The sequence below is a fragment of the Chelonoidis abingdonii genome, chromosome 4 (assembly GCF_003597395.2).
Source record: "Chelonoidis abingdonii isolate Lonesome George chromosome 4, CheloAbing_2.0, whole genome shotgun sequence".
In the NCBI taxonomy this organism is placed as follows: Eukaryota; Metazoa; Chordata; order Testudines; family Testudinidae; genus Chelonoidis; species Chelonoidis abingdonii.
Window position 1 is genome coordinate 150,274,048 of NC_133772.1, and position 288,358 is coordinate 150,562,405.

The following is a 288,358-nucleotide window of genomic DNA, read 5'->3' on the forward strand; positions in this document are numbered from 1 at the left end:
TAAGTTTCAATATCACCTGGCTATGAAGATACAGACCAAAATGTGAATTTATTGAGTACACCAGCAGGTAAACTATAGCTCTAACAGATGTGTCGTTATCTTGGAAACTTAATGGTAATCTAAATACACACATTTATTTGCTGAAGAGTTAGAAGGAATTTCTAAGCAATGAATTGCAAGACTAAAAGGCTTAATTTTCTGACCCTGCATCCGTTTTGTTTTTTTGTTTCTTTGTGTTTTTGCACAAGACTCTATACAGAACCATGACCAATCACACATATCATACCACACTGTAATGCTTAGCAGAGGCACCATGAAGGACCAGATCCTGCAACCTTCGTTTAGCATGTAAATTTTTTTACTTATCCAAATAGTAAGAATCATCCAGGGGTAAACACTTTTCACAAAGCGATCACTCTATATCTGACCTCTCAGCCCTCATTTTCAAAGGAAACTTGCACAACACTTTCAAAAGATGAGCCTGTGAACTTTAATTCAAAGCTTTGTTAGACACTAAAAATCATGGACTGAATAGAGATACTGGATTTAGGGCGTATTACAACAATCTATAACCCACTAACAAGACCCTCAGCTGGTCAGCCTGCTCCTTTCCTCCCTATCACTGAAGGGGTGTTAACGGGTCACTTCACTGTGAATGGCCCCTTGAAATATGTGTTAACTACTATGCTAAACAATCTGTTCCACCTTACATTTAGCTGTGACACTCTGAGGCTATGTCTACACTAGCACTTTTGTCGGTATAACTTATGTTGCTTGTGGGTGTTAAAAAAACCACACCCCGAGAGACACAAGTTACAGCGACAGAAGCACCGGTGTGGACAACACTGTATCAGTGGGAGACGCACTTCCGCCAACATAGCTACTGCCACTCATTGGGGGTGGCTTAATTATGTCAATGGGAGAGCTCTCTCCCGTCAGCACAGAGCAACTACATGGGAGATCTTACAGCAGTGCAGATGCATTGGTACAGATGTGCCGCTGTAAGCTCTTTAGTTTAGACATCACCTGAGTAAGTGTCCCAGTCCTGAAGAACAGCTCTGTGTATGCTTGAAAGCTTGTCTCTCTCACCAACAGAAGTTGGTCCAATACAAAATATTATCTAGTTCATTTTATCGCTCTAGTAAGAATTACTCATATGAGTAAGACCTGAAGGACTGACCCATAAAGTTATGTCTACACTGCAATGAAAAACCCAAGGCTGGTGCAAGTCAGCTGATTCGTGCTTGCGGGGCTTGGGCTGCAGGGCTGTTTCATTGCAGTATAGACTTTCAGGCTTGGGCTGGGGCTCAGCTCCAGGAATCTGTGAGGTGAAGGATCCCAGAACTCAGGCTAAGAGCGAAAAGGGAGCAAGCACTTCCACCCTGATATTAAGGTTTCTCTCCCAGTCTTCCGCTCCACTAATTTTCAAGTATTTTAAAATTGGAAAAGGTAATAAAGCTCCATAGTGGGTACGTGGAAGGGAGGGGGACGAATGTGCTGGGTTTTTAAAAAGATGTTCTCTTAAATAATGCATAACTTACAAAACGGACATATCAACATGATATTCACATTTGGATTGCACCAAATAGAAATCTTACTCCAAAAATTCTATATGCACTATTCTGTAAAATAATTTATTACATTTAAACTCAAATAAGGGTGCCATAGCATTTTAAAATTACTCTGGATGACTTGTGAGTTGATAAGCAATTCATTCTATTGGGCTATATGCATTCATAGCCATAATTCATTCTCACAGTGAATTTACAAATTCCTCTGTCCAGTGTTTCATTATGTATGTTCTTTCTACTGACTGCATTAACTCTTATAAATTTTCTTTTAGCTCTCCCATTTAATATAATCTTTTCTAAAGTATTTAAAATGCAGACATCTGGATTAAATAAACAAGTATATGCAATAAATCTCACATGTAACTAATAGCTTCTGGCCAAGACTTCAGCACTTTTTCTACATTTCCAGATCATATACATAAGATTTTAAAAAAATATTTTTATTAGTATACCAGTCTAAACAGGGAATTATATATTATACTCATTTTGGGATAATACATAATCTTCACTGAAAATTAAATACAAAAATAATGTTCAGTATTTAATTATACAGACCAAACCCATTAATATGTCATCTTCCAGTCTCGTCCTGAATGATCTGTAGTTAATTCCTAAGGGACCTTTGAAAATATCTATCATGACTACCAGTCAAAAAAATGATAAATTAGAAGTTATTTTAGTCCTAGTTGGAATATTAATCATTCTGCTTTTCAAAATATCAAGTTGAGGCCATCTCTATTCAGATCTTGAAAGTATGTTCACATAATGTTATAGAAATAAAAAATGGCCGAAATGATCAGGTAAAATATGAGAATTCTGTTTTATCATTGAAAAAATATATTAATAGTCTCTTATCAGAGTTCTCCAATAACTTAATCATGAATTTATTTTTTGACACTTGATTTTCAAAGGCTTTCATGGTATAGGCCTTGGCTACATTAAACCATTTTCCATGGGAAAAATGCAGTTCCATCTAAACTGAAATGCTTTGCAAAAATCTTGATTTTGCCAAAATTTCATTTAGAGGAAAAAGGAGGGGAATGTTCTGACAATGGTGAAACGTCCTGTTTCAACACTTCTGCTGGTCACATCCTCTGCTTCAGCTTGTTAACAGACCGTTGATTCCAAAGTTGTGTAAAAACTCATAGAATATGATTAAGAATAACTTCAATGCCAACTAGTAAACTATGTATAATAGGCTAACTAGCCTACCGTAGGTACAAAAATTATTTTTTGTCCTTTGGATAAGCAGGGAAGGCAGAACTGTGGATGCTGCTACTATTAAAAGGATATTATCAGATAAGAAATTTCTCATTCTATAGCCTCATGTCTCCCACAATACTGTTACATATGGGAAGTAGCAAGCAGAGAACAGAACTAGGGAGGGATAAAGAGGTAGAATAAGAAGTGAAGGGAGGGCTTTTCCCATCAATTGCCAAAACGGAAAGCGACTTCTGGATCAATGCATGTAGCACCTTCCTTTTGAAGGACGCTTCTGCAGAGGATAGAAAGTCCACCTTATAGTGTCTAATAAAAGGGTTAATGCTGCCATGCAGATCTCCTCAGGGGAAGAACATGGGCAGAAAGAGCCTAAAGACACCATAGATCTTCTGTTTTGATTCTGTCAAAACAGGTTCAACCTGATGCCTTGTACGCTTTGACAATGCATAATCTGATCCATCTAACAAGATATAGTTTAGATAGCTGGAGCCCTTGTCACTTCAGATGAAAGGAGATAAAGAATCCAATCTTCTTGTTGAATCGATGGACTCAATATATATCTTTAGTACTCCAAAAGCATCCAGATTATGCCACAGCTTTTCTGCAGGATGCTGTGGCTTTGGATGGAATGAGGAAGGATCACCCCCATGTAGCACAGAAAGATGAGTTCACTTTTGACTAGAAAGATTATGACTTGCTTCATATCACTTTGTCATTATGAATGACTCAATGAGATTTATGCACAGATAAAGCTGCCAACTTCAAGACTCATCTAGAAGTCATGATAGCAACCAAGAAACAGGTTTTGATAGATTTGCAGAAAGGTGTGGATCCATGTAAATGGTTTAAAAGGGTACTTTCTGCACCAGTAGTAGGTCCCATTTGGGAACAACTGGTCTGACTGCAGGTCTAACTAGTCTGACTGCTCTGAGAAATCTGAGTACTTGAATTCTCTTCCAAGGACGTCAAGTAAGACACTACTTGTGGCTAACATCTGGCTGCATACCGTAGTGTTGAACTGCCCATCAAAAACTACACACAGGAAGGGAATACCTCATATGTATCAGAATTGGGGTTGATGCTGGACTGCAGAATCTGAGTGTCCACATGGATGGGGCAGCTATACTGGTATCACTGTTGGAACTTCTTTGTGTACATAGTCTCTAACTATTACTGTTGAGGAGAAACCTTCAAAAAGGGAGCCTGAAACAACAGCTCTAGGGTGTGAACTGTCACATTTATTTCAAGGGGTGCTAACTCTTATGCTAACGAGGATACTTTGATTGTCGACACAGTTAATTATTTCATTGCTCTCCAAAGCATAAACAAAAAGAAAGGGAGTAACTTGAGGGGCTATCTTAGCATTTCCCCAAAGTGCAAGATGCACCAAGACATAAGAAGGCAAATGCAGAAGGGTTATACATTACCACAGATAGGCCTTTAACATAATATGCCAAGACAGCAATGGAGGCACAACACATTTCATTTTCCTCGGGACTCAACTTTCAAAAATTTGGGAACTACTCATTATCCAATGACAGAGTAGCTAACTAAAATTAGTATTTTAACATCTTAAGTATCTTCTATCACAAGAAATCAGAGAGGAGTACTAAACGCAGCGAAAACTCATGGACCAAAGTACCAAAAAATCCTGTCCACATGAAACTGAAAAACCAGGAAGTTTTTTGACAAATACTTGTCTTCTTAACTTCTAACAGACTGTACTTTTCATGGGAGAAAAAGGCCAGTTTTCCTGCATAACATTTTATGGACATGTCTCCATGCACATTCAAAGGAAAGCTAATATTATAAAAGAGGATTGCTTTTGATGTCTTAAATATTTCTGTCACTCCAGAGACCTGATTTTATGGTTTCACATTATTTTTGTCTTGCACATCTTTAAGAACACTATATATATGATCATGAGCCAAACATGTGTTGCCATTGAAACATTATTTTGTTTTGTGGTTAAAATGCATACCATTGTCAAGAACAAAAAATAAAAGCAATCCTGGAGAAAAATGAAAAATGGATAACAACTCATATTAACATTTAAAGAATTTAGATGCTGTTAGGTTCTTTTTACTGTTATTTCTTAACTTGATTTCTTAAGTAGTTTCCCTGTTCATTTTTAAAGAATAAGCATTTGTGCAAACAGAAAAAAACACTGCCAAAGTGGATTTATTAGTTCTTTTAGAGAAGTTCTGGCCATTTTTTTTAAGAGTCATTTGCATAGCTTTGACAGAACTAGAACATATTTTTAGATATATTGTACACTTAATACACATATTTCTGAAGTGAATTTACTATAGTAGTCACAAATAGAGCTCTCCGAGTGGCTGTCAATACGGTTATTTGCATGTTCATACATTTACAAGGTATTATGGACAGTGTTTCTTACTTTTATTCCAAAATCCATTTGGTAATAAGAACACTATATATGCAATTCATTTTCAAGGGCTGCATCACCACCAAATGATGTATGCTCTGTCTTACTACTTGATATTAACTTACTTCATTGCTATTGTCCAATAAGTGCACAAACAGGTAGGTCTCAAATGCTAGTACCACTATTGACTCTGAAGTGCTGTTCTTCAATGCCATGCCTTTATTTCTAAGGAGTCTAGGCATGTACAATTAAAACCCAGTTCTTAAAATTAAGTTAACTCTCTTCCCTTTGTTTGTCGAAGGTCCTTTATCTATTAACAAATTACATATTTATTTCAACAATGAAGAATAAGATTGTTCAACAAGTAGATATAATATTTTTAAGTTGTTAGCAAATACAGGGGAAAGACCTCGGTATTGATACAAAAATTATATTAATAAAATTATTGCAACTTTTAAAAAGCACACATCAAGCAGAAACAAACCTTGTGAACATTTTTAGGAATAAATCTGATTGCGAAAAGAATGCAGGGTTGTGTTATCAGACTAATAAATGTAGAGGTAAAGTAGGCCTATTCGAACCCCTCCTGCCCCTTCTTTTCAAAGATAAAGCTATGTTTAACCCACACAAAGATTTCTAGAATTAGCCTTACTGAAACTGATTTCTTCTGTAAACACTCTGAAGTCTTTATTCTTTACACTTGGAGAATATTTAAGGTGGGGAATGTTTTACAGAAGATACCAGTTACTTCCAAGTAACTCATGTCGACACTTAGAAATGAAAATCTTCGTTGTTTCTCAAATACTTAAGTTTGTATATGCTTCTTTCAATATGTACATTTGCAAATATTTTGTAAATGCAAGCCTGATAGTACTGTTCTATACTTAGCAAACCATTTTATGTACAAATATAGTAAGTTCACTTGATGATGGACTAATTATTAACATAAGAAGCCATTAAAGTATAGAATATTTATATTAATAGCGAATTGTGGGAGTGAGCAAACCTTCATCCAATGCAGGAAGACAAGAAAATCATCATTCCAAACACTGTCATGTAGAGTCAACCATTTAGTCTAAAAAGACTTTCTAAAAGTTATTTAATTTTAAGACTGTTTTGAGAACTAAAAACTCTTTAATAAAAAACAGGAGTGCTTGGACTTTTTTAATTTAATTTCTTGTCATACTATAAGAAAAAAAATCTCAAAAAATGGACTGAATAAAAGAGCTAAAACGTTAAGTTATCTGAATCTATTCTTCAATGGCCTTTGTTCTTTTTGTGGCAGAAATGTCTCATATTCATTAACAGGCTCCATATTCAGGCTTAGTATACACTGGGGTGGGGGGGGTGAATCGATCTAAGATACGCAACTTCAGCTACGAGAATAGCATAGCTGAAGTCGATGAATCTTAGATCGACTTAGAATCACTTACTCCGCATCCTCGCAGCGCGGGATCAAAGGCCGCCACTCCCCCATTGACTTTGCTTCCGCCTCTCGCCGAGCTGGAGTTCAGCAGTCAACGGGAGAGCGATCAGGGATCGATTTATCGCATCTACACTACATGCAATAAATTGATCCCCGATAGATCGATCACTACCCACCAATCCGACAGGTAGTGTAGACGTACCCTCAGGATGTGAAAAAGTCTCACCTAGGCCAACCCCAAAGGCATGAAGCCAATCAAAGAATGAATGACAGCAATCAACCTGAATCTAAACAAGAATGAAAGAGATGTGTTTTCCCTACGATTTCATGAAAATAAGGAGAAGGATATAAAAAACACTGAAGTGAGCACCCCCTCACAACCACCTTCTGCTACTCTGCTTAGACAGCAAGCACTCCACAGCTCACTCAACCCATCTCTACAAGCAAACTGCCATAGACAGTTAAGAAAAAAAAAGAGAAGACTCAAGAAGAAATCAACCCAAGGAAATCTCCCCAAGACGTCAATGTGGATTGGTGAGAGGAAGTTAACTAAAATACTACCAAGAGATTAGATTTAAAACTCTTGTAATGATTTTATTGGATTACTGAAATGCCGTTGTAATTTAAAAGACAAACAGTTTTTCCGATCAATCACCAAATGGTTATACCATGCATTCCTGGAGAAGAAAACGGGTCAAAAGTTGCTAAACAGAAAAAGAATGAGTTTTAATTGGATTTAAGATTCCTAATATAGGTTAATTGGCCTGTCTCAAGATAGTTCCTTAAATGCCTTCTTCTAAGTAACTGATTTAAATATTTTCTTTGGTTTCATAGGATGTAGTAAAGAAAGACAGCCAGTTTATAATTGGTAATTTATTAATAACCAACAAGTCCACTTGCCTTGAAATAAATATTTTTTTTTGCTCATCTATAGCTCATCATAGTTATCTAAGGCTATAATAAAACATGGATTCATAATAATTTTAAATAATATTCTTTGGTCTTAACTTTAGCAAGAGAAAAGAACACCTCAGAGTTGTTCACTCTCAAGGGTGTTAATCTCTGTTAAAAGCTCTCTACAGAGAGATGTACAGAAAAAATTATAATGGCAATAAGCAGTTTATCATTTTGGCTTGGTCATTTGTGTTGTTTAATGCTTTCTTTTCCTTTCTTTTGTAATAAAATAGCCATGGTTAATAATTATGATTTTGCTTGGTCTTGATCACACCCAAGCAAGCAGCTCCCAACCAAGATATTGAAAATGTATGTAACTGCCAAAGATCATGGAAATCTTGAATTGGACTATTCAATCATATGAGACATTGCAAACCATTTATATCGTAGGCTACAATTCCCACCCTCTCTCACAGACAAGAGGATGCCAACTATGACCACAGTGTCTCCTAGCATATGTAATAGAAACACTGTGACTAAATAATGGAAGCCATGTCCCTGAGTTAGCAGAAAGAGAAACAATAAGTAAGAGCTGGCCTACCATTTCTTGTTTCTCTAAACCAAATGTTTTTAGTCCTTTAAAAACAAAATTACTTGGCATCCAACAATTTAAAACCACCCCTTTCAATCTCACATAAAGCTACATTAACAAGATGTGTATTTTTTATAAAGTACAATTTTTAATGCTGTATTTCATATTGAGGAACAGAACAGAACTGAATATAAAAGTCAAAGGCAAGGACATTTTTGGGATGTAATTACCTGAATGATATCAGTAACATCAACAAAATTAGTTCCTGGGAACTTTAGCTCTTCCTCCTCATACTGAGTTTGTTCTGGACCCTTATAAAAGGTAGGCAAAAAACACACATATCTTAAATTAAAAGGTATAACTGTAGAAAAATTTTATACTGAGAATATGATCAAGCTACAGTGACCATCTTGTTGCACACTAATTAGATCTTAAAACAACCACCATGCAAATTTTTGTATCCTAACAGTTAGAGGGATTTCTCTATAGACCAGGAAGAGGACTAGACGGTATCCATCAAACAATTCAATAAAATGAACGCTAGCACTCCTTGGACTTAGCTGTAGGATTTAATAGAATATCTCTGCTTCAGAATCTCAGGACAACATTATTTTTATAACTATCCAACTTTTTTTTTTAAATACACAAGAGAGGGACAAATGACTTCAAAATGAATCACTCAGTCTGGAAATACCTAAATTAAGGTTCCCCAAAGCAACTTCATCCCACTTCCTTGTGCATAATCATAACAAACTTTTTAAATTACATGATCACAATTTCTTTTTTTGGGGGGAGTGGCAGGGGGGAATTGATTGGGGGAAGGACAGAACCCTGCCTCATTCAGTGGCAGAATGAGAATGACAGTTCAGCTGAATGATGAACGAGTTGTGGTAGTGAATGAGGCATGGGTCTGTGGGAACATCACCTTATGCAGTGAGGAGGCTGGGTGGTGTGCAGTGAATGAAGCAGACACACAAATGCTGAACAGCTAAGGAAAAAAGAAATATTGAATAGTTGCCTCATTCAGTTCACATAGTTCAGCCTGTGCACTGAATGAGGCCGAGGTCCTGTGGAAGAAACAATATGTGATCTTGCCATCATATGCTTCAGTTTGCAACCTTAACATTCTTTGGATAGTTTTCTGCCTGGAATTCACACAATCTTCATTACTTCCTAAATGCTCTATGACAACTCCTTGAAAGTGACACAGGCAAAATCATGATTCACAGATCTGAAGGGGCCAGAAGTGGCCATTGTGATCATATAGTCTGACCTGCACCATACAGGCTATAGCACCTCATTGAGTAGTTAGTGGCTTGCCTATGTTGCTGTATAAGGGAGCTCAAGGCACCTCCTTAATCCCTTACACAGCTACCTTGTATTGTCGGTTTGTGAATAGGGTGGCGAGACAATCCACAGGGCCACTATTCCCCACCCAAGGCAAGTGGACAGGGAATGGACATAGAGGGGGCAAGGAGTGGGTGAAGCCTACTCTCCTCCACGTGCCAGCTAATATAGCTGAGCCTACATGGATGGAGAAGCAATGTGCTACTGGTATGGACTAACAGCAGATTATTTCCTCTCCCCTGCCCCAAAAGAGTCACAATTCTTTCCCTATGCTGTTTGTGGGGTGGGCACAGTTATGCACCACTCCTTACTCAGGGATAGAAGGAAATTAACGATCTACACCTTGTTAAAGATTTTGTTTATAAAAATAAAAAATAAAAAAAAATCCACCCATCTTAGAAGTCACAATTTAGTTCTCTTTTCTGTTTACTAGTGGACTTACTTCCTTTAACAAAGAAGAAATACGACATTAGACCATTTGATAGTAATTGAACATTAATGTATTAATATCTACTTATCAAACTAACACCAATTCTTAGGCATTTAGACCAATACCTGAATCAGACTGCTGACAGGAAGAAGTGCTGCTTCAGAGCTTGTAGAAGCCTGGTTTATACTCATGCTGTCATTTGAAATACTGTCAATATCTACATTCGGTAATACCTAAAAAGGAAAACACCACAAGTCCAAAATTGAAGTCTGTATTAATTAAATTTTTCCTCTGTTCACACTTTTCATAAGAACCTAGAATGGCTCCCTGTTGTCATGCCTGCACCTGATCAGGACTGGATTTTACAGACAGATTTAACATAATAAACAAGCTAAGAACATTCCCCCAAGAGTAATTCCTTCTCCTTTTTTTCTGTTATCTTACTTTTCCTGCTCTCCATTTCATTTGAGGTCTTCAGTTTTGTTATCTATAATAGATTGTTAACACCCTGGGACCTTGTCATCTTGTATGTTTTAACTGCCGAACACATGTATGGTAATTTTGCATAATAAATCCACCATCCCAATTCACATCAATTATTCAGAATTCTGTGATTGATTGACTCATGGGTTATTTATGCTGCCTTATAAGCAACTGTGTAGTTAAATGTATTTCTAAGTAATAAGCAGTAACTATTAATTTTGTAATAGACACATTGTAATAGATATACAATCTTTGTACAATACAGTTAGAAGAAGAATTAGAGTGATTATGTTCTTTGCTGTGACAAAGATTTTTTTTAACAGGTACACAAATGCATCAAAAGAAACGCAAGTACTAGTTTAAATCTTTGACAAAAGCCTCATCACTTGGAACATTTAAAACAACTGGACAAAGCACTATCAAAAAAGTATGTTGATGAGAAAAGTAGTGCACTGTTCTATATGGGATTTTTTATTTAAATCTCTTACTTCTATTATTCAAAAGTAGTTATATTTAAAGGGGTTAGGGGAGAGCGGGGGAATACTGACAGCATATCTTCTGCTTCAGTTTGATTCTCCAATGAACATAGAATACTGAATTTTTGATAAAACATTCATTTCCATTACAACAGACTCTCATCACAAACATGGGATCAGGACTTCAGTGGTTGACTGGTCTGAAGGGAAACAGAGTTGCAAGGAAACTCATATTTAAACAAAAATTTTAAATGGCAAAGCGTTCAGCCAAGTAAATTGTTATTGTTTTAAATAAATTAAACTCTCATTTTTGAGTTTTCTCCAGCATGAAAGTCTCCCTTGACACAAGGAATATACTTGCAGATACATTCTTTTTCCAAACAACTCTACTCTGGTTAAATAATAAAAATGACTGTAGAAAAAATTCAAAACAATTAAGCACAGGATGACTGATTTTTAGTTTATACTACACCATATGGTGTTAACTTTAAGAGAAAAGGCATCCACCAATGCCCCATCATTCATATAGAATAACAGAACTGTAGGACTGGAAAAGACCACAATAGTCTATCTAGTCCAGTTCCCTGCACTCAAGGCAAGACTAAGTATTAACTAGACCATTCCTGACTGGTGTTTGTCTAACTTGTTCTTAAAAACCTCTGATGACAGAGATTCCACAACCTCCCTGGGCAATTTGTTTCAGTGCTTAACTACCCTGACAGTTAGGAAGTTTTTATTCTCCTTTTTATAGATTGGCACAATCTTTGCCCTATTCCCTAATGTTCAACCTAAAACTCCCTGGCTGCAATGTAAGCCCATTGCTTCTTGTCCTATCCTCCTTGTAACAACCTTTTATGTATTTGGAAACTGTTATGTCCCCTCTCAATGTACTCTTCCCCACACTAAACAAACCCATTTTTTTAAATCTTTCCCCATAGGTCATGTTTTCTAGACCTTTAATCGTGTTTTTCCTCTGGATTTTCTCCAATTTGTCCACATCGTTCCTGAAACGTGGCACCCAGAATTGGACACAACACACCACTGAGGCCTTATCAGCACAATGTAGAGTAGAAGAACTATTTCTTGTGTCTGGCTTACACCACTCCTGCTAATACATCCCAGAATGATGTTTGCTTTTTGACAACAGTGTTACACTGTTCACTCATTCAGCTTGTGATCCACTACAACCGCTAGATTCCTTCCTATGTGTGTGATTGTTCCTTCTTAAATGGAATACTTTGACTTTGTCCTTACTTAATTTCATCCTATTTACAGTAGACCATTTCTCCAGTTTATCTAGATCATTTTGAATTTTAATCCTATACTCCAATCCACTGGTAACCCCTCACAGCTTGGTAAGTCCACAAACTTTACAAGTGTACTCTCTATGCCTTTATCTAAATCATTTATGAAGATATTGAACAAAACTGGACCAAGAACCAATCCCCGTGGGACTCCACTTGATATGCCCTGACAGCTTGACTGTGAACCACTGGTAAGTACTCTCTGGGAATGGTTTTCCAACCAGTTATGCACCCACCTTACAGTAGAACCATGTAGGCTATATTTCCCTAGTTTGTTTATGACAAGGTCTTGCGAGATAGTATCAAAACCCTTACTGAAGTCAAAATATATCATATCAACTGCTTCCCACCTATCCACAAGCTTGTTACCCTGTCAAATAAAGCTATTAGGTTGGTGTGACATGATTTGTTCTTGACAAATCCATGTTGACTGTTACTTATCATCACCTTATTATCTTCTAGGTGTTTGCAAACTGATTGCTTATTTGCTCCATTATCTTTTTGATTACTGAAGTTAAGCTGACTAGTCTCAGATTCATAGACTTTAAGGTCAGAAGGGACCATTATAATCATCTACTCTGACCTCCTGCACACTGCAGGCCACAGAACCTCACCCACTCACTTCTGTAATAGATCCCTAACATCTGGCTGGGTACTAAAGTCCTCATTAAACTTGCAAGTGACCCGTGCCCCACGCTGCACAGGAAGTCGGAAATCCAACAGGGTTCCTGCCAGTCTGACCCAGGGGAAAATTCCTTCTCAACTCCAAATATGGCATTCAGTTAGATCCTGAGCATGTGAGCAAGACCTACCAGCCAGACACCTGGGAAAGAATTCTCTGTAGTAACTCAGAGCCCTGCACATCTAGGGTCCCATCACTGGCCATTGGATGTATTTCCTGTTAGCAGTCCTATCATACCATCCCCTCCAAAAAATTATTAAGCTCAGTCTTGAAGCTAGTTAGGATTTTTTCCCCCTCATTGGTCTGTAATTCCCCAGGTTGTCCTTATTCTCCTTTTTATAGATTGGCACGATCTTTGCCCTACTCCCAGGCTCTGGAATCTCTCCAATCTTCCATGAGTTTCAAAGATATTTGCTAATCACTCAGATATAGGCCGACAAGTGTGAAAAATTGGGATGGGGGTAGTGGGTAATAGGAGCCTATATAACACAAAGCCCCAAATATCGGGACTGTCCCTATAAAATCGGGACATCTTGTCACCCTACTCAGATATCTCCTCAGTCAGCTTGAGTATTCTAGGATGTATTTCATCAGGCCCTGGTGACTTGAAGACATCTAACTTGTCTAAGTAATTTTTAGCTTGTTCTTCCCCTATTTTAGCCTCAGATCCTACCTCATTTTCACTGGTTTTCACTGTGTTAGTTCTTCAAATTGCTACTGACCTTTTTGGTGAAAACTGAAACAAAAAAGGTATTTTGCGCTTTTGCTATTTCCACATTTTCTGTTATTGTCTTTCCCGTCTTCACTGAGTAATTGGCCTACCCTGTTCTTGAACACGAACAATCTTTAACAAATATTAATAAGTACAGCAGTTGTTGTGCCTGCTTCATACCTGCACAGTGAGTTTAGGAGGGTCCTTTTTTTCTGATCTCATCTCTATTACTGCTATGTTGGGTTTCTTTAGCTTAGGTTGTGGTTTTGGAGAAGATGGAAGAACAGAGGTGGTCACTGTAACAGGGTGTGGTTTACCTATAATGACTCCAGCAGGCTGTGGTGAGATGCCATTAATATGCGTTTGACCTAAAGACAGTTGGTCAAGAAACATAAAAACCTTTAATTTATCGATTAAAGGGAATAAAGTTAAACTTAATTTAATTCAGAACATTTTTGTGAATTTTATAAAAATCAGATTAATTTTCTCTCTCACTGGTCAAAATCTGGTGTCTTATCAGTTAAATTTAAATTTTTATGATTTTTTCGTATTAATTTTTTAAGCCTAGATATCTGAGGATTTTCCCAATTGTTTTGTAGTAGTTCAACTAACTACAGTGCCATCTAGTGTTATAAAACAACAACAACTGCAATCACCTGTGCTACTCAAAAACTTGGGTCATCATAAGACAGACAGACAGACATTTTTGTTCTTTGACCTACAAGATATGGGCTATATAAAATCAACACCTACATTACACAGTCTCTCCCTGCCTCCTCCTACCTGGAACTAGTAGGCTAGTTAGTCAAGATATGATTTAGGTTAGAACATCCTTCGAGCTTTGACTTCAGCTGCTCTTTTTTGTATATTTATTATTATCTTTAGGTATCAGCTTAATATTAATCTCTGTTTATATACCAACAGTACTCAGACTATATCTGCTCTCAAGAAGAGACTATCTCGGTGGTGATCAATGGGCTATAATCAACTTGGGACAATATTATTGAAACTGTTGGGCAGAAATGATCAATTTATATCTACGCTCTGTCATGCAGACTAAATTCCAGGGCCTGGAATTCATTCTCTGATTAACAATGGCTCCTCCTGTAGAGCCAAGGGCAGAGCTTCAGTGACGGGAAGAGTAAGGAGGCTGCTGCAGTGCAAAATGCCAGCAATCGCTCCTCTAGCAGGATGTCCTCAAACAGGCACCACAAGATGCGAGTGGTGCTGGCTAGGAGTGGGCCTGGCTAGAAGAACCAGAGGATACACAGATTCCCGCTGCAGCCTCTGCTAGTTTAGCTTCTACGGAGTCCCACCAGAATTTAACACTGCTCCCCAAATTATACAGAGAGATAAGAGATGCTTCTCTCAGATCAAGCTGAGATGAATCTGGCCCATACAACTCAACAGGTTTTTGGTTGTTCTTACCTAATGGAATAGCCATAGGAATTAGATGGCCTTCAAGTGGACCGGACAAGTCAGGCATTTCTCTGCTGGGGCTGAAAAGATACTGGCTTTCTTTAAGGGGTGCAGAAAGTGGACGCTGCTTCTTAGGACTGATTATTACCTTCTGTGTGCAAGAGTTGGTTTGTGTTCTTGCTGACTTTACCTTAGTACCTGAAATGAGAATCAACTAAATTACACATCTCTCACATGCATTCATATGATGTCATATACTAGTATAACCTTATGTAATACAAACTGTTTGATTGTAATATCTATGTATAAATGCTTTAACAACAGAGAAGGTATGACCAGTCATTGTTCTAATAAATAAAACACGTTGGAAGTGATGAATAAATTATATTCCTCAATACTGACAGCAGAAATTCTGCAAAAATACACCAAACTCAACTTCCCCCATCAAAAATAACCCTTTTATGGCACCCCTCCTGCCAATGAATTTTCTTCTGTTTTTTATTTTACACAGCGCTCAAACCAAGTGATCAGAGAACTGAAACCGCTATCGAAAGACAGTAGGTTGACCTTTAAGGATTTTATGAAAGAGAGAGAAAAGTAAATATAGGGTTGTACGTGAAACACCACAAAGAATAAAGGAAATTCTATATACAATCCTATTAAGAAAGCAGCTCTCTTTCCATTTAAATAACATGTAACAAACAAATCTTAAGTAGAAACTACCTCTGACATTGACTGAAAATCAATCACAAACAAAATGCCTAAGATTGATTAGAACAAGAAATGACCCATGTATACAATACGTTGCTGGCTTTATAATCCAATGAACTACAAACTGATGCTGGCAGCACATGCCAAGGCCCCTAGGCCTCACTGAACACTAACAAATATATAGCTGGAACCAGTGTGGCTCATCTCTGTGTTAATACTGTTAAAAGAGGTATGAGTTACAGAAATGTGTTTAGACTTTATGAAATGCTTTTAAGTTGCTGCATGTATTAATCTCACTTATAATACCTGTATGCCATGTTATAGGGTAATATTTAAGTGCTTTTCTTCCATTGTAAGTCACCAGACAGGAAAGAAGCATTAACAAGTGTAAAATACTAGTTCCCAATAGGTGTTATATTTTGCCCAACAAAAGAAAATCCATCAACACCATACTAAACGTTGTGGAACATCAGAATTGCTTTCCCAGACCCCATGCAGAGGAGATGCACTGAATTCCTCCGAACAGCTGAATTTGTAACTCGCAGCAGAAGGGGAAAAGGAATAAAAAGCCCTAACAAGGAGGAACTATAGCTTGGTCTGCACTACCAACCTATGTCAGCATAACTACATTGCTCAGGGGTATGGAAAATCCACTCCGGTGAGCAGGGCCACCCTTAGGATTTATGGTGCCCTAGGCAGGATTATTAAACTGGTGCCCCTGTGCCTGTCTTGCTCTTAGCAACACAAACATAAGCTTACAGTATTGGAAAACTTGCCACATGCATGTTATTAAAACCAGTTTAAGTTAATTAAGCACATTGTAATGCTGATGGACTAGCACTAAAAAGTAGCACTATAGAAAAAATTCTGATTTGACAGAATGATGCAAATAATATACATTTTTTAAATTTGTCAAAATTTTATTGAAAATTTATATGAAGAAGAGGTATTGAAACAAGGATTAGTTTTTAATTAAAAGCAATCTGGCTTTTTTAGCTGCAAAATCAGTAATAATGTCATCGTATGAGACAAAGACAAAGTGATGTCTTGTTTGATTGCAAGAATAGAAAGACCAGTCAAGTGTTCCTGACTCCTTGTAGAGCAGAGATAGTTTTTAATGAGCTTTAGTTTTGAGAAACTCTGTTTTCTTGATGTTACTGTTACAGGAATTGTCAGTAGAACACGAGTGGCAATGTACACATTAGGATATATGTCAACAAGTTTGCTGGTATGAATAAACAGTACAATGTCCATCATCGATTTTGCACGTGGCAACAACTCAATTCTTCATACAGTTCAAGTCCATTTAAATCAAAATGATCACCGTGCTTCAGGAGGCTCTCTAGGTCAGAGGTCCCCAACGTGGTGCCTGCGGGCGCCGTGGCACTGCTGGCGCCCACAGGGGCCTCTAAGTGCACCCGTGTACTGGGCATTTCGGCGCTAACGCCTCTGGATGACACCGCTTGCCACCGACAAGCAGCGTCATCCAGAGGCGTCGCTGCCAAAATGCCGCTGAATTTTGGCAGCATTTCAGTGGATGCTCGTCCGCCATGACAGTCCTTTGTCTGCCGCCTGCCAGACGAAAAAGGTTGGGGACCACTGCTCTAGGTTCTTGCACTGTGTCATTAGTTGCTCTTGTCTTCCTATTTCGTTGAATTTAGTCCTGCTCAGCCCACTTCCAGCTGAGTAAATGGAACCCCAGGCCAACAGTGGGTTGAGTGGCTCAGCCGGGGTCTCAGCCGCCGGCCTGCTCTGCCCGCTGCCAGCCGGGGGTTCCTTGGGGGTATCCAGACCAGCAGCGGGTGCTGAGTGGGGCTGGCAGCCAATACCCCGGGTGGCAATGGAGCAGCATCCAGAACCCCAGAGCAGCAGCAGGCTGAGCTGCTCAGCCCACTGCTGTGTGCCATCAAAAATCAGCTCACGTGCCACCTTTGGCACGTGTGCCGTAGGTTGCCGACCCCGGCTCTATACACTAGTAACTAGATGAGCATATTACAGTTGTTGGAGGGCTCTATTTAGCAGTAACAGGGCTACAGAAAAGTCAGTCAACATTTTTTGTTTCTCTGATGAAAACTTCTTTCCCCATACCAAACTTGTCACAAATAATTGTCAACAACTTAATTTACTTGTTTGGCTAAGATACTTATTTAAAAAAAATATTGAAATTGAATTCAGGATTGTTAGCAAGCATTTTTGGCAAACAAATTTGCTCAATGACAAAAGAAGGCTCCGGGAGGATATGCTTGCTCTATATAAATATATCAGAAGGATTAACATTAGGGAGGGAGAGGAATTATTTAAGCTTAGTACTAATTAGGCACAAGGACGAATAGGTACAAACTGGATATTAGGAAGTTTAGACTTGAAATTAGATGAAGGTTTCTAACCATTAGGGGAGTGAAGTTCTGGAACAGCCTTCCGAGGGAAGTAGTGGGGGCAAAAGACTTAACCTGGCTTTAGACTAAGCTTGATAAGTATTGGAGGGGATGATATGATGGATAGTTTAATTTGGGCAATTGATCTTGGATTATCAGCAGATAAGTCTGCTCAATGGTCTGTGAGGGGATGTTGGATGGCGATGGGAACTGAGTTACTGCAGAGAATTCTTTCCTGGATGCTGGCTGGTGAGTTTGGCCCACATGCTCAGGGTTTAGCTGATCGCCATATTTGGGTCAGGAAGGAATTTCCTCCAGGGCGGATTGGCAGGGGCCTGGAGGTTTTCGCCTTCCTCTGCAGCGTGGGGCATGGGTCACTTGCTGGTGGATTCTCTGCAGCTTGGAGTCTTCAAACCACAATTTTTGAGGACTTCAATACTCAGTCATGGGTTAGGAGTTGTTAATAATAAGTGGATAGGTAGGGTTCTGTGGCCTGCTTTGTGCAGGAGGTCAGACTAGATGATCATATTGGTCCCTTCTGACCTACGAGTCTATGAGTCTGAGTCAGAATGGTACCAGAGTACTGCTTTCATGCTTGGCTCACACCCTAACCTGCTGGTCCAACAGCTGCAGTAGAGGAGGAGATAGGTAGAAAACTGCAGACCCCAAAATCCACCTCTTGAGGTGCAGAGTGGCACAGCAGCAGTAAACCTCAGGTCCAATCACACGCCAATGGGCAACTGCCAGCCCAACGGACCATGTGAAGTTAGCACAGCATCTGATCTCAGGGACAGGGCACCCATGGAGCCACAGGCTCATCCTGCCCTGTGCAGCTCCCCTGGATGAGATGGATCACTGCCAGCTAGGGTGACCAGATCCAGCTGTCCTGATTTTAATAGGCAAGTCCTGATATTTGGGGCTTTGTCTCATATAGGCACCAATTACCCCCACCAAGGGTGACCAGACAGCAAGTGTGAAAGATCAGCATGGGAGGTGGGGGGGAATAGGAGCCTATATAAGAGAAAGACCCAAAAATTGGGACTGTCCCTATATAAATGGGACATCTGCTCACCCTACCCCAACCCCGTCCTGATTTTTCACACATGCTATCTGGCTATCTCCAGCCCAGCCGTTTGTGACCATTCTAATCCTGGCTGCCTGCGAGGAAGTGAGTTACTTTCACTGTCATTCCTCAGCAGGTAGGCAGCAAGCCTCTCCTCCCCAGCCCCTCACTCAACCCAGCCCTGACGCCGGGGGAAAGAGTCACACTCAGAGGTGAGTTCCTTCCCCCACCCTTTCCCAGAGACTTCCCAGCAGCCAATGTCCCTCCCACAGCAAATGACTGTGCTGCATTTGGCTCTTTCTAGGACCCAGCACTCCACTGCTTCCCGTCTGTCCATGTTCCCAGCAGAGCGGTGCCCCCTGACCTAGCGGTGCTCTAGGCAGCTGCCTGTTCTGCCTATGGCTAAGGACGGCCCTGCCGCTGAGCAACATAGTTATACCGATCTAACGCCCAGTGTAGACAGCACTGAGTTAATGGGAGGGCTTCTTCCATCTACATAATTACCACCCCTTGGGGAGGTGGAGTACCTACATTGACAAGAGAAGTTCTCCTGTCCGTGTAGTGCAGCTGTGCCATTGCAGCACTGTATGTGTAGACACACCCTGTATCTTTTATGCTGCTTGGGCTCTGAGGAGCAAGGATTACCAAGCAAAAGCAAAAGATTGCCAATGTTTGGCATGGATTAGCCCTAAAAGACATATAGTGCTTGTTTATTATAGAAGTTTCTATTACTTTTTCAAAATTAAGAGTGACTCACTAGTTTACTTACTTTAATCTTCTAAATAACTCTCTCATTTCCTTTTCCTAGTTAATAAATCTTTTGATAGTTTATTATATGATTGACTACAAATGTTGTCTTTGGTGTGAGAGCTAAGGTGCACCTGATCTGGGCCAAGTGACTGGTCCTTTCGGAGTTGGTGTACCCTAAATATTATTGTGATTTTTGGTGTAAGGGAACATCTATCACAAAGGCAGGCTTGCCTAGGTGACTAGATAAACTGGAGTACTCAAAGAGACTCTGTGACTCAATGTTAAGAACGTTATAGTGTCTGAGGCATTTACACTAGATACTTGACTGATGAAATCTAAGTACAGAGCTTACCACCAATTTGGGATTTGTGTCTTGCTTCTTAACAGTCCATCTGGAGGTTAGTACTCACCTTTTTCAACCACTGCAGCAGGACAAACTGTGAAAACTTCCCACTCAACATCAATATGGGAAAACTGATTTGCCAATCCAGCTTTGAAAATGTATTCACAAAAACTAACCCTATTTAACAACATCTAAGCACCAAGCAGAGTGGAACATATATTGAATACTGTATTTCTTGCTGTGCATACATAAAGCTTCCCATGCAATATATATTCTATGGAAAAAGTGTATATTATGCCACATTAAACCTGAGAATTTAAACACCGATAAGGTTCTGCCAGAAGCTGGGACTGGACAACAGAGGATGGATCATACAATAAATTGCCCTGTTCTCTTCATTCCCTCTGATGCACTTGGCCCTGTCCACTTTCATAACGCAGGATAGTGGGGCTTGACGAACCATTGGTCTGCTCCAGTATGGCCATTCTTATGTTCTCACATAGCAACACTAGCCTGACCACACTAAACAATAATCTAAAATGTTACAGATCTGTATACTCTTTATGATTTAAGGGAGAAATTCTGCTCTCAATGATACTAGGGTAAATCCAGGATAATTAATGAACTGAAGTTACTTTAGATTCACACTAGTATTAAAAAAAATAGCACTCTACAATAACAATAAACCACACATTACATCGATTAAGAAGTGGCTAACCAACAGATCTCAAAAATTAGTCGTCAATGAGGAAATATCCTCAAATCAGGGAGGTTCGTAGTGGGTTCCACAAGAATAGGTAGCAGGCCCAATCCTATTAAACATTTTCATTGATGATCCAGAAGAGCATATAAAATCACTGATGATAAATATTTGCAATGACGCAAAGACTGGCAGAGTGGTAAATAACAATTAGGACTGAGCAGACATACAGAGCAATCTGAATTTCTGAACATGATTTTCAAGTGCTTTTAACTATTTCTTTCTCTTGAAAAGAAAAAAAATCACCCAAATTTAGCAGACATTGGATTTTTGATTAAACATACGTGTAAAACATGATGCATTTAAAACTTAAGATCTTTTTCAGTTACAATTATCCAAGCACAAAAAAACTGTTCTTTAAAAAAACAAAAAACCTCCTTCACACACTCAGATTACCCAGGAATAGATGGATTTCTCTATCCACAGCTTCCTAGGAGAATTCTTGCACGAATATCAAGCATTATTCATGGCAGTTTAGTTGCAAAGGAAAACTGTTGAGCAAGTTATAAATGACTGAAAAGACCAGCTACAAATGTCCATTTCAGCCTTAACTAGGAGAATCCTTGTTGCAACACTAAATTTAACATGACCCAAATATGCTATTAGTGAAGGGGAGTTACTTTAATAAAATTAGATTTTCTTGACAATCAGCCATGAGGCTAACTACTTTCAATGGTTCTATGGTCTATGTAACATGGTATGCAATCTCCAGGAGCGGGAATCAAAAAGGATGCTGACAAATTGGACAGCGCTCAGAGAACAGCCACAAGAATGACAGAAGTGATTAGAAAACATGTCTTATAATGATTGAACTCTTGAGTCTATCTATTTAGCTTAACAAAGAGAAAGTTAAGAGGTCACTTGATAACAGTCTACAAGTATCTAGTCTATACCACTAGTATATCAGCACCTCACAAAAACATGAACAAATTATTCCCAATACCTATTGGAAAGTATTATTTTCATCCATTTTATTAACAAGGAATTGAAGCACAGAAGATTTAAGCAACTTGCCCAAGGTCAACCCAAGAAGTCTTTGGCAAAGACGGATAATAAAATTAGGTATTTTAAGTACCAGTCAAGTGCCATCCTACCTCAGGCTAAAAGCTCGGCTGGAAAGCTTAGAACTAGATTAACTCTATGGAAGCTTTATTTACAGTAAATGCTCATGAAATGACACAGTATATTCCCACCTTCTTCCCTAAAGAGAAAATAAACATGTCTTACTTTATTTATTATCAAGATACAGAGAGATCAGTGTAACTTGCACAGAGTTCCAACTACAGGATAACTCCATTATTTTATGATACTTTCATTACACCAGGTTGGTGGGACAGAGGGCTCAGCAGTCCCACAGTCCACGCTGCACCCCGGGGACCCTGTCACAACAAGTCATTACTACTCTTTGATCCACTAAATTGTTAATCATAATTACCATGTGACATTTAAAGCACAGACTGACCTTTTTCCTAAACTGATCTGTTTTTGCTTAAAAAAAAACACAGTGTCAGAATTAACCATCTTCAGCCAGTCAGTCAATCTCTGTTTATAGGGCATATGACACATTGACAACACTCACTGTAGTTAATACACAAAAAGCTCTGTTACAAAACAGAGATGGTTTCTATGCAACCCACCTTGACAACAAGCCACAAAAGCAAATAAATGAAATGTTAAAACAACTAATCATATGTACTCTACTCTTCCACCTCCAGATATGCACTTTATCCCTATCTCAATCATGTATGCAATAAATCATACACTCTAGCCTTTAACTGCCTCAGCACCCTACCCAACTATTTCTTCCAATCACATCAGCGTTCCCTTTTGCACACTACTTTCACCACATTGAATATCTACACATTTACATTGAGAGAAGTTGTAATCATTTGCTAACTCACATTCTCCCTCCACTCTCCCATAGTATCTTGTCTTCTATACTCCTCCTTATGCTTGCTCTCCCGGCTTCCTACTCTTCATATTCTTCCCTACTTCCTCTCCTATTTGTCTGGCTTCCTCCTACATTCCCCTACATGTCTGCTACGCATGTCCCCATTTTTGCCCTCCTGCATACCCTATTCCCCTCCAACTCTCCTCGGTTTCCTTCTTGCTTCTTGGACACCCCTTGTTTCTGGATTCTCCCAGTGACCCCCTCTGCCTCCTCAAGCCTTAAAGGCCAGCTTAGTGTCACTTTCACAGGGAATGATTCAGGGGGATGGCCATATTTGCTAAACTTCCTCCTGTACAGACTATACAAAAGCAGATCTTCAACAGCTTCAGTTGTATTAAGAACAATGGGAGATAGCAACCATTTTGATAGAGGACAATTCTTTATGAGTTTCTTTGAGGGAGAACGGTCCCTAGGTTTTGCTAAAGGAAAACTTTAAGTTATGAAGAATAATGGTAAAAGTTAGTCCTCGGACCAGATCAGATCAGAATTCATCTCTCTGAAAGTTTTTGTGAAATGAGATAATGTTTTTTAAAAGTAAACAGTTGATTTAAAAAGTTTGACTGCCACAGACAAATTTCAGCAACAACTTCAAACATTTTAACGTAGAAAGGAAAAAGATGTCAAACATAAACCACATAGACATTTCAAAGGGCATAAGAACTAAAACGACGTGAGAGAACAAACAAGATCAAACTAGCTACAGACATGAAAGGTAACAACAAAACATTCTACAAATACATTAGAAGCAAGAGGAAGACTAAGGATAAGGAAGGCCCATTACTCAAGGGGGGGGGGGGGCATAACAGAAAATGTGGAAATGGCAGAAGTGCTTAATGATTTCTTTGTTTTGGTTTTCACCAAGAAGGTTGGTGGTGATTGGACAAACAACGTAGTGAACGTCAATGAAAATGAGGTAGGATCAGAAAAGGCTAAAGGGAAAAAACACGTTTAAAATTACTTGGACAAATTAGATGTCTTCAAGTCACCAGGCCTGATGAAATGCATTTTAGAATACTCAAGGACCTAACTGAGGAGATATCTGAGCCATTAGTAACAGTCAGCATGGATTTGCCAAAAACAAATCGTGTCAAACCAACCTGACAGCTTTCTTTGGCAGGATAACAAGGTTTGTGCATAAGGATAGAAGTGGTATATCTTGACTTTAACAAAGCTTTGGATACTGTCTCGCATGACCGTCTCATAAACAAACTAGTGAAATGCAACCTAGATGGAACTAATATAAGGTGGGTGCAAAACTGGTTGGAAAACCGTTCCCAGAGAGTAGTTATCAGTGGGTCACAGTCATGCTGGAAGGGCATAACAAGTGAGGTCTGCAGGGATCAATTCCGGGTCCGGTTCTGTTCAATATCTTCATCAATGATTTAGGTAATGGCATATAGAGTACACCTAAGTTTGCGGACGATTCCAAGCTCGGGGGGGGTGCAAGTGCTTTAGGGGATAGGATTAAAATTCAAAATGATCTGGACAAACTGTAGAAATGGTCTGAAGTAAGTAGGATGAAATTAAATAAGGACAAATGCAAAGTACTCCGTTTAGGAAGGAACAATCAGTTGCATACATAGAAAATGGGAAATGGCTGCCTAAGAAGGGATACTGCAGAAAGGGATGTGGGGGTCATAGTGGACCACAAGCTAAATAAGTCAACAGTGCAACACTGTTGCAAAAAAAGCAAACATAATTCTGAGATGTATTAACAGAAGTGGTGTAAGCAAGACACAAGAAGTAATTCTTCCACTCTATTCTGCGCTGATTACGCCTCTTCTGGAGTATTGTGTCCAGTTCTGGGCACCACATTTCAGGAAGGATGTGGACAAATTGGACAGAGTCCAGAGAAGAGCGACAAAAATGATTAAAGGTTTAGAAAACACGCCCTATGAGTGAAGATTGAAAAAATTGGTTTGTTTAGTCTGGAAAAGAGAAGACTGAGAGGGGACATGATAATAGTTTTCAAGTACGTAAAAGGCTGTTACAAGGAGGAGGAAGAAAAATTGTTTTTCTTAACCTCTGAGGATAGGACAAGAAGCAATGGGCTTAAATTGCAGCAAAAGTGGTTTAGGTTGGACATTAAGAAAAACTTCCTAACTGTCAGGGTGGTTAAGCACTGGAATAAATTGCCTAGGGAGGTTGTGGATCACCACTATTGGAAATTTTTAAGACCAGGTTAGACAAACACCTGTCAGGGATGGTCTAGACTTCCAGACAATACTTAGTCCTGCCAAGAGCACAGGGGACTGGAATAGATGACCTCTCGAGGTCCCTTCTAGTTCTATGATTTCACACTTAAAGGCCACCTACATGTATAGAAAAACAGATATTTGCTACATTGTAAACCCCATTTTAAATGCAACTCTAACTATGGAGATATCACAAGCGTAATAATTCAACTATATATTTCTTAAAACACAGTAAAAGCATATATTGAATTGATCATAGAATGCTAATCTCTCATAAAAAATGACAGTTTTGAAAGAGATGGGATCTAAAGTTTGATAGAGTAACAAAAACAAAAAAACACCACCTTCAGAGCATTACGTGCATATTTAGAAGAGAGACTATAAGCAGAAGCCTGAAGACAAATTTCCATTGAAAGTATGAATATCATAGCTATGCCTGTAATATAACTTTGTTGATTTTACAACATGTACCGGGGATGCATTTCAGAAAGGTTCTCTCTCAAATAATGAGAGGAAAAAAGTTATCACAGCCCATTCAAGCTTAACTTGAAGAGTGTGCCCGTTGTAAACAAGCAACTGAATCTGCTGTAAGGAATTTGAAAAGAAAAACCTGAAAGTAAGCACCTAATGGGAAGTGACGACAGACACACCTGTTTATAATTTAAACATTTATGTCAAAGGATTACTTACCCCTAACACACTCTATAACTTTTGGTCTTTGAGGTTTGGATTTCGGAGAAGGAGAGTTGAACCTGAGATATGGCGCTTTTTTAAGTGTGCTGCGGTGGCCCTGGTAAATTGGTTTCCCATATACCTGGGACAGATACTCTTCATTCTGCACCACAGCACTTGCTTTCAGAGGTCCCTGCACAAAAAGAAAAGCCATTTCTAAATTCTCCATATGTGAAGAACTAAATGTGTAATTATTGCTACACATTTTTTCCAGCAGTTTTACATTTTGTGATGTGTTATGGACAAATAAGATACAGAAATGAAACGGTGTTAGATGAACTGTAAATCTTGGCATTTTTTTTTTTTACTTCCTATGTAATTTGATAAATTTAGTTGTCATTATGTGTAACAATTTTTGCATAAATCAGTATCAAGTATACAATCAACTATACCTTTTTATACCCTGTAACATATTATTTATTAAGCGCCAATAAATGCTGTATGCTACAAGCATAAAAATAAAGTCAGTCTTCACAACGGAAACCCAAAAAAAGGGAGCCATTTTATTTTAAATTTGCATTTATGGTAATATTAATTATATATGACGTAATGCACGCTCAAACAACCATTTAAACAAACCCTACAAATCCTGTGCCTTATAGCATAATTGTCCAGAATTAAATGTGCAGTATTCCAGATACTACCCAACTAGCACTGTATGTAGAGGAATATTTGCCTTACATGTGAACATTTTAATTACTGTCAATCATAAAGCAGGACACTGACAGTTCCAGTTCAGTTCTCTCCTGGAAACTGAAGTAGGGCAATCATTACCAGAATACAAATAATAAACAAAACCCTTTACCTCTGCCCACCCTTCTTTCTTCAGCAAAGTTTCAGAAACTGAGTAACTTCTCAAGCTCTGTCTTCTAAAGTTACTCTCTGACTGCTTCTGAGAAGGCTTAGCAGCAGACAAATACTTCTTTGTTAAGGATCCTTGAGGTTTTTGAGTTTTTGCTTTAATTTCTTTGTTGGTCTTCATATCCCTGGTGTTCTGTGTTCTCTTTATCCATGGAGTCTTCAGATCTTTTTGATTATATTGTGTTTGCTCATAATCATTTTTTGCCATTTCTGCCTAAAGATCAAATGGAAACATTATCAAACGAGATTTTATGTTCAAGTCTATCAGGAAAGGCTGGGGGCAACTTTGAAGTTCTGACAAACGGTTTGTTTTTCATGTTAAACAGTAACTGTGATGTAGTGACTTTCATTAAGCTGAACAAGTTTTAAAATAGGTGTGGATATTTTGTTGTTGAGCTACAAAATTGGCCTAATGGTCTCCTGATGTTTTCATATTGAGCGTGAACAATATTTCTTGAAAGTCTACCTTTTAAAAAACCACAAGAGTGTCTTACAATGAGAGAAACTTTAACTCAAACATTTTCTTCCAGCCATACCTGAATTTCCACACTGATTGCTTTAATCCACTCATCTACCGTCTTTCTGATACGAATCTTCTCCAATACATGTCTGAAACACAAAGAAGGAAGAGCTATGTTAGGTCAATGTTTCTCAAACTGTGATGAGATAGTTCCTGAGAATGTAGTGACCTGTTCTGAAGGAGGCTTTAAAAAGCACAGGGAAAATAAGACCATTAACTTACCTTCCGAGATCAAGAATTGTAGGTATTGAACGTATTCATACTACTTTCCCATGCCTGCGCCTGTGCTTCTAGTACATCATTGTTGGAAGCTCCCATATTTCTATGCCCTAGCACCATTAACCTGCCTCACAAGTAGGTGCCATGCACTTACTCTCATGAGATGCTATAGCAGTCTCAATTGCCTCATACATTCTTTTTTTGAACAAAAGGTGAAAAGCAAGAGAGAATGAAAAACATATTCCCAATTTCGTGGGATAGAGTGAGCAGATGAGTATTTAAAGACAAGGAAGTCTCTTTCTCCAAAAAGGAATTATTATGGATTCCCATTCCCAGAAAATCTTTACAAAAGGGAAACTAGTTTCATTCAAGACAGCAAAGAGATGAGTTTAATTACCACCAACATATATTTTTCATATATAATTTTATTTAAGCAACTGATAAAATATCTAGAACAGAAACTATAAAGACATCCTAAAAAAATAAAAGGTATGAGAAAGATTGGGTGCTCGCAACATGGAAACAGGTTCTGTAATGGTCAAAATCAGATTCATGTCATAAGCCGAGAACAAGCAATAGTGCATTGAGGAAGCATCCAGAGTATTCTCTATGGTAGCTTTGCTAATCTGAACAGAAAATAAATATACCTGGGTTGTTATGCTGGTGCATGTCATTGTACTATCTGCAAAGAGGCTGGCTACAGTTTTAGACATATATTGACTGAATGAGCCCCAACAGGACCTTGAAATTGTGAGCCTGCTACAAGGAGTAGCAATAACTAAAGCAAACAGACAAATGTTTAAACCATGGCTATTCTGGAGACAGTCTGACTTTCTTTTTACGAGTATCACATGAAACATGAAGTTAAGGCCAGTTTTTAATAATCAAAATGTCATCCCTGTACCAGGTCAAATGCCTTACAGATTTCTAAGTATATTACATCAACATTATTATCTTTATCAACCAAACTTGTAATCTCATCAAAAATATACATCAAGTTAGTTTGACAGGATCTACTTTCCATAAACCCACGTTGATTGTCATTAATTTTATCGTCCTCCTTTAATTCTTTATTAATCATGCCCTGTATCAGAGATTATATTATCCTGCCTAGGGTTAACCTCAGAATGTCTATAATTAAGAGAGTCATCCTTCTTAGTCTTTCAAAATATCACTACTACACTAGCTTTCTTCCAGCCTTCTCAAACTTCCCCAGCGATCCAAGACTTGCAGAAAATCAACATTAGCAGTTCAGTGAGCTCCTCAGTGAGCTCCTTTAAAACTCTTTGATGCAAGTTATCTGGATTTCTGATTTTAAAATGTCTAACTTCAGTAGCTGCTGTTTAACATCCTTTCAGGATACCAATACCAAGAGTGTTGCCATCATCATATTATATGATTACGTCGTCTGTTTTTCCCAAATACAGAACAAGTGTTTATTGAACATGCGACATTCTATACCTTGAGGGAGCGTCTTGTAACCCCCATATTCCTCATTTGTATATAATTGTGATATTGTATATAAAGCAGGCCATTTGAAGTATCAGGGGAAAGGTGCTGAAAGTCATTGTTCTATCTAAACATGTATATAATTAATGCATATGAAGTTATGAGAATTGTGCCATATGGCTGTCACTAAAATATGCTGAGAGTTTGGAAAAAAACAGATACTAGCTCTCCAGACACAATGCCAAGGAAAGTAACCAACGCCCTGGCGAGTGTCAAACAACCATTAAACAGCCACTGTCCAGCAAAAGAGCTACAATTCAATGACTCGCCTGCATAAGGTCACACCAAAGGAATTGCTCAACCTTGCCTGGAGACTCAGCAATGCCCACCAGAGATGCCTGGACTTGTGTTCTCCAGGCACATGGACTGAGGGTATAAAACAGAACTCAGGGGCCCCATGCTTGGCCTTTCTCCTTCCCCCACCTACACTGCAAGAAACAAGGACACTCTGAAGAGTCCAACAGAGGGGACTGGCCCAGGTTTCAAGGGCGATACCTGTGTACTATGAATGGCAATATTGAGTGGGGTGAGAAAAATTGCTTAATCTAGATGTTGCCCAATCTAATAGGGTTGAGAGTTTAGACTGCATGTTTATATTTTATTTTATTCTGGTAACCACTCTGACTTTTTGCCTATCACTTAAAATCTCTCTTTTGTAGCCAGTAAATTAGTTTTAATGTTTATCTCTACCAGTGAGTTTGCCTGAAGTGTGTGGTAAATCTGCTCAGGTTTGCAAAGGCCAGTGTATATCCACTTTCCATTGATGAAGTGGAGAACCAATTAAAAAATTTAATGAGCAGTGCAAGATGGTATATTCCTGGGGTACAGTGCTGGGAGCTGCGGGAATTTGGCTGGTACCTTTCTCTGTGTGATTCATGAGTGGCACTGGGAGCATCCATGCAATCTAGCTGGGTGTGGGGCTCCACATGTTGTTATATTGAGTGATAACAGGGCCTGGAGAGGTTTGCTGCTTATCACTAGCAAAGCATTGTGAGAGAGCGCCCAGGCTGGAGAGTTAAGGGGGCGTAGCAGTCCCAAAGTCCCAGGCTGCACCCAAGGGATCCCGAAGCAAAACATTTGTATCTTTTTTGTATTATTATTCCTGATTATATCATTTCCATTTAGTTGTGGACTAATGTCATTGCTGGCATTTTTTCCCCCTTGTACATTTAACCTCCTTATTTTCCTGAACTCTGGTGGCCACAGAAGTCCCTTTGCCTCCCTTATCAATTTCCTACAATCCTAGCTTCTGATTTATATTCATTACTATCAACTTCCCCTTTTTTCGGTATAGCTGCCTTCACTTCTGCTCTAAACCAGTTCGATATGTTTTAACTAGTACTATGAGTAGAGTAGAGTGGGTAGCAGCATGAAACATTAAATGAAATTCCCACCTGTTTGTAGTCAAAGCATTAATAAAGGTATACATGGCATCTCCATCTTTTGCACGAATAATGGCTTCCAAATTTTCTTCAAGGACTTTTTTATTGTTTTGTACTCCTCTTAAAATCCTTTCAGCATCCTTCAACATGGATTTTGGTGCTTTAACTGTCTGAAGAATAGATGGCTTGGAGACCTGATGACATTCAGCAAGACTAGGTGCAACAACAGGGTTTGTTGGCTAAAATTTAAGGAAAACAATTATTATTTTAACATACTAAATCATTTTTCTAAACAGAGTACATTAATCTGATCTACTGTTGATCTATCATCAGTTCTAAGGCCCAATCTAATAAGGTGGAGAGCAACTGCCATTGACTTGAAACCTAAACTAAAGAGAAGATCAGTGTCTTGCAAACAAATGGAAGGAGATCTGAAACTTGTCAAACATTAAAGTATACTATACCATATCTGAGGTACAATGCTGATAAAATATGAAAGCAATATAGCATGTGAAAAAGATGAAACCATTAAATGTAAGGAGTAGAAATCACATGTTAATCTCTCTGTACAACAGCATTAAAGCATAATTCACTCTAAAAGAATAAGGATTAAATTCTGCCCCCGATAAAGGCACATAACTCCCTCTGAAATCAATCTGGTCCTAAGGAACACCAGGTAACATAGCACTACGTGACTCAGTAGTGCCATATGCCACTGATGTTTACTTCTTTATAAGAAATACTGAAACAACTATTAAAAGCCATTTAGTTTGCAAAACATTTCACCAAGTTGAAAACAAAATTAGTAATTAAACCATTAAGTATGAACACAAAGGACACCAATGCACAAAAACACAGAGATTGGAACAGTGATTGGGCCTCATACTCTTGTCTGGAAGTACACAAAAGATGACATCTGATCTCCAAGAAAAGAAGTGGGGAAGAGATGCAAGCAGATAACAATGCTCTTCTGGACATGCTAATGACCAGCTAAAGTGACCCCAGGCCACTTCTTAGGCCATGTCTACACTAGAAACTTATGTTGACTCAAGTTATGTCGGCATCCAGTTGCGGCAGTTAGTATATCACTTGTGCACCTGCATACTTGGCTCCGTGGGTCAGTGGTGCACATGCTACTCCTGGGAGAATTCTGGGCCAAAACATTTAAAAATTCTGCACACAATTTTTGAAAATTCTGCAAATTTTATTTTTCAAAATAACACAATATAATCATGCCAGTTTCAATTATTTTGGTAATTTATTTCAAAGAATCTGTCAGCATGTATGTCTAACAATACAGACCAAAAAAAAAAAAAAAGATTCTGGTAATTTTTTTTTTTGACAAAGAGATTCCTTACTAGGCATATTAATACAGAACGTTGTGCAATTCATTTAAATTACAATACAGGACTGTAGTTCCTGCACCTGTCAGAAGCAGTGCAAAGGCTTGGTGAAGTCAAGGATAACAGAGGAGCTGAGGGGGAGGGAAGAGCCTAGGAGCAAACCTTTTTGGAGTGGGGTGTGGGTGGGAGTTTTCTTGGGGAGGAAGATTGTTAGGGTGTTGGGAAGCCTCCCTCATGCAGGCCCTGGCTGATCCTAAGCCTTTCCCATTCAGTCAGGCTTGTCTGCTCCTGTCCCCATGGGTCTCTGCAGCCCCCCTCCCCTGTCCCCAGGCTCAAGGCCATCACCCCACTAGCTCCTGAGCCCATGTGTCAGTATGTCCCCCTACTAGCCATTCTGAATCCCAGTCTGTGAACCCAGCAGCCCTGTGTGCCTCACTCTGGCCTAACTTGGCTCTGCGGGCAGGATGCTCTGATGAACTTCTACTCTTGGGGGAATTCTGTAGCACGGGGCATAGAATTTTGTATTTTCCCACATAAAATACACTTTGCCTAAGAAGTGCTGCGGTTCTGCCTTTTGCCCATCAGAGGCTGCTGTGGTGCTAGAACAGTGGGCATGAACGCAGCTGGCTCTTCTGGCACCACAGCAGCCTCTGATGGGAAAAAGGCAGAACCGCAGCACTTCTCAGGGAAAATGTATTTTATGCAGGAAAATACAAAATTATGTGAGACAGAGGAATTTTGCACATCTGAAGATGCACAGAAATCCCCCAGAGTAACATACTCACCAGCAGTGCTTGTATGGGTGCAGAGCACAATGCACCATAGGTAGATATCCCACTTTGCAACTCGCCACTGTCCAGCACACTTTCTTTTGGGAAGTTTTGGCGATGCATTATGAGGTTGAAATGAGTTGTGCAGGGGTGACTGGGAGCATGGAGTCAACTTCCCAGTTTGTAATTGTCTCCATCCCACAATGTTATCTATATCTCATAATTTTCATGTCTTTTTTTCAAAATCCCACAACCCGGTGTGGCCCTCTTTGCTGTCCGCCATCTCTGACAGAAGCATGGTGCCTGCCCGGCTCTGCACTACTATCGTGACCATTGCAAGCACAGGGTGCACAATCCTGGCATATATGAAAAGCTACAAGACGACCCGAATGAGTGGGGAACATGATGATTGCTTGGAAGACAAGACAGTTGTGGGACAGAGTGAGAACAATTCAAGGTTGTTGGTGGCATTCATAGAGCAGCTGCTGATGGTGGAGTGCCACTTTGGAAAAAGTCTCTTGCTTGACAAGACAAAAGAGAGCCCTATGCTTCAATGCATGGGGCTCGATACTGCCTAGGGAGGAATGGGTATACCACAAATTATCTATCACTTTCATGTAAATTTTAATTTAAGAACAAAAGCCAAGGTTAAAATATGTGCTCAGTAAAACATCTGAAATTAGTGATAAAGGTGCAACATCAAGAATTCAGCTGTGGTGTATTTATATACAGAACAGAGCACAAAACAGTTATCACATTAGCAGTCCACCTGATATAGAGTTAGGCGGGCAGCATTTATAGTCCGCTTTCCCAAGTATATTTCCCTAAAACAGAATATCAAAAGTCACAGAACTACTCAAACCCTACATTCTGAGCAAACAGACCAGAGTAACAGACAACTTTTGAAAAAGATTAAGATAAAGAAAGCAACAGAGTTTCTATAAATTAAATTTAAAAAAATCCCACTATACCTTAACAAAATCATTCACGTCTGATTTCCATGCCTTTGCTTCCTGGCCGGGGGGGGCGAAAAAAGACAGAAAAAGAATCTTTGAAACTTCAACAATAAGTATCTATCAGAATTAAATTCAGTATTCAGAAGTTAGGTGAATAAAAAGTCTAGGTAAAATATCTTGTCTGATGTCTCAGCATGCTTGTCTCGGACAAAAGGAGCATCGTCAAGCACAATTCCATTTCCTTCATCTCACCTATCCGTCTATGGTACTTATGTGGACCCCATTACCAGAGGATCTGAGCACTTCACAATATTTAATGTCTTTATCCTCACAACACCCCCATTAGGTAGAGAAGAGCTATTTATTCCCATTTTACAGATGGGGAACTAAGGCACAAAGAGGCAAAGTGACTTTTCCAAGGACAGCCAGTCTGTGGCAAAGCAGAGGATTGAACCTGGGTCTCCCAAGTCCTAGGGTTGTGCCCTAACTATTGGACCATGCTTCCCTGTCTCAGACTTCCTCTTTGTCTGCATTTTCTAAGCTGGAATCATGTTTGAGCCCAAACTCTTCTTTTCCTCTTACATCTTGTGTCTGCAAATCTACCTACTACTGGCTTCTCAACACTGCCTATGTACCCACCCTCCGCCCCCTCTACCTCAACTCCACCTCTGCTAAAATTCTCATCTGTCTTCCAGATGACTTTTCTTCCTAACCTTTTAAGCTGATTTGCTACAAACACTACCCAGGGGAAGCCTGAAGGGTATCTGTGTTTGTCTTTGCTTATTCCACTAATTAAACAGAGGAGATTCTTTCACCCCTTGCCCTTGTTTAAACTGCCATCCCTTTCTCCTCTTCTGTCTTTTTAAGGCAAGTGCTCCAATATTTCCAAAGTACTGCCAGAGGAGAGCTAGTCTACTCTGTTCCACAGATAATGCTGTCACTGTTAGGTCAGATCTTCTGATACTGATGTAGCTCCAAAGCAGTAGCACTATAGATATAGCACTAGATATTTTTTCATTTTAGACATCTTAGCTCTGTAGTACTAAATTATTCTAAATTGTTCCATCTAGGTTTCATAAATAAAATATTAAATACACATAAATAGCTAAAGCTTCTTCATTTTTAAAAGCCAGCGACTAATCTGCACTGCTGCCAGCAGAGACCCGCTTCAGTAAAAGGGACTAGCTCAGCAGAAGAAAAAACATGCAAGTAACAGCGCCCCAGGCTGAACTTTGGAAATTGGGCTATTTTATCATAAGAAACAGCTGACAAGGTAGGAAAAGGACTGGTTTAAATCATTCCCCACATTTAATAAATGCAATAAGCCAAAGACTTTTCTCTCTGAAATGTGAATGGCTCAATCAGGTCTGCAGTTAGAATACTGCGGGGAGAGAAGAGAGGACAGCAGAAAGCATAATTTAAAAATCAAAACATTTTAAAAACTTTGAAGAAAAAGTTCTTTACTAATACTATTACTGTATAGACTGGATTTTTAAAGTTACTGCTTTGGTAAAGTGACAGTGGCTTTATAATCCAGATACAAATGTATGTTTATTGGGAGATAATTATATCCCAGACCCAGAACCCCTTTCAGACAGGCAGGTTACAACTTCCAGCCAAGTCATTTTGTAAACATAATTCTGTTTGGAGAGTTGGAAGCAAGGGCAATCTTTGTTGGTACCAGATATCATAATTCTGCTTGCATTTGCTTATTTTTCTTATTGAAATGGTTAGTCATTCCAACAATATAGTCACCCATTTTACCTGTAGCATGCCATGCATTTCTCTTTTCAGCTGGCCAAGATCTTGAAGCACATCTTCCGCTTTCTTCACTGTTTTATTAATTGAATTGTAATCTTGGAGGGGGCCTTCAAAGGCAGGGAATGAGTCAGTTCGCAGGGCAGGAGGCCTGCTGAGAAGATTACATATTACTAAAAATCTCACAGCTTCTTGACTTACTTTAGAAACAACTAGCTTCTAATATGAAAATTTTAACATGGATTTGAACTTTGCACAAGTATCAAACCTTTACACAGAAAGGAAATTGCTTCTTCTCACAGAGGCCTTGGTCAATTATATTGCTCCTTTTGTTTAATAGTTACAGTGTTTGCACTATTAGGAACAAGATAGTAAAATAGCAGTGATTAATTTCCAAAGTGAAAAGTTTCTCAATTTTCCAGTGTTACTTCACTGGACTGTTAATTAAATATGGTGCAAAGTGCTCCCCCCCAGATTACATGTTCAAGTCATCAGTGTAATATATAAAAATGTAGTGAAATCATGACAACAAAAGCGTAATCTGGAAGCAGGTTCTTCACACAGGAAGGATAAAATTTCATGACCTGTCCTAAGGCTTAGAAACTGTCTGCACTAATAGTTAATTTTCCTTCTAGACGCAGTTTTAAAGAATATCCATACATTATTTTTAAGACAGTATAGGAACCAGATAGCAGTTTCTGATAAAACACCTTAATGCAAAGTGGCCAAAAGCTACCCTAACTGGAAAATAGAGAATTCCATTGGCATGGGGAAACCCCTATTGGAACATTTCCAATATAACTGGCTCTAAGCCACTACATTCAAGCCCTCTACAACCCAGGGAATAAACCCAGAAGAAGGGAGATCACCCACAGTGCTGTTGTGCTCCAGTGAGCCCTTTCAGCCCTTTGGGAGACTGGTCACCAGCCACCATTACTTACAGTTCTCTTAAGGTTCCTTATGCTGCTGTAAAAACAAGCCCTTAGCAGCCCTGGAGATCATGGAAGCACAACGGTAATATAAAGCCACCTTTGCTTCCCCTTTTTGGGTCCTGCACCAAGCACATCTTAGTCAGACCCAAGGCCGAGGCCCAATCTCTCTAATGCAGGGGTCCTCAAGCCGTGGCCCAATCAGCACACAGTTGTGGCCCATGTGACATCCTCAGAGCCATAGAGGTAGTATATATATTGTGTGGATGCAGCCCACATAACACATAAAGAGCTGCATACGCAGCCCACAATGGTAAACAGGTTGAGAACCACTGCTCTAGTGCATCTCCTACCTATTACAGTGGTTCTCAATCTTTCCAGACTACTGTACCCTTTTCAGGAGTGTGATTTGTCTTGTGTACCCCAAGTTTCACCTCACTGAAAAACTACTTGCTTACAAAATCGGACATAAAAATATAAGTGTCACAGCACATTGTGACTGAAAAATTGCTGACTTTCTCACTCTTAGCATATAATTATAAAATAAAATTGATATAGATTATAAATATTGTACTTATGTTTCAGTGTGATACTTCAGCTTGTTTTTCACATATGAGCCTTGTCTGAAGATGAAGCCCCACCGCCCAGGGCTGAAGTCGAAGGGCCGCCACCTGGGGCTGAAGCACGTAACTTAGCTTCACAGGTCCCCTCTGGTGTGAGGCCCTGGGCAATTGCCTTGCTTGCCACCCCCAATGCTGACCGTGTGCTTGCAATCCCCTAAATCCCTGTCCTGCAACCCCTAGGTTGAGAAACAATCTAGATGAGTTGAATATATTCTGTAAGACCTCTGAATAACCCCAGGGGTACACGTACCCCTGGTTCTGAACCACTGTCTAGCACACACCTATATCATATTAAAAATAAAAAGTCTGTATGAACTTCTGATTCAGTCACATTTACTTACCACTCTCTCTCAGAATGCCAGGCCATTTTGGTGTTGTTTAATGACGACTTCTCAGAAGACTCAGTTTGTCTCAATGGAGTTTCTTGAGAATTCAGAATCTGCTCCAGAAGTCTCCCTCCACCTACAATAGGAAAAACATAAAACACCATGATTATTAAGCATATTTAATAAATTTAAGTGGCTTATTTTCATTTCAAGAAATAAACATTTCATTCATTTAAAAAAAATATCCACTATTATTTACCTAGATTTATGAGAATATTGCAATGGAAATTATTTATCAATTTGGTTCTAAAAATCATAAAATCCTAGAATTATAGTGCTGGAAAGGACCTCAAGAGGTCATCTAGTCCAGATCCAACCTCCCCCACCCCCCACGATGAGGCAGAGCCAAGTATACCTAGACCATCCCTGACAGGTGTTTGCCCAAACTGTTTTTCAAAACCGCCAGTTGTAAGAATTCTACAACATTCTGTGATAACCTATTCTAGTACTTAACAATTCGTACAGTTAGAAGGTTTTTTCTAATATCTAAGCTAAACCACATTTCCTGCACATTAAACCCATTACTTCTTGTTCTACCTTCAGGGGACATGGAGAACAACAGCTTTATAACAGCCCTTGACATATCTGAAGACTGTTATCAGGTCCCCAGTCAGTCTTCTTTTCTCAAGACTTAATATGCCCAGTTTTTTTAAATCTTTCCTTATAGGTCAGGTTTTCTAAACCTTTTAACATTTTTGTTGTTCTCCTCCGGACTCTCTCCAATTTGTCCACATTGTTCCCAAACAGTGGTAACTAGAATTGGACACAGTACTATAGCTGAGGCCTCGCCTGTGTCAAGTAAGATGGAACAATATCTTCCTGTGAGGACACTCCTGTTAATACACCCCAGAATAGTGGTCTTTTTCACAAGTGCATCATGCTGTTGGCGCATATTCAATTTCTGATCCTCTATAACCCTATATCCTTTTCAGCAATACTATCGCCTAGCTAATTATTCTTCATTTTATAGTTGAGCGTTTGATTTTTAATTCCTAACTGTAGTACTTTCCACTTGTCTTGACTGAGTTAATCTTGTTGATTTCAGCCCAATTCTAAAATTTAATAACGTCTTTTTGAATTCTAATCCTGTCCTCCAAAGTGCTTGCAACACCTTCCAGCTTGGTGTCACACACCAATTTTATAAGTGTACTCTCCATTTCCTTATCTAAAGTCACTAATGAAATTATTGAATAGTACCGGCCCTAAGGACAGACACCGGGGAGGATCCTACTAGTTACGTTCTCTCAGCTTGACAGTGAACCAAACTACTTTTCAACCAGTTGGACCTGCACCTTATAGTAATTTCATCTAGAACCCATTTCTCTCATTTGCTTATGAGACTATTATGTGGGACTGTGTCTAAAGCCTTGCTAAAATCAGAATATATCACCATCAGAAATTATCTCCATCCATTAGGTCAGTAACCCTGTTAAAGAAGGAAATTAGGTTGGTTTGGCGTGATTTATTGTTGACAAATCCTTGTTGGCTATTACTTATCACCCTATTATTCTCTAGATACTCCCAAATTGATTGCTTAATCATTTGTTACAGTATCTTTCCAGGTATTAAAGTTATACTGACTGATCTCTTATTCCCTGGGTCCTCTTTGCTCTCTCCTTTTAAAATATAGGTATTATATTTGCTTTTCTCCAGTTCTCTGGGACATCACCCTTTCTCCATGAATCAACAAAGATAATCACTAATGCACTTTTACAGCACCAAAGAACATGCTATGCCTAAAAAACATTCAGGTAAACATGTTATTTTATTTATGATATCTATGAGACAGTGAGATGAGAGGAATAACAAACAGGAACACCCTAAGATTGGAAACCATACAACACATGGCAAATTAAACAAACTGTTTTCATGAGACCAGTGAATCATCAGTATATTTTATTTAATATGGGTGTATTTAGAGATGGGGCCCTCAGGCTAGGTCTATACTACAAAACTTTGCTGGCATAGCTATGTCAGTTACGAGTGTTAAATAAACAAATGAAGAGTCCTTTGGCACCTTACAGACTAACAGTTGTACTGGAGCATAAGCAGACATCCAACAAAGTGGGTATTCACGCACGAAAGCTCATGCTCCAATACATCTGTTAGTCTATAAGGTGCCACAGGACACTTTGTTGCTTTTTTACAGATCCAGATTAACACGGCTACCCCTCTAATAAATAAATAAATGAAAATCAACCCCCTAACTGACAAACATGATGGCATAAACACCCATGTCAACACAACTTATACTGGCAAGAGTCATTTTCCTAATAAAGCTATTTCAGCAAAGTCTTTGTAGTGTAAACTAACCTTCAGAATGACTCCAGACCCTAAAACTTGAGAATTGTATAAGCCTAAACAGTAAGAGAACCACCACTAACACTGCCACTGCCACAACAACCACACTCAGAGAAACATTCTGTCTTGGACCATTTGGGGATTTTTTGATTCCATTTTATAGTGGGTGGCTTTTTATTGATGTGGGTTTCTTTTTGCTGCTCTCAGACTTGGAGAAAGACAGATGCTTAACACACCAGGAAACGGAATGGAAAAATGCAGAAAGGGAGAGGGCAAGTGGAATTAACTGATGGAGCACTGAGAGCATATAAGGCAATAGTAAACAATGAGAACAGAGATGTAGTCAGGGATGAATGATGAGAAGATTCAATCTGATACAGAAGGTAAGAAGCCAGGAAAAGGATTCAAAGATGGAGTGACATGGTCCAAGCAGTGGGCAAGAAAGATTAATTCAGCAGGGCCATTCTGTATGGACTGGAGAGGAGCAAGAGGGAAATCTGGGAGGCCAGAGGGGAGGTTTCGGTAGTCTATGCAGGAAGTAACCAAGTGACAGACAAGCATTTTGTCCACAGGGTAAGAGCGCAAAGGCTGGATTTTTTAAGACATCCTCAACGGTCACACAAACTTAACCAGGTCTTTGTGCTTTTTAAATAAGGTGCTGAAAACTGAATTCTGGGCTGCCAAGCCAGTACCAAGTAGGGCTCTTAAACACCTCCTCTGGTCAACATATTCTGTTCTTATTAATGCAATCCAGTGTACCATCTGCCTTTTTGTGACAGTGTTCAATTTATCTACCACTGTAACTCTTCTGACCTAGCCAGTACTCCCCTATTCAATATTCATGGGTATGATACTGCATTCCTACACAAACCATCTTACACTTGACTTTACTGCATTTTATTCAAGCTCATTCTACCACTCTAATGAAGGCTGAACTGCAGTTTAATTCTACCCTCTCAAGTGTCTGAAAGGCCTGTAAGGTGCGCATCATGCATGTTTTGGGCTCCCTTCAACATTCCTTACTCAGAAGTCACTCTTTACTCAGGCAAAACTTGTAACATATAGGGCCATTAAATACCACACTCACCACTTCATCCTTCAAGTCTAACATGAAAATATTAAATACTACTGGACACAGAATAGACTCCACTCAATGCCTGCCTCCAAGTTGACAACAACCCTTCATTAGTTACTTGGATATTTAATGTTAGGGTCAAAATGTAATGGCAAGACAGCGGGGAACCTCATCCAGAGTGCTCATTAACAGTACTGCCTTGAACTCTGGGAGTCGTTAATTTACTGCCAGCAGTAACCCCTCACCAAACACATTTTTAGAAATGCTGAATGTGTATGCCTAGATTCAGGTAATCCAAGAAGAACTGTCTTTAGAAAACGTGAAGATGATACAGGCAATAATAGCCACTGGCCAGGCCCATATCAGTGAAGGCACAAAGGAAGGCTATTTCTGAACTTTCCCCTGACACTTACCTACAACACCTCCATATGCTGATTTGGGCACATTTTCCTTTTCTGCTATAGGTCTCTCTTTCTTTGAAATTTTCTGAGAGATTTTCACATCTTTTGATACAGGTACAGGAGCATATCTCCGAGGAGCTGGTGTCTTCAGAGGCGATTTCTGTGTACGAATGCCATAATTTCCAAATTGACTTGAATATGCTTAAATTGAGAAAAAAAAATAAACAATTGTTCTTTAAATCCAAAGTTAAAAGATTTTGAAAAGGAAAACAAACTCTTTCAAAGGCAAACAGAAGTTTAAAAAATCCCCACAGAAATATAAAACATTTCCATTAGCAAGACAAAATTTTTAAAAATAGGCAGTAACTTTGGTATTGAGGAAAGGAAGTGGAATGTGTCTACACTGGAGCTGGAAAGTGTTGTTCCCAGCTCGGGTAGACGTACCACACTAGCTCTGATCCAGCTGGCATGCTAAAAATAGAAGTGTACCTGCTGCGGCATGAGCAGCAACAGGAGCTAGGCACAAGTCTGTACCTAAGGTTCGAATACGATCTTACTCGGGGCAGCTAGCCCCTCCCTGAGCTCACGCTGCCACAGCTACACTTGTATTTTTAACACTAGCTCAACCAGAGCCAGCACAGGCATGTCTACTCAAGCTGGAAATTACACCTTCCAGCCCCTGTGTGACACACTGTACCTCAAAATAACCCTCTGTAACCGCCTTATTTACTACTATTCTGTGGTTATATATTTTGTACAAAGTATGCCGTGTGAGGTATCATTTAAAACTCATGAGCTACTGAACTTTATCATCACATTAGCATGTGTGCATCATCATTGTATATGGAGTTATGAGATTTTGCTATGATTACCGGTACTTTGTTACTCAACATTTGGGGAGTCTGGGAAATGCCCACAGACCAGCTTCTCAGAAACAACAAAGGCGTTGCATGTCATCCCAAATGTCATGTACACAGAAGGTGCGAGCAAGAAATTTACAATTCATCTGAGACATGCTTTGAATCGCACATACACAGGAGACTTCTCTCCCTATACCCCAGCAGGGGGTGGGGGTGTTCCTCAAGTAGAAGAGGAGGGTATAAAATAAGAGACAATGGCTTCTGCATTACCTCTCTCCTTCCCCACCTCTAGTGAAATAAGATTGCTTGAAAGACTTTGAACTGGGGGGATGGGTCCCAGCTGGGGAAGGTATCCAGCCTGTGTACTAAGAACTGTGAACTGCGGGCAACATTCAGAGGGTCGAGAAAAGCTGTTTGTTTCAAATTTTACTTAACTTGGTAAAGTTTAGAAATTATATTGCGATTTTATCATTTTATTTCTTTTTGTAATCAATTCTGACCTTTTATGCCTGTATCACTTATAATCACTTAAAATCTTTCTTTCTATAGTTAATTAACTTGTTTTTATATTTTATATAAACCAGTCTGCTTTGACTGAAGTTTTTGGGGAATCTCTGCACGGGTTAAATAAGGGCTGGTGAATATTCATTTTCTTTGATAAAACGATGGACTTATGAGCTTGCTCTGTCCAAGGCAGTCTTGAGCAGTGTAAGACGCACATTTCTGGGGTGCAAGGCTGGAGGGATTTGCAGGTGTTTCCCTGTTTACAGTTCATGAGTGGGTAGGAGAATATTCATGTAACTTAGCTGGGTGTGCCATACATGCTGATGGCTGTATGAAAGCAAAACCTCGAGGGGCTACTTTTCACTAGCATAGCAGCGTAAGAGAAGACCTAGGCTAAAGAGTTAAGGGAGCACAGTGATTCCACAGTCCAGATTGCACCCTGAGAGATGTCACACCCAGTGCAGACACACCCTAACAAGAGTCCAGGGCACGGTACAGCACAGTCAGGCAGTGTACAAGTTTCCACATTCACTCTCTTTTATAAAACAGTCTTGGGCCTCTCAAATATAATCAGTTGAGTAAGCATAAGTATCCACTAAATACCAAAATCTCACTTCAATTTGACATAAATGCGTTTTTTAGTTTATGCAGTACGCACTGTATTAATGAAGATAAAAATCAGTTGTGCAAAAATATTCGTTATTCCTTAGTAATATGTGGTCCTAAATTTATGAAAGCAAGATTAAGACAGAAATAAAACTGAATATCTAAATCAACTGAATTATTCACCTTGGGTGGGCACAGCATTGGTAGAGAATAAATTCCTATGACATGAAGAGACTTGGTTGGTAAGTGGTTGCTGTAGTTCTGGGTTTGTAGAATGCTTTGCCACCAAATTGGAAGATGGTATGTTAACTGGTTGGAAACCACCTGTGTTGATTGCAGAGCTAATGAGATGAGACTAAGAGACAAAAGGTACAAACTTAATTTAAAGAAAAAAAAAGGAATTATAGGTATTTAACAAACAATCTGAACAAGCAAATATGTAATATATTTGTACTAATTGGGATCCGGGGGAAAAAAATGATAGGCAGCAGGCTAACAAAACTAATACTTGCTCACTGTTTTGAAAGGTAGAATAAAACAAAACTGACATACAGGAATCTCTCCCCCCTCCAAAATGGGGGGAAATAAGCATTCCCATTCTGGCTGGTTCCCAAAAAACACAGAGAGTAGCATAAGAGGGATTTTTTCCCCAAATTCTTAGGGTATGTCCACTCTGTGATTGCAGCTCAGGTAGACATTCCGAATTTAGCTTTAATCTAGCTAGCCCCGGTAGTGAAGCAGTGAAGCTATGGCAGCTCACGCTTCAGTGCGGATTGTTCAAACCCATCCAGAACTGTGGGTAATTACTCCCGGGGCTAGTCTTCACTGAAATGTACACTGATGCTGATCCACTGCAGATTAAAGCTGGCTCAGATATGTCTACCTGTGCTACAATCACATACACACATGCCTGACAGCACTGTTATTAAGTTGAAAGCTTCCCAAACAATCTAAATTACTTGTTCCCATGACAGTGGTATCCAGTGGCCTCACAATCTAGTGTATTTATCTTCACAACACCTCTATGAGGTAGGGAAGTGTTGTTACCCTCATTTTACAGATGAAGAACTAAAACAGAGAAGTCAAGTGACTTGCTCAAGGTCAAACAGGAAGTCTGTGGCAGATCAGGAATTTGAACTCCATTCTCCAGGTCTAGGCTAACCACAAACCTCCCTAACCACTGGATCATCCTCCCTCTCTGGAACTAGGTCATAAAACCTCTCTGTCCTATCCCACACATTCTCCTGTGCAATTTTAACTACTTAGGTAAGAAGCCACCAAACTAATCCCCCTGGCATAGACATATGGGCACAATAACAATCTCATAATGTGGAAGTACGATTGCAGATTTACTCAATTAAAGAAATTTAACAACAAACTTCAGTATAATTAACACCAAAGACACAGAGGCAGAGAAACAGCAAGAAGCTCTGTGTTTCTATGCAGGTACCTGGACATGTATTTGTTGCTGTTGTAACTTTTCGAGATGCTGAATCCGCTGTTCCATGAACACAGTCATCTGTTTTTCAAGCTCGTTGACTCTGTCATGACAAGGAGATCTCTCCTGTTGTTGAGCCTTTATATTTGTTTGCTGTTCTGCAATGCGTTGCAGCTGCTTGTCTGTCTCCTGCAGTTTACTGAGCAATGCTGAAACAGAGCTAACTTTTGCTTCCAAATCACTTTGAACCTGAGGAAAAAAATTAGACTCTGTAGCTCAGGTATAGTTCAAAGAGAAGTCTAGTTATACATTTTTAAAACTCTTGAGTTTGAAACCCGAGGCAAGAGGAAGCAGGTATTAATACCATTCCTATTTGTTCCCATTATCCCTCCCCCACCATCACATCACACCACACACTTTTTGGCATCTATATTTTCTTCAAAAGATTCAGATAATAATAGTTCTGATTTGGGGTGATTTAATAACACAAGAGAACCTTTTCAAAAGATAAATACAGTATTAAAAAGGTAGTGTTCGTTAATGCCAAGCCACCTTTGACCCAAATAAAATGAACAAAAACATCCCTTAAAATAGGCAGTACAAATATTATCAGATTGCTGCAAACTCTCTTTTATGTTAAACCAATCTTTACATTAACTCTCATTGGCAACCCCACCCCTCATAAAACTATAGCATATAATTATCGCTCTGAGAAAACTGGGGGGGTTGGGTTTTTTTTTTAAAAAAAATTCATAGCATGGTCATGGGTGTTTAAATTTAACAGGATATACGTGGCTGCCGAGTCTTTTTCCCTCTCCCTTCCGAATGCTGCCATTTTCCCAACAGCAAGGAGTCAGAAGCAGGCATTCTCACTTCCACCTCCCTGCCAAGGCCACACCTGCTCACAGAGTTACTAGGGGTTGGGGTGGGGGTTGTCTCATCATCTGGTGCAGTCCATCCAGCCCAGCCCAGTCTAGGAATAGGGATAGGGATTGGGATTGACACGCCCCACACTCAGCTCCAGACCAAGGCTGCTGCACGGTTGCTTCCTGTCCAACTCGCAGGGAGAGGGGGCAGGACAGACAACACATGGCAGTTAGGAGCTCTGATCCACCCCACAGCAGTGCCCAACAGGCAAAGGAGCTGAGACCAGGATCCGCTGCTTGGAACACAAGCAGAGATGAGAGGGGCCCTGCCCTGGCAGGGGAATCCGTGCGAGACTTTAATCCATCCCTGTTCAATGCTGCTGCTCAGTGTAATTCTTACAGCTGCTGATGCCCCCTACGTAGACCACTGCTTCTGGTGCAAGGCCACAAGCACAGACTGGTGGGACCACAATATCATGCAGGCTTGGGATGACCAGCAGTGGGTCCAGAACTTTTGCATGAAAAAAGCAATATTTCTGGAGCTTTGTGAGCAACTTGCCCACATCCTCCAGCATAAAGAGACACATCTGAGGTCACTCTTGGCAGTCCAGAAGCAGGCTGCTATAGACTGCTAGAGATCCATTGGCAAACAGTTTGGGGTTGGAAAGTCAACTGTGGGTAAAGTGGTGGCAGAGGTAACTGAGGCAAATAGGCATGGTGGTTTACCCCAAAGTGGTTGACATTAAGGATATTCCAAAGGTAACTGCTGACTTTGAGAGAATTGGGTTTCCTGACTCTGGCGGGGCTATTGATGGCATTCAGGTGCCCATAATTTGCCCTTCTCAAGGAGCACGAGTACATAAACCACAAAGAGTACTACTCCGTTGTTATGCAGGCACTCGTGGACCACAGAGGCAGATTTATGAGTGTCAGTATGGGCTGTACAGGAAAAGTTCACGATGCCAGTTTTTTGCAGCTCAGGAGTCTACATTCATAGACAAGCTGGGACACTATTACCAGCAAATGACATTGAATTAAAGAGTGTTACTGTCCCCATTGTTATTCTGGGGATCTATAAACAGTGGTGTAATCTATCAAACATGGGCTTTCTCCCATCCTATTCACTATGTACTGCACAACATCACACTATCTACTGTGACACTTCCCAGGGTACCCAGAGCTGTGAAGCACAGCACTACCACCTGCCCTTACCATGAGGGAATCTTGTCTGTGTCTGCTGTGGTTCAGCTCCCTGACTCCAAAAGCTTCTGGCAACACAAGCTGCCTTCCAGGCTTCTGCAAGCCTCATGCTCTATGTACAGGTTAGCAACAGGTACACACCAACCCCTGAGTCCTCTGGGCATCCCTCTGGAGTGCCCAGCCCTTGATCCACTGAACATTCACTGAATAATTAGATTCTCTTCTCCTAAGGATATAGTACACATCAGCTTACAAGATCCAGCTCAGGATCACTAATTTGCTTAACATACAGCACTTATATTTACAGTGAAAGCAAGAATAAGTTTATCATCAAAGAACAGAGACTCAACTGACAATAAGAATTTTGGAAACAACTGGTTACATATCAGACAAAATCATAATACACTTTCTAGAACCTCAACTTCATTCACAAGTCATTCCCCTAGCTCCTACGGAACAGCTTACTCCCAAGTCCATTCCCCAGCATTGTCAATCAGGATGTCTGAGATCCTTCTTCCATGTTTGTCTCAAGGCACACTGTCTTTATATATATATAAATATAAAAACAAAGTTCTCACATATTTTCTGTATATACATCTCAGAATGATTAAGATGACCAGAGGGGGACAGACTTTCAGCAGAGATCTTACATGACCCCTTCTGGTAAACCCAGAAGATCCCTGTACCCCAATGTACCCTGTGCCTTCTGCCAACTGGCAACAAGAGGCCCTTGCGTCACACCTACAAATACATAGAAGAGACCTAACTGAACGCACCCAGTGTTTGTATCCTTTTGTCATCCCCTCCGACCGCCCCAATGAGCCATGCTGTTCATCGAGATGACTGTGAGCACATATGCAAAAAACACAAATGAAAGACAGTGGGAGCTTCACTACTAGCCAACTCAGACTTATTTATTATTTCTATTATTTAATTTGATAGAGAACTAATTTTACCAAAAAATGTCTTACTTTGAGAAGTGGAGCAGTTGTAGCAATGGCAGCTGCTGTGGCTGCCGCGATAGTTGTAGCTGAATCTATATTGCTGTGTGCTGATCTGGTATCTTGAGTACTCTCTTTCTTTTCTGCAGATACATTTTCTAAAAGCTGTACCTTCACCTCCTTAAATACAGGAGGGTTTTGGGTTCTATAAATACAAAACATCTTCCTGTGAATGGCATTCTTGTCAATTCCTGATCAAACATAACGTTCCCGTTCCCTCCACTCCTTCCCCATAAACTAGCCTTTCCTCAGCACTATTAGCCATTGTGAGGCTTTCCAGCGATACCCAGGGTTGTGAGGGGCCTCACCACCACCTGCCCTTAGCATGTCTGCGCCTGTTATGGATCAGCTCCATGAAACTACCAGCCTCTGGCAACACAAGCTGCCTTCCAGGCCTCAGCAGGCCTTACTCTCTCTGTATAGGTTAACAGTGCACACGCACCAACCCACAAGCATTCCAAATATCCCTCTGAAATGCTCAACCCCTGTTTAACTGGACACTCACAGAACTCCTAGATTCGTTACCTCCAAAGGAATAGTACACATCAGGTTGTAAGAGTCAACTTAATACACAGCACTTAGATATACTTATAGTGCAAACAAGAATACCTTTTTTATCAAAGAACAGAGATTCAAGTGAAAGAACGAGAATACAGTGAACAAATAGTTACATAAAAACAGAATCATAACATGCTTTCTACACCTAAGCTTAATACACAAAGGCATTCCCTATCCCTTACAAAATAGCATACAGAAAGTCTTTTTCCAAGCATTTTCAGTCAGGTTGGATGAAATCTCTTCTCGTAAGACAGATTCCAATGGCAACTTGTCCTCACAGAATGAAGGAATAACTTGAGGGTTCATCTGCACCCAGGTATAGTTTCAGAAGTTCGCTGTCCTACTCCTAAGCAGGATAACTCTTGCTGGTTTTGTTTTTTCCTGCAACCTCCACAACCTGTTGATTGGTATTTTGCTTGGTCTGTAAATGGGCATCCACGGAGAACCATGTAATACTTAATTTGCACATGACCAGCCAGCGTGAGATAAGCATCTCTTCCCATCTTCCCACCAGGAGTATGTGGATTATATTTTGGTAACCTGTCTTAACTCTCAGACCTAAAGAACATAATTTTTAGTAACTATACATAATTTCACATATTTTCTGTACATGCATCTCACAATTATTATGATTTCCAGTATGACACAGACTTTCATTACTGACCTCACATGACATTCTTTGCTGAACCAGCATGTAGATATCAGACCCAGGAAATTCCTGTAACCCTTATGTACCCCTGTGTCCTTTTGCCAACTGGCATCAAGAGGTCCTTGGGTTAGACCCATACATGCATTTATGGCTTCTCCAACAATAAACTTCCTTTAAAGAAAATTTACACATTTCTCCCACACAGCTGACACTACAGAATTTTATTTAAATCTTTATTGCAACAAGATAAAGATTTGTTACAGAGGTACCATTTGTTAATGTTTGTAATATTAAGGGCATGGTCTGTATGACTGTCACCATGACACACAAGGGGGTTACATGCTGGCTGTCACCTAGTTCAATTACATATGCAGTTCTAGACTGTAGTATAAACTTGACCTTATTCAAGCAGTCTGTAACCAGGTTACAGTCCAAGTTGAAGGCTGCTAGTGGCAGGGACCTTATCTCTTTATTTGTTTGTAAAATGCCTAGCATGCTTTTGGCACTAAATAAATCAGAACAATTCCTAACTCCATTTCTGGAACACTAAGGCATTATTCCAAAAGGTTTTTGAAAGCATTACAGAAAAAAAATTGTACAAAATAGTAAAGACACCGTAGGGCAAATAGACTTCAAACCAGAAAATGAGTTCTGAAAAAATACTTCCACAAGTATAAACAGAATATTAACGGAGGAGAATGAAGAACTATTTTCCTTTTACCAGTGCTACTAAGAAGGATCAGGGAAACCAGGAACCACATATCTTAATAGAAACTTAACAGCTGAGACATTATTAACAGCTCAAACTTACCTCTGCTTTAATATAGCGCGTAAAGCTTCTTTCTCGCCAGTAATGTATTGAGAAATAAATATATCACCATCTGTGAAACAAGAATATAATATACACTTTGTCAATTTAATTTTCAGGTCTCCTTTTATAAAGGTGGTAAAAAAAGTTACTTCAGTAACATGTAGAAATTTAGTAAAAGGACATCACAGCTGAATACGCAAGCCACATGATTTCAGAGTGTAAATGTTTTCTTCATAGGTAATGGCTTTATGTTATGAAAAGACAAATATTAGGCATCATTTAACATAGGGCTAAAAAAATCTGAGTATCGTTGACTACTGCGTTTTAAAAATATTCAGTGATAAGACAACCCAATGCCTCTGAAAATAACTATAAATTTATTTTCTCTCACATAAAGCACTGAAGAATTTAAGAATGCTGTCAAAATAATAACCGTTTTGAATGTGTGCACCACATGAAATATACATTTAAATTATGCAAACTCCAACCAAAACTTTCTAATAAACAAAAATTAACTAAAACTGCATGGTATTAATATTAGTTTTTCCTGTACTATCACAAAGTACAACAAAAGCCTTCACCCACCATCAGATGCTCTAGAACAGGGGTGGGCAAACTTTTGGCCCAAGGGCCACATCTGAGTATGGAAATTGTATGGAGGGCCATGAATGGTCACAAAATTAGGGGCTGGGGTGCGGGAGGGGGCTCCAGGTTGGGACAGGCGGTTGGGGTGGGGGTACAGGCTCCAGCTGGGGATCCAGGCTCTGGCATGTGGCTGGGTATGAGGGGTTGCGGGTGCAGGAGAGTGCGTTGGGCTGGGACCGACAGGTTTGGAGGGGGATCAGGGCTGGGGCAGTGGGTTGAGGTGCGAGAGGGGGTCAGGGGTCCAGGCTCCAGGTGGGTGCTTACCTCAAGCAGCTCCTGGAAGCAGCAGCATGTCCCCCTTCTGGCTCCTATGCCAAGGCAGAGCCAGGCGGCTCTGCGTGCTGCCTCATCCACAGGCACCACCCCCACAGCTCCCATTGGCCTCAGTTCCCAGCCAATGAGAGTTGCAGGGGTGGTGCTTGGGGCAGGGGCAGTGTGTAGAGCCCCTTGGCTGCTCCTATGTGTAGGAGCCAGAGAAGAGACATGCCGGTGCTTCCAGGGGGCACGCAGAGCCACAGCACACACTGAGTGAGGTAAGCCCCCAACCCTGCTCCCTGGCTGGAGCACTGAAGCAAGGCAAGCCCCAGACTCCGCTACTCGGCAGGAGCTCGAGGGCCGGATTAAAACGTCTTAAGGGCCAGATGCAGTCCCAGGGCCGTACTTTGCCCACCCCTTCTCTAGAAGGTCCCCTAATCAGGATTCTCTCCCATTGTGCATCACAGAGGACCCCAACTCCAACAGTCATAAGCAAGCTGCACCAAGTTTACTTAGTATAGGATCTTGAAAATTCAGAGGAAGCAGCACTGCTTGCCACAGGTAAACTATGTTACAATACAACCTTGCTAATATGCATATTGCTAATCTGCACATTTTATAATGCACACACAACAGAGCATCCTTCTACCTCCCTCTCAGCAAAGATTTAACAGAAGTTGTAGTAAGATCTCATTATCAATACTACTGTACATTATTTAACAAAACACATATGCTGCACCTTGATAAGAAGGGCTCGGCCCTCTTCACCCCACCCTGAGGGCTGCACAGAGGGTAGATCTCTTCTTAATATACTAGGTAGTATCAGATAAGGTTAAAGTGCACTTGATAAGCAATGAACAAAGTAAATTTTGAAATGCATTAACCTTACTCATTTTTAACTGTTTACTTATTTATCAATTTGTGAAATTCGGTAATTCACAATGGGGTCTCCTCCTCAATAATGTTCTAAAAAGTGACTAGGTTTAAAGATGCCCTTTGTTACTCTACAGATCCGATCCTTGTACATATTTAGTTATATCTGCTAATCTCAGTGTTTAAAGGGGGTGGGGGGTACACATTTCTATTTACCTTTGTAATCAAAGAACAGTGAATCTGTGCAACTCCACTGAGGGCTATGGGGTTGCAAAGGTTGACTGAGGTCAGAATTTACCCCATGGTGACAATGAACAATCCAGGAAGAATCACTGACTGATTCCACACTGAGTTTGCAAGGCTGGCAGTTAGACGCATCTTTATACATGTAAGCTGAGCACATAGAATCTGAAAATCATTCAGATGCAGCCATGGATCTTCTTTCTACAGGGACAAGGTCGGCGAGGTAGTATCTTTTGTTGGACCAACTTCTGTTGGTGAGACAGACAAGCTTCAAGTCACACAGAGCTCTTGTTCCGGAGTGGGAAAGGAACTCTGAGCATCTCAGTTAAATGCATGGTGGAACAGATTGTTTTGCGTGAGTAGTTAGAACATATTCTAAGGGACCGTTCAAGATAGAGTGGCTTGTTAACACCTCTGCAATCACAGGACAAAAAGAGGGGGTTAGTGGGTTACAGACTGTTGTAATAAGCCATAAAACCAGTCTCTGTTCAGTCTGAGAGTTTCAGTTTCTAGCAGAGTAATGAATTTATGCTCCCAAGTTCATCTTTTGAAAGTGTTGTGCAGGTTTCCTTTGAGGATGAGGACTGATAGGTGAGATATAGAGTGACTGCCTTGTGACAACCTATAACGCTAGGAGTATCTTTCCCAGACCTGAGGAAGAGCTCTCTGTGGCTCGAAAGCTTGTCTCTCTCACCAACAGAAGATGGTCCAACAAAAGCTATTACCTCATCCACCTTGTCTCTAATATCTTGGGACCAACCCGGCTGCAAATACACTGCATGCTCCTTTTTACAGTTGTTTTAATCCTACAGCATAGAACCATACTTTAAAAATTGGCATCTCTGATTTAAATAAGAGATTAGGATTGGGAAAAATATTTATATTTTATTAATTTAAACTCATTTTTTCAACATGGAAACAGTGAGTTTTAAATTATTCACTTTTATACAACCAATATAAGCTACAGGAATCTAACAGTTATCCCTATATACAAATACCTGGAGACAGAAAAGTTCAAGAACTGATGTATTCTCACAAGGAACCTCAGGATTTACAAATTTATTTTAGATGCATGTAGGAGAGGGACAAAAGCATTATGAATAGAATTCATAGCAGTTACTCTCAAAAGAATCAAACACATTTTGAAAGAAATTAAGAAAAGCTATTAGAGAAAAGTAATAATTTATCATAAAATGAAGTGAAGTAAACATTTTAGCAAATTACTACAGGACCATTACCTGACTACATGGCGCTTCAGTTTAAGATTACACAACCTGCCTCCCTCCAAATTGCACCTAAGGCACCAAGCTCCCAACAGAAGGAATCTCTCACAAACAACTTGTTTAGTTGTAAGTAGGTTCCCATAGCAACAATCCAACCCTTGCACCAATCCTTAAAGGGGATGAAGTTTCTCTTAAGTTTGACAACTAAACAGAGAAAAAACACACACAATCTTCTTTTAGATAGATTTCAGGCCAGAAGAGACTATTATGATCATCTAGCCCAGTGGTGTCCAAACTTTTCGTAGTCGCAATCCCCCCACCCCACCCGTCTCACTCCCTCCCCTTTCCTCCCTCCCATACCCCCAGAGAGCCAGGGCCAGGATGCAGGGGGTGGGCAGACAGGAGTAAGAGAGCCAAGGCTGGGGCCACAGCTGGGGCCAGAATGGAGCCACGTCCAGGAGTCCAGTCTGGGGACGGGTCCAGGGCTGGGAGCAGAGCCGCAGCTGGGGGTCGAAGCTGAGTGCAGGGCTGGGAGCGGAAGCTGCAGTTAGGGGCCAAAACTGGGGCCAGGGAAGGAGCCAGGGCTGCGGCTGGGGGCGGGGCCCGGAGCAAAGCTGAGTGGCACTCCCTCCCTGCCCCTGATGGGGGCTGGCCCGGACCCTACCGCACCCCCTCGAATGTTCCTCTGGGAGACACGCCCCAGTTTAGGAACCTCTAATCTAGCCTGAACTCCTGCTTAACACTATAAAATTTCATCCTAAATCAGTATTTTTAGAATTATATCCACATAATGAGACCTTTAAAAGGTTTTCCTTCATGATATTGAAAAGAACTCAGAAAGAAGACCTGTATGTCTCGGCAGTTAGCTTCCACACCATCGTTTTAAGTATCATCAGGATAACTGTGTTTTCAATTATTTCTTCCAACAAATATTTATTAAAAAACTCACAGAAAGCAAAACCACTGCCAATGTTCAGGGAAGAGACTATAATTATGTCTTTAAGAGTTAACAATTTTACACAGAACACAGTTTTTTTTAGTGCAGATATTCCATATGATATGTAATTAAAAGGTGAGAGAGAAATATTAAGAACAGATTTATTTGTCTATATTAACATCTGATTATTAAAGCTAAAAGAGTTTTAAAATGTAGTTTACTTTTTGGTTACAAACTCCTTTCATGTTCAGTGCATCACTTAGTAAAATGCAGCACAAATTATAGATCAGGCCTGCACAACTCGTAAAGTGACGAGGGCCACATTACTCCAAAGAAAACACCTGAGGGCCGAAACCCCCCCAGCTCTGCGGAAACACCCTCCCCCCAGGACCTCCCAGCCCTGCAGAAAAACAAACCCTCCCTCCCAGCACCGTCCCACCAAAACAGCTGTGGGCCAAAAACGAAGGTTGAGGGTGGGGAGGTCACACTTGATTTTAAATCAATCCGGGGCTCCTAGCTGAAGAGGTGGCTGGGAGCTGTCAAGGGCAAATTAAAGGGCCCAGGGCTCCAGCGGCTGGGGGAAACCGGAGCTTTGCGGGGCTGGGACAGGGATTTAAAGGGCCCAGAGCTCCTGCCGCTGAGGGGAGCCCAAGACCTTTAAATCCCAGCCCCAGCCCATCCGCTGGAGCCGCGGCCGGGATTCAAAGGACTCTGGACAGCCTGCAGCCGCCGGGGAGCCCTGAGCCCTTTAAATCTCAGCCGCGGCTAGGAATCTCTGCGGGCAGCCCAGAGCCCTATGAATCCCAGCCGCGGCTGGGATTTAAAGGGCTCTGGGCTCCTCGCGGCTGCGGAAGGCTCAGAGCCTTTTGCATCCCGGCCGCGGCTGGGATTTAAAGGGCTCTCGGCTGCGGAAGGCTCAGAGCCTTTTGAATCCCAGCCGCGGCCAGGATTTAAAGGGCTCTGGGCTCCCCGCAGCTGCTGGCAGCCCAGAGCCTTTTGAATCCCGGCCAAGGCTGAGATTTAAAGAGCTCTGGGCTCCCCGCCGCTGCGGGCAGCTCAGAGCCTTTTGAATCCCTGCTGTGGCTGCGACTTAAAGGGCTCTGGGCTCCCCACGGCTGTGGGCAGTTCAGAGCCTTTTGAATCCCTGCCGCGGCTGGTATTTAAAGGGCTCTGGGCTACCTGCCACTGCGGGCAGCCCAGAGCCCTTTGATTCCCTGTCGCGGACCACAGAGTGAGCCTCCGCGGGCCGCATGTTGTGCAGGCCTGTTATAGATGAATAACTTCTTTTTAAATAGCTTATTTAGAACTGAACAAAACGTTCACAGAAGGCTAGCATGGACCATTGTGATTATCTAGTCTGTCCTCTGACATAGCTAGACTATAGGAATTCCCTGAATTAATTCCTGTTTGAAATAGAGCATGTATTTATCTTTATTTAAAGGTTTCCAGTGATGGAGGATCAACCATAGCCCTTAATAAGTTGTTCCAATGGTTAATTACCCTCGCTGTTAGAACCATATTTCTTCTTTACAATGTGAATTTGTTTAGCTTCAACTCCCAGTAACTGGACTGCGTTTTTAACTTTGTCAGATTGAAGAGCCTTCTTTATCAAGTTTCTTTTCTCCATATAGGTACTTACAGACTGTGATCAAGTCACCCATAACCTTCTCTTTAAGTTAAACAGATTGAGCTCCTTAAGTCTATATCACTACAAGGCACGTTTTCTAATCCTTTAATCATTCTCATAGTTCTTCTCTAAACCCTCTCCAATTTATCAACACCCTTCTTGAATTGTGCACACCAGAACTGGACACAGGATTCCAGTAGTGCTTGCACCAATGCCTAATACACAGAGGTGATAACTCTCTACTCCTACTCAAGGTTTCCCTGCTCATGCATCTAAGGCAGTGGTGGGCAACCTGTAGCCAGCTGATCTAAGGACTACATTAGCACTTCTGACCACAGCACTGCGCAGGAAGCTTACGCTCAGCTGGTTATCCACCATGACCCCCAAGTCTTTTTCAGAATCATTGCTTCTCAGGATACAGCCCCCATCCTAAGTATGACATTTGGCCATTCTGAAATACATATTGTTTGCTTGAGTCCTGCTTACCAAGCAATCCAGTTAGGTCAGTATCAGTGATCTCTCTGCCTCATTATTCACCACTTTCCCAATCTCTGTTATCTGCAAACTTTATGGGCAATGATTGTTTTCTTCCAGCTTATTGATAAAAAATGTTAAATAGTGTAGGGCCAAGACCTAAGTTCCCTGTAAACTGCATAGTCTTCTCTCCCCGCTGCAGCTCCAGGCCAGCTGCACCCCATTACCCCAAACCCCTCATCCCCAGCCCTACCTCAGGGCCTGCACCCCCAGCCACAGCTCTCATCTTCTTGCCCCCTAACCCTGAACCCCCTCCTACACTCTGAAACCCTCTTCCCTGGCCCCACCCCAGAGCCTTCACCCCTTGTCAGAGCCCTCAACCTCCACACCCCAACCCTGTGCCATGGCCCTGAGCCCCCTCCCACACCCAAATCCCCTCATCCCCAGTCTCACCCCAGAGCCCACACCCCCAGCCAGAGCCTTTACCCCCCACACACACTAACCCTGTTCCCCAGCCCTGAGCCCCTCCCATTCTCTGAACCCCTCAGCCCCACCACACATCACCTCCACATTGGTGCACATAATAAAATGCATTCTGCATGTGGACATAAAAAATTAGAGAGAACACTGGCCAAGACCCAATCTGTGCAGGACCTCACTAGAAATACATCTGCTCAATGATGATTCCCTGTTTACAATTATGTTTTAAGACCTATCACTTAGCCAGTTTTTAAACCATTTAATGGGATATGTTGATTGTGTATTATTCTAATTTCTTAATCAATATGTTGTGCAATACCAAGTCAAATGCCTTTCAGAAGTCTATTACATCCATACTATTACCTTTATCAACCAAACTTGAAAAATCATCAAAAAAGATGAAATTGTAATGTTACCAGTGCTGTTAACGTCTTATACATATTAATTTGAAAAAAATATATAATGTAGGGGACAAAACTGACCAATTACAATACAAATCCCATTTTCAAAAAGCTGATTCCAACCAAATCTCATTTTTAAAAGATACTGCTTTTCCTAGAAATTGGTTGCTTGCAAAAATATGCACACTCACGGCAGCAGTTACTGCCCTCATGCTAATGTCACCAAACAAGCACTTTGAAATAAAAATTGCAAGCTCCTGAATATTCTACTAAAAGGCATGCACCAAGTCAGTACTAGGAGGCTGCCAAGATTTCTGGCAATGCCATTTAATACACTACTGGAAGGTGCTCAGATACTACAGTGATGAGCATAGTGAATGACCTCGTATGGTAAAGTACCGAATGAAATAGAATAGAACTCCCACTGTTAAAAAGCAAGGATTTAAGTTATCTTCATTTTACTAGTGAAACTCATGAACTGCACATCTTGACTAACAATTTTTCTACCAAAGGAAAAGATATGAAACAAACATATTTTATAGCTATTTTCCAAAACAGCTGTTTTCTTAACAATGGTTATAGAAGTCTGATATTTTGTCTTACCTTCTGGTTTATTTCCATCTTCCATTACTTGCAAAGGAACTCCTTTTACTGCAGCTTCCTTAGAGTAATCCTTTAGGGATAGGCATGAGAGGAAAACAAATAACAACATGTATCAAGAAGAATTTAATTTTTAAAACTGTTTATTATATAAGTTTAAAATACAAAAGAAATATAGTATGCAATTATAAATCAGTAAAGTATGTCTCATTTTTTATCAGCATCCAAAAGTTTCAGAAATAGACAGGACTGCTGAACATGTGGGCATAAAGACTTCCACACTGAAGTAATACAAGCTGCTGTTCAGAGACCCTACTATATGTACCCTCTAACCCAGAATAATATTGATTGTGAATTTTTCTGGACAGTAATGCATCTAGATTAAAAATAAGAAGTAATCTCAACATTAAGGCATTTATTTTGCACATTGATGGCCAAAGGATTTTATATAAATAACTCATTAATAGTGATGTAAATTACACATGTGCTTATCTTAACATGTTCAAGCAGTCCCAATGAATTTCATCATTACTACTCATGCACATACAGTTAAGCATATACATAAGTGATTGCAGGACTGGGGCCATATAATGGAATTTACTTCACTAAGGGTATGGCTACACTTGGAAATGTGCAGCGCTGGGAGTTACAGCTGTGGTCATACAGCTGTGTAGGAACAGCGCTGCAGTGTGGCCACACTCACAGCTACCAGCGCTGCAGTGTGGCCACATTTGCAGCATTTGCAGCGCTGTTGGGAGAGGTGCATTGTGGGCAGCTATCCCAGCGTTCAAGTGGCTGCAACGTGCTTTTCAAAAGAGGAAGGTGGGGTGGAGTGTGACAGGGAGCGTGGGGGAGACAGAGAGAGCGGATTGTTATTGGAGCAACACTGGACAGCTCCTGACTGCAAAGTCTCAAAAGCTGGTGGTGGGGTGGAGTGTGACAGGAGCGCGGGAAACAGAGAGGAGCGGATTTTGGAGGAGACACTGTGAAGATTCCTGCCTTGGCAAATCTGGTCAATCCCAACCACCCCCTCCTCATAAACTCTAAATGTAAAAAGGCTTCAGACACACGATAGAGCACGTCTCCAACGACTTCCCCCCCGCCGGCTGTTTGCTCCTCAAGCAAGACAGCTGTTGAACACTCAAAGCCGGCTCCGCTCGCTCGCTGGAGCAATAGAGCCAACTGTGTTGGAGCTCCCGGAGACCGTTCCGGTTTGTTAGACAGGAATTCTGGATACCTCTAATACGCGGAGCCAATAACAGCGCTGGTGAGTGTCCACACTGATGAGCAGCTGCATCACCACACTGGATTCGCTACACCCGTAGCAGAACAGGGATACAGCAGACTGCAGCCAGGGAGTTGCAGCGCTGGCTGAGCTTTGTAAGTGTGGACACCGAGTAAGTTGCAGCGCTGTAACCCCCTCACCAGCGCTGCAACTTGCAAGTGTAGCCAAGCCCTAAGATAAACCTTGAATAATCATGCTCTACTGGTTGGGTTGGGGAGATAAAAATCCACCACCTTACTCTAAACTTTGATGTGGATCGGCAGAACAGTACTCTACAGTAGTGGTTTTCAATCTTTATTCATTTGCGGACCCCTAAAAGCTTTCAAATGGAGGCATGGACCCCTTTAGAAATTTAAACTGTTGTACTCTTTAAGTCTTAGACTGAAAACTGACTGAACAGAATTCAACTATAAGTGTTGCATATACATTGCACAGCATTTGACACAATGTGAGAAAGCGTGCTAATTGTGGGCTTCTATGGTAATGACAATACTTCTGAGTTTTGACCTGTAAGTGGGAGTATTCACATACTTCTCATTGATCAGAAAAATGGAATACTTTTTCTGGGATCTGAAACTTTATTTTCATAGTCACATCTCACAGACCCCTTAGATACAGTCTTCAGGCCCCCAAAGGTCTGCAGACCACAAGTTGAAAACCACTGCTCTATAGTCACTACGTCAGCCTATGAGTAGAGCTAATAGCTACTAGTCCTATTTGCCACTACTAAACTGCCAATGGATCTACTCTGAGACATACAGAAACCCATTTGCAGTCCTTCACACCACAGGAGACAGGAGAGTTTTATCCTTATGCATGGCCATGTACAATGGATTTGCATAAAACAGATCTCAACAAATACAGACTACAGAAAATATAGCAAATATAAAAGGAGAAACTAACTGAGCTAGAAAGGGTCACATCAAAATATTAAAGAAATTTCAATAGATTAATATGAACTAATGTCTATTTAAATGAACGATGACAAGAAGCAAAAGAAACTATAATCATAATATTAAAGGTTTTCAGGAAATCATATTGATTTGTGCTATTCAAGGAGCAGAAATTTCATAGGAAGAATTACACTATAATTTGAAAAAACAGTTGCTGTAGGTGGAACATAAGAAAACGATGCATTCATACTCACTATATACTAGACAGGTTAAGAGAATATGAAGGCCCTGGATCCTGCAAAGACTTATGCATGTGCACTGACTTCAGTACTTCCAGTGCATAAACTTAAGCATATGCAGAAGTCTTCATGGGAACAGGGCTGACGTCAGATAAGCCCCTGGGAGAGAGAAGAAGTTTGCTGATGTACTAAAATTTGGATCATATATATATAACCTTTTAAGATGGAAGTATGGCATACACTTCAGGATTGTAGGATCAGGAACAGAACAGTAACTCTTCTTACCTTCTGTGATAATAGTGTAGGTTCTAAATCATTTTCTACTGAAAGAAGATGTTCTGAACTTCTTTCAGCCAACATACTTCGGACAGCTAAAATAAAAGAGACTTTAGTGTAGTTATGCACATATAGTTTATGCACCTTTGACAGGTATCACTAGTCTGTCCCAGATCTTAGTCATTTCTATATCTGTAGATTTAAAAATCTAAACTAAACAAAATGACCTTCGTTGCACAAACGAGCTGAGTGTCAACCTGGAACTGGCATATTAATGAACAATGCCTGAGATGCAACATTAACCTGTTTGACATACAACAGAAACTTGCTAAAAGTGAGAATCGCAAATGATCCAATGACAACTCGGGATCAAATTCAGTATGAAATCAACATAAATTAAACGGGGTAATACATTCTGACGCCCTTTTACAAGGATAACATCTTGTAAAGTTGCGTGATCCTTTGATCAACAATGAAAACTTTATTTTCTAAGGAGATAAGAGGCACACTCTAGCCCAGTAAATTCATGACACAGTATGCGTCAATTTTAGCTATTTTAAATGAACCCATTACGGTAGTTTCTAGGTGATAGGGAATAAAATATCGCTTTAGCTGCCAGACATCTAAGATACACTTGAAATGTAGGGAGAAACACTGTTAAAGGGATGTTATCAACTTAAAAAAAAATAATTAAAATTTCTAACCTGAAAATGCTTTACTTACTATTGTAGTAAGGACCAAAAATTACCAGAACTTAAAGATTAGAGGAAATAATATATTATGGTTTTTTTGGTTTACCTGTATATTTGTCAGTTTCACTGTTTCATCTGTATAAGTAGTTAATTGGGTCCAGCTGTTTGTGTGGGTCTTTCACAAAGCAACACCACAGAAAAAAACTAAACTGTAAAAATCTCATTTTAATATTGTAATCGCAGTAATTACCAGGGAGAGTCAGGGGCAGCTGTTGTATCTGAAACTCTTTTTAAAACATTTTTTTTTTAAACTGACTACCTTTCAAGTTAAATGTGTCCCTCTAAACATGCAAACATTATGTTCCCAAAACAGAGGGGTCACTGGAATTACTTTTTTTGAAATATCCATACAAAGCATGTAATATTTAACATATTTTCATGACTGTTTTCTCTACTCTAAACTGCCAATCAATATTTCTTTCTAATTTCAGTAAGTTTTGGTCATCATACATTGAGAAATCTATCAATTCCAGCTCTCAGAACAAATTAATCTGTCATTTTAAAGATAGAGAAAGCTGCAAGTGCATGAAAAGGTCTGTGATCTTTCCTCCAGTACAGTGCTACAGAAGGACCTGCAATCCCCATGTAGGTACAAGGAGGGCTAAAATGATCAAAAGGTACAAGACACAGAATATCTTTCCTTCTAATTCATCATAATGAATAGCCAATGGCAAATTTATCATCACAATGAATGTACTACACAGAATTTGGAGCAATATTTAAGAAGTGTGTGAAGTCTGAGGACATTTTATACAGAGTTAGAAAAACATTCTAAAATATTTTATACAAAAACACGTTAAAAACAAAAATAGTATTTCACAAAACTGGCTAAATGGTTAGATTGAGGGTGTGCTGCAGCTTCCGGGGAAAACGGGGCGAGGGCACCCTGCACCCCAAGGTGCTTCTGTGTCAGTTAGGAAATTAAAAAAAAGTATAACCAATTCATATCAATCTTTACAGGCAACGTTCCTAATATACATATGCCCATAAATGACATGCTGGAAAAAGGATCTGGCTAGAAAAATTACATCACAGAAATCGGGTGTGATCACATACCCTGTGTAACGCTGCTGGAGGTAGTGACAGTTGATCTATTCGGCAGAGGTTTGTTTGCTGACAATGCTGGAGGAATATAGGATGTTTTGTCTCTAATCAAAGCTGCATCATCTGCCTGGTAGGGAGAAGCCACTTCACGAAGCTTCTTCACTGAAATTTTAACTTTTTTTCTACTGCAGTCAGTTGCTGCTGTCCAAGCACCAGTGGGTTTTTCTTTTGTGTGGAGGCTGGTGGAGCGGATAAGCACGTCACCGGCAGTGAAGCTAGCCATAGAGTCCTGGCTGACACTAGAATTACTTTCCACCTCCATGAAGAGCTCACAATGCAGTTTTCAACACCTCCAAACAACCTATTAATGGGGTTTAATAACATTATTAACAAACTAAAAGGGACAGTTTATTAATGCTCATGAATTGATTACGGAGAGGAGCACCCACATCACAAAACCCTAGGATTAAAGAAATAAAAGGGGAGGGGGAGTAAGCAGCATTTACAAGGCACAGTAGTCAGCACTGTTGCTGGCTAGGTGGCCCAGCAAATTATCCCTGGATCTAGGCCAACATAAACAACCAGTCACTGCTCCCCCCTCTCAGCCCTCATCGACTTGCCATAGGAGGGGCAGGGACTATCCACCCTGAATAGTTCTAATGGGCCTAACGCCACAGTATTTCGGTACCAAGCAGGGCCACCTAGCCAGCAACAGTGCTATAGCGAGGAGAGGGTGCAACATACACGTCAAGAATTGGGATGCAGGACCCCCCCCGTCTATCCCCCCCGCCTGGCACAGGTTCCCTTCCCTGCAGGACACAGGGGGCACGGGTCTCTCCCCCATCCCCACCCCTCCGCAGCCCCAGGAGTACAGCCCCCCCCCAGAACCACCTTGGGGTGCAGGGTCCCCTCGCCCCGTTTTCCCCGGAAGCTGCAACACACCCTTATTCAACCCCTTCCCAGCAGCCACCGGAAATGCTAGTTACCACGGTAACAGCACCAGCCACCCCCCACGGCTCCCGACGCTTCCAACCCAGTGGCACCTACCTGCCCAATCCTTTCCCGGGTGCCACTGCGCATGCGCTTGCTACTGCAGGTTTTCGGAAGCTCACTCAATACGCATGCGGAGGAGGGGAAGTATTTGGTCTTGCGCGCGAGACGCCGCATGTCCAGGGCGCATGCGTAAATCCATCTCCCCCGGGAATGCCGTTTCCCAGTGCTGCGCGGTCCCCTTTCTTTACTGTCCGGGTGGAACAAATACGCGATACAACCACCGCTCCCCGCTATAATGCCGCAATAGCCGCCTATGGTTCAACTCTGTACTCTGGGAGCATAGTGTTCCGGTACGGCTGTTCACGCCTTACTATGGCTCCCCCAGGCACTTCCCGGACGTGGGGGACACTTTACAATGCTGCACCACGCAGCTCTGGGGGCCAAGGTAAATCTATCAGCGGATTCCTATGTGCCGATTCGTCTCCGCGAGGAGGGTGGGGGGAAAAGGTGGCGAATTTGCGGGGCGGAAGGAGGAGCTGACACTGCCGGTTCCCCCACGTGTTGAGAGGCGCTGGACGCAGGGCAGGTGAGTCGGGGAGCGGGCTTGGGTGTCAGGACTCACGGCTTCCGTCCCTGGCCCTGTTTGTGTGACTGGGGTGGGAGTCCGTGCCTCAGTTTCCCCTGTGTGGTGGGGCGGTGATGCTGCCCCCTTGCCGGGGGCCCGTGTCAGGGCGGGACATTCGGTCCTCGGGGAGGCTCAGGGCGCTGCTGGGCTCGCTCTCTATCGCCCCCTCCTCACGCGTTCTCGGCACCAGGTGGTGGCTCGAGCTCCCCGCTGAGACTCCCCGGCAGCGACCTTCGTTCTCCTACCGCGGCTGCAGCCCGCGTGTACGGCTCATGGCTACTCATGTCACCGAGGGAACAGACTGGCGGGCCAGGGGATCTGGCTCTAGCAGAAACTTTCAGAGGAGATTAGATTTTCTGCCTGAATAGGGAGAAGTAACAAAGACTCCATAGAGACCAGGAGAGACTTCGCTGTTAATAACATTTTTATGTGGCAGGAGCTATGGCGTGATCTAAAACCCTAAAACAAATTTAGCATTTTAGAGAATTGCTGTAAATGTAATCATGGTCATAGAGTTTAAGGCCAGAAGGGACCACGTCGTCATTTAGCCTGACCTCCTATATATCATAGACCACCAACAATACCCACACACTAAACTCAACAACCAAAATTAGACCAAAGTATTATGGCCCAGTGGAGACTAGGCTATTACTTTCCAGAGGCTAAGGAGAGGAGGGACCCTGGTGCACCAGGGCTTTGTGGCCCCCACGGTAGCGTGGAAATAAATGAGATATCCCAGAATAGGTGTAGAAGTGTAAGAGCTTTATGCAAGGTCATGTACTCTAGGGCCAGAAGAGACCACTGTGATCAGCTAGTCTGCCCTCCTTTATAACCACAGCTCAGAGAACTTCTCCAAAATACAGGAGTTATCTCATGGTTATTTACTTTTACGGTACATTTTAATAATTTCCTAAAAAAATTCCATGTGGCATTCTGTATGTCAGGAGTGAGTGGGTGAGGGTCTGTGGCCTGAAGTGTGAAGGAGATCAGACTAGCAGATGATCGTGATGCTCTCTTCTGACTTTAAAGTCTATGAGTCTATGTCTATGATAACATGTGTTTACTTTTAGGGAATTGGGTAAAAACAACCTAAGTAAAAAAAAAAAATGAAGGAAAATGTTTTCTCTTACATTTGAGAAATTTGCTGTCTCCTTCCACTAAATAAAACATTCAGATTGTAATTCAAAGAGCTCATAGATTGTCTACTTTAGGAAGAATATGTCAACCCTTAAATATCTATAGCAATATACCATCTCAGATATTAAATCTCTACTTGACCAGGCCCTGCTATGGCTTCATACTGTTCTCACTAATATCTCACTCTTACATTGTGATTTTCATCCATAGATATCAAAGCACAAAGGAGGTCAGAGTATTTTTGTCCCTGTTTTACAGACAGGGAAACTGAGGGAAATGGGGATGTAAAACAATTTGCCCAAGACCACCCAGCAATGTAGTGGCAGAGCTGAAAATAGAACCAGGTCTTCTGATTCCAAGTCCTGTGCTTTAGCCACTAGGGTGTTTCCCTCCTTATAAATTAAAAACACTTTTTAATATATTTAACACCATTATAAATGCTGGATTCAAAGCGGGGTTTGGGGTGCAGGCTAACAGCTCGTGATCCCCTGAGGGGTCCCGACCCCCAGTTTGAGAACCCCTGCACTAGGCCATGATGGTTCTCAGTACAGTACTTAATGGATTTTCATAATTTATATTATCAGTCCTCTTTGCATCTTCACAACCCTTATTTACAGTTATCAGTTAGTCACTACACAATTACAACTGTGTTTGTAACCAGTTTGCAACATACTTTCCTGAGACTCATTTACAATAAACATGGAGGAGATGCATCCATGCAGCAGCTTTTTTCCACAATACAGCCATGTATCAATATAGGTTTTATGTCCACACCACACTACTTAACTGTTTATCCCTTCTGGAGAGATCTGGGCATCTAGTGTATTAGCTCTATGGTATCTGAGGGCATAAAAAAGATGTTACTAATATAATCAGCTCAAGGTAGGAAGCAAAAAAGTAATGTGTAAGATGTATGCATTGATCGATACTTGTTATTCTGCAACAGGAAGCATGTTACTGCATTTGAAGGAGATGTAGGGTTCAGCAGGCCAAAAAAGTAGTCTGTCTGAAAAATGTAACTTATGAGAAAAGTTAATCTGTTGGACTTATTCTTGATGCAGGAGAAGAGATTTCAAGGTGACCTGAGACAGACTTCCCAAATTCAAAAAAGGGATTAATATATTTGATATTACCTGGTAAGAGATTCAGAAACAAAAGGGTGCAATTTCAAAACTAGGGGAGCAAATAGGAAATTCCAGGCAGAACAACTACTTCACACAAAAGATAATACATGTATGGAATAGCTAATTGGGAATGGGATGGAAAAAAGGTCCAAATTCAGACTCCTTTCACCTGTCTGCACAGACGTCGTTGGCATTTTATCCACTTGTATCAGGCTGGAATTTGGCTCAGTGAACACAAAAGAGGGAAAGAAATCAATGCATTGTTGAAGGTGAAACCTGAAGGACACAGTGAAATATCAGGAAGAAGGGATTAAGATAAATCTGCCTTACCTGAAGCCTTTCCACCTAGGGCTGTGACCTCATCAGATCACCAGATAAGTGGGGGTCAGACCTGGTCAGTACTTTGATTGGAGACCACCCAAGGAAAAAAGCAGAGAAGCTGTTTAATTTTTTTAATTGACATTGCATATGCTCAGAATTTGTTCAGGATGTTTCTAATAGATCTCTAATGTTCAGGCTCACTAAGCCAAATTCAGCTCTGAATTTACTGAACTCAGTGGAAGAAAGGTCCACTAACGCGCTGTGCATGCTTTCTTCAGGGCTGAATCTGGCCCCCTGACTTTGTGCACTGAATTGTAATTCATGATGCATGCAGTGTCTGAGTATAATTTGTGAATTATGTAGAATAAAAATATTTTATGCATGGTAACTACATTAAGAGCATGACACAGGTTTGTAATAAAACAATACAAAGTAATTCAAAGGTATGGATGACGTGCTCTGACGCTCAAGCAGAAGAGGGAGCTCCAAAGCCGTTTCTTTGATGTGTTGATTGGGCCTGCTGTTGGAGGACCTAAAGTGCACCAACACTTGACACAGAATTTCCTGGGTCTTGTGTTGTCACAACCTCAGTTTAATTTTAGTGTGAATTACTCTCAGTCCTAGTGGTTTTCTGTGTAGTTGTACTTTGATTAAGTTAAATAAAAGCATTTCTGAAGCTGTAACTCAACGGATTAAGAACAAGTTCTTAAATTCAGCTCCATCATGACAACTCTTAACTTACCAGACTGTCCAATTTTAACACACTTCTGTGATTTGACTCTCTTCTTCTCCACTGTCTTCCCCTCCATGAAAAATTTATACACTTATAATGAACCCTCTCCATTCCTTGCAGTGGGCCAGTTACAAAGTGTTACTGATGGACCTAAAGGTACTATGTGGTAGTTGCAGGGGTAATGTAAATTCAGGTAACAGTTGGAGCTTGCACTAATGCTGGATCTTCATAACAGGCCATGATTATATAGTCTGTCAATAAAACTATTATTTGGCTTCATACGGAAAAATATATGAGGGGGTCCATCCAGGTCCCAGTGATTTCAAATTTCTAGATTAGGTAATGGCCACTGATGCTGATTATGTCGGTGAACAATTAGCCTCCTCATGACACTGTTAAGTTTCTGCACATATAATAGCTCACATCCCTCAGCACTGCTAGGATTTTAGTCACACAGTCCTAGTCTGACAGTAATGAGAATCAAACATTCCAGCCAAGTAAATTGCTCAGAACAGTTGTGCTCAGGAGCCTATTGCCTCCTAAAGACCGTATATACAGCTGGGAAAATCGCATTCCCATGCTTGTGAAATTTTAGAGAAGTTCTGACAGCTGTGGTGCTTTGCTGCAGCTCCCATGCCATGGAAACAGAGAAATGATTGGCTCAGCTCTGGCTGGGAAGCTTTAACCTAATCACTGTTTTTATAAAAAGAAAGCAGGTTTCTTAAAGCTATGATTACCTGGAGATCAGATATTTCCATGGCAATGGGAGTGGCAGCCGCAGAAGGGAACTTCAGAACATTTTTCAGTTTCTAAAGCAAAGGGGAATGCCATGTGTACAGGCATCAGGATCTGACAGGCACAAGATCTGTTATTACCTTTGGAAAGGAGATCACTGGGGAAAGAAAGCTTTCACACTTAACAGTAAAAAACCTTAAGTCAACTATTTTTGTTCTGACATTTAAAAAAAACACTAAAAATGGCTTTTGATATATTGAAAATGTTAATTGCAACTCTGTCACATTTTAAGAAGTGATATTATCCTAGGTATTTGCACATCCCTGGTGGCCCAGGGCACTCAGGGCGTGCTGCTCTGTAGTCTAACCATAGGCAGCCTTGTATGTAGTTGTTTATATATTGGCTGTCTGCCTTCCCTTGAGTTGACTCCTGTTAAAAAACGCAGCACCTAATTTTGAAGTCACGTTGAGCCCAAAGCAGTCCTCTACCATCTTGAGGAACGACTAGTACAGGAGTTGACAACCTTTCAGAAGTGGTGTGCCGAGTCTGCATTTATTCACTCTAATTTAAGGTTTCACGCGCCAGTAATACATTAACATTTTTAGAAGGTCTCTTTCTATAAGTCTTTAATTTATAACTAAACTATTGTTGTATGTAAAGTAAATAAGGTTTTTAAAATGTTTAAGAAGCTTCATTTAAAATTAGATTAAAATGCAGAGCCCCCCTGGACCAGTGGCCAGGACCCGGGCAGTGTGAGTGCCACTGAAAATCAGCTCATTTGCCGCCTTCGGCACGTGTGCCATAGGTTGCCTACTCTGGACTAGTACAAGAGTTACACCTGACACATTCTGGGTGCCTTGAGCTGCCACTTAAGAAGTTCAGCCATTACTGCTGTGACTAATGCTTCAGACAGCTTCTAAAATTCAGGCAGAAATGGCTTCTCATTCTTCCTTTAGTTTCAAAGACCAGATGTGAATAGCAACTAGAACCAGATATGATAGATAATGTAAACATACCATAATATACCAGACATTATATTCTGGAGATATAAGGCCAACTATGAATGACAGCCACTGAAGACGTGCAGTAGAGACATAATAATGTACAGCCCACAGTATGGAAGGGATAAAAGTAAGGGCAACAGATTTGTGCTTCAAAGACATTACAGTCAGACAGTGCTGTTGTGTTAAATTCTAAAGGAAAGCTATTTCTCAAGTATAGCTGCAAAGGTTTTCTGGAACTTCAGTTTACTAAATCATCAGTTTACTAAATCTCATTAAATCAGTGACAAAATGGCAGGAAGTCAGGTCTGGTTAAATAAAAAAGACGAACAGAATATAAAATATGAGGAAGTGGCAGTGCTGGGAGTTGAGGCCATTAGCTTTTTGCGCCCTGGTGGGGACACAGGACTTTTCCGTTTCTCGGTGGGGTTTTAACACTCACTGATAACGAGCTACCTTGGTTCTGACTTTACTAGGCTGTAGCTGGCTCCCAATAGATACCCTTTACCCTCTACCGCAGGCATGTGATTTTGATAAAGCTCAGTTTGGCTTTACGCATTAAGCAGCCAGCTTTTAGGTGGTATGCCATGTTAGACTTTCAGATTTGCAATCTTTAAACTTGTGCTCAGCTAGGCAGTTGCACTCATTTCTATCTGGTGCAGACTTCAGCTTCTATCTGTGTGTGCCATGTCCAGATTAGATTATTTTTAAGCACTCTGGATGTGTCCTTTACCTAATGATCAGATTTAAGCTAATGTAGAACACAGTCCACTTTCTGAGTGAAGTTTTACATAGAGAACATATTACATTTGTGCTAGCTTCTAATTTGTTTTCAGGTGCAGTTCAAGGTTCTAACCTATAGAGCCCTTTGGGTTGGTTTCTTGGTATCTGAGAGTGCTTCTTCTCCCATGCTCAACACTGACAGCCGAGACCTATTTGGACACTTGAGCTAGCAGTTCTCAGATATGTATGTTAAGGGCATGGGGTAGGATGTTCTCAGTGGAGACCCTTCGACCCTGGAATTCACTTTCCATTTTATTTCTTACCATCACCACACCAGCCTTGATATGACTGATCCAGAGCCTTCATCTGCAGTTAAAGTTTCACCACTTTTGCTAATTTAAAGGAGGCAAAACCCCTCTAGTGTAGATGCAACTGTACCAGGAACAAAAATAAGCTGTCATTAAAAAAAAAAAAAAAAACTAGTATAACTGCATTTCCACCAGGACTTTTACTTGCATAACTATGCTGGCAAAAAAAATTCCATCCCTTACCGACATAGTTATGCTGGCAAAACTTCTAAGCATAGGGTACGTCTACACTACAGGATTATTCCGATTTTATATAAACCGGTTTTGTAAAACATTGTATTAAGTTGAGTGTACACTGCCACACTAAGCACATTAATTCGGCAGTGTGCGTCGATGGTCCGAGGCTAGCGTCAGTTTCTGGAGCATTGCACTGTGGGTAGCTATTCCATAGCTATCTCATAGTTCCTGCAGTCTCCCCCGCCCCTTGGAATTCTGGGTTGAGATCCCAGTGCCTGATGGGGCAAAAATCATTGTCGCGGGTGGTTCTGGGTATACGTCATCAGTCATCCTCCTCCGGGAAAGCAACGCAACAATCATTTCGCGCCCTTTTTCCCTGGATTGCCCTGGCAGACGCCATAGCACAAAAACGGCAACCAGGAGCCCGTTCAGCTTTTTTATTACTGTCACCGTATATGATATAGAATGCCCGCTGACAGAGGCGAATACTGCAGCGCTACACCAGCATCATCATTGCCTTCAATGACAGCAGACGACAGTTATCGGTCGTTCTGTACCCATCTGCTGCGCCATTGTAAATGCAATGAGATAATGTTATCTGTCGTTTCTGTACCATCTCCGCTGTCATAGGTGCCCCTGGCTGAGGTTCAGGCAAAGACAAAAATGGAATGACCCCTGGTCATTCCCACTTCTTATGGTATCTAAAATAGAGCCAGTCCTGATCCTAGAAAGGGGCAAATGTGCTAGAGAACCAGTGTAATCAGAGAACCAAAGAGCACAGCGGCTCTGTGTCAGATTCACAGAAATGATCTGAGCTCATGATGCCATATCCAGGGGGCGTCCCTGCAACAAGCCCCATCTTGCTTCCTCTCCCAGCAACCTTCCTGGGCTACCATTGCAGGGTCTCCTATATTTGTGTGATGATAATAAAGAATGCAGGATAAAGAAACACTGACTTGTTACTTGAGATAAAAATGGCGGAGCAGCCTCCAGCTGCTATGATAGTCAGGCAGGACAGAATCTTTTCTTTACACATGAAGGGAGGGGCTGATGGAGCTAGCCCAGTTGCTATGAAAGACGGTACCAGCCGTTCTGTACCTCTACTGGAAGACCGGAGATCATATTCCTATTTTACCCAGGCGCCCCACGGCCAGCCTCACCTGAGGCCAGCCAGGAGCACTCCGGACTGATGATGACGACGGAGTACAGTCAATATTGTACCGTCTGCCACCGAAGAGGGGAGAAAGAGGGGACGCGGTATACTGCTCTTCACTGCCACAGCATTGCGTCTACCAGCAGCATTCAGTAACATAGGGTGACAATGAAAAAAGTCAAGAAACGATTTTTTCCCTTTTTTTCACCGGGGAGGGGGTACATTGACAAGCTATACCCCTGACCACCCCGGACATGTGTTTGACCCCTACAGCATTGGAGCTCAGCCAAGAATGCAAATACTTTTCGAGACTGCTGGGGACTGTGGATAGCTGGAGTCCTCAGTACCCCTCCCTTCCTCATGAGCGTCCATTTGATTTGGCTTTTCCTTCGCTTGTCACGCAGCATGTCGTGGACTTGTATAATAGGCCTGGAGATTTTTCAAATAGCTTTGTCAATTTCGCTTCGTAACGGAGCTGTGATAGCACAGATTTGTCTCCCCATACAGCGATCATCCAACTCCCATACGGTCCACACTGGGCTCTTTTTGGATTTGGGATCGCATGCCCCCGTGTCTGATCGAGTCCATTCTGGGCAAAACAGGAAATGCATTTCAAAAGTCCGGGGCTTTTCCTGTTTTACCTGCAGTGCAATCTGATTTCCGATGCTGTCCAGACGGTAACAAGCCTGCAACGTGGAATACCGCCCGGAGGCCAATACCGTCGATTTGCAGCCACACTAACCCTAATCTGATACGGTAATACCGATTTTAGCACTACTCCTCTCGTTGGGGAGGAGTACAGAAACCGATTTAAAGAGCCCTTTATATCGATATAAAGGGCCTCGTGTAGACGGGTACAGCGTTAAATCGGTTTAACGTTGCTAAAATCGGTTTAAACGCGTAGTGTAGACCAGGCTATAGACTAGCTCAGAGTCTGTTGATCTTCAGGACATGCTTCAAGGTTCATCTGTTGAGCCCTGTCAGAAGTGATGTGAGTGGAGAGGATTTAGTGAGAGCTTTGTGTGTGTGTGTGTTACTGCATTTGATTTTTCAATTTTATTAATTAATATTATTACTACTATTTATATATTTATATTTATTATATATTGAAATTTATTAATATTATTTAGTAATAATTATTACTTTCACCGTGGGATGGCAGTGAGCCTCAGGCAATGTGTAAATTGAGGGAAGGAAGGAAACAGCTTTCAGTATACATAGACTCATCCATTCCAAGGCCAGAAGGGACCATTGTATTACAAGGAAGACAGACTAGATGATCACAGGCCGTACAACTTCCCTAAAATAATTCCAAGAGCATATTTAGAAAAACATCCAATCTTGATTTTAAAATTGCCAGTGATGGAGAATCCACCATGTCCCTTGTTAAACTGTTTGAATGGTTAATTACCCTCACTGTTGAAAATTTACACTGTGTTTTCCAGTCTCAATTCATCTAGCTTCCAGTTTGCAGACAGTGGATCCTGTTATACCTTTCCCTGCAGGATTGAAGAGTCCATTGTCAAATATTTGTCCCCATGTAGGTATTAGAGACTGATCAAGTCACCTCCTAATCTTCTCTTAAAGTTAAATAGGTTGAGCTCCTTGAGTCCACTACAAGGCATGTTTACTAATCCTTTTAATGATTCTTGTGGCTCTTCTCTGAACCCTCTCCAATTTACCGACATCCTTCTTGGATTGCAGACATCAGAACTATTCTCTCCTAGAAAGTCTCAAGACTTAAACTTGTCTTTGTCTTTGAAGAGGCCTTCTTAAATTCTTTCTTCTTGGTCTCCATTAGTGTTCATACTTTCACTTTTCCTCACCTGTTTTTCATTTCCTTTTTAATGCTGTTTTTATTTCTTCTTCATAATCCCTTATATTTAACTCACTAGATTCACTGGCACAAGTATTTGTAGTTTTACCGTTTTCCTAAAGACTAAAACAATAGATGTTTTAAAAACAGAAACTGGTTTCTAAGAAGTGGCGGGAGTGGAATAAATTTAATCAATTTAGCATACTATAGAGTGCTGTTTCTTTTCTCCAAGTGTTGCTGTAACCAAAAGGTAACTAGAGGTCTCTTCCCCACCCCACTTTTACTTTGTGTATCTGACAGCTCTTTACTTGTAGCTAGTTTTGCTGATTTCTCTATAATGTGTTTCACCTGTTTGGATCTTTCAAATAATAGAGAAGAACAACATTACAGAAATAGAAAAATGTAATTACAAAAACTGGCAGGGGGGCTTGAAAAGGTGTGCTATCTGACCCTATGTTGGACATTTTTTTTTTAACTGACTAAAATTCAGCTCGATAGCTTCTGTTTAAATGGATATCGTCAATGAGAATCATGTCACTCATTAAGGGGTTATTTGTAATAGGTAAGGAATTTGATTATTAAAACAGTACTCTTCCATTATAGCCATTGCAAGGGACTGCTTAAAAAAAAAACCCCAAACCAACAAACTATTTCTGTTGGAACTTTACAAATCATAGCATCATTTCTACTGGTTTTAGATTTTATAAAAGTTTTTACAAGGTGTAAAATTTGAGCCAAATTTAACCAGAAGCTGTTCCTTTAAATCACATGTAAGCCTGTCCTTGTATTTTATTAGATGCAGATCATGCTGGGAACTTACGACACAGTAGCCACGTATTCTTGTTTCTTTGAAACCACAGTTATGTCTAGCTACGCTTACAGAAAGGGCAGAGTTTTATTCAGCCTTCAAATGTTATATTTCTTATATATGGGTTTTGGTGTGAATTACAACACAAATGTTATCTTAAAATTAGGTGGCTGATTGCAGACCAATAGAATATGGCTGGGCAAATATCAGAATCTGATCAGATCAAACAGGTAAGATGCTATACTGTTTTAATAAATGATGGTTTTGAGAAACTTGCATTACCTCAACACATTGAAGCTTAGCAATGGAGTTTCATGGAAACTGGTTTCAAGAGGTTTCAGCATTTTATCTTCAAAGTTATTAGCATGAATATATGAAATGCAGCCCCCCCTCCCCCCCCGTTAGTTACCATGGAAAATGTTGTCTGAGTTGTAGCTTAACTTTTATGAATGGGAAACAATATTAAGATAGCCAAGATTTCATTATTTTGATCATCAGCAAATCAGCAGGCATGGAATAGTATCTGATCTAGGGGAACAGTAGTTGTCAGCATCAAATGATGCTATTGCCTTGATACTAAATTACCTCTGGTGACTTGTCATTTTAAATGAGTAGTCTGTTCTGTTAATGTCACTGAATGGTACATTCAGCTATTGCAAGCTGTACATGGGAAAAGTTTGAAAATGTCGTCTTTTCTTTTAATATTGCATGTCTGTTCAATTTGTTACAGTTCAAGGAGTTTCTTGGGACATACAATAAACTTACAGAAACCTGTTTCCTGGATTGTGTGAAAGATTTCACTAGCAGGGAGGTTAAATCAGAAGAGGTATGCCCCTGTTGTGTGTTTTGGGTTTCTCTTTTGTGGAAATGCTGTATGATAATATTTGACTTTGATAAGCAGCTTTGAAAGTTTTGATCCAATCAAAAATTAGTTAAACTAACATACAAGAGGTTATAGCTCTTCAGTGTGTATGCAGCCTGCAGGTGAGAAATGTTAACTGAAGAGACAATGATGTATTTGTGGTTCTGTTTCTGTGCAATTGTCATTCTGACAGGATTCTCACTCTTCCCTCTTAGCTCCCTTGCATGCAAACAATAGATCTCCCACACCACAGCTTTTGAAAAATTTTGACCCGAGGCCAGTAGTTGCAGGGCTAAGTGCATGCCAGGCACTTTACAGGACATTGCACATCAGACCCTGGAAGGCAATATCTTCCTCATTTTCTTCACATATATGCAGATAGCCTCCCTAGTTTTGGTGTTGGCATTGGCCTTCTAAGGCTGCAACAAGCATTAGCAGCGTATTTTGTTCTGGGGCATTCCTAGAGCCTCCTACTCTATAAGAATAAGAATTCTTTAGAGAAGGGGAAATTACCCACCTGAAATCTACTTCTCTGAAGAGACACTCTCCTGGAATGCTCACTCACCCTCCCACTTCCCCTCAAAGTTTGGTATCATCCTCTTTGGAGGGTGTTTCCCATCTTGCACTGTTTGTGTATTTTTGGAGGCATTTTTAAATCATGAATCATTTGGAATTATTTTAGCCATGTGGATGGTTCATCTCCTGTGCAATTAAAGGAACTGACTGAAATGTTTTAGAGGAAACATTTATAGCCTGCAGGGATGATGGGACATACAGTAGATGGTCAGACTTGTATCTTATCCTGCTACCACTCAGGGATAAAACTTCTTAATGGGAGTTCTGCTGGTCTTGTGCTAAAGAGCTAAGATCCAAGAATGAAAATCCTGACGGATCGTGTCTGTAGAGTTTTTAAGATTGTTGGATATAAACAGTAACCTGTAGCTAGCCATTTTTCTTTTGTACTCCATAAAGGGACCCCCATGCTGCAGGACATGAACCAATCATTAACAGATGGGGATTAGGGAGAAACTTTCTTTATGGGCAGTTTATTACATAATTGTCCATTACAGGGTTTCTTGCACCTTCTTGTGAAGCATCTGGCACTGGCCACTATTGGAAACAGGATACTGGATTAGATGGACCACTGGTCTGATCTGGTATGGCAATTCCTATGTTTCTATTCAAGTTTAGTTTCATATTCAGTACAAATCAAAAGAATCCAGGAATCTCCTGTGAGCAATGACAGAATTTTTTAAAATTCATCTTTGGTCACTTTTCCACATAGCAACCCCTGGTGCAAGTCTAGCCTTCCCAAGGCACCATCCCCTGAATACTACGCCCTCTGGAAGCAATGGTTTGGAACTGTTCCAGGCTCCCTCCTTGTAGTTGTTTAGCTAGAGTTCATTCCTGCTCAACAGGTTTTGCCAGGTAGCTGATGTCCAGACGACAACAGGTTAGACTTCCTTTCCCCATTTCTAAATTCTAAGCATGATCAAAACAACTCCTAGTTGATTGGTAAGGATGCAAACTGGTCCTGTTCCCTTTGTTTCTAAGTTTTGTATGCTTTCACTGTAACTATCAATTCACTTATAATGACAGCTAGTTTGGGAGAATCCTATAATGCAGAGGTCGGCAACCTTCGGCATGTGACCCATCAGGGTAATCCGAAGGCGGGCTGTTTACGTTGACCGTCAGCAGGCACAACCCCCCGCAGCTCCCAGTGGCCACGGTTTGTCATTCCTAGCAAATGGGAGTTGCAGAAAGTGGTGGCCAGCACACTGGCCCAGGAATAGCTTTGGAAACCTGCTGTAGATTGGTAAAACCAATTTTGCACAAGTAATGCAATGCAGAACATGGAATGGGCATAGTACATCGCAGCCAACTGAGCCAACAGAATGACAAGAATTATTACAGCAGCCCTAGGAAAAGTTCTCTGAGTACGCACCACAAGTGGCAGATACAGTTAGTTTGAGGGATCCCAATGGAAGCCTAGAATGAATAGGGGATATAGTAGGCCACGTTTGGCTGCCATGGGCAGAAGGTGGGTCAAACAGAATTTAAAGAAATAGTGACTGATGTAATATTGGCCTTTGCCATAAGGTAAGAGACTATAGATTTTATTTCAGAGGATCGTAGGGCTATGATGGGGACATAATGACTTATTTCATTTTTAAAAGATTCTCTATGGTAATTTTCCATTGGAATGAATGCCAAAAGAAAACTCAGCTTTTCATATTTTCCTTGAAAACTTAACTTGAAAAAAAAAAATTTCCATCAGAAACAGGCTGGGCAGTAAGCTTGGGGCTAAAGGCAGCATAAGATACGAGTGTATTCACCTAGTCATATGTCATCATAAACTGTCTTCAGTCAGTTTTCTCCTTTAATCATTATGGTCCTTCTGTGTCTCCTTTTTCTTGTAGATGACGTGCTCAGAACACTGCTTACAGAAATATTTAAAAATGACGCAGAGGATATCCATGAGATTTCAGGAGTATCATATTCAGCAGAACGAAGCTCTAGCTGCCAAAGCAGGACTTCTTGGGCAACCTCGTTAAACAAAAGAGAATTCTATTCCAACCTTGCTTTAAAGCAATGCCCATGTTTGTTGGATTGCAAGTGGAGGTGTTCTGTTGTGGGTGTGTCCACCAGCTCACAACAGAATTTCAGAGACCATTTGGTACATGGAAACCATTGGGGAAACAATTATGGGCTATACCAGGAGTTGGTAATGGCCAGCTGGCAAACAGAGCCTATTTCTGAGGTCCTTTTTTACTGTGCAATGGAATAATGTTAATATAACCATTTCTAGAGGCCTGCAGACTGGTTATGCTGGTCACTACGTTTGGGGCAGGGGAGGGAGAGGACCATTTTTTTTGTCTCTTCCACTACGACTATTAATTTTAATGCAAAAAGTGCTGTACAGAAATATATACAAAAATGTCTTCAAAATGTTTTTATTTAATCAAAGTACAATAAATGAGAACTGTTCAGTTTTGTATGTATTTTCTTTCCAAACAAGGGTTTATAGGCTAGACAGCTAGAGTCCTGCCTTAACATTGCTGCCATCTCTCATTCCGTCTTATCTTCCACACAGTCCTGCTCATTCAGTACTGCTTGAAGTTGCTGACAAACAGATAAGAGTTAGTGACTAATTACATCATCAGTTAGAGACGTGAATAGTTATTTCTTTTTATGTTGGGAAAGCCTTTATTAACTCCTTCTCTCATCTTCTCACCCATTCAAGACTGGCCAGAGCAAGCGCCTTCCCTAACCAGCAGTCTTCCCCTGTGCTCCCCAGGGCTAATGGCTGTTATAAGGAATAATCATTCCAAACAAATCATGCCAAACCAACCTAATTTCTCTTTTTGACAAGATTACTGGCCTAGTGAATGGCGGGGAGCAGCAGATGTGGAACTGTATCAAGAGCCTTACTAAAAATCAAGATACATCACATCACATTCTCATAAGCAAACTAGGGAAACATGATCTACATGACAGGTTTCAGAGTAGCAGCTGTGTTAGTCTGTATCCGCAAAAAGAACAGGAGTACTTGTGGTACCTTAGAGACTAACAAATTTATTTCAGCATAAGTTTTCGTGGGCTACAGCCCACTTCTTCGAATGCATAGAATGGAACACACAGATAGGACTTCAAAGGTTTTTTTTCCTCCTGCTGATGATAGCTCATCTCAATTGATTGGACTCTTCCAGTTGGTATGCATATTTCCACCTTTTCATGCTCTCTGTATGTATAAATATCTCCTGTCTGTGTGTTCCATTCTATGCAACCGAAGAAGTGAGCTGTAGCCCATGGAAGCTTATGCTGAAATAAATTTGTTAGTCTCCAAGGTGCCACAAATACTCATGATCTACATGAAATTTTACTATAACGTTGGTACACAACTGGTTGAAAGACCATACTCAATGAGTAGTTGTCAATGATTCACTGTCATAGGGGATGATAAAGTGAATGAGTCAGTATTGTGATACAGTTGCAAAAAAAAAAGGCTAACGTCGTGCTCGCTGTATTAACAGGACTGTTGTATGTAAGAAACAGAAGGTAATTGTCCTGCTCTACTCTGCACTGGTGAGGCCTCAGCTGGAGTAGTGTGTCCACTTCTGGGTGTCACACTTCAGGGAAGATGTGAACAAATTGGAGAGAGTCCAGAGGAGAGTAACAAAAATAATACAGGAGTTAGAAAACCTGACTTATGACGAAAGCTTAAAAACACTGGGCATGTTTAGTCTTTGAGAAAGGAAGACTGAGTGGGGACCTGGTAAGTCTTCAAATACGTTAAGGGCTGTTATAAAGAGGATGGAGCATAATCAATCACCATATCTACTGAAGAGTAGGACAAGAAATAATTGGTTTAATCTGAGGCAAAGGGAAATCTAGGTTAGATATTAGGAAAAACTTTCTAACTATAAGGGTAGTTAAACTCTGGAATAGGCATCCAAGAGAAGGGGTTGAATTCCCATCATTAAAAGATTTTTAAAAACAAATTGGACAAACACCTGTCAGTGATGGTCTAGGTTTACTTGGCCCTGCCTCAGCAGATGGGGCTGGACTTAGTGACTTCTTGACTCCAGCCCTAGTTTTCTGAGTCTGTAGCACTTGCCTTTATGGTATGAGGGCAGACAGCTGCTATAAAAAGCTCATGCAAGTTGGCACAATTCCACTGATTTCAAAGAAGTTCTACCAATTTATCCCAATGTTGAATTTGGCCTACATATTTTTTTTTCCCTACATGAGTGGCACAGGAGCATGGTAATTAGCAACATTCACTCCCAGAACTACTTCTGCATACTTCCTCCCACCCCCAGAGAAAAGTAATCCAAAGGTTACTCCTGATCTTACATTTATTACATGATATATGACTTATTCCTTCAATACTACTAGGCTACCCAGCATACTTCTCCTTTGAGGGAATGCCAGTAGAATGTATTAGGTGCTCACAAGATGACATCTTCTGCTGATAAGCGCTGAGATAAAACATGAGCATTTAAGAAAATTAAACGGTGGTGTTTTCAAGGTAGTGGAAAAAATTGTTCTTTGACAGCATTTTATTAGAGTGAATATAATTCTTGAATTTGATTGTTAATGCAGTAGTATGACAGATTATTGCTATTTCATTATCAAATAGCCTTGTTCTGAACTGAATACAGAACAGACATGGTCTGTGCTTTGTTCAGTTATACACAACCAATATGATGTATTACTGTGAATAAGATCTGACTCAATTTTATTTTCACTTTAACGGATAAATAAAAGTGTATCTACTAAGCCAGTAGCTCTCAACCTTTCCAGACTACTTACTCCTGGGGGAATTCTGTGCTGCTACGTGCATAATTAATGAGCCCCGCAGATTTCTAATTTTTTGCGCAGAAAAAAGCTTCTGCCAAAATGTTGCTGTAGTTCTGCCTTTTGCCCACAGAGGGTGCTGTGGCAATAGAACAAAGCTGCAGCTCCCTGCCAGAGAGGGAAGAGAAAGAGCTGCCTTCTTCACAGCGCTTGTCAGGCTAGGTCAGGAGACAGGCGCTATGGGGAGACAGACAGTGTGGGGTTCTGGGGGGGGGGTCAGATGGGGCTCATAAGGGCTAGTGGGTGAGGACAGCTTGGGGCAGGGGCTGAATGGGAGTGGAGGCACGGCCACGGGGGGAGAGAGGTGCAGAGACACATCAGGGGAAGGGGTGCAGAGCTACATAGGGATGGGAATGGGTGGGTGGAGGTGGGGGGTGCAGAACTACATAGGTACAGAGGGTGGTGGCACAGAAACATGGCAGTGGGGGAGTACAGGGAGACACAGGGGCAGGGGAGTGGCTGGGTGAGGGCACAGACACTTGGGGACAGGGGAGGGGGGACGGGGGTGGCTGGGTGGAGGCACAGAGACACATGGGATGGGCGAAGCAGAACAGGGAGACATAGGACAGGGGAGTGGCTGCATGAGGGCACAGACACACATGGGGACAGGGGCAGATGTGCCTGACTGAATAGGAGAGACTAGACATCAACCAGGGTCTGCATGGGGGAAGCTCCCTAACAATCCCTTCCCATCTCCCCTCCCCCCTAAAAACCTGTTCCATACTTTTCCCACCCAACAACCCTCTAAGTTCACACCCAGGCTCACAACCCTCTAAGTTCACACCCAGAGAGATTTTGAAATAAATGACAAAAAATAATTGAAACTGGTGTGATTACATTGTTATTTTGACAAATAAAATATGTAGAATTTTAAAATATTGTGCACAGAATTCCACTAGGAGTAACTACTGTACCTCTTTCAAAAGTCTGATTTGTCTTGTGTACCCTCAAGTTTCACCTCACTTAAAAGTTAACAAAATCAGGCATAAAAATACAAGTGTCACAGCACACTATTACTTAAAAATTACTTTCTCATTTTACCATATAATTATAAAAAAAAATCCATTGGAATATAAATATTGTATGTGAAATTTTAGTTTGTACTGCCTTTACTAGTGTCTTTTATGCAGCCTGTGGTAAAACTAGGCAAAAATCTAAATGAGTTGATATGAGTACCCTCTGAGTACCCCCAGCCAGGGCCGGCTCCAGCTTTTTTGCCACCCCAAGCGGTGAAGGGGAAAAAAAATAGGCTCAATTGAGCTGCCATCGAAGTGCCACAGAAGAGTAAGAGAGGGAGTGAAGGGCCTGCCACCAAATTGCCGGCGAAGACCCAGACGTGCCGCCCCAAAGTGGATGGAGTGCCGCCCCTTTCTACTGGCCACCCCAGGCACCTTCGGTGGTGCCTGGAGCCGGCCCTGCCCCCAGCGGTACATGTACCCCTGGTTGAGAACCACTGTACTAAGCAATCTGGCTGCTAAATTCCATTTGGTGCAGACTTTAGTTTCAGGCGTGTCCTCTTAAAGAACTGAGTTGAAATTCTAGTAATTATTGGTATTCAATCCAATACTGTCTAGAGGCTGTAAAGGCAGAGAGAGATGCTGTTCAATCTTTTTTTCATAAATCAGTCCAGCTTGAGCCTTCTGTATTGATTCCTTTCTTATTAAATATTGCCCTTTCCTGACAATTTATGGCTTAAACAATTTACCTCAGCAGCCACAGGAATCAGAGTTCCAAAGTGCAGAAAATCAATGACAATTTCTAAAAATTGAGATCTAGTTGTACAACCATTTACTGTACAAGCAATGGTTCTCTACAGAACAAACTGCAAGCTCCCAATCTATTTCACTGTATATTGCTGACTAGATAGTGTCCGGCACACGTAACACCAATAGTTCCTCTTTAATCTTTTAAAAGTATACGTACTTGTTTTGCGTATGGTACTCTCTGCATAAGCATCTCAAAGACTTGTGGTGGTAGTGTATTGTGCAAAATCTGCAGTAGCTGATGTGGTTGTGCACACACTGAAATAGCATTAGTGAGGTGCTCCACGCTCTTCTTATGTTCTCCTGAAGCAAATTCACATTTTTAACTACATTTTAGAGTTGATTGGAAACCATTTTCCCTCCATCCCAGGAAAAATTTTACTTTTCATACTCCCCCTCCCAAAAAAAAAAATAAATCTCCCACCCTTTTTTTGGTTTTCCAATGAAAAGTCAAGTATTTGAGGAAGGTAGACCCTCTTCTTCAAAAGTGTTCATTTACTCAGAAAACCAAGTTTTCATACATGGTTGGTGGAGGGGCTATCTGAATTAGGGAGAACAAAGGAGGAGTAATTTTAAGTGATTGGGCTAGTGCCAGGGTTTGTGTCTTTTGGGGAAAGCTCTTTGGGGTGGAGGGTGCAGCGAGAAAGGTGAAGGAGAAGACGGTTAGGATGTATCAGGAATCTTCTTTAGCACATTTCAGTGGCTTTTTTAAAATTCAGTTTTACTTAGGGCTTGGCTACACTTTCGAGTTACAGCGCAATAAAGGAGCCTTGGGCGCACTAGCTCACTCCCCGTCCACGCTGGCAAGGCACGTAGAGCGCTCTGACTCCGCAGCTACAGCGCAGCTGGTACTCCACCTCAGCAAAAGGAATAATGTTTGCTACACCTTGGCTACAACACCTGGGCATCAGTGTGAACGAGGTGTTGTGTTACTGAGCTCTGATCGGCCTCTGGAACCATCAAATAATCCCCTTAAGTCAAGTGGCCACTCTTGTCATTGTTTTGAACTCCTGTAGGAAGGTGGAAATGCCCTTTCATAGCTCTGTTTCTGGCAGCCGACATGTAAGCCATTACTGTGGAATGCTGTGTGAGTCCTGGTCTACACTGGGGGGGGATCAATCTAAGATACGCACCTTCAGCTACGAGAATAGCGTAGCTGAAGTCGACGTATCTTAGATCGACTTCCTCCCGTCCTCACAGTGAGGGATTGACGGCCGCAGCTCCCCCGTCGACTCCGCTTCCACCTCTTGCCGTGGTGGAGTTCCGGAGTCAACGGGAAGCAAGTTCAGGGATCGATTTAGCGCGTCTAGATGAGACATGCTAAATCGATCCCCAATAGATCGATCACTACCTGCCGATCCGAGGGGTAGTGTGGACGTACCCTGAGAGAGAGAGAGAGGCGAGGGGGGTGCTGTTGTCTGAACTTACAAGACAGCACACTGACATGTTCTCAGCCCCTCCCAAAACCCACTCTCTCTCCCCCCACATACACACAACACACTCCCTGTTACACTCCACCCCACCACTCCCATTTTAAAAGCACGTTACAGTCACTTCCATGCTGGGATAGCTGCCCATAATGCACGATTCCCAATGCCGCTGCAAGTGCCGCAAATGTGGCCATGCCAGTGCGTTTGAAGCTGTCAGCGTGGACAGACTGCAGCACTTTCCCTACTGTGCTCTACGAAGGTGGGTTTAACTCAAAGTGCTCTACATTTGCAAGTGTAGCCATGCCCTTAGTTAAAAGTTCAGTTCCTATAAGGGGACTGATTAATACGTTACTCAATTTCAGACCTTCTAAAACCCCTCTCAACATTTCTTTCAAAACCTTTTAACTCTTTGTAATCCAGTAACAATTTTTAATTCTCCAAATCTAACTGAAATTTCACTTCCCTTTGCCTCCTCCCCCACCTACTTTCAAGTGTAGGAATTCCTAGCAGCATCAGCATCAAGCCTGGTGCTATCCAACATCCTGAAATAAGGTGGAGCAGACAGTGCCTGATTTGGGCATGTGTAATATGCTTGAGGTCTGACAAAACAGTTTAGTTTGTCTGTGGTAAAATGATACTGCACCTGGACTTGAGCTGATGATTTCAAGGCACTTTATGTGAAAACCAAACCAACTGCAATACACATCCTGCACAGCTGTTGACAAGAGTTCATGATTATGTCCTTACCTCTAGATAACCAGTGTTCTCCCAGCTGCACCTCTTGCAGAAAGAATTCTCGTACCCTTCCAATATTTTTCATCTCACATAACTAAAGATGTTATCAAATATATTTAGATTAGAAATAAGATGCATCAGTGCAACGACATCTCTGTAGTAACTGTGAAAACTGGTAGTGAAAAAGATTTCTCAAAAGATTTAATTTGCAGTGCTGTTTTGTAAATTGCCATTTAGACTTATATTTGTCAAACCTCTGGAGGTCACTATTTTTCTTGACACATCTTTGCTTTCCCTCCTCCGCTCCATGGGTCATTTTGCTTTTCCCAGACTGTTGACCAAAACAATATTGTTTAAAAAAAAAAAGCCTACGACAAGGCTTGTTTGACGACAAGTTTCTGTAGTCTGGGGTTGGGAATTATCTTAACTTGCTGTATTAGTGAAAATGATTTCAGTGCTGCCTGCTAGCGCAAAATGGGTGTTGGTGAAGAGCGGTGGCTGCTCTTTGGGGAAATTATAGCTCTGCAAACCAAGGTTGCTCCCTGCACTGAATTCTGGAATACACAGGTTGCTTTGTCTTCATGATAAAAATAAAATATCTCAACAGAGATTGAGGATGTGGCTGTAGTGAAAGATGGGAATGCCCACAATGACATGGTAGATGAGTCTCTCCTCACATCCCCCACCTTGGGAAGTAAGGCAGGAGAGGAAGTACTAATGGTGGATAATTGTATCCTTTGACTATATCTACTTTCTCTAGCAAATTAAGATTAGCCAAAACTTAATGAATGTAAAAGTGAGCTGCAGGTGTGCTACAAATTTACTAAATCGAAAACAACTTTAGTCTCAAATAGGTATTAGAGTTAAAAGGACACAATCAACTTGAAATAGTTATTGTTAAAAACTAATTTCAGGTACTACACTTGACCATAAATCCCTTCCCCTGCCCCCTCCACCTATCCCCAGTGTAGGGGGAGATTTTCAAGGGCACAAATGAGTTGGGTTCCTAATTCCCCTTTGTGCTTTGGCTCAGGCCAGCACCACCAAAAAGACATTCAATTTTAAGTTAGTATACTTCAGGGCTGCCCCGGGGGGGGATAGGGGGGGGCAAGTGGGGCAATTTGCCCCAGGCCCTGGGAGCCCCTGGCCTGGTGGTAGTCTGGGTCTTCAGCAGCATTTCGGCAGCGGGGGGTCTTTCAGTCGCTTCGGGTCTTCAGCGGCATTTCGGCAGCAGGGGACCTTTCAGTGCTGCCAAAGACGCGGAGTGACTGAAGGGCCCCCTCACCGCCAAAGACCCGGATCGCAGCCAGTTTAGTACAAGCGCTGCACCTCCCCTGCTTTGCCCCAGGCCCCCTGAATCCTCTGGGCGGCCCTGGTATTCTTTCTACTAAGTTTAAGTGATTTTTAAACTGAGTGTTTTACCTCAACATCACGCGCTTTAGCTTTTTCACGTTCTTTTCTTCTTTCTGTAAATGTAACAAGGTGCATTTAACATCTAAGCTTAATAGTTCAGAACTCCAAAAAGACTGTCGTCTGCTTCTCCAAAGTTTTTTTCCATATTAGTGTTAGCTCATCCAAAATGTGCTGATGCTCTAACATGAAAACAGATATAATTGGAAGATAGAGATATGAGAGAAACCTATACAAGTAAATTGTACCTACTTTTTTTTTTATTTATAAATATTTGTAAACTCTTCTTGAACTGACTGTCCTGTTAAATTTTCTATAACATCACCTCTTCTCTAAAATGAGAGATGCTCAGGGAGTTGAATTTGCCTTACAGATATTTGTTGATACTTTATTAAGCACACCAAAATATTTTCAAAATAAAAAACCGAATCATGATCAGATGGAAGCTAAGCTACATTTCAGCTTTATGTTGTTGATGAGCTCATATGTTTTACTGCAAACACTGCAGAAATTCTTAGAATTTAGCCAAGTAAGCATCTGGAGTGAGATTTTCAAAAAAACATGGCCTGCTGCTCCTAAGTCACTTGGACACTTTTAAAAAATGTTACCCTATGGCCAAGATTTCTAAAGGTATTTAGGTGTCTAGTGGGATTTTTCAAACCACCTAGGTGCCTAACTCCCATGGTGCATAAGCAGTGTTGTAGATAGTCCTCTAATGGGATTTTCATCTTTAGGCACCTAAATACCTTTAGAAATTTGGCTTTAGGTGTTTTAGAAGTCTAGGTCCCATTCTCAAGTGAATTATTCGGCACTTAGGGCTTGGCTACATTTGCAAGTTAGAGTGCATTAAAGCAGCCCCAGGCACCCTAACTCCCAACCCGTCCACACTGGCAAGGCACTTAGAGCACCTAGACTCTGCAGCTGGAGCAGTCCTGGTAATCCACCTCCACGAGAAGCATAGCGCTTATTGCTTGTTGCTGAAACGCCCCAGTGTCAGTGTGAACGAGGTGTTGCAGTACTGCGCTGTGATCGGCCTCAAGAAACATCCCATAATCCCCTTAAGTTAAGTGGCCACTCTTGTCATTGTTTTGGAATTGGCTGTAGGAATGTGAATGTTTCCTTTCAAAGCTCCGTTTCTGACCAGTGGCTGCTGATCTGCTCCGGGACAAAGCAAGCCATTAGTGTGGAATGTTGCTTGCTGTGAGTATGAGAGAGAGAGGCAGGTGGGTGGGGGATCTGAACTTACAGCGTGCTGACACACTCTTAGCACCCCAAAAACCCACTGTCTCTCCCCCTCCACACTCCACCCCACCCGCTGCATTTGAAAAGCATGTTGCAGCCACTTGAATGCTGAGATAGCTACCACAATGCATTGCTCTTTGTGGCATTACAAGAGTTGCTAATGTGGCCACGCCAATGCGCTTCCAGCTGAGCGTGTAAACGCTCAGCAGCGTTTTCCCTGCTGCAGTCTCTGAAGGTAGGTTTAACTCCCAGCGCTCTACACCTGCAAGTGTAGCCATGCCCTTAGGTGCATTAAGTCTCTCTGGGAGTCAGTCAAGCTCACGCTCCAAAGTGCCCAAGGCCCGGTCTACATTTAAAAATTATTGGTTTCAGAGTAGCAGCCGTGCTAGTCTGTATCCACAAAAAGAACAAGAGTCCTTGTGGCACCTTAGAGACTAACAAATTTATTTGAGCTTATGCTCAAGTACTCCGGTTCTTTTTAAAAATTAGAGTGAGTTAGCGACAGTGCTCTGGGTCCTGAAAAATGTTTGTAGCTAGTCAACTGAACCTTCAGTGGAGATGTCACTCGGCCAACAGCAGAATCCCTCCTTAACCTGTCTAGGGCCCCCTAGTGAGGTGGAAGCACTGGGGAAACCCCCCTTCAGTTGCTGTAGCAAGTGTCTGCACTACAGGAGTCCAGCTACCCAAGGACAGATTAGAAGTAATTTAAGCAGGTTTGAAAATCCCCCCTGCGGTGAGGAAGGGGCTGGAGTGGGATTTCTGTGGGGCAGGAATTATTTATTTGGGGGGGGGGGTGAAAGGGAAGGTCCAGGGGCTGTAGCCCAAAGGGGCTCAGGGCTTAGACTTGACTACAGTGGGGGGGGGTGTGTCAATTCAGCCCTGTTCCCCCTGCTCCCTGCCTGCCCGCGCTCTGTGTGGGACCGAGGGGGAGGCCTTGCAGGGCAGGGGCGGTGCTTGCGGCTCCCCCGTCCCGGGAGAGGAGGGTGCTAAGCCCTGGTGTGGGCAATGGGGAGCCCGGCCCTGGCCTCAGGTAACGGCCTCCCGCTCCCCCGGCCGGGCGGGGACACTCACTCTGCCGCAGCTTCCGCTGGAAGTCGGGGGCGTTTCTCCGCTGCCGGTCGAAGTAGACGCCGTAGCCGAGCAGGGCGAGGCCGCAGGCCCCAGCCAGCAGGAGTAGAAGGGGGCGGGCCCAGCCGCTCATGGCTGCCCCGGGCCGCTCTAGAGCCCCAAGGAGCTGACTGGGCTAGAGCCACCCCTGCCCGGCCTGCGCACGGAGCCAGACCCCCGGCTAGGCAGGGCCTGGGAACCCAGCAGGAGACGTTCCCCCTGCCCCCGGGTGGGTTTTGGTTTTTTTTTTGGGGGGGTGGTGGTCAGTGCCTCCCGGAGCACCGGGGGGACACTATTCCCCCCCACCCCCAGGCCTGAGCTGTTTTCTGGGAGTTGGTCTGTGCCGGGGAGCCCCGAGGTCCTCAGCAGGGAGATGGCTCAGAGGAGACACTTGATCTAGCAACCTTTCAGCAGTGATGTGCCCAGTCTTCATTTATTCACTCTCATTGAAAGTTTCCTGTGCCAGTAACACATTTCAGTGTTTTTAGACAGTTTCTTACTATAAATCTATAATATAGAACTAAACTGTTGTTGTATGTAAAGTAAATAAGGTTTTTAAAATGTTTAAAATTCTTCATTTAAAATTAAATTAAATTGCAGAGCCCCCCTGGACTGATGGCCAGGACCCAGGCAGTGTGAATGTCACTGAAAATCAGCTTGTGTGCGCAGGTTGCCTACCCCGATCTAGTTGTAAGTTTTGCATAACATTGTGTTGCCAACTTCACATAGCAGGAAGTGACCAGATTGTGGGTACATCCATACGGCGGGTAGCAATCGATATGTCACGTCTCATCTAGACGCGATATATCGATCCCCGAACGTGCTCCCGTCAACCCTGGAACTCCACCGGAGCAAGCAGCAATAGGACACGGGGAGCCATGGACCTCGATCCCACACAGTGAGGACGGGAGGTAAGTCAGAATAAGATACTGTAGCTGAAGTTGAAGTATTTCTGTAGCTGTAGTTGTGTATCTTACATCGACACCTCCCCCTCCCCCCCAGTGTCGACCAGGCCTGTATCTCAGGCCCATCTTTTACTGGCCAGGGGCTGTGCTGCAATCAGGAGTGGAGGGACATGTCAGTAGCAGCTTCAAACCTCCTTTCCCCCCTGGCCATTGCCATTGTGGCTGTGTCAGCTCACAGGGTTAGTGTTAACTAGGGTGACCAGACAGCAAGTGTGAAAAATCAGGACGGGGGTGGGGAGAAATAAGAGCCTCTATAAAAAAAGAAAGCCCCAAATATCGAGACTGTCCCTATAAAATCAGGACATCCGGTTACCCTAGTGTTAACCTCTCTGAAATTGGCCCCAGTTAGCCTTTTACAGCCACACAGTGCTATATAAATGATCCCCACTTCCTTCTCATACTACGTCCACGGGGGGGCTACGACTATTACTTGTCAGTCTCACCTCCATGCGGAAGGGCTGAAGCACAGAGAGGGGATTTGCTAAAGGCTAGACACTGAGACAGTACCAGAGAGGGAATCACAATTTGGGAGAGCCCAGATCTTTTCACAGCCCACATTACCGCTCTGCCTGAATGAGGTACTCAGATGATGAGTGAGGAAAAAATCATACAGCCATTAACATTTATCTAGTTCAGGTCACAGTAAATACTCACATGGCAAGGATAAAAGACTGAGCCTATTTTTTTTTGTTTCCAATGCAACTGTATCTATTAATTATTTGTGCATAAAGGTCCAATAATCAGATTACTTACCTACCCCTACCTATCTCATAATTGAAGAAACATAACATTAGAGAAAGCATATTATTGGGAATGAAAATGTAGGGACGGTCATCTTGCCATTTGTATTTGCCACTCCTCCCCATAGCTTGCAGAAGGCTGCAGTGAAATTGAGCCATCCCATCCATGACTGCAAACTGCCAAGGCCTGAACTAGGATCTTTTTTGTATTTGAGTGCAAGGATGAAGAGTTACATATGTAGTTTGGTTTGGGACAGCCATTAAGTTCCTGTAGTTAAACTAGTTGAAGCAGCAGGGAAGTACTATTCTTTAAAAACTGACAGTGCATTTGGTGTGTTCCAAGATGAGTTTAAGGAAATAACATGATCATGTAGTCAGGGAATCTGGGCTCTAATCCTAGTTCTGGTACAAACTTTGCACGACCTTGTAATTGGGCCTTGTTCTTCCCTCCCTATACACTGAAGATTACACTCTCTTTCCATAGATATTAAGCCATTTTAAATCATTCAGCGGAATGCATTATATACTTGCAAAGTATTTTAACAGCTTGGGAAGATAGAGAGCAGAAACTGAAAATGTAGTGATAAGGTATACAGAGAGACGTAAAGTAAAACAAAATGGCAAAAGAGAACAAAAAAGATGTAGAAAATAGCAAATTTAAAAGCAACTGAACACTTTCCACAGTAAGTGGTAGAAGCCACATTTGAAATTGGACTGTAAAAGGCGACAGAGCTACTGTAAAGTAACACATACTGCTCATTCAAACCTGCACTATTCCCCTTGGATAGACACACACATACAATATGATCACAGTAACAGCAAATACAATTAGCAAGGGAGAGAATAGTGTGTAAAGCAAAGGCCTAAACTGTTTTTCTTCTAAAACCCTACCCTGTAAGTGAAGTTACTGCCAGGAAATTCAGAAACATTCACTAGATGGTGTTTATCTACCTACACTTATGACACAGTGATTAATATAGCCCTGGCAGAAAGGAATTAGATTGGTAATATCTTTTCCATCTCTAACTTAAATATGTCTTGCTGTTTTCAGATACATCCTCTGAGATTTTATAAATTTAATATCTAAATAAAGAGCTCTTAGCTTGTTAATAAGGAAAAAAAAGCTTCTATGATGTAACAGGGTATTAATATAAATTCCACAACATTTTATCCTTGTTCAATAAACTGGCATAGTTGGTAGGATCATGGCAAATGAGGTCAGGCTGTACCCATCTGAGGGATTAGAACAAGCAGTTTAGAACAGCATAGAAATTGACGGGAGTGGACCGGTGTGACAAAGTGGAAATTTTTTATAATATTTTTAGGAAGCCTGACTGTTCCTCAGTTTCCCCTATACTGTTGTTATCTACTGGTGAAAAGGGAGTTTGCTGTTGGAGCAGGTTAAGACACAGGTGTAAATAGTGCCTACCTGTCTGGGGGCTTGGGTGCCATATCAATCAAGCCCTTCAAAAGACTATAGCAAATCCAATTGCCTGGACACAGACACGGACACCTAGCAACCAATGACCCACAGAGACATGGACTTCCCTACCTCTCATCAAGGTGACTAAATTGCATCTCCCTAGCTCAGGAACAAAGGACTGGGGGCAGGAGGTGAGGTGGAAGTTAAGTTAAGTTAAGGCTATGGGAAGCAGTCAGGGGCACATTGGGTCTGACAAAGGAGATCAGTCAGAGAGGGAGACAGAGCTTGAGGAATGGGACTCACCACAGCCTGGCTGGGTTCTGGCTACCCGGAATGGACTATGGCTTAACTTTCACTTCTCTGTGATAATCTTGGTCTTCCTATGCTGTGTTCCAGTCAACTAATAAGCCCTACTGTTTGATAGCACTGCTCAGTGTCACTGCAGATGCTTGAGGAGGTCCACAGCTCCCTAAGGTTGTAGAAGTCTCCCTCAGGAGTCTGTCTCAGTGGGACTCGGTGAACAGAGCTGATGGAGTGTCTAACATCCAGTGAATAAAGGCTTGATTCTTCTTTAGAAGCATGAGGTTTGGGTAGAATAAAGGAAGGTGAATCTTTTGGTTAATGTGATATGTCAATGAGACTTTAGGGAGAAAATGGGGATGAGAGCATAGTACAACCTTTGTCCCTATAAAAGGTGATACGTGGTGGATTGGCCATGAGGGCCCCCAGCTCTTCCATTCTTCTTGGTGATGTAATGGTGACCAGGAATGAAGTTTTAATGAAGAGGTGGAGGAGAGAATAGGTAGCCATCAGCTTGAAGGGGCCTCACAGAGCATCAAGAACCAGGGTGGGGCCCCACTGGGGAGCTGGGTTTCAGACAGAAAAATACATTGTATAGAACTTTGAGGAATCTGTCTGTGATGATGGGAAAAAAGGAAGAGCCAACGAATAGGTGAGTGGAAGAAAGCTGTGATATCAGCCAACTGTACCCTAATAGGTCTTTGATAGACCTCTGACTTTTAATTCTACTTGGTAGTCCAGAATCTTGGAAGGCAGAACTTCCAAAGCTTGGGAGGATGGAGGAGAGCACCAAGAATGAAAATGTTGTCACTTCTGGAGGTAAGTCTGGCAGTTCCTGGGCTTTCTACTGGACAAAAACATTGATTATACTGCAATTTAACAGGTTAATTCCATGGTTTAGAGCCATTCAGGAGCCATACCCTGAGGCTTAGAGAGGAAGAGTTGGGGTGGATGAGGGACCCTGAGTTCTGTGTCAATAGCTCCTCTGTGGTAGAAAGTTGAGGGGTGCCATATCTACAAAGTGGATGAAATTTGATTAGCACACCCATCTTGACCTAGCTGGTGCTATACGAATAGTTTTCGCCCTTTCTTTGCGCAGCTTGAAAAGAGTCCTGAGGATTAATGGAATAGATGGATACACATAAACAGGGCACGAGGCCAGGGAGCTATCAGCACATCTCCCAGAGAACTGGAGCAAACCAGTAGACCTTTGGAATTGTTTGGAGTGGCAAAGAAATCTACTTGTGATAGACCCCAGGTCTGGCAGATGTTGCAGAAGTCTTTGAGCGCCCATTCATGGTCTTGCCAGAAGTGTCTACTCAGGGAGTCCTGCACTTGCTTCCGAGTCTGATAGGACCACAAATATGTTTATTGAATGGGAAAAACACGAGTTCCAGAGTCTTAGTGACTGCACATAAGGACAGGGCTCTTGCCCCCACCTTGGTGATTAATGTAATGCATTGCTGCCCTATTCTCTAGCATTACTATGACCAAGTGGCTTGAATGTCACGGAGGACATATTGGCAAGCATAACAAATTGTTCTCAGCTCCAGAACATTGATGTGAAGCAATGATTCTTGCAGACCTTTTGTCCTGAGCTGTATTTCCCTGCAAGTGAGCTCCCCATCCTAACAAAGACGTCTGTTATGAGTCTCTGTGTTGGTGTGGGATGCAAGCATGGAGTTGCCATACAGACCCTTTGTGGGTTCTTCCACCACATAAGTGCACCCAACACCTTTGAGGCACAGTGACCCATTTGGAGGGGTTGTGTCTGTTGGGGTGTATACTGTTCTTAACCTCATCTGGAGACATCCAAGGAGTAGTCTCGCATAGGAAATCATGATTGTGGAGGCAGATGTGTGACCCAAAAGCTGAAGAAAAGTTCTCCTGGTTGTTTGTGGGTTAAACTACAGTGCAGAGATTAGGCCAGATAGGGTGGAAAATCTCTCCCAGGCTAGAATCATAGAAGATTAGGGTTGGAAGAGATGTCAGGATGTCATCTAGTCCAATCCCCTGCTCAAAGCGAGACTAACCCCAACTAAATCCTCCCAGCCAGGGCTTTGTCAAGCTGAGCCTTAAAAACCTTTAAGGATGGAGATTCCGCCACCTTCCTAGGTAACCCATTCCAGTGCTTCACCACCCTCCTAGTGAAATAGTGTTTCCTAATATCCGACCTACACCTCCCCTACTGCATCTTGAGACCACTGCTCAAAGATAGGTAGGCTCTTGCTGATGTGGAGTCCAAAATGGCTCCTATGAAGTTTATCCTTTGTACTGGAGTTAGTACAGATTTGTTGTGATTGATGCAAAGGCCTAGTGATTGGAACAATGCTAACGGCTTGGTTGTAGCTGACTGTAGCTCGTGTTGTGATAAAGCCCTGATCAACCAGTCATCCAAATATGGGAATACTGAGACATCTCCATCCTACTAATGAAAGTACCTTTGTAAACACACTCGGAGCCATGAAGAGCCCAAAGGGAAGAACTCTCTATCACTAGGGGTTTGTTCCTATTACAAAGCACAGGAAACACTTGTGCGATGGGTGGATGGCTACATGAAAGTAGTCAGCTTGTAGGTAGAGGGCAACAAACCAGTATTCTGGATCCAAGGATGAGAGAATGGTATCTAATGTCACCATTCTGAAGTGTTGTGCTAGAACGTAGTAGGTTTAAGTTCCTGAGATCGAGGATTGGTCTCCACCCTCTCTCTCTCTGAGGAACTAGGAAGTAGTTGGAATAGAATCTTTTCCCAATGAATTCTATTGGAACTGGCTCTACTGTCAAAAGAGGAGGAGGGACAGGATCTCTTGCCTTATGACTTTTCAAGAGAGGGGTCTTTGAAGAGGGATGGAGAGTGTGTGAAAGTGGATGGTTACCCACTCTGATGGCTTCCAGTATCCATTCGTAAGAGGTGAGGAGTTTCCAGGCAGGGGGGACAGTCAATCTCCAAAGTGGGGGGGGGGGGAAATTGCACAATGGGGAATCCAGTGAACTGGGTTGATGCCCTCAGCCAAGGTGTCAAAACTGCCTTATAGAAGGAGGGGCCGATTGAGAAGAAGGGGTGGATGGTCCTTGCTTCTGCTGCTTTCCCCTTCTCCTGAGGCCTAGGGAAGATGGACTGCTGGTGGCACTGGAACGGCTTGGCTCTTTAGGCAGACTGAGTCCTACTAAAAAGTCTTTGGTCCAGGCATGTAGATTCTCAGTCCCTACAGCATAGCTCTGGAATCCTTGACAATGTGGAGAGTGGAGTCTGTATGCTTAAAGCAATTGGGCTCCATCAAAGAGATCCTTGAAGGTGGACTGTACTTCTCTCAGAAGACCTGAGGACTGGAGCCATAATGCCTTTCTCATAACCACCACACTGGCCATGAATTTGGAGCATTGTCAGCAGCATCTTAGGGCAGTTTAGAGAGAGGTTATTGCAACCAGCTGCCTGCCCCTCCACTGTGGACTGACTGAGAGTGGTCTCTCTGTCTGATTTTGTGGTAGATGTTCAATAAAAGGGTGTAAATTTTGACTATGTGGTAAAGCTGTATTTCATCAAGGCCTGATAGTTAACTATACACAATTGAAGAGCAGCTGACAAATATCTTGGTCTGCCCAGTAAGTCCAGTCTTTTAGATTCCTTGTCTAATGGAGAGGGTCTTGACCAAGTTTGGTGGCTCCTTTGATTGGCTGCATTCATCACTAAGGAATTAGGGCTGGGGCACGGAGGAGGAATTATTCCATTCCCTTTGGCAGGATGTAATACATTGCATCAGATTTCTTATAAAAGGATAGAATTGTGGCAGGGGACAGTAATGCCTCATTTAATGGGCAAAGCAAGCTTCCCTTAAGGATTAACATTCAAGATGTCTACCAAGGAATGTTGTGACTCTTGGACTCCATCTTGTGGAATTTGGAGACAATCTGCCAGCCTCTTCATGAGGTCCTGGTTCATTCCATTAAGAGTTTTAGTTTAGCCTCCCTATTTTTTTTGGACATGCCCTTAAATCCCAGACATACCTTGCACTTTGAGGGGATACAGGGGTCCCCCAAACACTGCAGGAAACTCAAGTGTCACTGTGGGGAACAGACCTGTGTAGGTCTCACATAGGGCTTAAACCCTGAGGTCTTAGGCATAACAAATTGTGCTCTGGGACAGAGCTTCAGAAGTAGAAGGGGGAAACTCCCACTCCACGGTGCACAAACAAAATAAAATACAATAAAGTAAATAGCTAAGAAACAAATGAATAGACTTTCATGATGTGAAAGAAAGGCGGGAAGCTGAAACAGCTAACAGCAAGGACTCCATCAAGAGCCGCAGGTGGTTGAGAAGGAACTGAGTGGCAGCAGGCTCGTGCCCACTTCTATCCCCTCATTCAGAGCAGAAAGTGTTGTTTTGCACAGGCGCGGACCCACAAGCACTACTTCGCAGTCTCCAATCAAGAGTACGCAGATGCACACACATCCCGTGGTTGAGCATGCACAGGGACATACAGTCAAAGAAAAATACAACATTTGATATACATCTTCCATTGTACTAGCACACCAGTGTCAAAGTTAAAAATAAAAAGCCAGCATATTTTCAGGCCAAGGGTCTGAAGCAAGTAAAACTGGGAAAGTTAAATTAAAAGAGACATTGACACTAGTAAGTAAGGCTCATGGAAATTTGGTTGCTGCTAGATTTCCAAAAATTAACACATATATCAATACATCAATATTCAGAAGTGACCATATGAATGTTTAAATTTAGTACTCCTAATACAATTGTTAGGAAATTTAATACATATCCTTTTAAGATACATCCTCAGACATCAACGCTGAAGAAGAAAACATACTGGTATTTCTAAAATTTTACCAATAAAGTAAATATATTATTGCTCAGTGTGAGCACAATGGCTTGATAAATACTGGGGAACGTAAGCTAATGAGAAAATATCTGTATCTGAAGAGTGGAAATCCATGAATGGTTGTGGGTCACCTGGGTCATCCTCATATGCTTCCTGAAAGTTTGATTGTTGCATGCTCCCTACATCTTTAAAAAACAGTCCTTACCTAGCAGGGAATAGCGTAGCAGGTCATTTAAAAAAATCACAAGCTTAAAAGAGCTAAGCACAAGCAAGTTCTCAGTGCATGGAATCTGTAAAAGAGTTACATGATAGAGCAAATAGCTAGCTGTGTCCTGTTCACACACTTAAAAGGCAGAAACAAAGTGGTAAATTCAGTGTTATCTGGAGCTGTCTGGCATTCCACTGTTATCTCAACAAATTGGCTCAATGGACCAAACTGTCCTCACCACCTCTATGAACCACCTAGGAATCCACTGAACAAGTTAATGTTGGCCTTCTCTCTTATGTTTCCGCAGCATGAAAAAGCTGTCCAAAAAAGGAAGCTTTGGTAGCACAGTTCCACCATATGCTACATTCAAGTTGCTTGAAAACACATGCAACTTAGGAAAAGGGAAAGGAGAAACTATTTTCAGTGCATGAATGGCCCTGGTTTATTGGTCCGTGGACCTGCTAAGATCTGGATAGATATGAGAATTCCCATTGCTGATTCCACAGGCTGTGAGAGGGGGAATAAACTCCTTGACCATAGCAGGATGGAAACTACACATATCTCAGAGGGCTTTTTGTTCACACTATGTGGGATTTTCTGCAGAGGGCCTAGACTACTAAGCAAGCATTTCTGTTCAAAATTAATTGAAGACATCATTGTAGGCAGCAGATTCCAATAAATGTCACCCAAAAAAGACAATTCAGTATCCACATAAACCCGAGAAAGAGTATTATTCTTGTTTACAGGGACAGAAGGTGAATGTTTTATACAGAATGGAACTGTATAACTGAAGTTTAAATTTTCATATATATATATATATTAAATAATGGAGATATCCTATCTCCTAGAACTGGAAGGGACCTTGAAAGGTCATTGAGTCCAGCCCCCTGCCTTCACTAGAGCAGGACCAAGCACTGATTTTTTTTGCCCCAGATCCCTAAGTGGCCCCCTCAAGGACTGAACTCACAACCTTGGGTTTAGCAGGCCAATGCTCAAACCACTGAGGTCTCTCTCCCCCTCAATTGGATATTTGCATTTCAAAGACAAACATCATGCTGAGTAAGAGAAACCAGAGTAGAAGGCCAGATAGTTTTGTGGTAGAGACACAGGATTGAGTACCAGCAGTCTCTTTCTGGTTCTGCCAAAATCATCTTTGATAACACCCTGGTACCAGCTCTGCTCTTCAATTTTCCTCATGTATCAGATAAAGATATTGCCTACTTCAAAGAGCTGTTGTGTGGCTTAATTCATCAATCTAAACACTTCAAGATCCTCAGATGGAACATGTTATAAGTACTAATGCCACTACTGTAAAGAAATGACACTAGCACTTTGCTGCTCTGCAGTTCTTTAATTTAAAAGGGTCAATGTCTAGGGAAACTTTAAAGATACTATATTTTGCTGAAATATGTGCTCTTACTTTCACTTCACACAATTTCCTTTCATTACTAATTACTAAGTAAGTGGGTGTAACTTTCTCTTTTGTCTAGGCCATCTCCTCACTTTTTGCACTGAAAATTCAGTGCTTGTGAAATCGCAATTTGTCACTATTCTGAACATCTCTGCTCTATTCAGATTGGTTAGGCAAGAGACAGCTACCATCAGATACGTTGGACAAACACTGGTGGTGGGAAGGGAAATACAGGAAAAAAGTTTAACAGGATGTTGATAGTTCTAAAATGTAAGTTTGTTTATTTTTTAAAATCATTAATGCTAGAACATAAAATAGTTCCTACAACATTTGTGTGGAAACAAAAACAGAAGCATGGAGTCTCTCTCTACAATAAGTCCCTTTAAGGGTCTGGAGAAATTTAATGAAACAGACTATTAACTAGCTGCCAGAGGAAGAAAGGAGACACCTATTTCAAGACAGAGAGAAACAAACCTGCTGCTTTGAATATTGGTTCAAATTCAGATTCCGATAACATTTTCAATCTTTCAGATTTACACCAAATTCAATCTTCAGTTCCTAGAGCTAACTTGCATCACAACTGCAGCTTTCTAATGTGCCTACTTGTTCTTCAGTGGTTCTTGTTGGTAGCTCAGCTACATAAGCAGTCAAAATTCTGCTGCTAGGAGCAATGCAATTCTGTCAACTGAAATGGAGCTTCAACTGATGTAAAAAAGCAGAATTTGACCCAATCTTCTCTCTTGACATACCTTCCAAATGAGTATATAGTTTTGGGATGAGAGTAGGAGAGATGAGAAGGGAAGAATAACCCTGCCAAAAAAATCCTCTAGCACAACCAGAAAGTAAAGCATCATTATTAGCTGTATCAAAACTGCTTAGATAGTTATTTTAATACCAGCCATAATCACTGTCGTCTTCACCAGATTTATTTAAGGCAATGAAAGATATTTAACAATTGTTTTTGAAGGAGGAGAAAGGAATTGTACTCGAAGCTGGAAATGAAAGGCCTACTACATCATCTTGTCCATGTCCCTGCTGTTACAGGATTGTTTCCTATTGAACATTTAGTAGCCTTAAAAAAAAAAAAAAAAAAAAAAGTCGGATAGAAAACTTTAGACATCTACTGAAACAGGTGTTTGGGGAGTTGAGCCAAATGAGGCAGACTAGAAAAGCAATACATGCTGGAGATAGTACCAGAGGTAAACAGTAGAAGGAAAAGAAGAAAAGCCCTCTTTCTTTTACCTGTTTTTTAGTCTACAAAAACCAAATTCCTAATTAATATTCAAGAATTGAATGGCTGCCTTACCCACCTTTTCACAGTTTCCCGGCCATATATTAACCAGTCAAAGGTGAAGGGGAAGCAGTCAAGTTGTTCATTTTGAACAATTATGCTATAGTACAGAATGTTAGAGGCTCATCCATTCCAACATTTGAGATGGTGATTTACATCAAAATCTTTCTAGCTGTTCTAGAGAAATGGTGGTAGTATTTAGACACAGGCTAAATATTTTCACAAGATGTAAACTTATCCAAGAGCAATACATGGAATTATTTACACTCAACAGTTAAGATTTACTTCTGCAAATATTAAGCATGGAAGTTAATTTGAGAAAATGTGACCCGTGTTATTTTCCTTAATAAATGAGTATTATTTTTATTTATTATTCATAGTTAATATAAAATTAACAGTGAAAGTTAGCTCTGAACATTTTTTACACTTAACAAGCTTGATTTTTCTATTGTTTAGATGTCAAATTTACAAGAACAATCATTTAAATAAAAAAATATAAAGCCTATGTTTAAAACATGGCCTTTATTAATGCTCTCTAATGAACTCCATTTTATCTTACATTGAAATAGTTATGCTTTGCTTAAGAAAAGACGGAAAAGTGCATTTGACAAGAGTACTTTTTCTTTAATTCTCTGCGAAAGTGGAAGGAATTGGAATCACAAGTTGACAAATGTGGTAAAATGAAGTTTCAAGAAACATCAATTTTAGTAATGCTACCCCCATCACTAGTGTTTCGCTCTGACTTTCTGCTGTGTGAACCATAATATCCTGATATACAGTCTAGAGCATCTATGTTATTACTCTACAGCATTTTAAACACAGAAAGAGAGGTTAAAACCCCTTTCAATGTACAAACATGAATAAAAAATTGATAAAAAAATCACTTTTATACATAATGTATATGCGAACTGCTTTAAATACATGGTTTTGGAAGAGTTATTTACAAACTGCATCAGCCCGTGGGACAATCCACAGACAAAGTATACACAGTTGCTTTACTTCTATGGTTGCATCTCAACTTTGGGAGATATAAATTCATTCGGCAGTATAGCAAACATAAAAACTGTGACAAAGCATCTTAAGGGCAACCCAATAAAATTTGTTCCTCAAAACAATATAAGTACTAGGACTGCCAAAGTTTCCAAACAAGGTTATAGTTTAATCCAGATGCCCGATTACAGTTCTACATTGTGGAAGAATAAACAGACCCACTGCACATACAGGAAAGGCTACTGAATAAAACCTCCTGTAAGAGCTACAACTGATAGCTATGTTTTTTCAAAAGAGTGAACTAACCTAGAATTTTTTTCCAATTTTATTAATATTTTAAAAAATACATAAAAATACAACATCCAATGTCTGAATAAATATATTTAACAAGTTGCAAGATACCTTATTTTACACAAAAAAAATTCAGCTTTAGAAATCTTGTTAAATAACTTCATTGTTGTTATATATTTCATTTTTCGTCTTTTTGTAACAAAATAAAAACTCTGAAATTACATAGAAAAGACAAAATATTTTTGTCAAGGGATAAGATAGTCCACTGAAAACCTATTCACAATTCCACTGTAAACATTAATAAACATTAAAATATTTGCATAATTGTGTGCTCAAAAATCCTATAAAAAGTGGAAGACTTATTACAACTGTAGTTTTCAGTCAACTACACTTCCTTTCACAATTTATTTTGTCCCATTTACATCTTTAAAACTGGGCACATTGCTGAACACATACTTTGGCAGCTCTGTATAGCAAGTGCTTCCACAAAGAGGAACTACTCAACAAGGGTTAGCATACAAGCTGGGTGAAAGTGCAGCAGTAACTTGATTCTGTTTGATAATATTCTGATGTCTGTTTGATGCACTTGCTTTTCTGTGATTTCCTAGAACACCTGAATGCTTCATTGGACATAATTTTTCAAATCTGATAAGTGCCCTTTCTTTGTATTAACAAAAAAAACAATAAACACGATGACAAACATGTCAGACGGTGCCTACAAACCTTCAGTTACCAATGAGCTTAATTTCTCAACAGTAAAAATAAAAATAAAATAAAATAAAAAACCAAGAGGGAAGAAAAAGATACAGTCCAGCAGTGGAAGAGTGTACAGAATGTACTTGGCAATGTCAAACCAGTTGAGTGCTTTTTGTGGTTATATTTCAGGATTTATGTCCATGGCAGCAAACTGCTGACAAGGCAGAGAAATATGTATCACCTGCATTCTACAGCAAGCACATTCTGGGGAGGAGAAGATGATGACGGACTCATTCCAGTGTCTGATGAAGCAGATGACATGGATGCTCCTGTATGAGACACTGTAAATACATAAAGCAGCACATCAGCACCAGACTGTAAAATTATCCTTCACACGGGAGGCTCGCTTAGGTATCAGATCTAGTGTCTGTATACACACAAAACAACTTGATAGATCCCAAGTGAGGCCTGTCAGGTTTGAGGTAGGGGAACAGAGTTGTGTGTAGAAACTTACATCGTACCTGCACCCATTATCCCTGGCTCAACATAGTGTCCTTACTAGTTGCTCATTTTAATGAGTATTACCTTCATTTATTTATTTATTTAAAATAGTCATGAAGGAGAAGTAGCAGTACAGTCCTGTTATAAAAAATACAAGTGGATTCCTCGTGTGTGGACTAGTAAGTTCAAAGCCGTAATGTTTTAGAGAACTACTCTACTTTCTGTGTGTTTCTATACTGTGCTCAGATACCAAGGAGATGAGTAAATATTACTGGATTAAAAATAAGATTTACTTTTACCACAAAAAGCTTTAGGAAACTGGTCCAGATTATTTTTGCCAATTACTTTTCTCGTCTGTTCACATAAGCTGGATAGCTAACCTTACGATTTCTGTGCCTTAAATCATTAAGGGACAAGACACTTTGTTATGCTACTTGTGAAAACCCAGATCCAGGGTACATTAAAAAGACAAGAATCTGGCCTTCATAAAGTGTAATTGTATATATTCAAAGATTTTAATTTATTATATGTACGAATTTTGAAAAGCAAACCATGCTGTGGATTCTAATTTTATCCTGCATGGATAGAAGACAAGTTAAACTTCGTACAGTAACTGTATTTCGAAAAAAGTTAAAATAACGGTTGCAGAAAATATTGTCAATTAAATGTAATGTTTTGGGGTCTGCATGTTTAAAACAGATCTCTCTTCTCATCTTATGAGAGGGAGGTCTGAGTGTAAAGCAAACTGGAAAGTTACCTTCTCTGTCTTTCTTTTTTAATCGTTTTCTTCTTCTGTCTATTGTTGCTACTTCTGACTTCAGGGACATGTAATATTTTCGGATTTCCTGTAGTTTTTCTTGTAGAAAGGAGATTCTCTCAGTGCTGTTCATGTTGTCTAGTTCATCTTAAGAGTGGAAAAAGTTACTTTACTATGGTGATTTTAAGAAACGATAACTGAATCACATGCTAAACAATAATGCACTTCCACAATGCTATACTAAGTAGGGTTACATCCAATACAGATGGAAAAAAAATGTGGGTTTTGGCTATCAAAATACAAAGTTTCTTATTAAATTCCATTTAATCCAAGGTGTTTTAATTATAGTAGATTAGCAAGAATTGTGCTCCTTATAAAAAAGACAGTTACCTTTTCCATAACTGGCGTTCTTCGAGATGTGTAGCTCATGTCCATTCCACAATAGGTGTGCGTGCTCGCCTTGTGTACCAGTGCCAGAAATTTTTCCCTTAGCAGTACCCGTAGGGGAGCGCCCCTAGCAAGCCCTGGAGTGTCACTACTACGGTGCGGTATAAGGGGCACTGTGCGCTCCCCCCCACCCTCAGTTCCTTCTTGCCAGACAACTCCAATAGAGGGACAGGAGGGTGGGATGTGGAATAGACATGAGCAACACATCTCAAACAACACCAGTTATGGAAAAAGGTAACTGTCATCTTTTCTTCTTCAAGTGATTGCTCATGTGTATTCCACAATAGGTGGGCAGGAGTTCACAGACGCTCAGGGTTGAGCACTGCCCTGACGAACCTGGCGTCCTCCCTGGTTTGGGAGATGATTGCATAATGCAAAGTGAACGTGTGGAGCGATGACCAAGTGGCAGCCCTACAGATGTCACAAATAGGGACATGGGCCCTCACAACTGGCAGCGGGGGAACTCCTGGCAGGTCGTAACAAGTATGGATACACGAAGTGATCCAGTTGGAAAGCCGTTGAGTGGAGATCATCACCATGGCCGAATGCATAAAAGGTCGGCTGAATAGTTGCGAAGACTTCCTGAACGGTTTTGTACGTTGCAGGTAGAAAGCCAGAACCTGTCTCACATCTAGCATGTGGAGGCAGCGTTCCCCACTGGATGCATGGTGTTTTGGAGAGGACCAGCAGGAAAATGTCTTGGCCCATATGATAGGCGGAGAGCGCCTTAGGGAGGAACGAAGGGTGTGGGTGGAGCTGGACCGTATCCTTATGGAACACCATGTACGGGGGTTCAAAGGTCAGGACCTGGAACTCTGAAACCCGTCTAGCGGATATGATTGTCACCAGAAAAGCTACTTTCCATGAGAGGTGTGACCAGGAGCATGTGGCTAACACCTCAAATGGAGGTCCAGTTAGTCTGGCCAGCATGAAGTTCAGGTCCCACTAGTGGATTGAGGGTCTAACATATGGAACAAGGTGACACAAACCCTTAAGGAATCAACTGTTTATGGCACAAGAGAATATTGTGTGGCCCTGCACTGGCGGGTGGAAGGCCGATATGGCTGCCAGGTGCACCTTGACGGACGAGGACGCTAGGTCCTGGGCTCTAAGGTGAAGGAGGTAGTCTAGCATAAGCTGGATCGGAGCAGTCACTGGCGAGGCGCCCCGATCAGCGGCCCACTGGGAAAACCAAGACCATTTCACTAGGCAGGCCTGATGCTTGGAGGGCCTCCTGTTCTCCAAGAGGATGCCCTGAACCCCTTCCGAGCACGTCCTCTCTTCCTGGCCTAAACGCTGAACAGCCACGCCATGAGGTGGAGAGCTGCTAGGTTGGGGTGGAGGAGGCGACCTTGGTCCTGGGAGAGCAGATCCAGGCAGGTTGGCAACAGCCACGATGGGATGAATGCCAAGCTCATGAGAGTCCCGTACCAATGCTGCCTGGGCGATCAGAAGGACATGGAAAAGATAAAGATGGACAGGGCCCAAGACCTTGCTGATCATTGGAATCAGTGGAAAGGCATAGAAGAGCTGACCCGACCACGGCAGAAGGAAGGCGTCGGAGATCGCACCCATGGCCAACCCTCCCCTGGAGCAGAAGCGGAGACACTGGTGGTTCTGCTGGGTCACAAACAGGTCCACTTGGGGAGTGCTCGACATTTGGAAAATCCTGTGCACCATCTCTGGGTGCAGCGACCATTCGAGCTAAGAGGAGAAGTCTCGGCTCAGCCAATCCGCCTGAGAGTTTTGGATGCCCAGTAAGTGGTGGGCTTCCAAGGAAATATTGTGGGCTATGCAGAAGTCCCACAGCCTGAGGGCTTCCTGGCAGAGGGCTGAGGAGCAGACTCCACCTTGCCTGTTGATGAAGATCATCGAGACCATGTTGTCTGTGAGAACCCTGACCACTCTGCCCGCTAGGCATGAGCAAAAGACCACGCAGGCTACATGGCCCACCCTGAGCTCCTTGACATTTATGTGCAGGGCTAGGTCCTGTGCAGACCACAGATCTTGGGTCTGGAGGTTTTCCACATGGGCTTCCCATCCCAGGTCCGACACATCAGACACCAACTCCACTGTCAGGGACCGGCCCCTGAACAGGACTCTTTAGAGCATGTTCCCTGGGGAGGACCACCAACGCAGGGAGGCTAACACAGGTTCTACTTTGCCCATCCTGTCTCTGGACTGGGAGAATACTGAGGCCAAACAGAGCTGAAGGGGCCGCATCCTGGGTCTGGTGTCATGAACCACGTACATGCACGCCAACATATGACCCAGGAGCTGGAGGCACGCTCTAGTGGTCGTCTCGGGGAACCTCATGACCACGCTGATAAGCTCCCTTAGGGTTTAGAATCTGTGCGGTGGGAGGGAGGCTCTGGCCGACATCGCATCCAGAATCACCCCAATGAACTCTATGCTTTGCACCGGTACAAATGTGGACTTGGTGTTGTTTACCAGCAGCCCCAGTGCAGTGCATGTGGACAAGAGGAGTGTTACATGATCCTGTACCTGTGACCTGAAGCTGCCCTTGATCAGCCAGTCGTTGAGGTAGGGAAGATCTGGACCCTCCTGACATCTGAGGCAGACCGCTACCACAGACATACACTTTGTGAAGACTCTGGGAGCCGTTGATAGACCAAATGGGAGGACGGTGAACTAGTAGTATTCCTGCCCTACCGTGAAGCAGAGGAAATGCCTGTGGCCCCCGAATAAATGAATGTGGAAGTATGCGTTCTGCAGATCGAGGGCAGCGTACCAGTCTCCGGGATCCAGGAAGGGAATGATGGAGGCCAGAGAGACCATGCAAAACTTGAGCTTTACCATGTACTGGTTCAGGCCTTGCAGATCCAGGATGGGCCTGAGCCCTCCTTTGGCCTTCAGGATAAGGAAATAGTGGGAGTAGTACCCCTTGTTTCTGAACTCCGCCAGCACCACCTCCACCGCTCCAAAGCAAAGAAGCCGTCTCACCTCCTGCTTGAGTAAGCTCTCGTGAGAAGGGTCCCTGAAGAAGGACGGGGAGGGAGGATGGGTGGAGTAGAAACAAACTGGAGGATATAGCCCCGGGAGACTGTGTTGAGGACCCATCAGTCCGAGGTCAGCCAGACCACTCCGGGAGAAAAATACATAGGTGGTTGGAGAAGAGAAGATCGGGTGCATCCCTGGTACAAAAACTGGTAAGTCGTCCTTGGGCGTCCCATTGAAACTGGTGCTTATCTGCCTGCTTTCCCTTAGAGGGCTCAGGCTGGGGTACAGGCCGGGATTGCCTTTGCGGGCGCTTTTTAGTAGTCCCTTGATTTTTTATAAGGGGGCTTGTATCTGGAGTGGGTGGCCTGACTGGGAGTCTGCTGTGGTTTGAACTTGGTCCTGGCCGGGGCTGGGACATAGAGGCCGAGAGTCTTTAATGTCATGCAGGAGTCCTTCAGACCATGTAACTTCACGCCAGTTTGTTCTGCAGACAGGGCTTTGCCATTGAATGCAAGGTTCTGCAAGGAGTTCTGTGCCTCACTGGACAATCCAGACAGCAGCCCAGACGCTCTCTTCATGGACATCACGGAGGACACAGACCATGCAGCCGCATTTGCAGTGTCCAGGACTGCCTGAAGGGCTGCCCTGGCGGCAGCCATACCCTCCTCCACCAGAGACAAACTCCTTTTTATCATGCTCCTGGAGGGAGTCCGCAAATTTGGGCACTGACCCCACAAATTGAAGTCATATCTGCCTAGCAGGGCTTGGTAGCTTGCCATCCTCTTTGGAAGCTTGAGAACGAGTAAATCTTTCTACCAAATAGATCTAGTCTCCTCGAGTCCTTACTTTTAGGAGTAGGAGTGGGGTGACCTTGGCGCTCCCTATGGTTGACCGCCTACACTACACTAGAGAGTTGGGGGCGGGCTGAGTATACATTTATTCGTGCCCCTTGGCAGGCACAAAATACTTCCATTCTACCCTCTTAGAGATGGGGGGCAAGGAGACCAGGGTTTGCCACAGGGCGTTTGAGATCTCTGCCACCCCTTCATGGAGTGGGAGAGCCACTCTGCCCAGTGCCAAAGCTGAGAGGACATTGAAGAGGGAGTCCGAGGATTCGTCCACCTCCTCAGCTTGTAGGTTAAGGCTTGATGCCACTCTTTTCAACAGTTTCCGGCAGGCTTTCGTGTCCTCCTGTGAGTTTGGAAGAGAAGAGGCCATGATTGCCTCATGGGGGGAGGATGAAAATGGTGGCGTGGTGCTCTGCGTCCCCACTGGTGATGCAGGTCCTACCACTTGGTCCCCTTCTGAGTGCGGGACTGGGGACGAGAGCTCAGCTGACCCTTTCTTAGAAGGCTGAAAGAGGGAGGCCGATGGTCCTTCCGAGGCTCTGGCCACCGAGCAAGCCACCACCAGGGGCTGCATTGGGGCCCATGGGTACCATGGCGCTGCACAAGCTGTGGCACTGTTGGAGCAGACTGTCCTGCCTGACTCGCCTGGCCCACCAACTGTCGACTTTGAAGGGAGGCTGGGCTGGAATACGATCAACCGCTATCCAGGGACAGAGATGAGTGATGGCATCTGGAGTGGTGCCGAACCTGAGACCGTGATCCTGCTGTGGAGGAGCGGGGGTACCATCTATGACGGCTGTTCTGTGACCAGCTCCAACGGATGGATCCGCGATGGCGGGGTGCTGGCGATCGATGCCTGGGGCTGCAGGAGCGGTACCATGGCGGGTACCTCAAAAAGGACAAAGAGCGGGAGCGGCATCAACATCCATACTGCAAGGGGCTATGGTAGCTTCTCGGAGATAACCATCTCCGGTGCCGTCTGTCCCGGTCTTGGTGGGGCATGCTCTCATCACAAGGTCTACATTCCTCCGAGGCGGAGTGGTGCCTGGAAACTCTGCTGCTCAGCACCCAGCCAGACATCCTGGTAGGGGTTGACAGAGACCGGCGTGCACTGCGCACAGGGCGATAGCTGTGCAGAGAACGCATCATGAACCTTCCCTCGACCATGAATGGTACCGTCCAGGCAGTAACTGCAGGGGTCTGAGCAACAGCTTGCCGCTGGACCAGGGAGCAGTTGACAGCAGTGCGGCCAGTACTGGTAGAGACATCTCGACCCGCCCGCAGAGCCTCCAGCATGGAGGGCACCCAAATGTGGCCACTGGCATCCGGGGAAGTTGGCTCGGAGTGGGCCGGGCTACTCCACTTGACTTGAGTCAGAGGCGATGGGGACCGAGAACTGCCCAATGTGAGTCTAGTCTCTCCCCAAGCCTTGCTCCGGTGCCTTGGTGGAGAAGACCTTTTCTTTGCCTTTTTAGACTGTCCCATGGATGGAGAGCGGTGCTGACTGGTGGAAGGCACTGATGCATCACCACACACTGATGCTACAGTACTGACTCGAGTGGTGAAGCGGTGTCGGGGTTAGGGCCAACTCCATTAAAATGGGTTGGAGTCGTATGTCCAGCTCCTTCTTGGTCCAAGGTTTGAAGGATCTGCAAATTTTGCAGCAGTCGCTGAGATGGATTTCCCATTGTGGAATGCACATGAGCAGAAAAAGTCCATGTGCGGATCACTGACAAAGTCCAAAGAGGGAAAGCTACAGCAGAGCTGGAGCAGAGCAGTTCCAAAGCACTTTCACTGGCAGCAAGAAGGAACTGAGGGTGGTGAGAGCGCACAGCACCCCTTATACCACGCCACTGCGGCGCCACTTCAGGGGTCACTACAGGTGTTCCCATATGAGTACTGCTAAGGGAAAACTTACGGTACCGGTGCACGTGGTGAGTATGCACACCTATTGTGGAATGCACATGAGCAATCACTCGAAGAACAGCAGACAGCTACGACATACTTATATATTATACTATATTTACATGATCATTAGTCCTCCACTAATGGTTGTGGGGAAAAAGATTATTGGTTCTAAAATATTTGTCTCAGACCCCCAGAGTTTTAGGTTACCTTATCTTGGAACTTAAAAACAAAAAACAAAAGAACTCTTCCATCCTCCTCCTCCTACACAATAATTTTGTTAGTCATCTTGCTCTTCTAACTCAATTCTTCAATTTCAACCTGAATTTTTGCAGTCAATAATCCAGTAAATTCTAGAATTAGAGATGAATGCCTGGATTATGCCATCTGAGAACTCAGATTCCAGATGTTTTCAAATTATATAAAATACTAGTTTCACAGTCTAAATATTCTTGAAGCAATAAACTGCTAAACGTATGCTGGAAATTAAGTGTGTGGGGGGGAAGTATAATGATAATTTAAATAATACCATTTTTAAAAGGACTTTTATAGTGTGAAAGTGAAGCACAGAAATAAATACATTACACCAATAAACCTGGCTTTACAATGATAATGAGCATTCATGCCAAGTGCCTTTTTGGAACTGAACATAGCTAGTTCTGGATACTGTACTAATATCATTTTGAACTCTGATTTAAATATTTAACACACTTTAAAAAATTCTTACTGAGTTGGAAACTCCACTTATACACTCTAGGGGGAGCACTGTGGTGATGTTTCTCTCTATGTTTATCCTTTTCTCCATCTTTGATGTGAGGGGAAATTACTCTTGCAGGGGATCGCGCAAGCTTCTGTGGTTTGGACACATTTATGTGTTTTACTGGAGTACATTTACTTGAACTGTCCATGACAGGAAGATCTTCACTATCACTGCTTTGTCCTGTAATAACACAAATTAATTTTGATTAGAAGACAGACCTATAATTCTGGTATTCTTCTAACCCTACAATCTAGGTTACATAAACTGTGGTTATGGTCAGAAAAGTGAACAGTAAAATTGTGTTTCCTTACTCAAAAGACCCTGCCCCCTTTGTGGATTCCAAATTGTTTCAGATTATTGACAAACCCATTTAAAATTTTCTAATTTTGTTAGGTACATTATGACGAGCTGATTCTTCAGGTGTGCCAGTGCTCCCTCTAACCCCAATGGAGGGAGCAGTTAGGGGCTGAGTCAGCCCCAGCCAAAGTACATTTTTTACCTACAAAAATAATACAGACATTTTATTCCAAAATAAGTGTGTTTGCTGTCAAAAAAGCAGGTGTGACTTAAAAACACATTTAGTTATTTCAGAGTAGACAAGGCCCTAGAGTCATTTTTCAGAGCACAAATGCACTAATTACCTATAGATGTGAACAATGTACGATCATTTCAGTAGAGTATGCATCTCTGATATAGAAGAACCTCAGAGTTACAAACACCAGAGTTACGAACTGATCAGTCAACTACACACGTGATTTGGAACTGGAAGTACACAGTCATGCAGCAGAGACAAAAAACGCCAATACAGTACAATACTGTGTTAAATGGAAACTACTAAAACAACAAAAAGAAGACACGACAAGGTAAGGAAACTGTTTCTGTGCTTGTTTCATTTAAATTAAGACAGTGAAAAGCAGCATTTTTCTACTTCGTAGTAAAATTTCAAAGCTTATTAAATCAATCTTCAGTTGTAAACTTTTGAAAAAATAATCAGAATATTTTTTCAGTTACGAACATTTCAGAGTTATGAACAACCTCCATTCCTGAGATGTTCCTAACTGAGGTTCTACTGTACCATATTCACATAGACATGCAGTGTGATCTTGTACTTCAGTGTATAGTTAGATTTATTTTGTAAAAACAAAAACAATTTAAAACTTCTTACAATAGTGCCAAAATAAAGGTTCACATTTCAAATATACAAGTCTTATGAAATTTTAAGTTACAGTTCCCACCAAAATCTTCATTCTGCACATCAGGCATCATTTAACAGTCTATGAACAATATTTGTTTCAGTTATTGTGGGAACCCAAAATATTTGACATAAATCTTAACAATGCTGTTGTTGGCATTGACTCTATTGACCTATTTGATTCAAATCCATTAGCTATCTCAGGTCATCATTACTTATAAGACTAAATCCAGACTTTCTGCAGCTGATTTAAAAAGGTTACATATCTGATCACAATGTCAACCGCACATAAAAGTCCCATCTCTAAAAGGTGTCGTACTTATCTCATTTCACTCGATGTATTTTTTCTTGTAAGTTACAATTAATGTATCTTTCTTACCTTAGAAGCACTTAGACATCACTTTTCAAGGAGGTGCTTCTATTCAGCAAGCATAGGGACAAAATGATAATTGAGCTGAACACATATAACCAGGATAACTGTAAAATAATTGGTATCTTCTCACATACAGCAGCCTTGTAAAGATAGTTGCTAATGAAAATGATGACGATAACAGTCATGAGATTGCCAGATACTACTAGATACATAGTTAGTGGTCCAGTCAACACTAATTAAAGGCCCTGGCAAGGAAACCCCTACACACGTATAAAGGTGATAAATATCAAAAGGATGGATTACTACACACTTGCTGTGATACAGCACAAACATTCACTTCCAAATGTACCTGTTCCATTCTTTTCATTTTTGGCTACAGCACTTGATCGCTTTGGAGTACGCTTTTGTTTCTTTGCCAGTGTCCCACTATTGCCATCGCTTGGCCTTTTTTGACCTGAAGAAAAAGAAAAAACATGCCTCAAATATTTCTGCCTTCAATATACCCCTTTTAAAACAAATAGATGGAACTGAAAACTAGTATTAGAGGAAGCCAAATGCCACCTTTGAACCAACAGTCCTTAGCAAAGCAATACAAGATTTACAATGGTTTCAGGAATTGTCAAAATAGAGATTGGCTTTTCACATGGGAAACACATACCCTTCTCTCCATTATCTCTGTCTTGTACTGCTATACTACAATTGCTTGAAGTGGTACTGGCTTCAAATCCATTAGCAGACTCGCTTTCACAGAGACCTTCTTGAGATTCTTCTGCCACACTGTCCACTTCAATCGTTACATCGCTTTCACTTTTTATACTGCGAGATTCATCCTGACTGAGAGCAAGGGGTGAGGCCACAGAGAAGTTAGGCTGGACTGCAGGGGTTAAGGCAGATGGATTTGAGGTCAAAGTGTTGGGGTCTGGCTTTTCTGTTACTGCATCCTCACTACTGCTCTTTTCCTTTTCATCAAAGTCATCCAAGTCCACTTCATGGCAAAGTAGAGTTTCAGGTCCAATCTGAGGCATGGTGTCATCCTCATCTTTTAATGGAACATGCTCATTTTCCTCAGATGTACATTCAAAATTTTCATTCGTCAGGTCTTGAACATGTTGAACTGACTCTGCTACTAAAGACGGCATATCCTCATTTTCAGTTCTGAGTGACTCTTCATCATGAAAGTCTTTACATTCCTCCATTCCAATACATTCATTGGTCCTCTCAGACACAATATTTGGCACTTCCATCTCACACTCTCGTCGTACCTTTTTCTCAGGCGATGTCTGTTCCAACGTTTTCCTTTTCAAAAGCTTCTTATCTTTTGAACAAAGGTCTGTTTCGTTTTCAGCAGTGGTGGACAACTCTTTACTGTCTAAGGAAGAAATTTCTGATCTTTCAGATTCTATGAGGGTTTCATTTGTTCCCTCTTCCTGGCTTTCTGGCAAAACCTTTACATTCTCTAAAGAGGGGTCTCTTGTCTTGCTCCTTCTTCCCTTCCCCTTAGGTGATTTTTCAGTCTCTTTTTTAATTTCTTCCACTTGTTCAGCTTTGTTTCCAAAAATCTGAACTATTTGTTCACTTTCTTCAACTTCCAGTTTCAAAGTTTCTAGAGGCTGCACTTGAGTCCTGTCATTTTCTTTCATCAATACATGTGGGATCTTTGGGTTTTCTTCAGCAGGTTTCTCATCAATTAGTTTTTCATTTTTTTCCATATCTGAAATTTCTGCAGAAAATTCTTCATTCATACTCTTTTCAGAAGTCTCATCAGCTTCACTGTCAGATGAACAAGAATCTGCCAGAAAATAAGATTAAAAAACAACACATCAGATCACTGTTAAAGCACAATTTTTTTATATTAGCTATGCAGATAATATTCAATAACCCACACAGATATAGTGTCCAAAATCACTTTATGGAAGAAAAAAAAAATCCAAAATGTGTTGCATTATTCAACCTATTTTTGCTACAGTTTTTCTGAGTGTTCCTTTAGATCTTTATGAAAGTATGGTAGCACTAGTGTAAACTTTTTTTGTGTTCACTTTTTTTTTTTGGTGGGGGTGGGGGGGTGTTAGAAATCAAAAAGCCACACATAAATCATAGTTCAGGAGGACAGGATAGTTTTACAAGTCTCCTTATAGCTTGAATCTTCCCCGTCACCTCACCTCAAAAAGGAATGGATAGCTCAGAAGACTGATAATGGGGTTACAGCCATTCATTGCTAAATCAGTGGTTTCAATCAGAAGCCATATAGATAGCAAGTAACACTATGGTGCCTGATAGTTGTGCAGAGATCTATATGAAATGAGTTGGTGGCTTCAATTCAGTTCCTACTAGACAAGGGTTCTTATCATCAAACAACACTGTCACCATTTGTACTTAACTAGCATCCCTGATGGATGCATGAGCTGTGAGATTAGAAGATTGAGTGACCATAGTAATGGCCACAATTTTATCTCTGGATTAGGATTGAAGCAGACTGACGCGAGAACATGGGGTAGCTGCCCCTTCCCTAACTGCCTGGGGAGCAAGGAGATTTTTTTTTCCCTCCACTGGTGTCAATTTAGTTCTTTCAACAGCATTAAAATTCGCAGGGAAAAAAGGGCGTTTTAATCACTTTTTCAAAAAGGAATGAAAATCAAAAACACAGGACAGAGATCACTCACCGTTTGATCCTCTATCAGAATCAAACATTCCTGAGCTACGTCTCGTCTGCCTGCGAGGTGTTCCTAAAAATCAAAATCAAAACTAATTAATTTATATAGAATAAAATTTGTTATATAGCTACTAAACTGACTGACTGAACGCACAGGACTTCAAAACTGTTGACTCACAATAAAACAATATGCTTATTAAATGTTTCATACTAACGTGTGGGGTTACATTATTAGTGTTTACATAAATTTCTCCTATGTATGAGCACCCTAAGTGTCTCACATGACTGTATCAGGTGTACCTTCTGTTCCATTTGGTAATGATGAGCAATCTGACATATTGCTCCATGTAATTCTGGCTCCTGCTTTACCTTCACTATTAGGTGTTTTGGATAAACTGCAAGACATGTTTGACAGCAGAGTAGATTTCAGAGGGGGGCGGCCACGTTTTGATTTCTGTTTCTCCTCATCCTTCTTTTCATCCTTTTCCTGGTCTTCTTTACTCTGAAGACACAAAATTGGGCATTCTATGAATGTACATCACTGCTTATATAGTCAAAATGTCACCCTTTTTGGGCTACACATTAAGGGGAGGGGCTAGGGAGTGAATAGCTAAATAAACTCTTATTCTTAGGAGCAGAGAGATCCATTAAACTCTTACAAATTATTACAAGAAGTTTACTGATCTACAAATATTACTTTTGCTTTTTTCTTTTGTTTTCTCTTTGGTCCTCCTTTGTCCAAAGGCCAGATAATCCGATCAGCTTTCACCCATTCATCGTATCTAAAGGCAAAACACAGCACACTGTTACTACTCCCATTAAAAATTGTTTTATTGTAATTTGATGGTTCAAAGCTGAATTGCAAAGACCTTAATTACAATTCAAAATAGACCCCCAGCCCCCTTTTAGCAACATATCAAGTATCTGATGTTTTAAAACATATTTAATGCTATGTTTTATTGCAATTACCTTCCTAAGATCCTGAGGAAATCTGAAGGTGCACACCTTCCTGGTCTCCTGCCAGCAAAGCACTGGAAGTCAGGTGACCTGGGGTCAATTACAGACTCTTCCATCAACTTCATGTGACCTTAGAAAATTCAGTTTTAATCTCTCCACACCTCAGTTTCCCCATCTATAACACTGTTATAAAATAATCATACTTACCTGTGTTTTTAAAGAATTTTCAAATTGTCTGACAAAAGACACTAAGCATTAGGGGAGACTGTCAAAGGCATAAATGCAGTTAAGTGCTTATCTGCCATTTGTACCTTTGAAACTCTCCTGCATTATTATTATTATTAATAATATAGACGAGGGGATATGAATAGAAGTTTGGAAAAAAGGTTTCTTTCAAACCTACGTGATGTCAATGTCATTCAAGAAAGTCTGTTTAGATTTCTCAGGAATTCAATGAGGTGGCAAGTCTCAAATTTTAATGTACAAGGAAAACACATTTTAAAATATATTTGAGTTTTGTGGCATTAGCACAGTCGCATTGTTTATAAAAATAAAGAAATGCCATTACACAACAGGTATTCAATATAAGGAATGCACTCTTTTGGAATACAACATAAGCGTTCAGTGGAATGTTTTCTGCACCTCCTTACAGTTCAGCTTTCCCCACTCACTCCCACCATGAATTTCTTAAAACATAGATCTTCTTTAATTATAGCCGGTGTTCAACTGTCAGCATATTTTTTGTTGCTGAAATTTCAGGGTTTAATAAACCAATAACTGTATAAGCTACCCTACTACTGAACGCAATACCATTTCTAATATTCAGGGTGACATCTGGAAGCATACCACCACTTTCTTAAAAGGCAAGAGTAATTTAAACGTCACTTTCATAGCTCACTATATTCGCCAAAGATCTGATCTTGGTGACAATTATTACCAGGCATCGAATTTATTCCCACAAGAATGCCAAATTAATATAACAGTACTACTCATAGTTTTATGCAGCGATGGACCAAAATCCTGCAAACACTTACACACATGCGTAATTCCATTGGCTTCAATAGGATTACTCATATGTGAGTGAGGGCAGGCACATGAAAAAGTTTTAGCAGGATCTGACCCTACTGTGCAATACTAATTCACTGCACGGCCAAGAGACCCATTACTCTTCCCCCTTTGATGACATTTTCTCTTAAAAAGCAAAAAAAAAAAAAAAATTAAAAAAAAATCTCTGAATACAACAATTATTTTAGTAAACTAAAATAAAGTTAACCAGTAATTTTTCCTTCTTACCTTACATTCCAGCCATAGTAATGTACTAAATATAAAACCTCCCCATCATCAATTTCTGTGCTTTTAATACTGGCTTCATAAATTTTCTGAGTTTTTCCACGTCCATATTTTACTTTCACTTTGGTTCCCGTAAGACAGGGCTCTGAGTCCTCCTCATCTTCCTCCCCTTCTGATTCTCCTTTGTTTTCAACTTCCTCCCTGTAGGCAAGGTATATTTATAATGCCCATCGATTATTTAATTACAATCAGACCTAACATTTCCAAAGCATAGTTTCTAATCAGAGGAAGGAGAAGATAAAAAGTTTGCAGTAGGGAGTTCCATGCTTCATGAAGTGCAATGGATAAAAAAAGGGGCTGGTTATAGCTTATTCAAGTCAGACACCTCCACTCTGTTTTGCATAAATCAGAAGTGTTAAAAATGATGCATCGGATTTATTCACAAATCACATTTTAACATGATTTATTACGTGCATAACTATCTCAAAGCTTTAACGTTTATCCTCTGAAACATATGGAGATCACAGAAAGAAGGTGGAGAAAATACATTACGTTAACTCACTGTTTTGAAGCTCCATGAAACAGAAGGTGCTGAGCAAGGCAACACTAACTTTAATTCTTAGTATTTGCTTCTGATGTGTTATTTTAAATTTTTCCACCTTCCACAATTTTCTTTCAAGTTATAGGAGATGTTTGCACTGCCAATGTAATGGCTCTTTTGTGGATATCTAATCAGTTCCACTGAAGCAAACAGTGGTGAACACAAGGTTACAATAAATGCCTTTAACCGTGATATAATTTAAAAAAAAAAGAGGCTAAGAATTTTTATCTACCATTTAACTTAAGGAAAGATCCATAAGGACTAGGTGCCTGAAAAATGTCTTTTCAATAACCAATGTCTCATCTGATCTACATACTTACGTGGCCTTTTAAACAAATTATTTGGAATAGAAGCAAAACCTAGAACTATAAGGAACCACAAGCAGACAAAATAGACAGACAAAGCACAACTTGCTTTTTACAGAAGATATATGTTAGTTCATCTCTGACTATAGCCTATCTTGCATCAATAACAGTTTACACTAAAAGGAAAGACGATGGCCAAGGCACCAAGTACTTACAAGAAAGATGACCAGAGACTGTAGATATATGTAATACACCTGTGCAACCTACTGTACACTCATGCTGTATCTATGTTTGAATGGAATTTTTGCTTGCTGTGTTATTCTACAAGATCTTTCTTTTGACTGAAGGTGCAGACTTCTTTGAAGTCACTGTTTTTTCCACAAGTGCATCAAAACGAGAACATCAGAATGGCCACACTGGGTCAGACCAAGGGTCCATTTAGCCTAGTATCCTGTCTTCCAACAGTGGCCAATGCTTCAGGGGGAATGAAGAGAACAGTGATCCATTCCCTGTCACTCATTCCCAGCTTCTGGCAAACAGACTATTGACACAGTCGCTTGCCAATCCTGGTTAATAGCCATTGACCTATCCTCCAGGAACTTATCCAGTTCTTTTTTGAACCCCGTTATATAGTCTAAGCCTTCACAACATCCTCTGGCAAAGAGTTCTACAGGCTGATTGTGCATTGTGTGAAGAAATACTTCCTTCCTTATTTTCTCCACCCACAGTCATCTCTTTTCCAAGCTGAAAAGTCCCAGTCTTATTAATCTCTCCTCATATGGAAACGATATGGAGATGATGCAGCTAACACATTCTCCAGTTGCATCAAACAAAAAGTCATCAGGCTTGATTCACTCTCAGCTTGTGCCCCAAGTGCGCTCCTCCCCTTCCCCAGGCACATGGGCTAGAAAAGAGGAAGAATGATGTCACAAGAAGCAGAACCAATCCCTGAATGGAGCAAGGGGGTAGTCAGAACTAGCAGGGTGGGAAGAGAGAGGCCTTGCCTGTTTTCACAAGCCCTGGACAGCAGTGATTTAAACCAATTCTGCCTCTTAGTTTGTACTATGGCTGCTATTTTCTACCACTCAGCTCGTTACTCCAACATCTCCTCATTCTTCCACATTGTTCTGTTGCCCACCACTCTCTCCTTGCCCTCCATGTTGCCCTCTTCAATCCATCTCCCCTTTTCATTTTTAGTCCCCCTTCCTCCTCTTTTCTTCTTTGCTCTTTTTAATTCACCCCCTCCTGCCCTCTAAATATATTTAAATAAAAATGGAAACAAGTGCAAGTCAGACATTTGGCAACCATCATTAGCCACTTCGCTTCTATGTTACATCCACTTTCTACCCCAAATCATACAACATAAACAGACAAGACAGAGTGTAGGAAACCATCTATCACTACATGATTGCATAACACCTAGCCAGTCCTAGCTGGTGCTTGTGTGTACTACTGTGCACAAATACCAATATAATCCAAGCCCACAGTAGGGTGACCAGATGTCCCGACAAAATTGGGACCGTCCCGACATTTAGGTGTTTGTCCCATAACTTGTCCCGATATTTTGCTCCGCTAGCAGCACTCAGATTCCCCTCGCACACACTCCCCCCACCCCCATGTGTCCTAATGTTTTCTTCCTTTCATCTGGTCACCCTAGCCTGCAGTGACAGAAGTCCATCCAGAGTGAATATTGTGTGCAACTGAGGGGGGTCGTGACACTCTTGGCTAAAGCAGCCCAGAAGTGGGGCTGGGATGAGAACAGAGCTAGAACATCCAGGGATGCACTGATTTAATAGACCTCCTGGGAAACATTCTCAAGATAAACTCCTGTATGGCCCCCAAAATTAGAATGCTGCCCTTTCTGACCGAACCCTTGGAGAAAGATAACAGCGGAAATACTACCTGCCATCTCCAGGGAAGAATCCTCCCTCAGGTACAGCAGGCCTCTGCTGTTTTGGAGATGCACGAGGGGCAAACTGTGATGGCTGTGTGTGGGTGAGAAAATCATGGACTTGATTCACGTCTGATCTCCAAAAATGGAATCCTAAACCTCCCTTGTACTCAGCAATACAGAGTGCCGCTGTACCACCACACAGGCATTCTTTTAAAGAGCAGATGTAAGTTAATATGTACCTCTCTTGCCTTCTCTCTTCCTCTTCATCAGATTCTTTATCAGATTCCTCTTGTTTTTTCATTTTCTTCTCTTTTTGCTTTGGTGTGTTCTTTCTCCCGAGTGGTGTCTCATTTTCTTTCTTCTCTGCATTCTCAAGTGCTTCCTCTACATCTTTATTTTCTTTGTTGCTGTCTTTTAATTTGTCCTGCATTTTATCCTCTTCGGTTTCTTTTTTAGTAGTTATTGCATCGCGAGCAAGTCTCCTCCGTCCCTAAGATAGAAATGCAATCTGTTAAACAAGCATTGCCATGTTCAGGGCAGGGGAGGTTATGCAGTGCACAGGATACATTGAAGTATATTTATTTTTCCTGTACAGAAGACGGATTGGAGGCCAACGTGAAGTTTTGCATTTGAGAGTTATCACATATTTATAAATTTAAAACATTGTGTGCACTCTGTTTACAATTATGACATTCCAATATAAGAGTTCTAGCTTTTCATTAGTTTACAGGTGCATTTTAAAGGAATTTGTTTAGATCTACAAGGCCTAAACACATGAAATATCACCCTCCCTAGCTGACTATGGCAGTTGTGGTACGTGGAATTACTTGAGTTGATAGTCCCATGGTTTAAAAGAGACAGAGATCCTCACAAGGCATTTTCCACGAGGGATCCTCAATTCTGGAAAGTGCTCTCCTTGGTCTGACAGGACGCAGATTTGTATGCAGTGTTGTTGTAGCCATGTTGGTCCCAGGATATTAGAGGGACAAAGTGGGTGATGTAATATCTGTTATTGGACCAACTTCCATCGGTCAGAGACACAAGCTTTCGAGCTTACACAGAACTCTACTTCAAGTCTGGGCCTGATGAAAAGCCATGTGTAAATTTGAACGCTTGTCTCTCTCATCAACATAACTTTGTCCAATCTTAGATATTACCTCACTGACCTTGTCTCTCTACATTTGTTTGCCTTCAGAGCATGCTGCAAGACCGCTGGAGTTTCCAAAGGGGTAAATAACAGCAGTGGGGACAGCTGGTGAGTTTGGGGAAGGGGGTCTTAACTGTTATGGGCTTATTATTTTATTATTAAGCGGCCTAGGTGCTCTTTTTGGTAGCATCACATTTTTGTACTCAGAACATATATCTTCTATTAGGATGTATTTATTATTCAAAACAACAATTAAATATTAGGGCACCTAATGGGTTTTGAACTTAAAGCAACATAATGGCAACCACCTGGAAGTATTACATAGTCACATAAAGATAACATTATCTACATATTATTTAATGCTGCTGGTTGGCCGAGTTAACGGTTAACTTTGCCATCCAATAAGTCAAAGCAGCATAAAAAAAACCCTTCCACTCCCTCTTCTCTCCTGACCCACAACCTTCCTCCAATAAACCCTGTCCAATAAACCCTTCCTCCAACCCTGTCCAATAAAAATGGCTTTTGCAGCAATGCTGGAAGGTGATCAAGTTAGAGATAATCATAGGTGACTGGTCTGTATTATCTTTTCATATTTTCAGTGCTTGTCTAAAGCTAAACATTGTATATTTATATATTATTGTAGAAACCACATCTTTTAAACTATTGATTCAATACATTTACCACATTTTAAGTAGCATTTCCAGTAAGCATATGCTCACAATATTTTTATTTTCATGTAATAAGATCCTTTCTATCAATCATTTAATACCTTGACAGGATCTAGTCACCAAAAAACTTCAATAGGAAACAAACTTCTGATGTTATATGGAAGCTAGCTTACATCACAAGGAGATGAGATACTAAATGTGCATTATTAAATATTTTAACTGGAAACATTCTTTGTTCTTTGGTAACTGTCAGAAGTAACATTTCTTTCCCTTTCAGTGTGCTAGTTTTAATAAATGAACACACAGTAACTTCTTTAATAGAACTAGCCAGCGTTCTAGCCAGTTAATCTAGATAACTCAGACAGTTAATTTCTTGTTCTAATGAAGGAAAAATTCTTTTAAATATTTTCTTATATTCTACTTTTGATTGAACACTAAATTAGATGGGGTGACTGATGTATCTATGTACCTGCTGACATGGCCCTCATCACCACAGCATTCAAGCAATACTCAAAATAAAAAAATAAAAATAGACATCAAACAAAAAACTCACTATCCCTCCATTCCCTTCTCTGCAAATGTGAATGAGTTGAAAGGCTGAAGATTTTTATTTATTTTTTAAAGAGAGATATCATGAGAACACTAGGTCAAATAAATGGGGTTTACATTTGGTACTTAAAGCTGTGAGGTGTCTGCTTATTCTTATCTCTTGCAGGAGGAAGTTACATAACCTAGGTCCAGTTCCTGTGAAAATTCTCCTGTGTTCACAAGTCTGCTCCACTTGGTAATAGTTTTATGGTTCTGGTGGAACACAGCTGTTAATGAAAGTCATGGCTGTGCAGGGAAACAAAGTCTGAGTCAGAAGGGACCATCACAACCATCTAGTCTGATCCTGCACATTGCAGGTCACAGAACCTCACCCACCCACTCCTGTAATAGATCCCTAACACCTGGCTGGGTACTAAAGTCCTCAAATCATGATGTAAAGCAGGGGCAGTGGTGTGCCAAGTCTTCATTTATTCACTCTAATTTAAGCTTTTGCGCGCCAGTAATACATTAATATTTTTAGAAGACCTCTTTCTATAAGTCTATAATATATAACTAAACTATTGTTGTATGTAAAGTAAATAAGGTTTAAAAATGTTTAAGAAGCTTTATTTAAAATTAAATTAAAATCCAGAGCCCCCTGGACCGCTGGCCAGGACCTGGCCAGTTTGAGTGCCACTGAAAATCAGCTTCTGTGCTGCCTTCGGCACGCATGCCATAGGTTGCCTACCCCGATGTAAAAGCTTCAAGTTACAGTGAATCCACTGTTTACACTAGTTTAAACTTGCAAGTGACCCGTGCCCTACGCTGCTGAGGAAGGTGAAACCTTCCCAGGGTCTTAGGCAATCTGACCCAGAGGAAAATTCTTTCCCGACCTCAAATATAGCGACCAGTTAGACCTGGAGAATGAGGGCAAGACCCACCAGCCAGACAACTGGGAAAGAATTGTCTGTAGTAACTCAGAGCCCTCCCCAGCTACTGTCTCACTCCCAGCCATTGGAGGAGAAATTTGCTTCTAGCAATTGCAGATCAGATACATGCTATTGTAGGCAGTCTCATCATACCATCCCCTCCATAAGCTTATCAAGCTCAGTCTTGAAGCCAGTTAGTTTTTTTGCCCCAACTATTCTTGAAAGGCTGCTTTAGAACTTTAGTCCTCTAATGGTTAGAAAACTTCATCTAATTCCAAGCCTAAATTTGTTGATGGCCAGTTTATATCCATTTGTTCTTGTGTCCACATTGGCACTTAACTGAAATAACTTCTCTCCCTCCCTGGTATTTATCCCTCTGATTTTTTATAGAGAGCAATCATGTTTCCTCTCAGCCTTCTTTTGGTTAGGCTAAAGAAGCCAAACTCTTTGAGGCTCTTCTCATAAGGTAAGTTTTCCATTCCTTCAAATATCCTAGCAGCCTTTCTCTGCACCTGTTCCAGTTTGAATTAATCTTTCTTAAACATAGGAATCCAAAACTGCACACAGTATTCCAGAGGAGGTTTCACCTGTGCCTTGTAGAATGGTACTAACATTTCCCTGGCTCTACTGGAAATACCTCGCCTGATGCATCACGGCCATATCACATTGGTGGCTCATCATCATCCTGTGATCAGCCAATGCACCCAGGTCTTTCTCCTCCTCTGTCACTTCCAACTGATACGTACTCAGCTTGTAGCTTGTTGTTAGTCCCTAAGTTTATGATCCTGCACTATTAAATTTCATCCTCTCTCTGTTACTCCAGTTTTCAAGGTCATCCAGATCATCTTGTATGATATTCTGGTCCTTCTCCATATTGGCAATACCTCCCAACTTTGTATCATTTGCAAATTTTATTAGCACATTCCTACTTTTTGTGCCATGGTCAGTAATAAAAATGTTAAATAAGGTTGGTCCCAAAACTAATCCCTGAGGAACTCCACTAGTAAACATATTCCAGCCTGACAGTCACCTTTCAGGATGATCCATTGTAGTCTTCCGTTTAACCAGTTCTTTATCCCTATCTTCTCAAATGCATTACTGAAACCTAGGTAGATTAGATCGACTGCATCTCCTTTGTCTAAAGATGATCTCAGATAGCTTGGTCAATCTCCTGGAGGGTTCTGACCATCAAGAGAGAACTTGAAGTGGACTATATTCAATGGGAAGCCAGTGTAAACAGTGGAACACTGTCTTGATATGTGAATGGAAGCCTGTGTTGTCCAGCATGTGGCTCCTGTGTTTGTACAAGTATGGCAATGCCCATGTACAGCCAATCCTTTAGGGAAATCTCGTATCACTGAACTATTAAGGACACCCAGTTCTATTTAGCACATAAATTAAAAAAACCCTCAAATCAGACTACTTACTCTCGGGGATCTTAATTCTATTTCTTCTTTTTCACTTTCACTGCTGGAATTATTTTCTTCTGCTTCATTTTTTACTTCTGCTGGGAGCATTTCTTGTTCCTCTTTTACAGTTTCCTCCATTGGTTCTTGTTTCTGAATGTCTTCTACCACTTTTGGTTCATTATGGTGGATGGTCCTGAACTGAATGTTTGCAGAGCGGCAGTACTCTTCAAAACCATAAAGATATCTATGTACGCAAACAAAGTTTCATTACATTTTTACCATAGCATATCTGATCTTCATTTCACTGAACTGCAAAAAAATTCTTTATTTTCTTACTCACAGAAGTGCAAGAGAAGAGCACTAACTCCTGAAAAAAAAAAAAAAACCAACCCCCCAAACCCCAAACCAAACAATAAAAACCTCAATCCTATGTTAAGAGATTTTGAGGTACCATGATTAAGCAGTCATCTGAGAGTGACTAAGTTTAACATTGCACGTGCACAGTTTTAATTCTGTCCCATTTCCTTAAGCATTCATGACAGTCAAGAGCACATCATGCTACACTGTTTGTCAAACACACAATTGCTTCTACAATTTTAGAATCACCTTGCAATATTTTTTCCCATTCTTATATTGTTAGAGCGTTTTTAATGTCATAATGGTCTATCACAACTTTACTAATTTTTGCATGCTAAATACTTTTCTGTAAAATATGCATCTTAAAATTAGTGCCCTGCTCAACTCCCATTGAAGACAATCTGAATAACACAATTTTCATTTACTTAACAAGTAAGATGAGACCCTTTGTCACCTGCTATTCAACAAGTACGGCTTTCATTAGGTTCAAGTCAGAGAACAAGGTAGTTAACCACTAAGCTAGTTTAGCTGCAAAATGTAGGTAGGCAATATACGCCTGCAAATTTTCACTTCTCTTCTTAATCAGTAATAGTTTGCTGTGTACTTTTCAAATGATTACTTTAATGTGCTGTCTGGCATACACAATTGTAAAAGACAGAATACACATTAATCTACGGCTTAGAAAACATATGATATATTGTATTTGAGAAACAAAATGCAATCATGTCATTAAAGACTTTTGTACTGCAAATGCACAACGGTGAGAGTTAATGTTGCATGTGTAACCTTAACTTAAGCCATTCCTGATACTGGTGCCAATCACACAACCTCATTGCTCAGTTGTTCTGATAATTTTTTTTGTTTTAAGAAAACAAAGTTCTTCAGAATTGGGTAAAACATTCCCCCTGCTTCCCACATGTAGAGCTCAAATTCTCCTTTTACTCAAAACACTGAACTATATTTACTCAACCTTTCAGGAGAAAAAAAGAAGAAAAAAGTCCACTCTACTTAGAAAGTGAGCCTGAAATGTTTCAGCCCAGAAGATGTAAGTATCAAAAATGAAAATACATCTGAACATCAGGGGTTAGAATGAAAAGGCTTATGCAGCCTTAACTCGAGTGGTCACCACCACTCCTCCCACTCCTATAGCTAACAACGTTAAGTGTGTCTGAAAGCCATCATCTACAGATCTATAAAGATATAAACAAATTTCAGCACTGATGTTCCGAAAGATTATTTCTGCAACATACTTATTTCTAGCTACATTGTACAGAAAGTTTAAAAGTCTGGAGCATAAAAATGCAAAGCACAGCCCACAGCATGCAGCTATCACAAATCTCAATGGAAGAAGAATGTGTGTGCATCTGAGGACAGAGTCTGTCCATGTTGTTAAACATAAGTTGCAAATTGATTGTATAGCAGTTTTCATTGCTATATTCCACAACAGTAACACCACATGCCAACAATGGAGATTTCCTGCTCTGAAACAAGCAATGTTCTAAGAAACTGCAACTGCAAGATCCTACATGGTGCCCAGCACCTACTCCCCTTTGTAGTTAATGGAAGTGGAAGACAGGGCCGGTTTTAAGCCAATTCACTCGACTCCCCGGAATTGGGCCTTGTGCCGAAGAGGGCTCTGCGCCTAAGGGGGCCCTGCTCCAGGGCTCTTTGGTGGAGGGGTTCCTTTGGTGTCGTGGAAAACCCGGAGCAGACCCCTCACTGACAAGTATTCCAATAGGGCTCCGCAGGTCATAAAGCCGGCCCTGATGGAGGATGCTAAGCACCACTCTCACTGCAGAACTCCGGCCCTTCTTTGCAAGAACTTCTTATGTTGCTACATTAATTTTGCCAGATTTTAAGAACAGAATGTGGAACACTAACTTGTCTACTAATATCAACTGCTGAGGCATCAAAATAAAGTGTTCATGCTACTTTTCAGATTTTCCATATTTATAAAACTATTCATTCAATCATCTAATAACATATAACTTACTTTCTATAAGCAGTTTTTACATTGTAGGAAGCAGCTGAGTTCAAAATAGGAATGCCAAGGTCCATATAAATTTGCTTCCATACAGCACCGCTGTCAATCTGGAAAAGTAAGTTTTATTTGTTAACCAGGAAAATTAAGAACAAAATTTACTGTGACACTAGAACTGTAAACATAATTTCCAAGAGAACAAATAGATATTTTGCTTACGAAAAATTTGACACTTACATTGTCACACCCACCCTGTTGATACACCAGCCTAAAAAGTTTGAAGAGGTTAAGATCCTTGTAGCCCAGAACAGGAGGTTTATTGATAGGAGTACCTAATTAACATAAGAATACAAATAAATAAAGTTACCATGCAGATAAGCAAACTTCTCTTCCATCCCATAGCACAGACTTGATTGCTGGTACATTTTTAATTTAGTGTCTGAAATAATATTTTTACCCATAAAAGAACATCCCAAGTCAGTTGCTCCCAACTAATGGTCATGCTCAGCTTTTACGTCAGCATCTGGTTGGTTCTAGATGGGTTATTATAGTGTTTGGCATCATAGGCCTGCAAACTACACAGGTTCTCTGACCCTCCTCAGATCTCTCGGGAAAACTCCATCTGATTGGCTGCCCTTACCCGAACAGCAGGGAAAACACAGAAAGGCAGCCAAAATATAGAATGACAGCCTATCAGAATTGCTAAGGAAAAGCCTGGAAAATGGTAAGGTGTGGGAGTTGATAAAGAGAAGAACATAAAATGTTTAGGTGAAGGGGACACAGAGTAGAAAATTAAATTAAAGGGTCAGAATGTGAAATAGTGGAAAAGGTGGCAAGAGAGAAAAATATTTGTGTGGAGATAGAGTATGAAACTAAACTAATAGTGTTGGGAATCAGGTAGGAAAGGAGAATCTATTAATTGTGAAAGAGGAGGCCCAAAATAAACAGAGCTAAGGCCTGAAAATTGATGAAGTTGCTACTCCTCCCTGCCAAGGTAGAAAAGAAGGCCCCTTTTTTTCCATTAAATACTATCTTTAAGCAATATCAGTTTGTCTCGGGACTGGGTCTTTACTTTTAATGCTCTGTTACCATCCTTGTTTTCCCCACGTCCCACAGCTGCCTACACAGTCTCTCCCTACTTCCTTGACTAACAGCACTTGAGGCAGGGTGACACTCCTTAGTGAAGGAAGAGGAAAAAGAACAGTAACAGAAGTAGAAGAATCACTTTATAAAGAAGCTAGTATTGCTTACACATAACACGCTTTTCTCTGAAGCCCCTCCTTTCCCCCCACCGCCCCGCTCCCCCAAGAGTGCTAATTCCACATGGCATGGTCTTCAAAGTGATGCTGGATGAACGCCAGAAAAGCCTGCCATAACAAATACATGACCCACTAATATATTTGTGATAGGCAAGTGGCAAGACTGAACAGGCTAGGTACTACTCCATTAAGCCTCTGTGGATTAGAAAATACCTTATTAAATAGAAGACCAGCCTACTTAAAATGGTGACCTGCTATATTTTTTTTAATTATATTTAAAGATCGTGAAACCATTTTGACTGAACTAATATAGTCTGTCTCCCTTTTGTTTGTTTTTCTTATCAATATTTATTGCGATAGATTACGTTAACATTTTATGAACTTAAGGGCAGAGAAGGTATTCAGTATGTAACTGATTCTAAACTTACTCCTTGCAACCCCAGTCCTTTCAGATCCAGATATAACCACACATGCTTTGCTATACTATGATGTAATGTCACCACTGCTATGGAATCATTTTGGAGCCTGGCAATTTGAGGATCTACGAATTGGTCAAACAGTTTTTAGTACATACGGTGCTTACAAAAAAATTTAAAAGATATTTTCTACCCTGTGGAAAAGACCTGCTAATTTTTGACTAAAGTATTTAAAGAGAGAGTCTAGTCTTATTTGTAGATTTTTTCAATTCTGCTATTGATCAAAACAAGTTTGCAAACACAAGAGTGAAAATTTTTTATATTAAAAAAAGACAGCCATATCTGAGCATAAAATACGTGGGCACAACATGCTACTTGTTGAAAGGATAACCTATTTTCTAGCATCAATGCCTTAGAAAAGCTCAGGGTGTTAGAACTGGTTGCCACCCCGAAAATGGAAAACTAGTATTGCATAAGCCACTGAAATTTGTGGTTCTAAGGACGGTGAAACTGGGAGGAAGGCAAAGCACCGTACTATGTGCAAAGGTAACTGGAGCACTTCCAATATATTCTTTGCCATTATAGCATCTAACCGTCATGTATATAACAGACTGGTCTAATTCTGTCGAGAAAAGCAGCAAATCAATTCTTTCCTTATTCTAACTATTGAACCAAGCTGGATTGCTTAGGTTGTTTTCCAGGTGAATGTCACTGTTGCTCCACTACTAGTAGAATGTCTGTGCGTGATTAGGATAGCCTTGCAACAAGACTTAAAAATGGCACATTTCCAGATTTCTGGTGGCTGAAAGTGCCACAACCCAGGGACAAGTCTCCAGGTGTTTTTATCCTCCAAATCAGAGTTGCCAGCCATAGCTGCCAAAGAGGGACACCAACTCAGAGGCTATTTCAAAGATACTTTGATTCTAGCTCATCAAGAACTGTCTAAAAAAACCCAACACACAACCAAACATCAGTTAGGCAGGGTTTGCTTTTACTCTGTGTGTTATGCTGATAAGCGTCTGACATAAGACGACTTGCCCCATTTGAAAATGGTTACAAATGTTTTCATCTGTATGTTTAGTCATTGTAATATACATGTTTCCCTGATGCAAGGGTGATAACATAATACAACACATTAAATTTAAAAAGAATTTTTTTAAATGCGTCGGTACACAAGAGATAACAAGTTAAGCAATGTATCACCTCTGTCTTCCATAAACTTGTAAAGCTGTTGGAGGAAGTTGTCCCTCTCTTCAGGATCAAGCTCTTCCTCAGGCTGTCAAAACAAAGGGAGACATATTGAAAATATTAGATGCATATGGACAGTCAGATCCCAAACAATTCATTTGCACAAAAAAAGCCAAGCCAAGTTCGCCCATATAAGGATACGATATCCAGAAAATAAACCAATCAGAAAGGGCTAGCCACACAAATGGAGACAAGTTTAAACAAGATGAGGACTAACTTGGTTCCCCTACAAAGGTTCAAAACCCCATACATACACGGGAGTCTCAACTGGGGAAAAAGAAAATACTGAGCAGTGGGATCCTCAATCCATTAGAGGTATGACATGGCCTGCACTAATATATTACTGATGTCATATAGTAAAATCTAATATTGAATGTGTTATTTACAAGACTATAGCAGTTAACATGAATTCTAGCCTTCCCCAGTAGAAACACTATAGTCAAGGTTGCAAAATGGTTTCCACTGCAACAGTCCCTATATCTTCAGATGCTCATACATTTCTGGGGAAGAAGAGGAAGGAAATCCCTTGGGAAATGAAACTTCCCATGCTTGGTTTCAGCTCAAAGAGGTCATCTCTGGAAACATCTCAGGAGTCACATATATTTCAGAACAGCAGAATGTATGTTATCTATCCTGTTTTCTTTTTACCTCTACTATTCTTACATATCACCCTGGATAAACACAGCTTAGCTTTGACTTGGATAGTCCACAATGTGGAGTAAAGCCTTGCTATGTTCAAAGGGAAAATAAATAGAATAAATAAAAGTTAGGAGAAAAAAATCACTTTTGAGCATGTTCAGTGGGATTCTACGATATTAGCAGAGCCTCAGGAGGTCTTGCTTCCTGAAACATCTTATGTATGCCACACTCTTCCTGGCCAGCCTGGTAGGCTTAAGGATTGCTGGGGAGGCTGTCTGTCTCAGAGGAAAGATGTACAGAAAAAGTCAAAAATAAAATCCCACTACTGTATCATTAGTAGAAAAATCACAGGTAGTTTTGAGAGGAAGTATGAAGCAATAGAAAGGTTACTGATCTCAGTTTCAGTTTGGTCTGCATTCAGCAAATTCTAAGCTTTCATTTTAATAAAATTACATTCCTAATCTTCTGTTGTGAAAATAGAGCCATTGCAATCTAAACTGATACACCACTGCCTTGTTAACTGAAAAACAGCCTCCTGTGAAGCATCAGTATTAGTTCACCCCTGCTTCATCCTGCTTGCTTCAATGAGCTGTAATGTCCAGAGCAGAATGGGGGCTATTTAAATATTGACATTATTCTGCAGAGATAGTTTGTGTTTCTTCTCTTCTGATTTTTCTTAGAAAAGAAACAAGGAAATTAAATGCCAACCCACAAAATTATATAACGCTATTGTGACCATTTTGCTCATCTGTATATTCTATGATATACATTTAACAGACATATAAGTTATAAAATTAACAATAGAATCACACAATGATGCATATTTATTAGTGCATAAGAACTTTAGCTTTTATATTTCCTGCTTTAAAAAAAATTAAAAACTATGTAATCTTAACATTGCAATTAATAGATCTCACCATTTAATGTAAAAGGTTTTTATACCTATGGATAAAAAGCATTACAAGTGGTAGATATCTACAGATGTTCAGAATTCAGAAGCACTTCCATCTTGCACCGTTTATTCTTGTGGACATATCACCCAAAACAATGAAACTGTTGGCTAGAAATAGCTCTTCCATGAGCAGATACTTAAATATTAACAGTCTCTCAGTATCTTCACCTGAAGTTAAACAAAAGGCAAAGATGAAAAAAAGTGTACAGCCCAAGGGAACAGGAGCAGGAAGACCAAGTGAGTGACTATCCATGGGGAGCATGGAAAACAGAAGGAAGAGTTAGGACAGCTGATGCACCTAATTGGCCAGTCACTGGACAGCAGACCAGGTGAAACAAAGACTCATGAGTTGATGCTGGAGAGCATTTCACATTAGGCTATCTATATGCTATCCTTATCCCCTCTCTCTGTGTCTTGGGTGCAAGTGGTTCCCAGGACACCACCTGCTGTTCTGAAGCAGGGTTTCATTTCAATCAACTGCCCTCCAGGATTCATGGACTTAATGTCCCTAAGGCAACATCCTTGTTCCTGAGCGATGAGGAGGGATGAATTATTATTTCTGTCATGATAGCCTCAACCAATTGGGGCCCCACTTTGCTAGATGTTACACATCAAGAGACATAGTCCTTCCCTGAAAAACCAAGTCTGAATAGACAAGACAAAAGAAGTTTTATTATTTCTGTTTTACAGATGAATATAGGCACAGAGGCTCAGATCCACAAAAGGTATATAGGTGCACAAGTCCCAGTTTCAGGCTCCACTGCAATGCACAGAACTCCCATCGAACTCTGTTGGTGCCTAAACTCACTCAAGCACCTATATTTTCAGAGTAAAATTTTCCTCATCACAGATGTTTCTGCCTCTAGGCACACACACTGCAGCCTCCCTCTAGGTGTCGAGGCACCCAGAGTTTTATACAACCAGAGGAAGATAGGAATTTGCCCTCCTAACAAGGGTGCAGGGCCCAGTCCAGTAGATATGCTTAGAAACCACCTATTATACCAATTCTCATTCAAAATCTGAAAGGAGGTGGTGGTGATGGTGGCAGCAATACTCCACCTTATAACGTTTAGCCCAGTGGTTAGAGAACTCATTTGGCATGTGAGAGTATATCTACACTGTAATAAAAAACCCAGACCAAGATCGCACCTGGCCCAGGCTTGTAGGGCTTGGGCTGCAGGGCTCTAAAACTGCAGTGTAGATAGAGGGGAAGGATAGCTCAGTGGTTTGAGCATTGGCCTGCTAAACCTAGGGTTGGGAGTTGAATCCCTGAGAGGGTCATTTAGGGATCTGGGGCAAAAATCTGTCTGAGGATTGGTTCTGCTTTGAGCAGGGGGTTGGACTAGATGACCTCCTGCGGTCCCTTCCCTGACAGTCTATGATTCTATGTTTAGGCTCAGGCTGGAATTTGAGATCTGAGACCCCATGAAGGGGGTGGGTCCCAGGGCCCAGACTGAGCCTAAAGTCTACGCTGCTATTTTTAGTCCCACAGCCTGAGCCCCATGAGCCCAAGTCAGCTAACCCTAGCTCTCAGACTCTGTAGCACAGATTTTTTATTGCAGCGCAGACATACCCTGAGATTCAAGTTCAGTTCCCCTGCCGCTCAGGAAGAAGGGAGACCCCTGTTTGAATCCTACCTCTCAGGAAAGTATTCTAGCCACTTAGTTCTGGGATATTCCAGCGGTTCTCAAACTGTGGGTTCGGACCCTGAAGTGGGTTACATAGCAGGTCCTTTGGCTTCTCTCCCCCTATTTCTCCTGCTGCAGCCTCCAGAAGGGGGAAGATAAAGAAGAATTGAAGGAACCTGAATAAACATTGCAGCATCTCAGAAATGCTATTGCCACCACCTGTCACCACTGAGGAGAGCCATATTTCTGTTGGTAGGTAGCCTGAAAACTGCACTTCTAAGCATAGCATTCATGCCACCCCCTGTGGTAGATAGCAGGAATACTGCATACCAAGCAGCAGTCCCATCTCTTCTGAAGTCCAGATATTTTCACCAGAATGCTTCAGAATTTCGTAGATAAAATCTGTGCAAATAATCTTCTCTGAAAACTTCCAGTTCCACAGTAGGTTAGTTTCTCATTTACATCCTTTCCCCACAAACAGACTCTAATAAACGGTGAGTGAGGCCCAACGATTTAGCTAGATACAGGGTGCACTATAAACCACACACTCAAACAAGTAATCAGAAGTCTTGGAAATGAGTTACTTTAGATTAGTGAATTTGTCACTTGTAAATATATGTTGTGTGGTATGACATTTACATTTGCTACTTACCTGTTATGTAAATCCATGAATCTTAGAGAAGCTGTTTCTTGCTGAATAGCTTTGAAATCGTGATATTCTTGTATGCAATTTTTAGACTCAGATTTTATATGCTATCTTAAAACACACGCACTTTACACCAGAGATGGACTGCTTCAGACAACATTTTTATCTTGCCTCTGAAAACCATTTATACATTAGAGAAGTCTGGGAATAGTGGCAATTTGGAAGCAACATTAGAAGTTGTTAGTCATGTACAAGAATCCCAAATCTCTATTTCTAAAATGTAATTCATGGGTTTCAAATATTTCCACACACCCCTCCTCCCCGACTCAATGTAAATTTAATGCTGATGAAAGGTACCAGGAATGAAAATCCTTAGGACAGAAATCCTCTACTTATCCACAGAGCAGGTATAGCTGGGAAAGCTTTCTTGCACTGGTGGTGGGCAGTGACATGACTCAGTGCTAACTGGATGACAGCTCCTCTATAGGCTACCAGCCATCATGCCCATTCAGTCACTGGTTTGTCTGCTCAGAGTGCCAACAAGGGTGCCAACTGTGACGATATTTATGATTCAAATACCTGTCCATTGAGAAGCGGACTTTGACCAACTAATTTCACACAAGAAAATGTTGAATATGTCAGCCATTTTTTATATATATCTGCAAATCTGGAAGAATTATATGAAACTTTCTAGGTAACAACTTTTCTATTATAATTACACATTCTATGCTCTTATCAATGTATTGCAGCCTTTCTGAGAAACACGGATCTGAAGAGAGTTGGAAAAAGTGCATGCTACACCATGCTCCTGATTCAGCATTTAGGAATTTGACTTTCTTAGAACGTGTCTTATTTTGAAAAAACTCTTCAGAGCCATTGTTTAAATGGGCCATCTTTCCCCCCAGTTGAAGACTTCAGTAGGGTAAATTCACATGACAAGAAATCTATAATTTGACCTTAAAAATACATGGCCCTGCTACCAGGAGCGTGAGCAGGTACTTGCCACTGCCTGGAGAACAGAGCTCACCCTCTGCCACCACATCCTCCTGGATCTTCCAGTTATTATTTTCAAATAGCAGGAAGTGAGTTAGGCATCAAAATTTCATTTTCAAATGGGAAACAACTTACTTCTGATCTCATATGAGACAGACACCTTTAAAGGATGGCCAGCATGGTGACCTGTTCCCCTCATATTTCCCATGAGATGAACTGGCCAGCTTCAGCAATATCTCCCATTAGGAAGACTCTCCATGAAAAAGATCTGTCTGCAAGCCAATTCCTCGTGAGTGGAAAACATTAAGGGAGCAATCTGGCTAGCACTGTTGCTATGGTCTTAACTCTTCATGCTTCTAAAAATGTAAAAGAATAATAAGAGATGAAAAATCCAAAAGGATAGTAAAAAAAACACACTACCTAGCCGAGGGCAAAAGCAGTTAAATTCAGTCATGGTACACTGTCCAAACCTGAACACTGAGGGCCCTATACACCATTCCTCCCTTCCCACAACGCCTCACTCTCCAAAGCTCTCGCCCTTTGATCCAATCATCATTTAATATTATGTTTCACTGTAACTCTTTGAAATCCTACACATAAAATCAAATGCATACGCTCGATGTATAGGAATTCCTTTTGTTGCTTCTGACTCAACAAAAGGAATACATATATTTTAACTAAATGTATGAAGAGGGCTTGATTTGTCAATAGGAAGAATGTCCAAAGAGATTCAAAAGATCAAACTGCAGGCAGTCTCCCCTTTAAACACAGGGCAAGGAAAAAGTTAATCACTGGACATTTTTATTTCCTGGTAAACAACTAGCAATTGCCATCTTCCTTGACAGAAGAGTAGAAGTACAAGAAAATAATATGGTTGTACATATTTTTAATAAGACAGGCATAGACACAGATCTTGAGCTTCTGGAATGTTTTCAATGCAGCCAATGATACAGAAGAGCTTCAAATTTTTATACCTCTAATTCCAATTTATCATCAGAATGGCTGTTACATCCTAATATGTATCTAGCACACTCTTACTGCAGATTTTTAAATTTACAAATTGAATACAAAAGTTTATAGCCAACAGACCTGTGACTAGATTCAAACCAACCACTCACTTCCAAATGGGAAAAGTTACCTTATTCAACCAAAAGGAATAGCAAAAATAATAGTAACAAAAGGTCAGTTTCATTATTTAAACAAGCATCCAACTATAAGTTGAAAGCAATACAGTAACTTAGGGCTGCTATGCAGTATTTTGAAATTACTGCAAAAGAGTCTCACAAATTTAATCTTTTGAGAAACTCATTATGCAACATGATACGTCAATATTCTTCTAAAATTTAATATAGATATCAATGCGAAGGCTATCTCCAGATTCTCCTCCTGCACTGCCAACTGTAAAGAATTCCACACTCATAAGTTACCTCCAACAGGAGAAATAACCACATAGGTATCACCATGTTGATCCCGTATTCTCAGATCTTGAAGAGACTATGCAGCAACAGCACAACATCTTGGTGCTTTCCCTAAAATTACTCCTTGTACTGAACCATTACTAAATCAACCACACACAGACACAGACACACACAGTGTGTCAAAGCAAAATTATGGATCCTAATCCAGCTGCGATAAAATACTAGGTTCTATAATCACAAACAACTACATTAGCCCTGTCTGTTCTGATTCCATAATAAGACTATCCTTTGGATTTGACTGACAATATGCTGGGTATGTATTAAATATATATTTGTAGAGTTAAGAGGACTCCATGTCATTTATCTGAGAAAGGCCTTCCATGCCTGTTGGCAGCTAGGCCATTACTGCACCACCATGGTAAATTTAAAAAAATTACAACAGCGTGACTCAGAATCCCAAAACAGAAGATGAATTGAGGATATTTTGACAGAAGAGGGAATGAGGTTATTTTGACCTTGATTAAAATTTGAGTGATTCAACATTTATAATCATATATAGCCAAGACAACAGTCTTTTATTCATTGGCTCCCTTAGGTCTGCATCCCAGATTAGTGACGTTTTGAAGAAAACCCTTAAAGAAAAAAAAAATTACAATTCCTAAATTCTCTCTTTAGCAGAAATATTGAGCTTTGTCCACAATTAAATAATTAAGATTAGACTATTATAACAGAATAATCAAGATTTTTGACTTCACGGTCGAGAATGACAGTTCTGCTCAGACAATCTAAAAAAAATAAAACTAAATATCTGTGCTCCACTAGATAGCTTTATGATCCCTTTATTTTTCTCTCTCTACTTGTCACCTGGAAACAATGGATCCTACAGCTTTTCCTACTGACATATCTACATCTCTGGAATGCTTTACCTCCCTCTCCTTGATCAACAGATTATTTTCTCAGAATCAGAAATGAAAACCCCATTTGTTTTATAAGAATGCTGTTTTGTTTTTAAACAAAGCGACCCCTCCCCCTTCTTTGTTTGAAGCATACTGCACTTTTAGACAACATCCATTGTAAAATGACACCAAAAATTATACTAGAAGCCGATTAAGCCATCTTTAAAAAAAAAAAACAACACCCACACAAACTGACTGGGAGTATGCAATTTTAACAAACGTTAATACAGACTGCAAACTGCAACAGTTCACACCCTATAAAATGTGGCCTATCCAATTCTTATCACTACATACAGAGGAAAAAACCCAGTGGGATTTTATATTCTATGCACATTCATCCTCGTATTTATCTAACCATATCAATATTTTCATATGGAAAACTACTCCATTTTTCAGAACACTATTACTAAGGCATAACATTAATATTTAAAATAGGTTTTTATTTTATTTTTTTAAACAAGCAAACATTTACCCTTGGCTACATGCTATATCACATTGTTCACAGATCAGAAAGCTTGAACTCTAAGTCAAATCCACATTCTTAATAATAAAAAATGTTAATGTTGCAGGTTAAAACACAAACTCCTTACCTATGAGCTGCATTTTCTCTCAAATGAAAAATGGTTATATTTCCCTTCTACCTAATCCTCCCAGTGCCTGGACATATTTCATCCTGACTTCCAAATATTTGCTTTCTTTCTCTCTCACTGCACGACATCCGCAGTTATATAGCATTACTTACATTCTCTTCCATCTAAAAATCAGACATTACATGAAAGGAAAAGAAAGAGACAGTCCATTTCAAAGCATCTGGCAAGCCTCACTGGCAGTCTGCCAAGCCTCTGCTAAATCTTCCTCTCTTTCCTGAGCATGCTCACTTGAAACCAACAGTATGTTACTATGGCAACACTGTAGGCAGCCTGCCTCTAAGTATGAACAGCCATTCTGTTTTCAGTGTGACAAAACCACATACTACAGGGGAAGTGAAAGGGAAATGATATTTGACCTTCTTTAAAAACAGAAAGTTTACTTTCCTTTTCTATATAATGAATCTCCTGGTTCCATGTATGGTACACGAACTTACAAAGAACTATTTTGTTTGCAAGTAAATCTAATTCTGTAAGATTTAAAACAGATAAAAATTAAAGGAAATTCCATAAATTCATTTTTGATGACATGAGGACAGATGATGCTTTACTTTATGGAAACTGAGTAACTGGATCATTTTATCAATACTTCTGTGACACAGACACTTGTACAATGAATTGAATTTCAAGTACATATTAGACAATAACGTAACCATTCCATTATTTTTAAAAAAAGTTAATATCTAAAGAAAGCTTTACTAAAATATTATCTACAAAGATATTTAGCATAAAATCCTGAGGTTCTTAGCTATCTAATAAATAGTTATAACAGGGAATAGTCCATCCACCTACCACTTTCCTCTACTGTGCCCGATATTTTTATTTTGGCATTTTCGTACCTTCTCTGACTGGAAGTATTCATCATTCAAGAGGATCTTGGATTTTAGAAGCATGTTACATTTTAAATCAGCACTAGGTTATTATTCAGACAGCCATCAAAATTTATTTCCTTTTCCTATCTGCATATTTCTGACCCAGACGCTCTCCAACGAAGTTTTCTGACTTACTTCTGAGATTTGTCTCAAATTCGTGCATTGGATAATAGCAGAGTATCTGCAGTTGCACACAGATACCATTAAGCACAGTTGTGAAGGGAGGATAAACAGGTCTGAAAACTCCAAAGTGAGTAAGCCAAGTTTGAGATCACAACTTTGGTAACTAACGTGTCCTTGGACATTTAAATTCTGTATCTACCATTTCTAATTGCATAATTGTTTCTAATAAAATAATAGACTTACCACTACTTCTTCCTCCTTTTCTTCCACTTTGTCTTCCTCTTCATCACTTTCTGCAGCAGCGCCATCTTCCTCATCACTGCTGGAGGACTCCAGGATTTCACTCATGTCCATTTTCCAGTTATCAGGAACAGCTTTTGTGTTTAAGAAAGTGCTTGCTTCCTGTAGCCCTACAGAGAAAAATGCCCAGTGTTCAAGGTACTGAATTTAACTCAAAATTATGTAAATTACAAAATAGTCCAAATTTGTCTTCTTTTTTCAAATTATAATGAAGGGGAGGAGGGAAAATTCAGAGCTGAATTGTCAATAGGTAGTGAAAAGTGAATTAAAAGTTTAAACACGATCATTTATTCCACACACAAAAAATCAGGATGAAGTTAAGGTTGCAAACACGTCTTCATAATATGAGCACATTTTAGCTTTCAGGAACATTAGATTAAAAACACAAATATTGGAAATCCATGGAATTCAGAGTTAACTTAGGTGCTATTTGACAAGTACAATGTTATCCTAGGCAGGCACCTCTAGGGTAGAGTTATCATCTTCACCTTACATCCAACTTTATCAGAAACAAGCATCACAAAGCATTGGTTGAAATAGTTGCTTCATACATACATGTCTCTTATGCTAAGTGTGAGGATTTCTCACCACATTATCATTTGCTCTTTTAATACAGTAGTGTTCTAATTTCATGATCAAAGCATACACTTCTCATATGAGACGCTTTGAGTGACCTCAGCACCTTGTAGGATAAGACAATTAATGGTAAGGAATGAATGACTGCCTTCAGTATGCCCATTTGCCTATAATTCTTCAGTATGGGTCATGTATGATTATAGGGTTTTAAAATAAATAGTTATGGGTGATAATAGTAGAAGTTTCTTTAGTCCCTCAGAGCATCCCCAGGGGGTTGAGTTAATGCAATATGATTGTATTTCTCAAGCATGGCAACCTTTCCTATGGATATATTTGGTTTCTAGTGTTAGAGTTTGAAACAAAAAATCCAAATGTTATAAAGGCAATACACATCTAAACCCACTGATAGGTATCCACACTATAAGGTTAGTGTTTTTGTATGGATATTCCTTTTTTTTTTTTAATAATATAAATACTCCCAACATGGGGTTGGGGAGCAAAAGGAGACTTTGAAAGACTATAGGAGTGGAGATTCCCCATATCCTCCCGACTCCCTGACACTCACTAACGTATACCTTCCTCACACTCACTAATGCTCACTTAACACAGCCAGCCTCCCACAGATCTTTGGGATGGTGGAGTAAGGCTTCACCTGGGTATCGGCATCAGTGGCCCAGTAAATCTTTTTGGACTCAAGCTTGTGAGCCCCTATGAGGCCTAGGAATTTGGCAGGGAGGGGGAGAGGCTGATTTTTGGTTGGGGACTGTGGAAGAAGCAGAGGACGGATGGTCCAATGGTTAGTGGTGCTGGTCTGGGATTCTGGAGACTTAAGTTGTTTCCAGCTCCACCACAGACTACCCGTGTAATCCTGGGCATGTCACTTAGTCTCTCTGTGCCTCAGTTCCCCGACTATAAAATGGGGATAACTGTCGTTGCTCACACAGGTGTTTGCAAGGATAAATACATTAAAGACTGAGGCACTTGGATACTACAGTAATGGGAGCCATACAGGTACCTAAAATAGATAGAGGTGGGAACACCAAGGACCTGCTCAGCGCTACTGTAGAAGGTTTGGGGAGCACTAATACCTCTCTGGCTTCTGTAACTGATGAACCCTCCGTGGTCTGCAGAAGATTCTTTGTAGACAAGCCCTTGCTTGGCAAGCCCTCCTGTGACATACAAGTACCCTTACCTACTTTTTGGAGGTAAAATTCTCTTTTTTCCTTAAGAAGTCTCCATAAGGAAAACAACGACAAAAACAACAGAGACTTTTTGAATTCTAGTGAACAGTTCTATTTTTAGGGTGCCATAATTCAGGAATCCTGCGTATAAAGGCACTTTAAATTTGGTAGAATATTTCTACCTCAGGTCCAGGCATAAACTAGCAGTTTGGAGACAATATAACTTGGGCGGATTTTAGTGAGGAAACTCCCCCACCCAAACAAATCAGACTTATAATGGAAGCTTGGTTCCCATCTTAAGTGTGGAGCAATGGCTGCCAGTGCTTCTTAGCAAAGCACTGTTAAAATGCTAAATAGTAGCATTATAGTATATAGCAATATTATTAGTGTTCACTGTAACCCTCCAATGGTAAACTGATAGCAGTTAACTCTGGTCACATACCAGCAGAAGGTTCAATATTGCATTACACAACTGATTTGTTTTTTTAAACCAGAGAAGAATTATTCTAAATATACCTTTTTTAGCAGACAGATCAGATTTTGATAGCTTTACATCTAGTTCTTTGATGTCCTTTCTTGCTATTGAATAACTGGAAGAGAGGAAAGTATTTAATAAAATAAAATAGGAGTAAGTCAAGGAGTACTAGATTTATGAAAAAAAGTGGTTTCTCAAAATTCAAGACCCTTCATTCACTTTCAGCAATAAGGTCTTTTAGAATTATACATAAAGCATCAGCAGATATATGCACTAACACAATATACACTAGCAATAGCACAGAAACTTCCAATCCTCATTCCCAAAGTCATTAAAAGTGCCTTTTTAATTAAAAATATAATTTAATCTGTTACAGTTACAGAGCTGTCCTATTTTTAAAGATAAAAATATTTAAAATATTTTTAATTTTCCTTTTAAAGCCCACACCATGCTATGGAGCAAATTAAAACTCCGTCCAAATATTTTGCTATCACTCTCAATCACGCACTGAGTTAACATCTGTAGCACCAATATACAGTAGAAACAAAGTCTTATCTCTACATTTTCTTACTTTTGCCAATGTTAGTTAAATGTCATGTTAAGAAGGGATGGGATGACAAAGGAAGACGTGTTAGCATGTGGTGTGATAGAGGATATGGCACTGAACTGAGCACTTTGGAGGGAGAGGACTTGTGGAGCAGACTCATTTGAGGGAATTAATGCAAGGCAGAACAAGAACTGGATGCCAGGTTACAATACAACCTTTTATTATATTTCATAATATTTTAAGGAAATACTGCACATTTACTTTTTAAATACAAATTTTAGGGCATGCTACAGAGATCTGATCTCTCAAAGCAATTTCAAGACCAGTTTACAGAAAATCCAATATAAAAATAGACCCTCTAGTTAGATCTATGGAAATGAATCCTTGATTTTATAACATGTAACCAGCAGAATAGAAGTAGGGTGAGAAAAGGGGGAAGTCACTCTTTACAAAGTGGCTACTGCATGTATAAAGTAATATATCCCATCTCAATACGACTGTTTACAAAAACATCTATATATTGAGACAAGTAAACATATGCCCTGTTTTTAAACTGTATTTTTGCTAGCACAAAACAAGATTTGTGAAGCAAGTACCTTTGTTATTGTGTTAATATCTGTGTTATTATATCATCCATTTTTTTTTAAGTTACAAAAGTGCTCTCACGCTAACACACATGGAATCTTTTAAGTTTGGAACAAGATGTATTCCAAATATTGAGTTAAATTTGGTTGCTATGATAGGAATACAAGCCAACCTACGATTATAGTATTTCAAGTGAGTTGTTATAATAAGATTTTTCTTCATTCAGTTCATTCACAAGAACTGTAGCAAAACCCCAGTAGAATGAAAGGAATTGGTGGCCACCATTTTCTCAAGGTAAAGAAAATTATGGGGAAGTAGTCTTTTTTTCAAGAGAAAGTAAATAGAAAAACAGTCCAGTGAGCACTGGTAATAAGACATATTATATTATTTATAGTGATAATTTACAACAGAATATACTTTCAGTAGGCTATTGATGTATGCCTTGGCCATATAATAAAGCCAAAAGAAACAGTGCAACAGTAGCCTACTAATTCACATTCTATTGAGAATTATTGCTGCTCTAACCATAGCTCAATTGTTAAAAAAAACCAACCAAACAAAAAAAAAAAAAAAACAGGCATGTTTTGTACAAACACAATGTTGAGGTTTATGGACTGTGAGAAGCAGTTACTAAATGGTATATGAAAAAATAGTAGGAAATGGTTAAAATGTTATCATTGCTCTGAATATACTTGTTTAATAAAAGTTCTCCTCTTATTTTTAAGACTCCCTGGAATAACTGGACCCTCTTTCTCTCACTGGATATCCTAGACCCCAAGTGCCCCTTCAATAGCAGTTTGTAACCCAATAGATACTTTCAATTAACCTTCTCTTATAAATACTGAGTTAGTTAGTACAAATTGCTACTGAAAGAGCAACTTAAAAACATTGTTTCAACAAACATGCACAAATATATACCAGATTGGCAGACCTTAAGTGAGGAACATCAGGACCCAAGTTACATAAAATGCTTTTACAAAAAACTTTAGACCTCTAAAAATTATTTCTCTAATTTTTTATTTCAGTGGAAAGTTAAAAAAAAGCCTACTGAAACCCCCAAAACATTCCAACTCAATGTTGCAACCCAAATAAAGGACTATGCTAATGTACGAAAAACCAAAAAGGAGAAATTAAATTGGAAAGTATCTATAAACTAAAAAAGTGAGAAAAAAAACAGAAGAAAAATGCTTTAACTAACAAAAGTAAATTTTGTTTAAAAAAGTTATTTAACTTTAATCATCTAAGATGACTTAGTAACATTTGTAATCCCCCCACTGTCCTCCACCAAATATGTGAGCTCAATTGTGCATCTTAAGCATGCAATAGGTAGAAAATTTTATTGCGTTTTTTCTTGAGTTGTAAGTCGCGTGCCTTTTTTCATTTTAAGTTGCAAGAAAATAATGAGTCATTGGTTATAAATTTTAACTAAGTAGAATCCTATAGTTAAGTTTTGTATAGAAAGATCTTAATGTACAATTGAATAATGTCCACATAAATTTTTTTTGTCACATGTTCACACATTTTTCAATACAACACTACTATTAAGAGTACTGTATCCTATTACTCACAATTTGGAATCTGCAAAAGATCGAACTAAACACTGGTCCTTTTTCACTGTGATGTCATCATTACAGCTGGGAGATATTACCTGAAGTTTCAAATAAAACACATTGCTCTCAAGAGTTGCTATTCTTCTTGCTAAAAAAAGTAAGACTGTATAAATCCTTTCCACTTTCTTTCATTGTTACTTCCAATTTCAGAAAAGGCAACAGCAATTAGGTTTTTGTATACTCCTATTTATGTTGTAAAGTCTGACAATGAACAACTTCTCCATAAATACTTGGCCAAGATGAAGAAGCTGCCAAACAAGCACCATATCCACCACTGTAAACATTCATGTGACAACCCAGAAGTCTGATCATTTACCCCTTAGATGTCAATAATAAAAGTGCAGTTATACTCTGAAAAGCTATTCTATAAAGATGGCATTGTGGAATTCCACGTTTACCCCACAATAGTTTTTCAGATTAAAACTTGCTCAATTTACAATTGAAAAAAATAATACCCCCGTCCCCACTTCTAGTCTTTCATATCAAGGCTGAGATTAGAGTGACCAGATGTCCCAATTTTGGGGGCTTTTTCTTACATAGGTGCCTATTACCCCCCACCCCATCCCGATTTTTCGCACTTGCACTCTGGTCATCCTAGCTGGGATCCAAAAGGCAGGCTTCCTTTTTTTCTGGTTTATGTATGCTCCCCAATATTAAAGTTTCTACATCTGGAACTTAAGTAAATAATACTGTTGATAATGTCAACCAGAGCTCCTCCACAGTGGTATTAATGCTGTAGAATTACATGGTAGTTTGGAAAAAAAAACAAACCTCATTTGTGTCACTAAAGTAAACAACTCTAAATGCACAAAGAACATGATAGTAATGATTTTACAGTCTGTTTTCCAGCTATAACTGCTTCTTAAGGTCTGGAGCAATGTCAAACACTTTCAGGCAAAATCCTGGCTCAACTGAAGTCAGTAAGAGTTTCGTCATTCACTTCAATGGGGCCAGGATTGCACATCAGACTGAATTCACAGATTCCTATTTCTTGGTTCGCTAAGAGGATAACAACAGTTTCTGGACCTCAGGTAATTTCACCTCCCAGTTAGAATATCAGAACAATCTTTTACTTAATGAATGAACAAAATGGAGCGCTGACCAACAGTCAGAAGATATGGAACAATACTATATTTCATATTTCAATGAACAGAGTTCTACTGTTCTGAAAGAGACACATAGTGACAAGCTTTTAATAAATCTTGACATACACCTCAGACATCGTCAATATCTACTTATTAGGGTACAATATACTGATAAACACTTGCAGCAGAAAAACATAATTTGTGTATATAATTAATCTTTCTTTCTACTTGCATCCAAAAAAAATCAGTGTTAAAATTCAGTTAACCCAATGTGATAAGTGGTCTCTTTCCAGTTAGTTCCTGAAAAGTAGCATCAAGTAGCCAGATACAATGCAGATGAATTTACCTACAGTAAATCTAACAAGGTAACATTTGAGTCTGTGGGTAAAATGTCCGAATTCAACACTCTAATGAAAGTGTTTATAATAATGGGTGTTGTCCTTGATGTAAGGAGACAATATGCACACACTTAATTGGTCAGTCAGGAATTACAAAAATGTATTGCTAAAGCTTCCTTTGATGCACATGAGCAATTTTTTTTTTTTTAAAGTTCTGTGAAACATCTCCATACTTATATTAAAGGTACAAGAGCAATAGAACACCAGGATTATTTTAGATTTCTCTTGTGTATGTTATTTGTAACCAGAACTATTGCAAGTCAATTTACAAATGAAAACACTCTAGTATCCAATCCCTACTGTTCATGTCACTGAACAAAAAGTTTAATGTCAACTTTTTTTTAAATATACTGTAATATGCAGTGCACACGTGCATTTATTTTATCTAGTAGTTTATAAATTTTAAACAAAGAAAAAAGATTAGATATGTAGTTTTACATTACTAACAGGTAGTTGTTTTAATAGATCTGATTTTGTTGAAAGATCAATATTACAAAAAAAAAAAAAAGATTTTTTTTAAGTATTGCTTTTTACTGAAGTCAGAGCCATAAACCTGATACAAATTTCAATACTTCTCAAAATATTTTTTTTTCTAATGCTCACCTAAATTGTAAAAACAAAAAATGACAACCCCAAAACGTATTCAGCATGAGCCTGTTGCCTAGGGAGTCCTGAGTTTGATGGCTATCCCCAGGTCTTGCTCCAGGAGCTGCAATGTCTGTAAGCAGTGCGGTTCAAGTATAGAGGAAGGAAGGAGCTATAGTGTGAAGTGATAAGACTGGGGCTTTGACAGAGATTCAGATCACCCTTTCACCTCACCCAGATAACCAAAACATAGTATTCTGAAGGCATTATACTGTGGCTATCCCAATCATTTGTTACTTACCAAAGCCGGATACCAGTCAGTCTTCTCCGAACAAAAAATTACACTGACAACTTTGCCAAGCAATTCATCATTAAGACGTCTCTTATCTTCCTCTTCCTCTTCACTACTTTCTTCCTCTTTTTCATCTTCAGTGCTAGAGGATTAAGCATACAATATTTTAAAACAGTCTTAATTTGAAGATAAGAATTGTGAGGAAATATAACTCATAAAAGCAGCAGTAAAAAACTGGTTTAGGGCCACTAAAACTAATTTTTAAAACCAAAAGGTTGAACTTGAAAAAACTGAAATAATAAAAGAGCATAAATTAAGTAAAAGGAGTTTGAATTGCTGAAGTTCCTCTGCGCTCACAATTATAATTACTGTATTTGTACTGCAGTACTACCTGGGAGCCCCGATCATGCAACAGGCCTCCACTGTGCTAGGTCCTGTACAAACACAGAACAAAGAGCATTCCTGCCCCAAAGAGCTTACAAACCTGAAGCTTCCATATGTATAGTTTTACCAATTTAAATGCCTAAGCATGTTAAAAATCCTAGATGTACTCATATACCAGACAAACTTTTTTCATAAATTTGGAAGTGATTACATTTTAAAGCTAGTGCCCGATAAGATGAGCTGTTTTCAAATATATGCTGTGAATACAATACATGACAAAATAATGACGGTTTCATCCCTCCTACATCTCTCTTTTTAGTCATTTAAGACCAAATTCTGTCTGCTAGGCACACATGAATAGTCCCAGTGAAGTTCTAGGGTCACCAGACTTTATCAAAGGACAATAAGGTAACAAAATAGCATATATAGAATTATAAAAAACTCACACAGGAAGAGAAGATCTTCTCCCTCTGTTGGATTTCTTCCCAATTACTGGAGTTCCAAAGTGCTCTGGATTTGTTAGTGGCAGTTGGTCAAGTGTCTAGGAGAAGATGGGAATATAAATCAGCTTGCAATTCTTCCACAATGTAAAGACTTTTACTTTCCAGCTTGAAGAAAAGTTAACATCTCCTTACCTCACTTTCTGCAAAGTGTCTCTCCCCCTTCAAGCACAATGAAGTTCGTCTCAATGTCCTCTCATCTCCATCATCAAAAACTAGAATCAAGTCAGAGACAAAGACAGTGGCACAAGATTTGCAAATGTAACTAAATGGCCAGTTTGCTATTCAAAATTATAAATTAAATAATCTTGTACAATATGCCTTTGAGGACTTAAATTAAGCTCTTTGGTTCAGAAGTGGAAAGAAGTCTTGATAGTCAAGATCTGGCCCAAGAGCAGGCAAACATTCCAGCACATGGATTCAAAGTCACTGCAAAAATCAGGCTGCGAGCTGCACCAGTCTCAGGGTTTGTCATCTCTCTTATCAATACATTCTACTACTAAAGACCACAGATATTGGCTGCCTGCCAGTTATCATTCCCAACCAACATCCCCAGCTGGGTTGAAACACACAATTATTCCTGATTTAAGCTGGGCCAGTCTCAACTCTGTTTCTGTTGCCATGGGAAATAGGAAGCAGGCAACTGTCCACTTGTATACGCTGTGAGGAAATGCTACTAGTGGGCAGACAAATACACATGGAGGTTTCTGCTACAACACAAAATACTATGTTACAGATAAGAGGAGAACTGGAAGCCCACATGTGATAGTCTGGCCATCTCTGTTCTAGTCCCTACTGGACATTTTGTTCACTTCACAATATCACATATAATCAGAAGAAAGTCACCTAAATTTGTAACGCATGGCCAGGAGAAACCTAGAAAATAATAGTGAGGCTGTTACATACATGGACTCAAGTATGCTGGCAGATATATAAAGAATAGCTTGTGCTACTCCTGGTTACAGGGATGGGCTAACAGGACTATTACACTAAAATTCCCAGCTTCTTCCAAAGGAGGGAATTTTACCTCTAAAGTAGTTTTTAAGATTGTTAACAGTTTAATATCTATGAGAGTCACTGTATACTTTAATTAAAATGCATAAATCCTGACTACATTTGAAGTAGAATGTATACATTTTGGCAATTTTGCATTTTACATACAGAAATCCTGATCCTAAAATCAGAACATCTGAGCAAACCCTTGTGCATGTGCAGAGACCCAGTGACTTCCAACGGACACTGCACTGATCGAAGGGGTCCATCGCCTCCATTGAGTTGCAGGATATATATTCTGTATTACACTATTAGGAAGAGGTTGTCTATCCCATAGCCAGTATATACCACACAGTCTGGACATGTTTGTTTTATTAGCGTGAGAACTGTGGCATGCTTTGTACAAGAAAAATCTCTCAGACTAACGTGAATACAATATATTTGTATTGCTAAAAATTCGATACATTTACATCAAGATATAAAGCAGAATTTGTAATTTAAATTATTCCTCTGTAATTCTAGTCTGCCAACCAAAAAGAAACCACCATGTTCTAACAGCCTAATTTGAGACTAGAAACTGCAAGAGTAATTAGAAATAAAGAGCAGAGTATGCAAGCAATATCTTAGCTGGCCTAATAAGCTTTATAATTTGCATGTCTGTAGTCTCCCAACTGAGCTACTTTGACAGAGGTAAGCCAATTGATTCAGCTTGTTATACTTGTTCACATTAACTACTATTAGTTTTAAGAGAGCAAGCAATCCTGCTCCCTAACTGCCTTCCAATAATCTCTCTCAAAACTATTCAAACATAAAATTGCTAGATAGTAACTACAAAATAGTCATACAATATAGGTTTGCATGCATTTTTATTAATGTAATCTATTTTAAAAGTTTAAACTCTATTACCTAGTTTCCTGAAAAAGCCACTGTGCACATTTTGCTCTTTGACTTTCAAATTATATCTTATCCATTTTTTTTGGCCAGTAATCAACGTTACTTTCATTGTGTAAACAAGACCTTAGCCCCTCACCACCTCCTCTCCTCCCACCAGATTCTGCACGGATGTCAAAATGCGGAATTTGTAGAAGTAATCATTTCATGATGTTCAGCATAAGATAACTTCACCACAGCATCAAGCAAGACATGACAGTGGACTGCAAGGGAGAAATCATGCCTAATTTTTCTGATATTTTGGAAGCTAGATTTTTAGAAAGAAAACCTCTCTCAAACAAGTTTGATATAGAAAAAAAGGAAACTCCAGGCTAAAGCTAGATGATTGAGAGAGCTTCCATGTTATATTTTTAGGGGATAGTACAGGATGCTCAATTGTTTAAGGTTTTGCAGCCATACAAAAGAAATCCTATTTCCTTCCCAAACATGTCACACTAATCCTCCAATTAACTACTCAGCTTTCATTTTACTGTGAAGACCAACATCTTAACATCCATCAAGAACAAAAAATCCCAAAAGTTAAATACTGAGCAAAACGTAAGTACATCACATAATATAGTATATTTCATTAAAAAATTAAAAATACGATCTCTTAGGCTGCTTGTGACAAAAATAGGAAATGTGCTAAAAAGGTCTTTCCTCGGCTAGGATCAAACATCTCATTTAACATGTGGCTCAGGAACTCAAATGACAGGACAGTGAAGTGTTATCAGAACTAATTTATCTTTATCTCAGGACTTCAAATTTCTCTTTCATGGGCAGAGAGGCAAATCTCCTCCCATACTCTTAGAGGTGGAAGAAATGAGGATAATTAACATGTTGAGAGAGATCTGAACGTCCCCCTGAACCTCTTACAGACCTTTTCTACAGCCCCTATGGCCCTCCCAGCCATACATCCCCTTTCACCACACCTGAACAAAGGGAAGGCTCTTCTGTCTAATGCCTTGCTGCAGGCAGTCCTCTCCCTGCAAGTCCTGGTATTTATCACTTCTGCAGTCCCTGGTGCCAGCTACAAAAAAGTGGCTCCTTCTAGCACAACAGTTTGTCTCTTACAACAGAAAGGGAATCTCACTGTGCAAGCTGCCAAGAGAGACAGACTGAGCAAGCACTAGGACATTCAGTAACAACTGCAGCTGAAACAGAGTGCGGCTAAGAGAGTCAAGACACACCCCCACCCCCATCATGAAGAAAAGGGTAGGAAGGAAAGCCACGAAATCTGAAGGGATACAATTATTTGTACAGCACTCCTTCCCTCGCCTCCCTTCCATACACGGGCCAACTGGAGCAGCTAGCTCTGCATTTCAGGAAGGAAAGGTGGAAAAATACGAATTTCACACTCTCCCTCCTGAACTCTAGCAGGCCAAGCAATTGGTTTAAGAGTTAAGGAAGAGTGGGTGGGGGGGAGGGAATGTGTCTGTTAAACAGCCATGTGGGATTCCCCTGACTGGGGGCAGAGGAAATACACTGCAGGCTTAAGAGTGCATGATCCCTTCAATTTAATTAAAGTCCCAAGTTACAAGCTCCATTTTTATTTTGTTTCTGCAAAACTAGGACTGAAGGTTTTTCAAACTAAAATAATGGTTAACGTTCAAGTAATTTGTCTACAGCAAAATGAGGGATTCCCTTTGCTCACATAGGAGTTTCTGTAAATATAATAATTTACAGATCATTCCACAAACGTAAGAATAAACAAAGGATGCTAGCCCACAAGGACAGGCACTCCACGGAAGGATTTTTTTTGTGGATCAGACCAATGGCCCATATAATTGAGACCACAGATCAGTGTTTCCCAAACTTGGGACTCCGCTTGTGTAGGGAAAGCCCCTGGCCAGCGGCCTGTTTGTTTACCTGCTGCATTTGCAGGTCCGGCTGATTGCAGCTCCTACTGGTTGCAGTTTGCCGCTCCAGGCCAACAGGGGCTGCTGGAAGCTGCGCCGGCCGAGGGACAAACTGGTTGCCACTTCCAGCAGCTCCCATTGCCCTGGAGCAGCAAACCACAGCCAGTGGGAGCTGCGATCAGTCGGACCTGCAGACGCAGCAGGTAAACAAACCGGCTCGCCCGGTCAGGGGCTTTCCCTAAACGAGCGGCGTCCCAAGTTTGGGAAACTCTGCCATAGATGAATAATTCAGAGGAAATCACCAAGTTTCCATTAATGCACCGAAGTGTGCAAAACTAAACACTGAGGATACATTGTTCTCTACTCCAGCTAGAGATCAGGTCACACAGTGAAGTATGAGAAAGCATAGCCCCTGTATTGCAGAAATTATTCTTACTTATATACATTAGCCAATCCTCCACTGAGTTTGACTAAATTATGGGCCAGAATGATATCCTGCAGAAACAAGTTCCATGGGTTAATTATATTGCATAAGAATCTTTAAGTTTATCAATTCTAAATTCACTGCCTTTTGATTGCAAGTGCCCTCTAAATTATGTATTATAGTAAAGGGTAAACAGAAGCACACATCTGACCTTCTCAATACCTTAAAAACAAACCAAAAAACACTCACTTCTACCATCTCTCTCTCATTGTTTTTTCTAAACAAACAGTCCTTGTGATTTTAATCTCTTCTCTTTTTAATCTACTTCATATGCAGTATTCTTCAAATTAAAGTCTCCCTAAACATGAACTTTTAATATAGATCTTAAAAGGTTTAAAAATAGCCTTTTCAGAGTACAGCATAGAGGACCCACAAATTAAGGACTCCCTGAATATCAAGCAACAGGAGAGCCTGCAACAATTCTACTGCCTCCGTGGCATTTTGACACCATGGTAATGGACCTGGCAAAAGAACATAAAAAGATGAAGCAAAAGTAGGTACTGACATTAATAGGGAAATAACATGGTACCTTTTTGTTTTCCCAACATGCAATATGCATTTGTTTTCAAGTAACTGATTGACAATGTCACAATTTGTGACCTTACTAAATGTTTTAGTACCTAACAGTGGCATTTTAAGATTGCAAATCAATTTTTTTTTTTTTTAAAACACAAAAAAGTATATTCTCATTTCCTCATCTGCACCGGCAATATTGATTGTTCAAGAGCTATACAATCCAAAAGTATACCTGTTGAATGCAAAACTGGGCTTCATTCAGCATCAAGCCAACTCTACAAGTGAGTTCTTATAAATAGCAAGATGAAGATCTGCATTGCATTAGTCTACAGACAGTACCACACAAAAAAAGGGGGGAACAGATTATTCTAGAGATCAGAGGAACTGTAAAAGTGAAGAAACTGAACTTCTTTGATACTGTTTGTAAGGACACTGTCAACTTTAAGCAAAATGATAACTTCCATCTAAAATTGCTTTTACTTGGATGATACTCGTAACTATAGTAAAAAAACTAACTTATAAAAGATTAGTGAAAAGAATCTATTTTCCCCACTTTGTTTACTTTGCATATTCAAAAGCACTTTGCATAACTGTGTTTCACCATTTCCCCTTTATACTCTGTCACAATACCCAAACAAAAACACACCAAAAACATGAGTTTATAACCCGTTAGAGGTACTATCAATTTAACCAGTTACAAGTAACTGTTCACTTTCTGTTCATAAGGAAGCTTTCTTGACATCACATCTGTGTTTGTCCAGCTACATGCTGCCTAACCATTTGTATAAGTACAAGCCGGGCAAATTTGGGCAGTTTTCCCTTGGTACCTTAATAAGGCTTACAGTTCCTGGATGACATACACACATAGCAGCCCATGGCAAAATGCATCTGAGATGTCTCACTATACATGATGCTGTGAGGAAGGAGGACTGGTCAAACCAGGTTAGAAGACAGCCAGGCAGCCATGGCATTTGGCATGGAAACACTTAGCTGACCATGGCTATATTAATAGTTTTAATCATGCTGTGGGTGGAACTAACCATGTCATTAACAAGTTTACAAACTTAGTTCAAAATAGTAGTGGGGGAGGAGACCTAAGTCAGCCTCCCCTGTTAGCATGGGTCTTTCACATAGCATTCAAAGAAAAAAATGGTTTTAAAGATAGGTAAATGTAAATCAAAGAGTTAGCAGGGGGAATCAGGGACTGTGGAGTACCTGAGACTATTTGGAACTCTTTTTGAGAATGACCAGATTTCAAGTTGACTGTGTCTCTGTAATATGGAGAAGATGTGAACTAGATAATTACTATCATGTTTTCAGTAATGTACCTTAAGTGAGATTTAAATTTTTTTTCTTAAAGCTACTGTTAAAATTATATAACAAACAGGTTAAGGAAAGAATGTCTGTACATCTACACTACATGCTAATCACAGCCAAGATAGAAGTCTGCATGTGCTTGATTTGGATGTGTTATGCATAGTTGGAAAGAAGAGAGAAAAATATAATCATTTTTAATTAAATGGTTTCCTAACAGATTAAGACAAACCATAAAAGTAGAAAGACACGACTGCCCTTAGGTGAAGTGCTTCAGATAAAGCCTGAAGGCCACAGCTACCACAACCCAACGATTTATGTTTCCTTCTACTCTGGACTGCATAAAAGGGCCAAACTGTGGAGGGCAAATCCTGCTAAAAGTTGCTATAAATGAAAATCTCTCACTGAAGATGGGAGGCAGAAAAATTAAAAGTTAGAATTAGCAGTAATGTATGAGATTATTGAAAAATAATAAACCAACATCCTGCCTTCCTCTCTGCTCCACTTTCCCTGCAAAAAAACAAACCAACCCCACAATCCTCCCGCATTAGAATAGCTAAGAAAAAGGTCAAATGTGTGTTGTTGCATTTTTTGTTTTAAAATTGCTGATCAAGATAAGTTATACATTCAAACAACTTTTTAAAAGAATCACAGAATTGTAGGACTGGCAGGGACCTCAAGAGGTCATCTAGTCCAGTCTCTTGAACTCAGGGCAGGATTAAGTATTATCTTGACCATCCCTAACAGGTGTTTGTCTAACTTGCTTTTATAAATTTCCAATGATGGAGATTCCACAACCTCCCTAGGTAATTTATTCCAGTGCTTAACCACCCCAACAGTAGGAAGTTTTTCCTAATGTCTAACCTAAACTGCCCTTTTAAGCCCAAAATCTAGGCCTAAAGATTGTGTTAAATCTTCTTGAGGATTCTGTCACCAGGCAGCTCTCTAACTCCACATTCTACAGGCCATTATCCTCTGATCCCACTGATGATTACCAAAAGAAACCACATCATCTGATCAAGAAACTCCCTGAGAAAGCACAGGAACAGATCTGTACAGACACATGCCTAGAACCTCGACCAGGTGTATTCTATTTGCTACCCAAGATCCATAAACCTGGAAATCCTGGATGCCCCATCATCTCAAGCATTGGCACCTTAACAGCAGGATTGTCTGGCTACGTGGACTCTCTCCCCTCAGGTCCTATGCTACCAGCACTCCCAGCTATCTTTGAGACACACTGACTTCCTGAGGAAACTACAATCCACCGGTGATCTTCCAGAAAACACCATCCTGGCCACTACAGATGCAGAAGCCTTCTAGACCAACATTCCACACAAAGATGGACTACAAGCCATCAGAAATAGTATCCCCCATAATATCACGGCTAACCTGGTGGCTGAACTTTGTGACTTTGTCCTCACCCATAACTATTTCACATTTGGAGACAATATATACCTTCAAGTCAGCGGCACTGCTATGGGTACCCGCATGGCCCCACAGTATGCCAACATCTTTATGGCTGACTTAGAACAACGCTTCCTTAGCTCTCGTCCCCTAACCCCTACTCTACTTGCGCTACATTGATGACATCTTCATCATCTGGACTCATGGAAAAGAAGCCCTGAGGAATTCCACCATGATTTTAACAATTTCCATCCCACCATCAACCTCAGCCTAGACCAATCCACACAAGCGGTCCATTTCCTAGACACTACTGTGCTAATAAGCGATGGTCACATAAACACCACCCTATACGGAAACCCACTGACCGCTATACTTACCTACATGCCTCCAGCTTCCATCCAGGACACACCACACGATCCATTGTCTACAGCCAAGCTCTAAGATACAACCGTATTTGCTCCAATCCCTCAGACAGAGATAAACACCTACAAGATCTCTATCAAGCATTCTTAAAACTACAATACCCACCTGCTGAAGTGAAAAAACAGATTGACAGAGCCAGAGAGTACCCAGAAGCCACCTACTACAGGACAGGCCCAACAAAGAAAATAACAGAACGCCACTAGCCATCACCCTACAGCCCCCAAACTAAAACCTCTCCAGCGCATCATCAAAGATCTACAACCTATCCTAAAGATGATCCCTCACTCTCACAGATCTTGGGAGACAGGCCAGTCCTCGCTTATAGACAGCCCCCCAACCTGAAGCAAATACTCACCAGCAACCGCACACCATACAACATAAACACTAACCCAGGAACCTATCCTTGCAACAAAGCCCGATGCCAGCTCTGTCCACATATCTATTCAAGTGACACCATCATAGGACCTAATCACATCAGCCACGCCATCAGGGGCTCGTTCACCTGCACATCTACCAACGTGTGATATATGCCATCATGTGCCAGCAATGCCCCTCTGCCATGTACATTGGCCAAACCGGACAGTCTCTACGCAAAAGAATAAATGGACACAAATCTGACATCAGGAATCATAACATTCAAAAACCAGTGGGAGAACACTTCAACCTCTCTAGCCACTCAGTGACAGACTTGAAGGTGGCAATTTTGCAACAAAAAAACTACAAAAACAGACTCCAAAGAGAGACTGCTGAACTTGAATATGCAAATTAGATACCATTAACTTAGGTTTAAACAGAGACTGGGAATGGTTGGGTCATTACACTAATTGAATCTATTTCCCCATGCTAAGTTCTCCTCACACCTTCTATGGGTCATCTCAAGTATCACTTCAAAGGGCTTTTTTTCTCCTGCTGATGATAGCTCATCTCAATTGATTGGGCTCTTACATTTGGTATGGCTACTTCCACCTTTTCATGTTCTCTTTTATATATAAATATCTTCTGCCTGTGTTCCACTCTATGCACCTGATGAAGTGAGCTGTAGCCCACGAAAGTTTATGCTGAAATAAATTTGTTAGTCTCTAAGGTGCCACAAGTACTCCTGTTCTTGTCACCAGAAAGGTATATATACTGATAGAGAATAAATGGGCCACAAAGAATACACACTGTCCTTCTACTCCCTATTACAAAAAAGGCTACTATAACAGCAGTAGCTTAGTTGCTTGTCTAATGGTTGCAATTATTGCTTCCCACTAGAGGGCTTTATCTGGTGACTCAAGCCACTTCAATACTTTACAAAAGTATACAAAAGTAGCACAAGACATCCAGAATAAGGAACATGTACATTTTTTCACTTTCTGACCTGCTGGAACTCGGATTACGTACCTGGGCACTAGGAAAGGGAGAGGAAGGAGAAGAAATCATCATTAGGAGCTTCATGAACAACTCATTCTGGATTTTTAATAGACTAGCACTGACTTCTAGGCTAAAATATATATGTATATGTATTTTATACACACATATATACACACACATACACACGCACCCCAGCGAATATTTCTTGAAAGAGAGCAAAAGGACAGACATGAACAACTCTTAACTGAGCATGCATAAGAGCACACCCTGAAGGTAAGCCAACACCACAAGACAGAGTGAGTACAAAAGCATTTCACTGAGGTCTCTGAACAAGAAATGAATTGTCTTTCATACTAAGACACTGCTTTTAACTTCTGTTACTACTTCAAATTTACAGAAACAAGTTTCCTCTTACAGAAATGTTTTTTTAACGTTCAGGGTTAGGTCCAAAATTGATCATCTTAATATTGCCTTTGGCAGCTGTTGCAAAACACCTACAGATCCATATAGTGTATTTTTATTATTATTGTTGTTTCAGAGGCCTATTTCAATATTTAATATTCAAGTTAATATTGGAGAACACTGTGGATGAAACACACCATAAAAAAATAAGCCTTAGTTCTAAAATGGCTTGGATGAAAACAGATCTGATAGGCTGAAGACTGTTTAATTATCTCCTAGTGGTAACACACTGCACATACTGAGCCTATAAATTCTCTTCAAAAACAGAGGAACACCCCACCAAATTTGTAATGATTTAAAATGAGCTTTTTAAAAATTAAAGTTAGCTGCTTGTTTTCCAAGGTACTGGAACTGCTGCCACTTCTTTATAATGAAGTGATAAAAGTTTGGTGTGCGCAAAAGAGGTGTTTTCTAGAGTCTGTTAAACTTTTACTCCATATCTCTTCTGTTTCTTTCTGTATCTATACTTTCAGGTAAGCAGCCCAATTCCAAAAGCATTTCCAAGCCCCTGTTTAAAATTCCAACATCACTGTTCCTCGGCTGTGCAATCATTACTAGATCAGGATTTTTGATACAGAGGTGGCTCCATGGCAGAAACAATGAAAATAAAACTCCATTTGATCATTTTTTGAACAACCTGTTTATCAATTTAGAGCAGAGCAGTACCATTCTAATAGCTAAGAGAATTATTTCTAAAAGCAAAGTGCTTTATCTTCATTCTTGCTATATCAATATCAAGGCCCTAATCAGAGACAGTGGCAACAAAGTAGCCTAGTCTAGAGACTAAGGCTGGAACACAGTGAGCACTTTCAGAATGGACTGGTTCACTTTAAGACACTGGGCAAGTAATTTAGGCCAAAATTGTTTCAACTGTCCACTAATTTGTATGTGCACGTGCATCTGAATATGGATCCAGATGTTCAAATGTGCTGAGAATAACTAGTGATGCTTAAAGACAGGCACTAGGTGTCTCAAAACATACACCTGAAAAATGATACACCAGTTAGTGGACCTTTTGACAATTTTTGCCTTAATCTATGTGTCTCATTAGCAGTCCTGTTCTTTCAAAAGGCACTAATACTTACCTACCTTCGTAACTGTTTTCAGATCATTGGAAAAATTATGCCATGTAAGAGGACAATAAATCAGAACTGGAAAAGCATTGATAATTTCAATGAAAGCTTCCCACACTGCCCTACCACTGAAACTTGACCTGGATCTGGTAGGGACTCCACAAGTGAAAGGGTTGTTCAGTCCCCAAGTCCATGCAGTTCTTGGTCAATCTATTTAAACAGCCAACAAGGGTGCTAAATATTATAGCTTAAAACCATTCACTAGGAAATTGAGTCAAACTCAGTGCACAGAAGTTACCGTACAGACATCATCTTTAGATCACTACTAACCCACAGTAAATTGGAACTGGTGACTGAGAGATGAAAGGTTGTATGTCATTTCTATTTCCCTGAGCTACAAAGTTCCCCTGTTTTTAAATGTAAACTAACTTCTTTATCAGAAATCTACACTTCACAATGTATGCACTTTGGTCAACTTTGCCTCTGGTTTGCAAACTGACAAATGCATACCCTGCCCATTATGTATTATTATTTACTCACAAAAATGAACTTAGGTGGTCTTAAGTCAAGGGTACATAGCTAAACAAACTGGAAGTGTATTATGTTTAAACTCCAGCTTTCTTTTACAGACTTAGATACATTTAGCGTTCTATATTACTGTATGTAAGTATAACATGTAACTAAGTACTAAAAAGGGCAGAGTTCTGAATTATGCCAAAACACTAACATTTTATAAACCTATGTTTAAAATAACAAGTTGAGGGTTTAAGGGGGAGTAAAACTTCCACTGCAGGAAAACTTAAGAGGTCCCACTCTGCAGGTAATTTATGCATTTGCCGTGCTCTACCTGGTAAATCCTCCCTTATCAATGTTTATTAAAAGCACCAGGTAGTACAAATATATAAATGAAACCATGTACATACCTTTAAATATACAATTCTATGTGTCTATTTGAAACACTGCACTTTCATACATACATAAAAAGGCAAGGATCATACCATGTATGCTCAGTATGATGTAAGCATTCAGTGATTTATTAACTCCAAGCAAAATCTCTTTAAAATAAGCCAGTTCTTATGTTCCTTATTCAAAACTACCTGCACATCATAGTAAATTTTTGAATTTGAGTTATTATATCCAAGAACTTGAAAACTTGCACATGCAAAACTCATCTGCTGAATTTGACAAAAAAAATCCTTTCCCACTTACATCACCTAATGCTGTTGAGCGCTTTTTTTTTTTTGAGGGGGGGGGGAACTGGGGCAGGAAGGTCAGTTTTCCAACTTAGATTCTTCTGGGGAAAAGACAAAACAATAGTTACAACCCAAAATGCAGATTTATTAAAAATCAATTAATCTGAAAATAAGAGTTTAGAACAGAAATATCAACTTAGTAAGTGTAACACTGTTACTGCAACAGAGTATTTCCTTCTTCCTTCAATATGGGAAAGAAAATCTCTAAGCCAACAAAAATTAAAGTCAGCGTCCTTTGCCTGCTAGGTTGCATCAGAGTATTGAACTAAACTGATGAGTACTCCTCTAATTCCCACAACTAAACTCCCAAATTATCACTCCTTCCCCCAAACTCGTCCTCACCCCGCGCGCATCCACACACATACACACACACTTAGAGTCATGCGTCTTGAATTATGCCCGCTTATGCTACATTCCTGAAGCAGAAAACAAATAGCAGTGTAGCTGGTCAACTTAAAACTAGCTGACTGGCTCAGATCCTTAGGATCACAATTTTAATACTTTATGTTGATATAGCATGGACATCTAGGGCTCTATCCCGCTCCCACTAAAGTCAACATGAAAACTCCTGTATATTTCAAAGCAAACCAAATTGGGCTGCCAAACCATTGCTTCTTTGTCTCCAAAGAAAAGGAATACATTAATAATTAAGATAATAGACACGTGAATGCTAGTATGTAAAAAACTCTACTTTAAATTCTTCGGTATTCTGTTAAAAGCATTTCAATAATCTCATCACCGTTACTGCAAAAGGTAACAGACAAGGAAATGGGACCAGTGAATTTAAACATTCAAGAATTAATTTCTAAAGCAACACATAGGAGAAATATGTACAGTTTCTATTATGTAAAGAGGTGCACACCACCCACACAGCTCTGGAAATACAACCCTCACTATCCCCAGTTTTTCTGGGGGAGCGAGGCACACTCCCCCAGACTGGTATTTGCAAGGGTGTTTGATCTGAGTGAGTATTATATTATTTGATTGGCATCTCTAGTTAATTATTTTCTGATTTCAGGGGAAGCTGATAGCTTTTTATGTCATTATACTTTTAATGCTGTGTCAGACACCTAGATACCAGACTATGCATTTTTATTAATAATCCCAATAAATAAAGTTATCTCTACAATGAGCCTAGTTATGGCTCAACGTCAAGTTTCACTGAATTGTCATTCTGTGTGACTAGTCATGATTTTACTGGATTTATTTCCAATGGCCATCTCAGTTATCTGTCCCTAAAATGAAAGCAAACCCTTCTTTTACATGTTCTTAAGATTTAGTTCCTTTAAAGGAAACACTGTCAAAATGAAATGTAATCATTTCAAACAAAGGAGTAAAATTATGGTTTCAAGGTACTACACTCTTCTCTATTCTCTTAGGAATGTTTTCTTCTCCCTAGTAGCAATGTGTAAAACACCCACAACCCACCACATAAATGGGAAAATGACTGAGTATACAGGGGAACAACTGAAATTCTCTCTAGAGAAAGTCTTAAAATCACATGTAAACAAACTAGAAATATACAGAATGTTTTTCCCACTAATCTTTGCAGTCACCTGTAACAACAGTAGGTAACAAAATTTTCAGAAAGCAGTGGGATTTAAATATGTCCTTTCAAAATAGCAATTAAGCAATGTTGTCTTCCAAGAAGTGAACCTGAATCAATATGCATCTATTTGACCAACTGAAGCTTGATCATACAAGCAAAGTATCAAAATTCATAGGCACTCATAACTATACTATTTGAGCACCAGACAATGAATTATCCTTACAACACCTGTGAAGAGCTCTGTGTAAGCTTGAAAACTTCTCTCTCTCACCAACAGAAGTGGGTCCAATAAAAGATATTACCTCACCCATCTTGTCTCTCGAACACCTCTATAAAGAATGCAATCATTGTTTTCTTAGTTGTAAAATGGAGATGAAACAAAAAGAGAGAGTTAAGTGATTTGCCAAAGGTCATACCAAAAGTCTATTAGTGCCAGATCTTAAGTCTTGTCCTGTGCCTTGAATACAAAACCAGTTTAAACCAATAGACCAGTTTAAACCAATATACTGTACCAACACTAAAATTCATAAATTACATAGTTACTCACCTACAGTATACCAGCTGGCATCTGTCAATTTGTTGATAACAGCTTCTTGAAAGGATCCATCAGGCATCTTGGTTTCAACCATTGCACCAACCTGCAATATAAAATACTTCAAAATTATGATGTTATATACACTTATAGTCCCAGGTTCATACACTGGAGATAAATATACCAATTCTTCCAGAAAGATATGGGGGGAGGGGTTGGCAGGGAAGAGACTCATTTAAGTTTCACTACCCTTGCAAAATGCATGCATTGGTTACATAGCCTCCGAAGTGAAAAATCATTAGCCAAATCACATTTTATTCTGACTTGGTTTTAGTTAGCAGCGAGCAGTGAAATTAGCATACTGGGATCCCTACTGTGACTTTTGTATTAGAACAAAAGGTAAGGTTACAATTTTTTTTTTTTAATTATAAACGTTAAGTATCATGGCAGAGGTGCAGGAAAACAAGGATATGTCATGGAAGAGGGGGGAGAATGGAAGGCTCAGTCAGTGAGCCCACCCCACACTCACTCCGCAGCAATGGGCCCTATCCTATGGGGCTGGGCTCAGCTCTCCGCATTGAGTGCTGACAGCTGACCCATGTGGTCACAGCACTAATCAAATTTGGCCCTCCGTCTTTGTATACAGAGGGGTGGACACACCAAACCTGAGAGGTGCTATAACTCTCTGGGCCAACTTGCAACGTTCAAAGGGGAAAGGTGCAGCTGTTGCAGTAGTCATAAATTTTATTCAAATTCGAGATCGAAACCACTAATCCAACATTTTAACAGTATTAGTAGTGGTATATGTGTCTATAGGATAAGAAAATAAAGCCTGTGTTATAACATACATTTACTCTTTGAACTCAAACATCAAGTAGATATGCTTCACTGTCAATTGGACAATACAACAGAGTTCTGAACTTGGTCCAGATGTTGACAACAGCATTTACTAGTGTCTTTGAGGTAGCAGCAGAGGAGGTAAAGACAAGGGAAAGGCAAAAACCCCAAGCAAATAATAAGGGCTACCCAGTGTAATGCCATTTCTGCAATGAGGATTTTATACTAGTCACCTGCTCTAGCAGCTCATGAGCGAACAGGATATACAGCTTGTTTACTCCTGTCTAATGTCTCTATTTTGCTTGACCTTTCCAAATTTACGTCTAACGTATTTACAAAAATAGTCTTGCCTGCAATAACATTTCCACACAAAACTAACTTGTCAAAGGCATAGGGATAAACATCTTTTAAAAACTAAAATATTAGCTAATAATGATAATTACTCATTGAGGGCCTGATCCGCAGCCCATGGAAACCAATGGGAGTTCTTCCATTGACTTCAACAGACTGTGCATTAGATGCTCAATGTCTAAATGTCAATGTCTAAAGTATCTACATTTAAAATAATTACAATTTAATTGTACATTTGAAAAACACGCTGCATACATACTCTTAAAGGTCCTTTTACTTGGTCATCTTGCACTAACTGAGCTGAGTTATCCTGTTTCAGGATCACCTGAAAAATATTTTAGAAACAAGTATATACATTTTACTTTCATACCTCCAAAAAGCATGCACAACAATCCTTATGACAATGTCTAAAAAGTTAGAAAATATAACCCTTATCAAAATTGCTAACATTATTTACTACAAACAATATGACAGTATTTAAATTTATAAGGAGCCCAGGTGCCATCTGAATTACCAAGTAAATACCATGCATTCAATACCCAACTTGATGAATTAGTTTGTAGTTAAGAGGATATCTCACCTAAATCAAATCTCAGTCATACCAATAAAAAAAAAAAAACAAGATACTTTTTTTATACAATTATGAGCTTGGACAATAACACAATCCTGGCTTTACCTGCAGTGGGCCATTAGGCTAGAGGATTAAGAGTTATACTTCTCTCACATCATCTGTAGCATTCACTATTAACAAAGCCACTGTATTTCCAGGGCAGAGAATTTCCTGCAGAATCTACTCTTTGCTGCAGAGGGCTTGTCTACATGGTAACAGGAACCAAAATAACCGAAACCAGTGTAATTCACACCTTTAGTTATTTTGGTACAAGTCAGTATGTGGACATTCTTTAGAGTGCCCACACACAGACTCACACATTAAAGATGTGAATTTAAACCAATTATGTTTTTTTAATTCCAGTTACTGTGTACAAAAGACCTAAGTTTTCCTTCCACAAAAATTATAGTTTCAGCTCTCATGGTTGTGAAGACAACCCTGAAAATATGTAGAGCCGTGTGTGGACAAAAAATTTGTATCTGCATCCGACCCACAAAAATGATCCTCGCATATAAAGTGGATATCCACAGATTTCCAGGATTCTAGATACAAAATGTGCATCCATTTTCAATCTGGTCCATGGATTTGCAGAGCTCTAAAAATACGGATTGATGTTTGTCACTTCCTGCAGAGAGACTGCAAACAGGAACTTCAAGAAATGTAAACTGGATCATTCATTTCCATGGACTGTTAACTTTGAAACTTAAAAGATTAATGTAGGATGTCAACATTGTTAATTATTTTACTGCTGATCATTTTAACAGAACATCTAGCTAATGCATTTATCCTACAATTGCAAAATGCTTCCCACATCTCTGCAGTGGCCAAGAGTCAAAACTACTCTCTTTGCATCTACCAAACTCTCAAAATTCCTCCCAAAAAACTTATACAATGTAGTTATTCTTTGTCAATATAAAAATCTGTGGCACACTAAAACATGAACACGAGGACATACAATAAACTACAGTTAAAAGTAGAAGTGACACCGGAGCTACTGTACAGATTGTATTATTCATTTTCTTATTTAAGGTGCATGCAGGTACCCATACCTTGTGAAAAGCCCTACTGAACTTGATGGACTTGGTGTAGGCACAAGGTGTGCCCACATGCACCTAACTGTAAGATCAGGCTTAACTAATTAAAAATGTCAAATTTTAAAATGTAAATGAGATAGCAGCAGCAATACTAGAGATCCCAGGGACCGTACAGTGGAGTATACAGGGCCCTAACTATGATCCAAGGGGAAAAAATTCACATCTCAAAATAACCTAAATAGTCTGTGGACCAGTGCAGACCGAAAAGGTGAAATCCATTGCTTTCCACAACAATACCCTCATTCAAACAGATTTTAAAAAGCGCCACCAAAATCCCATAATTTGCTTGTTGGTGAGAAGGGAAGAAGAGATTTGTTTTGAAATTCAGGGAAGGTACTTTGATATAAAGTGATGAGGTCCATATAAGCACCCAGACAGACAGATCAAATAGAACACCAAAGTACAAAGCACATAGAAACTAAGATGTGTACCAAAAAATAACTGGATTTCATCTAATTTTTTTGGTCACTGTAATAGCTCATAAACACAGTGTCCTGAATGCTAGGCTAGAAGGTAGGAAGTAGGAACAAAGTGCAAAGTAAATTTTTGGATCTACTCTGCATGCTGTGTAAACATGTATGTTTGAACAGTTTCATTCTTGATCTCCATCTTTTATAAGAATGTTAAAAAAGAAAGAAAGAAAAAAAAAAGGCAATTTATAAGGAATGCCAAAACAAAAAAAAAAAGTTTCCTCCTGTATCAACGTACACTAAGTATTAGCACAATCCTTGCCTTGGAAAGACATTGCACGGAAATTTCATACAGCTAGAGCTTGCTGCTTTGAAACAGTTTTAAAACTTTTGTTTACATTTAACAGACATCTCATGGACAATTCTGAAAAACTGTTCAATGGAAATAATTTTCATCTCCTCTTTGCTTCCTAGCTATAAAACACTGAGGATGTCTGTAGGATATATAATCTTTGCTTCTGAAGAATCTTTGCTCCTAGTTCTTATTGCTCACCTAAAGCCATAATGCTCTATTTATGCCATCAGCATTGATTACTGTGGAACTGATATAGTCACAAACAAAAGGTTATAACTGCAAATGAGAAAAAGTAACAAGAGCAGATAAACTTATTTTAAGAATTATTTTTATGCTAGTACCCTTGAAAAGAATTTTTTTTAGATATGACAAACATAATTGCACCAATATAGAATTACTTTTAAAAAAATCTTCCCAAGAAATGTCTAGAACTTTGTAGAACCATACACTAACGTTAAGGGGTATGATTTTCCTTGACAACCCTTTTAATATATTTTCTAATAAAAACACATGGAAAGCATTAGCACTAATGTCATAAATCCTACCTTGACTTTCACCAGCCTCTTCACTGTCTTAATCTTTGCCTCACAAAAGGCACCACGGTACTTGGCACTGACATCAGTTCCCACTGTCAGGTAGGCAGGCTCATCTGCTGCCTAACAAAGGAGAATAAATTAGAACAAGGTTTAGTCTTATATTTTACAAAAGCGTATTTCATTAAAAATAATAAACAACAATAACTGTCTTTACAGTTGCACCGTCATATATTCAAATATATTCCCAAATGTTTAGTCCTATTGACCATTTCTTAATTGGGTCATAAACGATGATTTATGTTGCTTCCCAATATTGCAGACAGCCTAATCTTTCTTTACAATAAGATCTGACGTATGCTAAAATCTAAAACGTCATCTCTTTCCTAATAGTGGCCCTTAATTTTGCTCCAATTAAATCCATGGAGCATGCCAAGTGTTTTTTTCCTCCAAGATATACACATTTTTACCAAGGTGCTGTGCATAACATTTTAACCATATTTAAAGTTTCATTGTACAGGAACTGTTTCTAAACAAAACATACAACTTCAATCAAACAGACAGTGTAAGAAAAGTGAGTGGTACGGATTTTTCGTACATAATTATTTTCAGGTCCCCATTTTGCAAGAATGTACTAATAGTCATTTAAGTGCAGAAATGCAATTTAAAATAGCAACTTTTAAAAAAAATGTAAGTAACTGATGAAAAATGAGTAAGAATGGGCCAATGGTAATGGTTTGCAGCACTATTTTACAGCATACACAAATCATGATGCTCCAATGAAATAAATCAATTTTGCCAGTAAATTTCAGCATATTGGGCTGGCTAAAAAGCTTACATCACACTGAGTTTACTGACACACGTTTTGCTCCAGGAATCTTCTCTCTCTCTCTCTCACACACACACACACACACACCCCTCAGAAATACCAGTTCAATAACCTCAAAGAGAACTGAAGCATATGCTTACAAACGGAGAGGGAAAGATAAATAGGAGGAGGAAGATAATTTCAATACATTGCTATAAACAATATGAAAGTGGTATTTCATTTTGAATGCAGCTGCATTCAAGACAACTGCAATTTCAAAATTTATACAATAACCATAACCTTTATGTAGTTAAAAATATCTTTGACTTATGTCATTTCAATGGAAAAAAGAAGTGTTCTATGGTGTTCTCTACATCAGATTTTCTGAAGGAAAAACAGTAAAAGAGCTACAGAAAAGTTTGCTGTAACCTTTCAAACAAGTATATTAAATGTTATTTTTCTTCCTTGAAAGGTCTTTGTTAAGATTTATTCTTCCCCCAAAACATGTGCCAGTTTATCATTTTCAAGAACATCTGTGTGTACCTGGGCATTATTATTTTACATTTTATTTTCTTTATTTGACTTTTACACTGACCAATAAACTTATGCTAAGTTACTATATTAAAAAAAACAAGATACAGTAAAATAGGAAATCAATACATGCTATGGAATATTTTGTATTGATAATGAACACAAATAATGAACTATTTTTTGCTCGTCTCTGCATCTAAGAAGTGTTTCCCTCCATGTGACTTACCCTGCAATTGTTAAGCCTTTGCTCTGGAAAAACTGAAACTGCTAAGGAAGGACAAACGCTGTGGTTCTGCAAACTCATAAAAGCTACAGCCAACACAGGAAGCAATTAAAGATAGTACTTCAAATGACAACAAGTCAAAGGCATCCTATGTTTCCAAAGTGTTGTTACTGCATAGGTGAGGGATTGGGATGAGTTGCCCTTCAATGAGAGAGAAGAAATGGGATTTCATTCCATTCACATGTGCTGATTTTCACAGCCAACTTTATTTTACTGTTGTTCCCCGAAGATACATTGATTAAAAATGAAACTAATAAGGTGACTGGTGCAGGAAGAAGAGAAAGAGCACAAATGCTTCCCCTGCTCTTCATCTCAGGACCTGGACAAACTTACCTTCATCTTTGAAGGTTATTTGAGGGATTCCAGCTCAAAGATTTATCTTGACTCCAGTTACACAGAAAAAAAGCTAGAAAACAAGAGAAGGAAGATGATCAGACACACATCTGCATGCATGTGGATTTATTAAAAAGGAAATATCTTGATTTTGGGAGAACATAATTCAGCTACAAGCATAGGGTAGATTATTAAACACACCCCTCCACATTGTTTACACACACCCCTCCACTCTAGGAACACACCCACCCCTTACATCCCTAAAGCATTCCCTCCACAGAAAGCCTCTGAGCCCCACTTGCTGCCCTGCGTGTGCAGCTGGAAGGGACAGCGAGAAGTGCTGAAAAGGGGTCCTTGCAGGGGACAAATGGGCCCTTGGAGATCTGAGCAAGAAGCTGCTACTACCTCCTTTTCCTTCCCGCTTTGGCTGCCTCCTGCTCTTCCTCAGCCCCTCCGTGTGTCAGGTCGCCATTACTCCCTCTGCCTTTGCACCATGTCAGGCAAGAAGAGGCTCCACACACACGACGTAGGCAAAAATCATAATAATAATACTAATAAGCTGCTCGCAGCTCAGCTGCTGGGACAAGGGCAGTTCCTGCGCAGAAGAGACAAGGCCCTGAGCTGCCTCCTTCCCCTCTCAACTTTCTCAAGCACAAGAAGAGAGATTACTTAGGGAGGACCCTCCCCTCTCCTCTCCCCCAGAAGGCTTTAGCCTGGGACGCAGAGAGGAGTTAGACCAGGGCTTCCCCACACCCCTTGCCTCCCCAACTAGCCTCCAGCCCCTCAACGCCTTCCCACACCCGCTGTCCCCCAACTACCTTCCAGCCCCCCAATACCTCCCCACCTCAAATACCTTCCAGCCCCCCAACACCCCCTGGCTCCAACACCCCCCCATTCTCAAATACTCTTCAGCCCCCTCCAAACACACATAACCCAAACCCCACCGCTGCCGGGGGTGGCCGGCGGGGGGGGACGGGGGGTTCGCCCACTGAGAGGGTGGGAAGCGAGGTCCCGGTGCCCCCTGAAGCTGAGCAGAGAAGAGCTGATTGGAGATGCAGGAGGGGGGCGGGCAAGGGGAACCTGCCGACTCCCCCCACCTCCGAGAGGGCTGACGGGGGCGTTCCCCTACCCGGGGCTGGGAGATAAGTCGTCCCCGTCCTCCCTGCCGCGAAGAGGGGTCCTCAAGCAGAGAAGGGAGGAGAGGAAGCGCCGGTCACCGCGCTGGGATGGGGGGTGGAGTTCGGCAGGCGAAAGGAGTCCGAGTCCCCCTCTGAGGGGAACCGAACGGGGGAGGGAGGTGCGGAGGGCTGCCTCCTCCGTGACTGGGTGAGGGAGCCCCGATCCCGAGTCAGGGGTTTCGGGGATCCCGATCCCCCTTCCCCCGGGACGGCAGCGGAGTTGCGCTGCTGAGCCGCTCATTGCCCTCTTGCTCCTTACCCTACCTTTAAACTCAGAGCCAAGTAGGGATCTGCTGCGAGCCCGGCCCGGCCCCCAGCCCCGCTCGCGGCAGGCGCCTCAGAGACAGCGGCGGTGAAGGCAGCGGCAGCGGCAGCTCGACTCAGCACCACCCCCCCTTCCAGCCCGGACTCGTACCGAATCACCAGCGATCAGCCAAATAACAAGCTGTTGAGCAGTATCTGCCCTGCTCGAACTCCCATTGGCCCGTCGTGACGCCCAGGGGGCTCTACCTTGCCCGGATTGGGCGCCGCGGACAGCCCCCTCCCATTGGTCACAGGGTAGCAGTGAGAGCAGATTGGTCAACAGACGACGCAGGTAAAGCAACGGAGACTTTTGATTGGTGAATCTGTGGAACTCGAGTCGATTGGACATTTCTGAAGTGAAGTAATCGTACACCTCACGCTGATTGGTATGAACTGGATCCGGATGTGGCTTTGTGAGCGATGATTGGCAACCGTGGAGGTCAGGAAGAGCAGCGGGGCGATGTGATTGGTGTGGACTGTGTCATAGACAAGGAGAGGGAGCAGAACGAGAGGCCTGCAGCGGCGGTGGCTGCATAGCTCCGCACAGAGCATGCGCCTTGATGGGCCTCCCAGGCGCCATTTTGTAAGCTGCTCTTTCCCATTTTAGGCGGGGAGGAAGGGAGCGGGAGTAGCTGCTGCATCTCCCGGGGGGCTCTGCCTCGTCTCGGGCTAGGGGATGGGCTCCGTGCGATTTCCTCCTTCCGGCTGAAGGCTCCGTCTTCTCTCCTGTCCGGAGGCGATGGTGGCTGTAGCGAGCGGGTAGCGTTTCCCCTCCCTTGGCGCGGTTATGGCGCAGCAGCCGGGGGGAGGGGGAAACTCGACGAAACCGGACCCGGAAGTGAAGGGACCTCTGAGGAGCGGCTCACCTAGCCCATGGCCGCGGCGGAGGAGGAGGAGGAGCTCCGTGAGGAGGGGGAGGTGGCAGCAGCCCGCGGTGATGTCTGGGTCACGGAGGCGGGGCCGTACGGGAGGCGGCCGGGTACGGCAGCGTAAGTCGGTCGGCGCAGCCCCGTGAGGATTGGACCCGCAGCTCCAGTGGTGAGCGAGGCCTGTCCAGCTGTGACCCCGTGCCAGCGCCTTCTGGAGCTTACTGGCAACCAGTGTCAGTGAAGCTATAGGCCAGGGTCGAGCCGCTCCTTCCAGGAGCGCGTTGACTCTGAAGCCTACCGATCGCCACGTCGGTGGGGGCGTTAGCTCCAGGAGAAATGTGCACAGGCTCTGGGATTGTGGCCTGGGGAGCTGCCAGGCCCGCGGGCATAGCAATGCTTTGGTAACTCGCCAGCTGCTGCTTTCGGAAGTAGCAGGGTTATTGCACGTGTTGCTCTTGGAACTACCGCCCAGGGCATGAGGTGGCAGTTCGCTCCCGTGTTACATGTGTGCTGTGTATCCATTAGTCTGTGTCATACTCATGATACACAAGAAGGAGCAGGGTGGGGAGGATATGCGTGTCCTGCCTCCCAGGCATTTTTCACGTGGCTTTAGTGCTTGTGACTAGCCCATGGAGACTGAGTTTCCCTTGGCACAGAATAGCCAGAGTGCAGCTTTCCTTTACACCCCTGCTGGTTCCATTGGCTAGGAACAGCGAACTGCGGCCACAGGGAGCTGAGGGGCTCTATGCTTGCAGATGCTCCAGGTAAACAAAATGACAATGTATTAGATAGTCAATGAGTCCATAGAGTTTAGAATCATCAAAATTTTGGTATAGACCTATTTATAATCTGACCCCTGCCCTTTGTGGTGGTGTTTTGTTTTTTTTTACCAAAAATATTTGGCTTATGAACGAATATATATGGTAACTATTTAACTGAAATTCAAGTTAGAACATGAAGTGCTGTTATCACTAAACCTCCTAAAAATCTAAATGCATCTTTGTTAAATATTTGGCATAATAACTTAGACTTGAGAACACCCCTTCAACCTCCCATCTAGTGCTCTAGGCTATGGGTTCTCAACCTTTTTCTTTCTCAGTCGTTCTCTTCTCTTCTTTCCCCCTCCCCCACTCTGCTATAAAAACTCCATGGTCCACTTGTGCCACAACAACTGCTTTTCTATATATAAAAGCCAGGGCTGGTGTTAGGGGGTAGTAAGTATGGCAATTGCCTGGGCCTCATACCCTGAGGGCCCTGCAAAGTGGCCTGTGGCCTCAGGCTTCAACCCTACGCAATGAGGCTTCAGCTTTCTGCCCAGGGCCCCAGCGCGTCTATAATGTTGGCCCAACTTCATGGCCCCCCTGAAACCTGCTTGTGGCCTCCGAAGGGGCCCTGGACCCCTGGTTGAAAACCACTGTTCTAGGCTCCAATCCTTTAATGGGCTCTGGCTGCAGGAGTTCATCATGCAGCGTTTATCAGAAGATGAGGGCCCCAGAGGTGGTCAGTCAGTCTGCCTATTGAATGATGCCAGAATGGCTTGATATCTAATAACCAGCTTCCAAGTCCATTCTAGTTCCAGAGTTTGGTTTTTATTAGATCTAAAGCTTTAGAAAGAAAGTGGTATACTCCAATGGATAATTTTACTAGTTGGGCAGTATTGCATAGTTAGGTATGCTTTAGGTACTTTATTAGAGATAGCATGTTGGGGATGTTTGCAGTCAGCTGTTCAAAGACTTAACCATACAGGCAAAAAAGTTCAGAACATAGTTCTGCTAGCTGGAGTTGAGTTGTGATTTATTTTTATTGTTTTTTCAAGATTTTTGTTGTACTTGACTGGTAACGTGTTTACAATACATAACAGAAGCATGGAGTTTGAGAGGAATTTTTTTGGTTTAGATTGTTGGGGTTTTGTGCTATTTAAACGATGTAGTGAAAAGCAAGTTGGCAGTTTATTCATGCATAATATCGTTAGTTCAGATTCTTCAATGGATAGAATGAGGAGACTGTATTATTGCTAAGAATACAAGATCAGTTACTGTTATAGTAAATAAAAATGTATAGATTGAAGACTGGTCCTTTTTAACCTATGTACCTTTTGTTTGGAACATGTTGCCCAAGTCATGATTTAGATTGTAAGCTTTTTGGAGCAGGGGTTGTGCCTTTGTAAAGCACTTAGTACACCAGCACTCAATAAATATCAGCTAAATACAAAACTAATAAGCCTTGTTTCTAATTTCTAGCAGAAGCCCTCCCTGGCTACCTGCTGATATCGCCATTGGTATCTGAGACTACATGGAATGTTTAGGAAGTTCGTGATGCATTGGTCATCCAGTGGAATAAAATAACTTCTATAGAGGGTCTACTTGTATTATGATTACAACAAAAGTACTTCAGACTGTTTAGCCAATCAGACCACCTAACTGAACATTCTGACACTACTTAAAAAGATGACATCTAGTGTAATGGAATGATTTCTTTCACTGAGGTAGGGGAAGCTTTCATTTTAGTTTTAAAATATGAATTTCAGAGCTTCACTACAAGAATTGTATTGCGTATGTTGAAATTCTGAGTATTTTCCCAATTCATTGTAATGTAAATAGTTCCCAGAAAACTTACACTGTATAAATCAGTTCATCCCATTTTTGCCTTTTTCTTTCTTGTTACTGGGATATTCTGTATGGAAACAAATCTTTTTAGCAATCTGCTGCTTATTTTATCTAATGGCATAATCCTTTGACATAACTGCCCCCTAGGACTCAATTTGTCATGCACAATGTTAACAACCTTTTAGGAATAGGTGCAGGAGCAAACAGAATACTTAGACACACAAGGGGAATTAAAAATGAAACCCTTAATAGGGACCTTTTACTTGGAAAAATCTTCGCTTTGATTCTAAGAGTGTACATACTTTTATACATATTGCATCTGTATGAAAATTGGATATATACACAGAAATTTGGGGATCTGTAGGCCTTTGCAGAGATCATTTTAATCTTTAAACAATCTAACATAAATTTTTTCATATTTTAGTATGTAATCTTATAGGTATCTACAAATGTCAGTTATGAAGACAGTTTATCAAATATATAAGCCTTGTTACCAAGTGATGGGTACACTTTATAAGTACACTGGGGGAGGGGGTTAATAAGTTCCTTCTAATGATCATATCTGAACTGAAAAACTTCCATAAATTATGCTGATAATTCCAAGAATCTGGCACTCTGTCAAGGAAAACTAGCAAGACAGAAAGGGCAGTGGATTCTCCATTTCATAATACTCCTTTATAAGAGCATAAATAGCAACCAAACACAAATTGTTAAAAGGAAAGCTCTTTACTTCATTTTGCTTCCCTGGGTACTAAAGGTCAGATGAGCATGTTTTAATTAGTTCTAATTATTCAAATTGATCAATGCATTACTTCTGACACATTCCACTTGTATTCAGAACTAAAAACGCAAATATATGTGCAGTTCATGTAAACGTGGTAGTCAAAAGAGCTTTGGCAGTATTAAGAATACCAGAACTTTGTTTCCCTGCCAACTTCTGAACACTTAAATGAAATAGATATAGAGAGGGATACTGTTTTCATCCAAGAGTGTTTGAAAAAGAGCCTGTATTGAGTGCAGCCTCTTAATGTTGTTGTTATTCCTATCCTTCCTCATGTCTGCTACCTCATCTGAACTTCTTCCCACATTCACTATCATATCTGTAACCAGTGAAGTGTGTTGCATTGTGTGGCAAGCATGCATTCTAATGGAGCCTGAATACCAACCTCCTTTGAACCTTGGGACATCTGTGTCACTGGAATTGGCATCTTCCTACAAAACATGAGCATCAACTAAGCTCTTTGTAAGCCATAAAGATTTATTTTGTGTCACACATGATTGTGAGCTGTGAGAGAGGTTTCCTTTTTATCTAGAAAAACCTTTTTTCAATGTTTGAAAATCTAGCTGTCCTGTGAACACAAGTCCATTGCGGAGGGGAGGGGGGAATCGGTGAAAGTAGCTGCATTACTAAATGAGAAGAGTTAAATTAGTTTTAGTCAAAATAGTATTTTCCATTACAGTTTACCACACCTAGTAAGTTCCTCTTCTTGATGCATTCAGCATCACTCGAAAGCATAATACCGGTTTTCCTCAAAAGTTCACAACCTATTCCCTGCCTTTTTGTAAACATGTTTTTTTTGTTGTTTGTTTGTTTTTTTTTAATGGATTTTGTTGGAATTGCTGGGGAAGTTGCAATAAGAGTTGCCACCACATAAGAGGTATGAATCACCATTTTTATGTCCCACTGAAGTTAGGGATGGTCTTTTGGGTCAGTATTACTGATGGTAGTTTGTGGCAGCGCAGTAACTCTTCTAGCTATATTGAAATACAGCATTGTATTTTGTTTTAATGCAACATTAAACGCTTTGCATGGTGTCAAGTATCAGGGGTAGCTGTGTTAGTCTGCATCCACAAAAACAACAAGGAGTCGGGTAGCGCCTTAAAGACTAAGATTTATTTGAGCATAAGCTTTCGTGGGTAAAAAAAGCTTATGCCCAAATAAATCTTAGTCTCTAAGGTGCCACTGGACTCCTTGTTGTTTTTATTAAAAACTTTACTACTCTGTTGCAAAGCTACTGAGGAAAGATGCAATTCTTAGGTAGTAACATTGACGTCACAGCTTACTGCTGCAGGTTCCTCTGAACTTTGTGTGAGTACCAGTCAATTTTCCCACTGTCAGCAGCTCTTCCAGCAGGTCCAGTGATCTCTTGGGAAAATTAAAATTTCATTACTATTGAGTAACTCTAGTCTGGTCTCAGTTCTGCTTTGTGGCTGCAGTTCTTTTCGATAGAGACTTACTGATCATAGAATGTGTGTGTGGTTCAGCGGTGTGCCAGTTTACCTGCACGTGTCAGTAGCAACTGTTGAGATTGAAGCCTTGTGCCAGAAAAGATTTTAATCCTGACTGGCTTGTTAAATGCTATTTCCTCTTTAGTTTCAGACTAATCTGCTTGCTCTCCATGTCTTCCTCTTTTTGATTCCTGTACCATAGTGACTCTAAATCTAAACATTGGATATTCTTCTCTGATGCTTTAGGACAAAATATAAGACTTCTTATTTTTGCCTGCCACTTTTTCTGATTGGGATAATTGTTATCCAGTTGCATAGAATGCTAACTAAAGAGGCTAGAATGTTAAAGCAAAGGTTTACTTCAGGTCTGTCTTTAAAACCAATTTTACATAGTACTGACAATGGACTATTCAATATGATACCTTGATATAGACTTCTGTTTCTATAGCATTTCACTTCGCAAACACACACAATGTAATTGTTGTGATTTGTAATGAGAAATCCATTCAGTGTTCTAAATTGTCTTTAGTGAAGGTGGAGTTAGAGAAATCACTATCTTAATTGTAATAGCCTCTCTGTAGTCACTACTTGAGAAGTAATGACTGACTATAAATGTGCAGAGAATTTACTCTTGCCTTCATTAGTGTACTGGTATAGCAGAAGAGAGAACTGCAGTGGCGGCAGAGATCTGAGGGTATGGCTACATTAGAAATTTCGGAGCGCTGCCACGGCAGCGCTTTGAAGTGTGAGTGTGGTAAGAGCCGCAGCGCTGGGAGAGAACTCTCCCAGCGCTGCTTGTAAACCACATCCCTTATGGGTGTAGCGTGCAGCGCTGGGAGCCGTGCTCCAGCGCTGCCGCCCTGATTACACTGACACTTTACAGCGCTGCATCTTGCAGCGCTCAAGGGGGTGTTTTTTCACACCCCTGAGCGCGAAAGTTGCAGCGCTGTAAAGTGCCAATGTAGCCAAGCCCTAAGTAACAGCTCTGTAGGCTGAATCTGATTGTTTTAAAATATCTGTCCAGCCTTTACTTTAGGGGTGAGAGAGCCTTTTCGTTTTTGTAACTTTTCACTTACCTCAGGACAATTCCTCTGTTGCACCATTTTTAAGAATAGGGCAAAGAATTGAAAAATCAAATTAAGACAAATTTCAGAAGTTTTCCCTTTATTTTTTTAGTTTGTAACCGTACTTTTTTAATGTAAATACGTCTTCCCTTCAGTAACCATATAATACTTAAACTTGTTTAGCTTTTAGATGAAAAATATGGAAGATAAGCAGTACCACAGACTTCCGTACATGCCCATTGATGAAGGTAAAATATTAGCTATCCTTTAGCAAATACATCATACTCACTGTTTCCAGTCTTGTGAAGTAAGAGCCTCAGAGCTCCACTGTCTGGGTCATGTGCACAATATGCTTTCTATGGGTATACTTATTTTTTTTATTGAATTGGACTTATGAATTTTGGCTATATTAGCATAGGCGTTTATCAAGAATGCCACTGTTTTTTTTTATATTTCCACTGTTGCATTCAGGCCTAAAAAAAATCTAATTTTACTGCCTCCTACTTAAAAGAACTCCTCTGGTGGGTTCCACATTTTTGTGTGTTTGCGGGAGGCGTGTTACAACAAAGAAAAACCCACTTTCTGCTAAATATCTGCAGATCTTTCAAATCTTCGCCACTTCTGAATGGATTGAGGCATGCCTGTATGTTGCATGAATTGAGGAAATAGTCTTAAATTTCTGCCTGGTACATAATTATGTATGCAGTATACACAAACCAGTGACAAAGGCCAATGATAAGTTTTTAGACCATCTCTAGCACTGAGTTTTTTAAAATTATATTGTCTTTGCATCTAAACTTCTGGATGTGCAGCTTTTCTGTTTCTTACTACAAATTCTTAGTCTGTTAAAAATGAACTTATGTCTGAAGGTTTTTGGTTAAACTGAAATATACCATACATACCATGAATTTCAGAAGCCTTTGGTTTCTTGATTTGGATGTATACATACTCAAACTTGTGTGTTAACCAGTTTTGAAAAAAACTTGTATAATATATTTGTGGAAGTGGCTACTCGTTGTAGTTGGAGGTATTTTAGAAGATGTTATATTGTGAAATATAGAAAAACACTAAAGTGAGACTTAGTTTTTCTTTTCCAGAATTACATGCATATTTAGGCATCTTAATGTGTGATGTGACTGCTTTAAAATGCTGAGCACCTGCAGTTCCTGTTAACTTGAGTGAGATGTTAGTGTTCAGAACTTCTGAAAATTCACTCTTATTTATTCCAGTATCCACCTTGGAGGGATTTGGCCTAAGTGCTTGTTTTCTTTTGTGGTATTGGTCTTTGACGCACCATATGGTGAATAGGCTATTCAGTTTCCCTCTTACCTAAGAAATTGTTTCACACTTACTTTGAGAGTTAAAATATGCCATTATTTCACCTGGGTGGCAGAAGCGAAATCCCTTCTATTGCCAACATGAAAGTAAAAGACCAACAGAAGAGCTAGTTTCTCTTTTCCCCTGAGGTTTTTTTGAGTGATCTGCCATTACCAATCAGAAGTAAACTGCTTCCATAGCGGGTTCCCACCACACCTGGCATTTGGTTCAGCTTCAATTCTTAAAAGTAGCTTTTTTTTTTTTGTTTTTTTGTTTTTGTTTTTTGTTTTTTGACAAATGTCTATTCATTTTATCCATGCAGCAGCAAGAGTGCAGGACGGGCTAAAATTGTGTAGAAACTTACATTCAGATTGAATAAATTTGCTGCACAAAAACTGATAAACATGCGTGTTTGATGTGGATTTTTCAATAACTTGTCTCTATGCTCATGCAGCACAGATTAGATTCAGGGGAGGTATAAAACATACATACCAGGAATACTGAAGATGAGTAAATTGATTTGGGTTCATATCTCAGCACAGGTCTCATTTCCAAGCTCACAAACTTTTATAGGCTATTGACCAAAATGACATAGATACAAACCTAGTTATGGGGCTCTTGAGCAGCAGATGCTCTGCATTCCTATAAATCAGGCCCCAGATATGATGCTGACATAGCTAGATAATTCTTGGGATGGTAATGGGGATCGATATGGAAGAGAAATGGCCAGAATATCAGACCCCAAGTTAATAGACACTTTTGTTATATTTTACAGTCACTGAGTAAACTTTTGGATCTGTGAATCCATAGGAGTAACAGAGTTTGATGTTAGAAAATTTCAGTCAGTCTGGAATGTACTCTGCAGCTATGTTAAATTAGTTATTTTCCTGAACATTGTAAAAACTAGCTACTACTTTCTTCCACTTTCACAGTTCTGTCTTGAATAGTGTGCAAATCTAAGACCTAGGTTCTAACCTATTGACAGCTCTACTTGTTTTCTCTTTCTTTGTCTATTTGGTATCTCTCTGATGCAAGGACTGACATCTCTGTTAGAATCACTAAACATTACCCTAATACAAATGAATTAATAGTAAGTCAATTGATGCTTAGTATTTTTAAAAAGCTTGGTGACTTTTAGAATGTGATTTAACTCTATGCAATAGATGGTAAATTGTGCCTATATTTACAACTGAGATGGAGCTAAAATTAAACACTATATAGCAAAAACTTTATTTTTTAGAAGAAATAGTAAATATGCAGATATAAATCTCTGGTACACACTGTATCTACCAAGGTATTGCTGTAGCTCTCTAAAATTTGAATCTCAAAGAAGCTATTATGAAATCATAGAAATTTGGCCCTGTTTTCAACATCCAGATGCTTTCAGAAATACTAAAATCAAGTTTGTAATATTTTCCTTTAAATCCTCCTTTTAGTCTAGCTCCATTTTATGAGTATTGACAGGCTTTTTTAGCCTATATTTCTGCATATGTAGAATGATGAACAACAACAAAGAAAATCACAAGTTTCATCTAATGGCTCATTTCTCTGTTCTCTACTTTCGGATTTCCTTTTCCAGTCCAGTCTCAACCCAAACACCTAGACTAAGCATATTTTTGCTAACTTGGCTGTCAGTCTTAAGGTTTCTCTTGTGTTTAGCTGGTGGTCATTGCTGATATCTTTCAAAAAGCATTAGTGCTCTCAGTTATGCTTTTAAAATTATAAGCACTTACATAAGCAGCTGCTTTGAACTCAGACTACATAGATGGCTGGCAATTCCGTTTCTGAAATTTTTCTCAGCTGTGCCTGCTGTGAAACTTTATGGTGCTTGCAAAAGCTGCTCTTAACACAAGTTTTATTTAAAAGGCTTAATTGAGAATATGAACTATCAACAAAGCAGTCAGTGAACACTAAAAGGATCTGCTGCGTGACTAATGCCTGGGTATCCTTTGGCTGACAGCAAACTGTAGCATTGTACCTGTGATGCTATGAATTCCAGTATTTTGGTACTGGCTATTAGACACGTCCTCCCCTATCTCTTATTTTACAGTATGTTTTATACTTTTTCCAAAGCACGTAAGACGTAGTGGAATGGATATCAAGAAATCTCACTCCTTTGCAGAAAATCATGACATACTTGTTCTGCATTGTTCGATCCCTATATGGAGACAGCTAGAATTGAAACTTAAGCATTGCGTATTAAGTGTTTTTATGTTAAATCATTTAGCACGTCCTCTGTTAAACGTATGCTTGCCTTGTATGGCCCTTGAATGCTGCTAATACACAGTCTAACTTAATAGATCTTTGTCATCATTGTCCTGATTTGGGGCATAGCATGTTGCTGCTTTTCTAAAAGCCCTGTGGACAAGATCACTTTAACTTCCATGAATCTCCTTTTTGGTGGTGGCCTTGAGAGACAAGTAACACTTTTTTTTTTTTTTTTTTTTTTTTTTTTTTTATTATTAATGGAGTATATCTCTTGATCCAACATTGGATGAATTAACAATAACTTAGGTGTGTTTTTTAAACATACAGCCAATTTTCTTCTGCATAAGCTTGGAGTTTTTTTCTTTTAGTTATTGAATATGATTATGTGGTATGTTTTATCATGAGTTTGGGGTGATCATATTACCTACTGGTGGTTGGCTCACAAATGACTTTACAGGTCATCCCAAGAACACATCCCAACTTTATATGATACTACACCATTTTTTTTTAAAGCTTAGTTTTATGGGAACGGTATTGTTTGTCTCCACATCTAATTAATTGCCTAGTTACAGTGAGTCATGGCAATTAATGTATAGGCAGTGGGGATAAAAAATAGTACTGACATTTTAAAAAAACTCACTTGACTAAAGTAGCTTTTCTGTAGAATGAGGTGGGGAGGCTGCTAACAATTCAATCTCTTCCCTGACACCCCCAAAATCTGCCACTATATAGACTACTAATTATGCCAGACTACTCCCTGCTTCCCTCTAGCCAGCAACAGGTGAGAAAATGATACCTGAATAAAAGCACTTGGGGATTCAGAATCCTTCATCTTCTTCAAAGGGACAGAATAGTTAGTTTACTTCCAAGATCCCAGAAATGCAACATGCTGTTGTGTACCCTTTGTGCACAGTATTCACATACTACCACTGAGAATGCAGGACCTGCAGTCCAGGGTAGAAGACTTCAGATTTGTAAGTCTCCCATTTATCCTTGATTTAAAAACTGGTCAGTATGGTATCAATGCCAATTAACCTATATGCTGCTGTTTGTATTTTGGCAGCTCTGGGGATAATGGGCACTAAGAACTTCTAAAATAGGAAGTAACAAGCAGTCAATTCTCAAACTGAATGGGCTGTTTTTATTTAAAGTGTAAGTCATTTGTTCTTGTTGTATGTAGATTTTCAAACATGCAGTGTGTGTGTTTGGGGAGGGGGGCTAGTTTCCTGTCTGACAGGAATATTTAACTGGAGGAAGAATGGTGGGGGAGAACAGTCTACTTACTGTATTTGTTGGACACAGGTACAGTCTTAAAGTTGTTATGGCAACCAGGAGCCTTATTGTTTTCCTCCCCAGTAAGCTTTAGGTTCTGCATTTTATTACAGAGTCATGAAGAACTGCCTTCAAGCTGGTAAACACAAGATATTGAACTCAATTCAGTGTTTTGTGCTTCCTTTTTTGTTTGGTTATATTTTCATTTTAGCAAGAACTGGGATACAGTAGGCAGTTCTCTTTAGGCATCCCGCTTAATGCTGTTTTGAATCTGAAGACCAGATAAAATCACAAACATGAACATGTCTATTTCTGCAGTCACACAGCTAGTCAAAAAGCCAGAGTCATCAGGCTATTTCCAGGTGTGGGGAGGAAGTAAGAAAAGAACTGCTGGCTCATTTAGAGATCTGCAAGAGACTATATTTTGAAATGGGACCTTAGACTCCACTGCAGTATCTGAGATGACCTCTGAGTTTTGAGACTCGCACTCAGGTTTTTGTGTATACTTGTCACATTTGGAGCCTTTTGTCTGGGGGTACAAAATTAGTGTCATTTCTGGAGCCATTTTAAGATGGATAAATTGCTTTGACAGATGTCTTCCAATTCACTTGCAGTACTGTTTGTCAGCCCTGTGTAAGGAAGACATTCTCCACAATTTTAGCTTCATGTTTTAATTTCTAATTGTTATGGTGATAAGGCAGCATTTGTAGGATAGATATGTAAATCGGTGGAAATTATGGTCCAAGTTCTAGAATAAAATGTGTAGGTAATCTGGAGCATGAAATAATTAAATTTCACTTACTGAAAGTCCCTTTGGTCTAAGAACATCAATCCTATAGATGTTGGACCTTAACTTTCTTTTTTGGAGGCAACCTACTGAAAAAAAGTGGTGTTCTTCTCTGCGCTCCCCCTCCCCACATCTGAACACTTGTGGGTCTGATTCTTCCTTCCCCTCACCTTGTGTGATCATTTATACCAGTGCAAAGTGCTACCAATTCAGAATTGTAGTACTTCATGCTAACCCTACATTAGGGTAAATGACTACACAAGGTCAAAAAGCAATGTTTTGGGGTTTGAGTCTTCATGTTGACAACTTAATGGAAATTCATAGATTCCAAGGTCAGAAAGGACCACTGTAATCATGTAGTTTGACGTCCTGTATAACACAGGCCATGGAACTGGCCCAGAATAATTCCTAGAGCACAGCCAATCTTCATTTTAAAATTGCTAGTGATGAATCCACCATAAGCCTTTGTAAGTTGTTCCAATGGTTAATTATTCTCGTTGTTATAAATGTACACCTTACTTCCAGTCTGAATCTGTCTAGCTTCAGCTTTCAGCCATTGGGTCATGTTATACCTTTCTCTGTTAGATTGAAGAGCCCATTATTGACTAGTCTATAAGTACCTTATGGGGAATATTTAAGTCACCATTCACAATCTGCTCTTTAAGGTAAATAGATTGAGCTTCTTGAGTCTGTTATAAGGCAGGTTTTTTAATCCCTGAATCATTGTCATGGCTCTTCTCTGAATTCTCTCCAATTTTACAATATCCTTCTTGAATTGTGAGCACCAGGACTGGACACAGCATTCAAGCAGCCGTTGCATTATGCCAAATACAGAGGTGAAACAATCTCTCTATTCATACTCGAGTTCCCCTTTTCACGTTTGAGAAAAATATTCAGCACCTTGAGAAAAATATTCAGCACCTTCTCCTATTGAGTTAAGCTCTGTACTCAGTTAAAGAGGCAAAGCAAGTCTCTCAGAAAAAGCAGAATAGATCAGACTTGACCTGTCTAAGGTTTTTGTCTACACAAAGGTTTTGTACTAGTACAGGTATTTTAGTTCAGAATGATTGTTTTTTAAACAAAATAGCTAAATGGATACAGCCCCTAGTGTGGATATAGTTATAGCTGTATACAGGTGCCTAATGCCAGCATAGCTTATTCTCCTTCCTTATAGGAGTCAGTATCCTGATACAACTGTGTCCATGATATGGGAGTTGTGCTACTTAAACTATACTGGATAGCTAGAGGTACAATTTGTGTGTTAACAAGTCTAAGTTAAGAAAGGAAGGAAAACTTCAATGAGGAGGGAGGAGGAAACCTGTTCAGATATTCGTTAGAATTCATCACATAAACAGGGCCCAATCAGAATTTCTCCCCTCTTAAACTGAACATTCACCAAGATATCTTTTCTCCTTTTTGAGACCATATATTAATATTTGAATGTTCTTTTAGCTTGAACCACTACACAATGCTTTTGTACTTTATCATTTGTCAATGAAAGGATGTTTGAAGATGAACTGAAACACTTCCGTATGTGTGAGTTTAAAAACAAAAAAACACCTGTCGAGATCTTAACTCATGCAGGGCAAAACACATACCATGGCAGAGAGCATCTGCATCACTTGAGTCCTTAATGAAGCTTAAAGGGGACCTACAAAGGACTTCTTAAACGTATATCATACAGCCTTAAAGACATACTTCCAGCTCAACTTTCTGATTAACTGTTTCATCTGAAGTTTTCTTTTGAGGCCAAAGCACCAAGGCATAGTTCGCTTGCATGTTAACTGTATTCTTGGTCTTCATGGTTAAAGCTGGGATTTTCAGAGGTGCCTAAGGGAGTTTGTACGCAAATCCTGTTGAAAATCAAACTCTGAAAATCCTAGCTGAAAAATCCACTTGCCATGAAGAGTGGTAAGCTTTTCTGCTGACTGAGTGGGCCCAGGACATCTTTCTACTTAATTTTCCTATGATTGCAAAGTCCTTCCAGCTTTGAACTGATGTGTTGTCCTCATGAGTCTGTAGAGGGAACAAATGAGACTCACAGTAGCTTTGCCAGGCAGCAGCAGAACAACATTTAACAGGATCAGTCAGTTTCACTGCAGTTTTCAGAACCTTATTGGCATCAGTGAGATCTTGTTTTCACACTAATGCTCAGAAAAGCTATGAGGAGCAATAAAGGGAAGCTTTCCATGGAAGACAATCCCAAAACAAGTGTAGAAGAGTGGGAAACCTTTCTTCTTGTTAGCCAGGAGACTGGAGGGGAGGATGTCTCACGCAGTATGTGGGAGGCTCTGAAAGCAGTGGGAGTGACAAGCTTTTAGATGTGTGGGGGTGCACTTGTGGGAGAGAGAAAAGGAAGCTTCCCATTCATCAGCCAGCTGTAGTTGATGTTAAAGATAGAAACAGGCATGCTTTAGCAACAATACCCTGGCAGAAATCCCAGCAGTTTAGATGGGCATTCTTACCAGCATGTTGGCCTTTGGACTCTGCTCATTTGGGAGAAGGCTACGGACATGTCCTTTTGTTTATAACTTTGGCTAGTAGGTGTCTAGTTTCTGATCTTTAGTTCTGCTCTCACCTGACTCAAGAAAATGTGCTGTCTGTGGTTTATCAAATCTTATCAAAACAAAGCTGCTGTGTATTGACTCACTTCCACAAAATACACAAGTATTATAACTGGCAATCTGACAAGTCCACTTCCACTAAATACCAGAATAGTGACTCATCAAATACAGAATAAGAACACATACTTCAAGACAGCAATAAGATTTGCGTGAAGGAAAATGTTTGTAGAATCAGATCAGTATGTGTGTGCAAGTTTACCTTCTGAGATAGCCACAGATCTAACTGCTGTTCATGGTAAAACTAGGAATCTACTTTTATCCTGATCAAGTCAATGGACTTTCAGCCTCAGGTGCATGGGATGACTTTTTTTTAATCCACCATGGGTAGGGTGTTGGGTGAGAAGAAACTGTTTTTGGTTTTTAAGGTAGATTGGTTTAGCAGTTTCTATATAGCCAAAGATTCAGGCTCCAAGCCTGTATCTTTGATAGGGAAATTGTAACCATTGTTTTGGCTTTATATAAAATATGCTTGACCTGTCCATAGAGGCTTACACTTCCTATAGGAAATTGGATTTTGTACAAGTAGTAAATGATGTGGTATTTCAGAGCTGAAGCAGAGAGGTGTGTATGTGTATATATTAAATATTGGCCTGTCTGGAAAAAGTCTGCATGGAATAGACTTTTGACTGTCAAGCTATTAAATGGACACAGACCTGAAAGTATAAACCAAATGGCTTCCAGAAACCTGTTACTTTGTATCAGAGGGGTAGCCGTGTTAGTCTGCATCTGTAAAAGCAGCAAAGAGTCTTGTGGCACCTTATAGACTAACAGACGTTTTGGAGCATGAGCTTTCACGGGTGAAGTGGGTATTCACCCACGAAAGCTCATGCTCCAAAACGTCTGTTAGTCTATAAGGTGCCACAAGACTCTTTGCTGCTGTTACTTTGTAGTTTAGATACAGCACTGGATGATACTGTTCTATTTCCACTTCCAAGTAGTGTTAAAGGGGAGTCCTAACAGGTAAGGTGATAGGATCTTATTAAACTTCTGGAATAAATGTGCCACAAACTATGGAGAGAGCACCAAGGGACAAGTAAGATGTCTAGTGCATGCCATAAACTGTTGTGTGAGGACGTTGTGAACTATCCTCCTGCTCATGGAGAGGAAACATATGGGAAGAACTGTCAGTTTTAACAGTAGCTGGCTGTTCTGTCACAACAATTTAATAGAGAAGGACTTGGCTACACCAAAACGGAAGTGTCAATCTTGGCATCTGGACTAAACAGCAATAGCACCTATAATGCTCTCCTAAGCATATATTATTTGAGTCAGAAGCAACAGTGACATGAAATGTTAACCTGCCTGTATGAAATCCTGAAGCATTTTGGAATACAAAAGTGACTAACAACACTCTCTGAGTGGACAGTTGCGTATTTTGTGCTGTTCTGTCAAGTATTACCATATATGGCTAGAGCCTGGATTGGCTAGATTTGTCATGCCTGAAGCCAAAAAGAGGAAGCTGCCTGGTGAGAGCCTAATTCTGATATTCTAGAGAGTGAATCTTTCCAGTAGCTGTGGGTACAAATATAGAATTATCTAAATAAGATAATCCAAAGTAAAAAGCACCACTAGCTTGCTCCAGTAGGCTGCTAAGAATTGGATGAACTTTTCACACCTGGCAAAAAAAAACAAAACAACCTTTTTCTTTGCGGTCCCCAGATTTAATATTTGATTTTTACCTTAATTTTCAGTGTGTTTACCTTAGGCAAATTAATAGCTTGCTTTTCCCTGAAACTGTTTGACTACTAGCCCTCTTGAGTCTATCTGTAATGGGGCCAGCCCTGTAAACCCCACCCACCCCATGAAAACAGAACTCATGCACTACAATTGCATTTTTTGTCAAACACTTGCCTGGTTTTAAATGTACTTTAATATGTGTCTACATAAGATTTATAAAAAGGGCTCGCAGAAGGCCAGATTTAATTATGTAGACTACCAGGGAAACTAAAGCTGCTGAACTACATGTGGAGAAAGGTGGTGTGTGGTTTTTTTTTTTTTTTTTTTTTTTTTTTTTTTTTTTTTGCAGGACTAGTGGCAGCAGCATTGTTTGGGAGGGATAAAACCAAGGACATCCCCACTGAACAAAAAATTACTTACTTGGGCCCAATGTCAAAGCACTGAAAGTGAAGGATGAGTTCTTTAACAAGCATCCGCTATAGATCAGTGATCAGTGCTGTATTGCTAAAATTCCCAAAGTTGCCATGGCTTCCAGTGCTTTGAAAGCATTTGTTTATATCCCTAGCAGTTCTTACACTGTCAGCAAATAGCATGATTTGTAAGGTCTCTTGCTTTTTTTCTACTTTAAAAAAAAAAAAACCACAGCGTTTTATAATTACAAAGCTTGAAATGCAAACTTGCAGATCATGGAAGGCATTAATTTCTGACTAGTCATTCACAAAAGTAATGTTGACGACTGGTGCAGAGGTGTTTAAATTTCAGAGTAACGTGCCTTCCAAAGTACTGGTCTTGAACTAGTGATCAGAATTTTGTTTAGTGTCAGAAGTACTAGGTGGTTATATCATGGCGATGTACGGTGTGTTTTCAATGCGTGTTAATGAGCTATCGTTAGTTAACTCTAGTCTTGGCAAGTAGTCCCCAGTATAAATGATGCACTATTCTATTTGGAGATGGAGAGTTAGTCATATGTCAATTTCATGTGTCTAAACTCTTCACTAGCACTTACTCCATTTCTTAGGGGTGCCATCTGCTTAAATGCCAGTACTACCAAAATTCCCTGGCTTTTTATTGCTTAAATTTAGAGGAAATCCTTGCACTAAAATGGCTCAGCAATTTTTAGAAATACTCCCCTTCCGGTCCCAACACTCATCCTCCACTGAGCTCTCTCCTGGCAGCATAACACAGTTACATGAGTGCTTTTACAGTGATGCCACTGTAAGCTTGTAAGTGTAGGCCTGGCCTTAGTGAAAATGCCTGCTCATGCTATGGTTGTGTTTAACTAAAATGGACAGTTGATCTTTAAAAGGCAGTTACCAAAGGTTGGCAGTATGGCAACAAGCCCTCTTGATCAAGGTAGCTTTTAAGGATCAAGTGATCTTGTCTGGAAAAAATGGCAATTTTGAGGATTAAATAGCCTTGGAGAGAATCCAACAACTCTCAGATAACCCTTGGACCATACAGGCCTCAATTTAGTTCCCTTGGACAATTAAATCAGTTTGTTGGTATTTCTTCTAGAACAGGAAAGTTTTTTTTAAAAAAAAAATCTTCTGGTGTATTTTAAAATAAGTTACTAACTTGCATAGCTTTCTACTGACAAAGCAGCCTTGGCTCCAGTAAATTTTTTTAACTAGATCCAAAACAGTGGCATTTAAAGAGGTAGTATAATTGCTCATTCAACTGTGCACCCTTCTGGTAGGTATGTTCTTGTATTTCTTGCCTTGAGCCAAGTATTCCGTATATAGCTGAAATGAAGTGTAATCAGCAATAGCTAAGGTTAGGAAGTGGAAAATGCAACTAAATTTGCAAAACCAATAAAGCCATCTCTTCCCCCAAATGTGTTTTAAAAAATAGTAACACTGAATTGGATGAAGTTGAAGCAAGGAGAACTTCAATTAAGAGTTGAGGCTATATTTGTGTCCCTATTATGTGGAGGTGCTCTAATCTTTTGGTATTTATCATGCACACTACTGATGAGGTAGAGTATTCTTATCCCTATTTTACAACTGGTGAATGGAGACACATTAAATGACTTAAGGCCCTAGAGGAAGCCTCTGGTAGAGCTGGGAATTGAATCCAAGTGTTGAGACCCTAGTAACCTAACCCCTGGATCATCCTTTAGAAGTACGTATTGTAGAGGTCAGGGCAGAGCTTCATTTAAATCTTAGCTCCTGCTTCCAAGAGCCAGGCTTATTTCATGCCAAGGTAGCTTCCCTCAGTTGCAATGAGAAGCAGACTAATGTAACTTGTATGTGTTTTAGACAGCACTTGCCTTTCCTAAACACTGTGTGTGTTATACTGACATAAGAGAAATGCATTAGATGTCAGTCATATGTTAGCACTGGAATGGTACTATTCTACTTGAGATGCACAAGTTAGACATACTCAGTCTCTCCCAGATAAAGTTTGTCAGTTTGAATGTATATATATTCTAGACATGACTGGCTATAAAACTAATGTAAAGATGAAGTAACTTAGTTATCTTTCAGTAAATGCAGACTGCACAATCCAAGCTAATAAATATATTCCCTTGATATTGCCTACCCTCTAAGCCAGGGGTTCGACCCCTCGGGGGGTTGTGAGCTGTCAACCTCCAGCATTTATAATGGTGTTAAATATATAAAGTTTTATAGGGGGGGTCGCACTTGGAGGTTTGCTGTGTGAAAGGGGTCACCAGTACAATAGTTTGAGGCCCACTGCTCTAAGCATTAATGCTAGAACATATCAACTTAATGAGGTGAGGTACCATACTGCCATCCCAGGAAAGGATTGCATAGCAATCTTTGCTAATTAACAGTCACAACAGCTGGTTCAAGTCATAACTTCAGAGAGGGAGAGTGCCAGCTTTGGTCAGTTACAATGACCAAGTGAGATTTGCACTGAAGTATTATAGACTGAAAGGTCTCCATTCAAGAAAAGCTAGGCTGGGCCTAGCCTAACTTGGGGTGGAGCGGGCCTTGTCAGGGGGTGGGTAGGTGTCTCGTAGGTGCAGACAACTAACATAACAGTAATCCAGGTAGGGCTGACTTTTTATTCCCAATTATCTTTTGTGGTGTGCTAAATTCTGATAAAAGGACTGCTTGACACACTGGCATCAGGGTTTGCTTGCCAAGTCAAAGAATGAATACACCTTCCCTCTGAAGGATCAACAAAATACTAATGAATGGTGCCTCACTGGCCCTGAGAGGTAGGCAAGAGTTTTTGCAAAATTGAAGTGATGGACCCAAATAAGTCACAGGCATACAGTCCACTGCCTAAACTACAGGTCTATTTTACCTTTCCTTAAATAATTTAATGGTTCATATTATAGGAATAAATAGTGTAAAATCCATTTGAAATGGTTTCAGGATACAGTAGCTACAATATAAGCTCTCAAGACCAATATCTTAAGGCTTGTCTTTAGTAGAGCGCTCTAAATGCCCTGGGTTAGACACTACTGGCACAAATTAAAAGGTACCTAGTAACATGCACTAGGTACCTTTTGGTTTGTGCTGGCAGGGTTTACATGAGGCAGTTAGAGTTCAATATTTTAGAGCATTGTAAAATTCACTCCATCTGTAAACTGGACTGCTGTGAAACTATTATTTGGCGTAGAATTGCAGTGTCAACTTACAAACTTCATGAATAGCTTTACTAGTTAACGCAAGAGTTAACCTCAAAAAAATCTAAAAGCAGTTTAAGAAATAGCACTAGCTGTCCGCTCAATTGAAAAATGAGGGACAGCTCAAATTAAATGAGGGTTGTCTTTGTACATAAAGTTGAGACTTAAGTATGCTGGTACACTCAGAGGAAAAACCACCAGGTTGCCAAATGTCCTCTTTCACTCATGACATCATGGTTTTTGGCACAAAAGTTTACTAAAATTCAGGCTTAGAGGCAATATCTTGTCTTTTTTCATAGGTCAACACAGCTATGTCCAATTTTCAAACAAAGTCTGAACCATGACTTGACAGTAAATGGGGAAATTTATTTTAGTGCAAGTTAATACCTTTCCAGCAAGTAAATAATCATGGTTTACACATGAACCACTACTACAAATTAAGAAAATTGAAACTTGTCTTGAAGTAACAATGTTACATATTGTCCTCATCTGATTCATCCTCCTCTTTCAAAGACTCCTGTATTTAAAAAAAAAAAAAAAAAAAGCATAATCAACTCCTAGGTCTTGTCCAGTGGCTGCCTTGCAAGTCCTAGGAGTCAGCCTACATTCAACAAAGTATCTGATTCTTTAAAGCTATATACCCGGTACAGTCATTTACATTAGTTCACTATAAGTGAGTAAGAAATTTTGGTGTGGTAACTGAATTGCATCCACTTTGTACAGAAACTAAAGCGGTAGAGAACAAGGCCCTGTATCTACACAGATTGCATAGCACCCTGTGGCAGTCAATAAGTTTGACACTTTCCCATGCAACATATTGCGACTTCAGTGTACAAGAAACGCTACTGAAGTGCAGCCATCACTTCCAAAACAAATGCAGAACTGATACATGCACCGACTGCTTCTATTTTTCCTAGTCAATATGTTTTAAAGGGTTAGTGTACTGGATATAACTCATTACTACTGTCAGTTCTCGCAGTTAAAAAATCTGATGCATTTGGTTTGTCTTATTTAGGCAAGAAGAAACATGCCTGCTGTACAAGACTTGAACCATATGTTGTTGAATGCACACGTGATCAGCTGAAGATGCCACTGGATTACTTTTTTATTCTTCCTTCCAAAGTTTCAGGTAATTGTTTCTGAATCACTTTCATCTAAAAACCCAAGGCTAGATTTGCCTCATAACTAATTACTTCAAATAATACACTTCTAGTTGCCAAAACACTAAACAAAGTGAACTTTGTGCAGTTTATTCTATTCTGGCCTTTAAAATAGAGTTTTGAACTTACTAAATAAAATTCTGTTGCTTACCTTAGCATATTTCTCTGCTTCTTCTCTGATGTCTTTTGGAACAATTTCATGTTTTCCTTTTGTTACTGTGAATGAAGCCATATTTATAAAGACTTTAGAAATTACTGGTATAAGCATGGAACTTGTAAGTCTCAAAGTAACAAATTTAGTGGATAGAAGCAACAAGAAACTACAAACATTAACAGATATGTTACTTTCCCTGTAGTATGTGTGGAGTTTAGAATTTGAGTCTTGAATTAGTCTTACTCCCACAGAACTGACAAACATGGTGTAGCTAAAGATAACAAAACAAGGAAAAAATGAAATACATTACTTTCTCCAACCCAGCTGAGTTCAAGTTCAAAAGACTTATCCTTCACTTCATCATGAACTATGTAGATTCTAGAAAGAAAGAAGAGTGAAGAAAACTGGTCAAGAGTGAGCCACTGACATTTTCCCTTCCCAAAGCCACGGATTAATATACAAAATGAACAATTACATTACAAAATTCTACTTGCCCCCTCCCTTCTTCCCCTGCTAGCTTGTAGATCACAATTTTCCTGTTTAACATGTTTCTCTTGTATGGTAAAGGACCCGCACACCAGTACTGTATATAGTAGTTTTACATTAATGTACAAAGTAAATGCTGAAAGTAACATTCCCTCCCACTTATAGTAGCATTCGCTAACAAACTTTCAGCAAAGATAACACCCCTTAACTCAAGGTGTCTCTTATAACTAGTAATAAGTGTGGAACAAGTATCCTGATCAAATATGCAGACAGCATAACACTTAAGTGACCCCATAGGTATGATGCCCTTGACCTATTGCCTCAACTATTCATGAAACTGAAGCCAGCAAGTAGTTCTCCTAAAAATTTCTCCTGCAAGTCAAACAAATTAAAGAAGATTGAGTAAATGCAGCTCAAACTTACAAATGTTGTCTAATACTATACGTGCATTCACACTCCTTGCACAACCGTAGTTAGTAACTTGTGTACAAGTCCTATTTACATATGGAACTGGCCATGTGTTACAATTCTAATTCTGCATGCAATCATGGTAAGTTATGCACGTGTTGTCATATATACAGTTCTGAAACTAACCATCAGCCTATAAAAATAAAAGGCAAAATGGCAGCGATGACCAGACTGTAGTCTGAATCTTATTTCCATGCTTAAAGATAAGGTGTTTGTTCTTGATCTATTTGTTCACATGAAGAACACTAAAAAATGCCAAGTTAATATTCTCCAACAGCTCCCTCAAAGCAGTTGCACAAGTTAACTTCCTAAACAAAAACATTCAGTTCCAATTGTTACAGAAGTTTGCATTCTTCAAACTTTGAATTTAGGATGCTTAAAAGCAAAGCTGAAAACGGGTAGTTCTAATGGTGATGTCATATCCCTTGTCTTCTAGAAGAGGAGCTAGAATCTACAAGTTCACTAATTGCATTGGGCATATGCTCTGGACTTACGTGCCAACCAAGATCAGAGCTCTGAATGCCTCAAAGCCTGCTATTAATCATATGGAATTGTGGGCACTGATCCTGTGAATTGCTCATGCTATTTTCATTACCTCAACTCACAGGCCCTCACCCCCCCTTTTATCTCATCCACTTGTTTTTGAGACTAAGTGCTTGCCTCCAACAGCTATTGTATTGCTAGTGCAGTGGGGGCCCCAAACTGGTTAAGGCCTTTCAGTGCTACTGTAGTGTTAAAGGATTGCAGATAAACTGAAAATGTCAAAAGAAAGTGTAAAGTGCACAGAGTTGCCACTATGCAACATTTCAAGCCTCTAGTACCATGTGGTTCACTTTTCCATTCTAATTCCTTGGACTAAACTGAAAGTTTGCCCCCAGTTTGTGCAGCTTGAGAGAATCTGATCCCCTGCTCACAGGGCTTCAAATAAGTATCAAGGTCAGATCCTACTTAAGCTCTCTGGTTCAACACATCAAGGCAACCTGAGACATCTGTTGCATGGAACATGCATATGCCCCAGTACGAAAACGGTTCGTCCTAGTACATTTCTTCATAGCTTTCTAAGATACTGCTAGAAAAATACTGGAATCTCATTTGCAGCTAAACTGTAATAAAGTTTCACAGGCAAGCACACTCGATTTCCAAGAAACTCAGTGTAATTCCTGCAGTAGCTAAAAGTTTGAAGGGGAAATGTCCTCATATTCAGACAAACAGTTCCAGTCCCTCCTCTGAAATGTTTTCCATCTACCATTTAATTCATACAAAGTATCAGGAGGACAGAATCATGGTGAAAGCAGCATTGTAAAAGCATCCAGCAGATTAGACTAACTCAGTGCCAGAAATGGAAACTAAAGCCTTAAAATCACTGAGGAAAAATATCTAGGCAAGAAAGGGTCAGAGATACTGATATGAACAAACATGAAAATACAAAAGGAAGGACACACTAAACTCACTCCTGTTTCTTCAATTCTGCACCCCAGTTCTGTTTTCTCTCCTGCCTGTGTTTGTGCGCTTAAGTTCAACAAGAGGCTCATAGCAGCCAGCAGATCAGACCAGGAAGGAAAAGTGACTATCCAGCACTGTTTAATGTACACTATATATAAAATATTTCCCTAGTCTTAATTACCTAACATGGTATTTGTAACACCTGTTTGCAAGTTTAATGTTTCTAAACTTAAGAAGCTACTGTACCATCAAATACCAAGTTTGATTGTTAATTTCCTCCAGGCATCAGCTAAGTCCTATTATTTCTCTATCCACATAGCAGAAGGCTACATGTCATCATTGGGATAAATTGCACTGCACTTGCTCTCCTAACCAAGCAGTGATGCTCCTTAATCAGCTAGCAAGTAGAAGAGAAGGGTGGTAATGAGGCCCTCTCCAGGAACAATGTTCCGTTGTTTCATTCCCAGATACTGCCAAGCTAGGAAGCACCTGAAGCCACAATTAATTATGATTGCATAGGTCTATTTCCATAGTAACTCTGTATTATGAACTATGACCAGCTTCCCTTTCTCTCAAATGTTTACATTTAAAAAGCAGCTAAACATTTATCTGTACTTAACCCATTGTTCCAAGCAACACCTAAAGTGACTAATAGAAAGAATAAAGATACACGTTTTCACTTGGCTTCTATAGTGCTGCCAAAAGCACCAAGAACTGACTCCTTTCACGGTTTCCTCTGTATAGTCAGTTTCCCCATGCTGGATAGATCTTTTGCATGGGAGGGAAAACCACACATTTAAAATAGGGAAAGAAGATTGTAAAACTACTAAAGTTAGTTACACAGGGACAGCCCTAGGAACAGGAGTAGTACTTTAAGCTTCCATTTTATTTAAGTGACTCAGTTCCATGTTAGGGCCAGTTTGCTGATCTATTGAGATGTTTATTTTTCACAAAGAGGGATAAGAGAAAATAAGAGCACTGGGGATGAAAGACCAGAAGGAAAGGAAAGGAAACTTACATTTTTGCAACTTCTTTAACAACATCACGGCAAGTCATTTCTTTCATCTGTGGGCAAGGAATGTACAATTTAGTTGATTTAACATTTTGTATTTTTGGAAAGCACTTATCTACCAGGGGAAAGCCAGGATATTGGTGGCTGATATACCAAATTACTCTAGTTTTGTTCCGGCATAGGTTTCTGCTGCACAATCCTGCCACAGGCTCAGTCAAGAGTAGAGCCAAATTAAGTTATCTAACGATTCCTTATTTTCACTTTCTATTCAGACTACTACTTTTGTACAAGTCCCAAATGTTACTCTTTCCCCTATTCATTCAGTTGTAGACAACTCAGACACACAGCTCTTCAGTTTGTGTTTCTTTCAACTAGAAGCTGCATAGCTTTTTATAAATCTCAGCATACATACCTTTACTTAGCTGATTATACCTTGATGCCTTTTGACAGACTAAATCATGGACTATCATACCAACAGATGCATCTCTTAACACCTGTTCTAACAACCATGCTTCAAGACTCTCAAGGGCATTCCTGTTTACATGTAGAGTCCTAATAGTAGATACTATTCTAATTTTGATACGACAGACCTTGTGAGGCTGAACAGAGGATTGGTTTTTCGTTTTTAATTTTTTCCCCAAACTCATGTAGTTACATTGAGTCCTGAGGCAGTCCACTGACAGCTGACCAAAATAAAGTTTCACACTTGATTATGGTAACATTTACAAAATTAAATTCCAGGAGCCATGACATGGCACAAGCTCATGAAAAAACATTTATACACATCAGATCTCAACCACCTTCTCCTTTTAGAATGGAAAAGCAGCACATTGGGCCCCATTGATTTAATACAGGCACAAAACTAGAAGGTCCTTCTTCCCTTTCTCCAATAATTGATTCTTAATGGTAACAGGATCATATCTGGACAAACGCTTGGCGAACAAAACGACGGGATACAAGTCTACTGTGCTATTTGTGCTAAATGTTCACGTGCTGCAGCACACTAAAAGTTCCCTCGTATGCATTAATCTACTCACTTCAAAGCAGGGTGGATCAGAGCACACTAGGGAACTTTTAAAGAGTAGCAGCAGGCCCAGACAGACATCTCATGCACAGCAAGCTAGTATGAGGTAAATTTACCCCGTTATGCCACAAACTAGGTGTTTGTGTTGACACAAGCCCTAAGATATACACACCACTATCTTTGTATAACTATTGCATGCACCACAGAACTAATTCTTGCATTTATGCACATAAGTTATTTGTGAAAGTGTGAGAGATTTATTAGTCTACTGATGTTAAAAAGGTTTGCAGGCGACATGTTTTAGTTAGACATTATGCCTGACCACCTTTTTCATCTCAGATTTGTTAATCCTGCAGACAATATCAAAAGCTTGACACTGAATTTATCATTCAAAGGGTTACATGTATCATTCACTGTTCACATCCGAAGTAATGGGTGAAATTTAAACATTAGATGGCACATGAATTGTCTCAGAAAAAGCTGAATTTGTGAGATACTAAAAAAACCCAAAACACACTTTCCCCTGGTTGAATACAGATTCCCATTTTGAAGTATTAAGTGTTTACAGCTACCACTAGAGGTGATTAATACAGCAGTTCTTCATAATGTAGACCACTTATGATAGAAAATATTTCACTAACCACCTCCCCTCCCAGCTTCTGTATCTTCACTGCAGTACGCTTAGCTGTTCCCCTATAATCCTTGGTTATCTGCCAGTACTAAGAAGGAAAAGACTTGCTTCAAGATGATAGGTGGAGCTACTTCCTTACCTCTCTCCTCTTTTCTGGGTGTAGATTTTTATATGTAATCTCCAGCAGGCCATACTGTCCATCACTACAAGACACCTTGCAGTTTGCTACTTCTAATTTTATGTTTGAAACTTGATCAAATGTTAATCTGTGCCAAACGTGCACCTAACAAATAGGTCAAAGTCTCTGAAAACCTAGGGCTTGTCTCTACTTACTGGGGGGTGGGGATATCTCCGTGCAGTGATCAATCCACCGAGAGTCAGTTTAACAGGTCTAGTGAAGACATGCTAAATTGACCATCAATCGCTATCCTGTCAACTCCGTTACTCCACCAGAACGAGAAGCATAAGGAAAGCCAGAGTTTCTCCTGTCGACCCAGCGTGGTGTAAACACCACAAAAGGTCGACCTAAGCTACGGTAACTCCAGCTATGTTATTCACGTAGCTGGAGTTGCGTAATTTAGGTTGAGTGAGCCCCGTAGACCTGCCCCTAGAATTCTGAGTGAGGTATATCTACCAGGAAGCATTACACCTTGAGACTGACACAAGCTTTGCATGTGTTCCCTCTAAGGTGTGCTCCTGTGTGGCTGCATAGGCCATCAAGGGCCACACAAGTGTGCACACAGGTGAGGGTGGAGGATGTGTGCGGTGAGGGACAGTGATGGGGGCTTGGGAAATCTTGGGGCATGCAGGGCTGCTGTGGGGACAGGAGCCATGCCTCTCTTTCCCCCAGCCCCAACTCTAGCCAGGGCTGTGGCCAACACCTCTCCCCGTCCAGCACAGTATCTTGATTAGCAGACTGTTTTTTCTCACCTTCTGAATAGCTAGGAGTTAATGCCGCAATAAAACTGTCAGCAGTCTACCCGAGAGGCTTCTAGCAAGCGCCACACTGGTTGAGAAATTTTAACTTCAAGTAAAGGTCTGATAAATCTCATTCTTGGCCATATCCTATCATTTAATTTTTTTCTCCAATCTCCATTATTTTTTCTCATGCTTTTAAAAAATGGCAAAAATAGCATTTCACTGTCCCTGGCTTACCACTGCATAAGAGACCAATTACTTGGATCAACTGGCAGAAATTTTATTGCATTGAAGTTAGTCACTGGATCAACATAACATTATCCCTCAACTTGAACTGTGCTCTGAATTCAGAAGTAAGAGTATATGTTAAGCATTCCATGAAAGCTTTAACATTTATAGATTGCAAAGGAATAGTCTCTAGGTAAAACAAATAAGACAAATTCTGATACTTATATTTTGGCTGAGCTCCCTTTGGGAAAACTACAGGGTCTGATTGTTGCCGGGTGCAACCCTCCTTAGTCTGAATGTCAGCTTTGCACACACTTGTTGAAATTCATCCAGGAACACAGGTGGCCACAGAAAGTCCCCCACTGCAGCAGAACTGTCGTGGTTACACCACATGTGAATGGGTAACTGTTCAGTGGGTGCATGGAAGACACTGTACCTCCTGCACGTGACAGAACTGCGTTCCACAATAGCTTTGCACAGGCCACTACAGAAAGGAGCTTAAGGAATGGAAAGGGGCCTTGGTTACATGTATCCAGTGGACGTGGTAAGGAATGTTATTAGACCAGTGTGCAGGAATCACAGCGTTTGCTACAGCAACTGCAAAGAGATTATGGATCTGCTCTGGCCACAGGTTGGGATGTTCATTCTGTAACCCCTCCCTCACCCTCACCCCCAGCCCCACTGTGCCTCAGTTTCCAGATAGGAATGATATTGACCTTCCTCTGTAAAACACTGATATTTATAAAGGAAAAGCACTGAGTATTGTTGGCTTTTTTATTTGAGGTTTAAAAGAAATTACCAAAACTAGGACTTCAGACAAAAACAGTCACAAAAATATATCTATGATTTCCAGTGACAACACTTCCATGCTGTGGATTTAAACTTCCCCTCACAGTGTTTGCAAAGTTTTATATGGGCATCAGGACACGTGATTTATCTAGGGGCCTGATCCTGCAAATTACTACTTGTAGCTGTTATTCATGTGAGTGACCTCATGAAAAGTGGGAGGAACTTCCTGTCAAGTGAAAGTTTGCCTGACCGGATGTGTTTGTAAAGTGCTGTATAAATTTAGAGCTATATGTGTGTTTCACTGTTATAACCGAAACACTGGAACATTGTATGCGTGGATGAGAATCTGAAGGTGAACTTCACTGCGCTACTTTAACTGTCCAAGCTGATCCAGGTAAAAATATCAACATGAAGACAGAATAGGCTATAGGACTTTTAAAGTGCTTTGTATTGTTAGTACAAGAGGATGGAAGTAAGGGGAATTTGAGTGTTTTTTAAATTATTTTGAGCCTTAGTGTCCAGATTTACAAAGAAACATTTACTTTGATTTCTAAATTGCAGTATTATATTTTACATTCAGATGAGACCTTTACAGATGAATTCCTGTCTGAACATTAAATCTCAAGAATTTTGCATAAGAGAAAGATTCTTCCTGTCTAAAATTTCCCTTCTCTTTCCAAACTACTGCACAGTGAAATCTGTGCTGTTGACCTAGCTGGCTGCTGACTTTCCTCCCCAGAGATGGCTGCATTTCAGTGATGCATTTATATGTATAGTTTGCGAAGCATGTACTGATCCTTGTGGAAGGAAGTTGTAGGAATAAACAGATAGATACTGCAGATGTGACCTGAAGACAGACCTTCCTTAAGACCCAGCTAGGTACTAACAGTAGGATGTTGGGAGTGCTTGGTGGGCTAAGGGCTGCGGTGAAAGCATGGAAGTGATGGCGCACATCCATGTATTACCTCGATATTGGTGCTGCACATAACATTTTTTCCATCCATGTGCAGAATGAATTAGAAGGAACAGTGCCTTGCATTACTGTGATAGCACCAAACAGCTGGAAGTTCTCTACAGACAACAACAGCCGTGTGTTGGAGATTATTATTTTGTTTGTACTGAATTATTATACCCCACTGATAAGATCAGACAATATTTGGCGATATAAGGAAGACATTAGCAGGCTACAATCATAGCACTACATACAAAGCAAGCATTATGAATAAACACCCTCAGAAGTAAGGTATGTCACTCAAATGCAGCAAGGTGAATTCTACCAATCTGTGTATACTGAAATTGACACAGCATTGTTTCTTAGTCAGCATTGTCTTTTAGCCTCTATATTTTCAACGCAATGTATGAATATCAGACTAAACTTAAGACAAAATCTCTGATCAAATCCATCCTGACATATACAGTAGATTAAATGAAATTTCATTATAAAAATTAAGCAAATTAAGATACAGAAAATAGGCTACATTTTAATGGTGGCTCAAAAAAAATGTAGCATAAACCAGGACCAGATTAAATTCCCACAGATATCTAAGAACGGTTAGGTACATTTTCAGAGTGTCAAAAAAAAGATGTAGGTGGGAGGTGAAGTGAGCTTTGTTTGTGGTGAATCAGTTTTTTCCTGATCTTTTAAACAACTCAATAGTACAACTGAGAGTATGAACCTAATGAAACAATGTGTTTGCGTATACAGTGTTTTATAGTAAATAAAGTTCAGTTAGACAAGAGAGCTGGAGAGAAATCAAATTAAATTTAAGATCCTAAAACAGTATTGCAGAAGTTATTAGCATGAGGCACGTTTAAATCAATTTCAGCACAGTCATCCAAAACAAGGATTAGTTTTACATAACTGTCTAAATGCACAATAAATGAATTTAAATGTTTTGATATGAAAAGACATCACTTAAGTCTCAAGATAATGAGCAATCCATCTGTATTTTGCATTACTGTAATTCCCACAATTTGGAACACTTTCATAAAATACTGGGATACCATTTTTAGTAAGATTATAACAATTTATACAGTTACATAGTTGAGCTACTGCTGTATTAAACAGGAAATTAATACACTATTTAATCAGAGCTAAGAGGAGGGAGAAAGGCAGGTTAGTTTCCCCATATCATCACAGTTTATGGGCAACAGGTTGTATTTTGTATATGATGTTCCACTGTTCACGTAAGAGTTAGTTGCATTTATAGTTTGTTGACTTATAAGAAGTTTCAACAATCCTATCTTACAAGGCGTTTTCTTCTAAAAATAAAATACTTATATGGTATTATAGGAAGATTCAACTGCACTATTATGGAAGAAAACATGCTGAACTGATATAGTTCCCCTAGTCTCATAAGTGTTTAAGAAATTGATAGGTTTCAGGAATTCAACAAAAAGCTGTACAAGAGCTTTTTGCTAAATTGTCTCATACAACCTGGATGTGCCCCAGATAAGCTGGTAAGAGGGAGTTTCAAGATCAAGGCAGGGCTGACTGCTATAAGCCACCAGTATTTTCGAATGCCTCAAATCTAATTTTTTTACACCAAAACTGAACAAGAATAATTGTATTTCTTCATAGTGTTCTGATGTAATTCAGACATAAGAACACTATCATGCTTAAGGTGTCTGGACTTTCAGTTTAAATATTTTCATGAAGACTTAGTTGTTAGTTCATTTCACACTGAGCAACACAACTAATGAATGAAGTAATCTATAACTGCAATTTGATTTTTCTCCATTTGCTAGAAACCACCTTTACCAGTTTTCACTGAAGCACAGAAAGCCCTACATAATCTCTAGCACAAGCTAAGCAATCCATTTTTTGCACTCTTAAGTCAAAGGTTGTCCAACGTATCCAAGTTATTAGATGAATAATTTGTATTTTACATAATTAAGTGACTTCATTCACGCCTTTGTTCTGTAGTGCTCCTGACTGATATTTGCAGGTTAACTGAGCTCTTTGGGACAGAAAGTCCCAACCTCACCTGTTAATAGTAATAAATTAACATACTGGTTTGCAAGTTTCTTTGCACCCCTGAAACAATTTAAGTAGTTATAACACACTCACTCCCCTCATATGTGGCTCAGCAGCCATTTAATAAATGCAGTTTACCCCACATACTTCTGCTTACTTCACCTATGCTTGGTCTACTAAACCATTTCGCCTGGGATGGCTTTGAACTTTCCAGACCTCTGAGCAACTTCAAAGTGCTGCTTCTCCCCACCTTCTCCTCACAAAAGAAAACAGATTTCTATAAGAGGTCTCCTTTTACTGCTCCCTCCCCAAATTACACAGGCTTGTGGGGAAAGTTGGGCAATGTTCCAGTATTGGATCAGTAAAGTTTCAAATCTATCATCTGACTTCAAATGTAAAAGAGGGAGCTTTTACCACTGGGAAGAGGAGATAGCTAGTTTTCCAATGGAGTCCTTCATTAGCTTTGGAGGATCTCAAAATCCGATTTCACAGTAATGACATTTATTTTAGGCAATATTTAGAGGTTTTTAAACCTCTCACTTAGAGGCCAGGACAGATGTATTTATGTGAACCAAACTTCACAGGTGGAGGGTAAAGTTTTAACAAAAAACGTTCTAAAAGTGGTTTGTGTTCTGTATATACTGCATTTGACAGTGTACGTGGAATACAAGTTTAGCTGGTACTGGTGGTGCAAAACTCACAAGTTACTTTGCCAAATCATTAATATAGCCATCCAAACTCATGTCAATAAAGCTTTTTATGCTACATATCTATATACTGCTTTAAGAAATTCTTAGAAAAAATTATATCCACATGATATTCTACAAGTATATTGAAAGGGAGCATCACAACTGGCTGGTGCTTCACCTGATGAGAGCAAACATCTCTGATCTTATTTCTCCACAACAGTATATTTTAGTACAATTCATAGTATTCCTCTGGTCATTCAGCATGAGAAAGAGATGGGGCTGCAGCCCCATTCACTGTTCTTCAGGGGATGTTCCAGTCACAGTGGGCTATAGGGAAATGTTCCTGTACAAAGCAAGTAGCTTCATCTACTTGCTAACCTCCCTTGTGCCAGAATGCACTGACGCCCACTAACCCTTACCTTCAAAAACCTAAAAGTTACAGCACAACAGTGGTAGCTAGGAATATCTGTCTTGAAATGGATTAATACACAATAATTGGATAGACTGTATATTATATTGTTAATACCATCCTACCTGAAGTTTTTCAATCTCTGTCTTTGCAGCCTGTCTGGCTTTACCAATGGCACATCCCCAATAACCCTATAAAAGCAACAAAAGAAGAGATTAGTTAAAGTTTGGTTATAATCTTTCTTACAGGGAGGGTCTCTTTACTATTCTTTAGTTGGAAGAACTCAGTAAAGTGTTGCAGTTTACGATGTAGAACTCGGAGTATATCTGTAGGTAATATTACAGTAACAACAAAACATCCTTCTCAGTAAATTCCTCAGAGCAGAATCCTATTTATACTGGTGTTTTAACACAATAAGTGAAACCTCCCAAAAACTTAACAGACAAAGTGGGCGTATTAATATCTTTTATTGGACCAACCTCTGTTCGTGAGAGACAAGCTTTCGAGGTTTACACAGAGCTCTTCTTTAGGACTGGAAATTAACTCGAAGTGTCACTGCTTAGCATAAGTAGTTAACACATATTTCAAGGGACCATTCAAGGTGACCCGTGCAGTCATAAGGAGGAAAGGTAGGGGAAACATCTGGGGTGGAAATGGGTGGGGGGGAATTGTTAGGGTGTTGCAGATAGTTGTAATAAGCCATAAATCCAGTCTCTCTATTTAGTCCATGATTTTTAGTGTCTAGCAAAGTTATGAATTTAAGCTTCCAGGCTTGTCTTTTGAAAAGATTGTGCAAGTTTCCTTTGGGGATGAGAACTGACATAGAATGATCACTTTGTGAAAAGTGTTCACCCATAAGTGATAGGGCGTTTTTGTCTTTTATCATTTTTCTACATTTGAGAGCGTAGTGATTGTCTGGTTTCGACCACATAGTTGCTATTGCGGCACTTAGTGCACTGGATGAGGTACACCACATGTAGCAATAGGCATGTGTAGGACCCATGCATCTTAGAAGATGTGTTGTGGGGAGCGTTGATCATTGCAGCATTGGAGATACATATGCAGGTTTTGCATCTGTGGTTCTGGCAGTCTGGTGCCGCTTTGAGCTAGTATGTCCTGGTCTGTGGGGAGTTTGCTTCTGATGAGCTTGAAGAGGTCAGGGGGTTATTTGAAGGCCAGAAGGGGGAATTCAGGAAAGATTTCCTTCAGGGTGGGATTCCCATCAAGTATGGGTTATAGCTATTTGATGGTACCCTGTATGGGTTCCAGTGCGTGGTGGCAGGTGACACCTAGGGGTGTGCAGCTGGAGGAGGTTTAAATTCTATGTTGAAGCCGGTTCTCTCATGATATTTGGATGGTCCATTCCATAATGTGATCTATTTCTCTAGTGGAGTGCACCCCTCCAAACTACAATGATCAACGCTCCCCACAACACATCTTTCAAGATCAATGGGTCCTCAACATGCCTATCACAATGTGGTGTACTTCATCCAGCACACTAAATGCCCAGATAGCAACTATGTGAGTGAAACAAAACAATCACTACACTCTCAAATGAATGTAGGAAAATGACAAAAGACAAAAATATCCCATCACCCCCACCGGTGGGTGAACACTTTTCACAAAGCAATCACTTTATATCTGATCTATCAGTCCTCATCTTCACAGGAAACTGCACAACACTTTCAAAACATTGGCCTGAGAGCTTAAATTCATAATTTAGCTAGACACTAAAAATAATGGACTGAATAGACACACTAGCCATATGGTTATTACAATAATTTATATAACCCACTAGTAACTCCGCCCCCAGCTGCTCTCCCCACTCCCGTCCCTCCCACCCCCCATGAATAGAGAGATGTTTGTGGGCCACTTCATCTTGAATGGTCCCTTGAAATGTGTTAACTACTTGTGCTAAACAATCTGTTCTACCTTGTATTTAGCTGTGACACGGAGTACCTTTCCCAGACCTGAAGTAGAGCTCCATGTGAGCTCGAAAACTTGTCTCTCTCACCAACAGAAGTTGGTCAAATAAAAGATATTACATCATCCACCTTCTATAATATCCTAGGATCAAGATGGCTACAACACCGCATCCAAAATTAAACATTCCATTTGAATTGCATCATCACTTCCACCCCAAAAACTGTTGTACAGTTTGGCTGTACAACATATATCCATCTCTGGGAATTAACATATACTGTTTTCCCAAAATCTCCCCTCATGCCATCTGTCCCTTCCTATCATTCTCCTTTGCAAAACTCCCACTGGTGCGTTATCTGCCTTGAAGCATCTTGTATGTTAAAACCTCGTTGTTCTTACTGATTTTTGCTGGACCCCCAAAACTGCAGCTTTAAAAAAGTTTCACATACTCTGGAGTGTTTTCACAGAATACATTTTCTATATTCCTCATGCTTAGGTGGGAGAGGTGGTCACCAAACATTGGTTTAGTCACAAAGGAAGTATTAATTTCCTAATTTTTGCACTCCAAGCACAGAGGTAAATACAGTGGAGTTTAACCATGTATACCATTTGATGAAGGAAGGAGATATACATCAGTGACTCACCTTCTTATACCTCACAGCACAGAAGTCAAAGTAATACACAGACTACTGAAACACAAGGTTGAAATGTCTATGGGTCCATCTAGTCCAGTCTGCCTCTTGACAGTGGCTAGTACCAGATGCTTCAGAGGAAGAAGCCCTATAGTGTACAATTATGGAATAATCTGTCCACAAAGGTAGTTTCTTGCTAACCTCACTCATGTTGGCTATGACCTGAAGCATATAGGGTTTACTTCTTTTCTAAAAAAATTATGTTTTTACCTTTATATAAGCATGAACACTCTCAGTACACAGATATCTAATGTTTCAATCCTAAATCCTTGGATTTAATGATATCCTGTGGCACTGAGTTCCACAGGTTGTGTACAGTTGTATTTGTTTTACCAGTTTTGAATCAGCTTAAAGAAAGGTTTAAATTCCAAGGTCATCCCAGCAACTATTTTAAAAATAGGTACAGTATTTCCAACCCTCCAGTATATTGAGACATGGCATATTCTTATTAACAGATCAGCCACTTCATTCTTAAAGTCCTTCAGAACTCCTGGATGGATGGATGCCATCTAGCACTGACAACTTGCTACTCTTTAATTTATCAATTGGTTCCAGCAACTTCTCTTGATACCCACTCTTATCAGGGAATAAAGGTACCTCCACAATATCCTCTGCAGTAAAGACTGATGCAAAGAAACCATTAAGCTTTTCTGCAGTGTCCTGATCCTCCTTAATTGTATCTTTTACACTCTGTCATGCAGTAGACCCATAGATACTCAATGTTTCTTGCTTCTGATACTAAAGAATGTGTTACTTGTTTTTTCAGATCTTTGGCTATACTTCAAATTTATAGCCTCCTAATTTCCATTTTACCTACCATAGTTTCCTAGTCATTTAAAACCTTCTTTACAGAGGCTCTGATGTTCCCTCTGTGTGGCTAGTCCTGTGCATGGAACGAGAAGATTTCCCATAAAAAGCTACTGTAGACATTGATGTGAGATTGTCTAAAACTAGCTAGGAATAGCTAACCAAGACCGTGCTTGTTATGGTTAGTACATATCAATTAGATATTTGCTATAGTAAAATATTTTTACTCAGAGATGTGCTTATTAGGATATGACATGCATCCAACGAAGTGGGTATTCACCCACGAGAGCTCATGCTCCAAAACGTCCGTTAGTCTATAAGGTGCAACAGGACTCTCTGCTGCTTTTACAGATCCAGACTAACACAGTTACCCCTCTGATACTCATTAGGATAAAATACAAAGTGTGAATACAATATTCACATAGAATCTGACACGCCCAACTGTCATGCCCAACGTATTTAAATATATTCAAACAAGACTATGAAAATAAACCATTAGCTGAAATTTCCAAAGTGAAACTGTTGTGCTGCAAAGTTTAAATTTTAACAGTAATCAGTCAATGGTGAAGTAATAGAACACTGACCTAGTATGTATATACCACAGGATACACACACGCTTTAATAGGGCCAATTTCTCAAAATTTAACACAATTATGGTCACTAGTGAGTGGGAGGAAAAATTTAAACAATACAAATGTGAATTATATTTAGGAGTTGTTTAAGAAAACGTGACTAGATGCCCCCCAATTCCAGTGTCAATAAAGAATGGATTCTTTGGTTAAAAAAAAATCCTAATTAAGAAAGAGAAATGAAAGCAGCAATAAAAAAAATCATAATCAACAGAAAGGGGAAGTCAACAAGAAAGACTAAAAATTATCAGTTATTAAATACAGGCAGTTGACAGGAAAAGCTAAAGGTATAAATGAAAAAAAAGCTACCACCAGTAGGATTAATGTAAATATCAGGAACATAAGAAAACCTAGCACTGCTATCAGTCAGCTATCCAACAGAGATGGAAAAGCTGTTGATAAAGAAGAGGCAGATGTAGTCAGTACATTTCTGTTCTGCATTTGGAAAGAAGCCAGAGGATGTATTCACAGCTTACACTGATAATGAAATACTTTCTATTGAAAAATGTGACTCGGGAGGGTGTTAAACAGTATCTTGCATCCAGGAGATTTAAAAATACTGGCTGATAAGCTCTGGCCCACTGATATTGATATTTAAGGAATCTTGGTGTACTGGGAGAGTTCCACAAGACTGAAAACAGCTGGCGTGCCAACGTTTAAAAAAGGTAAATGGGAGGACCCAGGTAACCATACGCCTTTTTAAGCAGATGCAACTTTAATTCTAACATTTAACCTCAGAGTCTTTGCAGCCATAGTATTCTTTTAATATACTCTTTGTATAATATATATCTAGGTTGCAACTGAAAATTAAGTCAGGAAATTCAGATCAAGGCTTAGAGACTATCCTTAGCTATCCACACTTTGAAAGATTTCCTTGCCTTACAAATGATCTTACTAAATACAACCTTAGGGATACAAAGTGTGCAGGGCTTTGCTGTTACAGTAGTACTATGCTTCCTACTGTTGTCTATGGTCTTGTATTGTCCTGTTTGTTCTTTAGCTGACTATTCAGAGATAGCCCTGTCAAGCACTATGATTTACAAGAGCTGTGTCTGTCCTGACCTGAGATTATTAAAGCAGTGTCTTAAGGGAGTCTACTTGGCAGTAATTATTAGTAGGTGGGACTCTTACTACAGTGCCACACACTTTGTGTGTCAGAGTCCCATCCACTAATACCTGACTTCAGAAGACAGAACAAAAAGTGATGTGCTGGGTTTCTGACTCATTTAGCAGAGGGGTTTAACAGACAAGCTACTATTCCAAAAAAGTCCTTGACACCCATCTTTAACAAATAAGTGAAACCAGGTGTGAGAAATGTTGTCAGTTACAATTGACAGTGATTTTGAAGAGGTCTATCCTAAGAGTACTTAGCTTGCAAACAGACAAGCCACACCAATGCCATACAACACTACCAGTTCAACTGTCATCCAGCAGTAGTGACCACTATCCAAAGAGAAAATCCTATATTCCATGACCCTATTAGGAACTATTAGGTCAGAAGATATTTGAGGCTATTTCAAAATACTCACATATGAAACACCTGATGGGTCAATCATGTAAAGCTGAGCGCCATCATCCTCATCATAAGACCCTAACATGAAACTGAATAAAGAAAACAAGATATCAGAAGACAGGTTACGCATGGTGCTACAAAAAAATCACACAAAATTACAAAGATTAATTATACTGCCTTGGGCTTTTTTGCACACAATAGACAACAAGGTCTCATCATTGCTCTTGCAGCAAAACCTCCCCTATACACTACCTTCCAACAAGAAACTCATCTTAACCTTTTGGGTACCTTCATTCCCAAAGCTGTCAGTACAATTTTGCTCAACCTATAGCTAAAGATCGTCTTTCTTAAGTCACTGATTTATTGTCCCTTGGATTGTCATTTAAGATAAAGAGAACTGAATTTACAATGCCTCACTTAGCTACAGGGCCGGAGAAGTAAATTTTCAAATGACAATTTTGCTTTTGTGATTCCCATGGAAGTTACCAGCACAAGAGTCTCAGTTTTAAAATTTAGGAATAATTAGATATTTTACCTAGTAATCAAATGCATCTTTACACAGACATATGAGCTCTGTACCTAAAGTCCTCCTCAATATTACCAATATAATTACACTTGTTTTAGGAGAGATATATATATATACACACATATACACACACACACACAGCCCCCCCCAGGTGAAAAATTATCTTATAAATACACAAGAGAAAATCCATCTATTGTACACTGAATAAAAATTCTTACAATCAAGCACAAGTATTTAAAAAACTTATACCTGCAGCCAAAAGGTCTGACAGCACTGTATAGTGTGTAGGCATGTACATACATGGCCACTCTGTCGGCAAGATGCTAGGGGGGGAAAAAAGGGAGGAGTTTTAGAACTTTTAATTTAATGACAAACATGCCTCAAGTAAAACAATTCAAAACAGGCTACCTTCCTTGTCACAGGATCTAAGGAAACCTAAAGAATGAATTTGTGCTAAAAGCACCAGTTACTTACCTTCAATGGAATATTATATCCATAGTTGGATCTAAAGTTAGAAGCTTCTTCTCTAGCTATGTCTGCCAAAGAACGAGCATCTGCGAGGAGTCCTGCTACTGCCTGAAATGAAAAGTATCACCGGCTAAAGTCAACACTCAGATAAATTACCACTATTTCTTGCAAGGTAATTGACAAACTTTAGACAACGTCTAATTCTGTTACTGTGACTTAAACAGGTTTTTAATGCACCATACATCTGCCCTTTCAAAACTGACCAAACCAGACTTTACACCTGTCAACAAGCTGAAAACACCTTTTTAAAATTATTCAACAAAGAGACGATGTATTATTGTAAACCGCATAAAATAAAGATATACTTTTAAGATCTGACTTCTATGTAAGCTATAAGGTTAACTTAATATAAACAAAAACCCATGAGAACATGGAAAAAATAGACAAGCACCCTTAACAGCATATTATATATGTTCCCCCCCTGGATTTTAAGATTTCTTGAACTGCAGCAACACCTACTCTTCTTCTGGCAGCATTAAGAAGATTCCTCCTGCAACTGTACTCTCCATGACTAGTAGTGCAGCTTCAAGCAGTTTTACTAGCATGGTTCCCAACTGATGTTTAGGCCCCTACCAAATTCACAGCCATGAAAAATGCATCACGGACTGTGAAATTTGGTGCCCCCCATGAAATCTGGTCTTTTGTCTACTTTTATGCTATCTGTACAGATTTCAAGGGGGAGACCAGTGTTACTCAAACTAGGGGTCCCAATCCATGAAAGGGTTTTGGAGGGGGAGGTATTGCCACCCTTACTTCTGCGCTGCCTTCAGAGATAGGTGGCCTGAGAGCGGTGGCTACTGGCCAGGTTCCCAGCTCTCAAGGCAGCACCCTGCCAGCAGCAGAGCAGAAGTAAGGGTGGCAATACCATACCATGCCACCCTTACTTCTATGCTGCTGCCTTCAGAGTAACGTCACGACTCCTACAGTTACAACACCGTGAAATTTCAGATTTAAATATCATGAAATTTATTATTTTTAAAATCCTATGACCATGAAATTGACCAAAATGGACCGTGAATTTGGTAGAGCCCTACTGATGTTACTGACATTACTACTGGGGACAGATCAGTAGCCCATGATATTTGGTCCCTTTATACCAGCCATTATAGCATCCTGCTCCTTCCGTCCCACGCCGCTTTCAAAAGAAGGTGAGAATATCTTATATGTTAGTACTGTTGTTGTGTGTGTTGCTATTCTTAGAAAATGTGTTTTATGATATGGGTAACAAGAGGCTGCTTTCTTAATATTTAGTTTATGTATATTCTTGCTTTCATTGGAGCATTTGTTTTAATGCACACAGAAAAAAGAAACCAGAGAAAGTTAACTCTAGAATGAGTAAATATCACAGATCAGCCTCCCATTTTACTGTGAGATTTTGCTTGTATGTGAACAGGTTTATACACATACCCACAAACAGGACTAAAAGTGCATACACAGAATTGAGAATCAGATTTGTCTAAACATCCCTTGACTTTTCTCTGACTACAAGTTTAGAAGTGATGGGACACAGTACTTCAAAAGCTATTTAATATTTGCTATCTCTATGCAATGGACTATCCATTTTTTGTGACATTTTCCTAATTCAGAGGAGAAAAGCAAAAAGTGTTGCAGCACCTCACCATTCCAACATGTCGATCAACATTGAAGAGACGTTTATTGGAACCTTCTTCATAAAGCTTGGACAAGACTAGTTTTTCTACTCCAAAGACAACACCATCTTTACATCTTATGCCAATTGCTGTACTGAAAGACAAGTCAAATATAAGAAGAGTAAGATTTTTTTTAAAATAAAAAAAAAACCCACTAAATCAGTAGGACTGGGGTTGGAAAGTTATTTTAGCATTTCTTTATCACAGTTAAATAGGTGCAGGAATGAAGTACAAGACAGTTTAAATTAAAGTGAGGTAGATCTGCTCCATGATTTCACTGATGTCTTGAAGATGGGGAGGAAAAGAGTAAGACCCACTGAAGTTACCCAGTGTTTCTATAAGAAAGTGGCACCACATTTCCCTTTTTCCCATCCTGCACAAGGAAGTTTTCGCACACACTCTGTACATCTAGAACTAAATAGTTTTAGGGACGTGGGTGGGGAGCAGTTCTCCCTTCAAATCTGCAGGTTTCCTATAGTTTTGAAGTGGGAGCATCTACATGGATGTGTTATTTTCCTTCAATCCCCCTCTCTCCAATAAGCACATAATCATAAAAATAGGAACACAGCTCCTGAGTGCGCCCAGGCAGTGGCACAAGTATCTCAAGAATTTGTTGTCATCACTAATTTAGGATGGCCATGGCCCCTACCTACTCCGTAAGGAAGAGGTTCTCACATTGGGGAGCACAGAATGAATGCTGGGGCGGCGTGAGAAGCAGTGTTGCCTTCAGAGCTGGAAGCCAGAGAGTAGCAGCTGCTGGCCAGGCATCCAGCTCTGAAGACAGCACCGCCACCAGCAGCAGCAGAGAAGTAAGCATGGCAATGCCATACCAAGCCACTGTTACTTCACTGCTGCTCGTGACTGTGTTGCCTTCACAGCTGGGTACCTGGCCAGCAGCCGCCACTCTCCACTCTGCCTTCAGAGCTGGGCGGCCATATATGTATTTGTGTGGTGAGAGCGGGAGGTGTAAACTACTACAGTGAAGGGGCTCGATCAAATAAGTTTGAGAACCACTGCCATAAAGTGCAGCACTGACAAGGTCCCTCCTCCCTCCACAGGGCTAAATCATGTCCTCTAAGTGCCTAACATTAAAGTATCCAGACACATCAAAAAGTCTCACTGACCAAGTGAATGAAGAGGAGAAGATAAATCACTAGAACATGCACTTCAGTGAAATTAAATAGTTCTTACTAATTGAGAATTAGTACAAAATAGTTTTGGATGCATATTTAAGATTTATGGACCATTTCACCATTACTTTTAGGATGGTATTACAGATGGTAAGAGATCTTTAAAAGCATTTGATGAAGTCACTAAAAGGGCGATATTCTCCCAAGATATTAGATATTCATACTAGCTGGAGTACCACACAGATTTATTTTGAACTACATTATTTCTATTGCAATAGTATCCAGAGACCTGGATCAAAACCAGTTACTGTACAAACACAGGATAATCCAATCCAAAACTCAAAGCAATTTATCTGCATTTACTAGTCAACACATCCAGATTGTGCTACAACACAAAAGAGTATTTACATGTTTATAGCTGTCACCTGGCATATGCCTGAACGAACATATGTAATCTTAGGGAGGCTGACGTCGTAGTTTTAGCCAAACCATCATTCTTTAAGAAACTGGCAACAGCCAGTGAGACTACTGCAAACCTGTGTGGTCCTGAGTAAGTTACCTGACTTCTCAGTGCCTCAATTCACCATCTCTAAAATGGCCTTTTTGTATTTATATAGCCTATTACCATAATAGATGAGCACTTTACATATATTAAGGACCTATGCAATCAGCTTTTGCCCCGATGTATGAGATTTTATTACACTAAGCAAACATGAATCATTTACTACCTTCCTTTGCAATCTCTCATAACATGCCTTTATCATTTTTGTTCCTCCAAACTATTGAGCAAATAAGGACGATTACATTCCCTTTATATTTAATCTGAAGAGCTTCCTGCAAGGAACAGTCACAAAATTGCTTATTTCAGGAGTACAATTTTCTTTGCAATACGATCTTAGCTATCTGCCCTAATCACATTTCTCTTGCCCTTTTTAAAGAAATCTGTGAAGTATAGAAGAAAGACATTTCTCTTACCTACTATTCTCCACAGCCTTCATAGCATATTCAACTTGAAATACTCTGCCATCCGGAGAGAATGTGGAAGCTGACAGGTCATACTGTAAAGGAAGAAAACAAACTACTCAGCATAAAAAGAGTTACAAATAGAACCCACATAGTGGTAGTACTAAGCTATTTTTCTATGCAAAGTCTTAAAGTGAGTCTCTGGAGAAAATCTATGTAAGAACATAAGAACAGCCATACTGGGTCAGATCAAAGGTCCATCTAGCCCAGTATCCTGTCTTCCAACAGTGATGAATGCCAGGTGCCCTAGAGGGAATAAATAGAATAGTAATTATCAAGTGATCCATCCTGTCACTTATTACCAGCTTCTGGCAAACAGACTAGGGACACCATCTCCACCCATCCTGGCTAATAGCCACTGATGGACCTATCCTCCATGAACTTATCTAGTTCTTTTTTGAACCCTGTTACAGTTTTGGCCTTCACAACATCCTCTGGCAAGGAATTCCACAGGCTGACTGTGCACTGTGTGGAAAAAAATACTTCCTCTTGTTTGTTTTAAACCTGCTGCCTATTAATTTCATTTGGTGACCCCTAGTTCTTGTGTTATGAGGAGGAGTAAACAACACTTCCTTATTAACTTTCTCCAAACCAGTCATGTTCTTATAGACCTCTATCATATCCTCACTTAGTCATCTCTTTTCCAAGCTGAAAAGTCCAGGTCTTATTAATCTCTCCTCATATGGAAACTGTCCGATACCTCTAATCATTTTTGTTGCCCTTTTCTGAACCTTTTTCAATTCCAATATATTTTTTGAGATCGGGCAACTACATCCACACACAGTATTCAAGATGCAGACATACCATGGATTTATAGAGGCAATATGATATTCTCTATCTTATTATCTATCCCTTTCTTAATGATTCCCAACATTCTGTTCACTTTTTTGACTGCTGCTGCACAATGAGTGTGTTTTCAGAGAACTATCCACAGTGATTCCAAGATCTCTTCCTTGAGTGGTAACAGCTAATTTAGACCCCATTTTATGTGTACAGTTGGGATTGTTTTTCAATATGCATTACTCTGCATTTATCAACACTGAATGTCATCTGCCATTTTGTTGCCCAGTCACCCAGTTTTGTAAGATCCTTTTGTAGCTCTTTGCAGTCTGCTTGGGACTTAACTATCTTGAGTAGCTTTGTATCATCGGCAAATTTTGCCACCTCACTGTTTACCCCTTTTTCCAGATTATTTATGAATATGCTGAATAAGACTAGTCCCAATACAGACCCCAGAAGACACACCACTATTTAGACTGTTTCCATTCTGAAAACTGACCATTTTATCTTAACGTGTAAGAATGGTTCACTCAAATTGATATTTACTTCATGTGAATAAAGGGGGCAGTAGTTTTTTAAAAAAAAGGAGACAGTTCCCTTTTAGTGAAAGTATATAAACTCAAAGTAAATTAGTAAACTCAATGTTGGTTTGCTTAGTTTTTAAAAAAGCTCTTGCTTCAGTGATATTCGTTCCATAATTCAAACCCATTAAGGAATCTCAAATTCCAAACAGTAGCATAATGAGTAAGGCTTCACAGACATAGTAACCACCATACAAAAAGTTCCTTTTTTTCAGTACATGGTGACTTATTTTGATACTTAGAATAGCATTAGTACTTTTCTCTTCCACTTTGCTTTCCATATGATGATCTCAAAGCACTTCTCACACTTTAACATTTAAGCCTTTCCACAAACCGGGGCTTCATCTCTGGTACCTAGGCAATGTGTACAGCAGAATGTGAGAGAGGTCAGTGGGCATTTGAGTGATGTCGGTGAACAGTGCTGCCTGCTGGCCAAATAGGTATAGCACTAACAGAGCTCTGCTTGTAACTGTATTATCCTTGGTCCGAGGAAATTCAGGGTATATCTACACCCATCCTTCCTCACCATATTTCAGAGCCTGGGTGGAAACATCTACACTGCTATTTTTAGCAGGCTCTAAAACTCTCTGCCATAGTTGTGGGGTGTTTTTGCAGTCATCTCAGTAGTGTGGAATTTGCACATGCCTGGTGCAGCGAGGGGCAGAAGAATAAAGAAGTAGATGTTTCATGAAAGCACCCAACTCTTATGAATATGCAGGTTTAACCCAGACCTTCCCTTGTTCCCAGAAAACAGTTTTCAGGTCTGATTCCATTCTTAAATGAACAGGGAACTGCCAACAAGTGACAGATCATCTTCTCACTGAGCCATAGGCTAGGTCTACACTAGCACTTTTGCTGGTAAAACTTTTGTCTGTCGAGGGGTGAAAAAAACCACACCCTGACCGACATAAGTTTCACCAACAAAAGCGCTGGTGAGGACAGCGCTAAGTCAGCAGGAGATATAGCTACAGCCGCTCAGTGGGGGTGGTTTAAATTATCCCAACTGGAAAGCTCTCTCTGATCAGCATAATGAGGCTACAGCTGTGCCACTGTAAGCTCTGTAGCATACCAGCGTCTCTCAAATGCGGCCACAAGGGGTTTTTCTTGCGGCCACAACCTTCTGGGGGGGGGGAAGCACAGCGGAGCGGCCTCTCCCCTGGGGCCACCAGCAGGGATTGGTCCCAGCCCCATTCTGAAGTCACAAATACAGTTAGGATCAGGCGACCTGCGTGAGTTCCCCACCTTCCCAGGGGCAGTGGGGATTGGGCTCTGGGCTTCAGCTCTGAGGTGGTGGGCAGCAAGCTTCATCCCCCAGTGGCAGGGCTTTGTGCTCTGGCCTTGGGCACATCCCCCCCCACATCACTCCTGATTCCTGCTGCCCCCTTCAGCCCCCAGCCGGACCCCGTGACCCAGCCCTGGACTCACTCGCCATCGCCCCAACCCCCACTACCTCTTTCAGCCCCCCATCCAGTCCCCCATTACCCTGGCCATCCCTACTCACCTCCCCATCCAGGGTTTAAATTTGTTCCCCAGCTTGTCGGGGATGAGTAAATCTGCTGTGAAAAGTGACATTGACAAATATCACTTTTCTCAGTGGCAGACTTACTAGATAGCAAATTAAAAAAAAAAAAATCAAGCATAAAAAGCAAAACACACAAAGCACAGTATCTGTGTTTCTATTCTGTTTCGGCCGAGTAAAGATTAGAGACAACTGTGCATTATTTTTTTAGAGTCTGAAAAAAAGAAAATCTGCATAAATAAATTACAATGATTTGGGCATATATATGTACATATTTGTTTGTTTTTCCTAAAATTAATTAAGTATTTTAGGAACAATTGTAAGAGCGGCCACCAGCTCTTGCTGGTAGCCTCTCTCTGAAGCCACCAAAATATCTGTTGTGAGAACCCCTAGACATAACTATGCCATAGTCTCATGTACTTACTGCATTAGCCTGGGTCAGAGTGGCAGAGGCCCTTGTTAAGCACCAGTTAAGTCGGCATATCCATAGAAAAAAGCATCTGCCATAAGTTAAATGGCACGTTCCCAGCCACAACTTCCCCAGTTCATGGGCAACATGCATCTGAACACGGAGAGGGGCATCCTGAATCTCTCCCTGCAGACGAGGTGCCCCCTTTTCAAACACGGCAGCGACTGGAGGAGGGGGCATCATGGGGCTGAGAAGAGTACATCGGTGCCTTGGGGCTGGACAGAGGGCCCCTATTGCTCCACTATCCCCATCTCCCCCCAGCACCCGAATTCACCTCACTTCCTATAGCTCCACACACTCCTTCTCTCAGAGCACCCACCCATCCAGACCCAGCCTCCCCCAGAGTCCCCTGCACCCATCCTCCCAACTCTCTAGATAGGACCCCCACTCGTATCCTCTCTTCTCACACCCTAGCGTAGTGGCTCTCAAGCTCCACCCCGGGTTGAAGCCCTGAATTTTTTAAAACATGTTAGGGAGAACAGACCTCAGGGGGAAAAGGTTGAGAACTCCACCTCCCTCCCCTTGCCCCCTAGAGCCGCCCATCCCTTAGTCCTATCCTGCCGCCCGCTGCCACCACCGCCCTAGACCCTCATCCCTTCTCCTCCCTTGCCCCGAGAGCCCCCATCCCTTCTCTCCCTTGCCCTAGAGCCCCATCCTTGAGTTCCTGCCCTGCGCACCACCTAGAAGCCCCCATCACCCTGTCCTCCCCCCCTTGCCCCCCGGAGCTCCCCATCCCTTCTCTCCTTGCCCTAGAGCCGCCCATCCCTTAGTCCTGCCCTGCTGCCCACGCCCTAGGAACCCCATCCCTTCTCCTCCCTTGCCCGCCGAGAGCCCCCCATCCTCTCTAGCTCTGCCTCCACTACCCACTCCTAGACCCCCTCCCCTTTCTCCTTGGCCCGGAGAGGCCCCCATCCTGCTCTAGTCTGCTCCACTAAGACTCCCTAGACCTCCACCCTTCTCCTTCGCCTAGAGCCCCAACATCACCTTAGTTCCTTAGCCCCCAGCTGCCCACCCCTAAACCCATCACTTCTCCTCAGTCTTGCCCTTAGAGCGCCGCTGCCACCCTAGACCCCCATCACCCTTCCTCGCTCCCCCTCGCGAGAGCCCCATCCTCCCCTAGTACCTGCCCCGCTACACCCCCCAGGCCAGCAGCCCTGTGGCCCCGCCCCTCGCTTACACTTTCGCTTTCCCAGCCGCCGCGCGGGCCCAGGTGACTCAGCAGAGCGGCGCGGTACCCAGCCCGCGCGGGCAGCCCCTCCTCCCCGCGTCCCGGCCCCAGGGGGGGCTCAAGCTCGCTCCCGCCCCAGCGGGACGCAGACTCACCCCGGTGCCGATGGAGCTCATGGCGGCGGAGCCGTGCGGAGAGCGAGCGCCGGACAGACCCGAGCCACACGCGCTCACGCGCCCCAGCGCTCACCAATGCACACTCCCATTGGTCCGCTGCACACCAGCCAATGAGCTCCCGCGGTGGGTTCCTATGCGAACGTGCGCGTCCGCAGAGCAGCTTCGTTACTGCCGCGGGAGCGCGCCCGACCCGAGACCGGAAGAAACCCGCGGGAGATGACTCGAAAGGGGAGGAGTCTCGTAAGCAAAGCTGAATCAACTAATTCTGCGCATGCGCCAAACTATATTTCGAATAGTCGCTGAAGCAACCGTCGCTCGCAGCGCCCGGCTAGCTCAGTCGGTAGAGCATGGGACTCTTAATCCCAGGGTCGTGGGTTCGAGCCCCACGTTGGGCGCAGAGAATTTTGCTCCTGTAATTGCAGGTTTTCCGTGCTTTTGCCCGGAGCAGCGATAGGGGCAGCGCAGTTTGCCTGCGAAGGGGGCAAGCTTGGCAATCAGCCGTGCAAAGCGGGACAGCCCGGTGGTGAGCCCAGATGGGGAGGGGCAGGGCCTGGGGACCGATCGCCAGGCATCCTCCAGCACAGGAAAGGCTGCAGCAGCCCCTCTCCAAGGGTGGGGAGCCCCTGCTCCCACTGCGCTGTGGGGCAGAGCTGGGGCGACCCTCAGAGGAGCAGGCTGCCAAATGTCTACTGCATTAATAGCCCAAAGTCACTTAAAACTAGCCCCAAAGTAGCCCAGTGCTGGTAACTCAATCGAAGCCATTTTTCTGTAACTCCCTTTGCTGTTTAAGCTGTGACAATCATCAAACACAGTGGGGCTGCTGTGTAACTAGTTAGCAGCTGTCCTACTGTGTGTGACTGGCAAAAGGGCCAGTCCCACCACAGGACGACTCAATGTGTGTCCCCAAGGCTTGTTTATTATTGGAAAAGGCTGACTGTAGAGTCAGAGGCTCCCCTGACACTTTTGAGAATACACTGCTTCTGGGGAAGGCTGCGCCCAACAATTACAAATTCTGCAGACAATATTTTGAAATTCTGCAAAATCCTGCATATTTTGTCAAGAGAAAACCATATGATCACCCCATTTTCAATTATTTCTGTAATTGGTTTCAAAATACCTGTCAGCACGTATGTCTGTAACAATACAGACAACAAAAAAGATTCAGGAAATTTTTTTTGACATATAGATTCCTTACAAGGCATATGACTACAGAACATTGAGGCCACATCTGGGAATGGAAATTGTATAGCAGGCCATGAATGCTCACAAAATTGGGGGTGAGGGCTGTGGCTGGGGGTGCAGGCTCCAGGGTGAGGCCAGAAATGAGGAGCTCAGGGTGCAGCAGGGGGCTCTGGGCTGGGGCAGGGAGGGTGAAGTGGGGGGGGGCAGATGAGGGCTTCAGCTGGGGTGTGAGCTCTGGGGTGGGGTTGGGTATGAGGGGTTTGGAGTGTAGGAAGGTGCTCCAGGCTGGGACCGAGGGGTTCAAAGGGCAAGAGGGGGATCAGGGCTGGGGCCGGGAGTGGTGGCTCAGGGGTGCAGGCTTAGGGCAGCGCTTACCTCAAGCAGCTCCTGGAAGCAACAGCATGTCCCCCCTCTGGCTCCTACTGGGAGAAGCAGCCACGTGGTTCTCCTGCGTGCTGCCCCCTCTGCAGGTACCGCCCCTGCAGCTTCCATTGGCCATGGTTCCCAGACAATGGGAGCTCCAGGGGTGGCACTTGGGGCGAGGGCAGCATGCGGGGCAGAGCTCCCTGGCTGCCCCTAAATGTAGGAGCCAGAGAGGGGACATGCCACTGCTTCTGGGAGCCACGCAGAGCGCCACCCCCCCCCCCCGACTCTGCTTCCTGGCTGGAATGCCAGAGCAAGGCAAGCCCCAGACCTTGCTCCCCAGTGGTGCCAGGGACAGCAGCTCTGTAGCCCACCTGAGCAGCTGGCGCCAGGTGTCTCAGCAGGGCAGGGCTGGGGTTATAGGCATGCTTTGCCTGCCCGGGCACATGATGGGCAGAGGGATACTCTGTCAGCCCCCACATGCCTCTGCCCCAGACTGGGATCTCACCTGCACAGCAGATCAGGAAGCTCCCAAGCACTGCAGCCAGCGGCAGCTCCGTGGTGTAGCAGGGACATCATGGTGGCAGCAGATAGCAGCAGAACAAGGCAGTGCAGGTGAATGGCCTGTCACTCACCGGCCCTCAGCTGTGATGTGGCTGGCTAGACCAAAACTGAGTGATGGCATAGCCACCTGATAGCAAGGGGGCTCAGCACTATGCCACTTATGTGTGGCCTCTCTATCATGGCAATGCCAAACCTGAGTGGCCAGTAGCGCCACCAGCTGTGCTCCTTGCCACTGCCAGTGTTGTGTGTCATGACAGCTCAGGGCAGTGGCACCTTGATTCCCCCTTAATGGTCCAGCAAAGGCACCCACACTAGACTCTCTCAAGCAGAGAATCGCATCTCTCTCTCTCTTTCCTGACTGAGGTTTTCCCAGTCTGCACAGTTCCCTGCCTGTGCTGTGAGTTCCCCAGCAAGCCAGATGGCCTAACCAGGCCCGCGCCTGTGCTTTGCTTTCTCTCTGAAGGCTGTGACCGACTGTAATTGTCAGCAGGCACAAGTCACCACACAGTTCTGTCTAAGCAAGTGCATTGATTCTTAAGGAAAAAGCATTACAGAGAAAACATATTAAAAACAATCAAAGAGCCTACCCCCATGCTCATTAACTTACCAGAGATCACCCCAACTCCAGCAAGGGCTCTGGCAGGTGTCAGTCCTTCCAAACCTTCTGCAAGGATTGAGTCACCCCTTCCCCCGCCCCCAGGTCAGAAAGTCCTGTCCATTTGCTGGATCAGAAAGAAAACCCTGAGTCAGTTTAAACTCAGGCTATTTATGCAACAGACATTTCTTTATCAGTTGCTCTCTAGAGAATCCTTCACCAAAGGCTCTTAAGCAAAGTAAGCAGTCATGGGGTAAGAGGGAAGGTTCTCTCGTGGATCAGTAACTGGTTACAAGACAGACAACAAAGGGTAGGAATAAATGGTCAGATTTCAAAAGGGAGAAGGCAAATAGTGGTGTTGCCCAGGGATCTGTAAAGGAACCAGTGCTGTTCAACATATTCATAAATGATCTGGAGAAAGGGGTAAACAGTGTGGTGGCAAAATTTGCAGATGATACAAAACTACTCAAGATTTTTAAGTCCAAAGCAGACTGCAAAATGTTACAAAGGGATCTCACAAAACTGGGTGACTGGGCAACAAAATGGCAGAGAAATTCAATGTTGATAAATGCCAAGTAATGTACATTGGAAAACATAATCCCAACTATACATACAAAATGATGCGGGTCTAAATTAGCTGTTACTATGGGCACCAGGTTTGTATAATTTTTGGTGGTGCCCAGAACGGGTCCAAGCAGAGCCCCAAGTCCCGCGCTTCAGTGGGAGGTGGGGTCCAGGAAGAACTGTCCTGTCCATAGCCTTACCGTGCTTTGGGGGGCCCTGCACTTCAGGGGGATGCAGTTGCCCCAATCTGTCTTATGGACAGGACGGCTCTGGGTCCAGGGCAGTCTGGGTGGGTAGTGGAGGGCCTGGTGCCATCCTGAAACCCACATACTTTACAGATTGGTGGCACAATGGTTTTATCAGCACGAGTTTGAGATGAGTTTTAGGTGGGTTCATTACGTACAAGTGAGTTATGCACAGCATCTCAAATGAGGGCTGATCAAACCCCTACACTGTCCCACAGCACCGTGTACTCTGTGCACACAACAGAGACATCTCTTTTAGAATTTTTTTTTTATTTTGAATTGGTTGAACCTGTTGGGTACTTTTCTGTAGGATAAGTATACAATTAAAGAATGAGTTAGCTTAAGGAAGTATGCATTTGTTGTAAAGGAAGGCCCTGACTAGCAAGTAGAAGGAAGATCTTGAAAATAATCAAAGATAAAGCCAGAAGGACTAAAGCAAGGAGGATGTCTGATTCAAAGGGGAATTAATCGGTAGGTTCTAAATAAGGGTGATTGCAGATTATTTTAAATACAACAAAGAGGATTTGTCTTAAAATGAGTCAGCACAGCCATTTCCCAACCCACATACCAGTGTTAAAGACTATGTGAACCCGGGTGCAGTGGGAAAACTGCTGGACAGCAAGAGGAGGGGAGGAAAGGCCTTGGGGAGAAAGGAGGTTGTAAATCTTAGCTGGATTCAGGCTGGAAATCAAGGGTTAACTGTCTCCAATTGGTTTTAGCTCAAGTCGGTACTTGGCAATGACATCCCTGGTTTGTTAAAGGATATAAAAAGTAAACCTTTAAAGACTTCATTGCTAATACCTGCCTGACCACTTTGAAACTGACTAATAAGGGTCTAAGCATCCCTGGCTTTAGCCTGTTTGTAAGTATCTTGATCAAATATTTTTAAATGTTTTGTTACTGTTTGGATGTAGTAAACGGCTTATTATTCAGGCTTTTTGGCCTGTGTTAGAGCAATTGTATAAGTATCATTTGGCCTTTAGATTGAATTTATGGTTAAATTAGTGTTTGGTGGTTTCCCATATTCAGATTAATAATTTAAAATATTAATAATTCCAACACCAACTGAGCTGGGGGAGAAAGACAGAGTCAGTGCATGGCACCGTGTTACTTACTTCGGCCGCCTCCAGTACAGGAAAAATAAATTCCTCCTGAGGGCAAACGGGCCCAGTCTCAGGTGAAAGAGCCAGAAGTTGCATTAGAGCAGGAGCAGCTGCCTGGGAGCTGTCTCTGGAGGGAAGGCTGGCCGCCGGAATCCTGGGCGCTGAGATGGAAAGCCTGAGAACTACCTGTTTTCTCGCAGAGGGCCAGCAGTAGCCAGAGCAGGGGGAATGCCAGGTAGCAGCCTGCAGTCAGGACGATGATGCGGAGGGGTTACAATGGGACATGGGTACCCTTCTAATCTTCTGCTGAACTGCCCTTAGAGGCTGGGTTAAGAACTGTTGGGTGACTTTTGTGGTAACAAGTACTGCCAGCTCCCAATGTTCAAAAATCATGAGTAAGGTTAAGATTCTGCCATGGTATTTTTAGTAAAAGTCAGGGGCAGGTCATGGGCAATAAACAGAAATTCACAGAAGCTTGCAACTTGTCCATGACTTTTACTAAAAATAACCTGGGGCTGGGGACCAGAGCACTGCCGTGGCTTGTAGCTGCTCCAGCCTTGCTGCTTCTCCTGTGTCAGCGGCTCACCGTTGCTGCTCCAGCCCCAGCCACGGCTCCAGCAGGCTGTGGACTGCTGCTCCAGCGACAGGCCACTAGTCAGCTGTTCTGGCGTGGTGGCCACTGTTCCAGAGGTAGGGTGACCAGCTGTCCTGATTTCATAGGGACACTCCTGATATTCAGGGCTTTGTCTTATATAGGTGCCTATTATCCTGCAGTCCTTGTCCTGATTTTTCACACTTACTGTCTGGTCACCCTATCTGGTGGCCCTGGGACTGGCCACCAATCAGCTGTTCCTGCAGCCCCAGGGCTGATCGCTGGTCAGCTGTTCCAGTGGCCGCTGCTTCAGCAGCCCTGGGGCTAGCAGCTGCTCCAGTCCTGCCTCAGACGTCCCGGCAGTCCCGGAAAGTCATGGAATCTATGACTCCGTGACAGAATCATATCTTTAATCATGAGTTAGGCCTCCAAAATGATGAGACTGGCTAAAAAAATGTTAAGATTTTACAAAATAATAAATTTTGCCTTCAGGTTTTTGAGCCTACATGGTGTATTCGGGTCACATTTTCAAGATTCTTGCTAGAAACGTGCTTTCATTCTGAAATATAAACTGAGGTTTTCAGGTTTTTATTCAGTGCCAGGAGCTGAGATTGTAGGTAAAACATCAAATATCATGAGACTTGTGATAATATTGTGAGCAGTGGCAGCACTGGATAACTGTAACTGTGTCTGGGACATTAGCACCGTATATTTCTGCCAGTCCTAAAAATAATCCTATATCACTCATGTGGCAATGGAGTTTATAGGAATGTATCAAGGGCTAGAGCTGGTACAGCCTAATGTTTGAAGCACCTACAGTACTTGCCTCTGAGGTTGTAGTAAACTCCAGACACGTAGGGGCTGGTGTACTTCAACACTCACAGAGACACCTTACACTGGATTGGCTTCAGTACTGTTGTTCCCAGATTTTAAGGCCAGCCGGGACCATTAAAACATCTAATCTGACCTCCTCTACAACACAGGCCAGCGAATTTCATCTAGTTATCCCTGAATTGAACCTAATAACTTGGGTTCTGCTAAGGCATCTCTTCCAGAAAGGCATCTAGTCTTGATTTGAAGACTCCATGAAGAGATGGAGAAGCCACCACTTCCCCTGTTGGTTCCAATGGTCAATCACCCTCACTGTTAATCAGGTGTAATTGATTTCTAATTTGAATTTATCACTGGTACTCGTTATGCCTTTCTTAAGGAACCCTGGAGTGCCTGGTATTTTTGCCCCTCTCTCCATGAAAGGCATTTTCCGCCAATCACTGAATCATTTTGGTGGCTCTTCTCTGCACCCTCTGAAGTTTTTCAATACCCTTTTTAAAATGTGGACACCAGAACTGTACACAGTATTCCAGGATCAGTCTCACTAGTGATGTACAGAGGTAAAATCATCTTCTACTCATTATGCCCATTTATAAATCCAAGGATCACATTAGTCCTTTTTGCCACAGCATTTTACTAGGAGCTCATGTTCAATTGTTTGCCTGTTATGACCCCTGAATCTTTTACAGAGATACTGATTTCCAGGCTACAGTCTCCCATGTTCGAGGCATGGCCTGCACTCTTTGTTCTTAAAGTAAGGCCTTGTATTTGGGTGTATTAGAATACATTTCATATCTGCCCCAGTAAAGCCTGACTAGCTTCATACCAGGAGTTCTACTATCCAACAGCTCTTGGAAGGAGGGAATTATAATCAATATACTTTAAAACAAATCAATGACCTAAAACACCTTTTATATGTTTAAGGTTTGCTATCTATGGAGTTTCCAGGCTACAAGCGCTGGGAAGTGGGGAATATCTTCTTTTCAACAGGATGAAATTCCTTTTCTAACCATCATGGACCACAAGATATTGGACTTGGAACAACTAATAGCAGCCCTGTGAATTTCCATGGCTCCTATATTTGAATTTGCTGTGATATAAGACAAATGAAAATAAAAGCCTCACAATCTAAGAGTCCCTCCTATGGCGCATAGCGATTATTAATGTGAGCAATCCTCTGGCTTCCATGGGACTACAAGTAGCAAGCTCTATAGACTGCAACAAGTAATTGCATAATTTGGCCCTTCAGGCCAAGATATTTCGTTTGTACGTGCAACTCTCAATGCGCTCAGCAGGAGTTTTGCACATTGGGTCAAAACAGAATTTGAAACTTCAGATTGTTATTCTGATGCATTCACCTTGTATTTTCAAGGGGATGACAGAAACTTGGTCGGATCTCTCTCTATCAAAGGGCACATTAATACACATTGCAAAGACATCTTTTTTTTTTTTTTTTATAAAGACACTCTAATGGTACTATCTAGACTGAGAATCATGTTAGAATGGGTTCCTGTCTGCATCCTGTATCACTTGCCATACCGGTATTGCCCTGGCCTCCATTCCTTTGTCATTTCAGTGCTTAACGCATTTCCAACAATATGCATTTACCTCACCTTGTTTCGGGAGAAAGGAAGTTCCAGCCAGACCTTTGTACACTCGGGGCACCGTGCGCCATCTCCCCTATTGGTCGTAAAAACATCTTTGTTGCCAATCAGAGTGCGGAACACACACAGGTTTTGGCCCCCGTCCCCGATGACACTTCTTGATTCATAGTGAGTACTTGGGGTTGCCTGCCATGTGCAGGCAGGGAGAGGAGGAAAACGAGTCCCGTGATATCCCGTGTGCCTGTAACCGAGCCTGTATTTCACTCGAAGCTTCTCTTCAGCTCACGTGTTTCAAATAGAGCTATCTACGTTTGCTCGTAGTGTGTTGGTTTGTATTTGTAAGTAAAATAGTTATTACTAATGCTGCATTTTTTTTTTTTTTTGTAAATATTGTTAGTAATTGAGGCATTGTGTGTTTTAGTTTGTTAAAACGTCTATTAGCTAATCATAAGTCCTGCTACCCTTACCCCTTGTGTAACCGATCTCAATTAAAATTTAAAATGATAATTTTAGTTGTGTGACCTCATACCAATGTGTCTGGCAGTTTGCCTCGTGACCCATACTCTCCTTGCATCTCTTACCTATATAGTCTGTTGCCACGTGCAGCCTGGTAAATAACAGGCCTGCATTTTCTTTTGCCCCTGCGAATACGTGGCAATCTACAAATCAGTCATGAAAAGAAATATAACAGGCTGTTATCCAGAAGCTAGATTTTTTTCTCTCACCTGCGCTTTTAGAATCAAGTTCACCTTTTGCAGTGATTTATGCTTTCCTAAGTATTTTATTAAAAATGGGTCAGGGAATGAGCTAAGCACTTGCCATTATCAGTAACTGTTCCAAGATCTTCATTACAAACTATAGCAGATACATACATGATGCCTAGATGGTAGGTGTGTATAGAAAGATGAATGTAGCTAGTATTAGAGATATTCTGCCTAGCTCCAGTTAGCTCAAATATATATCCCTCAATAATATGTTGGAAAAAAACCACAATTTTAAGGCCAGAAGAGGCCACTATGATCATCAAGTCTGACTTAATTTACAGTACAAGCCGTGGGACTTCACACAGTGATTCCTGGACACACTAATTATAAAATATTAAGATAGGAGAGAGGATCTGTCAATATTTAATAACTGAAAAAATGCATGAGGTTAGGGCACTTATGAAATGTAATGACAACCTTCAGATTAAAGCTTATTTAAATACCAATGCATGCTACACTGTTTAGTTTCAAAATCAACAATTTTTGTTGTTTCTATGTAAGATCGTGTTTTATTTCTAAAACTACATTTCAGTAACCACCAGAAAGTGAACAACAGGCTGGGAGGGGAGGAATTAGTCATGCAAATCCTATTAGCGGTAATGAAAGATTCTAAACAAATAAATTCTAAAGACTGATTAAACATTCAAGCCTAACGATAGGATTTAAAGGCACAAGAATCCATCTGTCTCAGTATTTAGTACAGTATAGGTGAAAATTATTATCTAGAGATAGTTATGAGTCAGGCATAATTGGTGTAAATTAAGGACAAACTGATCCTTAATCTTGACATTCCTCACCTAAAAATAAGTCAAACCTTTGACACTGAAGTGTTCATAATTCTCAGATGGAAGGCACTATACCATGCGTGCACAAAATATTATTTAAGGCAATATTATAAATAAAATTCTAGTGAAAATAATGAGAATTGACAAAAATAACAGCTGTGTGTGACTCTCACAGACTTTAGAGATACTTTTCCAAGTAAGAGTTCCTTGCAGTATACAGAGTTACAGGATTTATAGAAACATATTAGTGTCATAATAGCACGTTATGTGCATCCAAATGTAGGCTGTTGTGTTTTTTAAAGGGTGAATTTTTGACTCAACAGACCTTTAGAATAATTAAAGTGGAGAGCAGAACTCTAGAGTCTGGAATTGTTAATGTTAATGTGGATATACCTGAAAAAAATGTATTTGCATCAACAGTAATTAAAACAAAACAACCAAAAAGCCTGATCACAGGCTCCTCAGAGAACATTTTCATTTGATCCTCTATTAGGAATTTCAAGCCTTTTATTACTTTTGGTCTTTATATCCATTATTGTACATCTTTTGCCTTAGAGTTCAGCTGTGTATTTTTATTTCATATTTATTGCCGTAGGATTACATATTTTAACATCTGCCTTGAGGCTAACTTGCCTCTCCAACCCAAATAAAATTAAAATAATTAATATGTGCATATTATTAACATTAAGATTTTCATGTACATTTCCTAAGTGGTCAGACAGATTTTGGGAGGTAAAGGTCATTAGCAGGCAGGTTAAGTTGACACTTTGACAACTTCAGCCTGGAGCAGGTCCCTGTTCAGCTTCTGAAAATAGGAATCTCTGTCTAAGAGAATTACTATCCCTATAACAACTTCCATGGACAGACAACAAAACAAAACAGTTTCCAGGAGACATTTTAATGTATGAACCAACAGGTTATGTTAACATGTGCAACATTTTATGCAGAGTTTGGCAGAGAAACTTCCACAGATGGTTTCAGGTAACAAGGAATCTCCTTCATTCTTCTAAGATATTTAAAACAGAACAAAAATATCTAAAACTAAGCCTCTTAATTTTGTATCTACTGTACATATATGTATAGAGCAAACAACTTAGTAGTTAATAACTTGTGCCAGTTACATTATTTCCACAGAAAGAAAAAAGAAAAACAAAACAAACAAACAAAAAATACCCAAGCACAACATCACATTTGTCAAAAGCAGTGTTTTGGGGTCTTTTAATCTAAATGTAGAATTGTATCCAACTTCAGTATAGTTCCAGCTAACAAGATGCTCCCAAGCCACACCTATATCATTAATTTTAAACAGTGTTACATCTGATTAACTTACTACATAAGAAGCAACTTGTATAGGTCTGCTTGAAATAGGTGAAACGAATCCTTGTGCAGTTGCGTTGTATTCAGATGCTTACTTCTCAGTGGAAAAAGCCCTCTTCATCAATGGTGGTGGGGCTTTGCCAACATCAAACATCATTTCCAAAGGAGGGTTATTGAGACAGCACCAGTCAGGTATACGGCCTGTTTGACTGTAATATTCCTTGGACACTGAACGGCTTCCAAGTATGTCCTGAAGAGCTCCAAAAATGGCTCCTGCAGCGTAAAACAAAATTTCACATTAGTTCTCATCACACTGAATTTCTCTTTCCCCTGCTCGGTTGCAGGAATCTCCCTTGACTCCTTTTCAACCCGTCAAAGAAGAGACAAAAGACTGAATATACTGGGTCTAATCCCTTTCCCTCTTTTATGTATTTTATTGCTTCATTCCACACCCTTCATAAGTGACTGAATAAAAGACCCATATGGGCTTTACTGCGAGTAGTTTCCTGCCAGAGACCTTTCTCTGAAGCTATAACTCCAAGTGCTTTAAACAGGTACCATCAATTCCATGGGTAAATGGAATTCTCCCAGAAACTAAGCACTGTGGGAAACTCCTAGCTTGGCCCAACGTGCATGAGAATAAGTTTGTACGACTCATGGAGAATGGTAAGTCTGTGTTGGTTAACTGGCATTGTTTTCTGATGAGGAGCTGCAGACAGGCTGATGACACCCACAATATCAAACATTTGCTGTTCTGTGGCACTCACTTTCAACCAGGTTTAAATTTATTATATTTTGTTTCTCTAAAATTCTACTCTAGCTACGTACAGAGGCTTAGTTTATTAGCTGAAAGGTACAGCTTATAAATTCAAGAATTCGTGTCAGAAGAAACCTTTAGCTGCATGGAATCGCCATGAAATGCCTCTCTTGGCCCTTCCCTTTCCCTGATTTACAATATAGCAGGTATCTGGGAGTTGTTTTGTGAGTTAGTAGCCTTTGCCTAGCTCATGATTGGCAGCTTTTAAGTCAATAACTGCCTCCTATCTCTTTTTTTGGGGGGGAGTGGGGCTTGGGGAATCAGGGCCCAACTCACTCTGTGCTCAGCTCTGACCCAGGCTGCTACTGCTCCCTGGCCCTCCAGAGCTGGAACTACCAATGAAGCAATTAGAACTCCTGGCTCACAGTGGTCCATGCACGCCCAAGGGAGACACTGCAGTGCCAGCTGGAGAGGTGCCATGAAAAATCTGGCCCCATAGCAAATGACACCCCTGTCCTCAAGTTTGCGCTTTGGATGGTTGCTTTGCTGGTGCCACCACATGGCATAAATAGCATACTGCACACCTGAATCAACAATTCCTGTCTTACACACCACCGCTTCAAATTTGATGTTGCTGCTTTTCAGTGATCTGTTGTCATTAGTGGGGCAAATCTCCTGCCCTCCAAAACTCCAGGAGGCAGCTTTGCTCCAGAGGACTTTGACATGAGGCACAATAACTACAAAGAGCTCAGATGCAGTTTACACTTAGCAACGTTTCAAAGCACTGTTGTCATTTGCTCCTTCCAAATCCCATTGTAAAATCTTCCTTTTCCCTTCATACCTCTGACTAACCCCAGCGTCATTCTTACCTCCCAGCCAAGCCACACAGTTGGGTTTGGCAGGTGGAGTGTGAATTCTGAAGGTCTTAGTGGCAAGTGCTTCTTTGTATTTTGGTTTATCGACCAGGTACCTAATTTCAGCCATTAATCTGTGTAGGAATCCTGGCAACATAGCAGTGCCACCAATAAATACTAAGTTCTCAGCCAGCTGCTTCCTGGTGTCTATTGGGCACTGATACAAAAGAAAATTGAAAATGTTTAAATGAAGTTATATACACAGCATTCAGAACATGTCAGAAAAGTAGCACTGCTCTTTACAAGTGACACTGGTATGTATTCCTGGTAATGTAAGCACAAGGCAATATACACTATGTGCAGCAACTCATTTGTGTTTTTATCTAGGTCTGCTACCCCCTCAAGGTGTCCCATGCTGCAGTGACCCTCTCCATTGCCGGTGCTCTCCAAAGGAGGGTGGTGCATTCTCCTGGTGCTAGTTCTCTTCTCTGCTGCAGTTTTGCTGAAATCAGTAGATTATCAGTACCTACCTGCTAGGGCTTGGTGACATTTTTCAACTGAAACTTTTTTTTCACTCCACCAAAAAAATGCAGATTTGGCAACTCTGAAACATTTCACAAATTCACATAGATGTCACCAGATTGCTTTGGTGGACTTATGCCTCCAGAGCCATTGCTTGCTTGGTCATACGGAGTCAGAAGAGAACAACGTAATTTGAACCGTCCCGGTACCTCTAGATCAAGGAACCCAAAACATTGGGAATTATTTAATGGGATCAATTTTTATAATAAGGTGAGCCCTAACTTGAAATAATTGCCTTAAAACATCCAAGTTTATTGTCCTAGCAAAGAATTACTCATCTGCAAACTTTGGTTCAAACAATATATTTGTAACTGCAGAAATCCATCTTTAAAATATACTTAGAATGAGATGTAGTTTACATTTGTACTGGTCAAACCCACATTCCATAATTTTTTTCCTAACTAGACAAAGACATTTCTTCTTACGATAAGCGATCACGCCTCAAGAGAATTTCCAAGTCCAAATAAAAGACCGGAAAAGAGTGAGGGAGAATAATAAAAATGCTGACACCTCTTGAATTATAGCACTCGAATTTCTAAGAGTACACAATATGTTGTAGTTTCTCATCTTCCCTAAGCCAGTCACGAGCCTGGTTCAGAAAACATCTTACCCATACACGGTCCATGCTTATAATCAGTGAGACTGCCCAAGTGAATGATGGTTTGTAAAGCCAGGCTCTGTGCAAGGCCACAGCAATGCATGCAACTATTTATACTGGTAGCGATACCTCAATAAGTGCATCCAGTATTAAAGTGGCAACGGATTTCTCTTCATTATCCTGCTCAAACAGTATTTCAACAACTGAGTCTCTGTTGACAAAACAAAACAAAGCAGGGAGCATTAGCAACAAACAACAGCCTACCAGTATAGTGTCATTGTTTCCTCATGTTCTCCCAACTGTTGGTTTCCACCTATTGTCTTTCATCTTTCAAAGAGTTTAGAGTCTTAGTGTAACAGGGACAATTTTTGTTACATGTTAGTACAGCACCTAACATAATGGGGTCCTGGTGCATGACTGGGGCTCAAGGTGGTACCACAGGCTGTCATTATAGTGTGAAGTTTTAGGGGCCTCAAATCACAAGGTCAAAGTGCAATGGTTCATTAATGCCCCTAAACACACAAATAAATTTTACCAGCACACAACTAAGGCATCATTTCTAATGGTTTATTTCAATATTCAGGCATCTGGGCACTACTCTAAACACAACAATAAAATAATAATTCATTTTAGTTATAGTTTTTCTAACCTGATTGATCCAACTACATGCAGAATCTTCTCTCCATCTAGAGGGTAATCTACATCTGGAGGTGGTGAAGGACGCTGAAACAAAACACATACATATCATCTGAAAGGCAAAAAAGAGATCTCCTTCCACTTCGAAGAGGAGGAGAAACATTTACTCTCCACCTACCTCAGCACTGCCATCCATGTTAAACTTTGCTGCCTGGATTTTCAGCCCACGTTGGAGATCACTCACAAAACAAGTGCGGACTTTATACAAGAAAAAAAAAAAAGATATACAAAGACTTTGTTTTAGATGCCTTAACTTTCCATTGCCTTGAAGTAGCTTCAACACAGCTTGTCACTTCTATCCCTTTACTTAACATTTTTGGGACCAAAGTCTACATTTTTATGTATACAAGATATTGCTACTTGCTGTGAAATACTCTGACACTACTTATCAGAACTTAGGCTCTGGTTGGGATGCTAAATTCTAAAGGAAGTAGCATTCATACCACAAATATGCTGCACTAGAGCGGATTTTCTTCCTGAGGAACTAAATAGCAAGATCTAAAGTCCATTGAGTGTTATCAACTCTGCCTTTTTGTTGCCAGGAGGTGGAAGGGATAGTTTACTGCATTTGAATCAACAATTCCAGTCTTACACACCACCATCTCAAATTGGATGTTGCTGTTTTGTAAATGGTCTACTATTATGTGGTGGTGTTAGTGGCACATATCTCCTGCCCTCCAAAACTCCAGAAGGAACTTAAGAGCCAAACTCCATTTGTATCTTTAATAGAACACAAACAACCATTCTAGCAAGTAACATCTTATATCTGGTTAAAAATAATGGTGTGAAGAAAAGACAGCCAATCAGAAAGCTGCATTTGTGTCCAGAATTTTAAAAAGCCATTTCCATGAATTAATTATATGTGATAAAATATTAGCAATGTTTAAAAGGTATGGAACATCTTAAGGTATCGAGGTGCTTGACATGTGGTCTTTCCCCCTTGTTTGGCCCAACCAGTAGATACTATTTCTGCTAAGACTGGCTGTTAATAAGCCATAGGAAACATTTCTTATGTTCATCAGCGATTTTTATTTTCTATTAAAAGAGTTGTAAAGTGGTTTGGGATGAACTACATATAAAGTGCTATAGGGTATGTCTACCCTATGAAATTAGGTCGATTTTACAGAAGTCAATTTTTCGGAAGAGATTTTATACAGTTGATTGTGTGCATCCCTCCAAAGCACATTAAGTCAGCGGAGTGTGTCCACAGTACCGGGGCTAGTGTCGACTTTCGGAGCAGTGGACTGTGGGCAGCTATCCCACACTTCCTGCAGTCTCCGCTGCCAAACAGGAAATGAAATTCAAAAGTTCCCAGGGCTTTTCCTGTGTACCTGACTAGTGCATCTGAGCTGAAAGTGCAGTCCAGAGCGGTCACAATGGAGCACTCTGGGATAGCTTCTGGAGGCCAATACCGTCAAATTGTGTCCACACTACTCCAAATTCGATCCAGTGATGTCGATTTTAGTACAAATCCCCTCGTCGGGGAGGAGTACAGAAATCGATTTTAAGAGCCCTTTAAGTTGACAAAAATGGCTTCGTCGTGTGGACGGATGCAGGGTTAAATCAACCTAATGCTGCTAAATTTGACCTAAACTCAAATGTAGACCAAGACATAGAGAAGTTAGTATAGTTTTTTTTTACTGAAGTACGCCCCAATTTTTGAAGTGCAAATTTATTAAGGTGATTAATATTTAATACCAGATCCAATATTCCAAAATGCCTTTTACATACTACACCTCTACCTCGATATAACGTTGTCCCTGGGAGCCAAAAAATCTTACCGCGTTATAGGTGAAACCGTCTTATATTGAACTTGATTTGATCCATTGCAGTGCGCAGCCCTGCCCCCCGGAGTACTGCTTTACCGCGTTATATCCAAATTCGTGTTATTTCGGGTGGGGTTATACTGAGGTAGCGGTGTATTTTCAGTTTTGGTGAAGATACCATATTATGTCGCAAACACAGAGCATGCCTAACTAAATCATTTAAGCTAAATCATTAAATTACTAACAATCTTTTAAGTCAGAACTTCTCAGCACTAATGGTCTTTTTGACCAGAAGCAATTGAAACTTGATGTTGCCAGTTTGTGAAAGTTAAATCTGCTATTAATCAAATGTAGGGTACATACTGTGTATTTCTATAAATAGTCATCAGAAACAAACAGAACACTAGTATTTAAAAATGCAACACCATATTAACCTAAACTGCTGACGGATGGATGCATAAAACTACTCAATATTCTTACATTGTGTTTATATGCAAAAACACAACACTCAGCTATATCTGGACCAATACCTCAAGTCTAACCTCAGAAGAAGGATGCAATATGACCCGTAGAACACTTACAATATGGACAGTACTTCAAGTTCTTTTGCCAATATAAGAAATATGACAAAAGGGAAATTAAAGCAACAGAATCTCATAAATTTACAGTGGCAGGGTACTGTAAATGTAGTGATGTTGTTAAACTGGTCTCTGGGGGAAAGCCCAAAATAGGGTTTATTGAAGTGAAGAGTTTTACCTTTTATATCCTCTACAATGTCTTCTGGAATTGAGCCTAAAAATAGTTAATAGTTTAGTACAGATCTTCATTAAGTAAAAACACAACTTGCAAAATCCAACCAATAATTGAAGTGTGAATTTAGTACAGAAACTGCACAACAATAACTTTAAAAGAGTTGCTAGAAATAAACAACTTTACTGGGGGAAGAAATCTACATGAAAAAGTGAACCTGTCTTACATTTGGAAACAATTTAACATGCTCTTCTCACATTCAAAATGTAACAGACAAAGAATATAGCATTAAACTTTATTTCAAACCAGTTAACCCTTAAGAGTGGTTTGTCTTGGAAGTAACACACTAATTAATTTTATACTGGGACAGGAGACATGGAACAAGCAGCATGTTAAACCTGGTGGAGAAACATTAATTTATTCTTTCTGATGTTAGCAGAAAGAAAGGAAGCAGAGAAGGAAGTGGGATTAACCCACCTTCCCCAGAACGATTGCCTAAAAAGGAACACATTTATGTTACATCAGAAATACACCTTACCCATCACTGATGGGAGTCTTTGTCCTTTAGCTACTCCTGTGTCAACACTGCATTGCTCCAACAACTGATTCTCCAGCTCCCTAAAATGTTGTAAATATAAGAAGTCTATAGTTACCACCCACTACCAATCCTATGTATTTGCACGATGTCAGCGCTACATTATTTACTTCCTTCAGTTATTTACTTCCTTTCTTTCAAATAAAGACCGAAATAAATCCAATTTCTAAACTGTTATTTCCACAGTTCCCATCATATTTCCACGGACACTACACGTTTACAACTTTAGAATGGGATGGTAACACAACAGGGCTTATAATCCAATTTAATTATATTATAATAAAGTAATTGACTAAAGATTAATTTTCACAATCAAATGGCATCATCAGTTGACAGAATCATCTTGCATGCATAACTGTAAACTTACTTGTGAATTGCTTTTCCTCCTAGGGGAAGGGCACCCCAGCAACTCAAAATGGGGATTCCCTCATATATCTACAAGCAGCTCAGGAAATCTTCACTATATTATAATGTGTTTTCCATCTGAAGACACAGGGATTGAAGGCATTTTTCTTCCTCCCTTCCCTGCATCAGTTATAAATATTTCTAATAGTCAATTCTGTCCAGAACTCTCATTAATGTGTAGTATGTGAGGGAGAAACACAGACCTGTCAAGCAATAGAACACAGATTATGTCTGTTCCTATCCCATCCTTTGGAAAGAGCACAGGTCTAGGGATTCTCATGTAGTAAGTCAGGATACTGTGATATTCTCCACTCTAAAACAGCAAGCCAGAATACTATGATCAAAGCTAAATTGCTGGTCTGTCCTTATTCTTGTCTATCATATTTCAAGTCTATAATAAAATAAGCTACTTCTTGTTACAGTTTTCCTGCTGAAGATTTAATTTCTGGATTATTATCAAGGATACAGGCAGCACCAGACTTTCTGCATATCCACAGTCTAAAACCATAGCAGAATTAATCCCAAGTGTCAGAAGAGACATTAGGTGACTTGGGGCAAACAACACAGAAGGAACCTGTAATGAGACCAAAACAATTAAATTCAGTGCAAGAAAACTTGAAGGTTTATCATTTTCATTCCCCCCAATTTCGTATAAAAAATGAAGACTGAACAATCAAGTACTGAACTGCCTAGTCTTAATTCAGGATTTAATCTAAGGTGATGATGACCAACTAAATACAGCAGCATACTCAAATTCATTCCCAACATGTTCATCGCTACACCATGTCCACATATGTGCTTAACACCAGTGAATAGTAACAGAAGGTTGTAAGAAAAACAAGTACTGTTTATGGAACATAACTTAGGTCAAGTCACAATTGACTACAGAAGGCCAAACATAGCTCTTCATAAAATGTTGCGAAGACATGAAGAGGTGAGCAAAGGAGACAAAGTTTTGATGTGTGGCCAGTGGGATCATGCTCTCCGCTGTATAAACACTGATTAAAAGCCAGTACTAGGAAGTGTTAGTCTCAGAGCAAATCAACAGCTCTTTTGGCCACAAGGATCACATTGCAATATAGGTAAGAAAGAGGGAACTCTAAAAGGAAATGTGAAAGAAGCAGCTCAGACCATATAGCTAGATGAGAACCCCAGCCTTGCCCTAGGAATCTCGCTCTCAGGGTGCTGACAACTCCATTGGCAAATACCCTCCCCTGAACTCTGGGGAAAAGGAAAAGTAATTCCATAAAGTTTTTATTTAGTGGCAACAGCGTGGTGTAATTAGATCACAAGATAACTATTTAAAAATGCTGACCTTGTATCAAATGTCACATTTATTCGTAACACCAAGAAATGGTGGCCCTACACACGAGGCAGGGCTCACTTTACATGGCTACCAGCAGGTTTGTTATCATAGAACCAGGCCTCAAAACCAAAGTACGGACCTCTGCCTGTCACCAGTCATTCTGGATAATGTTTAAAGCAGCTCTATGTTAAGTGCATTATCTGTCATCCTCACATTGCAAAGTAATCAAAATGAAAGGCATTTCTCTCTCCTCTTTTTTAACTTTCTCTGAACGGATTAGGAAATCCACTCACACTGCTCATCAAATTTTAGGTGAGAAAAAAAGATACCAGGAAGGAATTATACAGAAATGTAATCTATGACAGTTTAAGATTAGTTATAAAATTAGGCTGGAGAGGCAAACTACTTATTTGCATAGCCTTTAACAGAAAAGCACAGCAATCTGACGTATATGAACTGAAAAGTTATGGCATTACCTTGCAAAGTGTTTTCCACTGACACTAAGATCAGAATTAGATTTAAGGAAGAGTCTGATCTAACAATAAGATTGATTATGTGAAGGACATAAATATCAGATAAGTTCCTATCTAAGTGAGTACAGCCAGAGTTTAGGTCACGTGCTAGGCAAAGATATTGGCTTATGGTAAAAGAATCAAGATTTGTGTGAAGAGAAAGCACTAAGAAATGTTTAAATATAGACTCAGGTTTCTGGCAGTACTCAGTGGGGATTATTGGTCCTGTCAAAAATGAGATGACATGAGCTATTTTTTGCCAAGTCAAAAAAAACCTATAGGTAATTCTTGCTAATATACGCTATTTAGAAAACTGATATTTAAATAAGTCAGGAAAAAATCCCACTGATCTCTATCTCTCTGTCTTCCTCTTTTTACTTTCATTCTTTTCCCTTTATCCCCACTTCTTTGTCCATTCCCACACGTGCCAAGTATAGCAATGGCCACTAGCACTATTTGATTATTCTATATATCCTACATGACAGAGGGTGTTCACCCAGGAGTTCTGAAGGCACTCAAATATGAAATTGCAGAACTGTTAACTATGGTATGTAACCTATTGCTTAAATCAACCTCTGCACCAGATGAATGTTGGATAGCTAATGTAACACTGATTTGTATAAAAGGCTCCAGGGATGATCCTGGCAATTATAGGCTTGTAAGCCTAACTTCAGTACCAGGCAAATTGGCTGAAAATATAGTAAAGAACAGAATTAGACACACAGATGAACATGATATTTGGGGAAGAATCAACATGGCTTTTGAACAGGGAAATCATGTTTCACCAATCTATTAGAATTCTTTGATGGGGGTCAACAAACGTGAACAAGGGTGATCCAGTGGATATAGTGTATTTGGACTTTCAGAAAGACATTGATAAGGTCCCTCACCAAAGGCTCTTAAGCAAAGTAGGCAGACATGGGATAAGAGGGAAGGTCCTCTTATCGATCAGTAACTGGTTACAAGACAGGAAACAAAGTGTAGGAATAAATGTTTTTACAGTGGAGAGATGTAAAAAGTGGGGTCCTCCAAGGATCTGTACTGGGACCAGTGTTGTTCAACATATTCATAAATGATCTCGAAAAAGAGATAAACAAAGATGTGGCAAAGTTTGCAGATGATATAAAATGATTCAAGGCGGTTAAGTCCAAAGCTGACTGCGAGGAGTTACAAAGGGAATCTCACTAAACGGGGTAACTGGACAACAAACTGGCAAATTAAATTTAAAGTTGATAAATGCAAAGTCATTCACATTGGAAAACACAGTCCCAACTATACATACAAAACAATGGAGTCTAAATTAGCAATTACCACCAAGAAAGAGATCATGGAGTCAACATGGATAGTTCTCTGAAAACATCTGCTCGCTGTGCGGCAGCAGTAAAAAAAAAAAAAAAGCGAACAGAATGTTGGAAACCATAAGGAAAGGGATAGATAATAAGACAGAAAACATATGTCCTTACATAAATCCATGGTATGCCCAAACCTTGAACAGTGTTTGCACTTCTGGTTGTCCCTTTTCAAAAAAGATATGTCAGAACTGGGAAAAGTACAGAAAAAGGCAACAAAAATGATTAGGGAAATGGAACAGCTCCCATATGAGGAAAGATTAAAAAGACTGTGGCTGTTCAGTTTGGAAAATAGATGACTAAAGGGGAATATGATAGAAATCTATAAAATCATGAATGGTGGGGAGAAAGTGAATAAGAGTTATTTACCCCTTCACATAGTACAAGTACCAGGGGTCACCCAATGAAATTAATAGGCAGTAGGTTTAAAACAAGCATAACGAAGTACTTCCTCACACAAAACACAGTCAACCTGTGGAAATGATCGCCAGGGGATGTTGGGAAGACCAAAAGTGTAACTAGGTTCAAACAAGAATAAGGTAAGAATAATGGCTACTAGCCAAGAAAGTCAGGGATGCAACTCCATGCTCTGGGTTGTTCCTAAGCCTCTGACTGACAGAAGCTGGGACTGGAAGACCAGGGATGGATCCCTTGATAAATTCCTGTTCTCTTCATTCCCTCTAAAACATCTGGCACTGGCCACTATCAGAAGACAGGATACTGGGACAGATAAATCACTGGTCTGACACAATATGCCCATTATTATGTAATCAATTAAGACAACAAATGCCAATAGTTAGGTAATACACGTACCTCAAAATACTTGAAAAGTACTCTAGTGAGTGTCTCTCTGAAGTGTGAGGGGCACAGCACAGATTCCACTATTACAACGCGACGATCTCTGGGATTCACCAGCAGATGTCTGGAAAACAGCACATATATTTGTAAAGAATTATCAGTTGAGACTGTTAAATCTAAGCATCTCTTATGGGACCTGACACCTTCTTTCAAGTTTTGTAACTACTTCTTTTGAAAATTAATTCAGTCAAAAGCATAATAAATAATAAAGTGCAGTTAGATAGCACCTTCCACCCCACACCTCACTGCATCTTACAATGAAGCTTCACAACATGCAGGGAGGTAGGCATTATTCCAGATTTACAGATCAGGAAACAGCGGTGTAGGCAGAGGTTACAGTCTTGTCTACAAACGGATTATGTACCTCTAGTATATAGGTCTGTGTGCAGGCCACCCTTCAGGGACTTGTCCGACGCCACGGTGCATTTGTGGAAGACCTAAGAATATGACCCAGATCTCCTGACCCACAATTCTGTGCTTCAATGTCTAGCTCAGGGGTCGGCAACCTTTCAGAAGTGGTGTGCCGAGTCTTCATTTATTCACTCTAATTGAAGGTTTCACGTGCCAGTAATACATTTTAACATTTTTAGAAGGTCTCTTTCTCTAAGTCTATAATATATAACTAAACTATTGTTGTATATAAAGTAAATTAGGTTTTTTAAATTTTTAAGAAGCTTCGTTTAAAATTTAAATTAAAAAGCCCCCCTGGGACCAGTCACAGACTCGGGCGTGGGAGTGCCAACTGAAAATAGCTCATCGTGCCTACTGGCTTAGTGCGTGGCATATATACATCCACTTTCTTCCCTCAGCTACAATTTTAACAGAGATAAGAACGGGTGCGAGCTAATGAATTCTGAAATTCTCTAAACAACTGTTAAGTCTGTAATGAAAATCTAGGTACCCCTGGACCAGTGGCCAGGACTCGGGCAGTGTGAGTGCCACTGAAAATCAGCTCACGTGCCAGCTTCGGCACAAGTGCCATAGGTTGCCTACCTCTGGTCTAGCTCACCATCTCTCACAAAATTAAAAGAAAAAGGGGAATAATTTGCATTTTCTCAAAACGATAATAAAAACATCTTCTAGTTGCAGAAGGACGTGTCCCCAGCATGTCAGAGACTTTGGGTCAGAAACAGAACAGCACTGGTAGAGGACAGAAAGAAAACCAATAATGCTTGAGGGAGTGAGGCAGAAGTCCAGTAACAAAAGTAATGTTTGTCCACAGCTGGAGTCAAGTCATGCTGTATGTGGATGTGAGTGGAACAAGAGAGCACCAAATCTAAGTTAATGAGGACATTTAGACCCAGGGGAAAATGTGTTCTATTCAAGTAAAAAAATATAACCCTACAGAATTCAGTGATCCTATCAGGCACATTATAAATCTCAGACGTTGAACATTTATATCCAGATGTCCAAACCCTTCTTCACATCAGGCCTGGTTTTTCCATTTACCTCAATGGGCTTTGGAGTCCTATGAGCAACCCCATTGAAACCAGTGCAACTCCACACAAGAATAACAATTTTCAAGCTCAAGCTATTTGTGACTATGTCAAAGTTAACAGTTGTTTTATTTATTTAGATGATTTTAAACAATAAGATGAATATCCAAGGCTCTAGGTGCTTATCACACATTAACAACACAATTCAAATTTTAGCAGCATTAAATAATTGTTTCAGCAACAGCTCAGCCAGCTAGCCCACTCCTTCCCATCCTTTAGGAAACATAACATCAGCCTTCTCCAAAACCCCTATCAAAACAGACATCTTTTGCAACATGCTCAAACAAAAGCAGCTAATCAGAGAAAAATATCCCAGTACCTCTTACCTGAAATACAGCATGTGAATAAATTCCTTCAGATATGAATACAGCTCTTCTGTGTTAATATTATACTGAACAACTTTGATAGGCTGCAAAAATAAAAATTTATATTAAAACGTTATCCACAGCCAGTATAAAATTCAAAAGATATTGTTATTGACTTTAAGAAATATCATTTTCCGTTGTCTGATGTATTAACACACATCACAAAATTATCCTACAAATTATTTTACTTGAATCAATTTTGAATTTTTTTTCCTTTAAAACTTGTCATCAATTTTAATGCTGAGGACAGGTGTCAAATTGACAATTCTGGAGACTCACATCACCTACTAAGAGAAAAAGCATAGTACAGGTGGAGGCAATGTGCCTCAAACCTGACCCTGTGGTTATGTCTACACTGCAATTAAACACCAGAGGCGGGCCCGTGTCAGCTGAAGCAGGCGCATGGGACTTGGGCTACCATGCTATAAAACTACAGTGAAGATGCCTGGGCTTGGGCTGGAGTCCAGGCTCTGGGACCCTCCCACCTTGCAAGGTCCCAGAGTCCAGGCTCCACCCCGTGCATCTACACTGTAGTTTTATAGCCTCACAGCCTGAGCCCAAGTTAGCTGACATGGGCCAGCTGCGGGTGTTTAACTGCAGTGTAGACATACCCTAGAGACCACCTCTAAAGGTACCGATTAATGCCAAATGTGGTGGTGTGGACACTTCGCATGAAGCGCTCCAATCTTGCAAAGACTTACACACATACTTAACTTTATCCACTGATAATCATCTTTTTTAATTCAACAGGATGATTCACAGGGCACAAACACATGCATACATCTTTGCAAAACTGGAGCCTAACTGATCAACTGGATAACTCAAGAGATAAATAATTTTAAATATTTGAAAGGCCCCAAGCCTACCAGCTATTCTGTATATGCGGACCCCTGTGTTCACATGGAGACCCATTGACTGAACACCTTGTAGGATTAGAGCCTTAATTTGTAAGTAATATTGATGCAGAAAAAGAAAGTTTCCTGAAAATTAACAATTTACTGGGAGGAATTTATAGCCCGAATCACAACAGAAAGAACATTAATACCCAGAAATCAAGGTCATCATGGATCTTACAGGTGAAACATTTTGTTATTTTTAAGAATATTTTTGAGGATTATTCTACTTATCCTGTTTTGTATGTGAGGTGGCAACTGTCAAATCCATGTTTGGCAGTTCCAGACACTTTTATACCAATCAGCTTACCCTATTAATATACTATATGGTCCCAAATGTCTAATTTAGGGATGTGTCCAATTAATTTTTCATTTGCAAAAGCCAGCTCACTTTATGGTTGTTCATGTAACAGAATCATAATTGTCCTCAATATGAGGTCAATTTTCATAACTTATTATGACCTCTTAATAGGAACAGCTACGAGATAACGGACATGGTTTACGATGGAGGAAATAATGACACACAATTTTGTGATGTCTGAACATATATATTTAAAGTACTTCTCAAAAATAAAAATATAACACAAAGCTATAGAATTTGTGGCTCTTTCCCGATAGTACATTTTAAAAAATGTTACCTTAGGAATGTCAGGTTTCTTTATTTCACTAGGAATAATGCATCTTGGTCCTGTTTCTCCTGCAAAACCACATCTAAACAAAAATATTTAAAATTAACTAAATTACATATATGTATTTCACATTTAAGAACTACCAAGAAATTAATGATCTGGTATTTCAAATAGTAAAAGTGGATTTGATAATCAAAATAATTTAATCTGAACAAAATTTGTAAAGTCCATAGAGGTGTTTTATGTATGATTTACTAGGGCCAAGTCTACACTGCAAACTTCTGCCAGCACAGCTAGGCTAGCTAGTGGGGTGAAGGGGTGTGATCCCTGAGTAACACAGCAGTGCTTGCAAAGGCCATAGTGTAGATGCTACACTTTTACTAGTATAGCTTGTTTTGCTTGTAGGGGTTGGTTTTATTATACTGGTACAAAGAACAGTGTTACCAGTATAGCTGTGTCCCCATTAAAAGCACTTTGCCATTCTAGTATACTGGTATTATTATATTGGTAGAGTGCTCATTCTATAGACTCAGCCTATGTAGTGAGTTCGAATTAGCAGGATTCCAAGCCAAAATTTAGAATAGCTAGTCAAGTTAACTTTTCATAAACAGGTCATATATAAAAGGACAGCGAGTTCTAAAGATTAAACAGAAAAAACAGATGCCCTAAGGATGAGGTTTTAGGAGTTCCCAATGCTTTACGTTTCTTTTTTCTCTTTTGAAATATATATTAGAAGTTCAAGCACGATTTGGTAGAATGCCTACCCATGGTTTCAGAGTTTAATGTTTTTAAAGTAAAGAGGTCAATAAATATATTTTGTCTTGGCATTCTGATACCATGAATGCATCCAATCAGTTACCTGAATGGGGACTATTCTAGAGAAAGACAGCCAGACTTCAGAATATCAATATTTATACATACATAGAGGATTTAACAAATCCTTACTATAATGTTATTTTGGTTATATATTTAGACCCCAAAGCTGCAATCAAATTCACATCACAGACTCTTGCACCTGCAAGGATTTGATTGCAGAACTAAGGTCTTACTTTTTAATGATCATATACAGTCATGTGGAAATCAGTACCATCTGATCCCAAGATCGGTGTGTCTAAGCCCACAATCATACAACTGTCTTCATATGGGAGCTCATGCTCCGGCATGGAACCCCAATGATATTACTGGAGCTCCATGCACGCATCTGACAGCATAGAGGCAGGTGAAGAACTGGGCCTAATGTAGTACAGCCACAGATGTGGCATAAATGTAAACAAATGACTCTGTTGCAGTTGTCGCAAACATTGCAGGAATAAAAATTACTCCTCCAAGCAGGTCCACTGAAACCAATGGAACTACTCAAGTGAATAATATAGTCACTTGTTTAACTGTTCGCAAGATCAAGCCCATAGTTATCTTCTTATTTTAAGTGAGTACTTTGCATCCAGAAGACACTAGCATAAAAAGAAAGGGCCTGGAATTTGCCACTGATAATACAAAAAGGACATTTTGGAGTGGTGGATAGAAGGGGGTATAAATAGTTTTACATTGCAGATATCAGACATTTTCTTTTGTAAATTGGTCTAAGAATCATTCTACTTTTCACATTTTGATTTTCTTAGTTATAAAATGAAAGTAAAGCTTACATTTAGGCTTTATTTAGACTAGGAAAAAAAGATGTGTGTGTATTTTTAATCAAGTAGCTAACACAATTTGTCTACGATAGGCGCTAAGTGAAGTTTCAAATCATATTAGCTAGTTTGATCAAAAAGGAAAAATAAAACTTAGGATATAGAAGGCTTCAAATAAAAGATATGAAGAAAGTTTCTCACTATATTAACTTGAAAATGAATCAGACATCACATATGAAAGCTAAATTAATTGAGTAATGACCACTTTCAATTGAAACTGTCAAGGGCGGCTCTAGGAATTTTGCCGCCCCAAGCATGGCAGGCAGGCTGCCTTCTGCGGCTTGCCTGCGGGGAGTCTGCTGGTCCTGCGGCTTCGGAGACCTCCTGCAGACATGCCTGCGGGAGGTCCACCAATGCCGCGGGACCAGCTGACCCTCCGCAGGCAAGCCGCAGAGGGCAGCCTGCCTGCTGCCCCCCCGTGGCTTGCCGCCCCAAGCACGTGCTTGGCGTGCTGAGGCCTGCAGCCGCCCCTGGAAACTGTTCACTATTTAGAATAGCAGAGATTGAAACAACTGAATCCACTTTAGTGTCCAAGCTAACGATGGCAGGCACAATTCTGCTCCCTTTGAAGTCAATGGAAATTTCACCATTTACTTTAGTAAGAGCAGGATAGGGCATGAGGATAATGATATTAGCCTCCTTTGTAAAGTGCTTTGAGATCTGCTATATAAGAGCCAGGTAATAGGACTGGTAATTTTTATACACTGAATCCTGAAAGATGCAGCCAAGTTTTATTTCAGAACCTCAAGAATAGACTTCATGGATTAGTCCAACTGCCTGAACTGGTCTCCTCTACTAAAACTAATCAGCTTAGTTTTACTAAAGCATAAACTCTCATATAATAGGCATTTGATGAGAGAAAGCATGATTTACATAATAAATTCTAAGGTATTTGTGTCAAAATATTTTACAACAGTATCTTCAAGTGACTCTGTTCTCAGATAAGCCATAATCCTGCAAACTATTCCACATGGTTTGACAACTGAACGCACAAACAGCCCCACTGACTCAGGGTTCAGATGCTCAGTTTACAGAATCTAGGGCTTCTAAAAGAAAGATCTTTGTGCCATAATTATTCAAGCCTCACTCCCAAGCATGTTTTGTGAAGTGCTGAGGGGCCTCACCTTGGGAATTCAGACTCATAGACTTGAGCACCTCATAGGCTTGAGCTCTTAAAAACACAGATTAAACTATAATACCAAGTTAACATACCATGTTTTACTTTACAAACATGGATTTAACATCAAAGTTCAACAACACAACCAGAGCTATTAGGTTGTATTCAACACTTTGTTAAGGGGCAATTGCCATGGCACTTGGGTACCATAAGTAAATAGAAGCTAAGGCCTTGATCCTGCAAACACTTATGCATGTGTATAACTTTACTCATGCAGGTAGCCCCACTGACTTATTACATAACACAAGAATTACGGGTCACCTGATGAAATTAACAGGCAGCAGATTTAAAACAAACAAAAGGAAATATTTCCTCATACAATGCACAGTCAACCTGTGGAACTTGTTGCCATGGAATGTTGTGAAGCCAAAAGTTTAACTAGGTTAAAAAACAAATTAAATACATTTGGAGGACAAGTCCATTAATGGCTATTAGCCAAGATGGTCAGGGGTCCAAACTTGTGCTCCAGGTGTACCTAAACCTCTGACTGCCAGAAGCATCTGGCACTGGCCACTGTCAGAGACAGGATGCTGAGATACATGGACCACTGGTCTGTCCCAGTATGGCTGATCTTACATTCTTAAATAAGGGTTGGCAAATTCAGACAAGCACTGTGTATTGCCTCCTTTAATCTCTCAAATTCCCAAATCGTGTGGGTCTCAAAACAATCCTACTGTTTGCATACACATGACTAATTAAAGAGACAAGGCTGGGTAGCTTATGTCCAAAACTGAACTCTAAACAGTTAGAAAAGTTTTACACCATTATTAATCAAAATGTTTACAGATATTTATTGTTCAAATCCAAACTTTCACCTATAATATATGCAACCCAAACATCACTGTATCATAGTGCTAGTTCAGGAGAATTAGAAAAAGAAACTGAGTAGTTTATTATCACTGTCCAAAGTATGTCTAATAGAACAAGTAAACAATGGCAAGGCATATGTAATATTTTGTTAACATTTTAATAATTTAAAAGGTGTTATTTACAATCAAGGGGTGGATTTTTCTCTTACATAAATTATTTTTAAACCTGAAAAGATCTGTTTAATAAATTAAATGTCACCTGGAGTCAGAAGAGCTAGGTAGTAGGTTGGAGGTAGAAGAAAAATCAGGATGCAGGACTGCAAATAACACTAAAAGATTTTTCTGCATCTAGATTAGGAATAATGGCATCACACCAGCTCTAGTCACAATTTTCTCCTTGGTCTCCCCCCCGGGCAGCTGTGTGATGCCTCTTACTCAGAGCAAGATGTAAAAAAATCATCCAGACCTGGACAAGAATGTATGTAACCTAATTCATAGGCTGGTTTTCAAGAAAGAAACACAAATTTGTGTGTCTATATTAGCTTTTTTTCAAAAAGTAGGTAAGTCTCTATGATTGCAGCTAGACCAGCTTCATACAATTGTTCCCTGGGGGTGGAGGGATAGCTCGGTGGTTTGAACATTGGCCTGCTAAACCCAGGGTTATGAGCTCAATCTTTGAAGGGGCCATTTAGGGATCTGGGGAAAAAATCTTTCTAGGGATTGGCCCTGCTTTGAGCAGGGGGTTGGACTAGATGACCACCTAAGGTCCCTTCCAATCCTGATATTCTATGATTATTTGTGCAGGTATTTAGAAATATAAGGTGGATGAGATAATATCTTTTATTGGGCCAAATTATGCTGGTGAAAGAGACAAGCTTTCAAATTTAAAGAAAGCTCTTTCAAGTCACATTCACAGTTTCAGCTATTTTAAGGCCAGAAAGGACCATTACGATCATCTCCTGATCTTTCACATAGCACAGGCCAGAGAACCTCTCCCGTCAATTTCTGCATCAAGCCCATAACCTGGGTTTGTGCTACTGCAGCTCTCTCAGAGACATCCAGCCTTAACGAAGAGTCAAGACGTTCATCGCCATGGTACCCGAGTGCCAGGCCCCAGGGCAGGGTTGTTGCGCCTCCTCTGCGATGGTGACAGACCAGCCGGGCATCCCGGACCCGCGCCAAGCACCAGTCAGGGCTGGGCACAGCCTGACGTGTGGTGACACGGCGTTCAGAGGGCAGGGAACGCCGGACACATCCCGCCTCATGTCGCGACAGGCCGCAGTTGCCGGGGATACAGGGGGAGTCAGCCCGCAGCGAGCCGCGGGACCGGGGAAAGGGGCTGCCCGCCGCGGCCAGCCGGACCACTCACTTGGTGAAAGATTCTCCCAGGTCTATCACCACCGCCGTCTTCTCCCCCCCACTCCCCAGGCCCTCGTACAGCGGCATCGCCACCGGCTGCGCAGACCAGCGCCCGGCTTCCACCACAACAAAGGGGGCCTTCCTCACTGAACGGCGCAGACCTCGCGGCCTGGAGGGCCTTCTACACCGGCGGCGCAGATCAAGGCTGTCCCTGATCCTGCCTGTTCTCAGGTTTAATCCCTCTCTCGGGGCTTGACACTTTCAGAGGGAGCTGAGGTGATTCTACTCGTCCCCTTCTTCTTTCCCGGCGCTAGAAACTGTACGGATCTGGCGCCAGCTGTTTTCAGGCACGCAGTAGTCACCTTAAGAGAGGCTGTGTGTAGGGGTAAGGGAAAGGCGGTCAGAGAGAGGAAGAGAGGGCTTTGGGGAAGATGCTGGGGTGAAAGAGAGAGAGGGCCCTTGTGGGAGAGGATGACAAGGATGGGTGATGGGGGTGAAGGTTGGAGAGGTCCCTGGGGGAAAGTGATGGGGGACAGTTGTTTTGAGGACTGAGACCCAAGTAGGAGAAAGGGGGGTGATGGTGATTCATGGGGTGAGAGATTGTGTTTGGAGACTGGAGCACAAGGTCCTGTTAGCCTCCTTTGTACCCGCCCTCGAGGTGGGGTAGAGAGAGGGATGATCCAGGTTGAAGAGCTTTGATTTAATAGTAATAAAGGGGGTGCGGGAGTCAATGTGCTAGTGGTCAGAGCATAGGACTGGAAGTCAGGACCAGAGTCAGCTTTATGACCCACAGGGCCTGATTGGAATAGTTGGCAGCGGTCTGGGACTTCCGCAGTGGGGGTCTGCTCTGGGTTTTCTGCAGCACCGAAGGACACACCCCCCCGCCGCCGAAATGCCACCGAAGACCCCCGGAGTGGGGGCCCCTTTGGCACGGGGCCCAATTCTAGGGAATCGGGTGAATAGGCTTAAAGCCAGCCCTGGTCAGGACTCCTGAATGCTGTTATTCCTGGCCCTCACTCTGTGATCTTGGAAATGTTTCACTTTCCTACTTCGAATTTAGGGGAGTTGTGGAGCTTAATTAACATATGCAACATGTTTTGAAATCTCAGGTGAAAGGTGCTATATAAATACAAAGCATTGTTTATATGCAATACAACTCCCATTTCAATCTTGTATAATGAAAATACAAATATTGTTGCCAGCTCTTACAATTTTATCACAAGTCTTGCACTGTTTGGTGTTTTCCAACTCCTGGAATCATGTGATTATATGAAACTTTCATTTTTAAAAAAGTAAAAAATAAGTTGCTAGCTCTCACAGTTGTAGAGAAAAGCATGAAAATGTGAACCCTAAATCCTCAAAACTCAGAAAGCAAATTGTAAAAAAAGATATATTATTTTAAGATCTTATGATTTTTAGGATCAGACATGATTTTTGAATCCTTGGGTTTGGCAGTGCTAGAATATTATTGCATGATACTATGATTCAGTAATAACAGCAATATATTACCATACTAACACAATGTTAGAGAACAGATTTATTTTTATATGTATGTATTGGCTAGAATTTGTGTTCCCCCACCCTGGCTGGGAGCTGCAGGGTTCCCCAGCAGCAGTAGTGGCTAGGAGCTCAGGGGTTCCCGCACCACCTGTGGCAGCCGGAGGCTTGAGAGTTCTCTGCCAGGGGCTCAGGGATTTCCCCACCGCCTGTGGTGGCCTGGGGCTCAGGGGTTTCCCCACCACCAGTGGCAGCCAGGAGCTGTGGGGTTCTCCCACTGGCGGCCAGGGGCTCGGGGTCCTCTGCCAGCAGAGGCTTGGGGGTTCCCCCACTGCCTGCAGAGTTCAGGGGTTCCCCCACCACCCATGGGAGCTGGGGCCTGTGGGGTACCCTGCCACCCGTAGCAGCTTAGAGCTCCGGGGCCGCCAGGGGCACCTGGAGTACCCTGTAGCTCACCAACCACCCCAGGCTGAAGTCACAGATTCTGTGACTAAATCATAGCCTTACTTATGGGGGTCCTGGGTAATATTAATGGTCCATAACTGAAGTCATTTGAGCAAGAGTTTCCTGAGATGCAGCCCTTTAAAAACAGCATTGTTCAGAATCAACTTTGTTCTTCTAAAGTTTTTTTTGTGAATGCCTGGGGCTGAAGCTATGGCTCTGATAATTCCCCAAATGATCTCAGTCACTTGACATTTATCTCAGCTAGTGCATGACATTCACTGGCTATTTAGGGAAGTAATATTGAAAAAGTTACTAATCGTTTGGAGTTTGGATCGAGAGGCTGGCTCATGCCCAGTGACCAAGCCAAAGAGACTGAAGGATCCATATGAAACAAGATTAGGGCTCTGCTGAAGAAGAGGGTGTGATGGTGCTGCCTGTGGGAGCCAGCTGAGGTCACTCAATCAGGGTAAATTGCAAACAAAACAGGGCAGACAAACCCCAAATGCTGGTGGATATTCTAATACTTAGATTTACCATGCCAGCACAAAACAGCTTCTATAGTACCTCACTGGTTACTTAGAAGTCCAAACAACGCAGTTCCCTTAAAGTATCCAGCCTCAGGCCTCCGTCCAGACACACCTGTCAAACATATGACGATGATTACTGAAAATCTTATCTCATCATATAAAAGAAAAAGTTCTTCCAGTCCCAAAGGATCAGCCACATACCCAGGTTCAATTATAACTTAGATCTTACCCAAAATACATGCTTATAGCCAATTCTTATTAACTAAGCTAAAATTTATTAAAAAAGAAAAGAGAGAGAGAGAGTATTGGTTAAAAGATCAATATACATACAGGCTTGAATTCAATTCTAGAGGTTTAGATACATAGTAGAGATGAGCTTGTAGCTGCCAAAACTTCTTTTAGGAATAGTCCATAGTTTAAAGTCCAATGTCCATATTCAGGGTGACTCCAGTCCATGACTGGGGATCTCAATCCCTATGGCCTAAGGTTTCCCCTTCTGGAAACCCAAAGCAGATCAGACATAAAGCAGGATCGTGTCCCAGGCTTCTTATACATTTCCAGCAGCCTTTTGGCCTGAGAAAACAATAGGCTTAACTCCTTCTTCTAAACATCGTGGCAATTAGTACAGGGTAATTTATCCATTAAACAGTTCAGATACAAGGTACCACAACCTTCAGAGAGACACATAGACAATAATACTATTTCACTCAAGTATCTTCCTAAATGTTAATATTCCTTTTTTGATCTTTGAATCAAAACTATAGTGATAGACAAGACTTCTTTACTTACATCACAAGCCCTAAGTAAACATCTACCCTTTTACCTCTAACAATGCAGACTTGCATTTCAAAGCTCTATTCATTTACATATCTTCCTAACCAGTTTCTACAATTCACCCATGGGTCAGGTCAGTCTGAGTTAATTAACTCTTTCTGGCCCTGTCACCTTTCAGTGAAATATTATATTACACTCATAATGTCACAGAAGGTTTCCAGGCAGGCTGTTGTTATATTAACAGGATGGTGCAAGGTGACATCCAGTGACCACTGAACCTGAGCTGCACCCATGTACTGTGAGTTCATGGCAATTTTCAGAGAATGTGTCTTGTGCTCATAAGGTGACCAGACATTCCAATATTATCGGGACCATCCTGATATTACGGGATTTGTCTTATATGTGTAACTATACCCTGCCACCCCCCTCTTCCCAAAATAAAAGGTGTCCAATTTTTCACACGTGCTATCTGGTCACTTTATGTTCATATTCCTTGCATTTTTCAGGGTTCCTTTTGCACGCTTTGCCCTGATGCCAAAATGTATAGTTTGGGTGATATTTTAAAGTGTTTTAAAATTTACATTCAGATTCTGATTTTACTTCAGAAGTTTTGTTGAAGAAATTAGCAGGAAGATGACAGACAGGATAATATAGTCATATGTCCTGAATGATAGCACTGAGTGTGATCAAAGGAAAGCAAGTCGCTGGGTTATTTGGTCAACACAGCCCTCCTAACATGAGCTATTCTTAACATTTCCAGATCTTTATAACATTTCTGGTGCAGAGCAAGGGAATATGGGGAATTGGAGCAGTGAGGCAGAATGTGGGGACTGTTAGAGTAATGTAGAGATTGAAAGGGTAGAGAGATTGGAGAGGAATACTGGGTGAGGTGTCTGGGACTGTGGCTAAGGGAGAGAGGGAGAGAGGGTAAATGGGGATCGGTGGTAGGGGAGAGAACAGAGATTCAGGGATGTTGGAGCCTGTCTGAGGTGATTAGAGGGGACATGGAATGGGTAGCAGGGGGAGCATGGGAGGGGCTAGTCTGAGCCCTTTTCCCAGCCCCCTATGTGTATGCTGGTGTGATGGGTTGGATCACAGAACCCCACTTGGGATCTGCCACCTGATGTGCCAAGACTACTTCTGCCCCTGCTTTCCCTGCCAGCTCAGGACTCCAGCACCCTGTCTTGCTGAGCCAGACACTCCTGTCTGCTCCAGCACAGATCCATGGTCTGAATTACTTGCCCCAAAGCTGCAGGTTTACCTGAACGCAGATCACAGAAGTGTGCTTGTCCTTAACACTCAGATGCCCAACTCCTAATGGGGTCTAAATCCAAAAAAATCCATTTTACTCAGTATAAAGCTTATACAGGATAAACTCAAATTGTTCGCCCTCTATAACACTGATAGAGAGATATGCACAGTTGTTTGCTCCCCCAGGTATTAATACATACTCAGAGTTAATTAATAAGTAAGTGATTTTATTCAATACAGAAAGTAGGATTTAAGTGATTCCAAGTAGTAACAGACAGAACAAAGTAAGTCACTAAGCAAAATAAAATAAAATGCGCAAATCGATGTCTAATCAAACTGAATACAGATAATCTCACTCTCAGAGATGCATCAGTAAGTTTTTTCCTCAGACTGGACACCTTCCAGGCCTGGGCACAATGCTTTCCTCTGGTACAGCTCTTGTTCCAGTTCAGGTGGTATCTAGGGGATTCCTCATGATGGCTCCTCTCCTTAGCCAGCGGAAGACAAAATGGAGGGGTGCAAAGTCCAGCTCCAAGATAGAGTTTAGGAGTCACCTGGGCAAGTCACATGTCCATGCATGACTCACAGTTTTTACAGGTAGCATCCATTGTTTACATGCTACCTTGAACGTCCTCAAGTAGACTTCTTATGTGGATTGGAGCCCCTTCCCCACACAGTAGTTCCAGATCTGAGGTAGGAGCTCTGCATCTCCATGCTCCTGCCCTGTTCTGCATCCAGATGGTACATGCTGCACCCCTCCCAGTACCACCACCTCCTTCTCATTGCCCCTCCAAATTTACCAGAGGTGTGGAGCTGGGGGGAGAGAGGCTTGGAGCAGTGTATTTGTGTGTATGTGGGGTGATGCGGGGAGAAGGTACTTGAAGCAGCAGAGGATATAGGGATGGTCCGAGAACAGGTGGGTGTAATGGAAGGAATGTTGGAGGAGTTGAAGCAGCGTTGGAGCACTTTGGAGGAGTCTGAGCAGTCAAAGGGAATATGGGAGGTTGCAGCAGCAAGGGAAAATGTGGGGTATGATGGAACAGTTCATTGAATTGTGGGGTGGAAAGGAAGGTGAGTGCTGTGCAGTGGGGATGTTGGGGAGCTTCATCTCTGTCCCCCCCAAAAGCCCTTATCATGCCCCCTTTTGTCCAGCCCTTCAAAAATGACCTCATTGAGTGTACTGTCCCTGTGCTCTTCCAGCATCCTCTTCTTAGCTCCTCAACCTGTGGGTCCCATGCTGACACCTGTCTCTGTGTGTGGGAGGACTGGGCTGTGCTGTACAGGCAGAGAAACCAGAGAGGAGAAGTTGCAGAGGGACAAACATAAAATATCGAGATACACCTATCTCATAGAACTGGAAGGGACCCTGAAAGGTCATTGAGTCCAGCCACCTGCCTTCACTAGCAGGACCAAGTACTGATTTTGCCCCAGATCCCTAAGTGGGCCCTTTAGGGATTGAACTCACAACCCTGGGTTTAGCAGGCCAATGCTCAAACCACTGAGCTAGCCCTCCCCAAAAAAGGCTAAAAAATCCAACCTCGTGCTCAGAACAGGACCAATCCTCAGACAGATTTTTGCAACATGCAGCCAGTTATTTTGCGATTGGGAGAATCATTGCTAAGGAGCCAGAGATAGTAGATGGGGAGAGGTGTGCTGGACCTAACCTACACCTAATACAATGAATGCAGTTGGAGTGCATGCCAATAAATGCTGGAACACAAATAATGGCAAACTGTCTTAGAACTTCCTCATGTCTACCTCTTATGGCTCCATACTGAACCATTTTCAGAGGCTATTGCCAGGTCCAGGTAGCAGAGTTAAGGATGCATCTGGCATGTACCTTAACTTTGTCCTTCCTTCTTTTCATTCTGGAAAGGCATGCGGCACCACTGGGCCACCTAACCACTGTGTAAATGTGAAGCTTTTGGGCTTTAATATGAATTAAAGTGGGGCCTTTTATCATACAATGTATATACAGTAATACTTGTATTATTTGTTTAAGCATTAACAATGTGCTTGGCACTGTACAAGACACAAGTCAGATGTTGCTATAGCCCTAAAAAATTTACAATCTGAACAAGGCTGATGCAGATTAGACAGAATCCAACAAGCAGCTCAGAGAACAGAATGACTACAGTTTGCTGCTTTTTTTTTTAATCTACTATTGTTGACTTGCTACTCGTGGGTATCTTGAAAGAACAGAGTCTTAGGGAGATATTTGAATGACGACAGGTTGATGGGTTGAACAAAGCCCACCAGAAAGTTTATAGAAATGGTACGATTTAAATGAAAAACAGAACATGTCATCAGTCTCACTGAAGAAGCAAGTATCAGAGGGGTAGCTGTGTTAGTCTTTATCTACAAAAGCAATGAGGAGTCCGGTGGCACCTTAAAGACTGTTTTTACCCATGAAAGCTTACACCCAAATAAATCTGTTAGTCTTTAAGGTGCCCCTGGACTCCTCGTTGTTTTGCTCAAGAAATAGTATAGAAGAAAATGGAAATCCTTTCTATAGTGCAGTACTGTGTTGTACAGAATGGTTGCACCACTGAGTGTAGTGCAGTCGTGGTGAAAAATTGCTATTAGAATGTGTATGCATGGGGGCAGAGTTAAGGTTGTTTTGATGTAACTGTGCAGTTTGTAAACGAGGGGGTCGCCGGGGCTCGACCCTCCCTGGTGAGGAGGGGAGCCACACCGCCCTCAACCTGTCATCTGAGGGCCTCGGTCCTCGGAAATGCAGTCCACCGTCTGTGTAGCTCAGTCCCTGTGGATAGGACCGAGCAACGGCACAGTCAAAGGGGGCCCAGCCCTTGGTTTCGGCGGGCACCAAACACACAGTATCTCAGCTCGCCCTCTAGTGTGGGGAGCGTCATAGCTTCAGATAGCTCGGCCCTTTGGCAGGACCAAGCGGTGCACAGTTCAAAGGGGCCCAGCCCTGGTTCGGCAGGCACCAAACACACAGTAGCTCAACTCTGCCCTCTTGTCGGGTTGGGGGAGCTTCAATAGTTTCAGGATAGTCGGGCCCTTGGGCAGAGTCGACCCAGTGGACAGTCCAAAAGGGGACCCCAGCCCTTCTGGCGGGCACCAAACACACATACAAAAAGTCCAGACCCCGGTCAGTTAGCATCATCACTAGGCTTGATGGCCTCCTTAGGCCGGGGAGAGGGGGATTCTGCCACCCGGGTACGGGTGGCAGGGGGAACGCAGGCCCACCCGCTCCACTGCATTCCAGCCTGGGGCCCTAGTAGCAGTGGTCACCGCTGCAGGTGGTCAGTGGGGATCCTGACCGCAACACACTGCCATGGGTACCGGAAAATCTGCAGCCTGACTAGGGTCGGCTGCCCCCGGGCTACTTCCACTATCCCCCTCTGTGCCTACCTGGTGCATGGTGTCAGCTTCAGGGAAGTCCCACAACATAGGCTCCTCGCAGCTAGGGTTAGGTGGCAGGTCCGGCAGCTCCGCCGGGAAGTCCGGCCAGGCCTGCTCCGGGGTTTCCTCGGGGCCGTAGCAGGGACGGGGAGGCTCTGGCAACTCCTCGTCGTAGCGAGCGCAGGGAAGCTCTGGCAGCTCCTCGTTGTAGCGAGCGCAGGGAAGCTCTGGCCAGTCCGGGCACCGGCCCCTGGCCTCAGCAGCTTCCCAGTCAGGAGCACCTGCTGGCAGGTCTGCTCCTCTCAGCAGCTGGGCTTCAACTGAGGGCTGAGGGCCGGCTTTTATCCTTCCAGGTCGCCGCCTGACCCTCTGAGGGGCGGTACTTCTGCTCAGAGGCCCCACCCCTATGGGTGATTGACGGGGCTCGACCCTCCCTGGTGAGGAGGGGAGCCACACCGCCTCGTTACATGTTGATGAGGAGCTTAGATCTCAGTTTCCTGATTCTAGACTTAAATCTAACCTTAAGGCAGGGGTAGTCAATTATTTTTTGTCAAGGTCAAAATTTCTTGGTCAAGGTATAGTCAAGGTCCAGACTCCAGAGAAAATAATAAATATAATAACAATGATAATAAGTCAATAAAAAGATTTTGGGGTCCATTCAAAAGCATCTGGCAGTCCGGATTTGGCCTACAGTCTGCCTATTGACTACTCCTACCTAAAGGTTTACAGTTTAGGGACATTTTTCTTGTACATTTGTTATTTCTTTGTAAAAAGAAGAGAAAAAATGTTTTACAGTAAGTGGTTGGGAGAGGTTTTTATGGCTGATGGAAACCTGTGTGCTGATTTGAACGTCAGAGCCTGAAAAATGGCTGAATGTCCATGTTGGTTGTTCTAAGCCCTCAACTCTGGATTTGATCCATCTCTAAGTACATCTGAGCCAATGCCTGACCATGTTGGGAACTAGAACCAACATGCTTTTCTTTGTCTAGGCTGTCTACCAACAGTAGGTTCTAAAATCCCCTGACTTAATATATTAGTTGCTATATGCCATTTTTGAAATGTCAAGGCAGTTGGCTAATGTGAATGGTTATGGATTATATGCTCCCTATTAGTTTCAAGATGTCTGGTCTTAACCTAACTTGTGTAAAGCATTCCTAGCTACCGAAGTGATAGGGATCTTGTAAAGACTTGTGGTGATATATTTGACCTTGTGACTGCTGAAATAATTAATTTGAAATCTAAATTCTGGACTAAGGAATTATTCAGCTAATATGTGATTAAAATACTGTAATGTCTTAACCTGAATTCTTTATTACCTGCTTCTTCCGAAATCCTTTCTTATTTATGATTACTTGGCTTGATTCAGACCATTAATAATAAAGAATAATTTCTTAAACGTGCTTTTTGAAGCAAATCACAAGCCACAATTTCACTAACTATAGTAGGTGTCTTTTGAAAAATGATCTCCTAACCATACGATTGTGGGTTAGAAGAGATCAGAGTTTATATCAGATCATGTTACCATCCTGGTTGCCCTTGGAATTCTTTTCTTAAACAGAGTTAATCAATCAGTTAAAATGAGTTCTGAAATGCAAGCAACAGCTAAAAGAGCACTTATAATGGATGGTCTTCAATGGGTATAGGAATTATTGATAATAGAAGCCAAATATAGCTTAAAAGTATGTCAGTGTTTCATAACAAATTCTATCTAGAGCACGCTGGTTTAATCAAGGAAGCTGCTCCTAAAATGTGAAATGTAGTCTTGTTTTCCCAGATATGTAACTGATCGAGAAACACAGATGGCAGTGCTGAACCATAAGATTCAGACTATAAATACCTTCAGGATGACAATATAAATGAAGATCATTATTCACAGTCTCAGAAGGTAGGACAATGAAATTAGATGTTAAAAGGAATTTAGAGGAGGATAAAAATCTAGCTCTATCCAACCCTCCAAAGAATGCTCCCTGAACTTTGACCATTGACGTCAACTTGCCAGCTCTTGGCTACAGTAATTTCCCATGATAAACATGTCGGTATTGCTAATAATGAGGCTTGGAAGTATTGGCCATTCCTTGTTAACAGTTATCCCTTTGTCCCTGCTTTTCAATCTTCCAGGGAAATAGCACTATTTGTGTGGATGAAATATGGGATATCTTTAGAGGAGTACTTTGGAGAGTGGTTATTTCTAAGTTTTCTGGAAATAACTGGTTGCCGAGTTTACATCTTGTGAGGTTGCCATCTGTATAGAAGCTGTTTTCAGTACGTATGTCCTGAGACAGAAAACCTAATAACGCTCTTGAAAGAAAATACAGCAAATGTATGTTATTTTAAACTTGTACTCTAAGCTATTTAATAGAAATACACAGGTATGCTTTGCAAATAAGATGCAAAATAAATCCTCTGCAAACAACTATAGGCAAAGTACATTGCTTGTGACAATGCCAAAAATAAAAAACAAAATCTGAAATTTTCAAGTAGATTAAGAATTAACTCTATGAATCATAAAGTCTATTAACTATTCATTAATTAGTATTTCTGGTGCTGTGACACAGTTCCTTTAGAAAATTTGGCTACAATTAGATAGTCAAGCTGGGGGAAAAGAAGTGTGAAAGATAAGGTGTCACATTCCTGTTCTTTTGTCTTATCAAGACCAAAATCTGCAAGTTAGTAAAAATTGACAGTGGGGAGATACCCTCAAATAAACCAAATTTAATTAAAAAAATGGGGCCACTGTACAAAGTGTTATTCGTTTTCATAGTTAATTAATTGGAAATGTCCATTTTTTAATCTAGCTGAAGGTACTGAAGAATTTAGGTTCAGCTTTACCTATAGCTTCTTACAGTGGTAGCGAATGGTGAGTTATAGTGTATGAAATGATAAGCACAATAATATAGTAGAATTATTTAAAGTGGAACACTCTGGTTCTCAGCCTATGCACAGATTAAAAAGCTGTTTCAATAAAGAGAATAGATCTCTTAAAGAAAACTCTGAAAATAGTTAAAATGATATAAAATGCTCTACTGAATAAAAAATCACCGTTATCGGACATCACGTATAATATGTTCAATGAGGCTTCTGGTATCTGTGATGTAATAAGCTCAGATAGGGTAACTAGATGTCCCTATTTTATAGGGACAGTCCCAGTATTTGGGGCTTTTTCTTCTATAGGCGCCTATTATCCCCCACCCCCTGTCCCATTTTTCACACTTGCTATCTGGTCACCCTAAGCTCAGATATCTTAGGGAAATACCAACAAGAGCTCACAGAGGGTAAAGGCAACATTTAAATTGTTAACGTTTATTTCTGTGTTGAATGATTGACAGATTAGTTACTGAGGATATTCAGCACAGAAATCTCAGCACAACTCAGTTGGGATTTTTGCTTTGCAATTCATCTTTAAATCACCTGGAAGCATCTCCATTAAGTGGAATTATTCTTGCCATTAAAGAGGTGTTGTTGATATTAAATAACACAGAGTTTAAATTGGTTCTCTAGGAGAGGGTTCTGTCTCCATTTTACAGATGGAAAGAGAGAGTTTAAAGTATGGGTCCACATTGAAAAGTGTATCATGGAGTTCACAGTCTATTTCAAATGTGCTCATATTACAATTAAATAGATGTGGGTTTTTTGTCTAAATGCCAGCCCTGTAAACTCAACCTGATATCAAGGTCAGTCAAGAAAATCTATATGGATTCTTTCTTTCGTCATCCCTAACAATAATTGAAAGGGTATCCAAGCTACATTATGCCTATGCAACCCCACCGGTGATTGCAAATTAATAATTAGTCCCACAAGAAGAAATAGACTCCAGCTCAAACCACCTCAGTTTGGTTGGCTCTGCAATGCTCAAAGGAGTAAGAAAGCAGTAAAGTCACTAAAGTCAGCAGCTATGACTTGGAATACACACTCAGAACAGATCTGCTGAGTAAGAAGGTGCCATTTTTACAGAGTCTCTTTCCAAACAGAACTACACTTTAACTGGCTTGCCCAAGGTCACCCATGTCAGTTGCAGAGCCAGGAAAAGAGCCCAGGTCCTCGCTCTAAGCTCTGTAAGATAATCATTCCCTTTCACATGTCTATTAAAAGGCATAAAATCAATGCAGTGAATACCAAAACACATTACACATTTATACTTTTCCAGAAATAAAATGCTAAAAAAACCAAACCGAACTCAGCTGAATATGAACCATCTGTCGATTTCCTGTAGCACTTGGATATCTTACCCCATCCTACATACCAAGCTTCAAAAGACTAATAATACAGTGTTAAAAGGAAAATGACACATCATGCCAAAGCAAGTTAATCTTAATTGACATTCTTAGAGGTGCTTTGGGGTTTAGCTGTATGACTCTCATTCATGTTAAAAAGGAGTGCTACCACTGAACCCACATAGAGAGCTTGAAAACTTATCCCAAATATTTCAAAACTGGGTACCTAAAGTCACACATCTCAATCCACAGACGTAAATAAAAGTGGCCCAAGTTTTGGAGCTACTGTGTAACTATGGCTCCCACCTACCTTTAAAAAAAAATGCAGACCTTTTGGTGGGGATACTTCACATCCCATCTCTGAGCCTCAAATCTGAATCAGTATCCTTGCTATGCCAAGGAGGATGAAAGCCTGATGAATTTGCTGTTATTGGCTACTGAGCCACTCAAAGTGTATTAGCCTCTCACTGGGCTAATATAGTCTGTCTGTTCACAGTGCCCAATGGCTGAATGTACATGACTCCAAGATGAACAAAAGTCTCATGGCTGGGCAAAGTAAACTTGTAGGCTACAAGGCCAAGACTTTGTCCTTTTGTCATGTGATTGTATGACTATAAATTAATGTTTTGATCCTGGTCTCTGCACTTTTACATCAAGAAAAACAACTACTTAGGAGGGTTATGAGCAGAAGGGTTATGAGCAGAGCACAGGTTCCTTTGGGGATATCCAAAGCAAGCAGACCTAAATTCATATAATATGGGGTAGGATAGTCTTACCACTTGGGGAATCCCAAACAGTGCAAGTTCTACTAGGCTTCTTCCTCTAGCTCTGTGGCTATAAATGAGAACTGGGCCTTGGGTGTTTTCTTCTCTAGTCCCTGAAATGGGAGTGGGTTGGAAAATCATTCCAAGAGTTCTGGGAGTTACAAAGGGGCATCGTAGAATCATAGAATATCAGGGTAGGAAGGGACCTCAGGAGGACAGGACCAACCCCAACTAAATCATCCCAGCCAGGGCTTTGTCAAGCCTGACTTTAAAAACCTCTAAGGAAGGAGATTCCACCACCTCCCTAGGTAACCTATTCCAGTGCTTCACCACCATCCTAGTGAAATAGTTTTTCCTAATATACAACCAAGCCCTCCCCCACTGCAACTTGAGACCATTACTCCTTCTTCTGTCATCTGGTACCACTGAGAACAGTCTAGCTCCATCCTCTTTGGATCCCCCTTTCAAGTAGTTGAAAGCAGCTATCAAATCCCCTCTCATTCTTCTCTTTTGCAGACTAAATAATCCCAGTTCCCTCAGCCTCTTCTCATAAATCACGTGCTCCAGCCCCCTAATATTTTTTGTTGCACTTTGTTGGACTCTTTCCAATTTTTCCAAATCCTTTTCCTTGTAGTGTGGGGGCCCAAAAACTGAAACAGTACTCCAAGATGAGCCTCAACCAAATGCCAAATAGGGAATGATACATGTTTTTCCCTTGGAATCTGCTAGGCAATGCTCCTATTCATGACAGGCCAAAATGGCCATTTAGACCTTCTTGGCAACAAGGGCACATCTGTATAACTCATATCCCGCTTCTCATCCACTGTAACCCCTAGGTCCTTTTCTGCAGAACTGCTGCCTAGCCACTTGGTTGCTAGTCTGTAACAGTGCATGGGATTCTTCCACCCTAAATGCAGGACTCTGCACTTGTCCTTGCTGAACCTCATCAGATTTCTTTTGGACCAATCCTCTAATTGGTCCAGGATTAATCAATCAGCTGTCCTGCTTAAAGATGGTCCTGGCTATGCACATGAACATTTTTGTGAGGAAAATGGTGAAGTGACTCAGTTGTTCTGTATACTGGGATTATGAAGGTGTAAAAACAATGACAAAACTGGAAAACATATCATGTGTGGGCTCAGAGGGATGACTATTTATTTTATGACCGGGAAAGGACTACTCAGATGTTTACCATTGAAATATGTTTGGGAGTAATTCAAAACATAGTGTTTGCACAGATTACGACTAGCATTGCTATATTAAAGAGAATAGTTTTTTTAAATTGTAGTTTACTTCTGGGCAAGACCAATTTCATGTTTGATTCATTTTTTGTGGTTTGGACCCAGAATATATATGCTGTAAGACAAATTACTTTTCTTTTTCATTGCCCACAATTTCACTGGACTGTTTCATTCTAACAAAAGCTATCATATTCCAAGGCTTGTACACAAGAGTAGTTCTCTTTATGAAAAGTGTTTCCTTAGCCCCTCAGGATAGTTCTTTGGCTGCTGCCTCAAACCACCAGCATCATTTTGACTGCCATTGCCAATTGCTGAGCACACAGTACTATTATGTGACAACTTGCCTGCAGTACATTCAAAAATACTTTTCCTTCTAACAACGACTTGGGTGCCAATGAAAGGTTAAAGAAATAGGACTCTGTGACCGAGAGAAACTGACTGGCAGTGAATTATGTTTGAGGTATTTTTTAGCAAAGTTCTGATCCAAAGCCCATTGACGTCACAAAGACAGAAGCAGGGGTTAACATAAGGGCTGCGGGAAAACTGGCGGGAAGCACAACTTCCCCTCCTTTCCCTGGCTTCCGTTAACAGTCCCCACTCCCTCCCCCCGGCTCCCCTCTTCTGACATGAAAGCTCCTCTTCCTGTTGTGGAACCTACTTCAGGTGTGCTCAATAGGCTGAATGTGGGGCAAATCTAGACTGCCAGACACTTCTGAATGGACCCTCAAATCTTTTTATTTACTTATTATTATCATTGTTATTTTTTATTGTTTTCTCTGGAGTCTGGACTTTGACTCTACCTTGACCAAGAAATTTGGACCATGACAAACAATAATTGACTACCTCTTTAACCACTGCAGAGGGCGAGGCCAGTGACTCCCAAGCGCCTGCACCATGCCAAGGAGAAGAGGATTGGGGTGCAATGGAGCAACCCACCCATCTCTTTCCAGAAGCTCCCGTCTTCACACTTTGTCAGCAGCTCTCCACCCTGTCAGGGGGAGGCGAGCTCACTGAACTAGCCCTACACCCGAAGCGTAGGAGACAGCACAGCTGCACCCTTGCACTGCAGGGGCCAAGCGCTCTCCGGGTATCCTGTCCCAACCCGCACCTCAAAGCCACTCCCCGCCACGCTCGCTCAGTCCCGCAGAGCCAGGGAACCGCTGGGGAAGTTTGCACGTGTTGCGACCCTGCTCCGCGGGGTCCCCCCCGGCCAGCGGCGCTGGTGCAGCAGCTCGCATCGGGGCGGCCACCCAGCTCCTTCCCCTCGTGGCCGCTCAGCCAGGCCACGGCCACCCTGCGCCCACCGCAACGGGAGCCGGGGACAAGTCACCGGCGGGGGCTGCAGCGCCAGCCACCTGGGGGAAGGGAAGGGAAGGGACGGGGAGCCCGGGGGGCGTGCCCGGCCTCTGCCTCCTGCCCAATCCTGGAGCGGGGACGGACGCCTCATGAATAAGAAATAGGGCCGGGCCCCCGAGCCCCTGTCTCTCCTCCCAGCCCAGCCCCACTGGCCCCGCGAGCCGCCGGCGGCGGGATGGTGAGCGCCGGCTCGGGTCGCTTCCCATGTGCCTTGGCAGTGCTGCCCGGCTGAAGGGACACGCTGGGCTCAGGTGAGAGGCGGGGAGGGGGCAGCCCCGCCGCAGCGGGGCTGAGAATCGCAGCAGCTGGGGGTACGGGGGGAGCTCTGCCCCGAGCCGGGGCGATGGTTGAGAGGCTCCCTAGAGAAGAGATGCCCCGATCCGTGCAAGGGAGCAGGCCTGGCCGGCATTGCGATGCCCGGGGACAGCGGAGCGCTGCTGAGCCTCCTTTGTGTTCCATGGATGCTGCTGCCTCTGGCCTCCTTTTGTGTGTGTGTGGGGGGTCCTCTCTTCCGCCTCCTCTCCCCACTTCTCACGGGCACAGCAAGTTCCCAGCGCCAGCCGTCGCTTTGCTGTGGCCCCTTTCTCCTCTTTGATCCCCTAGGCCGTGGCATGCCGCGAAGCTGCCCATGCAATGGGCTCCAGGCAGAGAGATCTGTTCCTTTGACTGTTGTAGTTAAGGATGCTCTGGAGTGGCTACACTAGGCTGGCTGCTGGTGCCCCCTTCCATCTGCCACTGCCCAGGGAAACAAGGCTGTTGTTCGGAATGGCCACTGAATCAGATACCTGGCTAGATGAGGGAAATGGGTAACCTCCCTGCTTCGTCCTTAGCCTGTTGTGTATAGATGCTGTCTGAATGTCTATGGTTTATAATAAGCTGAGTGCCAGAGATTAGCAGGGGAGGGGAAGGAGTTGGCACTGTCAGGATAGTTTTTATTATTGAATCCTTCTTGCCCACCTTGGAGCTGCTGGCCTCAGTGCAGATTGTCGGCTGTCACTGCATGCCAGGCCTGCCACTCACCTTTAACACAGCTATTGGATTACAGTGCATTGTCATCTCAGTTAGATTTTATGCTCCCTTTACAGGAGGGATTTTGCACAGCAGCAGACTTGGGGGAGAGAGAATGCTGGGAAAAGAAATGGACATGGCTGGTCGTTTCCTTTGTTCCCTTCATTGTTGTGTTGCGGGAGGTTTTTGTGTTTCTAAAAATGCTTTCCCCTCAGAGCCCAGGTTCTTCTTTAGCGTGAGTGAAATCACAATCCTGTGTTTGACATTACCGTCTGTTTCTCTGGAAATAGCTATGGGGTCACCAAAGCATTATTATGGGGTAGATTCTGAAACATGGCTGTTTGGGTACAAAACCACAATGTTTGGGTACAAAACCACAAAGAGCACAGATTACTGCACAAAAGCATTTTTTAAAAGGATCGAAAGTATTCATTCTGGCTCTGTGACTGACTCACTGTGTGTCCTTGGGGATGGTACTTAACCTCTGTGTTTTGCAGTTTCCCTAACAGTTTAATAGGGATAATAATATTCACCTAATTTACAGCAGGTTCTGAAAATGAGTTAGTACTTGTACAGTACATTGAAAATGTAAAATGCTATATAAATGCTAAGGATTATTAATAATATACAATCCTATTCTGCCATGCACTGATACCAGCTACTGTTTCCCGAGGCAGATTTGTCTCTAAGACCACCACAGGGTCAACTAAGATAAGAATATAGACTGTGAGGAGGAAACTCTTTGTTTCAACACAAACGGCTTCCCTAATTTGCAGAGATGAGTTGAGAAACAGACTTTGTTTTTGTAAAACCAGAGGTGAGTTGGATCTCGGGTCTATTTTTATCTGAATTTATAATGGTCCAGGATGGTTGTGTTGGATAAAAGGTTCCTGTTTTTACTGCTCTTTAGTAAGGAAAACAATGAAAAAAATGTGCCAAGGAAGCAGATTTATCTTTTATATAGATAAATCATATAGATATATATGATTGATAGATTTCCTCAGCATAAAACAAGGTGGTAGCAAGTCAAAAACAACTGATATTTTGCTAGTTGTGTCCAGCCAGCCTGCCCACCCTCTATCTCAGCAGTAATTTAACATGTCTCTGCTCATGCTTTCCCCATACCTTCTCCTCCTGCCCTCTGATCGCTCGAAAGAACGTGAACGTAGAGGAGGACTCATCAGTTCAGTTGTAGTGTGGTGTGAGCATCAACATGAAAGGTGTAGAAAGCAAATGGAGATGTTGAGCTTTTTAGTAGCATGATCAAACATAGGTGTTATCCTGCTCTTTATTGGTAATGCAGTCAAGCAATGGTGGGACTGGCCTCTGTATGAGTAGTAGCATGGGGTGTCCCACATGGTAGTATGTGTCAGGTGAGGTGGTGTGGTGTGCTTTTTAATTTGTGTATGTAGCACCTAGATACCAGTGACGAATGCATTAGAAATGCCTAGACAGTTTGGACAGAGATGTTAAGAGCCAATATATGAAGGAACTCGGCTTAAAAAGGACAGGTCTGCATCTGCGAGAGAGAGCCCATCAGTTGACAGGGGCTATGTTAGGGGAGTGACCTGCAAGCATAGGGAGGTATGTGCGGTGAAGAGACCCAGGAATGCTGGAACAATTTTTATAGTGGGGGTGTTGTTGATAGAAACCATGGAAATCACACATTTGGTGTTTGTTATTGCTACTTCAAGCCAGGGGGTGCAGCAGCACCCCTAGTTCCAGCACCCCTGGAGAGACCCCGAAAAGCAGACTGATCAGAATGATGACTCTGAAATGAAGAAAGAGAGAGGATCCCTAATGCAGAGAGCACACAGCACGTAGCTGTTAGAGTGAAGCTTCAAGAAGAGGTGTGGAAGTTGCCCTGCATATTTGTCTGTCTATCTGAATATAGATGTACAGAGATAACTAGAGATTTATATAGATAAATATCTAAACATCATATGTAGTGTGACAAAGTTCCTCCTCTACCTTGGTGGGTCCTGCGCTTCTTGGCAGATTTGCTCACCTCAGTGATCTTCCCCACAGCCTGGGTCAACTCCTCCTGTGTCTGATCAGGAGTTGGGAGGTTTGGGGGGAACCCGGGCCCGCCCTCTACTCCGGGTTCCAGCCCAGGGCCCTGTGGATCGCAGCTGTCTAAAGTGCCTCCTGTAACAGCTGCATGACAGCTACAACTCCCTGGGCTACTTCCCCATGGCCTCCTCCAAACACCTTCTTTATCCTCACCACAGGACCTTCCTCCTGGTGTCTGATAACGCTTGTCCTCCTCAATCCTCCAGCAGTACACTCTCTCACTCTCAGCTCCTTGCCTTCTTGCTCCCAGCTCCTCACACACGCTCCTTCTCCTCTGGCTCCTCCCTGCCTGACTGGAGTGAGCTCCTTTTTAAACCCAGGTGCCCTGATTAGCCTGCCTTGATTGGCTGCAGGTGTTCTAATTAAAGTAGCTATCTCTACTGCCTTCTAGAAAGATCTTAATTGGCTCCAGGTGCCTTGATTAACCTGGAGCAACTGCTATTTGGTTACCAGGGTCCTAGGGATTTGTTTAGCCTGGGGCTAACATACCTGTTTCTCAGTACTTTACTGTAGCCATCTGGCCCTGCCCCATCACAGTAGTCACTGACAAAACAAGATAATATTACTAACTGTTTGAGAATACCATATGAGACATACTATGCTGTTTTCCTTTTATTTTTCCATTTCTTTTAAAAAGACAAAAACTGCAATAAAATATACATTTAAAAATCGCAAATGACCCTAGGAAGTATGAGAAGGGAGGGTTGACATGTCTCCATCCTGGACCATTGTAATGCAGATAGGTGACTGATGTGAAGGTTCTTGTTTGCTTGGTCTTTCATCCTTTTTAGGTCAGATGCCTGCATAGAACTGGTAAAAAAAGTAGTTTTGTTTCTTGGAAAACTAAAGATATTTTGGCTTCTCAATACATGTTTGATGCTGTAGTGAATTTATCCATAGGGATGCAGTAGATTGCATATGGAGTGGCAGAATGATAGTCTTGTTCCACCCTCTTGCTGAATCTGATGGGGACATATGTTGTTGGCTCCTTTTTTTAAACCTGTCTTATTCCTTGGGATTTGGCTGGAAGCTGTCAGCTGTGAGAGCAGGCCAGATAGTTCTAGCTGGTTGAGGTTTGTTTATCTGAACTAACTGGGAATGAAAGGTATTCAGATGTGTGCTCAGTATTCAGGTATTCAGTATTGGAAGACTGAACTGGCAATAATTTAGCATGAGGAGAAATACAGGTATTTGTCCATAAAAAATATGGCAAGAGTTAGAAGTCTGTAATGTCAGACCACTGATGTGTATAATCCCTTGGCTTTTGTGTCCATCATAATGGGTAAAGCCTTGGGAGCAGTGTGCATTAGCACTCCAGTGTTATGGAATTTGATTCCTGGCAATGACTCTACTGTGTGTTTTGCACATATTTTCATATTTATATTGAGGACTTCATATTTATATTGAGTTTTTCTCGTATTCTTTTTACCAATCAGCAGATGAATTGCACTGCTGAACACGTATGGGACCGTTCAGCTGGGCAAAGCTGGTATAATCAAGCTTGCGTTCAGAGATGTGGAAAGCCATGTACCACAAAGGTCATCCAGTGATTTGTCTGAAGTGGATGACCTGTTAATTCTCTTGTGCTTTTTCTACACGACACATGCAGTCACTTCAGTAACTTCAGAGCACAAGCGTAATCTTGAGACATGGAAGATGGATCATCAGAGCAATTTATTTATTCAGGTGTCTAAAAGCTTGATGCTCATCCCCTGTCAGAGTGTTCGCAGTTGGAAAATATGGTCAGAACTTACCAAAGGCCAGAAAATAGCAGAGAGGATAGTTTTCCATGGAAACCCCATCAGTTGAGATATAATAAATTGGACTGGACAGAGTGCTGTAAAATATATTGTAGGGAACAATTATGCGGTAGCAAGGGATAAGCTTTTATGCCCTAATAGGTCGTTTCTTCATTAGCTTCTGTGATTCGCTGACAGCTATTTGCTGTTTGTCACACACATCCACCAGCTCTTTGGCTATGCAGTGGGTGACTTTCCTGAATGGGGAAGTCATCTGTTATGTTCACTCCCCACCTGCCATCTTCAGCCCTGCTGTGTGAAAGTAACTGTTGTATTTGAAGGATAGGACTTTCTCAAAGCTGAATCTCAATATAAAATAAAAACTTCCTGACAATGGTAACTCGGAACCTGCCATCACTCTTAAACAAAATAATTGACTCTTCATGTACTGAAAAAGCAGTAGAGAATCCTGTGGCACCTTATAGACTAACAGACGTTTTGGAGCGTGAGCTTTCGTGGGTGAATACCTACTTCGTCAGATGCAGGAGACGTCCTGCGTCTGACGAAGTGGGTATTCACCCACGAAAGCTCACGCTCCAAAACGTCAGTTAGTCTATAAGGTGCCAAAGGATTCTCTGCTGCTTTTACAGATCCAGACTAACACGGCTACCCCTCTGATACTTGACTTCATGTACTGAGATTCACTTATGAGAAAAAAATCCATTTTAGTCAGCTGTGATAATTGCCTTGACGCCGCAGGACTGGTGCTGTAGCCTGGCTCAGAGAAAGCCTAATCAACACTGTTCTTAAAACAGTGCGTCAGCTGGTGGCCTGTTTACACGAGAGCTCCTTATATGGCTTACATTTTTCAGCTTAGTGACTCACCCAAGGCTAGAGATGAAGTGAGTTTCAGGATCAGAACTTTGGAGTTCCTGGCTTCTATTTGTATTCCCAGATGACTAGAGCACACCCCTCCCTCAGCTCATTTCCATTGCTATGATCAGCCCCCTCCTGCTTCCTTCCCTTTTTCTTCCAGCCCGACTGATATAAACCTTTCATTTTACACTGCCCCGCTGCCTCCAAGCGTGATTTCTCTGTTATGATGGTCCACCAGTGCCTCTTCAAAGAAAAGAGCTGGCTTTTCCCTCCAGACTAGCTGTGTTGCTCAGCAATGCTGGAGAAGTTGCTGGGACTCTTTTGACCCCCTGATTCCTGTATGAGGAAACAACAGCAGTGACTCCATAGTCGAGGCTGTAACTAGCTTTCCACAGGTAGCCTGCTTTTGATTCCCCCTCTAAATTCCTTTCTCCTGAAAGGTGTTAGCCTAAAGGGGATATTTTTGGCAAGACTTTAGGACATTCAAAGTGTTTGTGAGCCTTGGAAAAATTCTTCCAGTGTATTCTTCTACCCTGTGAACAAGACGCCTTTATTTTAGTCCATTTATGGGGATGTGGTTAGGTCCTAATCAACAATGCAAACTTTAACCAAGTTATACATGGGTCCCCTAACTCAACATGTTTGTAGGATAGATGGACCCTACAACAGCCAGAAAAGAGAATAGATGTGTGCAAACATATCCATGGCTCAGTGCAGCACAAATAATGAACTGCTTTGCAGTTGATTACGGTTAAAACCTGAATCGGCTTTGCTTTAAGCTTTTCACTGTTAATTTATTTAATACATCACATTATTTTATTTAAGAGGATAGCCGGAGGATACTTGTCATGCTTCTTAGACACAAAATCCAATCCAGCCCTTTTTTTTTAAAAAAAAAAAAGCTAAGTCAGGCCTTAAAGTTTGCTTAATCTTCTTTGAAATAGGTCCTTGCTGTCATTAATAAATTCTTAGGCCCCAATCCTGAAGTGAGCCCTGTGCCGCTGTGCCTGCGACAGAGCCCTGTTCAAGTCAAGAGATCTAAGTTAAATTCCTGATTGTCACAGACTTCACGTGTGACTTGGGCACATCAAACTCTCTGTGCTTCTGTTCCCATTTGTAAAGTGGTGATGATAATACTTTTTGTCTTCTACCCTTTGTCTGCCTTGTCTGTTGAGACTGTAAGCTTTTTCAGGTAAGGGGCACTGTCTCTCACTGTCTGTGTACAATATCTAACACAACAAGCCTCAACTAAGACCTCTATGTACTTCTGTAATGCAAATTATGATAATACTAGGCAAGCACTGCATATCAACCAGTTACGTGCTATTAGTGGTGGTGATGGAAAGGGGGAGCAGAACCCCCCCACACTTCACTTTAATACTTCCACTTGCTGGACTATTCAATGATTGCAGGTTCTGTTCTTTCCCTCTGAAGCACCTGGCATTGGCCACTGTCAGAAGGCAGGATACTGGGCTAGATGGATAATTGGTCTGACCCAGTATGGCTGTTCTTATGTTCTTAAGTAAATAAATACTTTAAGAGTTATAACTGTAAAAATGATATATTTAATTTGAGGGACACAGATGAAAAGATATATATTAAACCCACCCCCACACCTTCCCTTATCTGTTTTACAAAGAGTACATTAAGCTATGTCTACACTGCAAGCTAGAGGTGTGATTCTCCTGCTTGTAGAAACCTATTTGTGCAAGCTAGCGCGAGTAAAAATAGTAGTGTAGCCGTGATAGCATGGGTAGCAGCAGGTGAGGCATAGCTGAGCCATGCCCAGTGCATACTCTCCACAGGTTTGTGCTTAGCACAGCTCAAGCTGTGCCTTCACCATGGCTACTGGTGCTATTTTTACTTGCACTAACTTGATGAGAGCTAGCCATGGGTGTGTGTCCTTGAGCAGGGAATCACATCCCTTGCTTATAGTGTACACATAGGTTGAGAGAGTTAAATTTGAAAAACAATTTACAAATCTAATTTGCTTTTTGCTATTGTGGTATATTCACTTTCTGAATTTCTTGCAGGGAGCACACTGAAAATACCTTTGCAGTTGGTTTCCAATCAGTTTCCTTTCTGGGTTCTCTTGCATTAATTCAAAGCTACAAAGCTTGAGTTTCAAGCATTGTTAGGGAAGGTTTGTTTGATTTTTTTTTTCTCCTAAAATTATTTCCATTGAAATTTTTTATATTCCATAGAAATATTTCTATATCTAATTTATGTGTTTATTTACAAACCATACATTTTGAGTCAAATTTCTTTTGAAAGGACTGTTCCACAATCTCCATGTAATCTTAGCTGGCAACACCTGGGGGAATGAGGTGAAAATAATCTGTATTCATACAGAAAGGCAGATACCTTCCATTAGGTATTATTGATTCTTTAATTTATACAATATATTTTTGTGCATCTTTTAGTCATTGGAAAGCACTAAGGGATTAGATTGCTAGATTAGCAATTAGATTAGATTAGAACTTTCCCAGGCCGCAGATGTTGAATAGGAAAGGTGTTTTGCAGTCCAGAGAGCAAGAAAAGGTGCAGGATTCATAGATTCATAGACTCTAGGACTGGAAGGGACCTTGAGAGGTCATTGAGTCCAGTCCCCTGCCCTCATGGCAGGACCAAATACTGTCTAGACCATCCCTGATAGACATTTATCTAACCTACTCTTAAATATCTCCAGAGATGGAGATTCCACAACCTCCCTAGGCAATTTATTTCCAGTGTTTAACTGCCCTGAACAGTTAGAAAACTTTTTTCCTAAATAGTCCCAACCTAAATCTCCCTGTCATAAATAGATAGCTAAGAGTTAATGTTTCCTTACACCTGTAAAGGGTTAACAAAGGGAACCAAACGACTGACCAGAGGACCAATCAGGAACCGAATTTTTAAAAGCTCAGGGAACGGAATGTTGGGTTCTGTGTCTTTTGTCGGCTTCAACTATGACAGAGATATCTTCAATTTCTAATCTTCAGTTTCAAAAGTTTGAGTACAAAAGGAAAAAAACTAGGCGTTATTGTTTTTAGTTGTTTACATGTGTGGATTGCTGGAATGTTCTACTTGTAATGGCGTATTCGTTTTTTCATTACAAAGTTAGTTTATCTGTCACGTAATTTTTTATTGATTCTTTTTAAATGTCATACTTTAAAGAGATCGATAACGAAAATATTTGTCTTTTTTCCCTTTTTTATATAAAGCTTTCTTTTTAAAACCGTTTTTGAGTTTTCTCTGGGTAGGCTAAGAGACGAAGGGAAGGGAAAATCTTTGTGTTAGCTTGACTAGGTTTGAATCTGCCATAGCCTCAGGGAAGAAGGAGGGGGGAAGGTAATTGCCCTTCTGTTTTGCATTCAAGGAATTAAGTACAGTATCGCCCAGGATAACAGGGAGGGAAGCTGGGGAGGATACAAGAGGAGACCAGAGAAGGAGGTTGTTTTCCCTTTGTGTAAGACCTCAGGCTGTCTGATCTGGGGTCCCCCAGAGAAGTTTGGGAGACCAGAGAGGGAGTCAGGCCCGGAAATTCCTGGCTGGTAGCAAGCGATATCAGATCTAAAGCTGGTAATTAAGCTTAGAGGGTTTATGCTAGCTTCTCAGTTTATGAATGCTAAGTCACTCGAGTAGAAGCTACGACACTCTCTGCTTCGCAGTTTAGCCCATTGCTTCTTGTTCTATTATTAGAGGGTAAGGTGAACAATTTTTTCTCCCTCCTACTGATGACACCTTTTAGATACCTGAAAACTGCTATCATATGTCCCTCTCAGTCTTCTCTTTTCCAAATAAATAAACCCAATTTTTTCAGCCTTCCTTCATAGTCATGTTTCTCAAGACCTTTAATCATTCTTGTTGCTCCTCTCTGGACCTTCTCCATCTCCATACTTTCTTGAAATGCGGTGCCCAGAACTGGACACACTAACTGCAGCTGGGCCTAACCACGAGAGTAGAGCGGAAGAATGACTTCTGTGTCTTGCTCACAACACACCCTGTTAATGCATCCAGAATCAGTTTGCCTTTTTTGCAAGAGTATCACACTTTGACTCATGTTTAGCTTGTGGTCCACTATGACCCTAGATTCTTTTCTGCCATGCTCCTTCCTAGAATCCTTTCCCATCTGAATGTGTGAAACTGATTGTTCCTTCCTAAGTGGAGCACTTTGCGTTTGTCCTTATTGAACTTCATCCAGTTAACCTCAGACCATTTCTCCATTTGTCCAGATCATTTTTGAATTTTGACCCTGTCCGCAAAGCAGTTGCAATCCCTCCCAGTTTGGTATCATCTGCAAACTTAATAAACGTACTTCTATGCCACATCTAAGTCGTTGATGAAGATATTGAACAAGCCGTCCCAAAACAGACCCTGCGGACCCCACTTGTTTATACTTTGCAGCAGATGGGAGCCATTAATAACCACCTCTGAGTACGGTTATCCAGCCAGTTATGCCACCCACCTTATAGTAGCCCATCTAATTGTATTTGCGTAGTTTTATACAGAAGGAATATCATGCGAGGATGGGAAAAGAGAGTGAGAATTCAGCGCGTTGTCAATTCTTGTGATTTATCACAGGCTCATGATATTGATGTTTCCACTTAAAGCACTAGCTCCTGAGTCATGTGAATAAGTAAGAACCTAAAAAAATTGTTTCATTAAAATAAAAAAGTTTTTAGCCCCATGTGTGCAAAGAAAGCTTGAAAATGTGATGTGAGTGTACCCTAGAGACTCAAAAACCAGAAGGCAAATAAAAAGCTTCCAAATATTATTAAAAAACCCTCATGATTGTAAGGCAGTCTCCATGATTTTGGATGTGCGGATTGGCAATACTGGGGTTGTTGGGGTATGCCTTTTTCTAAATGAAAAATGCCCACGCTTCAGAATACCATAAGATGTCTAAGGTTAGTTTTATATAGTTGTCAGCATTGGCTTTCAAGGAATGTTTTAGAGTACACCATAGAATCACTTCACTTTCCTTGATTGTTTTTAAACATCCTCATAGGAGTGTGGGTGGGAGGAAGGGAGAGGCATGTTGTCCCTCCCTGTCCCCTGACTGCCCCAGCCCCTATCCGCCCCCCGCTGAGACCTGACAGACCCCCCAGAACACTCACAATCTAACCCCCCTGTTCCCTGTCCTCTGACTGCCCCCCCCAACCTCTGCCCCCTCCCTGTGCCCTGACTGTCCCCAATACTCCCTGCCCTTTAGCAAACCCCGCCCCCGGCCCCAGCTTCTTACCCCCAGCTCTCCCCTCACCCGAAGCCTCAGCGCATTGCATCCAGGACCATCCGTGAACAGTGGTGCAGCGTGGCTCCGGTGGGGCTTGAGCTCCACCCCGCTCAGAGCCGCGTGGTAAGGAGGTGGGGCTGCGAACTCCTCCCCGCTCAGAGCCCTGGGGTAAAGGGGGTGGGGCTGTGGGCTTCCTCCACTCAGCCCCGAGCTCGAAGCTCCGCCCCCTTACCACGTGGTTCTGAGCGGGGCGGAGCTCAGGCCCCGCCGGAGTCAGGCTGCAGCTGTTCAGGGACAGCCGTGGGTGCGCTGAGGCTCCAGGAGGAGGCGGAGACGGGGTCGGGTTAAGTTGAGACAGGAGCCTCAGCTGTTCTCTTGGGGGCCCCTGCGGAACCCGGGGCCTGGGGCAAATTGCCCCACTTGGCCCCCCCTCTGGGCAGCCCTGCACCGAGGTAGCATTTTATATCTTCAGAGTGGTTGTGATACATTAAGGCCTGACCAAGCAAAGCACATAAGTATGTGCATAATATTAAGCATGGAACAGTTCCACTGAAGTAGGTGGGGTTACTGACATGCTTAATATTACACACATTCTTGCGTCCTTTGCTGTATCAGAGCCCAATTTGTTAATCTTTATCACACCCTGTGAGACAGGTATGTATTGTATGCTGAGCGTGTCAATGTCAAAACTGGCTGAGAACTCAGGAGTATATGTCTCTAGGTACTAGAGCACACAGAAATAAAATGAAACCCAGAATGCAGCAGGAATGAGTGAAATAGATCGTGTATATAGCAGGGATGGAAATAAAGTAGTGTCAGTTCCCGACTGGCATCCTCACCACAAATTACGTTAGAGACTATTAACTTGTCCCATTGTCAAGGTGACCCACTTGTCTCCATTTATCTTAATTTAAAGTGTTAATTTGAAGCATATAAAAGTGACACATTTGTATACTGTGTTTTTCTTTTCCTAGGATTCACTTTCTGAAATGATCAACTCTGCAAATTTCTGTGCACATCTTTCTTCCGATATGAGCAGATCAATAGGATTTCACATTTGCATGGTCATGTGCAGCATCCTGCTCAGCTCCATCAGCCTGCAATGTCTAACCTTTCAGAAACCGGAGAAAGACACAGTACGGCTCCAACAAACTGCACTGGCAGGGAATGGGCTAGAAGACAAGAGGATGAGCATGCAAAGTTTGGAAAATAACGTAGGCCCTTCTGAGCAATCGACCAGCGTTGCTGTCTCAGAAGAGCCATCTGGAGTGTTAACAGAGGCATCTGGGACTTCATTAAACAAGATCTTCACTGCTAAAGGAGAAACGCAACACACAAGTCTTAGTGATAATCTTTTCATAGGCAGTAAGAGCCTCAATGTTTACCCCCCTACAGTGTCAGTGGTTGTGGCGGATGAAAGTGAGTTCAGTCCCACTGGATCAAGCAAAGAGTCGAGTGAAAACGGGCTACTGAAGCCCATGCTAACTACGGCTTTAACTACTCTCAATCCAGACATTGAGGCTGATGTGCTCAGTAGTACTGTGTTCAAGACGACAGTAGAAGGTAGCACAGAGGCAGGGCATACTTTTATTAGCAACCAGGTTAATCACTTTTTTAGGATGGATGCTGTGGAAGGAGGGAAGAAGGCAGATGGTAGTTCCGAGCTCTCAACTACACCCCAGTTTAGCAATGAAGAATTGCCAACTCTGCACCCCAGAACCCAGGACTTAGAAGCGGTGAGTGACTACCCCACGAACCCTTTACTTTTGGCTCATCAAACAGCTGATTCTGAGCCTGGAACACTGGAGCCAAATGTAGGGAGCCCTTTGCAGTTGACAGATGCTCGTGCTTCTGCCCTCACTGCGAAACAGACATTTGTATCCACTGATGCCTCCCTAAATTTGGAAACAAAAATGGACAGCAGGCAAGGAAGCTTGCAAGTGGCAGCTAGTGCTGTCACAGGCGCTCCAGCTGTCTCTGTACTGAGTGATGATTGGGATGATACAAAATTAGGAACTATAAGTCAGGTAAGAGGCTCAAAGCATGAGGAGAAAAAACAGAACGATGTGATAGCGGAACCTCCTTGGACAAAGGGAGGAGAGGATGATGAAGATGATGTGAAAAGAGGCATGCCGTTTACAGCTTCTGCATATGCAACAACCATTAAACTAGGAAAAGACGTGTACTCTGGGCCAGCACAGGTATCAATGCAGGGGGAGATGATGTCAACAGTTTCCGCTGGCCAAACTTCTGTTTATCTCACAAGTCCCTTGGCAGAAGCTGAAGTGACTGCTATAAATACAAAGAAAAATACAGAACCCGTCACAATGGATGATAGGAAAAGCGTCTCCTTGTCATTGCCAGAGACTGTTACTATGACGGACACAAAATCCAGTATCTTCCTTACCCTGGAAAATTCATTAAAAGGTAACTTGCCTACTCACATTGAAATAAAAACCTACACCTGCTTTCCAACATGGGTATTGGGAGAAGCCCGTTTGTTATTGATTTGTCTCCTTAAAATCAAAGAACAAAAGCGAACAAAGATGGCTTTGATTTATAACTAGAGGCTAACCTGCAGCTGCAGTATAAATGTTTAAAGGGATGCTGTTATACATTTTTGGGCCTGCTATAGCTATGAGTAACAGCTAAGATTGCTAGAAATGAATGAAATGACTAAATATACTTTTTTCCGTGCATTTTGAGCTTTTGACAGTACCTCGTGTATAATCATAGAATCGTAGAACTGAAAGGGAGGTCATCTAGTCCAATCCCCTGCAGTCCTGGCAGGGCTAAGTATTATCTAAACCATCCATGACAGGCGTTTGTCTGACCTGCTCTTAAAAATCTCCAATGATGGAGATTCCACAACCTCCTTAGGCAATTTATTCTAGTGCTTAACCACCCTGACAGTTAGGAAGTTTTTCCTAGTATCCAACCAGTTTCACTCTTTTGTTGATGATCAGTTCAAGCCTCCCACACTGAGGTGAGATCACTCTCATGTACTGAGCTGATATGTATGCTCTACCTCGTGCCCTGGGGAGAGAATGTTTACCAGTAACAGAAGCAGCAAAGCTGAAACTGAAAAGGCAGAAGCAGACGGATACATGGGGGTTAGGGCTGTGCCCAAGTGTCTGATGAATTTTCTCTCTATATAATCATCACTGGGGGAGGAGAAAGAAAGAAAAAAGAAATATGAAAACTGTTTTAAGACTTTCAAAAATTTCTGTGCATAGAACACCATTCATATACTATCAAAAACTTGGGGGCGTTGTTAGTAAAAAATTCAAGTTGACACTGTGCCTCTAGTGTGTTAGTGTATTCCTGCATTCACTGTTCCATAAGGTAGGAACTTCAGAGCTCCTACTGGGGCCATTCAATCTATGGGCCAAATTCAGCCATGGTGTAAGTAAGTGCAACTCCAGTTGGCTTCTGGCGTCGTACTGGTCTTTAAATTATGTGATGGCTGTAAACTTAAACTCACGTGCTGGGGGTGTGAACACAGTGAAGGATCTTCAAGCCAGGTACAATTGTTTCTGTAGTGAGTTTTATCTATAATCTGTGACTTTGGAGAATCTGAAGGCTCAGTGCAATGATTCCACTGGAACAGCAAGAGCAGGTAACGAAAGACCTGGAGCCACTGATGTTGTCTTAGATGATGTGGGAATGGAAAAGTTCTTGACCTTGCTGCTGCTCAAGAAGTTTGCAGGCAGCTCAAAATTCTGTGATCTGGCTCAGATTCATTGGCAGTTTTTGTGAGCTTGCAGAGGCTTTGGTTATAGGTTAGAATTGAGTCACAATGGGAAAACTGCCTGTGCAAGAATTGCACAGTCTTTGCTGTCCTTGGCTCTGTGCATAGCAGTTCCTCACAGCTGTAGTATTTATATTCAAGAAGAACTAGACAGAACAACCAATGCATCACTGAGGTGGGAGTGTATTTTAAACCATACAAAACTGAAAATGAGAAAGAAAACAGATTCCTTCCATGGAACAGTGCAACGGTGCTGATGAACTGTGGATGCTGCTATTATTTGTTGTTGTTGTTATTTTAGTTCTTAGTATTACTGTAGTGCCTAGAAGCCCTAGTCATGGGGTGGGACCACATTGTGGTAAGTCCTGTACAAACTCAGCCTGTCCACCTCAAGATGTGCAAAGAACTTGATACTCTGCCTCTGCGCCTGGAAAACAAAACAAAGACAATGTTTGTGTTTTGATTCTGCTTTAACAGGAGTTTAGTATCAGTGGGGTAGCTGTGTTAGTCTGTAGCCTTGTTGTTTTTACAGGAGTTTGTTAATCCCTTATGTTTAAGGCTAAGATTTTGTCACACATATTTTTAGTAAACGTCACCGACAAGTCATAGGTAATAAAGAAAAATCCACGGAAGCCTATGACCTGACCGTGACTTTTTCTGAAAATATGCGTGACAAAATGGGGAGCTGTGGAGTACCCGCAGCAGCTGCAAGGGCCCTGGCTCGGAGTTCATGAGGCCCTACCACATGGGGCTCAGAGCTCCAGGGTCCCCTACCGCCTGTGACTAGGAGATCCAGGGGCCCTTGCTGCTCATAGCAACTGGGAGCTGTGGGGTGTCCCCCGCTGGCAGTGGCTCAAAGCTCCCGAGGGCCCCCACTGCCTGCAGTGGCCGGGATCTCTGGGGTACCCCCTGCCCGTGGCAGCTCAGAGCTCCTGGTGGCTCCACCACCTGTGATGGCTGGGAGCTGCGAGTTATTCCCACTGCCCATAGTGGCCAGAAGCTGTGGGATGTGCCCCCACCCCTGACAGCTTGGAGCTTGGGGACCCCACAGGCAGCAGGGGTACCCCGCAGTTCCCAGCTGCTGGTGTTGGTGAGGCCCCCGGGAGGTCTGAACCACTGTGGGCTGAAGTCACAGAAATCTCTGGAAGTCATAAATTCCATGAGTTCCGCGACCTCTGTGACAAAATCATAGACTTAATTATATTCTATAGTCACTGTGAATTATTGTTCTAAACTGGTTCCTTTTGTTTATTGCTCTGTGGATTATCTCAAATAATAGATCTAGTAATGTGTAAAAATACTGGTGGTGGTATGTTATGTTTTGTTTTTAAGGTGCTTTTTCTAGAATTGGGAGGCGGATTATACATTTTTGAGAGCTGATTATTGATCTTTTACTAATCACTTAGGGTCTGATTCTGCCAAGCTCATTCACACTGAAGAGTGCTTTAGGTTCCAGTCCTGCTCTGAGCACCTCACAGAGCCCATTGCGGGCTCAAGGGATTATTTAGTTATTAGTTGCATTTATCTGAAGGGAGCTCCATGTGGAGTAAGGGTGGCAGAATTGGACCCTTATAAGATAGGGAAAAAAACAAACCCTTTAGTTGTTCCCATTCAGTATTTCCTTTACCTCTTCCTTTTTGCTTTAAATTTCTTGTAATGTTTTTGGCTAGGGAGTTCCACAAGTAACATACAAGAAGTCAGTGGTAATTTTCAAAATCAAAGCTGAAAAATGTTACTGCCATAGGTGTTACTCAAGATACGATGCCAGCCAGTCAAGAAACTGATGCCACCTTGCTAGTCATGACACCAGCATGTGTACACGAGACCACAAGTGAAGCTAGCGTGACAGAGGAAGAAAGCAAGGGGGCAACCCTGATACCGACTATTACTGGTGTAGCCCAGCTGTCGGAGAAGTCAGAACACTCAGCCACTACCGTCTCCTTTACTGCCACCCATTTGTCTGTTGCAAAAACCTCGGATGCAGAAGGTAGGGTTTTCTGTTTTCATTTCTCTATAAGCTTTATTTTTTCTTTAGGATAAGTAAAATATTACTGATCTTGTTGTTCCTGTGCCAGAAACAACTTTAATTGAGATGCCTCCTGCTGTACATTATCAGCTCACTATTCTCATTGCAAAACAAGCTTGCCCTGCTAGAATATTTGTGGTGTATTCTCCTCCTCTCCTGGGATTGATTCTGTTCTGGGGTTCTGTCTGCCCGCCCTACAAAAATCACATTTTGTAACTTGGCTATGGCCAAACTATGTTATAACATATTTTTGGCTTGCTACTGTGACTGGGGAAAAAACCCTGTTTACAATCATATTAGAGAACCAGGTTTTAAGCTTGGTAGATACCTAAATTAAAACCTGGTTCTCTAACAAAACTGATTTTTCTTCTCCTCACAAGCAAGAACCAACCATCATATAACATGCTTTAATCACAACTACGTTTAAATACAGTGATTTGGGTGGGGGCAGAGTGACACCAGAAACTTCAGCTAGAGCAGAAGGTGGCTACTGGCTTTCGTGAGTGCGGGTTCAGGGAGCAGCCTATCCTTGTGCTCCTCCCTGGTTGCCAGTTCATTTCAGAGGCACTGGCCTTCCTCTTCCAGTCCTGAAGTGGTTTGTGTCCTTGCTTCTCTAGCCATCACTCCTCTTAAACATGTCAGGGTATGCAGGCCTCTTGGCAGTGTGTTATGGGCGAGGAGATCAAAGGCAGCTGAGGTGGAGTTCATGGGAGTCAGATGTGTCAGATTAACCCTCCTCTTATGCAGCCACGCAAGGGCACAGAGGTATGTAAGAACTGCCCATGTTTTCTGCGTTAGTACTGCCTCAGTAGTGACTCTGGGTGCAGGGGGAAGAGCAAGGACTCCGCTCTTGAAAATCTCACCCACAAACTAATGGGTGCGGAAGGATGGAGAGTGAGCAGGGATGCTCCTCCCACTTGCCCTAACGTAGCTGGTTGCTCTTCCTTGGACAATATGGCTACAGTCTCTCCTTCCTTGGGACTGAGCCCAAAGGGATGTGAGACTAATTACTAGCCTTTTGTTGTGGGGAATTAATGAAAGAGCTTTATCTTTGGTAGGCTTTTGATGGGATTTTCTTTACTTTATCTACTGGGTTTCCTGATAGACCTTCTAAAGCCTTTAGGGCTGGATTCTGGCTCCCTCAGAAGCACACCCTAGGGGTGGTATAGAGCTGCAGGAGGAGTCCTTGCAAACGTAACCAGAATTCCTCCTGGCATCAGCCATGGAGTGCACACCCACTGCGNTTGTGTTTTGATTCTGCTTTAACAGGAGTTTAGTATCAGTGGGGTAGCTGTGTTAGTCTGTAGCCTTGTTGTTTTTACAGGAGTTTGTTAATCCCTTATGTTTAAGGCTAAGATTTTGTCACACATATTTTTAGTAAACGTCACCGACAAGTCATAGGTAATAAAGAAAAATCCACGGAAGCCTATGACCTGACCGTGACTTTTTCTGAAAATATGCGTGACAAAATGGGGAGCTGTGGAGTACCCGCAGCAGCTGCAAGGGCCCTGGCTCGGAGTTCATGAGGCCCTACCACATGGGGCTCAGAGCTCCAGGGTCCCCTACCGCCTGTGACTAGGAGATCCAGGGGCCCTTGCTGCTCATAGCAACTGGGAGCTGTGGGGTGTCCCCCGCTGGCAGTGGCTCAAAGCTCCCGAGGGCCCCCACTGCCTGCAGTGGCCGGGATCTCTGGGGTACCCCCTGCCCGTGGCAGCTCAGAGCTCCTGGTGGCTCCACCACCTGTGATGGCTGGGAGCTGCGAGTTATTCCCACTGCCCATAGTGGCCAGAAGCTGTGGGATGTGCCCCCACCCCTGACAGCTTGGAGCTTGGGGACCCCACAGGCAGCAGGGGTACCCCGCAGTTCCCAGCTGCTGGTGTTGGTGAGGCCCCCGGGAGGTCTGAACCACTGTGGGCTGAAGTCACAGAAATCTCTGGAAGTCATAAATTCCATGAGTTCCGCGACCTCTGTGACAAAATCATAGACTTAATTATATTCTATAGTCACTGTGAATTATTGTTCTAAACTGGTTCCTTTTGTTTATTGCTCTGTGGATTATCTCAAATAATAGATCTAGTAATGTGTAAAAATACTGGTGGTGGTATGTTATGTTTTGTTTTTAAGGTGCTTTTTCTAGAATTGGGAGGCGGATTATACATTTTTGAGAGCTGATTATTGATCTTTTACTAATCACTTAGGGTCTGATTCTGCCAAGCTCATTCACACTGAAGAGTGCTTTAGGTTCCAGTCCTGCTCTGAGCACCTCACAGAGCCCATTGCGGGCTCAAGGGATTATTTAGTTATTAGTTGCATTTATCTGAAGGGAGCTCCATGTGGAGTAAGGGTGGCAGAATTGGACCCTTATAAGATAGGGAAAAAAACAAACCCTTTAGTTGTTCCCATTCAGTATTTCCTTTACCTCTTCCTTTTTGCTTTAAATTTCTTGTAATGTTTTTGGCTAGGGAGTTCCACAAGTAACATACAAGAAGTCAGTGGTAATTTTCAAAATCAAAGCTGAAAAATGTTACTGCCATAGGTGTTACTCAAGATACGATGCCAGCCAGTCAAGAAACTGATGCCACCTTGCTAGTCATGACACCAGCATGTGTACACGAGACCACAAGTGAAGCTAGCGTGACAGAGGAAGAAAGCAAGGGGGCAACCCTGATACCGACTATTTCTGGTGTAGCCCAGCTGTCGGAGAAGTCAGAACACTCAGCCACTACCGTCTCCTTTACTGCCACCCATTTGTCTGTTGCAAAAACCTCGGATGCAGAAGGTAGGGTTTTCTGTTTTCATTTCTCTATAAGCTTTATTTTTTCTTTAGGATAAGTAAAATATTACTGATCTTGTTGTTCCTGTGCCAGAAACAACTTTAATTGAGATGCCTCCTGCTGTACATTATCAGCTCACTATTCTCATTGCAAAACAAGCTTGCCCTGCTAGAATATTTGTGGTGTATTCTCCTCCTCTCCTGGGATTGATTCTGTTGTTCTGGGGTTCTGTCTGCCCGCCCTACAAAAATCACATTTTGTAACTTGGCTATGGCCAAACTATGTTATAACATATTTTTGGCTTGCTACTGTGACTGGGGAAAAAACCCTGTTTACAATCATATTAGAGAACCAGGTTTTAAGCTTGGTAGATACCTAAATTAAAACCTGGTTCTCTAACAAAACTGATTTTTCTTCTCCTCACAAGCAAGAACCAACCATCATATAACATGCTTTAATCACAACTACGTTTAAATACAGTGATTTGGGTGGGGGCAGAGTGACACCAGAAACTTCAGCTAGAGCAGAAGGTGGCTACTGGCTTTCGTGAGTGCGGGTTCAGGGAGCAGCCTATCCTTGTGCTCCTCCCTGGTTGCCAGTTCATTTCAGAGGCACTGGCCTTCCTCTTCCAGTCCTGAAGTGGTTTGTGTCCTTGCTTCTCTAGCCATCACTCCTCTTAAACATGTCAGGGTATGCAGGCCTCTTGGCAGTGTGTTATGGGCGAGGAGATCAAAGGCAGCTGAGGTGGAGTTCATGGGAGTCAGATGTGTCAGATTAACCCTCCTCTTATGCAGCCACGCAAGGGCACAGAGGTATGTAAGAACTGCCCATGTTTTCTGCGTTAGTACTGCCTCAGTAGTGACTCTGGGTGCAGGGGGAAGAGCAAGGACTCCGCTCTTGAAAATCTCACCCACAAACTAATGGGTGCGGAAGGATGGAGAGTGAGCAGGGATGCTCCTCCCACTTGCCCTAACGTAGCTGGTTGCTCTTCCTTGGACAATATGGCTACAGTCTCTCCTTCCTTGGGACTGAGCCCAAAGGGATGTGAGACTAATTACTAGCCTTTTGTTGTGGGGAATTAATGAAAGAGCTTTATCTTTGGTAGGCTTTTGATGGGATTTTCTTTACTTTATCTACTGGGTTTCCTGATAGACCTTCTAAAGCCTTTAGGGCTGGATTCTGGCTCCCTCAGAAGCACACCCTAGGGGTGGTATAGAGCTGCAGGAGGAGTCCTTGCAAACGTAACCAGAATTCCTCCTGGCATCAGCCATGGAGTGCACACCCACTGCGTCAGAAACTCTGTTACCCTTGCAAAGAGCGCAGCCTAGGTTCCCCTTCACATCAAACTAGCGCTGCAAAAGTAACTAAAAATCCAGCCAAGGCATTAATACAGTAGAAATCACTTATAATGAAACACCACCAATGTCAAACCTAGCCAGGAAGTCTCCTTTTGCTGTGGTGCTCTACAGTGTGAAAACTACCGATTGGGTCAGAGTGAGGTTGTTTTGGTAGGAAAAAAATGACTCCTTTCTGAAAAAAATGGACTTATTTTTAAAAGTCCCACTGTAATTAATTTGCTGCTAGAGTTTAATTATAAATTTATCATCCCTAATATTTTATCTGTGCAGTAAACAATTAGATCTGTCTCTTGGTTCATAACTTGATTTATGCCTTTGACGTGCCTCAGTGTAGTGATTGGCATCCCCAGAAGCAACATAAAGTAAAACTAACAGAAGGCTTGTTACGGGAGATCTCCCACACTCAGAGAGCTGGCCCTCGGGGAGTACTGGTTTCATTCATTGCACCATCTCTCTGATAACAGAATTTAATAATTCCTTTTTGTTTAAAGTTAAGCCTCCCTTTAAGAATGAATTCTTTAATAATTACTGCACACTTGGTCTGCAATAATTATCGTGATGGGTATTTATGCTTCCTGTTTTCAGTAGTCTTAACAGACCTGGTCACTGTCTCAGATGAGGAAGCAGTCACTGCTCTTCCCGAATCCTCAGAGACCCTCGCTGGAATGAGAATGCAGGTGGAGGAGCTGACCAGCAGAACTACGACCCTGGCAACTCCAGCTTTGATGGCATCTTCTGTAAGGAGAACAGTTGTTCCATCTGTGAGGCAGATTAGCACAGCTGTCACCTACGGATTGGACCGGCTGGAGTCGGAAGGTACACATGCTCTGAAGGCTAGTGGGCAGGCTGGTTTGGTGTGAGATGGTGCACCTGGGTTCGGATGTGCTACTTGATTTTTCTTCACTTTTGTAATTTTGTCTGGGAGACAGATTTATGTACATTTCTTACAGGTGCAAATAAGGAGAAACAGGAAAATGTGTCCCCCTTTCCCAGGGACACAATGGACAATTAACACTGTGCATTGTGCAGCTGAGCATAATTATTGATTTTTGATAGAACTGTATGCTGGAACAACTTGAGGTGCAGGGGAGGAGGAACATTCCACGAAATCCCAGTAGTACTTGTTATTGGTGACGATAACCAATGGTGTAAAGGCTCATTTTGGTGCCTCTGTCCCGCACGAGTAACACAATGACCATAATAACGTATTTAAAGCTATATTCAAGCAATTTGAGTCCCCACATATTGAAACCCAGTGTCTTCCACAAAGAGGTGCTGTTAACGCTCCTGAACTGCGTAAGGGAAAAGAGACAATCTCGAGCGCTAAGTGCCTCGCAGTCATAGAATCATAGAATATCAGGGTTGGAAGGGACCTCAGGGGCTCATCTAGTCCAACCCCCTGCTCAAAGCAGGACCAACCCCAACTAAATCATCCCAGAGAGGGCTTCATCAAGCCTGATTTTAAAAACCTCTAAGGAAGGAGATTCCACCACCTCTTTAGGTAACCCATTTCAGTGCTTCATCACCCTCCTAATGAAAAAGTTTTCCCTAATATCCAACCTAAACCTCCCCCACTACAACGTGAACCATTACTCCTTGTTCTGTCATCTGTCACCACTGAGAACAATCCTCTTTGGAACCCCCTTTCAGGTAGTTGAAAGTAGCTATCAAATCCCCCTCATTCTTCTCTTCTACAGACTACACAATTGCAGTTCCCTCAGCCTCACCTCATAAGTCTTGTGCTCCAGCCCCCTAATCATTTTTGTTGCCCTCCTCTGGACTCTTTTTCCAATTTTTCCACATCCTTCTTGTAGTGTGGGGCCTAAAACTGGACGCAGTACTCCGGATGAGGCCTCACCAATGCCAGATAGAGGGGAATGATCATGTCCCAGGGTCTGCTGGCAGTGCCCCTACTTATACAGCCCAAAATGCCGTTAGCCTTCTTGGCAACAAGGGCACACTGTTAACTCATATCCACCTTCTGGTCCACTGTAACCCCTAGGTTCTTTTCTGCAGAACTACTGCCTAGCCATTCGGTCCCTAGTCTGTAGCAGTGCATGGGATTCTTCTGTCCTAAGTGCAGGACTCTGCACTTGTCCTTGTTGTCCCAGTTCAGGCAGAGGGGGCTGTTTAAAAAGATCCATATTGATGCAACGAGAAATTAGTTAAATCTTGAAGAGCCAGTGCTGCCCTTCAGTGCTTAATTTGTAACAAAAGGGGCTCAAGCAATTTTTTTACTTTCGTAACTGACGTGGCAAGTCCAGAGGTGCCGGGGCTATGAACTGCTGAGCCTCAAAGTGCCAGGGCTCAAATTAAGCACTGCTGCCCTTCCTCTGAGCCCACCCTTTAAGATCACCTCTAGTATTGCTCACCTTCCCCCCTTCCATGGCATCCATTCCACCAGCCATTCATGCTAGTCTGCTGCTCTCCATCCTCCATTTTTAATTCCTTGATCTCTGCCTTTCCTGTACCCTCACACCAATGGCTCCCCTCTCCCACTCTTAGGACTGCCTCACCCAATCCCAGGCCTGTATCTCCCCTCTCCTTCGCTATCTCTTCTCCTGCTGTGCTGAGCTCCGCCAGATGAAACATTATGACCGTGCCATCATTGTCCCCTCAGCTCTGATTAAGTCCCTGGACCTCTCCTGAAACCTCCCTCCCTGTCTCTCATTCTCGATCCAGGATCTTCCCTCATTACTTTAAAGACAGGACTGACACCATTCAGGAGGCATGTACCATACTCCTCTCCAGGCTGTTCTCTTTCACTCGTTTCCCACATCTCCCTCCTTTTGTCTGCTTCAGCCCTTTTCCTTCCCATGTTCTATGCTATCATGATCCATCCCTCCCCTGGACCTTCTTTCCAACCCCCAGCTTTCAAACGTGTTTTTGTTTTCCCTACTACCATCCCGTCTCCCATCTCCTGTTTACTTCCAAGGGAATCTGGCCTGTTCTTTTGGCAATACAAGGTGTAGTGTGTGTGTGTGAGGGGGTGTTGGGGTGTGTGTGTGGAGCTTAGAAAAAACAACAGGAGTTTGGGGGAAGGTTAAGGGGTGGAGTATTTAGGGTAAAGTGAGTGGGTTTAGAATAGACAGGGTGTGGTTCAAAGTGGACCTAGAACGACTCATTTCCAGACTCTTTAAAAGTTGGGGGTCTCTTGAAGTTGAAGCATTTTTGTCCTGGGTGGGGGGTGTTTAACTCGGCTCCTTCCCTCTGTCTGCATAGGGATAAATGACCCTGTTTTCTGCTATGAGAAACTCTTTCTATTGGGCTCCCGCCTATTCCCTTTAAACAACCCGAGACCTATTTCTGTTCTTATAACTGAATGAAGTACTAAGCTTCTGAAATGCATTCATTCCAACTGCTGATACGGTCAGTAGCTGCAAGCGGCTTCCTTAATGACTACATCAACCTACAAGCCTGAGGGTCTATTGGCTCCATCACGGAGCTGTGCGGGATACCGAGTTTCTAAGCAACCAAGTCATCTCTCTCAGTGTGGTACATGGCTGTGGCTGAGCAGGCAGCTCTGGACCGGGTTGTCAGACAGTTCACCACTGGTCAGCCAGGAATTTTGAGGTTAACCTCATGGGCAGCCGGTGAAGCTTCCCCTTGGGGAGGCTAGCCCCCTGCTTTACCTCTTCCGGCCAAGGCCCTGCCGCTACTCGCTGCTCTCAGCCCCCCATGGCTCCGGCCACAGTGGGGGTGTGTGAGGAGGCTGAGACCTCAGGCCCAGTTGGGGTCGAGCTCTCAGCCTTGGCTGGGACCGCGGCAGAAATCTCTGCTCTGGCTGGCGCTCTGAGCCTTGAGTCTCCCCAGTTCCCCCTTGGCCCCACCCACAGCCCCACCCTATTCTGACTCCTCACTCCGCCCATGGCCTTGTCCCCTTTCCACCCCCACTCTGCCTTTTCCCTCTGTGGCCCCATCCCCTGCTTGCTCCTCCCTCTCTTCTCCCCTGCCCCCTGCTGCAGCCATGAGACTGAAGAGTTCTTTGTCCCCGCCCCAGGGCTGTGCAGGCAGAGGAGTTTTCCAGGGTGCCCAAATCTGCCACTACCCCACCCCCAGCAGCACAAGGTTTACACACTGCCTCTGGTTAACCTCCTTTCTCTCACGCTGAGGCAGAGCTTGCTATCACTCGCTTTCCCCGTTACCAACCCACTAAAGTGGGCCGTGAGCTATCCAGGGAGAACCTTCCCTCCTCACAGGAGATTAGCTGCTCCAATTGATAGGAATCAATAAGGTTTTCACCTCCCCACTCCCTTTGTTCTGGGCTGTGTCTTCTCTGTATAACCTCTTCTCAGGGCCGGCTCTAGCAATTTCGCCGCCCCAAGCACAGCGGCACGCCGTGGGGGGCACTCTGCTGTTCGCCGGTCCCACGGCTCCGGTGGACCTGCCGCAGGCGTTTCTGCGGAGGGTCCAATGGTCCCGCGGCTCCAGTAGAGCTGCCGCAGACATGTCTGCGGGAGGTCCACCGGAGCCGCGGGACCAGCGGACCGTCCGCAGCCACGCCTGCGGCAGCTCCACCAGAGCTGCCTGCGGCCCTCCCAGCAACCGGCAGAGCGCCTCCTGCGGCATGCCGCCCCAAGCACGCGCTTGGCGTGCTGTGGCCTGGAGCCGGCCCTGCCTCTTCTGCCCTCTGCCTAATGGCTACTGGAGGGCAAAGTATGCCCTTCCTCTGAGATGGAATGGCATTTGAAAGCAAGCTGCTGGTCCCAGCTTCCCACACCAACTGTATCTTCTCCCCCGGGATCAGGTTAGAAGAGCAACAGTACTGTTAACTCTTTTGTGTCTGGATACACGACACCCTCACACACCTCTCTGATCCTGCCTCTAGCCTGAGAAGTGACCGTCCTCAAGTGGCTTCCAAACTCAATTCTCTCCTCTTTTTAACAGCTATTTATCCAGAGGACGGTTTGTCTCTAGAGCCCAAATGTAAAATGGTGCCTGTGTTGGGTTCCCCCCGGGGCATCACCTGGAACTGGGGTACCACTGATCCCCCTGACCCACTAGCCTGGGCTCCCTCTCATGCTGTACTGCTGTGACAAGCTGCAAAGCCCTCCAGCTGAACTTTCACCAGCATGCACACAGGTAGGGACACACCCAGCTGCGGTTACAAGCAGGCTGCATGAGAAGGCTACTCCCAGCTCCTCAGGCACGCACCCTATCTAGAGTATAAACCCCAAATTAGACCATCTTGTGCTGCACAGGGAACAGTACAGCGTAAGCTCATACAGTTCGCCCCCTCCCTCAATGTGGAGAGGAATATGCAACAGCCTTTCCCCCTTGAGTTACTTCACTCCCACTCACTGGTTTAGATAAAGCAAACACAAGTTGATTAACTACAAAAGATAGATTTTAAGTAATTATAAATGATAGCAAACAGATCAAAGCAGGTTACCTTGTAAATAAACAAAAACACAAACTGATCTTAACAAACTAGATAGATAGGATATGAATTAGCAAGTTCTCACCCTGAGTGATAGGCTGGCAGATTCTTAAGGCACAAGCTGCCTTTGCTTTGCAGCTTGAGTTTGCCAGGTTTTCATACACAGGCTAAAAATCGCTTTAGCCTGGGACCATCACGTCCCCCAGTTCAGTCTTTGTTCCTTAGGTGTTTCCAGGTGTGTTGTAGGGAGAGTGAGGTACCATCATGTTGTCATTTCCCCCTTTTGTATCTTCTTCCCACTTGCTGGAAAGCACTTTTGCTGTGACCTGGGTCAAAGAGTTCCCATTGTGTAGTGGTATCTCTGAGAGGTTTCTGTTGTGCGCAGTCCCTGGGGTAATCCTTGTGCTCGAGTGCATTTCCTCAGTAAGCCATTAACATTGCTTGGCCTTTTTATTGTTGTACCTGAAAGGCTGCTTGTGGGTGTTTTCAGCCTCACATGTTTCAGTACCACATACATAGCCAAACTTCACATACCTTGATAGCTCATACAATCCAATGAGATAGTAATGTCTAGCAGATCAAGACTTCTAAAATGATACCTCACAAGGCATACTTTGTACACAACATATCTCAATTACATGGCAGTGGTGACTACTGGGTAGCGAGGGTGTCACAGTGCCTTAAGGAGAAGGCAAGGGAAGGCTGAACTCCAGCCACAAAAGAGCCTGATCCTGCAGCCTTATTGACGCTAATGAAAGTTTTGCAAGACCAGATTCTCAGTGAGGTTCATATAGACCAAGAAAGCAACAGACATTTATTTTGAATTAAGGACAATTCTAGACATTTCTCTCCAGGGTAATGAGGTCCTGATAGGGGATCCTGGTATCTGTAAGGGCCTGATTGCAGAATTGAGGCCACAGTTTGCAGGCTGTCAGGGGAAGTGAGGGGAGAAAAAGACACTGGGCTAGATCATAAAATGGTGTAAATCAGTGTATCTCCATTGACTTGCGTGGAGCTATGCTGAATTACACCAGTGGAGGATCTGGCTCCCTATTTCTAAAGAAACACATACTGTGCAGCTATTTAAGTACTGTAGAGGTCCTCCATGCCAAGTAGGGCGAGGTTCAGAGCATGAATGGGGGCTGCATGTTCACCTGGCTGTCTCCTTTAAAAAAAAATTTCACATATGAAATCAATTAATAACGGCATGTGCTTTGGGTTATAGCAGCATCTCATAGACTCAGGCTTTAAGGCCAGAAGGGACCATCGTGATCATCTAGTCTGACCTCTTGCACATCACAGGCCACAGAACCTCGCCCTCCCTCTCCGGTAAGAGACCTTTAAGCTCTGGGCGAGTTACTGAAGTCCTCAGATCATTTTTTAAAGACTTCAAGTTACAGAGAATCCACCATTTACACTAGTTTAAACCTGCAAGTGACCTGTGCCCCATGCTTAGAGGAAGGTGAAAACCCACCAGGGTCTCTGCTAATCTGACCTGGGGGAGATTCCTTCCCAACCTCAAATATGGCGGTCAGTTAGACCCTGAGCATGTGGGCAAGACCTGTCAGGCAGATACCTGAGAGAGCCCTCCCCACCTAGTGTCCTGTCTGCGTGGCTCCATTTTCTAGGTATATTATGTTTATAAATTAGCATCTTCTTTACAGATGGGCCATGTTTGGCAGCTGGATTAAAACTGGGCTTGAATGCTGTTCTCCTTAAACAAGTGAACACAGGTGGCCGATTTTTCGGGAGGGGCCCAATCCAGATGCAAAATGGGTTTCAAAAATTGTACCTGAGACTAAATTCTTGAGCTGGATCTAATCTCAAACACATATGTTGACCCTGGTTTGGTCACCTCCATGTCAACTCACTATCCCTGGTTAAAACAGGCTTAGTGGGATCCATGTACGGATGGTGTGTCAGTATATTTTTCAAACCAATATGTAGTTCTCTTGACCCTAACAGTGGACTGTTCTCTTGACCGTGACTGACTAGTGAAACTACGGTAGCACCTTTGTGGCAAACTGTGCTTAAACATGGCTCTTGCAGAAAAGATGCCAGAGCCTGGTTCATAAACGTTGCATGCTTCAATGTTGAGAG

The 288,358-nt window shown here is 41.4% G+C and overlaps 7 protein-coding genes, 1 long non-coding RNA gene and 1 other non-coding gene across 27 annotated transcripts in view; 4 read left to right on the top strand and 5 right to left on the bottom strand.

Annotated features, from left to right (window-relative positions):
- KIAA0586 (KIAA0586 ortholog) overlaps nt 1-62,686 on the bottom strand; it is a 111,173-nt gene extending 48,487 nt beyond the window's left edge. For 5 of the 10 annotated variants that reach the window (XM_075065770.1, XM_032775715.2, XM_032775718.2 and 2 more), the window contains exons 1-20: nt 62,491-62,575; nt 61,612-61,960; nt 59,813-59,898; nt 57,114-57,183; nt 49,353-49,422; nt 47,305-47,479; nt 44,280-44,516; nt 43,013-43,184; nt 40,872-41,060; nt 37,038-37,158; nt 35,151-35,298; nt 33,402-33,443; nt 30,330-30,556; nt 27,224-27,296; nt 26,632-26,901; nt 25,785-25,959; nt 14,956-15,144; nt 13,708-13,895; nt 9,996-10,103; nt 8,324-8,404 (exon numbers count right to left, since the gene is read on the bottom strand). In XM_075065770.1, coding sequence (XP_074921871.1) covers nt 8,324-8,404; nt 9,996-10,103; nt 13,708-13,895; nt 14,956-15,144; nt 25,785-25,959; nt 26,632-26,901; nt 27,224-27,296; nt 30,330-30,556; nt 33,402-33,443; nt 35,151-35,298; nt 37,038-37,158; nt 40,872-41,060; nt 43,013-43,184; nt 44,280-44,516; nt 47,305-47,479; nt 49,353-49,422; nt 57,114-57,183; nt 59,813-59,898; nt 61,612-61,921 — 2,931 coding nt within the window. In that variant the 5' untranslated portion in view covers nt 61,922-61,960; nt 62,491-62,575. The other 5 variants (XM_075065769.1, XM_032775712.2, XM_032775716.2 and 2 more) reach the window with 5 other exon arrangements.
- Nucleotides 62,687-63,077: 391 nt separating this feature from the next.
- On the top strand, nt 63,078-77,165 carry TIMM9 (translocase of inner mitochondrial membrane 9). Its single transcript, XM_032775720.2, has 4 exons — nt 63,078-63,178; nt 73,480-73,543; nt 74,044-74,139; nt 76,596-77,165. The coding sequence occupies exons 2-4, from the start codon at nt 73,505-73,507 to the stop codon at nt 76,728-76,730; spliced, it is 270 nt and encodes an 89-aa protein (XP_032631611.1). The 5' UTR covers nt 63,078-63,178; nt 73,480-73,504; the 3' UTR covers nt 76,731-77,165.
- Nucleotides 77,166-81,179: 4,014 nt separating this feature from the next.
- On the bottom strand, nt 81,180-87,317 carry TOMM20L (translocase of outer mitochondrial membrane 20 like). Its single transcript, XM_032775722.2, has 4 exons — nt 87,188-87,317; nt 84,887-84,930; nt 83,477-83,558; nt 81,180-81,602 (listed from the first exon to the last, which is right to left on the bottom strand). Exons 1-4 carry the CDS (start codon nt 87,315-87,317, stop codon nt 81,436-81,438), a joined length of 423 nt encoding a protein of 140 aa, XP_032631613.1. The 3' UTR covers nt 81,180-81,435.
- Nucleotides 87,318-98,900: 11,583 nt separating this feature from the next.
- On the bottom strand, nt 98,901-167,109 carry ARID4A (AT-rich interaction domain 4A). Of its 8 annotated transcripts, XM_075065773.1 has the most exons (27): nt 166,881-166,995; nt 165,844-166,033; nt 165,439-165,511; nt 163,496-163,606; nt 160,741-160,806; nt 159,309-159,399; nt 145,281-145,360; nt 145,092-145,186; nt 144,271-144,403; nt 141,860-141,939; nt 139,201-139,274; nt 136,871-137,037; nt 127,709-127,781; nt 125,068-125,162; nt 124,843-124,940; nt 122,511-122,736; nt 118,051-118,301; nt 115,015-115,212; nt 113,462-113,546; nt 113,065-113,266; nt 112,775-112,837; nt 110,773-111,903; nt 110,464-110,568; nt 108,517-108,729; nt 101,629-101,775; nt 100,612-100,711; nt 98,901-100,337 (listed from the first exon to the last, which is right to left on the bottom strand). In XM_075065773.1, exons 3-27 carry the CDS (start codon nt 165,442-165,444, stop codon nt 100,175-100,177), a joined length of 4,053 nt encoding a protein of 1,350 aa, XP_074921874.1. In that variant the 5' UTR covers nt 165,445-165,511; nt 165,844-166,033; nt 166,881-166,995; the 3' UTR covers nt 98,901-100,174. The 8 variants fall into 8 exon arrangements, with proteins under 8 accessions (XP_074921874.1, XP_032631598.1, XP_032631592.1 ...); XM_032775707.2 differs by having other exon boundaries at nt 100,240-100,711; nt 113,134-113,266; nt 166,881-166,994; XM_032775701.2 differs by having other exon boundaries at nt 100,240-100,711; nt 166,881-166,994.
- A 399-nt stretch (nt 167,110-167,508) lies between these two features.
- On the top strand, nt 167,509-188,485 carry LOC142046797 (uncharacterized). 2 transcript variants are annotated; one of them, XR_012655846.1, is made up of 3 exons: nt 167,509-167,678; nt 168,445-168,552; nt 188,186-188,485. It is a non-coding gene; the product is annotated as an uncharacterized LOC142046797 (long non-coding RNA). The 2 variants fall into 2 exon arrangements; XR_012655847.1 differs by lacking the exon at nt 167,509-167,678 and adding an exon at nt 167,685-167,908.
- PSMA3 (proteasome 20S subunit alpha 3) lies at nt 187,516-214,794 on the bottom strand. 2 transcript variants are annotated; one of them, XM_032775710.2, is made up of 11 exons: nt 214,651-214,794; nt 209,931-210,013; nt 207,796-207,919; nt 206,123-206,224; nt 205,898-205,971; nt 205,139-205,211; nt 199,684-199,749; nt 191,900-191,946; nt 188,795-188,862; nt 188,482-188,546; nt 187,516-187,687 (listed from the first exon to the last, which is right to left on the bottom strand). In XM_032775710.2, the coding sequence occupies exons 1-11, from the start codon at nt 214,669-214,671 to the stop codon at nt 187,643-187,645; spliced, it is 768 nt and encodes a 255-aa protein (XP_032631601.1). In that variant the 5' UTR covers nt 214,672-214,794; the 3' UTR covers nt 187,516-187,642. The 2 variants fall into 2 exon arrangements, with proteins under 2 accessions (XP_032631601.1, XP_074921875.1); XM_075065774.1 differs by lacking the exons at nt 188,795-188,862; nt 214,651-214,794 and adding an exon at nt 213,283-213,620.
- Nucleotides 214,795-214,993: 199 nt separating this feature from the next.
- Nucleotides 214,994-215,066, top strand: TRNAK-CUU (transfer RNA lysine (anticodon CUU)). The gene has a single exon. It is a non-coding gene; the product is annotated as a tRNA-Lys (tRNA).
- A 9,679-nt stretch (nt 215,067-224,745) lies between these two features.
- On the bottom strand, nt 224,746-244,793 carry ACTR10 (actin related protein 10). The gene is made up of 13 exons (XM_032775700.2): nt 244,635-244,793; nt 239,601-239,673; nt 238,031-238,113; nt 236,164-236,272; nt 232,650-232,757; nt 232,146-232,213; nt 231,722-231,801; nt 231,190-231,225; nt 228,786-228,865; nt 228,621-228,694; nt 228,101-228,182; nt 226,807-227,008; nt 224,746-225,453 (listed from the first exon to the last, which is right to left on the bottom strand). The coding sequence occupies exons 1-13, from the start codon at nt 244,709-244,711 to the stop codon at nt 225,272-225,274; spliced, it is 1,254 nt and encodes a 417-aa protein (XP_032631591.1). The 5' UTR covers nt 244,712-244,793; the 3' UTR covers nt 224,746-225,271.
- Nucleotides 244,794-260,204: 15,411 nt separating this feature from the next.
- The window catches only part of ARMH4 (armadillo like helical domain containing 4), a 141,211-nt gene continuing 113,057 nt past the window's right edge, over nt 260,205-288,358 (top strand). Inside the window, exons 1-5 of the mRNA XM_075065867.1 lie at nt 260,205-260,309; nt 271,944-273,396; nt 276,465-276,707; nt 279,283-279,525; nt 281,464-281,694. Of these exons, the coding sequence (XP_074921968.1) occupies nt 271,959-273,396; nt 276,465-276,707; nt 279,283-279,525; nt 281,464-281,694 (2,155 nt within the window). The 5' untranslated portion in view covers nt 260,205-260,309; nt 271,944-271,958. The remainder of the gene's footprint in view (nt 260,310-271,943; nt 273,397-276,464; nt 276,708-279,282; nt 279,526-281,463; nt 281,695-288,358) is intronic.

Bases quoted from the DNA above. Each gene is read 5' to 3' on its own strand.
- TOMM20L (XM_032775722.2), bottom strand. From the start codon at position 87,317: ATGAGCGGCTGGGCCCGCCCCCTTCTACTCCTGCTGGCTGGGGCCTGC. The intron at 84,931-87,187 runs GTGAGTGTCCCC...TTACATTTACAG, and splicing joins CCAGCGGAAGCTGCGGCAGA to AAAGAAGAAAAGAACGTGAA. The intron at 83,559-84,886 runs GTAAAACACTCA...TAACATCTTTAG, and splicing joins CTAAAGCGCGTGATGTTGAG to TTATGTGAGATGAAAAATAT.
- ACTR10 (XM_032775700.2), bottom strand. From the start codon at position 244,711: ATGCCGCTGTACGAGGGCCTGGGGAGTGGGGGGGAGAAGACGGCGGTG. The intron at 239,674-244,634 runs GTGAGTGGTCCG...ATTTTTGTTTAG, and splicing joins CTGGGAGAATCTTTCACCAA to ATGTGGTTTTGCAGGAGAAA. The intron at 236,273-238,030 runs GTAAGAGGTACT...GCTGTTTTCCAG, and splicing joins ATTCACATGCTGTATTTCAG to ACATCTGCTGGTGAATCCCA.
- TIMM9 (XM_032775720.2), top strand. From the start codon at position 73,505: ATGGCTGGGCAAATATCAGAATCTGATCAGATCAAACAG. The intron at 73,544-74,043 runs GTAAGATGCTAT...AATTTGTTACAG, and splicing joins AATCTGATCAGATCAAACAG to TTCAAGGAGTTTCTTGGGAC. The intron at 74,140-76,595 runs GTATGCCCCTGT...TTTTTCTTGTAG, and splicing joins GGGAGGTTAAATCAGAAGAG to ATGACGTGCTCAGAACACTG.
- PSMA3 (XM_075065774.1), bottom strand. From the start codon at position 213,510: ATGATGCCCCCTCCTCCAGTCGCTGCCGTGTTTGAAAAGGGGGCACCT. The intron at 210,014-213,282 runs GTAAGTACATGA...CTTCCTTTACAG, and splicing joins CTCTGACCCAGGCTAATGCA to TATGACCTGTCAGCTTCCAC. The intron at 199,750-205,138 runs GTGAGTATTTTG...TTGCTTTTATAG, and splicing joins ACCCATCAGGTGTTTCATAT to GGTTATTGGGGATGTGCCAT.
- ARID4A (XM_075065773.1), bottom strand. The intron at 115,213-118,050 runs GTACATATTAAC...CCTTGCCTACAG, and splicing joins GAAGAGAGAAGGCAAGAGAG to GGAGGAAGTTGAAAACAAAG. The intron at 112,838-113,064 runs GTACACCTGATA...TTTGATTTTTAG, and splicing joins ATTACCAAATGGAACAGAAG to GAACACCTCGCAGGCAGACG.